The sequence below is a fragment of the Hemiscyllium ocellatum genome, chromosome 18, assembly GCF_020745735.1.
Source record: "Hemiscyllium ocellatum isolate sHemOce1 chromosome 18, sHemOce1.pat.X.cur, whole genome shotgun sequence".
NCBI classification, from domain to species: domain Eukaryota; kingdom Metazoa; phylum Chordata; class Chondrichthyes; order Orectolobiformes; family Hemiscylliidae; genus Hemiscyllium; species Hemiscyllium ocellatum.
The window spans coordinates 35,399,234-35,640,630 of record NC_083418.1 but is presented as its reverse complement, the minus strand read 5'-3'; the positions used below and the strand labels follow the sequence as shown (position 1 = coordinate 35,640,630).

Below are 241,397 nucleotides of genomic sequence, written 5' to 3'. Positions count from 1 at the left end.
CATGATATATTATTAATAAAGGATCAGTAAAAAGCATTAAGGCTGTTCATTTCACGGAAACAAGTTTGAGAGAGTTGTACAAGGGACAGTACAATACATGTTGATGTGGTTTTGATTTTTCTACGTGTGTGTGTGTATTTTCAGTGTTGGAATTAGGATGGACCTATCCTGGTGCTAAACATTTACTGGATTGGTTAGAATCATAGAATTCCCCATGGAAGCAGGCCATTCAGCCCATCAAGTCACACAGACCCTCTGAAGACCATCCCACCCCAGTCCTGCAACCCTGTATTTCCCATGGCTAATCCACCTAGCCTGCACTATAGGCAATTTAGCATGGCTAATCCACCTAACCTGCACATCTTTGGACTGTGGGAGGACACCTAGGAGGAGAATATGCAAACTCCACACAGTCAGTCACCTGAGAGTGACTGTACACAGGTCCCTGGTGCTGTGAGGCAGCAGTGCTAACCACTGAGTCACTGTGTCATCCTAGGGCTATATTCACTGTTTAGAAGAATGGGGAGGTGGAGGAGATCTCAGTGAATTCTATAAAATTCCAACAGGACTAAACAAGGTAAATGCAGCAAAAATGTTCTGATGATTGAACAGTCGATTTTAAGGATGTAGAGTAGGTCAGTTAGGATTGGGATGGGGATAAATGTCACCCACAGAGTGGTAAGCCTGTGAAGTTGTCTGGTACAGAAACTGGTTGGGGCCAAAACACTGAACATTTTCAAGAAGGAGTTAAATATAATTCTTAGCGTTAAAGAGATCAAAGGGATGGGGAGAAAGTAGGAATAAAGTAGTGATTTGGATGCTCGACCATAATCATATTGAATGGGAGCCGGATTTATGGGCTAAGTGGTCTATTTCTGCTCTATTTCCTATATTTATTTCTATGTTCAATGTCTGAATTATGTCTCTGCAAAATGGTCTAACTTTCCATACTGTCTAACATCTCTCCTTCTGAAACCACAGGCAATTGGCTAATATAACATTTAAAGAACACACATTCATATTTATCACAGAATAATGCACAAATATATACAATTCAACGATCAAAATAAGCAAGAACCTATTAAACAAAAGTGGAATTTGCCTGTAAAACAATGTCCTGAAAAGAGACACATCCCCATTATTAGAGAATAGCAAAGATCTGTATCACTAGGAAAAGCACTGCAGGAGATGTAGCTGTATAAGTATATGCTGGAATTGGAATAGCAGTCTGGAATGAAGGCTGTCTAGCTCTGTAATATGTGATTGAGCTGGTTTGTGGCTGATTTCACTTGAATTAAGGATCATTCTGAACTGGATAACCAAAATTGGGTTTGCCAAACTCTGGAAAACTAATGCTGTGTAGTTGTTATTTCCAATTTGAATATGTATTTTCACATGACTTTGTCCTTTTGCTCACTAGTTGCTTCTATAAATGAATTACCTTTAGGTTTTCAATTCAGCAAAAGCCGTCAACTTTTCTTTTTCTTTCATGTGATGTGGCCATGGCTGGTAAGGCCATCATTTGTTGACCATCCTCAATTGCCTTCGAGAAGATAGTAGAAGGTAGTCACCTTCTTCATCCATTGTAACCCATCTAGTGAATTCACGTTGCTGTTGTGAAGTGAGTTCCATGTGTTGAACCAACAACAGTGCAGGAATGACAAAAAATGTTCCCAGTCAGGATAGTATGTGGTTGGGGGGAGTTTGCAGGAGGTAATGCTTCTATGTTCTACTGTTCTCTGCAAGCAGTGGTCAGGGTTGCAGATTTGGAAGGTGCAAGTGAAAGAGACTTGGGGAGTTGCTGCTGTGCATCTTGTGTAAGAGCTTCAGGATCCTAAAGCAACTTTACAATTATGTCACCAACCTGTATACCAGTAAATGTAAATGGCACAGTATTGACAATGTAAAAGACCACACCATATTACACTACACTAAACAATATCAGATTAGAATCTTAGAGTCTTAAGAGTACTGGGATATGAGCACACAAAGAAGATAAATCAGTTCTTATACAATGTCACAATAAATACAGAGCCTGGTACATAAAGATTACCATGTAAAGCACAATTTAGTATTAATGTATCATAACTAGTGTTACCTTGAAGTCTAAGATTGAAGACAAGTAAAACATGATGGTAGCAAAGGAATTCACTGTTTATAAAATATCATGGCAACAGTGAAGATCAAGAAATAATGCTGAGATCATCTGGAGAAAAGAGCAAATCAGGAGCATTATTTGTTCAAGAAATTATTGTTACAGCTTGAAGGTTACTTGTATCAGTTTATACGTTGCTACTGTTCGTCAGCAATAATGGAGGAGTTAATGTTTGGTGGATGGGATACTGATCAAGTGGTCTGCTTTGTTTTCGATCACATTGAGCTTCTTGAGTTGGAGCCACACTTGTACGGAAAAACAGCGAGCTTTTCACCACACTGCTGGGTCGTGGCTCAGACAGACTTTGGGGAGATAGGAGTTATTTGCTTCAAAATTTCGAGTCTCTGATCTGTTCCTGTATCCAAGGTATTTATATGTCTAGATCAGATTAGTTTCTGGCTAATAGTAAACCCCTGTAAATTGATTGTGGGAAATTCAGCAAAAGTAATATAGTTAACTGTCAAAGAGAGATAATTCAACACTCTCTTGTTGGGGATAGCCATTGGTTTCCATTTTTATGGCACCAAAACTGCCTGCCATTTATCAGCCCGAGATCAGATGCTTGACAGCTTTTGCTGTATACGAACATGGACTATTTCAGTACCTGAGGAGACGCAATTGGGGCTGAACATTGTGCAATCATTAGTAAACATTCCATTTCAATGGTCATTGAAAAACCAGGCTGGGCCTAAGACACTACCCTGAGAACTCCTGATTGTTTCAGAGATGTGTAATAACGTATCTGAGGCATTGAGGAGAGTCTTGTGGTGCAGTGGTAGTGTCCTTACCTCCAGATTCAAATCCCACTGTGCCAGAGGTGTATAAAAACATCTCTGAACAGGTTGACTAAAAAATGTACCTGAAAATGTGTTGCTGGAAAAGCGCAGCAGGTCAGGCAGCATCCAAGGAACAGGAGATTCGATGTTTCGGGCATAAGCCCTTCTTCAGGAACGGCTTATGCCCCAAACGTTGAATCTCCTGTTCCTTGGATGTTGCCTGACCTGCTGCGCTTTTCCAGCAACACATTTTCAGCTCTGATCTCCAGCATCTGCAGACCTCACTTTCTCCCCTAAAAAATGTACCTACCTTGAGGAATTTCTGGACTTAAGAACATTGGCCTCTCATTACTAAAACCAGAGAGTTTTCTGCCTGAATATAATTAGCTTTAATTTTGCTTGGCTCCTTGATGATTTAGTCAAATGCTGCACTGATATCAAAGACAATTTCTCTCACTTCACCTCTTTTGTTTGCCTGCTTTTCTACATAATCCAAATGCTGTGACTATTATAATACACACATAAATATATTAGCGAGTTTTGAGAAGATTTGTCGCTCAGGTTGAGGTTTTAGGTGTAGGTTTGCTCATTGAGATGAAAGATTCATTTCCAAACATTTTGTTCCCTTACTAGGTAACATCTTCAGTGGCTATCATGCAAAACAATGCTGAAACTTCCTGTTTTCTATTTATATGTTTGGGTTTCTTTGGGTATATGATGTCATTTCCTGTGGTGAAGTCACTTCCAGTTCCTTTTCTCAGGGGGTGTTAGATGGGGTCTAACTCGATGTGTTTGTTGATAGAGTTCCAGTTGGAATGCCATGCTTCTAGGAATTCTTGTGCGTGTCTTTATTTCGCTTGTCCTAGTATGGATGTATTGTTCCAGTCGAAGTGGTGTCCTTCCTCATCCGTATGTGAGGGTACTAGTGAGAGTGGATCATGTCTTTTTGTGGCTAGTTAATGTTCATGTATTCTGGTGGCTAGTTTTCTGCCTGTTTGCCAATGTAGTGTGTGTTACAGTCCTTGCACGGTATTTTCAGCAACAAATCCAAACAAGCAGACAAAACACATCCAGAAACCTTAGCCACTCTCCCCTACATCAAAGACATCTCAGAAATGACTGCCAGACCCCTTGGCATCATGGTAGCCCACAAACCCACTAACACACTAAAACAGCAGCTAATGAACATGAAAGACCCTATACAGACAATGAGCAAAACTAACATCATTTACAAAATACTGTGCAAGGACTGTAACAAATACTACATTGGACAAACAGGCAGAAAACTAGCCACCAGGATACATGAACACCAACTAGCCACAAAAAGACATGACCCTGTCTCACTAGTATCTTCATGTATGGATGAGGAAGGACACCACTTCGACTAGGACAATACATCCATCCTAGGACAAGCCAAACAAAGAAACACACGAGAATTCCTAGAAAATGGTATTCCAACTGGAACTCTATCAACAAACACATCGAGTTAGACCCCATTTACCACCCCCTGAGAAAAGAAACAGGAAATAACATCACCATAGAAAATGACATCACCAACCCAAAGAAACCCAAACATATAAATAGAAAGCAGGAATTATCAGCATTGCTATGCATGATGTCCACTGAAGATGTTACCCAGTAAGGTAACAAAATGTCTGGAAATGAACCTTTCAGCTCAGCGAGCAAACCTACATCCAAAACATACAAATATATATATATATATATAATATATATATAAAAGGCTGAAATGAATTCCTTAATTCTCCCACTCCCTGTTTGACTGCAAAGAGTTTTGCTTTTAAATTAAGAGACAATGTTCCTTGGCAGGAACTGTACCACTATTTATGTTTTAAGGCTATTAAAATGTTACTCAGGTGGATTTTCTTATGTTAAACAAAGAAGATGATACATTTTTCGAAGGCATTTGTTCCCAAGCTAAGGAATGCAATACCATTCATTTGGTTATACACAGTGGTTGCATGCGCATATACATACACATGCACAAACACTCACCACACCGACACATTCAGTTGGCAGAGAAACTAGTCTTACAATGAGTTTACAGTTCATGAAAGTTGAAACAAAGAAGCATGCAATTAATTTATCCTTGACTGGCCTTGTTGTACTCAGTTCAATATTGCGGCCACTTACTTAAGCTGTTCTCCTGGAAGCAAATATAAAGAGACGACTTCTACATTTTAGAAGACCTCAGTTCACAGTTGTTTGCTACATCACATGATCAGTACATCAGTACACCTTTCAAAGACACAGTATAGCTTGAAGCAACACACTACATCAGTTTACCTATAAGAGACATGTTCATGATATCATTAGTTTGTCACAACATGTGACCCATAGGTACAAAAATCTCAAACACCATCTTTCCTTGGACTACTTGCAGCATGACATGTTGCTGGAAGCTGTGCTGCTTTTGTAACCCATTAGGTCGAATATTTAGATATCTGAGAAATATAATGTTTGTGTATAATGTAATACCGTATATACTTGAGTAAAAGTCATTTTTTAAGCTACTTTTTAAGGTTATATTTATGGGGTTGACTATTACATGAATACTATTTTTGAGGGGCTGAAATTCATGCCTGTCAAAATTCATATCATATCATTAGCAGAAGCCCAATTTATCTCTAAATGAATAAAGAAAAAAAATAGTAATTCCTTAAAGCCAGAGCAGAGCAGAACAACCAGTGGACTGGAAGACCTGGTGCAGAGCGGAAAAACCGGCAGACTGAAAAGCCGGAGTGGAGCTTGACGGCCGGCATACTGACTCATTATCATTGGTCTGTTATCTGTGAGGAACTAGGGTTGACGTTTACACAAGATGGATGGAAAATTGCAGGTTATTTGGCCAAAAATAGGGGGCCAACTTTTACATGAGATTGACTATTGCTTGAGTATATCTGGTGAACATCTGTTGGATTCTCCTACATTCTAACATCTATGCCCACTTTCCTATGTGATGGGTGGTAACATAGGGTTCAAGTGAAATCACCTTGTTGGAGGCAAACTCACATCAGTAGTTGGTTTTCTCTCAAGGCTGGTCATTTTTCAAAGGTTCACACAAAACTTCTAAAGAAAGAGAGGCTCACAATTTATCTTCGCTACAGTATAGTCCTAATCTCTTTCTTGCTTGGTGAGGAGACCTTGAAGATTATTTTATTTGTTCATGTTTGTGGCAGTCATTGGTTCAAAACAGTTTATAGCTCAGTGACTAAAATAAAACAAAGAACCGCTGATGGAGATCTGAAACACACAAATGCAGAAATTACTGGAGTAACTCAGCCAGACCTGGATGTTTCAGTTCCTCAGGGATTAGATTCCCTGTTTATAATTTGCTTGGTAGAATGTGACTTGTTGCAAATTGCAAAAACAAGTTCATATTTTATTTTTAAAAAAGAAAAACCTCTTTTAAACAAATGGTCTAAACAGCCCTTCAGTATTTTAACAAATCATCCTGAAAAGGCAAATTCAAAATTGTGTCTTCAAAATAAACAAAAACAAAATCTTTGTGACAGTATGTATAGTTTAAATTAAATAAATATACAATGGATTCCTTTAACATCTGAAATCAAAATATTAGTTGACATATTGGTGGAAAATAAAATAAAATTCTGATCAAAGTAAAATCTGTCTTTTCTGCTATATACCAACACAAAAACTATTGCTGCACCCCCCTTTTTGAGTTATTTAAAAATATAATTTGACACCATATATGGTCAACTTTAACTGCTTGCGGATAGTTATATGTGTTAGAAACAAAATTCAATAAAATTTAGACGAGACCACCAAAACTGGAAACAAGACAATTTATTACGAACTTGCAAGTAAGGGCTTCAATTGCATAAGCAAATGAGCAAATTAGAACTTAGGTTAGTGTACAGTTATACCCTTTGAGCTGAGTGAGGTCATCTCTCTCCAGACTCCGAATTACCCAACCTCTCTTACTGTGCCAGACCACTGCCCAGCTGTGCTCCACCCTTATTACTACCCCCTTCCCCAGGTTGGCAACCTTCCTTTTTGTAAGTGCTGACACATACATTTATTTTGTCGACAGTACATCTAGATCTGGTTTAACATTTTGTATCAATTCTGCTGGTACATTCCATCCTTGGATATTTCATTAACTTGTATCATTTTGTATAGCTCAAGCATTTCGGTTATCTCAGCTTTTTGCTGAAAGCATAATTTTACAAAAAGAACTTTTTGTTATAGTAATTACACACCAACGTTACTACTTAATTAACCACAATTATACACTGAAAAGTCCCTCAATACCTGCAGGGTTAATAGTTCTCTTGCTGTACCCCTTTTCAGTATGCTTTTTCCATATCTGCAAAAACAACACTTTACCCCATTTCTAACATATGTTCCCGATAATTTCCAAAATATTCCTGACATATCCAGCAGTAGCATTTTCCTACAATTTATTTATCTTGCAAACAGTCTCCAGTTATGTGTGGTCTGTTCACGCAATTGTTTCAAACATAAGAATTATTTAAAATGACACCTGACACTCCAGCAGCACAGCCTATCACGTAATCACGTAATCTGGAAGAATGTGCCTTCAAAAGATGTAAAGAATGTATGAAAGAGAGAGGTGGATTCTTAAGGTTTGCGTGTTTAAAATGAAAACAAAAATCGAGGTAGGTTTAGATCCAAGTTGTAACCGAGTGTAACCCTTCACATCTTGTACACTCGTAAGTAAATGCTACAATTGGTAGAAGAAAAGTTTTCCCCCTTGGTCGGATCATGTTTGAAGTTTGTTTCCTAATGTTGTGTGCTACTTTTTAACACGTTACTTCTATCTCTATTGCCGAGGTAACGGTTGCTAGGTTACAAGTACAAACTCGCTCTTCGGCAGACAGAGAGAGAGAGAGGCTGTAAGAAAAGGGACCGAGCTGACAGCAGGTAAGAAAGTTGGTGGGTTGGCTGAGGAAAGCGGGGGCAGGTAGAGGGGATTTCGAATACTCGTAGTAATTCTCCGCTAGTTCCGAGTTCCCGGGACCTGATTCCTTATTTTGTATCATGGCCAAAATAGGCATTGATTGTATATATTAAACTTCCAAAAGTTTATAAATCTTCTGAGAGGCATCAATGGGATGGTTTGTGTCGAGTTCTCACTTCGAGCTTTCAATCGTCGAGACACCCCCTCGGTTTCTTTTCACACATATTTACAGACGTGAGGGCGGGGAGGGGGAGACCTAATACCAGAGTCATTTTGGCAATCGAATATTCGAACTTTATTTTTAATTTTAAATTTTCTGATTATCATACTGTCAACTTTATTCTAACAAAGATTACACATCGACCCTGAATATTTGTTTAATTGCCGGACATACAAACAGCCTTTTTGCACAACATTGCTTCTATAACAAGAGGCATGCCCGTCAAATGAGTGAATTCAGTGTGCAAGATGGCACATTTCAGATATGTCAGTTTCCCATACCATTTGATATTCCACACCAGACTGCTTCAATTATGTCAGCACCCCACCTCATCACCTTTGCTTCCCACGCTAAACACTAATCTCAAAGTGCCCAAGATTCCATCATTGACCCTCTTTGTTTCTTATTTGCAATCGACAACATTATCTATACCACCCAATCTCTTACCGCAGCCTACTTGATGCAGAATTCTTGATCGTCAGTCGCAAAGTTTTTTTGACTTGTTTATAGGATGTCTGCATCACTGTCAAGATCAATTTTCTTAACTGCCCATCACAAATTGACCTTCAGAAGTTTTACTACATTACATCCTTGAACCATTGTAGTCCAAGGGATATAGGCATTCCAACTGCACTTCCAGAATCATAGAATCCCTACATTGTTGAAGCAGGCCACTTGTCCTATCAAGTCTACCTTGACCGTCCAAAGATCACACCATTCAGAACCACACTGTCCGTGTCTCATTTCCCATGCCTAACCTACCGGGCCTGCACACCCCTGGATAATTTTCCATGGCCAATCCACCTAACCTGCACATCTTTGGACTGTGGGATGCAACCAGAGCACGTGGAGAAAACGTGCTCCACATCACTCAAGTCCCTGGTGATGTGAGGCAGCAGTGCTAACCACTGAGCCACCAGGCTGCTCACTTCTAGGAAGAAAGTTTCATGTTTTTAACTCAGTGTCAATGAAGGAATGACTTTATAGGTCTGAGTCAGGGTGACTCGGAGGGAAACTTGCAGAAGGTAATGATTCCAAGTGCCTTCTATTGTTGTCCTCCTTACTGCTGAAGGCATGAATTTGGAAGATGTGATCAAAGGAGCCTTGATAAGTTCTATACTGCTCCTTGTGGAGTGCTGTGACTGTGCATCAGTGATGGAGAAAGTGACTATTTAATATTATTAGAATCCTCACTTAGTTTTCATTGTTATTGATTTTTATTATTTAATTAATTTTGGTTTGGAATTGTGAACTTGGAATAGAGAGCTGGAAGTGACTTGTGATATTTGGAATACTTGTGGTTAAAGGAAAATAACAGATTAAACAAGCTTTATTTGTTTGTGAGGTTAGAAGCTAATTGCAGGCTGACTTTTGATTAGAACTGTCTTAATTGATACAGTGATCCTGGTAAGACTATTGTGAATAAACAGGTAGAAGCTCTCGACTTTTAAGGATGTCAGTACCTTCGAATTGGTTCTGGTAAGTCTGGAAGCAGCCATGTGCTCAAGAAGATGGCTGTTGTTAACTCAGGAAGAGACAAGCGGCAAGAACAAACCACTATAAATACCGGAAGAAACAGCAAAGCAGCGCTTCACAGGAGGCTCCAATAGCACTGATGATGTTCCCTAGCCAGGGAACGAAACGTTTGCAGCAAAAACTTCCAACTCGGCGAACAGAACCACAACAACGGACACCCGAGCTACAAATCTTCAACCAGACTTTAGACAAGCAGCCTATCAGGGCAGAACCAGATTTGAAGTTGTTGTTTTGAAACATATTTTCTGAGGAGATGAGCTTGGCTGCTGACAACACAGTGTGAAGGTGTGGATGCTTTCTGCCCAATCTGCTACACCAGCTGAGTAGAAGGCTGAATTAGAAGAATTTCTATCTTTGCTTGGTTGATCTGAGAAGGTAACTCTGATCAACATTTCAGAAAACCAATCAAGGAGTTCATATTTATGCCTGTGAAAAAAAATTGCAGACACCATGTAAGTAATCAGGCTAGTTTTATGATTTTCTTTTATTTACTCCTTAACTGTGTATTTGTCTGTTTGTCCTTTTGTGTGAATGGGGGCTGAAAACAAATGTTTCATGTTTAAAGCATAGACATTAATCTTGTTGTTTATTTTTTCCTCTGCGAAGGTTATTGTGTATTTAATAAATTGTGAAGTCTTTTGCTTGAGTGTGTGAAATTAATTATTCACAAAGTCTGGGATTCTTTGTTCAGAAGTCCAGTTGGGTACCATCAAAGGAATTATTCTGGGTCTTTGACTCTTTAATTTTACTGTTTTGCAAATGTAGTGGTGGGAGGGCTAATTTGGTTTGACTGTCTGTCTCCATGTCGTATCAATATACATACAAACATATGAGTTTGGAGCAGGAGTAGGTCACTCAGATTCTTGAGTCTGTTGTGCCATTCAAAAAGATCATGGATGACTACTCCACATTCCAGCCTAGCCCTAACAAATTTCAAAGATGGTGTAGGGTGCTGGTCAGGTAGGCTTCTTTTGGTGCTATGGTTATTCTCAATTGCTGTCACAATTGTGGCATTATTGGACCACACTCCAGATTTCTGCCTTTCTGATGGTAGGTGGGCTTTGTGGAGTCAGAAGGTGACTTACTCACCACAGAATCCCAATCTCTGATTTGGTCTTGTGCCTACAATACTTACCTGTTTGAATGAATTCAGTTTCTAGTCAACAGCAACCCCCAGAATGTTGGGGGGATTCAGTGCTGGTAATGCCATTGAATGTCAAGAGGAGTTGGTTAGATTCTGCTTCATGAAGATGGTCATTGTTTGCCACTTGTGTGGAACAAATGCTTCTTGCCACTTATCAATCCAAGCCTGAATACCTGAAGAAGAGTTACATCCGAAATGTCGACTTCTGCACGTCCTGATGTTACCTGGCTTGCTGAGTTATAGAGTCATAGAAATGTACAGTGTGGAAACAGACACTTTGGTTCAACCCATCCATATCGACCAGATATTCCAACCCAATCTAGTCCCACCTGTCAGCACCTGTCCCATATCCCTCCAAACCCTTCCTATTCACATACCAAATGCCTTTTAAATGTTGCTTCTGCCTTCCTGAATTATCTGCTGCTCCAGTAATCTTGACTCTAATCTCCAGCATCTGCAATACCCACTTCTGCCTAGCTGAATTATCTGCTGCTCCACTCAGCTGGTACCTGTCATCATTTAGTGCTTCAAGCTCCAGCCAACTCTCCTATTTCCTGTTTGCTGATCTCCTCACCTTACCCTCTCTGATTCACCTAACTTTCCCTCTGAAACTCCTCATCCAGATCTTAGCTTGACCCATTTTGTCTCTCTAGCTCAATGTCCCGCAATAGGGTATAACCAACCCACTGCTCAGTTCAAACCCTCTCAATACTTAATATCCCTTCCCTTTCCTTCCCATTCCTGATCCCTTCCTGCTTCTTTTAAAACTACATTCCAGGGGTGACTGTGAACAAATAAACTGAAACTTGGGGTGGGTTGGCTGACGCCGTGGCCAGACTCTAGGATCTGGGGCCTGGAGCTCATCTGGTGCCGCGGCCGGACCCTGGGGCTGGGACACATGGGCTGTGCCCTGTGCGGTTACCACGATAAGCACCACACAGCACCCCCCCCACCACCCCCCCCAACCACTCTAGTTCTTCCAGCTCCCTTTCTGTCTACTTTATATTCTAGCATCTGCAGTTTATTTGTCTCTAAGCCTAAATATTAGCTGACTCTAAGAGAGCGCGAGGAATACAGATGCTGGAGAGTCAGAGTCGAAAAGTGTGGTGCTGTTAAAAGCGCAACAGGTCAGGCCACATCTGAGGAGCAAGAGAATTTCAACTATTAGCTGAGTCTGACATGCTGAGATGGTTATGTTGCTGTATTAAAACTCCTGTGGACATGTGTTCAAACCTCATGGCAATTTGAAATTTAATTTGCATAAAACTAAGGAAATAAAGTGTTAGTATCAGTAAAGGTGACCAAAAAGCTGAATCCAAGCTTTTACTTTGTCAGCTGAAGGAAGCCCGTCAACTAGCCAGTAGATTACAGAAATGTAACATTGTCACAACGGACACAGGTAATACGAGTGTCACTGTGGGCAAGCACTAAAGATGGGTTTTTCTCTGAATCCAGTGTTGCCTCAGTATCTTGGAGGGATGTGTAAGTCGTCAGAATTTGAGGATTGTTAGCAATTAGTTGGATAGTGACAGAGAATGCCTCAACTTTTTATAACCATCCTCCCTCCCTGATGGCTTTGTAGATCCATCTATACCAAATGGACTACAGCAGTTCAATATGGTGGCTCACATCACCTTTGCAAGGGGAAATAGGATTGGGCAGCTAATGCTGGTCAAGCAAGTGATGGCCATATCCCATGAATGAATGAAAAAAAATTCAACTTTATCTTCCACTCTCTACCATCTAGTGATTGAAAAGGAAAAAAAACACCAAATGGGGTAATTATGATTTTTTTCAGCTTTCTTTGAAAGCACATAAACAAATTCTCATTTGACATGAAATCTTTCTATGTTCAACATGTTTATTTATCCAGCATTGAGTATACAGATTTATTTAACTATAATTTTATGGGCTGGTGCGGGGGATGCAAGTTTATCCAATATATTCAGCAAGAACAAATAAGGCTAAAATCTGCTCTGAACAGAAGCCTCCAACTCCACTACTGTCATTGGTGTGCCTTGGGACCCTGATAAAATCCTAATGTGCACACATCAGCAGGAGGTTTCAAGTTCTGATTGCTAGTTTTACCCAGCTGATTGCTCCCAGATTCCAGTGCCACAAGGGATCAGATGCTCAGAACTGCGCAGACTTGGGCTATTTTATACTGGGCCCGATTTTCCAGGGAGTGTCAATCTCATGCAGCTTATCCCTTTGACTTCTCATTTTGATGAGTGAAGGGGGCTCCGTATTTTTGAGAGGAGGTTCTGGGTGCAGTGACCCTGTGAGCTCTAGTGATTGGCTGGGTAAGGGTGGGGTGGTGTTGGATTGGATCCTTAATGGTGTCATGTCATGTCTGGGTGTGTAAAAGTTCTGGGATTGATGGAGTTGGAGTGTGTGAGTTGAGCATGGCATCTGTTAAATAGTTACATGGGAGTTAGACTATGCTTTTAATTGCCTAACTTTTCTTGACTAAATATTTTACTTAACTTCATTGGAACCACTCAAAATCTTTGATTTTTATGGAGATCTGCAGAGAATTCTAGGCTTAAAGAAACTCCCAGAAGAATATTTAATTTCTGACAATTCTTACAGAGTCTCTACAATAGGGATTAAGTCGGGTCTGACCTACTGACTGACTGGCCATTGTAAAATCCATATTCTGGTAATTGTAGAGCTTCTGACCTTTAGTTAGTTGGCAGCTCTCAGTGCATATTCTCTCTGCCCTTGGGTACTTCCACTGGGAGAATGCCTGCTATTGTGAAGTTATGTGACTAATTGGCACTGAATAAGGTAGCGCTTCCTAAAAGGAGGTGGTATTGTGACAGTAGCCCATTTTCAATCTGACAGTGAAACTTTCATGTCCTCCACTCAATACTGCCCAGAGTCTGCAAAGGAATGCCTGCAAAGTTGAGTGAGTGAGCAAACTTTTGCCAGACAACGGATTATCTGTAAAAATATGTGGGGGTCCTCGTTGGTGGCAAGAATAGAAAACATGTATTATTAAAGTAGAGAGACACTACAGAATGTCGCAAAGCAGACAGATCTGGGTGTCATCATAAATGAACTGCAAGGTACAGCGAGGAATTGGGAAGATTGAATAGAATGTTGTCCTTTATTGGGATAGAGAGGAAACTTTAATACTAGGGTAGTCGTGTTATCAGTATATATGTTGTTAGTGAGACCACCTAGAGCTTTTTTCAACCCAAAATGAAAATACTGTCTTTGCTCCAAATCTGAAGTTAAAAACAAAGAGAAACAGATTTAACATTTCAGATTAGCAGAGTGATCTCTACTTATCTTACCTCTTATGGCATGTGACCTGTTGAGTAATCCCACCCTTTGTTGTTTTTATTTCAGAATACTGTGTACGATGTTTGATCTCTTTATTTGAGGAGGGATATGCTTCCATTGGAGGTGTTCATGCAAGGTTGATCGCTAGGACAAAGTTGTTGCCTTATGGGGAACAGGCTAGGCCTATAATTATGGGTATTTAGTAGAATGACAGATGACATTATTAAAACTGTGGACAGGGAAGTGGAGTTGGGGTCACAGTTAGATCTACCACAGTTTTATCGAATGGCAGAGCAGGCTGGAGATGCTGAATATCCAACTTCGACTTCTGTTTTTTTGTGATTTCATGATTTTATGTTTAAGATCATTCTCAGTTGCAATAAGGAATGCCCTATTTTGTAGAACCTACAATGTTGCTTCAGTTAAGTGTTTCTGACCTTTTCTTTAGTTTGAGTAGTTTCGGTTACTCTTTTATAGCAAGGCAGTGTGGCAAACAGTATTTTATTCAGATATGGTTTAAGCCAAGTTTGTTATCTATGAACCTTGAGAAAATTATAAAGATGCAATATCAATACATAAATACTTTGTCTCCAAGCTTGGTAATTGCAGCTGATGTTTGAATCTCCAACATGTGAATGCTCAAATCAAGTTGTAAAGTTAAAAATAGGGGATGAGGGTTGTTTTTTCTTTTTACTTTCGAGTTGACTGACTCCTTTTCATTTGGATAAAGTGTCAATTTCAGCTCAGCTGTCTGTTATTTAATGCATGTTGAAACTTGACAACTTGTTAAATTCAGCTTGCATTGAAATGCCAATTCAACTGATTGGAGTACAGTTGAAGGTAGCAGTAGACATTCTACATCATACTATTACTACACCAGGATAATATGATAATTGCTGATGCACCTTTTTATTTATTTATAAATAAATAAAACTAAATATGCATATTACTCCACTAACAACCTCCTTCAGAAATAAAAGGAGGTAAGTACATTAATTTCTTTGAAAATAATTCTTTGATAGTCAGAATGGTAGACTTAATTATCATTCCTACAGAACTAGCATCATTGCCAATTACTGTGTGATGTTTTGTGTTTATAAATTCAAATGCACACATTTGCAATGTCCACTAGAGGACAGAAGAGCAGCAGCAAAGATTGTTAATTCCTCAGATGATGTGTTACAATGAGTTCTGGTGGCCTGGATCTTGTGTTGAGTGGCCCTCATTGTTAGTTTGAACTTTTCCTAGCCTTGACACTGCTCTATATTTCTTACCAGCTCTTCCGAGCCTAATTCCCAGAAACGTAGAGTGCAGCTTCCCTCTGAGAACTCCATAAAAACAAGATGGTGTCCAAAGGTAGAGGGGAGGGCACACATATCCCCTTTAAAGGCATCAGCTGTGTTATGGTAATTTTAAAATTGTGATGGTTCATAATTTATTGCTGTTCTTATTTGGAAACTTGGGCTGTAAGCAGAGGTAAATGGGTTATTGATTTTAATTCTGTGCAAATGATTTTCTTGAGGGTGAGAAACTGATTTTTTTAGCATCATGTCAAAACAGGATTCCCAAGTAACCACGTGTCTTAAGCTAACTGCCCAAGCAAGTTACCCAGTGAGATAATTGCCGAAGCGAATAAGGAACTGAAGTAGGCCTCTCGGCCTTTCATCCCAGCTCTTCCATTCAATAAGACCATGCCAGATCTTGTACTCTGATTACCACATTTCCATGCACACCCCCAAAAAATTTGTCTACTTCTGCTTTCACAACCTCCATAGTCGTCTGAGGCAAAGAGTTCCAAATGTTACACAGCCTGCTGAGGGAAGACATATTTCTCATTGTTACTCTAAAAGCGTGACTCCGAGATTATAACCAGTATCCCCCTTGTTCTGGACTCACCCAGAAAAGGGAAACATCCTTTCCAACTTTACCATTCGGGGTCTTGTGTATTTCAAACAAATAATCCCTCATTCTTCTAAACTCCAATGGAAACAAGTTCAGTCTGTCCAATCTATCCTATTCCAGGTTTCAGTCTCATAGACCTCCTCTGAAATGTCTTCAATACATTTACATCTTTTCTTGAATAAGGAGACCAACCTACACACTGTATTCAAGATTTACTTTTACCAATGACCTATATAATAAAAACATTTACTAATTTAAGAGTAACCCTATGGGGAGATAAATGGAGAGGGGGCACATACATGACCAGTTCAGAGAGAACAATTCCTTATCCGCAGAATTAGATTTTGTCTCTGCATCTTGGGGGAGAGACAGTAATAAAATGAAACACATCTAGTGAATGTGCAGAAATTCACCAGGAGGTAACGCTTGCAACATGATCAGTCGAGTAAGAAATGAAATTGTATTTCTCTGTGATATTGCTGGAATATAGGGTTGAAATTTTACGTTGGTTTGTAAAACCAAATAAGTTACCTCAGTGTAAGTTTGTGAAAAACATGCAGACAAGTACAGTTTGGTTAGAAATCTGCATTAGTTATTCAAAATCGAGAAAACCTGAAGATCTCAGTGGTGTATGGATTTGAGGAAAATATTTCACAGCACATACGACAGGAAATGAGGGGAAAAACAGTTAAGTCAAACCTACTAATTGGGCAGGGAAAAATATTTTGCTTTTAAGTAACTATAAGGGATATGGGCCTTTATTTTTTGTAAATATTTCAACCTGTTATATTTAGATAACTTATTTTTTTGTGTAATAAACTTATTTATTCTTACAACAAAATCTACAGCCTTGTATTTTCATGCTTCTGTGAAAGACTACCACTTTAATTTCAGAAGAGTACAATCTATTAAGTCATATTTCTTTCTGGGTTCTGACTTGGACAGTACTAACTTCGGTTGGCATCACAGCACAATACATGATGTAGATGTGTATGATGTATTATCTAGAAAATTACATCCTTACGGACTCAAGCAAAATAATTTAGCTCAATTGAGGGAAAGAATCAAGTTGATGATAGGCTATGACATTATTGAACAGAGTCATCATAACTAAAACTCATCAACTGTGATGATACCAAAACCAGATGAATAATGATTATGTATTGATTGTCACAATATCAGGGTGATAACAAAGACAGATCCATATCTAAGTCCATCATCAGAGGATGATTGTATTTGAGAAGATTGGACATGCGTAGTTTGTTTCAAAAATTGACATTGATAGAAAATTAGTAAGTTCCAATGATACAGCCAAAAATATCAGCTTTTGCAAAACTAGATGGACTTTACTCATATAAAGTTATGATACTTGTAATGAAAAATGCACCAGCAACTTTTCAACCATTAACTGACAAGGTCATTGAAGGATTATGCAACTGTGCAATATACATAAATGATTTAGTTGTATTCAGCTAAATCTGGGAAGAACATTAACAACACTTAACTGGACTGTTTGATTGGTTATGAAGAGCCAATTTGGTCATGTTTGCCATAAGTCAATTTATTAAACTAAAAGTGACTTATTTAGGCTGCATGGTGGGATAATGTCCAGAGAACCAAAAAGAAGGGCTATTTTGAAATTTCCTGTGCCTGAGACACAACACTATTTTGCAGTAGGAGAAAGTGAGGACTGCAGATGCTGGAGATCAGAGCTTAAAAATGTGTTGCTAGAAAAGCGCAGCAGGTCAGGCAGCATCAAAGGAACAGGAGAATTGACGTTTCGGGCATAAGCCCTTCTGCATCAAAGGAACAGGAGAAGGGCTTATGCCTGAAACGTCGATTCCACTATTTTGCAGTAGCATTGCCTGAATGGATTTGTACAAATTTCATTCCAAATTTCAGCATTGTAGTAACTCCTTGATGAGTTTATTAAAGAAAGGCAAGAAATGTGGATGGACAAAAGAACATCAGAGTTGTACTCATTATAAAAACAGAAATTTCCACCAAAATTGACAGAATCTGCAAGAAGAATGAAGAGTTAATAGTTTGATGCTGATGACTTTTTATCAGAACTGATAGCAACTAATGATGTGTTGAAGTGGCAGGTGACTGCAAGCTCTGGGTGGTCAGAACATAGGTGTTCTGCAAAGCAGTCACCCTGTCTGCATTTCGTGTCTGAAATATAGAGGAGACCATACTGCGACCAAAGTGAATACCGTAGACTGGATTGCTTCGCCTGCATGGTATGGCTGGGGCCTTGGATGATGAGGAGGGAGGAAGTCAACAGATAGGTGTTACACCTTCTGCAATTGTATGGGAAATTGTTATGCAGGTGTAGGGAGGTGGAAGAGTGTGGTGTGACTTAGATTTGACAAGAACTAGGACTGAAATTGGTTGTCAGAGAAGGATCTTGATGTTTCTGCTTATAATTCCCTAAAGCAATGATAAGAAACTATGCTCAAAGTAAAGCTATTTCAACCTGTTCAAGATGCCCTTGCATAACCTTTGGCAAGGTAGGACTTGAACCGGGCCTCCTGGCTCAGAGGTAGGGGCACTACCACTGCACCTCAAAAGCCCTGAATTAATCTTGCAAGGATGCCAGCAACTGACAACCTTTACAGTATTAGTACTAGACTCGAATCATCGTCACACGAAGATTGCATTTGAGAAGATTGGTTCGTTTCAAAACTTGTTGATAGATCATTTGTCACTACACTGCCCAGAGTAAATAGGGTAATTGGTAAGTGTGACCGTTTGAGAGGCTCAAGTGTTAAAAGAGTTAGGTAATTGTCCAATTAAAAGGGGGATTCTTGGTGCTGTGATAGATACATTTTTGCTTCTGAAATAATTGTAATTGATTTTGTTGAAACAACAGGGTTGCAAAGTAATGATAGTAAACACAGATACTGTGGGATTTGCTATTCTGTTTTTGGTGATGAATCTTTTGTATATCTTATGAAGAGAGACAGTAGGTAAGGTGGAGTTTACAATAGAGTGGATGACACATGCTCTGTAAAAGAAGTTGGTTTGATAGACTTCACCATTCTTTGTATTTTTATATTGATTTAATTGTATCAATTTTGTTCAACACAGTTCCTCTTAAAATTAAAGAGGGTTTGCAAAAATAGTTAAATGCATTTGTGTATAGTTTGGGGAGGGGCTTCCATAGACATTTGCACAGAATTAACCGTCCTTGGAAAAGTGCCAGGATGTGAAGTGTACTTAGCAAGTTATGTGTGGATTGTACATAGTGGAGGCACATCTTAAGAGGAAAGTAGCTGTTTAAAGAAGTTGGGAACTACAGCTATAAATGGAAAAGAACTCAGTTTGGGAGAGCTGAATCTTTTATAAGAAACAAGCATATCAATTTGGTATAGTGATTTTCTTTTACAACTTGACCTTCATGCTTATCCTCATTACTCTTAAAGTGTTGACTCTTGCTGGAGTGTGGCTCTGTGGGTGGACACTGGCAGCTTTCTACCATCTAATTTGAGTTTTTCAGATGTGAACTGAGGTCATAGCTGCCTGTAGGTGAATGCATTGTGGGAACATGACAATCTCGTCCTCATTCACACACAAGTGTGCACATATCTTGCAGTGTGTACCAGAAGGAGGAGCTCTTGGCTGAATTTCTCTCCTTCAGTGGTATTGGGACCAAATATATTTACCCAAATGTTTCCCAACCAATTCTTCAAAGTGGCAATTGAATATGCAACCCTTTTCATGCTGTACTGAGTAAGTTACTCTCAGGAGAACGTAGTTAAACTGCAGCTCTGTTTACTGGCTGCTGGTAGCAGAGAAGCCCAACAATGCACAGTGGTCTTCTAGGAGACTGCAAAGGTCTGCAATCATCTGACATGAATCCTTGAATCTCATTGTTGCTCTGTTGTGCCCAAGAAGTTTATGCTTGTAACCTCTGTGAATATTGCCTTCTGCGGTTTGTATCTGTGTGCTATGGTGCTGACCTAGCTATTGCTGCTGCTAATCTTTTTCCATTTCTGAAATCCAAAATAAATTTGCTGAATTAAAGGTTGGCAGCTGAGAAGCCTAGATTGAAGGCAATAAGCTTCAAAGTAATGGAAGCACATTATCGCAACAAGCCCTGCATTTCATCCTAACAAGGAAGTAGGTGTGTGTCATCAGCATTTAAACAATATCTTGTCAATCATTTGTTCAAATTCAACTCTCCTCTTGTTTTGATTTCCCTGAGTTCTGCAAAGCAGGGATACTCACAAACTAACAATTAATACAGTTCTTGACTGTGACAACCTTCTCTCTCATAGGAAGAAAATTCATGCCATGATGGCCAACTCTGGATTAAGCTCCTATTGAAGTTCAGGAACTCTAGGTCATAACAGTATCTGCTGCATTTGCTGCAGTGGGAGACGTGTTGAGACAATACATGATTTGCTGGCCTCTATTTTCTCAAAACTTGCCTCTCAACATTTCTGCTCACCTCTTTCAGCTCCCTTCCAAAGTGTCAGCCTCCAGAGGTCATGACCCCAAGTTATCAGTGTCTATGTCTGCCATGTTCTTATTCCACATACAGGTGTCTTTGTAGCAAAGGGATAGACACCCAGAGATTGTGACTCGGTGGCTGGTTCAATGTACAGATGGTCTTTGACCATACAACCATCAGGGAGAAAGTGAGCACTGCAGATGCTGGAGATCAGAGTCGAAGCTGGAAAAGCACAGCCGGTCAGGCAGCATCCGAGGAGCAGGAAAATCGACATTTCGAACATAAGCTGTTCATCAAGAATGAGGGGGTGGCCCAAGGGGGCAGAGATTAATGGGGAGGGGGTGGGGTTGAGGGGAAAGGTAGCTGGGAATGCGATAGATAAATGAAGTAGGGGGTGAAGTTGATGTCAGAGAGGAGAATGGAATGGATAGGTGGGAAGGAAGATGGACAGGACAGGTCAAGAGGGCGGTATCAAGTTGGAAGGTTGGATCTGGGATAAGGTAGAGGAAGGGGAAATGAGGAAACTGGTGAAAACCACATTGATCCCGTGTGGTTGAAGGATCCCAAGGAGAAAGATGAGGCATTCTTCCTCCAGTTGTCAGGTGGTTAGGGTTTGGCAGTGGAGGAGGCTCATCATCTAACCGCTATACATGGCTGAGTCAGCACAGACATAATTGGCCTAGCAATGAAAAAATACTGATGGAATTTGCATATTCCGGGATCTTTGAGTTGATCCTCTTGCCTTGCTAAGGACTGCTGAGGAAACATCTGAGCAGTGAAGGCAGGAATTGTTCAGCTTTTCCTCCTGCATGACATTTTTGTCCAGTCCTCTAGAGGAGTGCACTAGGAATGCAGGTTTGGTAGACAGATTGCTGTTGTCCTACACTCTCTTACCCATCTTGGACATCAGCCTTTTTGATGTGTGTATTGATTTTGCACCAAGTGAGAGATTGCTGGCAGTTGTGGAAACCCTAGATATGGAAAGCTATCCACAACCTCTAGGGTTACTATGTTAACGCTGGTAGATGATGGTAAGGCAACATCGTGGACCATAATATTTGGCTTCCTGATGCTGATGTTGTTAGAAAGTATGTCCATTTGTTGTCTGCTGGATTTTATTTTAAGCAGCTCTCAGTGCTTCTCATATATTGTGATTGCAGTATTACAGATGATGTCTCAAAGTGTGTTCCATATCGTTTCTGCACTCTGTGTGAGGGTGCCAGATAGCATGTCATTAAGAAGCTGCTGGTTTTACCTGGGTAGGCAATACTGTGGATTTGATATGACAACACCATTTCTACTTTGAATGAGAAAAATTGAAGGGTTGCGTTCTCAGCCTAGTGCACACCAGGGAGTGATCTGTTTTGCAGTCAATGCTGTGATAACTGGATCTGTTGTGAATGTTATGCATTCACAGGAAGCGATGGTCAGATCCAGTTGGTGCAAATATTCTGATCATGGATGGAGAGAACATATTCTGAACCACTTATGTTGGCTCCATCACTGAGAGTAGTGAGTTCATTACAGAGAAGCCTACTTCTTCATCACAGGTTTCTTCTGAATTCCTTCCCAGTCAGATGAATATGTAACATTTGTCCTTCAGTGATCTACTCTCACAAAGCCACAAGGTCACAGGACCATAAAACATAGGGGCAACATTAGGCCATTTGGCCCATCTAATCTACTCCACCATTCAATTATGACTGACATGTTTCTCAACTCCATTTTCCAGCCTTCTCCCCATAACCTTTGATCCCCTTACTAACCAAGAACCTATCTATCTCTGTCTTAAATACACTCAAAGACTTGGCCTCAGCATCCTTCTGTGACAATGAGTTCCACAGAATAAGGACGCTTTGGCTGAGGAGGCCTAGGGTAGCTATGCCGATGTTCAGCCCATTGAATTCTATATGGATCACAGCAGTTTTGTGCTTACTTTACCAACTGCACATCATCTGTCAGTCTTTTATACATGGTAGTGACATTGCAGTTTGCCCATCAAAGACTTTGCATCTCCTTTTGTTTTGTTTGTTTCATTTGTTTGCCTGTGTGGTGGATTACACTCACTTGTTGAACAAAGACTGAACGACAATGTCATGATCTCTCACACAGTTTGTGGCAACCAGTCTCTATGTCACTCCACTTGGGATTATTACTTGCAACTGCTGTCCTAGGTTTAGGCTTAATGCTCTGCAGCCAAACTGTAGCATCCTCTCTTAGGCCCAAGCCTATGCAAAATTTGTAGAGGGACTTGGCTTTTGAAAATTCAAGGTCACCCTCTTGATCTCCTCTGTTGAATCAGTAACATTACATTTTTCAATGACTTCTTTGTAGGAGATTCTGGAAAGACGTATTTAGATGACTGTTTGCTTTGGGGCTGGGTGTAGAATTGGTTCTTGAATACTGGAGAAGGCCTGTACACTGCATGCCCGGGGCCAAGTCTCCTCCTGGGGCTGTGAGGGTTTACAAGGTGGCCTTTTCACTGTGGCCCTACTGCCCAATGTGTTATGGCAATGGGGATGGATCAATGCTCAGAACTGCCACTTAAATGGGTTATCAAGAGCCTCACTAGGCCCAAGGCAGGGTATTCCTGTATTGTGGGGAATGGATCAGAGTGGGGTGGCAAGTTGATGATTGGCCCCCTAACCCATTTTAGTACCCTGTCCCTTTTGAAAAGCACAGCCAACAGTAGGGTGTAAAATCCAGCCCAAAATATCAAACTGTGTTAGTCAATGCTATGGATCCTTACAATTTAAGCAATATTAACAGTTGTCCGCCATTTATGATTGTATGACATTCATTAGATGAGGAGAAATTTATGTGACTTTTTTCCATCCCATCCACAATGATTTACTGATTATGGCTTTGTCTGATTTCCTGGTGTGTATGATAACTTGGTCTATTCTGACCTCTTATCACTGGGAGCAATGTTCAAAGCTGGTTCAGAGTAAGGTGATAAAAATTTCTGTCGACTGCTGTCCTTGTGAAATTAATTTCAACCACCTTAATTTAGCTCATAGCTGGCAGTAGGACACGCAGTACTTCAGTTGGAACCCCAAAATACCATCTTACCAATGAAGTTCTTCATTTGAAGGGGACAATAGTTACTCCACTGCAACAAAAACAAAACATCCAAAGGAAGCTGATTAATTTTAAATCAAATTTCATTGCCAGAGTTAATGACACACTTCTAACCCTCCTCTCTGTCCACCCCTTCTGCAGCACCCAATGGTGGGGTTGTAGGACAGAGGTGCCCCTGACTTGGTGTTCATTCGAAATTTCACCCAGAAAGAGGCTGGATATGGGAACTGGAAAGACCCAGTATATTAAAAAGATGGTCAAAAGGCCTAATTTGTTCAGTATTTTTAAATTGCGGAGGAAGAGAGTAAGACCAGAGAATTTGGGAATAGAATATTGAAATCTCTTTAACTCTCCTCCATATTGGGCCATAATGCATATTGTAACACACTGACCATCTTCCTCAACTGAGCTTGACTAATGAAAATGAAAATGGTTGTTGAACATGGGGCCCTCCTTTACTGTATGGATGCAACAAGAAAATCAATATTGTTAGAACATTTTACAGAAACTTTCCTGAGGTAATTAGAAACCCACGAAGAAAATGAAAATGTGCGTCTAGAAATTCTGCTGGTGGACATTTTAAGTGCATTCCCCTTACACTGAGTTTTAGTGAAATATTTCATACAGACAGAGGAATGGGAAAATGTTATGTCAGTGTGAATAAAAATGTTGGGTGTGTTCCTAAATCCCAATATTGTGACTTAATTTGAATATAGTTGATTGGAAATTGGCCAGCATTTCTGCAAACCCAAACAAAACATCTGGATTGGGCTCTAAATGGATGGAAATCTAATTAATGATCTCCACTTAATTTTTAAAAATCTAGTCTCGATCCATATACTAATATGTTAAAATCTTTTGTTTTCAAATATATTTGCTGCAGAATGGCTTTGATTTCAGTGGATCGCACGCCGCACTATACAAAGACAAGCTTTGGAGCAGATGCCAACCCTTTGAAATTCTACTCCACCACATATTCCACATCGTATGGTAAGAGAATGCAAGGAAGTCTGTCGTAGTGCTGAGGGTCCTTTTGGAAATTTGAGAGCTTGATGTAAGAATCTGCAGTTGAACCACCAGCCCATAAATCTGACACCTTCTGAGAAAGTTAATGATCTAAAGTAGTTTCGCAACCATATCATGCCAAGTGCAAAGATGTTTAGACTTTAGGTCGTACAAATTCCCAAATTGCTGAAGGTAGTCTTGGACTGAAAGGGATCTCAGGTTAAGAGACTGAATAGTGTGACTGGGCCTGCAAGGAGTTCAAGTCCAGCCCAGGTTAATGGGCACAAATGTCTTCGGTTACCATGATTTTAAGGTTCCGATGTGAAATAGTGAAAAGGTTATTTTACTGCACACCTACACCTTTGTCCTATGGTGCCATGTAAATGGAAGTGAAACTTGGTTGTTTTCCTCAGTGAGTCCCACATCACAAAGCCCATTCTCCAGCCACCCATTCCATCCCTCTCACTGGCCACAGTCTCAGGCTGAACTGAACTAATTGTCTTCTTTGACCCTGAGGTGAACTTCTGATTTTAAGCTTTTCCATCACAAAGATTGCCTACTTCAATCTCTGTCCCTGCCTCAGCTTCTCAGCTGCTGAGACGTGGAATCATGCATTTGGGAGTTGAAGCCCAGAGCAATTCTCCCGCTATATTATGATTCCTCCCTGGGTTAGATATTAATTTTGATTAGATTAGATTACCTACAATATGGAAGCATACTTCAGCCCAACAAGTCCACACCGACCCTCCAAAGAGTAACCCACCCAGACCCATTCCCCAACTCTATTTTTATCCCTGACTAATGCACCTAACACTACAGGCAGTTTAGCATGGCTAATTCACCTGATCTGCACATCTCTGGATTGTGGGAAGAAACCAGAGCACCCAGAAGAAACCCGTGCAGACACGGGGAGAACATGCACAGTCCGCACAGACAGTCACCTGAGGCTGAAATCGAACCTTGGATCCTTGGTGCTATGAGGCAGCAGTGCTAATCACTGAGCTACTATGCCACCCCATCCTGTGAAATATTGTGGATGTTTTGAGATTTGCATTTAAGTGTTGTTTGCTGTGGTTACTACATTTTTTGACACATATTTGCTGGGAAAGTTTTGTAAGCTTCTCCTGATCTCATTTCGTACCTTTATGTAGCTGTTTACAGCATTTCTCTATAGTTTCACTGATCTCCCTCCAGAGGATCTCTGAGGAAATGCCAGTCAGGTTTTGTTGAACCAAGAATAGGAGAGCCCACGAATATGTCAATAGTTGCAGATACCTCCCAGAAATGTGCCCATATTTACAAAGAGTACTTCCTGTAGAAACTTTGAAAATTATTTGCATAAATCTGTGCTGCATGGATGAAAAAAGTGTTCATGATTAGACTGAAGAAGTACATATTACTCATGGGAGTTTGCTCGGCTTCATAACTCTACAAGGAACAGCTGGCTCCCTCTTTAAAAATAAACTCCTTAAGCTATTTTTTAAATATTGAAGACCTTAGACTCCAGATGGTAGGCGCTTGCCCTCTGTGTTGGCAATTGACAAATGTTTAATGTAATACTTGGAATACTGAGTCAGCTCTTTTTCAGGAGGTCAGCTTTTTAATGACTTGTGTATTGTGAAATTATGAGTATTTTATTAATTATCTGTCTATCTAGGTAAATCTTTAAGATTGTTACCTCAATGGTAATTTGCTAAGTGTATGCAGTATCATATCTTGCACTGGAGTATATAATCCCAGGAATGGAGGGGGAGGGGGAACGAAGGCTCCATGTTCAACTCTAATCATGTACTGACCTTGCCTCTGTGAAAATACTGAACCAGTTTCAATCAAAGTCAACAACAACATTGTCTGCAATAACCACAGTGCATTTTTCATTCATAACTTCCTTGACATTTCAGCAACTATTGGCATCGTCTAACATAATTCTTTTCTGATGTTTATGCTTTATTGTCCTACGTGGTCTTTTCTTGATTCTTTAACTAATCACATCATAGTCAAAATATTTGGAGAAATGACTACGCCCCCTGCCCCCCCATGTTATTACGTTTTGAACCTAGCATGGAACTATTTGTGATCCTTCTGAAAACCACTTATTCATTTTATACTGCCCCTTGGGGGACATCATCCAAAATGACATATGTCATTGACATCTGTTTCTCTGCCAATTCTCTCAAACTCTCTGCTATTTGTGCTCTCTGACTACTCGTTTAATATCCAACCATACTTTGGCTGCAGTTCCCTCCAGTTAAACACTGAAAAGATCAAGCTCATCCTTTTTTATCCTCAATCTGCACCTTTGTCTCTCCCTTGTCACTATCTCAGATTGAACTAAATTGTTTGCAACATTGATGTCAAGTTTGACTCTGAATTAAGACTGTGCCAGCTCTTTTGCCATGTCAGCTATCTGACACAAAGACAGTCTTCTTTGACTTCCAAAGCATATTCACCTTCTTGACCTATGCTTTGCCACACTAGCTGCTCAAGGTCTCATCCATGCCTTTGACAACTCTAAATGCAACCAATTCAGTTCTATTTAATGCCTTCTTATGACCTCTCTTTACTTCTGCAGCGCCCCCCCTCCCCCCCCCCGGTCCCATCCGAAAGCTATGAAACTACCCTTTTGCTATTCCATCATTTCCTCACCAGAACCAGAATTTTCTGGACTTTGGTAAAACTCATGTATTTGCCTAAGTTTTAGTCACCTCTCTTACTATCCCTTTCTTTGCCTCAGTATCCAGTTTTGGAGGATGATGTCTCCATGAGACATAGGATATTATTGCTAAATGAGGTAGAAGTGACCTGTACAAGAAGAACGGATTGCACCTAAATTGGAAGGGGACTAATTTACTGGCAGAGAGATTTGCAAGGACTGCTCGGGATGATTTAAACTAGTAAGGTGGGGGGAATAGTGAGGTAAGTGAGATAGTGAGGAAAGAAATCAATCTGAGATTGGTACAGTTGAGAATAAAGGTGAGTCAAACAGTCAGGGCAGAAAGGGACAAAGCAGAGAACAAGGTAGGACTGATAAATTAAACTGCATTTATTTCAATACAAGAGGCCTAACAGGGAAGGCAGATGAACTTAAGGCACAGTTAGGAACATGGGACTGGGATATCATAGCAATTATAGAAACATGGTTCAGGGATGGAAAGGACTGTCAGCTTAATTTGTGTCCTGTGGCATTTTTGATAAGGGATAGCATTACAGCTGTACTGAGGGAGAATATTCCAGGAAATACATCCAGGGAAGTTATTTGTATGGGACTGAAATAAAAGAGGGATGATCATCTTATTGGGATGGTATTATAGACCCCCTAATAGTCAGAGGGAAATTGAGAAACAGATTTGTAAGGAGATCTCAGTTATCTGTAAGATTGTAGGGTGGTTATGTTAAGGGATTTTAACTTTCCAGACATAGACTGGGACTCCATAGTGTTAAGGGTTTAGATGGAGAGGAATTTAAGTGTGTACAAGAAAATTTTCTGATTCAGTATGTGGATGTACCTACTAGAGAAGGTGCAAAACTTGACCTACTCTTGGGAAATAAGTCAGGGCAGGTGATTGAGGTGTCAGTGGGGGGGACACTTTGGGGCCAGTGACCGTAATTCTATTAGATTTAAAATAATGATGGAAAAGGATAGACCAGATCTAAAAGGTGATGTTCTAAATTGGAGAAAGGCCAATTTTGATGGTATTAGGCAAGAACTTTCAAAAGCTGATTGGGTGCAGATGTTCACAGGTAAAGGGATGGCTGGAAAATGGGAAGCCTTCGGAAATGAGATAACGAGAATCCAGAGAAAGTGTATTCCTGTCAGGGTGAAAAGGAAGGTTGGCTGGTATAGGGAATGCTGGATGACAAAAGAAATTGAGGTTTTGGTTAAGAAAAAGAAGGAAGCATATTTCAGGTATAGACAGGCTGGATTGAATGAATCCTTAGAAGAGTATAAAGGCAGTAGGAGTATACTTAAGAGGGAAATCAGGAAAAAGGGGACATAAGATAGCTTTGGTAAGTAGAGTTAAGGAGAATCCAAAGCGTTTTTACAAAGACATTAAGGACAAAAGGGTAACTAGGGAGAGAATAGGGCCCCTCAAAGGTCAGCCAGGTGGCCTTTGTGTGCAGCTGCAGGAGGTGGTAGAGATACTAAACGAGTATTTTGGATCAGTATTTACTGTGGAAAAGGACATGGAAGATATAGAATGTGGGGAAATAGATTGTGACATCTTGAAAAATGTCCATATTACAGAGGAGGAAGTGCTGGATGTCTTGAAATGCATAAAAGTGAATAAATCTCCAGGACCTGATCAGGTGTACCCTAGAACTCTGTTTGTAGCTAGGGAAGTGATTGCTGGCCCTCTTACTAAGATATTTATCATCGATAGTCACAGGTGAGGTGCCGGAAGACTGGAGGTTGGCTAACATGGCACTACTATTTACGAAAGGTGGTAAAGACAAGCCAGGAAACTGTAGACCAGTGAGCCTGACGTCAGTGCTTGGAGGGATTCCTGAGGGACAGGATGTACATGTATTTGGAAAGGCAAGGACTGATAGGGATAGTCAACATGGGAAATCATGTCTCACAAACTTGATTGAGTTTTTTGAAGAAGTAACATAGAGGATTGATGTGGGCAGAGCGGTAGATGTGATCTATATGGACTTCAGTAAGGCATTTAACAAAGTTCCCCATGGGAGACTGGTTAGCAAGGTTAGAGCTCATGGAAAACAGAGAGAACTAGTAATTTAGATACAGAATAGGCTCAAAGGTAGAAGACAGAGGGTGGTGGTGGAGGGTTGTTTTTCAGACTGGAGGCTTGTGACCAGTGGAGTGCCACAAGGATGGGTGCTGCATCTACTACCTTTCATCATTTATATAAATGATTTGGATATGAACATAAGAGGTATAGTTAGTAAGTTTGCAGATGACACCAAATTTGGAGTTGTAGTGGACAGCGAAGAAGGTTACCTCAGATTACAAGGGGATCTTGATCAGATGGGTCAATGGACTGAGGGGTGGCAGTTAGATTTTAATTTAGATAAATGTGAGGTGCTGCATTTTGGGAAAGCAAATCTTAGCAGGACTTATACACTTAATGGTCAGGTCCTAGAGAGTGTTGCTGAACAAAGAAATCATGGAATGCAGGTTCATAGCTCCTTGAAAGTGGAGTTGCAGGTGGATAGGATAATGAAGAAGGCGTTTGGTATGCTTTCCTTTATTGTTCAGAGTATTGAGTACAGGAGTTGGGAAGTCATGTTGCGGCTATACAGGACATTGGTTAGGCCACTGTTGGAATATTGCATATAATTCTGGTCTCCTTCCTATCGGAAAGATATTGTGAGACTTGAAAAGGTTCAGAAAAGCTTTGCAAGGTGTTGCCAGGGTTGGCAGATTTGAGCTATAAGGAAAGGTTGAATAGGCTAGGGCTGTTTTCCCTGGACAGTCAGAGGCTAATGGGTGACCTTATAGAGGTTTACAAAATTATGAGGGACATGGATAGGATAAATCAACAAAGTCTTTTCCCTGGGGTCGGGGAGTCCAGAACAAGAGGGCATAGTTTTAGGGTGAGAAGGGAAAGGTATGAAAGGGACCTAAGGGGCAACTGTTTCACTCAGAGGGTGGTATGTGTATGGAATGAGCTGCCAGAGGATGTGGTGGAGGCTGGTACAAATGCAACTTTTAAAAGCATCTGGATGGGTATATGAATAGGAGGGGTTTGGAGGGATATGGGGTAGGTGCTGGTAGGTGGGACTAGAATGGTTTGGGATATCTGGTCAACATGGATGAGTTGGACTGAAGGGTCTGTTTCCATGCTGTACATCTCTCTGACTCCATGACTTTAAATTCCTGCAGGCTTCTGCATCCTGATCTTTTAATTGGATGGAGATCAAGATTTGCGTGAATTCCCATTGTTGATTTGTTATCCAGAGACTATAATAAAGTTTGCACTTCAATGTCCAGTAGGACTCAGTTTGACCATGGAACCACTGCTTGCTGATACTCACTAATACTTGAAGAAAGACTGTGTGGGTGAAATATTGGAGGGATTGGCAGTTACTATGGAATTAAGAATCAGAACTACCAGAGGTGTGGAGACTAAAATTTACATAATCTTCACCTCCCACATTGCCATTGTTGTAAAATCTGTTGCAGCATTAGGAGAACAATAAGATAGAATTTTCCTTTTTGGCTCAATAACTTTTAGCCTACAGAAGTTTTAAGAACTTTCTGTTCTGTTTCTGTTGTACTTAACCTCTATTATTTGAAGATGTGTTGCTATCGCTTGTCAAGTCAGCTCCAATGCCTTCTCACCAGGGGAAAAAAAGCGGTGATTTTAGCACTTAGCATCATTAGTGCACACCTAGATACTGTCAACCTATAAATCACACATTGTTGTCTATTAGAGTTGTGGGCCATGAGTGCACAATTTAAGCATTCCCAGCAGGCATGGATTTAATGGGTTTATTATTAATATCACACATTATTTCAGTTTATTAGTGAGATGATGGAAAGATGATCAAATCATTTATAATGCTTAAACTGTACTTGAAAAGAATACTTCAGCTTGCATCTCTCACACTGGCTCAGTGGTTAACACCGCTGCCCCACAGCACCAGGGGCCCAGGTTCAATTCCAGCCTCAGGTGACTGTCTGTGTGGAGTTTGCACATTCCCCCCGCGTCTGTGTGGGTTTCCTCCGGGTGCTCCGATTTCCTCCCACAGTCCGAAGGGGAGAGGGAAATAGTCCAGTGTGGACTGGTTGGCCTGAAGGGCCTGTTTCCATGCTGTAGAGAATCTAATCTAATCCAGTGGAAGGGATACAGAAATGAGATTATTCTGGCCCAAATTAGAACCTTTATCTGAAAGTCTACTGATTGGCACCAATTCCGGTCATGGAAAAGTTTACAATATGCCAAACAGAGGAGACTTAATTAAGCTGGAAACAGAGCAAAGAATCAAGGATCAGATTTCTAACACAAACCATGATGTATTTGTGTTCCAGGTCGTGAAAGATTTGAACCAAGAAAATGTGAGGAGTTTGGGTCTGGATATGTAACCAATCAAAGACCAGTTTTATGCTACTCATCATCTTTAGACAGATTAGACAATCCAATTCTCGGGTAAGAGAGATTTTCTCAGAATGGCTAATTGGAAAACCTGTCAGGACACTACAGTGCGCTTCAATCAAAGGGGACAGATATAGAGGGGACAATACAATCTCTGTTTTCTCTTTAGCTTGTTTTCTCTGCTCAGATCATGTTGCAAAAGTGAGAGTGTGTTCGTAAGGGAAATGGGCTAGATGGGATGGGGGTGGATGTTTTTGTGCGATAACTTCACATAAGTTGAATGAGGTAAGACTCTTGGTTGCCCCTGTGCCTCTGACTCTTGATTAGTTCTCCAAGCCAGATTTTAGGCAACTCGGAGCCAAATTCCAAACTAAGTTTGGGAGCGTGTCTTGGAGGCCATTGAAGGATGCGCGCAGATTCATTTTTGTAAAGTTTGGTTTATAGTAACTAAATAAATTAGTGGCTATCTTGTCTTCTTTTAAGTGACGTGACCATTCCTATTTATCACAAAATTTGCGTACTTACATGAATAATGTGACATAAGACACACCTTTCTCTATGTAGTAATCTTTAATTTCTTCTGAATTGTTTTTAACAGTAGATTCCTCCGTCTGCATTTAGAATAGAAATTATCAATGCAAACTTGTTTTTCACATATAATCCCTTGGTTGGTTCATAGAATTACCATGTGACCAGTTAATTTGGGCTATTTTCATGATAAATTTGAAGTTAGAAAATTATAACATAATTATATAAGAATAAAAGGTTCCATATGTTAGCTATAGGCAAGAGATAGGATTGACACGTATTTAGAGAGGCAAGGACTGATTATGGATAGCCAGAATGGTTTTGTAGTAGGAAATCATCTCTTACAAACTTGATTGAAGATTTGGAGAACATAACCAAAAAGAGCTTAGGGCAGCATGGTAGATGTTGTCTACATGGGCTTCAGTAAAACCTTTGACAAGGTTCTGCATGGTAGACTGATTAGTAAAGTTAGAGCACATGAGATTCAGGGAGAGCTTGCCAACAAACCATAAAATTGGCTTGACTCTAGGAGACAAAAAGTGATGATGGAGGGTTAGTTTTTGGACTAGAGTCCTGTGACCAGCAGTGTTTCATAGGCATCTGTGTTGAGTCCACAGTTATTTGTCATTTACATAAACAATTTGGATGAGCATTTAGGAGGCATGGTTAGTAATTTTATGGATGACACCAACATTTGTGGTATAATGGACGGTGAAGAATGTTACCTAAGATTACAAAGGGATCTTGATCAATTGGGCCAATGGCTGAGGAGTGGCAGATGGTATTTAATTTGAAGAAATGAGAGGTATTACATTTTGGTAAGATTAACAAGAGCAGGACTTATACAGTTAATGGTGGAGCCCTGGGTAGTGTAGTCGAATAGAGAGATCTTTGGGCTCAGATACATAGTTCTTTGAAAGTTATGTCACAGATTGGTAGGGTGGTTAAGATGGTGTTTGGCATCCTTGCCTTCATTGGTCTGTGCATTGTGTATAGGAGTTGGGACGTTATGTTGAGCTTGAACAGGACATTGGTGAGTACTGTATACAGTTCTGGTCGTTCTGATATAGGAAGGATATAATTAAATGTAGAGGGTTCAGAAAAGATTTACAAGGATGTTGCAAGGACTGGAGGGTTTGAGTTATAAGGAGAGGCTGGACAGCTGGGACATTTTTCACTGGACCGTATGAGGTTGAGGGTGACCTTACAGATATTTATAAAATCATGAGATGGATGGTTAAGCTGAAGAGCAAAGATCTTTTCCACAGGTTGGGGGAGTCCAAAACTAGAGGGAATAATTTTGAGATAAGAGGAGAAAAAGTTAAAAGGGACCTGAGGGGCAACCTTTTCATTCAAAGTGTGGTTCGCAGGTGGAATGAACTGCCAGAGGAAGTGATGGTTGCATTGACAGTTACAACATTTAAAATACATTTGGACAAGTACATGAATAGGAAGGATTTAGAGGGATATGGGCCAAATGCAGCCAAGTGGGCCTAGTCTAGTTTGGGAAATTTGATCTGAAGGGTCTGTTACTGTGCTGTGTGACTCTTTGACTCAGAGGGTTTTATTAGAACAATTTGCTCAACTAGCTCTAGCATCTGTATTCAAAATTAGAAATCTGAAACTAGACGTAATGCAATTAATTGCCCTGTGATTGATTAATACTCCAGAGATTTTTTTATTTAGAGCTCAGCATGGCATAGTAATTCTGTATGCCCGAAATACACAGAAAATTTCTGCTGTCCAGTATATGAATTGGGCAAATTGCAGCAAATCCTTCAGATGATATTTTGCACTCCTTTACAATATAACTACAGTCCTCACTATCTCCTATCCACTCAGACCTGGGCAGGTGAATTGAATGTGTGCATCATTTCCAGAGAGAAAAAAGGGCCATGTAAGTAATGTCTAATTGTACGTCCACTTCAGTGTGTTGGTTTGGTAGTGTCTCAGGACTTTGAGTTCATTGAAATTTTAATTATTACCAATGAGAGTGATGTTGGACAATATCTTTTATAATGTACAGTCTTGAGTTCAGCCATGTCTTACAGAATGGGGAGCTTAATGCTGGACATTAACATCAGCATTCAATAAAGAGCAAGAAACAATGTAATTTCTGTCAAGTTTCATGGAGGTGAGTTTAATGATACCATCATCCCAAACTCTAGCTGGATTCACTCATTCACTGTAGACAGACATTCTCACTGCTACTAGGATATCCTGGGGCCTCTGATGTTTGTGCCTTATGTAAAGGCTATTTCCCACTTGCTCAAGAGCTGGCAGTCCAGAGCTACCCTGCATGGTTGAGGATAATTATCCTGAGCATGGCAGACAACGTGGAATTGGTGCACCAATTTGTGGACAGAGATTTGGGGGTCCTGATGGATGGAGTGGTGCAGGGGACGGACGCCCACTTCCTCAAGGAGTGGTAGAGGAGGGCATGGCACCAGTCCCTGCCAGCCTGGTCCAAGGTTGCCATCTGAGCTTTCTGTACAGTCAAGACAAATGCCCATCATTGCTGAAAGAGAGTTATAGAGTCTTAGAGTCATATAGCATGGAAACAGACTTTTGGTCCAAACAGTCCTTGCTGAACACAATCCCAAACTAAACTAGTCCCATCTGCCTGATCCTGGCCCATATCCCTCCAAAACTTTCCTATTCATATAGGTAAAAACAATGACTGCAGATGCTGGAAACCAGATTCTGGATTAGAGTGGTGCTAGAAAAGCACAGCAGTTCAGGCAGCATCCGAGGAGCAGGAAAATCAGTGCCTTTTAAATGTTGTAATTGTATCCGCATCCACCACATCCTCAGCAAGTTCATTCCACTCACGAACCACCCTCTGTGTAAAAAAAATGACCTCATGTCTTTTTTAAGTCTCTCTCCTCTCAGCTTAAAAATGTACCCCCTGGTCTTAAAATTCCCCATTTTGGGAAAAAGACAACTATCATCAACTCTATCGCTACCTCTCATTATTTTATCAGGTCAATGATTTTCTCTGCACTCTTGGAATAATTGCCATCATCTTTTCTCTGCTACCACATCCATTGCCCACCAAGAATCATGCTCTACCACTGCTACTGTTGCTTGCAACATCTTCCCTCATACACTTTCAGGTCTGCAATAGACCTTAGTGCCAAGAGTTCAGGCCCTATGGGCATAAAAATAAGCAACATAACTGCTGTTCCCACACTTGCCTGATTTCCAGCTACAGACATATATACTGGCCTGTCAATTAATGCTAGCAGAGTGAGCTTGGAGGTCAACTAGGTGAGTTTAAGGATGGATGTGTTGTATGGGCAGGGCCAGCTCCCTGCATTGCATCATCATCATCATCCTTTAGAATTGAGGGAAATAACAGTGCTTACCCTTTGGTCTGGTAAAGCAGAGGAAGACCACTTCTGGTCCAATTAAAAGAGTTTTTTGTAGTTAATAAGGTATAGTTTATTACCTTTTAGAAAATAGTGACAGGTAATATTAACATTAACGTAGGGGAGAGGGTGGGTGGAGATGTTAAATGAGTAATTTGTCAGTATGTCTGGAACCGTTTTTAAAAACAAATACTGGTATGAGTGGTATCCTTGGGGTGATAATGGAAATTTGTTTACAGTAAAGAAGTTTTATGAGCAGACAGAGTAAACATTTAAGAACATCTTGTGTTAAGATTAGATTAGATTACTTACAGTGTGGAAACAGGCTCTTCGGCCCAACAAGTCCAAACTGACCTGCTGAAGCGCAACCTACCCATACCCTACATTTTCCCCTTGACCTAACATACAGGCAATTTAGCATGGCCAATTCACCTAACCTGCACATTTTTGGACTGTGGGAGGAAACCCACACAGACACGGAGAATGTGCAAACTCCACACAGACAGTCACCTGAGGCAGGAATTGAACCCAGGTCTCTGGTGGTATGAGGTAGCAGTGCTAGCCACTGTGCCACTGTGACGCTTAGAAAGATTTTCTGTTTTTGTTTTGCTTGGGGGGGAAAGCTTTTGGATTTAGTTTATAGACATCCTGGTTTAAGTTAGATGTATGAAACAGCTTCTCCCAGAGAAAGAAATTAGTTTAGACTAGTTAAGAAATAGATTAGCTTAGTTTAATGGCTTTAGTTGAAAGTATAGAAGAAAAGTCTTTGGGTAGACGTCTTTGGGAGAATTATTCAAAGCTCAATTGTGTGGCTCATCAAGAAAGAGGCTACCATACTGTCAATAGTGGGCATTGGAGGAAACAGCTAAGTTTAATCTATAACTGTGATAAATAAGCAATCCAGTGCTTGCTGTGGCATTTTGATAACGTTGGAATAGATGAGATTGTATTTTTACTGTTTCAAACACATTGTGTTATATTTAAATCACTTGGTCATTCTGAATTATCTTTATTTTGTTTGCGTAATAAACTCCTATTTTATTGTTTAAACCAAATCTGCAGTATTTATTTCAGTGAAAGCCCAATTCATAAATTTATAAAATGATATGATCTACCAAGCCAGACTTCAATCTGGGATCTAACTTGTTCCATAATAATATCAGCTAGGATTACAACAAATTAGCTGTTTTGCTTAATTAATAGTATAGAACATAGAATATTACGGTGCAGTACAGGCCCTTCAGCCCTCGATGTTGCGCTGACCTGTGGAACCAATCTGAAGTCTGTCTATCCTACACTATTCCATTTTCACCCATATGTTTATCCAATGACCATTTAAATACCCTTATAGTTGGCAAGTCTACTACTGTTGCAGGTATGCCGTTCCATGCCCCTACTACTTTCTGAATAAAGAAACTACCTCTGACATCTATCACCCCTCAATTTAAAGCTATCTCTGATCATGCTAGCTATCACCATCCCAGGAAAAAGGCTCTCACTGTCCACCCTATCTAACCCTCTGATTACCTTATATATCTCAATTAAATCACCTTTCAAACTTTTTCTCTCTAAGAAAAACAGCCTCAGGTCCTTCAGCCTTTCCTCATAAGACCTTCCCTCCAGATCAGGCAATATCTTAGTAAATTTCCTCTAAACCCTTTCCAAAGCTTCCACATCCTCCCTATAATGCTGTGACAAGAACTGTACCCAATACTCCAAGTGCAGCCTTACCAGAGTTTTGTACAGCTGCAGCATGACATTATGGCTCTCGAACTCGATCCCTCTACAAATAAAAGCTAACGCACCAAATGCCTTCTTAACATCCCTGTCAACCTGGGTGGCAACTTTCAGGGATCTATGTACATGGACACTGAGATCTCTCTGAGGTCTCCCTGTTCATCTATCCTACCAAGAATCTTACCATTAGCTCAGCACTCTTTATTTCTGTTGCTCCTTCCAAATTGTGTATTTATTTGTCTGTGACAGACATAGTGCTACTAAATAAATGGCCGCCTCATAATTCACAACGGGTGTTTATTAAACTGAGGCAGTGTAGTGTATGTCATTTCTGCAAATAATGTCCCAATTTCTCAGGCATTTTCACAGTGATAGTCTCTTGGCCAGTGCTCACATCTTGCTCTGAACTTGTTTCACATTTCCTCTTTTACAAAATATCAGAAGATTGGCCAAATAAAGAAGCAGTTTGTAAATTTGTTTTATGTGGAGAGATGATTAATTTCCTATCTGCAAAGCTGGGAAAAGAGATAGATTCCTGTGATCAATATTCCTTCCAAACTACATAGTTGTGCAGCCATGCAGCAGTGCTGAGCTGAGAGCGCAAGGGACAAACAGGCTGCTGACATGAAGTGACCCCTTTAAGATGTGGGGTTATGGGGACATCTTAAAGAGACTGGAAATACAAAACCACATGCTGTGAAGAAAAATGAAAGTGACCATTATTTTTGATGTTTTCCTTTGTTTTCTTTGAAGATGATTTCTAATCACCCTGTTCAGGGGTGTCAATACACACCTCTGAATCAGGCAGGAGTTGCATTCGGACATTGTGGGACTGACACTACTACTGTGCCATAAGAGCCCGATGCATTCTTCATTACTTAGGGTTTGTGCAAGGGATGTGAGTGTCCCTGGTAAAGCCAGAATTTGTTGACCATCCCTGACTAAAACTGGAAATTGAAGGAAATAAACAGTAGTACAAAGGATAAGTAAGTTATCCTCTGGCATACTTTGTTTTTTGGGGGGTTTCCACATGGCCTGTACACATGAATCAACAGATAGTGGAGTAAACTGATATTACTCCATCCCCAATAGACAGACGTACCGAAGAATGGGCTGCAACACCATTCTGGAAGTCAGAAGAAGGCGAATATCAATTGCTGTATGCATTTGTCTTTCTGTTGTTGTGGTTCTGTTCGCCGAGCTGGGAGTTTTTGTTGCAAACGTTTCGTCCCCTTTCTAGTGACATCCTCAGTGCTTGGGAGCCTCCTGTGAAGCGCTTCTGTGCTGATTCCTCCGGCATTTATAGTGGTGTGTCTCTGCCGCTTCCGGTTGTCAGTTGCTGTCTGCTGCAGTGGCCGGTATATTGGGTCTAGGTTGATGCGTCCATTGAGAGAATTTGTGGATGTGTGCCATGCCTCTAGGAATTCCCTGGATGTTCTCTGTTTGGCTTGCCCTATAATAGTGGTGTTGTCCCAATCGAATTCATGTTGTTTGTCATCTGAGTGTGTGAATACTAAGGATAGCTGGTTGTGTCGTTTCGTGGCTAATTGGTGTTCATGGATGCGGGTTGTTAGCTGTCTTCCTGTTTGTCCTATGTAGTGTTTTGTGCAGTCCTTGCATGGGATTTTGTACCATGAGCAAAACCAACATAGTGTACAAAATCCCATGCAAGGACTGCATAAAGCGCTACATAGGACAAACAGGAAGACAGCTAACAACCCGCATCCATGAACACCAACTAGCCACGAAATGACATGACCAGCTATCCTTAGTAGCCACACACTCAGATGACAAACAACATGAGTTCGATTGGGACAACACCACTATTATAGGGCAAGCCAAACAGAGAACAGCCAGGGAATTCCTAGAGGCATGGCACTCATCCACAGATTCAATCAATAAGCACATCGACCTAGACCCAATATACCGGCCACTGCAACTGACAACCGAAAGCGGCAGAGACAAGTCACTATAAATGCCGGAGGAATCAGCACAGAAGCACTTCACAGGAGGCTCCCAAGCACTGAGGATGTCACTAGAAAGGAGACGAAACGTTTGCAACAAAAGCTTCCAGCTCGGTGAACAGAACCACAACAACAAGCACCCGAGCTACAACTCTTCTCACAAACTTTGAATTTGTCTTTCTTCCAAGCATCAGAGAAGAAAGTCTTCAGATTGTTGTTTGGGGTAGGGGTCAAGTGGTGGGAGGGAGTGAGTGAAAGGTGGGGATGAAGGGCAGGTTGCTGAGAGGGGGAGTTACTGGTGGGGCTGTGTTGGGAACCATGTAGAAAGGATGAAAATCAGTGACTCTGTTCCAAAACCCACATGAAAACAAGTCTTGTGCAATGCTGAACCATAAAAATCTGGAAGGCCTTAGGTTGCATTACAAAATCCACATAAGAGCAAAGAGTAGGAGTGAGCCATCAGTCCAATCAGCCCGCTCCCCCTTTTAATAAGTTTGTGGAGATCTTAATGTAATCTACATTGCTGCCTATCCCTGATGAACTTTCACCCCCTTGCTTACCAAGAATGTATCCACCTCTGCCTTAAATATAATCACAGACTCTGCTTCCACTATCTTTTTGTGGAGAGAGTTCCAAAGACTCTCAATCCTCTCTCTCACTGACCTGTGCAGCAAACCAGTTTTTGGCAGAATGTCTTGCCCTCAGTGCCTCTCTAGCTGAGTGGAGTTGGGTGTTCTGTAGGAAATACAGGAGGGCCTGGGGAGATAAAGAATTCCCACTCCAGCCCCTGCTCCTAAATATAATTCCCATGCTGTTCAAAGTGCATTTATGTTGGGAGTAGATGACAATACGATTGGGTTTCAGTAGTGAATAGTTACAAATAACTATGGAATGACCAACTCCCTTCAGGGGATGGAGGAATGATATGAAAGGATGGAGATGAAAACTTGTTATATTTAATATAAATGTTTGCATTTTTACCTTTAGGCAGCTTTTACGAGATAACTATAATTCAATAACCAAGAAGGACTTTGTGAAGTATGATCGCCCGAATGGCAAAGAAGACTTTCCTCACAAGTTGCATTCTGTTGGCAGTGGATTTATGCGGAAAAAACCACTGAACTTTCCATACCTCAAAGATGTAAGAAAATAGTTAAGAGGATTAAAGTTTTGAGCTATGGAGCCTGGTTTTATAATGGATTACGCTGTGCCCTTTTATTCTTGAAGCCTGAGTTCAAATGCGGTGAAATTCACAGACAGAAGTCGTAATGTAAAATTCATTAACAGAAGTAAATAATCCCAACCTAGCATGAAGTTTTTGACATTTCAGGATTGTTTACAAACTGAAAATGGTCACTGTGGGGAATAAAAGCAAGTGACACTGGGACATAAGAAGCTCCTTGCTGAAGTTTGGAGCTGATGTACATTGCTGTTGTGAGGAAGAATTCTACTCTGCATTTAGTACATTAAACCTGACCTGGAGTTGGTTGGTATCAAAACTGAACCCATTTATATGGATTCAGTTAAATTATTCAGAGTAAGTTTGAAAGGAAGCAAGGACATCAGTGTAAGGACATAAATGTAGAACTAGGATGGATGCTCGCAACTGCTTCCTTTTGCAGAGACACTTTGCACAGTTTGTGAGATTGTCATTCTCGCATTGTGAGAATCAAAGGAAATTTTCAGTAAGATAATGGCTGATCCATTTGTTGCTTGAGCTTCACTTTCCTGTCTGATCTACAACCCTTGACTCCCTTGGGGACAAAACTTGTTTTACTAAATATATTCAATGCTTGCGGCACCACTTTATATTTGTAGCAAAGAATTCTAAAGTGCAATTCCTCCTCATTTCTGTCCCAAATGGGAAACCACTTATTTTTAAATTATGTCCCTAGTATAGATTCCTGATTCCACCCAAGGAAACATGCCTTCTCAGAACCTAACCAGTCAGGGCTATTCACAATCTTATATGTTTCCATAAGTCATCTCTCATTCTTCTAAGTGCCACTAAGTACTAAGGCTCACCCTATTCAACCTTTTCTCATTCACCTGCTTTGTGAACCTTCTCTGAACTGCTTCCAATATAGCAAGATCAAACTGTACACTGCACTCAAGGTCTCATCAGTTCCTTATTCAGATGTATCAAAGCTTCCCCACTTTTATACTACATCATCCTTGCAAGAAATGTCAATAATCCATTTGCCTCCCTAATTGTGAATATGCTCTTCTTGTGATTCACGTGCATGAACATTTGGATCCCTTGGTACTGCAGCATTCTGCAGTCTTTCACCATTTAAAGAATACCTTGCTTTAATTATTCTTTCCACAAAATTAGTCAACCTCCCATTTTCTCACATAATATTTCACCTGTCATTTTTTTGCTGACTCACCGAACCAATCTACATCCCTTTCAAAGTCTTTGTACCTCCCTCACATTTTGCTTTCCTGTACTGTTTGGTGTTGTCAGCAAATTGGTTGAAATATGGACAGTCTATTCATTCACACAAATATGAATTGTAAATAATTGAGACCCTAGCATTAATTCCTGTGATATTTCACTAGTTAAAGCTTATTAACTTGAAAATTACCCATCTATGCTGGCTTTCTGTCTCCTGTTATTTAGCCAAATCTCTCTTAATATATTACCATGACCCTCATGATTTTGTAAACCTCTATAAGATCATCTCTTAGCATCTGACGCACCAGGGAAGACAGCCCCAGCCTATTCAGCCTCTCCCCATAGCTCAAATCCTCCAACCCTGGCAACCTCCTTGCAAATCTTTTCTGAACCCTTTCAGGTTTCACAACATCCCTCCAACAGAAAGGAGACCAGAATTGCAAGCAATATTCCAAAAGTGGCCTAACCAACATCCTGTACAGTCGCAACATAACCCCCCAACTCTTATACGCAATGCTCTGACCAATAAAGGAAAGCTTACCAATCACCTTCTTCACTATCCTATCTACCTGTGACTCTAATTTCAAGGAAATATGAACCTGCATTCCAAGATCTCTTTGTTCAGCAATACTCCCTAGGACCTTACAATTAAGTGTATAAGTCCTGTTAAGATTTGCTTTCCCAAAATGCAGCACCTTGCATTTATCTAAATTACACTCCATCTGCCACTTCTCAGCCCATTGGCCCATCTGATCAAGATCCCATTGTAATCTGAGGTAACCTTCTTCACTGTCCATTGCACCTCTAATTTCGGTGTCATTTGCAAACTTACTAACTATACCTTCCATGTTCACATCCAAATATTTTATATACATGATGAAAAGTAATGGACCCAGCACCGATCCGTGTGGTACTCCATTGGTCACAGGCCTCCAGTCGAAAAACAACCCTCCACCACCACCCTCTGTCTTCTACCCTTGAGCCAGTTCTGTATCCAAATGGCTAGTTCTCCTGTATTCCATGAGATCTAACCATGCTAAGCAGTTTCCCATGGGGAACCTCGTCAAAAGCCTCACTAAAGTCCATATAGATTACATCCACTGCTGCTCTGCCCTCATCAATCTTCTTTGTTACTTCAAGAAACTCAATCAAGTTTGTGAGACACGATTTCCCATACACAAAGCCATGTTGACTGTACCTAATCAGTTTTTGCCTTTCCAAATACGTGTAAAGTCTGTCCCTCAGGATTCTCTCCAACGACTTGCCTACCACTGACACTAGGCTGACTGGTTTATAGTTCCCTGGCTTGTCCTTACCACCTTTCTTAAATAGTGGTACATTGTTAGCCAACCTCCAGTCTTCCAGCACCTTACCTGTTACTATCGATGATAACAAACATCTCAGCAAGTGGCCCAACAATCACTTCCCTAGCTTCCCACAGAGTACTGGAGTACACCTGATCAGCTCCTGGGGGTTTATCTACCTTTTAAGCATTTCAAGACATCTAGCATCTCCTCCTCTGTAATATGGACAGTTTTCAAGGTGTCACCATCTATGTCCCGACATTCTGTATCTTCCATGACTTTATCCACAGTTAGCACTGATGCAAAATACTTGAATACAGAATTTCTGATTCAATCTAACCATTAAGATCTTGAAAGAACACTAAATGGGGTTATTAACAGAGAGGAAACAAATGTTTGTTTGCTTATTCTAAATGATGCTTTCCAACAGAGTTTATTACTTATTTAACGTTTTTGTGGTTGCCTAGGGTAGAAAGCTTATAATTTCAGACACCTCCTCCAACACATTCCTTACTATTTTATGCTAATTCATCCTGCAATCAATGATTTAGGTTTCAGATGTCATAAGTTGGAAGCTGGACATAACAACAGGTTTATGCTAAGCTGGAATCATTTTATAGGTCAGCAATAACCAATTGTCATACAGCTTAGATTCACTCACAAAGGTAAGTGGATCAAACATTTCAGTTGCAAACTGTAACTTATACTGATGCACTTGGAGGGTGTCTATGTATGCTTAGTGTAGTGAGTGTAACAAAGTCAGCCAAGTGGGCCTCATACAATGGGTTCCCTTAGTTGGACTGTTAATCTGGGTCAATCAGGGTGTTTTGGCTGACAGATGAAAAGCAGCCTCGTCAGAGGTCCTGTTCAGTGTGAGAGTTGGCTCTGTGGGAGCTGGATCAGTGTCAAGGACTATGCACGTGTTAGTAAAGAGTGACTCGATGATGGGATACCTGCCTTTGTGGAGTTATTTCAGTCAGCGTTACAGCACCAGTAAAATTGTATGAGTGCTTAGCACAAATCAGCTGTATAAGAGCAACAGGTTGACAGGCATTGCCCTTGCGGAACGCACTTGTTTTAAATGCTACAGGAGATGATCCTAACCTGGCAGCTTCTGCCATTTTTTGCATCTTCCCAGACCTTTTGAGTGTTGCAATCAGTGTGACGCTGGCTGCCTTGCAGGAGAGTTGCTCTTGATATCCTCCAGGGAGGGTTCCTTCACGTGGTGAACAGAGCAACATTCTTGCAGCCATCTCATGCAGAGCATATTCACTGCATAGCCTATCAAATAGAATATTTGCTCACAACACACTTCATCACTTGTCTGTAGCTTTTCTGTTTTCTACCTTCATACTTGTTTTGGTTGTCATTGGTTTTGACAGTCATTTTCTTACCTCAGATTGTTTTTGGAAAGGCAGAAAGATAATTTTTGCATATGCACTCCCTTTTTAATAGGTGAACCATCTTTGCATCCATAATGTATGTACTAATAATCTGTCATACATCTCCTTTACATTTTAATAGCAATCCTAGTAGAGCTGTTGACATGTAATTTCTCACCATACCAACTTCCAAGTTCAAGGTTTCATACATACTGGAGGAATGTGGAGTTAGACTGACCTTGAAAACATAGTAATTGTTGAACATACCTTGTGTATGTGAAATCAAATTTGCTACCTTCTCCTACAATCTGCAGTTGCATTGCAAAACTGGTTTCAACACCACCATGTAAGGAACACTAAAGCGAAACAGAATATCATTTTGATGGCTGCACATGTTAATACATTGCTGGCTGAACACATTGAAGTGCAATACACATACCCACAGTGATTAAAAGATTTGCTCAGATTTTTCTGCTGGAAGCAAGTCTCAGGAAAGCTCATAGATGGTTTTCTTGTATTGTTGAGCCTATCATTTCTTGCCTTCTAAAGAGTTCACGCTTTAAGACTGGTAAGAGCTTAGGGGCATACAGCAGAAATCATCAGCATAAAGGCACCCACAGGCTGCAAATCCTTTGATATGACATTCTGTGAGAAGTTTGCCGCACTTTGCTCAATTAATCTCTGCAAGTAGAATTTATTAACTTCATAAGGAAAAATAACAGTCAAGAAAATTCAAATTATTCCATTTAATCTAGTTATCATCTGTGTTAGAGGGAAAAACTGACTAAAGTTCTTTGATTTAAATTCAGCCTTTCTCATATTCACTCCAAAAATATGCATCAAATAACTGTCATCAATAGAGAGAAGGAAAGAATAGTATAACCATGGGAATATGCATCATCGAAGGATTTTTGTCAAGGTTCTTACTAGAAAGTGAGAGCACTTGTTTAAATTGTTTAAATTTCATCTGCACTTCCATTCCCTAGTTAATGAAACAATCTCGGAATGATAGAAAAAAGATGCCTAATGATGTATTTGTCTTGGATACTATTTGATCCAATTGATTCCTAGCATTAGGCTTCAGTTGAGACATCCTAGGATTTGTGATAGCAATATCACATTGGTGATGAGATGTCTTCAATATAAGGATAGGCTATAGAAGTGGAAATACTTGCACTGGAGAAAAAAAAATCATCCATGGTTTCATCTTACTAAAGTATTTTGTATTTCATCATACAAAGTCACAAGTTGTAAAATAGAAGCTAGAATGCAAGAGTAGAGACATACTGCTGAGGCTGTATATCTGACCAGATGTTCCAACTCTGGTCAAGACCACATTTGGGATATTGTGAGCAGTATTGAGCACTGTATCCAAGGAACGATATGCTGGCCTTGGAGGAGGTTTACAAGAATGATTCTGGGGATCTGTACTCGATGGAATTTAGAAGGATGAGGGATGATCTTTTTGAAACTTATAAAACACTGAGAGGTCTTGATGTGGAGAAGATGTTGCCACTAGTAGGGGAGACTAGGACCTGAGAACACAGCCTTAGGTTGAAGGGATGACTCTTTGGAACTGAGATGAAGAGGAATTTCTTTAGTCAGAGGGTGGTGAATCTGTGGAACCGGTGCCGCAAAAAGCTGTGGAAGCCAAGTCATTGAGTATATTTAAGAGAGAGATAGATAGGTTCTTGATTTGTAAGGGGATTGAGGGTTATGGGAGAAGGCAGGAGAAGAGGGCGAATTTGACAAACATACCAGCCATGATTGAATGTTAGAGCTGACTCATTGGACTGAATGGCCTAATTCTGCTCCTATATCTGATGGTCTTATGTTCTTATAATAATGGAGAAATATGGGTTGAAACTGAGTAGAAGCAAGGTAACAAAGTCAAGGTAAGGATTTAACTACATTTGAGTGACGGTACTGAACAGACTCTGCAGATGCAGGTCAGGATGTTTAACTGAAAAGAAAGGATGTTGGAGATGAAAAGCTGGAATAATGCACCGAGTTTTGATTCTTTGGAGCTGGCAGAAAATAAAAACGGAAATTAATGGAAATGATCAGGAGTTACGATTACATCAGTGGAGACAGATTAGGGTAACTCGTCAGGTCCATGACCTTTGCTGGAAGTTAATTTTCTCCACAAAAAAACTGCCTGACCTGCTAAACATTTCCAACTTTTTTTTTTGTTTTTATTTCAGATTTTCAGTATGCCTTTGGGAGTGGCTGGTTCGATCAGAAGACCTCTTCTGGTCCTACACATTCCTGTGACGTTATGTTCCCGATCAAATCACACAGAACAAATGCATACAAGACTTGATGCATGTGCAATTAATTGAAGCATTGTATTATGGGGTTTATCAGTGTGATGTTTTTTCAAATTTAAACCTGCTAGGGAGAAAGTCTATAACTAAAAATTATTCTTAATGGTCTTCATCTCTTGGGCTAATCTAGACAGTTGACTAAATTGTAAGCTATTGTGAATAAGTGAGCTCAAATTAAGTCAAATATTTAACACATTTTCATCATGCAGATGAAAGAAGCCCATATTGACACAAAGGACCATGGACCATCTTCTATCACAGGGATTGAACCTAAACACATACCCTTACTTCAACAAATTCAACCACGGGACCCAGTGATGCAAGAGAATGGAGGTTATGTAAGTACAATAAGTCATTGGTGGATGACTGATACTATTTATTGAATTCAAATGATTCCTTTCCTGGCTATTTTCCAAATATCTCTCAGACTAGGTGCATCATCACTTGTTGTTCAATCACACAACTTTTTTAAAATTATGAATGGCAAAATCTGAAATGTAAGAGTAAAAAATGAGGTCTGCAGATGCTAGAGATCACAGCTGAAAATGTGTTGCTGGTCAAAGCACAGCAGGCCAGGCAGCATCTCAGGAATAGGGAATTCGACGTTTCGAGCATAAGCCCTTCATCAGGAATGAGAGAGAGTAGCCAAGCAGGCTAAGATAAAAGGTAGGGAGGAGGGACTTGGGGGAGGGGCGATGGAGGTGGGATAGGTGGAAGGAGGTCAAGGTGAGGGTGATAGGCCGGAGTGGGGTGGGGGCGGAGAGGTCAGTAAGGAGATTGCAGGTTAGGAGGGCGGTGCTGAGTTGAGGGAACCGACTGAGACAAGGTGGGGGGAGGGGAAACGAGGAAACTGGAGAAATCTGAATTCATACCTTGTGGTTGGAGGGTTCCCAGGCGGAAGATGAGGCGCTCCTCCTCCAGCCGTCGTGTTGTTATGTTCTGCCGGTGGAGGAGTCCAAGGACCTGCATGTCCTCGATGGAGTGGGAGGGAGAGTTAAAGTGTTGAGCCACGGGGTGGTTGGGTTGGTTGGTCCGGGCGGCCCAGAGGTGTTCTTTGAAGCGTTCCGCAAGTAAGCGGCCTCAGGTCATGTGGGTGTGCTTCATTTTCTTGCCCATATCTCCGGAGTAGCTCTTGAGCCTACCCTCTTCAACCTATCAGTTAAAATCTGGGGCAATGGTTCATTTAGTAGCATCATTTCTGGCACTTGTACATTGATTTGCCTCAATTCCCTCGGACCAGGCTGGATTGTGGGCCAATACCTGTGCAGTATATGGGCCATTATTTATTCACTGATATTAATAAAGGATGCCGTACAGACCCTGTAGATAGCAGCTCAGACTACTGCCTGCCTTGGGGAAAACAATTCCCTCGATATTCATTTTTAACATTTCTGCATCAGTGTAGAATGGATCAACCATGGGTTGCAGGATATTATTTTCTAATATTTTCATGAACTTAATTGACACACAATGCAACAGCTTTTACTAGAAAGGAAGTAGCAACTGTTCATAGCATGTTTTCTAGTGATTACAACTGATGACAAAGAATTAACCGAGTTCACTGGGAGAAAAAGAATCATGGAGCCACACAGCATAACAACAGGCCATTCAGCCCACATGTCTAAGCCAAACAGCAAACATCAAACTGTGCTAATCCCATTTACCTGCACTTGGTCCATAGCCCACTCTGCCCTGGCATTTAAAGTGCTCAACCAGATGTTTGTTAAATGTTTTGAGAGGACCTGCCTCCACCACCCTCTCAGGCAGCATAATCCATTTTGTTCACCAACTTCTGCAAGAATTGTTTTTTATTTTCTTGTAAGTCACTTACTCCTCACCTGAAACTCATGCCCTCTGGCCTCAGATATGTCTGTCATGGGGAAGAGATTCTCATGCCTTACTCTGTCTTTGCCTCTCATAATTTTGAATACATCAAGCAGATCCCCCCTCAGCCTCCTCTGCTCAAAGGAAAACAAACCCTGCCTATCCAGTTTCTCCTCACAACTGAGACTTTTCATCCAGGGTAATATCCTGGCAAATCTCCTGTACACACTCTCCAGTGCAATCACGTCCTTCTGATAGTGAGGTTACCAAAACTGCAAACAGTATTCCATCTGTGGCCTAACCAATGTTTTATATATCCTGTCCAGACATCACATATGTTTCTCCTGAAAACCCTTCAGGCTTTAAATGGTATTCTTTTAGATCTGCTGTTGAATCACCATCCATTATACGGGTTGATTTAAACACCAAAGAATGTCTCATCAATTTCAGGCATTGCTTCACTATCTCTGCAACTGTCAGTATTGTTTCTTGTCATTTGCTTCGATTTCATAGATTATAAATGCTGTCTTCAGTTTTGCTCAGACATATGGTTCTCTTTCCAAATGTTCTGGAGAATAAGCAAAACTATTTTGTAACTTGATTTTGGTCAAGCTAACAGCTCTGTGATCTTTTATCAAGGAATCAAAGGTTTCAAATTTATCTCCTTTTAAAGAAGTTACTGAAAATTCACAAGAAAATTTCAGGCGTCTTCAGCTCACCAAGATTTCGTAATCTGTGCAAGAGCTTCGGGTTAGAAATTCAACTTTAGTTGACTTTGACATCCATGAAATTCTCTATCAATTCCTAATTATTTATTTCTTCTCTGAAGGCAGTGATTCATACAATAACATGTCACATAATAACAGTTCAGTTCCATAGGTACCATCAGTACTTCAGTACTGTATCTCAATGATTCTTTCCACTTTGCAGACCTGGGCAGTGAACACTGGGAATCTGTTCAATGATGGATGTATCATAGCTAAGATTTATTTTGGCTTCATCCTTCATCTCATGTTTGTGCTGTTTCTCAAAAAGGTCACTGGTTACTAATGAAAAGAGTAAACCTTTTATTTCCACTTCCTATTTCAGAAACACTAATTATTACCCTCTCACTGATGCTCTGGCTGAGACCCGTATACACAACTTAAACTGAAGTTGGAATAATTTTTGAACATGTTTTGATGTCACCTTACTACATGGTACATACACCCATTAAAATGATCAGTAAACTAGAACTCCAATCAATTTGTGTACCTTATAATTTTTTGTCAAATAGTTAAGTATTGAGAGTATTTTGTGGTGCGTGGCATAATACCCTCCTTTTTTATTTTGTGGTATGTGATAATGTATCTCACACTTTTAAAAGAAATATTTTATTGAGAAAAAATTTTAAATTTTTCCAAAATTTCAAAATCACTACAAAACAGTGTAACAATTTTACAATATAGCAATAATAACAGTAAACAAGCTATTACTCCACAAAGTTACATGCATCTTATAACAAGAAAATTAAAAGTGGGCACTCAGCCTGTCCCATCCATACTTTAACCCTAAGCACACCGGTAAAAAAAAATATATAATCTCCCCGCCTCCCCCAACTGCCCCCACCCCATCCCATTCTAAGAGAAAGAAACAAAAAAGAAATGATGTGAAAAAAAAGTATAATGGGAGGGGAGAGAGAAGGGAGAAGAGAGAGAAAAAGAAAAAACAATTAAGACCTCCATATATTAAAAAGAAAATCCGACATGCAGATAAACCAGGCAAGCAAACTACAGAGAAAAACAAAGTAAACATTATTGTCCAGTCAGCCAGTCTATTTCAAAGTATCCAGGAAGTCCTTTGCCTTTTCCAGTGAGTCAAAATTAAGCACAGACCCTCTGTGGCTGAAACGTAATAACCTGGATATCTTACGGAATACTGGGTATTCAAGTTCCTCAGCCACCTCTTTACCTCGTTGAAAGCCTTCCTCTTGCAGATCACGGCTGAAGAAAAGTCTTGGAAAAGCATAATTCGTGATCCTTTGTGGATCCTTCCCCAGTGTTCTTGAGGCTTCCAGCAGCATTTGCTTATCTCTTTAGTGCTGGGGTTGCACTAGGACCAGGCAGGGACGCTGGTTCAATCCAGGCTTGCACACTACAGGTGGGCCCACTCGATTCACCACCCGGCCTGTCTCGACTTTCAGCTTCAAAGCCTCCAGGAGCCATTGCTCTGAAAAACTGACAAGCTGGCCTTCCTCCTCCTGTTCTGGCAGCCTGTCTTGGTGGATGTTTTTCCGATGGCCTCGATTTTTGAGGTTGTCAACCTGCTGTACCCCAAGGCCTGTACCCAACCCGCTGAAGATTCTGCCATGGTTTCAGGGGCCATGGTCCGCTGCTCTACCTCCACGACAAGCTGCCCGAGACGCTGTATCTCCTGGTCATGCTTCTGCAGCATGGCCGAGATCGGTTCCAGCCTGGTCTGGGTCTCTTATATCACTGAATTAATCTTCTCTCGGAGTTTCACAAACTCTGAGACCAGGCTCTGCTCCACAGGAACGTCCCTGGGAGCGCTCCTGGAGACCAACGCCACGGCTGTGGGTGTGTCCGTTACTGCGGGGGGGGGGGGGGTGCCCTGCTTGTTGTGATCCTCATGGTCCTTTTCTTTTAGTCATTTTTCTAATTCCCTTAAACTGACACATGGCAATTCTGGAGGTCAAAAACTATTGATTTCTACCACATTAAGTAATAAAGTGAGGGTGAGTGCACCACCTTGGGTTCTGGTGCAGAGCTCAGCAGGGCAGACCTACCGTATCGCCGCCATCTTGAATTCCCCAATGTATCTCACACTTAAATATAGAACAGCCAAAGATTGGCATAATTTCTGTTGGTGCTGTTCTTCATTTGTGGTTTTCCATATGTAAACAAATTAGACACATTAGACTAAGACTTTCTGTTTGATATGGCTGGAAAAAATTCAAAGTTAGTAATCTGTAACAAGTGACAAAATAACATTGAGTTGTATGAGGTCTGATGTAAAAGGAGAGTTGTTGCTCTTGCCTGATCTGGCTTAATTGTGACACTAGCCACACAGTAGTATGATTGATTCAAGACCTCTGACGTTGCTCTGCAAGCTGCTCAGTTCAAGAAGACATCCCACTAACAACAGCTTAAAGAGATGTACAATGAATATTGCAGAGACATCCCAATCCAAAGAATGTGGTACGATAATAATCGCAGAAAAGCTAAAAGTACCTCCTGTACATCAGCTGTATCACCTGAGCATGTTTGCTTTGCGAGACTCCACTGATAGATCATGCTGGCTGGTTAATCATCAACACAACCTGGAGGGCTAAGGACCTTCTTTGCTTTGATCACTTTCTTGAAACTGTCACATACTATCACCTTGGTTTCAATCTTCCAAGATAATGGATAATTCTCTCAGTTTACTATTTGGTAATGTATGGAATGAAGGAATATCAGGTCTTTCAAATAATTGTCCATCCTTCAACTTTCTTCACTGATTTTCTCCTTCAGTGTTGTGGTTCTGTAGTTGCTGCAGACAAGATCCTTAAGGTTATTGGCAGGTGGCCATACCATATCTGATCCAATAGTAATATTCATATTACCATCATTCCTGATGACTAACCCAGTAGCCCCAGCTGAAATATGCCAACAGCATAGATTGGAGATTCAACTGTCATATCTGGTAGCATGCCAGAAATAAAGGCCCATTATTTCCAGAGTCAGCACAAAATTTAAAGATTTTATCAAAGTACACAAATTCCCATATTTTCCTGACTTTCAGACCAAAGTTGACACAAAGCATGACCAGGTGCTTCACAATAATGACTATTTATTGCAAAAATGGGTTCTGACTACAGTTAAACAAGTACGAACGATTGACATATATCTCCCCCAGGTAAAAACGATGACTGCAGATGCTGGAAACCAGATTCTGGATTAGTGGTGCTGGAAGAGCACAGCAGTTCAGGCAGCATCCGAGGAGCACTAAAATCGACATTTTGGGCAAAAGCCCTTCATTAGGAATACAGGCAGAGAGCCTGAACTGTGGAGAGATAAGCTACAGGAGGGTGGGGGTGGGGAGAAAGTAGCATAGAGTACAATAGGTGAGTGGGGGAGGGGATGAAGGTGATAGGTCAGGGAGGAGGGTGGAGTGGATAGGTGGAAAAGAAGATAGGCAGGTAGGATAAGTCATGGGGACAGTGCTGAGCTGGAAGTTTGGAACTAGGGTGAGGTGGGGGAAGGGGAAATGAGGAAACTGTTGAAGTCCATGTTGATGCCCTGGGGTTGAAGTGTTCCGAGGCGGAAGATGAGGCATTCTTTCTCCAGGTGTCTGGTGGTGAGGGAGCAGCGGTGAAGGAGGCCCAGGACCTCCATGTCCTTGGCAGAGTGGGAGGGGGAGTTGAAATGTTGGGCCACAAGGCGGTGTGGTTGATTGGTGCAGGTGTCCCGGAGATGTTCCCTAAAGCGCTCTGCTAGGAGGCGTCCAGTCTCCCCAGTGTAGAGGAGACTGCATCGGGAGCAACGGATACAATAAATGATATTGGTGGATGTGCAGGTAAAACTTTTGATGGATGTGGAAGGCTCCTTCAGGGCCTTTAATGGAGGTGAGGGAGGAGGTGTGGGCGCAGGTTTTGCAATTTCTGCCGTGGCAGGGGAAGGTGCCAGGATGGAAGGCTGGGTTGTAGGGTGGCGTGGACCTGACCAGGTAGTCACGGAGGGAACGGTCTTTGCGGAAGGTGGAAAGGGGTGGGGAGGGAAATGTATCCCTGGTGGTGGGGCCTTTTTGGAGGTGGCGGAAATGTCGGTGGATGATTTAGTTTATGTGAAGGTTGGTAGGGTGAAAAGTGAGAGCACCAGGGGCGTTCTGTCCTTGTTTTGTTAGAGGGATGGGGTCTTAGGGCGGAGGTGCGGGATATGGACGAGGTGCGTTGGAAGGCATCTTTAACCACGTGGGAAGGGAAATTGCAGTCTCTAAAGAAGGAGGCCATCTGGTGTGTTCTGTAGTCCTCCTGGGAGCAGATACAGCGGAGGTGGAGGAATTGGGAATACGGGATGGCATTTTTGCAAGAGGTAGGGTGGGAAGAGGTGTAATCCAGGTAGCTGTGTGAGTCGGTGGATTTGTAAAAAATGTCAGTGTCAAGTCGGTCATCATTAATGGAGATGAAGAGGTCCAGGAAGGAGAGGGAGATGTCAGAGATGGTCCAGGTAAATTTAAGGTCAGGATGGAATGTGTTGGGGAAGTTGATGAATTGCTCAACCTCCTCGCGAGAGCATGAGGTGGCATCAATGCAGTCATCAATGTAGCGGAGGAAGAGGTGGATAATGGTGCCGGTGTAATTACGGAAGATCAACTGTTCGACGTAGCCAATGGCTACCCCTTTGGTCTGGAGGAAGTGGGAGGATTCAAAGGAGAAGTTGTTGAGGGTGAAGACCAGTTCAGCTAAACGAATGAGAGTGTCAGTGGAAGGGTACTGCTGGGGACGTCTGGAGGGGAAAAAACGGAGGGCTTGGAGGACCTGGTCATGGCGGATGGAGGTGTAGAGGGATTGGATATCCATGGTGAAGCTGAGGCATTGTGGGCCGGGGAAACAGAAGTCTTGGAGGAGGTAGAGGGCATGGGTGGTGTCACGAACGTATGTGAGCAGTTCCTGGACTAGGAGGAATAGGACAGTGTCGAGGTAGGAAGAAATGAATTCAGTGGGGCAGGAGCATGCTGAGACAATGGGTCGGCCAGGGTGGTCAGGCTTGTGGATCTTGGGAAGGAGGTAGAAACGGGCAGTGCGGGGTTCCCGGACTATGAGGTTGGAAGCTTTGGGTGGGAGATCTCCTGAGGTAATGAGGTTCTGTATGGTCTGGGAGATGATAGTTTGGTGATGGGGCGGTAGGAAGAGGTGTCCTTGAGTTGGCATTTGGCTTCAGTGGTGTAGAGGTCAGTGTGCCAGACTACCACTGTGTCCCCTTTATCTGCTGGCTTGATGGTGAGGTCGGGATTGGAGCAGAGGGATTGGAGGGCTGCGCGTTGTGAGTGTAAGAGGTTGGAGTGGGGGAGGGAGGTAGACAGGTTGAGGCGGTTAATGTCCGGGCGGCAGTTGGAAATGAAGAGGTCGAGGGCAGGTAATAGGCCAGCGCAGGGTGTCCAGGTAGATGCAGTATACCTCCACCAGTTAAAACATCTAATCCACTTATATACTCACTCTCTGCATACTCATATAGACGCGTAGATAACAGACAAATTACAGGTATTATTTAAAGTGGGAAGACTGGGAAGGCAGTTCAATGGTTCTAATCTGTAGGGTTCATTGAGATGATTCTTTTGCTGATCAGAATGCAGTTTCTCAATCTTCTTTCTCTCAGTACTGTCATTTGTTTGCAGGAGGCACAGGGAGACTGCTTCACAATTATGTGCTTTTGTGGAGCTCCAACTACTTTTGCCAAATGCTCACACCCATAAGCTATCCAGCTGCCTGGGAGCCAATAACCTTGTTGCTGCAGGCAGAGGACGTTTGTCATCCATAACTGGTCACTACTCCACAGACCATTCAGCTATTTGTTGTTAGCCAAAACTTCGTTAGTATACATCCCTCAGCTCCACTTTATCTGACAGCTAGGCTTCCATTACTGCTTGAACAAGCAGCTGTGTAAACAGTACTGACAATGAGAGTCAGGTTACTTGTTTTTAAAAACTGCAGCAAAGCTTGAACAATCCTTGGCTTTTGAAACAGGAGATTTCGCATTTTAGTCCACAATCCAAATATAGAAAATTGAAAAAAATATGGTTGTTACTTACCCTCCTTTTGTTCTTAAGGATACTTAGTTTTTAAAGATATTTGAAGGATACTTGGTTCTTGAAATCTAATGACAATTCCTCTTTCACCTTTAGGGACCAAGCTACATGTCCACAGAATACAGTACTAAATACAAACTCAAACCATTGGATTTGCCAGGTATATAATCATAAGGTATTGAAATGTTCATATTGTTTTTTAAAGCCCAGAGATGCACTACTAGTCTCTGCAACAGCTACAAAAGCTAATGGTGCAAAGAGAAAATCTGGGTGACAGTGGACCTTTGTCAGCCTACATAGAAAATATAATGTTGTGTTTTTAAGTGTTGTTGCTGAGTGGAAGCAAGCAAATGAGGATTTGCAGTGGGTGGGTGTAAAGAATGGGATTTTGGGGGGGGGCACCAGAAGTAATAATGCAGGAGGAGATACTTTTTTGGCTTTCTTGAGATACATAAGATTGGAAACCGACCAGTGTAGCCTCACCCAGCTGAATTACAGTGGAGTGTAATGTAATTCCCCATTTCAAAGACTAAAGACAGTTCAAGAAGAGAGAATAAGGAAAACTTACCTTTCCCATAGTCACATAAAATGCCCTTTGTAGTTTTTTTGCTACTCTTTCAGTACAGTGTTGGGCAGGAACCTGACTGAGATTCTGGGAAAGATGGGCATGGAGTTTGGAGGCAACTAATATATTCAATAACTTTGTACAGGAAATTAAAATCACATAACACCAGGCTATAGTCCAACAGGTTTATTTGGAGCCACTAGCTTTCATAGCACTGCAACTTCATCAGTTAGTTGTGGAATGGGATCATAAGACACAGAATTTATAGCAATTTCTTCTGCTATAGATTCTGTGTTTTATCATCCCGTTCCACAGCTACCTGATGAAGGAGCAGTGCTATGAAAGCTCGTGGTTCCAAATAAACCTGTTGAACTATAACCTGGTGTTGTGTGATTTTTAACTTTGCCCATGTCAGTCCAACGCTGACTCCTCCACATCATTTGTAGAAGAATTTGGAAAAAGTGATAGTTTGCAATGATGATGGAATCAAGTTTTGGCTATGGAAAAGTAACAAAATAAAGTCACCACACAATGCTTGCTGCCCACTGAGATTACTTGAAAAAAAGATTTAGAAACCAGAATGATTGTGTGATCATTATTAGCATGTGAGATTTTGTTCCTTAATAAATGTAATCAAATAACTGACTGACTGAAAACAATATTTTTAAATGTATTTATGGTATTACTACATTTTGTGATCATGGTAATCATTCCCACAAAGAATGCCAGAAGTAAACAAACAAAGCGAAAATCTGCTATGGACTTCAGTAATTTGAAAAAAAATGATGAGGTCTCTGGGCCACATAAAAAAACTTGAAAACACTGTACTTACACCGTAAGATCAATTACCAACTCCACTGCAACACAACTTTATTGTAGAGGCAATATGTAAATTCAATATTAAAGTTTTCAGAGATAAATATTCAGCTTTACCATGTGTCATGGAAAATCAATGTAAAATACATTTATATTCTGACGGCTTTTATCCGAGTATGGAATTATGTTTGACCCCTCTATTTATAAGAAAGTGGAGCTGAATAAATGCAAAACTCAATTCTCTTTTGCAAATTCAGGTTGAATAACCTTTCTTCTGATTCCTCTGCGGAAAAGGTGGTTAAGGCAATGAAAGGCTTAGTGGCTTAATGAAGGTTGTCCCAGGTCCATCTATGATCCTGACTAAATTTGTTGACTTTTGTAGGTGGATAGATAGACAAATGGCTAGATAGATAGATAGACAGACAGACAGATAGATAGAAGGGCAGACGGATAGACAGATAGAAACGTAGATAGATAGATAGATAGACAGACAGATAGATTTTAAGTGTGAGCAGCAGTGGAGGTAGGACGAACTTGGAAGACTGCAGATAAGGTAAGGCAGTTTTTATTAAGGTTACTTACTGGTAGCGGGGAGCGGTATTTTTCTCTTTCACAGAAGTTGCAGGGGGTTCAGGACTGGCAGTTAAACATCCAAGGATTTACAACTTATCGAAAAGTCCGGGAGGTGGGCAGAGGGGGCGGGGTGGCCTTGTTAGTTAAGAACAAAATTAAATCTATGGTACTGAATGACATAGTGTCGGATGATGTGGAGTCTGTGTGGGTGGAATTGAGGAACCACAAAGGCAAAAAAACCATAATTGGAGTTGTGTACAGACCTCCTAACAGTGGTCAGGACCAGAGGAGCAACATGTACCGGGAAATAGAGAAGGCATGTCAGAAAGGCAAAGTCACGGTGATCATGGCAGACTTCAATATGCAGGTGGACTGGGTAAATAAAGTTGCCAGTGATCCAAAGAAAGGGAATCCTGGAATGCTTACAGGATTTTTGGAACAGTTTGTCATGGAGCCCACAAGGGAGCAGGCTATTTTGGACCTAGTGCTATGTAATGAACCAGACTTTATAAAAGATCTTAAAGTAAGGGAACACTTATGAAGCAGTGATCATAATATGGTAGAGTTCAGTCTGCAGTTTGAAAGAGAGAAGGCAAAATTGGATGTAAAGGTGTTACAGTTAAACAAAGGTAATTACGAGGGCTTGAGAGAGGAACTGACGAAAATCGACTGGAAGCAGACCCTAGCGGGGAAGACAGTAGAACAAAAATGGGAGGAGTTTGTGGGTATAATTGAGGACACAGTACAGCAGTTCATCTCCAAGAAAAGAAAGATCATCTGGGGAGTGATTAGACAGCCATGGCTGACAAAGGAAGTCAGGAAATGTATTAAAGAAAAAGAGAGATCCTACAAAGTGGCCAAGAGCAGTGGGAAATCAAAAGATTGAGAAGGCTACAAAAACAAACAGAAGATAACAAAGAGAGAAATAAGGAAGGAGAGGATCAAATATGAAGTTAGGCTAGCCAGTAATATTAGAAATGATAGTAAAAGTTTCTTTCAATACATAAGAAACAAACGACAGGCAAAAGTAGACATTGGGCCATTTCAAACTGATGCTGGAAGGCTCATGATGGGAGATAAGGAAATAGCTAGAGAACTTAATAAGTACTTTGCATCAGTCTTCACAGTGGAAGACATGAGTAATATCCCAACAATTAAAGGGAGTCAGGGGGCTGAGTTGAGTATGGTTGCCATTACAAAAGAGATGGTGCTAGAAAAGCTAAAAGGTCTTAAAATTGACAAATCTCCTGGCCCCGATGGGCTACATCCTAGAGTTCTGAGGGAGGTGGCTGAGGAAATAGCGGAGGCATTGGTTAAGGTCTTTCAAAAGTCACTGGAGTCAGGGAAAGTCCCGGATGATTGGAAGACCGCTGTTGTAACCCCATTGTTCAAGAAAGGATCAAGGCAAAAGATGGAAAATTATAGGCCAATTAGCCTAACCTCGGTTGTTCTTTAAAATTCTTGAATCCATCGTTAAGGATGAGGTTTCTAAATTCTTGGAAGAGCAGGATCGGATTAGAACAAGTCAACATGGATTTAGTAAGGGGAGGTCGTGCCTGACAAACCTCTTTGAAGAGGTGACAAGTAGGTTAGACCAGGGAAACCCAGTGGATGTGGTCTATCTAGAATTCCAAAAGGCCTTTGGTAAGGTGCCACACGGGAGGTTGCTGAGTAAGGTGAGGGCCCATGGTGTTCGAGGTGAGCTACTGGCATGGATTGAGGATTGGCCGTCTGACAGAAGGCAGAGAGTTGGGATAAGAGGTTCTTTTTCTGATTGGCAGCTGGTGACAAGCGGTGTCCCGCAGGGTTCGGTGTTGGTGCTGCAGCTGTTCACGTTATATATTAATGATCTGGACGATGGGACTGGGGGCATTCTAGCGAAGTTTGCCGATGATACGAAGATAGGTGGACAGGCAGGTAGTACTGAGGAAGTGGGGAGGCTGCAGAAGAATCCAGACAGTTTGGCAGAGTGATGCAGGAAATGACTGATGAAGTTCAATGTGAGCAAATGCGAGGTCTTGCGCTTTGGAAAAAAGAATACAAGCACGGACTACTTTCTAAATGGTAAGAAAATTCATAAAGCCAAAGTACAAAGGGATCTGGCAGTGCTAGTCGACGATTCTCTAAAGGTAAACATGCAGGTTGAATCCGTGATTAAGAAAGCGAATGCAGTGTTGTCATTTATCTCCAAAAGGGTTGGAATATAAAAGCAGCGATGTGCTACTGAGACTTTATAAAGCTCTGGTTAGGCCCCATTTGGAGTATTGTGTCCAGGTTTGGGCCCTACACCTCAGGAAGGACATACTGGCACTGAAGCATGTCCAGCGGAGATTCACAGGGATGATCCCTGGAATGGTAGGTCTAACATATGAGGAACAGCTGAGGATCCTGGGATTGTACTCATTGGAGTTTAGAAGGTTAAGGAGAGATCTAATAGAAACTTACAAGATAATACATGGCTTGGAAAGGGTGGATGCTAAGAAATTGTTTCCGTTAGGCGGGGAGACTAGGACCCGTGGGCACAGTCTTAAAATTAGTGGGGGTCAATTCAGAACAGAAATGCAGAGACATTTCTTCAGCCAGAGAGTGGTGGGCCTGTGGAATTCATTGCTGCAGAGTGCAGTGGAGGCTGGGACGCTATATGTCTGCAAGGCAGAGATTGATAAATTCTTGATGTTACAAGGAATTAAGGGCTACGGGGAGAATGCGGGTAAGTGGAGTTGAAATGCCCATCAGCCATGATTAAATGGCGGAGTGGACTCGATGGGCCGAATGGCCTTACTTCCACTCTTATGTCTTATGGTCTTATAGACAACCAGACAGACAGACAATGACAGAGCTAGAAACCCCTTTGTTCAGATATTGGTCAGTTGGCTAGGGCTTTTACTCAATGACCTACAGCCCTTGCCCCTTTTCAATGTGCTAGCGAAGCCAGTGACATTATTTGTTCGGGGGGGTGTGGTGGAATTGGTGAGCAGAGAGGTGAATCTAGGGTCAGAGACATAAATTGAGAGGTTCAGGGGAATTGGAAGCCAAGGCATAGTGGCTGCCAGCAGATACCATCGCATAGCTGATAAGTTGCCTGCACAATCTGACCTATTATGTCCACTGTACAGCAAGAGGCCCATGTGTGTGTCTGGGTTGTTATTCCCAGCAGCAGCAGGTAGATTCTGAATTGGCCATTTTAGGTGCCTCAATCGTCAGTGTAATGGGAAAGTCTATATGGGCCTTCACACTCAGAACTGCATTCTGAGGGCAAGAATGTGTCTGGGTTTGGCCATACCACCATCCTGTCTAATTAAATTACCTCCCCATCTCCAAGATCATCACCTCTAGAAGCATAAACTTCAACTCATCTCAGCAACAAACTGCATCACCTCAAAATCAGTTAATTTGCACACATTGGGGATCAAGTCTGTCACATTCAGAGTGTGTGTCACTCAGACTGGAAATTTTATTTTTTACTGAGTTCTCAAGTGAAACACACATTTCTGAAGTTATCTTCTTTGCATTTTTGAGCACTGCAGTTCAAGTCAAGATGTGCAAGGAAAGTAGTGATGAATCATTAATTGTTTCATAAAGGAATTGTAGGTGTTCCTGATGGATATATCAAGGTTGATGGAATGAATTTCATCATCTATTCTTAGTGATCTGAACATGTACATGGAATGAAGCAGCATTATATTTTACACATTTACATTATTTTGGTGCTGACATCTTTTCACTCTTTATTTAATGTATTAACAGTTTTCTCCCAACACAAAACGGTGGGGAAAAAGGAGAACAGTGGGTTCACAGAAGGCTCACCTCTGAAACCCATCACTTACAATCATCCATTAGCATACCAAGGTGACCTGCCGGTGAGTTATGCATTGAAATGATTCACAATGCTTTCAGAAAATGCAACACATGCACAGCTTCCCAGTGTTTGTTTACATCTCTTCTGAAGGTAACCCATACAGAGTGCCCCAGGGGCATCAATGTTTAAGCGTACTGTAGTTGGCACAACAATTTCAGTGAAATATTTAGCAGATTGTGAAATGTGTAATGTTCATCTGAATGTTTAATAACATTCAATAGTGCAATGACAAATTCTGTCCTTCAGTTGCAACTGGCGAGGGCACATTGAATTTCCTGCTTGCTATCACTCACTCTGAGAGTATTTCAATGTTATCTGTGTTTCCCTTGACTGGAGAATGGGAGAAAGCAATGGAGTCAAGTTACTGTAACATTTATGGTGATTCAGAATCCCTTCAATTTAAGGTTGTCCTTAAAATTCACTGCTCCCATGAGGAGATTGAATAGTTCATCAACTTCACAAGCACCTTCTACCCTGACTTCTTGGACACCTCCTTCCCCTTCCTGGACCCCTCCGTCTCCATTTCTAGCAACCAATCCAACCAACTCCTACCGTTACTTGGACTACACTTCTTCCCACCCACCTTCCCCCCTGTAAATATGCTATCCTTTACTCCCAATTCCTCCACTTTTGCCGTACCTGTTCCCAGGAGGATCAATTCCACTCCAGAACATCCAAGATGGCCTCCTACTTCAAAAACCGCAATTTACCCTCCCACATGATCAACAATGCCCTCCAGTGCATCTCCTCTACTTCCTGCACCTCTGCCTTTGAACTCCATCCCTCCAACCGCAACAAGGATAGAACTCCCGATTCTCACCTTCCACACCACCAACCTCTGGATACAGCACATCAACCTCTGCCATTTCTGCCACCAACAGTCAGACCCCACTACTAAAAATATATTTCCCTCCCCACCCCAAGTACATTCTGCAGAGAACATTCTCTCCACGTTAGATCTAAAGCCCCCCTCCATCCCACCCTCCTCTCCCGACACCTTCCCTTGTGACCGCAAGAGGTGTAAAACCTGCGCCCATACCTCCATCCTCACCTTCATCCAAAACCCCAAAGGATCCTTCCACATCTGCCAGCGATTTTCCTGAACATTCAAACACCTCATCTACTGTGTCCATTGCTTCCGATGTGGTCTCCTCCACATTGGTGGAGCTGAAAACGTGTTGCTGATGAAGGGCTCTGGCCCGAAATGTCGAATTTCCTGTTCCTTGGATGCTGCCTGACCTGCTGTGCTTTAACCAGCAACACATTTTCAGCTCTGATCTCCAGCATCTGCAGACCTCATTTTTTACTCTACATTGGTGGAGACAAGATACCAACTCATGGAACGTTTCAGAGAACATCTCTGGGACACACGCATCAAACAATCCCATCGCCCTGTGGCCTCCTGTTTCAACTCCCTCTCCCACTCCGAATGGGCCTCCTGCACTGCCAAATCCTAGCCACCCAATGCCTGGAGGAAGAACACCTCAGTTTCCACCTTGGGACCCTCCAACCACGCGACATCAATGTCGATTTAATCAGTTTCCTCATCTCTCCTCCCCCACATCTTCGCAGATCCAACCCTCCAACTCGGCACCACTGTCTTGAACTGTGCTATGTGTCCATCTTCCTTCCCATCTATGCATTCCACACTCTGCTCTAACCTATCACCATCGAACACTACCTGCATCTTCCTATCCTCTTCCCAGCTACCTTCCCCCAGACCCCCATCCTATTTATCTCTTAGCCCCCTTCCCACTGCCACTTCCCCACCCCCCCAACATTCCTGATGAAGGGCTTATGCCTGAACCATTGATTCTCCTGCTCCTCGGATGCTGCCTATCCTACTGTGCTTTCTCTAGTGACACACTTTTCGACATCGCTCCTAATATCTCCCAATCAAATTTTTTCTTGTTTGGCTTGACGCTCATTCACCTGAACATGTTGCTGTGAAGGGTTTGGATATATTTTTACCTTGCTGGTATTATACAAACTCAAATTATTGTATTCAAATTTTGTGCTTCATTGTGTATATTTAATGGTAGACACATCTGTTCTTCCCAATGGCATTTATATTCCAGGCATGAATCATTCCTGAAATTTTCTGGCTAGAATTTTCTAATAATGATTCCTCTCGACACTGTTGGTGCTAAAGATGAGAGAAGTTTGAACTGACAAGAGCACTACAAAAGAAACATACTGCATAATGTTAAAGTACAGTGCTGCACTGATAATACTAGTAGTGACATCGAGTAATAGTTCCCTGATATAGTATGTTGGCACCTATAGCTTTCAGATAAGAGTTCATCCCCATTATACGATAAATTGAATTCTTAATCTATGTAATTCTCTCACGGGAATTGTAAAGAGATAAGGTGGAGTCAGTCAAGGCTGTCTTTTCACTGCTAGCACATGAAGAATGGCTATGAGTTAAGAACCAACAAGAAGGTAATGCCTTTACTACCTATAAAGGGCATTTAGATACCCTGAGGATGAGAACAATGCTACAGAGAAATAACCCCTTTCTTTCTTTCAGAGAGGTGATAATTCGTGGACAAGTTGTGGAAAATAATGTACTGCCCTGCCAAAGATTTAGCAACCCTTTGGGGGTCAGGTCATCAACATTTGACACAAATTAGCAATCTCATTCAGAGCAAATGATAGAGAAATGAAGGGGAAATAAATCATATTGAACCAGTTTGATAAGAGATTAATGTAGCCAGCACATTTTGGTGCAGATGAGAAAGAACGTTAGTTTTATTCTAATCTATGCTGTAAAGTGGATAGTGCTTGAAGTAAAACGTTTCAGGCAGTCCTTTCCCTTTGTTTAGAGTACAGAACACAGATAAATACAAACAGTAAGACTTGGTTGAGACTGACCAGAATTTGAGGAGGTAATAAGGAATATTAAAGAGAGTAGTGTAATTGATGTAGTCCATCTGGATTATAGCAAGGCTTTTGATACGGTTCCACAAAGCAGATGGATCTCAAAAGTGAAAGCCCCATAGGGTCCAAGGAAAACTGGCAGGTTTGATCCACAAATGGCTCAGTCATGAGAAACAAAGAGTTTTGATCAGTTTGGATCTTTGTATCTGTTGTTGCCTGTAGAGTTCCACACGGTGTATTAGTAGGTCACTTACATTTTGTGGCAAGTGTCAATTTTATTTTTATTCAGTCATATATGAGATGTGGGCATCATTAACTAAGCCAGAATGTATTGCCTATTTTGTAATTGCCTTTGAGGAAAGGGCAGTGAGCCACCTTGTTGAACCCCTGAAATTCTTGGTGTTATGTGTTGTATCTTAAGACTGCTTAGTTGGATGTGAATCTAATGGGTATGATTAAGCAATTTGCAAACAGCAACACAAAACTGGTCATGTGGTTGAAAACGGAAATAATAGATTGTGGGAAAGGTATCATTGTGCTCTTTCAGCTGGACAGAGCAATAGCAAATGGAGTCCAGCCTGGAGATGCGACACTGGGGAAGGCTAACAAGATCTGATATACAATTAAGTGGCAAGACACTGAGAAATGCAGAGACACAGAAGGATCTTGTGGTGCATGTCCAAAGTGAACAGGTAGGTCAAGTGGTCAAGAAGGTATAAAGAAACACAGTAAATATTGGAGAATTTCAGTAGATCTGGCAGCATCTGTAGACAGAGAAATAGGATTAAGTTTCGAGTCCAATATGACTCTCCTTTCAAAGAAGTCACATTAGACCTGAAATGTTAACTTTGTTTCTCTCTCCACAGATACTGCTGAGTTTCCCTAGCATATTCTGTTTTTATTACAGATCTCATATACCCACAGTACTTTGCTTTTATTTGAGGTATATGAAACATTTGGCTTTATTCGCTGAGACAGAATATGAACAGGAATGTTATGTTTGAATAAAACTAAAATGCTGCAAATACTGGAAATTTGAAACATACACAGAGGATGCTGGAGAAACTCAGCAGGTCCTGCAGTATCCGGATACAGAGAAACAGAGTTAAGATTTCAAGCCTAGTATGGTTGTTCTTCAGAACTGAAAGGAGTTGGAAAATGGTTACCTTTATACTTTTGTCAGAAATGGGGAGAACCAGGGAGTCAAATGATGTGGACTCCCAGTGCAAAAGACAAAGGGGCTATTCAATGGGCTGGAAGTGAAATTGATTTGTAAAATGGCTGTAAATTGAAATATGGAAGAGTCAAAATGGCTGAGAGCAAAGTAAACAAGATATACACAAGCCAAAATCATTGGGGGATGGATGTAATAAGAAGTGGAGGACTGATGTCATGAGGTATGACTCTGAATGGTGGGATTCAGTATAGAGTCCTACATGCTGTAAACTGCCGAAGAAGAAAATGAGATATTGTTCTTTGAACTTGTGTTGTGCTTCATTGGAAATTCATAGCATGCCCAGGACAGAAGTGTTAACATGAGAATAAGGGTTTTATTGCAAGGTTATGCTTGAACTACATGTTGGAGTAGTTCTTAGCACAGTTCTGGTCACTCAGTGATAGGAAGGATACGATTTTATTTGAAAGCGTACAAATGAAATTGATGAGGATGTTGCGTAATGTAGATAATTGTAGTTTTGGGGAAAGATTGGATAGGCTAAATTTAGGCTTTCTTTGGAACAAAAGAGGTTGAATGGAGACCTAATTGAAGTGCGTAAAACTGTAGTGTAATCGAGACAGAATGGAAAGAAAGGCCCTATTCATTTTGGTTGAGGGTTTGTAAGTCGGGGATGTAGACATAGTGGTAGTAGGATTGGAAGAGATTAGAGAAGAATACTTTTCATCAGACTGTGGTGGAGATCTGGAATTCACTGCCTGAAGGAATGGTGGAGGCAGAAACACCTAAAACGTTTATGGAAGCACTTGGATTGGCACTTAAAGTACCTACAAGGTCATAGATGCTGAGCAGGAAAGTAGGTTTAGTTCCTACTGACTGTGCACAGCCATAATGGACAGAATGACCTTATTTCATGCTATAAATTTCCATGATTCCATAAGTAGCGTGTTACTCACTTTTTATACATATTACACAGATGATCTGAAAACACAGCCATGCTCTGGAGACCTGCAACACTACCAATCAGCTCAGTTATCACTGTATCCTACAGAATCACATTGACCACATAAAAGGTGAAATTTTCCTCCTGTCGCCCAGCTTTGCACTTCACGAGGGATTTCAGGATGCAAATGGGCAGGATTAACTATGGAAAGAGTTTGTATTTCTTTATGCTGCCATCAAGAGCTTTAGGTATCATGGATTTGAAAAGAAAGAATAGTACCACATTTTACAGATACTATTGGATTTCATCTTCCAGTGACCACCCAGAAAATGAAATTAAAGACCTGAAATATCCTGTCCCAGTTCATTCACACAGTTTTAATAGATCTACATTAACTTCCCAACAAAGGAAGGGTCTATGAATTTTAGGGCTACATTGAAATAGCTGAAACCTTTTAAAACAAACATACACCATCACCAAATGGAGAAACATGTAGCTGTAATCTCAAGGGTCTTGCAGTGTCTCTATCTCTGGGCCAGAAGGTCTGGGTTCAAGTCCCACTTTCCCAGAAGCAGAACATGGCCAAATGGTTTGATTAAAATAACAATAGCTGTAAAATTGAAATGTTATACACTTCAACCAATTTGTTACAGTCTCCTCATCACTGGTCCAGCTTACCTCGAATTGAAGTGCAGGTATAAACTTGATTTGGAGGTGCTGGTGTTGGACTGGCATGTACAAAGTTAAAAATTACACAAACTGGTACTGTGTGAAGTGTAACCTGTCAGCATTACATCTGTTACTTTCTATTCTCCAAGTGAGAATAATGTAAATACCATTGCTCATATGACAATACAGAGGAACCTCAATTATCTGGCATTCGATTATCCGAATATCAGATTATCCAGCAAGATCGCAAGGTCTGATGCTTGGCTAAACCAAGTTATCTAGCATTTGGTTATCCAGAATTCAACTAACTGAACGAAATACATCTCGCCCATGTCCTTCAGATCATTGAGATTCTTCTGTATTCCATATCATTCTGCCTGTAAAAAAAATATAATATCTGAGCATAAACATAAAATGTGCTTGGGAACATTTCCATCATTGCCCTTTGTAATATAATTATACAAACTTTCCATTCAGTCTTTTCTTGTGTGCTATTATCAGAAACAGTCACAGCCTGTTCCTTTCCAGTTTGACGTGTTGTGTTTCTTATAAAGAAAGAAAAATCCCTACTTATTGAATCAAGTTGACCTTGATTTGAAAGTACTTCAGATTGATATTAGTTCTCAGTAATGAATGATAAATACGGTCTCCCAGTGCTGTCCTCAAATGACAATAAACTCGGACAAAACTGTTTTTTCAGGAACAATTCTCAAGACTGGGGTTGTTTGTTTTCTGCCAATGGGTTTGTCTCGTATATATTATAATTGAAAGAAATGAGCATTCCTGATGCAACATTTATTTTGTCTATATGATGGCATGGATTTTTAAAATAATCAGTTATGGTTCCATTTGAATAGAATTTGTTTTCTTTTAGGGATATTGCACAGATCGACCAACTGGAATCTCCATAACAAAATCGGACTATCTACCTTCTGGAACTTTACATGTATGTAACTCCATACTCAAGGCGGGACACTTTAGATGTGAAGGAAATGCAATTAAAAACAGTTTTCTCAATATGCAACCTGTATCCCAACTTGGCATTCAAAATATTATAGATGAAAATGCCTGTGTTTCAGTTTGCTTACATCATTCAGCGTATTCATGGCTGTCTGTAGTGTGTAAATTTTATTTTTTCCTTGAGCTGAGTTGCCAACTCATAGGAAAGAAAAAGGCCCTGGCAATTCTTACCTATTTAAGTTTTAAAATATTGGACCAAATTTTCAGAGGAGTGGCAATCTCTTGCATTTCTGAGATATGATTTCACTCAGAGCTACCTCAGAAATGTGAAGCCATACTTCCATTATGACAATTCTACCACAGCACAAAACTCTAAAGGGAAGGCAAACCCCATCCTCTTGTCAGAAGTCACGTGACACCATGTTATAGCCCAATAGATTTATTTGAAATCGCAAGCTTTTGAGTGCTGCTCCTATGTAAGGTAAGTGACTTCATCTGATGAAGGAGCAGTGCTCCAAGAACTTGTTATTTCAAATAAACCTGTTGGACTATAATCTGGTGTTGTGTGACTTGTGACTTTGTCCACCCAATCCAACACTGGCACCTCTACATCATCACAACCCCTTCTGACAGCACTTATCTGCCGAATTCTGATGTATAAATGTTTTGATAGCCACTTTGATAGCTACTATCAAACGTTATATGTATAAGGTTAGTGAGATATCGGTAAGGGGTCAGGCTTGGTTCGCATTTCAGGAGTCAGGCCAGGTCTGTTGGTTGGGAGTTGACAGGACCATCGGTGGTGGTATCAGGTTGGGTCTGAAGAGGGAAAACTGGTATGTAGGGTGCCTGGTATAGAGGGTGCCAGGAGGTTAGAATGCCAGTGTTCTCATTAGGACCAGAGAGTATGGTGCTAATGTTAGGAACCCATGTGGGTAGGGGCTAGGATGCCTGGGACTGGTTGTCAAATGTGTAGGGAGTAGGTTTCCTGGTATTCAGGATGCCAACTGGGTAGAGTGCTAGCTAAGTAGCAGATAGGATACCAAGTACATAGGATACCAAGTGGGACTGGGATAGGATGCCAAGTGGTTAGAATTCCAGGTTGTAAGGGGGCAAGGTAAGTGATTCATTGATTCAGGTAGTACTGGATGATGGGAGAAATTAGGTCTAATGTGGGGATATGCAGGGTGGGTGTCAGGTCATGTGGGTTGTGTCCAATGGTGGCACAAGGGGAGATGTTGGGTGACGTTTGAGGCAGATATGGAGTCAGGTTGGGTTTGCCTGCAAGGAGTAATGTCAGGCTCAATGGTTGGGATGTGACGGGTCCATTGGTGGAGTCAGGTCGAATCTGTGGCATGAAAGTGGCATTGGCTCAAGGTCTGAGGGGTATAGGTGCCATGGGGGAAGGTGGGTGGTATCTAAAGTTAATATGGAGTCAGGTTAATAGTTATTTGAGTTAGGTTATGCATTTAATAGTTTAGTATTTCTACAATAAATATTATACTTAATTATTGCAGAATCCTCTGAAATCTCTTTAAATTGTGACCTTTGGAAGGTTTCAGGCGTGGGGGAATTGCTCAGTGGGATTTCCTGAACAATTCCTATGGAATCTGATGTATCGGCCTTTCTTTCGGGTCCCCATGAGTCATTCTGACCTAGGCTGAAATAAGAACGATTTTGGATTAGTGGTGCTGGAAGAGCACAGCAGTTCAGGCAGCATCCAAGGAGCAGCAAAATCGACGTTTCGGGCAAAAGCCCTTCATCAGGAATAAAGGCAGAGAGCCTGAAGCGTGGAGAGATAAGCTAGAGGAGGGTGGGGCTGGGGAGAAAGTAGCATGGAGTACAATAGGTGAGTGGGGGAGGGGATGAAGATGATAGGTCAGGGAAGAGGGTTGAGTGGATAGGTGGAAAAAAAGATAGGCAGGTCGGACAAGTCATGGGGACAGTGCAACTGTTTCCTCATTTCCCCTTCCCTCACCTCACCCTAGTTCCAAACTTCCAGCTCAGCACTGTCCCCATGACTTGTCCTACCTGCCTATCTTCTTTTCCACCTATCCACTCCACCCTCCCCTCCCTGACCTATCGCCTTCATCCCCTCCCCCACTCACCCATTGTACTCTATGCTACTTTCTCCCCACCCCCACCCTCCTGTAGCTTATCTCTCCACCCTTCAGGCTCTCTGCCTTTATTCCTGATGAAGGGCTTTTGCCTGAAACATCGATTTTGCTGCTCCTCGGATACTGCCTGAACTGCTGTGCTCTTCCAGCACCACTAATCCAGAATCTGGTTTCCAGCATCTGCAGTCATTGTTTTTACTTGAAATAACAATGACCTGACAATTGGAAAATACAGACAATGAGTGCTGTAGCCTTTCTTGGTTTTGGAGGAGAAATAGATAATACTGTTAGGACCAGGTGAGAATGGGTCGATTGTTTCTTAGTCCTTATTTAACCCCAATAGGTGTTAATTTGTGTTGCCAGTTCAGTACGTTTTTGGCTGTGTGCAGTTTGAAAGAATTAAGCCAGATATGGTATTCTTGAATGAAACATGATTTAGGTTAGCTTTATTATGCTAAAACCCACCCAGATTAAAAAACAAGTTACTAAACGGTACAAATACTTCCTTATTTCTCATGAACGAATGCAAACACAAGTCAAGATGGATTCCCAGATTAAACGTAGCCCAGAAAGATGCAGCTCACTGATTTGTCTCTGATCTGATTGTGGTTTTCACTGTGGTCTGTATATAGGCTTTTTCTCCTGGAATCAGTGCTGTAGAAAACCGAAAGGCTTATTAGTTGAAAATCTCTGTCAGTTGTAGGGATATAGAAATTGTTTTCAAAGTATCAGGGTTCAGAACTTAGATGAAATGATGAGAAAAGAGAGATGGAGAGACATGCTCAATCCAGCAGCTCGTTAGGTTCACTGCTCCAATCCTAATTAAGTAACAATCACACTGAAGGTTGTATTGCATGATCTTTGTCAATGTTGATTGATTATTCTGATAAAATAATAAAGGACTAGCTCAGGTCCCGCATTGTTGCCCTTCCACTATTGTTTCAAAGCTGTGCTATAGAGGTGTGTGTTCGTGTTCAAGTTGAAGAGACTGAGTAATTGACAATGTAAACAAAGGGGCTAGACAAAAAGAAAGTCATAGAGAATGCAGTTGACATGTGGACTACCATAAGGTTTTGGTTGTATCAGCTGTAAATAAAGTGTTTAAAGAATATTTTACAATAACCTATGTCACAGAGTAAAAAGAACCTAGTTCAGCCACAATACACAGAGAATATGAAGATGCAAAACATGACAGCAGAAGTTTGAAATAAGGATGTTGTGAGTTTGAAGCCCACAGGTGAAAACCTAAGACCGATGATTTAAAAGCTTAAGCTCAACTTTGAAACTAAGAAGGAAGAAAAAGAAAGATGTACTTTGATTGGATGGTAAGGATGTCTGCATCAGTTCAACATTCACTACCGTTTCTCCCGTCATTCCCTAATATGGATGACCCACACAATAGGAGCTATGGAAATGGAAGTGCCTCAAGTTCCCAGGGCAATTAAAGCAAAAGAAAAAGTACTATGTCTTCTGTGTGCCATTAAGCTATTAACAGTTGATGTCATGGCAAAGCCAGGAGTTAAGCATACCCAGCAATCCATGACATTGCCAGAGTCCTATTACATTGTTCCTATTTCGGTCACAAGAAGGATTTGATAATCCCCAATTCTATTCTAAGTATTTCTACTGAATAATAAATAATTCTGGTTATATGAGCTTAAAAGACTGGCTATATGATTTAATTAGTACTCAATAAAGTGCTACCAGATGTTTTGCAAACTAAAGACGATTTAACTTTTGAATGGGTTGTGGCAGATAAATCTACAGAAGCAGAATCAGGATGAACTTTGGGGAGATTCTGGCCCAACAAAGAAAATCTTGATAAAACTAGGTTATTGAAAGATCAGGAAAAATTGTTTCGGCCATCTTGATGTGCTCGTGATGAGGCATCAAAAAAGTTCACCATAGAGTGGTATGACCAGCCAAGGAGCCAAATGCTTTCTCTGTGACAAGAAAGTAAGTTTTATACAGTTCTGTAGATCCAAAACTCAATTTCAAGGTGGAACAGGCTTCCAACAATTATAGAAAATGATATAAACTGAAAATGAAGGAATTAGAGTTGTATATTTATTTGAGAAAAGAAAGATCCTAATTAAAATGTTTTAATCAACTATTACTTCAGCATATCCTCAGCACCAAAAATCTTTCAGAGCTCAACTCCAACATCCTTGACGGCAGAGAAGAAACCATTTTGCAACATGTACTATGTGCTCATTCATGATATTGCCAAATGAGAGCACAACCATTGAGTCTAGGAAGTATTAAAAGTTAAACAGATAGATCTCACTCTAAAGAAGATGTGTGTATTTGAAAAAACTACTGTCAGATAAAAAAAATCCACTTTATTTTAGATACTTGGCAAACACAAAGAAATGGCACGCGGTTATTAAAAAGGAAGCATTAGTAGCCATATAGGCCTGATAAAGCTGTTTTTAAAAACAGATTGGTTGGTGTTACAGGATTAATAGATTTTAATTTTGGTTGACTCCACTGAAGTGAGGGACATGGAAATCCTAAGCGAGTGCTAAACCTAGTTTAACAAAACGGATGGGGCTACAAAGTATTTCTGAAATATAAAACAGAATAACAAAAAGTTACAGAGATCTGTTGTAAATTTTATAAATAATGGCCTTCGATATATTTAGGAGCATAAGGCAATTAAGTTGAAAGTGCTCCTTATTTGATGGTTTAGGTACTTATGTGTGCAGATGCATATTTATTTGATAACATAACAGAAATGACTTCAAATGCTTCACCCACAAGGAATTACTTTGCATTGAAATACAGTAACAATTTTATGTGCAGCCATGTCCATAGAAAATCCGAGATTAATGCCTGGAGAATCTGTCCATCGATTGTTCAGTGGTAATGAATAACTCCTTATTCTGATTGGACTACTTTCAGGGAATTTTTACTCTCCATTGGTTTAACACTCCACTGAAAGTAAAATACTGTTTTCCCGCAATTAATTAGTTTTAATTGAAAATATGAAAATATTCATGTCTTCAAATGCTTTTGCAAACTTCATGCATCTTTGGTATCTCATTTAAACATGTCCTTCTCTGTTAACTGTTTTAATTGGAGTTGTTATGCCACAAAAGCTCTTTGTTGTTATTTGTTCTTGGAGAGTGGTTGATGCTGACAATTGGGCACATTTATTGCCAATCCTAGTTTTCCCTTGACATTATAGTGGTGGTTTCTCTTTTATATCATTTTCTTGTTTATTTAAATAGCTTGCATGAGGTTATTTGAAGTCAAACACTAGGTTTACTTTTGACTAGAATGAGTGGATGGCAGTTTCTGTCCCTGAAAAACGTTATAGCTTTTTACAATGTTCTAGCAACTTTCAGGTTATTTTAATGATATTAGACCACAACTTACCAAACCTGTTGAATAGACTTTCTTGGCGTGGCACTGTGCAATTTGTTGGTAGAGTATGGTCATACATAAAACACTATTATCTTTGCAAATTATATGTTGTCATAGAAATTGCATCTCCCATTGTCACATACACAGTCCTAGTCAGTTGCCCTGTTGATTTTTTTCTCTCTTAGGATTAGAAACCTTTGATATGAAAATTTAAATTAAAAAAGATTGTGATTGATATGCAGGGAGATGAATTTTTGCCTGCCATGGCAAATAAGGCTGACAGAAGCACTGGTTTCACTCATCGAGTTGGATTATCACTGGACACCGCAGTAAGTACTTCTTTTTCCATCAAGTGTTATAGAGTTATATTTCACAAATTGGTAGGTTAGCCTGGAGCAATCATATTTTCCTGATAGTATATCTTGTTGCAAACATTGTTTGGGCTGTACATGACGAATGAACAATTTTGACAAGATGCCAGATGACGTTCCAGAAGACATCCAATAACTGCTATTGCCTTCAGGAAATTAAAGATTTAAAAAAAGGAAAAGTGAGAGAAAGTGCAATGATATCCTGGGCTACAGAACTGTTAGACACAATAATGCATAGTTCAATAGAATAAAACTTACATGTTAGCTCATACCCTTTTGCGCCGTTTGAGTTATTCTGCTTCACAGCTGTTTTTATCTTTGCTATTTAATTATCTTACATGGAATAAATAAATAATAGTTAGGTGTTGGATGTACTGGCCACAGCTGAAAATAAAGCTGTAATACTATCACTCGAGCTACCTGATACAAAGTACTTTCCTGTTGTCCATATGCTTTCAGCACCATCCCCTTTTCACCTATTTTTAACCTGCCATTGTGCTTAAGTTTGCAATTCAGTTGAGGCTCTGCTGATTTTTTTTTTGGGAGATCATCAACAGCACTGACTATGTGAATTGCAGCACCATACTTATATATCTGCAGCCTTACTACTTAATACAGCACGAATGAATACTGTACAATTTCATTAATAATTGAATAGGCTGCCAATAAGGAACAGTTCATATTTTCCAGGTCTTCAGATTGTTTTCAAACATGCATGCTGTGTATTTAAATGAGTGATCAGATTCAAGGGTGTATGTTGTGTTGATGCATACTCTTTGTGCTGGCTGCTGTTAGGTGTTGGATGGGTGGAAAGTCTGTGAAATCGACTTGGAGAAGCAGTTGACCATTCAACTTCACCAGTCAACTGCTGCCCTGTATTTCTGTACTGGGCAATGGCAGGGGTAGCAGTTAGCTAATGGCACTCTATCACCCATGCTTCATTAGACCTTTGGAAATTACATTAATAAGATTGGCTTGCCCTTTGATAATTTCTGTAGATTGATGTTAACTAACAATGTGCAAATACAGCAGGTATCTAGACACAGGAAGGAATTTTCTGGGTTGCTTAAAGCTATATTTCATAGGACATTGATTCAGAATATACTCTTAGGTTTTCTTTCCATACAATTATTCAGATGCATCAATTTTGTTTCTAATGCTGTGGTTCAATTCAACATTTTGTAATTATTGCCAAACACTACATTGAACTTTAAGTGAACCTATCTAATATAGCAATATTTTGTGATTACCCTCAAACAACTGAAGGAATCTTCTATTGCCATGAGCAAGTGCACATTCAGTGAGGTGGGTCCAAATGACCTAGGAACTAAAGGAGAGAGGTTTGTTCATGTAGTGCTGCTTCTCCTGTTGCCACTCTGTCTATACTGATTCCCAGGGGCCTGACCATGTTACAGGCCACTACCTACCTGGCCTTGGAAGCATTCTTCATTGATCCTGTTGAAGAATGTCACGCAGGCTGTACGTGAAACATTCCATGGCATTGACTTCACCAGAGAATTGATGCTTGAATTTCTTCCTTTCATGATTGTAACCAACATCATGTTACTAGTACAAAACCAGCATGGAGATGACAGCACCTTGTAGCCAGGGTCTAGAGACGAAGGATGAAATGGTAGTGCTGCTGAAGACTATCCCTATCCCAAGAATACAAACTATGATACAGGAGGTGAGCTCCAATTGTAATGGCCATCACATGAGCGTAAATTTCTGGACCTCAAGTTCAGGTATAGAGCATGAAAGACATGTGACGTCTCTTAATCAACAATGTACCATTTCATCAAGGAAAACTGATTCAAGAGTCAATTCAGTCAGGACAAGTGAGCTAGTGGATTCTGCACTATGCTGGATTCTCCCAGTTTCAGAATTTCATAAACTGCATGTTTGACCATCGAGATTCCTCCTTAGGCCAGCCAACAGCTTTATTAATCAGGAAGGATTTTATGTTCTCACTGTCCAACACATCTGTTACCGCTGCCAGTGCATGTTGTAGATGTGTGCTCCTTATCTTGAGGCAGCCTTGATGTCTACGTTCTCCAGAACTCTCAGATCCCATGGTTTTCACACCACCTTCCTATCCTACAGCCTCTCCCAATTGCAAGGGTAGATACTTGCCATCAAGGGATAGCCATTGAAGAATGACTGCTGACAGCTGTGAAGAGCCCATGATGCCATACCATGGGCCATACAGCAACCAGAGTGACCATTGAGCAGACCATGGATCTCTTCAAAATGAGATTCAGGCACGGGAGGCTGATATGCTACTGTCTACAGAACCTGGTGTAGCAGAGGGCAGAGGTGCTGGCTGCTGAATATATTCTGGAGTGTAAGTTATCATCAAGCAAGGAGGAAGGTGAGTGTGCTGCGTAATCCTGATACTCATAAGGGATCACTTGGAGGATACCAAGCCTCAGGTGCTAGGGAGGCTTGCTGTTATACTAATTTATTTCTCCTGACTTTAGCACTTAGCTATCCACCAAATAAAGATTCCCTCTGCAAGCACATATAGTGTTTGCTATAAACCCAGAGTGCCTCCTTATACCAACTGTAGCTTCTGTAATGTGCAAAGGAGAGTACTCTTGCCTTTTCGCCAGCTATTTGGATGGTACATGCCATCGTGCACTATTAGAGGATCATCAACATTGGATAAAAAACTTCATGAACCAAATCAGACACTTATTACATTAATCAAAACAGACAAGTAGAGAATCACTGACTGTCGCACTGCTCAACTTTTGTATATACATGTGATTGCTTCTTCCTGTTTGCTGCCATCTATAGTGGAGGCCGGCTGCCCTGTGACTTGTGGAGACCTTTCTGGCTGTTCTGTGGGTATCTGAGCCTTGTCAGGTCCCTGAACAGATGCAGGAATCTCATATATTATTAAAGCAATTTAAGGTGCTGGTGTAACAGTTGACTGGTGCTGAGGTGTCACTGTCCAAGCTCAGAGTGCACTGAGGAGATTCCCCAGAGCCAGAGGCAGCTGCTCTTCCTCATCCTGAAAACTACACCTTTGCTTCCCTGCTGACCTAAAAAGAAAAAGGACTTGGTAGAGACTCCTTGCTCCCTGTCCTCTTGCTTTGTTATTGCTTCCATGAGATCAAGGCCATAGCATGCTGCTCTGCACACACCTCCAGCTATATCTGGCTGCCTAGGAGAATCACCATCCTCACCATGGAGGAGACCAAGTGCACAGACAAGAGGGAAATTGCAGCACCTCATACTGGATTTATTGCATCTACCACTTTGTGTATGGCTCCACAGGTACATCCTAAGCCTGGGACCCAGTCTGGCTGCTGAACATTCCATAGTGATGGAGAAGGTGTCTGCACAGGCCACCAAATGGAACTCCAAGCTCCGAATGAATGCAAGTGGACTCAGTCAAAAAGATGACACTTTTTGTTTGATTGTGTGCTTGGGTGTTAAATTCTCTCGCACCAGTAAAGTTGCTCTGTTGATCAGAGTTGATACATCTACTGCACTTATTTTCTGTGAAGAATTGTGGTGGAAAGAAGTGCAATAATGACTCACTGTGTAGTGGAGCTGTGCACTGAAACTCAGCTAGACCCAGATCTATTGAAAACATTCATCCTTTTTTAATTCATTCATAGGATATGAGTGTCACTAACCAGGCTAGTTATTGGCCAGAGGGCAGTTAAAAGTAACCACATTGTTGTGGGTCTGGAGTTACAAATAGATCAGACTAAGTAAAGACAGAGGCTTACTTCCCTGAAGGGCACTAGTGAACCACGTGGGTTTTTTTATCTGATAATTGACAATGATTTCATGGTCACCATTAGAGTCTTAATTCCAGATTCTTCTATTGATTTCTAATTCTATCTGCTTTGGCAGATTTCAAATCCAGGGTCTCTGGATTAATGGGAAAGTGAGGACTGCAGATGTTGGAGATTAGAGCTGAAAATGTGTTGCTGGAAAAGCGCAGCAGATCAGGCAGCATCCAAGGAACAGGAGAATCGACGTTTCGGGCATGAGCCATTCTTCAGGAGCCCTTATTCCTGAAGAAGGGCTCATGTCCGAAACATCGATTCTCCTGCTCTCTGGATTAATGGTTTAGCTACCATATCACTTAACCATTGCCTCCATTCACTGATACATCAATGGACATCTGGGTAACAATCTAGGTAATTTCTTAAGAAATTTTATCCTAATCTCGTCCGTTTCTAGAGATAACCATGCAGACCACTTCTCTCAACTTCTGAATAGACCATAATTCTTCATGTCCCTCTCTAGTACAGAAACTATAGAAAGCAGTTTTTGTACAGCTTCTATATAAGTCGCAACAAAGGCCATTAAAGGCAGACTGACCAAAGCAAAGAATTTTATGTGTCATTATGCTACTCTTGTCTTTTCTTTAAATTGTACATGTACAGAAATTTGAGGAATGGATAATAGGGTCAATATTTTGATCCCAGGTGAGCTGCATGCACTGAAAGCTTTTTGGCCGTATGAAATATGTTGGCATTACATTGTCGCACTGTTGGTGTACTCCCTGTAAAAGTTATATTCTCTCTTATTATAACTGGAGGTCACCAGCATTGTTTTTGCAAGTATTGTATTGATAACCATCTTGCTTGGCTTGAGACAAAAATAACTGCAGGTGCTGGAATCCAAAGTAGACAGGCAGGAGGCTGGAACAACACAGCAAGCCAGGCAATATCAGGAGGTGGAGAAGTCAACATTTTGGGTGTAACCCTTCCTCATGACTGGAGGGAGGTTTATACCCAAAATGTTGACTTCTTCACCCCCTGATGCTGCCTGGCTTGCTGTGTCCTTCCAGCCTCCTGCTTGTCTATCTTGCTTGCTTTTGCATCATTATATTTATCTGGACTTTATGAAGCTCCATTGGACCTCACTCTCTATTTTTAAAGTTATCTGTGACTCCAGGATCATCCTGCAGAGCAAAGAAATCTTGGGCTTCTTTTCTTCATTGTCATGAAATACCATAGTCAAGAGTGTGCTGCTGGAAAAGCACAGCAGGTCAGGCAGCATCCGAGGAGCAGGAGAATCGACATTTCGGGCAAAAACCCTTCATCAGGTGCTTTTCTAACACCACACTCTCGACTCTAATCTCCAGCATCTGCAGTCCTCACTTTCGCCTATGAAACACCACAGGGCTGTATAGGCACCTGGATGGCCACATGGGCATCAACTGTAAATCTTTGGACTTCCCCATTATGAAAAATTATAATGTCTCTTGTCTAGCTGCTGGTTTGCCACAGAGAGAATGATAAATGCCAGAAGCTGCATATACATCTCTGTACTCTGAATTGATTAATGCTGCTGATGAAAAGAAGGTAGTTTACAAATGAATTTGACATTTAAAAGGCTGAATTGTGGTGAGCTTGGTAATGTCACCGTTGTGCAAATTAGTCTATATGTTTGCAGCAGATAGAGGATGCCTTCACAATTTGTTCCTCTGTTCGCTATTCAAAATTAATAGAGCAGGAATGAATAAATTCACGATTATCTTTCTCTATCAGTGTTTCAGCACCAAGTGACATAGCTTGCCTGTTCTTAGCCACATCTGATATTCCACCCCTCTCTAAGTCTCCGTTACTCTTTCCCAATGCCCAATATAGCTGCATTGTGATGTGGCCCTCTCAACATGATGTGTGGACTGTCTGTCATGCACTGGACTTGGGGGAAGCCAGCTATGTGGCTGAAACCTACTGCTAGGGCTGCAGCACTGACCTCAGCAAAAAGGGCATCATTATTGGTCAAAGTATATTTGTGGGTGGACAATTGTGAGATCCCACATTGGTGGCTCCTGGGAAAGAACTGGTAGCATGGAAATTCAGCACTGCCACCACTTTGCCAGTCACCAGGATAGGATGGCCACTCATGCCTTCATGTTGCATAGTTTGGTGAGTATGTCCTGGTACACCCTGAGTCTGCAGAAAGATTACCCCTTGCTCATCTAGGGGAAATGCAATAGGGATGATCCACTCTGAACTCCGGTGATTCCTGCAAACCCTGAGGAGAACTTTAGCTGCAACCAGTTCATGTGGAAGTTGCTTGGCAGCTGTTGGAGGTTGCTATTAGTGCTGAGCTTGGTAGCACATTGTTCGTCCTCTGTTTCTCTGCATCTTCATTGTATCACAGCAGCAGCAATGGTAAACCCTGCTGGGACTGGATCCATCAGTCAGGCATTCAATGGACCTGCATGGAGAGCAAAAGAAACAGAACAGATCTTTAGTAATGTGAGCAGTTAGTATTCATGTCACTCATAAATACATTTAGCATACACTTCAGTGGGACAGTGGGACATTGTGCACTCTGACAGGAGGGTCATGGAATGCCTCTATGTGGTTCTTTGACATTGAAAATTATTCTAATGAATGGTTCATCTGTTATGTTGCAGTACAAGATTGTAAATGCTGACTGAGTACTGAAATCCTGTCCTCCCAGCCCCACATCACCCAAGGAAGCTACCATTGTATCCAAGAATGTGTTGCATTGTATTGACAGTTCAAGGTGATAAGAAATCAGTTTGTGCCCCTCTGCAGCCTATGAGGTCTTGCATTAGCTTAGTGGTTTGTGGTTGGGGGGGGAGTCCTGTGATTATGTATTTCACAGGAATAACTATTTTCAATCTACTGTGACCAGTTATGTGGTCAAGGATTCTTTTAATAATCATTTTTACTCCTCACAGTTGTACACTGCAGACAATTCAAATGCACAATGATATGATTACAAAACATTTCAGCCTGCACTCTACAAGTGCAATCATTGATACTATTGCCCCATGAGAAGCCTCTTTGTCCATCATACATGAAAGCTACATGTTGGGATAGAAAACAATCTGTCTCGGATGTCATTTTCCATTTGTTGCTTCCATTTCGGAGTTGAGGCAATGCAAGTCCATGCTTGGACTCTGAATGACAGGTTCAGCCTTGGTAGTCAAGGGATCTTCCCCTCAGACCTCATGTCCCTTTCCACCTGACACTCCCTGTCTGGATTTATGACCGCAACTCTCATCCTTACCTCCTGAGTCCTGTCCCTAAAATTTAGTCCTGTTCACCATCATGATGCACACTCCTCCACTGAAGCAACCCAAGTCCTCCAATACATTGTTGTTTCTCTTGCTTAAATATCCAATTGTCCCCCTTCCCCTTGTCCCCTGTGGTGTCCATGTTGTTGTTGCTAATGTCTAGCACTGTGTTACCCCATTTGCCTAGCCCAGCAGTGTCACGTGGTAAGAAAACCTTGACTTTTCATTCCGCTGAATCCCTGGACAGACCATGGCCCACACCTCTGACCAATTTGGACAGGCAGACCCACTGATGACTGACCACATCCCAGACTGGTCTGTCTTCAGCTCTCCAACTGCAAATCCCTGACTGCTTGTGCTGGTGCCTGCAGGACTGACTGTGACCCACTCCCCAGAATACAGCGAGACCAGCCTCCTGATCCTGACCACCCTGCATGGATGGCTGATCGACCCCAACCCCTTGCACTGACCACAGACAGTACCTTCACAGAGAGTAGTGGGACTGCCCAACTATCAATAGCTCTTACTGACTTAAATAATGACAAGTCCCTGTCATCTTTAGGACGTGGTCATTGGTTGAAACAGATGTGGTGTGTTTGCTGCCAGTGTGTGCTGCAGGTGTGACATTGATGCAGCACAGTGCATTACAACAACATGTTCACCCTCTTGACTGATGACTGCTGACAGCCATGGCAGGTTGTGTGGCTTTGTGACTGAGCTAAACAACAGAAGGACAGTGAACCTTACAGATGCAGCTGAGGGGGTAACATGCCAATAGAAAAGGCACGTTTGCTGTTAGCATTGAAGTAATTACAAAGTGAATGAGTGAGTGTTAAGAGAGTGGACAAGCAGCCCTGAGATGCACCTTGATCCACAATGTGAGCAGGTTTCCTATTGCTGCACACATAGGTGTTCTGGCAGCTGCATTGCAATGAAAGGTGACTGTGTACTCAAAACTGTAGCATTGAAGTACAACAGCATGCTGTAGACGGATCAGAGATGTGCCACAATGATGAAGCTAATACATGTCGGATGCCAATGTCTGTGTCTGTGTCTGCTGGCCATTGAGTGTGCCCAAAGATGTTGGTGCCCGGTGTCCAAGATGGAGCTCTGGAGGAGCAAACAGTGAGATGGTGTCCCCTGGTACCCGCTCTGACTTTCATTTTGGGAATTCTCAGTATTTGGTTTCTATCTGGTGAATGGGAAGTTGGCAGCCTGAATATGAATGAGATGAGTTTAGATAGTAGTGGGGGGTGATAATGAGGTATATTCCATGCTAGTACTCCTCTTGCCTCTCACAATAGATAGGATAGTGAAGAAGGTGTTTGGTATGCTTTCCTTTATTGGTCAGAGTTTTGAGTACAGGAGTTGGGAGGTCATGTTGCGGATGTAAAAGACATTGGTTAGACCACTGTTGGAATATTGCGTGACTTTATAGAGGTTTACAAAATTATGAGGGGCATGGATAGGGTAAATCAGCAAAGTCTTTTCCCTGGGGTCGAGGAGTCCAGAACTAGAGAGCATAGGTTTAGGGTGAGAGGGGAAAGATACAAAAGAGACCTAAGGGGCAACGTTTTTACACAGAGGGTGGTACGTGTATGGAATGGGCTGCCAGAGGAAGTGGCGGAGGCTGGTACAATTGCAACATTTAAGAGCATTTGGATGGGTATATGAATACAAAGGGTATGGAGGGATATGGGCCAGATGCTGGCAGGTGGGACTAGATCGGGTTGGGATATCTGTTCGGCATGGTCGGGTTGGACTGAAGTGAGTGTGTACCTGGGGACACCATCTCACTGTTTGCTCCTGTACATCTCTATGACTCTAAATGAAAATCTCATCCCTTCATCTAACTTTGGCTGGACAATGGGACTTTGGGATCTGAGGATTATCCTTATTGGCCATCCCATCCTATTTGCCCAAATTTCTCACATTTTTCAGACACTGCAAAGCTTCTGTGAATGCTTTCGATGATCACCAAACATCTCAAAATGATTTTCCAGCCCCTGAAGAACTTTTGAAGTGTGCTCACTGCTTATGTCAGAAATGGAGAAGCCATCTCCCACAATGCAATGTGACAGGTAATCTGTTTCTGTGATATTGACTGAGGGATAAATATTGGCCAAGACACTACTCAATGCATTTATTTGAAATAGTGCCAAGGAATGTTTTCGGCTCCAGCAGAGTAACTACTAGGAAAAATACTTTGCTCTGGGTTAAATCTGATTCCTTCTCATCGGAGGATGAAAAAGCATCAGGAACATCAATGCCAGACACAAGACTCACTAAGCGAGAGAGCAGTTCACATCAGGGGACAAAGTTTGGTGTTGAAACCACAAGACTGGTCCTGCATGGGTAAGAGGCATGATTAACATGAGGTCAGGTCCAGTGATGTACAAAGTTCAAGTAGGTGCAATGGACCATAGGAAAGCTGCAAATTCGCAAACAGGGTGGAAGAAACATGTGCCCAGATTTTCAGAACATTGGGAAAGGCTGCCAGAACCTGTGTGTTTTCCCTCTCCATCAAGTGTTGAAGAGACCTCGAAATCTGAGATGGACACGGCGGATGTCACTGTCTTGACACCTCTGCTGCCTGATGAAGAGAATGAAGCTCTGGGCACAAGAGGTGAGTGACTGTGCATTACATGCTGCCCTTATCAGAGGTAGAGTTGAAGGAACCAGACCTAGTGTTGGAATGTCTCAGGAAGAGCTTTAAGAGAAAGAACTGGACCATGTCCTCAGACTCAAAGGGGAGGGATGTAGTGATAGTGACAAGGTCAGCCAGGCTGACCTTATAGAATGTGACTCCCCTGATTTGGGCTGAAATCTGGTCCAATCAGGGGGCCCTGGATTAGAGATAAAAGCAGGAGCATCAGACATCGTGTTCACTGTGAGTGCTGGCTCTGAGGGAGCTGGGTTGGTGTCAAGGACTTACCACATGTAAGTGAAGGGTGACTTGATGACAGGATACCAACTTTGTGGAATTATTTCAGACACCATTAAACAAGGATCACCAGCTTAAATTTAGGGTCTGCTCTAACTAGGATCAGCCAATATGTAGTAATTGTTGTCTGAGATGTTGGTTCTGAGGAGGATAATGTTCCATTATGTTGGCTCCACCCATTCTACTAATGTCACAGTCTGTGGGTGGAGAAAAAGAGTTTTATTCAAGCTTTTGGAGGGAGCAGATGCATCTGTACCAGCTCCCTAAAATCCTAGTATTTATGCCTAACCAAATATAGGTGTACTTACTGCTATCGTAGAACAACTCTTCTTGTAGACACTTTACAGTGGTGTATTCTCACTAAGCATTGTATAAGGCCAAGTCTAAACAAAGACAATGGAGCATTGGTGTTACCTCAAATAATCCTTTCTAGTACACCACAAGCAACAAGGTGACATCTGCAAAATACCAATGACAAAGTTATCATTGCCCCACTGTTTCAGGTTTTGAGAGGGAGGAAAAACAGCTACATTGCTGAAGCAACTCTTCAAAGTAAGTGCTTGTATGTAAATGTCAGCCAAGTACAGGATCAGTGTAGGAGCCAAATGCCCTGCTAACACACCTTTCTGGAACTTGTGCAGGAACAGTATTGTTTCAGGAGGGAAGGAAATAAAATAGTTTCATTGTTAAGAAGTAAGGCAACATTGCAGTGTGTGGACATAAAAAATACTCATTTAAATATTTGGAAAAGTGCAATTTCCAGTGTAAACTTTTCTGGCATTCATAAGTTGTTTGGTAACCACAAAGATTTGCATGTTTCTGGTTTGTAACTGATACATTAACAGCATTACAGCAAGCCCAGTAAATATATCATTATTGTCACTAGTATTTGAGTGTACTGTAACTTCATGTTAATATTGTCCACCTCTTTATCATAGCTACCAACTGGGCTACAGAACCTTCCCACGGCTAAGGTAGAAAAGCTAAAGAAGGAAGATCCAGTTGAGTACCTTAACAGAAGCCATCTTGATGAACCTAGCAGCATCAACTCCCTGACCTACACCTATCCAGAACATAGACCATTAAAAACAGAACTGCTGAGCAATGTTAGTGTTGGTGCAAAGGTAAGGAAAGTTGTTTCTTCTTTTGTGTCAATCATGGATTTATGTGCTGTGGCATCTTTTTCTGTATCTTAAGCTTAGACTAATTGACAGTTACTAATTTCATAAAACACACAGATTCCAGATGTAAACATGAAAGGATTACATGATTGATTTTATTTTTGGTAGTAGTTGAAAGAGGAAGATCGACTAGGTTTATAGAATAATTGCATAGTCTGTTTAATATACATTTGAACTGAGAAACCAGGCATGAATTTCAGATCTCCTGGAAAGGTATATTCTGTCAGTAGTGTATTCACATGCTGCATTAAGTTCAACTTTAAAGTCCTAAAATGGAGTTGAATTTACAGCCTTGAGTGCAATCAAACTAAGTTGACATTCTTAACTGATTGAGGGGCTTTACTTATATTTGAGGTGGCTATTTCGTACATCTGGTTACATCTAGCAATTGTATCTGCCTGAAAATAATGCATTAAATGTATATGTATATCATGTGTATGTTATTGCTTTGTTGAGAAATATCAACAGAAGAGCATGAATCTTCTCATGGAATAACAGGTCTTTCTAGTACACTTAATGGTAAGGTTCTCAGGAGGGTTGTTGTGCAAAGAGACATCAGAGACAAGAGACATATTTAGTCTGTCCCAGGATGGATGTGTTGTTCCAGTCAAAGTGGTGTCCTTCTTCATCTGGTATGTAAGGATACTGGTGGGTCATGTCTTTTGGTGGCTATTTGCTGCCACTTTGACTGGGACAACACATCCATCCTAGGACAGGCTAAACAAAGACATGCACAGGAATTCCCAGAGGCCTTGCATTCAAACCGGAACTCCATCAATGAACGCATCGATTTGGACCCCATTTCCTAACCACTGAGAAAAAGAACTGGAAATGATATCACCCACCTTAACAGACCAAGACACATAAATAGAAAGTGGGCTATACCACCAGTGCTTGACCAGAGGCTCACTGATGAAGTTACCTAGCATGGTCATGAAATGTCTGAGAACAAACCTACAAGCTCAGTGAGCTTGTGAGTAGCTCAGTGAACCTCAATCTGAGCTACAAATCTTCTAAAAAATGACAAACCAAAGGGTGTTTTTCTGTGCTGTACATCTGATTCTATGACTCCAGTCATCATTCTCTAGTCTTCAATTTAGACATTTCAACTATTCAACTGAAAGATCAATATCCATGGTTCAGAACTCCACAACCTTGCCAACTAAATACAGAGGAACCTCGATTTTCTGGATGAGATGGACGGGCACTATTTTGTTTGGATAATTGATTATTCAGATAATTGATTTTACCTTAATCAAGGGAAGCCGTAATCTAATGCTGAAAATTGATTTAAATCTATCATTTTAATGTATTGAGTGCAAAAGGACACAGGTTTCACATGATGAACAGAACAAAGCAATGAAAACACAAAAAAACATTTTAAAAATGTAGCAGTAGTTAGCATTTGGCAAGGACTGGTGAAGATAGCATCACCTGTAAACAAGGTCCCGAACAGCTTCTATGATCGCAAGAGCAGTTGTCAGAGCGGTGCTTTTACAATCTTGGCCTTTTTTTTCATGAACGGCCCAGTAAAGTGACGGGAATACTGTAAAAAGCTTACTTTTGCAAAGAGCTATATAACATCCCTTACCTAAAAATATCCAGTCGCTGATGTTTGAGCTGCTGTATTTCTTTGTTTTTGCCAGTGTTTCACATGTTCTTCAGTACAGGTAAGCCAAATGTACTTACCTCTTTCATGTACAGTTTTTGCAGGACCTTGAAATCTTTTTTGGATAATCTGAAATTTGAATAATCGATACTCGGATAATCAAGGTTCCTCTGTACATGGAAACACACTTGGCAGCATAACAATTAGCCATTGAGGGAAGCCATAAATGTGCTGCACAGAAGACATTATCCTATGTGCTTTTGTTTCTGACTCTGTCCACACCATGTTGAGAGAAAGCCTGTTTCCACTGTCTCTGGGTTAGTATTTTTTTTCATGTCTGAGGATGCCAACATGCTTGGTATTCTAGGACTCTCTGACCTATCTGAGCAGCCACCAAAGCCAAATCGCCATGGGTGCCAGCATTAGTAGGCAGTTAAGTGCAGACATGGCCAATTGGAAGATGGAGTCATAGAGATATACCACTTGGAAACAGACCTTTCATCTCAACTTGTCCATGCTAACCAGATATCCTAAATTAATCTGCTCCCATTTGATAGCACTTGGCCCATATCCCTCCAAACCCTTCCTTTTCGTCTACCCATCCAGATGCCTTTTAATTGTTGTAATAGTGCCAGCCTCCACCAATTCCTCTGACAGTGCACTCTATACACGCACCACCCTTTATGTGAAAAAGTTGGCCCTTAAGTCATATATATTTTCCCTCTCACTCTAAACTATGCCCTCTAGTTTTGGACTCCCCCAACCCAGGGAAAAGACCTTGTCTATTTATCCTATCCATACCCCTCATGAGTTTATAAACCTCTATAAGGTCACCCCTCAGGCTCCGACGCTCCAGTGAAAACAGCTCCAGCCTATTTAGGCTCTCCCTATAGCTCAAATCCTCTGGCAACAAGCTTGTAAATCTTTTCTGAACTCTTTCAAGTTTCACAACAATATTCCGAAAGGAAGGAGACCAAAATGCACACAATATTCCAAAAGTGACCTAACCAATGTCCTGTACAGCTGCAATGTGAACTCCCAAGTCCTATACTCTATACTCTGATCAATAAAGGAAAGCATACCAAACACCACCTCCATAATTCTATCTACCTGCAACTCTACTTTCAAATAACTATGAACCTGCACTCAAAGATTTCTTTGTTCAGCAACACTCCCCAGGACCTTACCATTAAATGTGTAAGTCCTGCTAAGATTTGCTTTCCCAAAATGCAGCACCTCACATTTATCTAAATTAAATTCCATCTGCCACTTCTCAGTCCATTGGCCCATCTGGTCTAGATTCTGTTGTAATCTGAGGTAACCTTCTTAGCAGTCCACTACACTTGCAATTTTAGTGTCACCTACAAGCTTACTAACTATACCTCCTATGTTCACATCCTAATCATAGAGTCATAGAGATGTACAACATGGAAACAGACCTTTCAGTCCAACCCATCCATGTCGACCAGATATCCCAAATGATGAAAAGAAGTTGACCCAGCATCAATCTTTAGATAGCTTCGCCTAAGGTTGCATCATTGGTCTTATTACCTGCGAGAGGTGGTTTGGTCTCCTAAAGCCTGGAGGAAACTCCATCCCAAATTATCAGTTTGAATCCTATTAAGAATTACATCATGCTTTAAAGCTGTCATATTATTACAATATTATCTTAATCACTTTCATATTCCATGACACCTATTGCATTAAAGATAATCATTTTGAACCGCTAGAATGATCAATTTATGTGGACCATACTTCGTGTTTTAAGTCAATACTCTACCTGTGCACTGTAATACTGTTCTAGGTTACCACAGGCTGTGGGTGTCTGCACATCCATTGCCTTTGATTTTACTTACTGCTTATTTCAAAGAAAGACCCTTCAACATCTTACGTAGTGTAATACTTGCTTATTTAAATCTGTACAAAGTAGGTCCTCAAATACAGTTAGTGTAGCGTTTAGGACTGTTCTCCCCACTTGCTCCTTCTAGACTCTGGTGATTTTCCATTAGTGATGTCAGAGATGTGTCAGGCAAGCAATGTCAAAAGTTAATAGAATATCATTACTTATCATGGGGGAATTGGATGCAAAAGAAAGGAGGTTTTGCTTTGGTTATGCAGGTCACTGGTGAAACTGCACAATATTGGTCACTTGGTTTTAAAAAAAGATATAACTGTGTTAAAGCAGTTTAGAGAAATTCTACCAAACTGATACCTGGAATAAAAGGGTTGCCTTCTGAGGAAAGGTTGTAACTCTGGAGTTCAGAAGAGTAAGCAGGCAACTTGATTGAAACATAGAAGATCCTCAGAGGTTTTGACAGATTTGATGTTGAGGAGATGCTTCATGTCATTGGAGAACTATATTTGAAGGTCACTGTCTAAAAATCATTCATTTAAAACACAGATAAGATGAAGTTGTTTCTCTGAGGGTCATAAGTATTTTGAACACTTCCTTGAAAAGATGGTGGAAGCAGAATCCTTGAGTATTTTTAACATTGAGGTAGATAGATTATAATTATGTAAGGTGGGTAAAAGGTTCAGGGATAGACAGGAATTTGGATTGGAGGTGACAGTTGATCAATCATGAATTTGTTGAGAGGTGGAGCAAGCTGGCGGGGCTGAATGGCCTACTCCTGTTCTAATTCACGTTTGTATGTAAGCTGATCTGAAACTCTGGATGCTGATCTGATTTACTTTAGTACAACATGGTGTTGTCCCATCAATTGGAGCACTTTGCCCTTTGTCCCATGTATGACAGGCCTACATCCTGCAATCTTACTTGAGTAAAGAAGTAATGCAATGCCTTCCTGTGCCTCTTGAATATCCTCATAGGTACTCCAACACTATAAGATCTTGGTTGATCTGTTTACTTTGGTTTTTAACTTCCTGAAAGTAGATGAATAGAGGGAGAAAGGCCAGCTGCAGGCATCCTGACTGCATGTAGCAGTAGACTCTGTTGGTGGCGGCTGCGACCATAGTATTCCATTCAGTCTGTTTAGTGCACTTTAGGAAAGACATGAGGGTCCTTGTGAGAGTGGAGAGTAGGTTAATCAGAATTCTTCTAGCATTATTTTAGCTGACATTAGGTTTATGGAACTGCAGTCGTTATCCTTGAGGCAAAACAAGTGAAGGTGAGATACTTGATAGAGTATAGGACTAAGACATGTTTGCATTAGGTAGGCAAAGGAAAGTTGTCCCTATTTACTGTTGCTTCCAGGGCTCAGTTGGTGTTGTAGAAGAATCGCTCAATATTCTGTAAAAATTACCAGTAGACGCAGAAAATCCCTCACAAAGTTAAACTTTAATTTGCAAAGAAAAGCTGTGGCAATCAGCTAATGGCTTCCCAATTACCCACCAACCCTTTGTCTCACTAGTTTATCCAGTTGTTCCTGCACTTATCGGATAACATTAGCATAACCAATCATACTAGCTTGCTTTGTCTTTCTAAACTAATCATCGTCTTGTCACACTGGTTCCCTACATTCCACTTAACCTATCACATTACTCCACCATCATCTTCAGCATTAGCTCATCTACCAGTGACTAAACTAGCTTATCACAGTGCACTGCCATTATCTGTTACTGGAGTCCTGTAATATGATCCCGGGTCTGAGAGTGATTTCCAAATTGCCTGGATTATTGGTTTACAGAGCAGTGTGATGCCAGTAGCATGAATTCAATTCCCATCACCGGTGTGAGGTTATCATGAAGGACTCTCCTTCTCAACTTCTTCTCTCATCTGAGGTCTGGTGGCCCTCAGATTAAATCACCACCAGTCACTTTGCTGTAATGAGAGCTCAGCTCCTATGATCTGCTAAGACTAAGGTGACATAACAACAGGTTCTGGAGGAGACAGATTTAGGGTTCTAGGCAAAAAAACATAAGGGATTGTGAGGAAGAACCCTTTTGCACACAGAGTAGTGATGATGTGGAACTTGCTTCCATCAGGAGAGATGTAGAAGTAGAGATAATCGATGATTTTGATAGGAAATTGAGAGTTGCAGAAGGCTACAATGGAATGAAATTGTTTATGTTGTTCTACAGAAAATTGGTATGAACACAATGGATGAAATGGCCTCCTTCAGTGCCCTAATGATTGTATGACATTATGACTTCATTCTTCCATTGGTCATATTATCATACTGTAAGAACATCAGAGGTCAGAGGTTAATCAGACTACAACAATTTTCAAAATGGGCACTATAATTGTAGTTTACTGGTGTTTGAATTTGGCTTCCAGTCTCCACCTTTAGGCAAACTTTTTTTGCTTCCGTGTTCTATCCTCTGGCTCTGGCTAGTTGACAGAGGATAGAACTGCATCTATTCTTTACACACATGGTTTTATTTTCAGAATTAAATATTAGACCTCCAAACCCATATTAAGTCAAAACGTATGCTATAGTCTTAAACAATAGTCTTAAATATAAACAGGTCCGACTGCAGAGTACTGATGGGAAAGCTATTTAGACTTGATGGGGTTAAAAAAATGTCAAAGGTCATAGAGCCATGCAGTACAGACACGGTTCTTTGGCCCATTGAGAATAGAGATAAATAAATAGTGGATAACATTGAAAGAAACTATTCAAAGTTTTCAAAAAATGTTACATTAAAAATGTAAGTCTATTGAAAAGCAAAACAGCAAGAATGATCCATCTTTGGCTCATTCAGAAAGTTAAGGATAGTATTAAAAGTCATTTATGTTGCAGAAGTAGCAATAAGCCCAAAGTTTGGACGTGTTTTAGAATTTAGCAACAAGCCAATACAGCTGATAAAAAGGAGGAAAAATAGAATGAGGATACTCAGATAGTAGATTGTAAAACCTTTTCCCAAGTATATTAGAAGGAAGAATTGTTTGCATTAAATGTTGGTCCATTAGAGGCCGAGCCAGGAGAAGTTATCACAGAAGACCAAAAAAATTACAGAGAAATTGAACAAAACTGTTGTCTGTCTTCACTGTAGAAGACATAAATTGCATTGCAGAAATAAATGGCAATAAAGAGGCTAATAAGAATGAGGAGCTTAAGGAAATTACTATCAGCAGAGGAAACATCTGAGAAAGCTTCAAGGAATTAAACACTGGCCAATCTCTAGGACCTGATGGCCTACATTCTAAGGTTCTAAAAGACTTATGGCAGATACAATGGTTATGTAGGCTATGACTTTCTAAATTACCCAGATTCTAAAATGGTCTTAGTGTTTTGGAAGCTAGCAAATGTGACAGCATTAACCAAAGGAGGAGGGAGAGAGAAAACAGGGAGCTTCAGTTCAATTAGTCTGACAGACTTCTAGAAACTATTGGACGGATATAATGAAGGACGTTGTAACAATGTGCTTAGAAACTCATAGCATGAGCAAAATCAACGTAGGCTTTTAACAAAGAGAAATAGTGTTTGACAATGCTGTTTGAGTTATTGAGGATGTAGCTAGTAGGAAAAAAGAAGAGCCAGTGGATGGAGCATTCTTGGATTTTCAAATGGCATTTGTAAGAGTTGCAGATAGTCCACCAGCATGGATGTTCATATCTGTTTGTGTGTAGGTAGAGGATTGCTTAGTGGGCATGAAGCAAAGAATAAGGATAAATGGGGCATTTTCACATGGCAGGCTGTGATTAGTGGAATGCTGGACAGATCAGTACTACAGCCTCAGTGATTTAAAATCTACATTTATGGCTTAGATTAAATGACCAACAGCAATGTATGTAAGTTTGCTGGTGATACAAAACTGAGTCAGAATGTAAGCTGTGAGGAAGATAGAAAGATGCTACAAAGAGGTACAGACAGATGAAGTGTGTGGGCAACAAGGTGGCAGATGAAGTATGATGCTGGGACATGAGGTTTTCACAATCATAATAAAAACAGACAAGTAAATGATTTTTTAAAAAGGCATGAAACTTCCAGATACCAATGTTAATAGAACTTGGTTAGAATTGTACAGGAACATAAAATTTGACATGAAGGTACGGCTCGCAATTAGGACAAATGGCATGTGATTTTTATTTTTGCAAGGGAATTGGAATATGAGAATAAGGAACTTGTGCTAAATTATGCAGGAAGCTAGTGAGACTACTGTATCTTCTACACTGTACAAAGTTAAAAATCACACAGCACCAGGTTATAGTCCAACAAGTTGATTTGGAAGCACTAGCTTTCGGAGCACTGCTCCTTCATCAGGTGATTGTGGAGAATAAAGCTAGTAGTCCCAAATAAACCTGTTGGACTATAACCTGGTGTTGTGCAATTTTTAACTTTGTACACTCGAATTCAATACTGGCACCTCCAAATCATTCTATACTGTATGCAGTTTTGGTCTCCAGAGATAAGAAAGATATCATTGCATCAGTGGTGGTATATCAAATATTCATAAAATTGCTTTGAGGGCTGTGAGTATTGTCCTATGATGATAAGCTGAAGAATTTCAGCCTCTATCCCCTGGAGTTTAAAAAAGGATGAAAGATAATGTTTATAATTCTGAAGGGTAGGGTAGATACTGAGGTTCTGGAACGCAGGGCACAGCCTTAAGATAAGGTGTTGATCATTTATGATTGAGCTGAGGAGAAATTTATTTACTGAAGTTTTTTGTGAATATTTGGAATTCTCTGTGCCAAAAGGTTGCAGGGGAATTCATTGCTGAATATATTCAAGGCTGAGATAAGTAAGTAGGTTTTCAGTCTTAGAGGATCCCAATGCAAACTGTGGTTAAAAGGAGGATCAGCTGTAATCTTTTTGAATGGTAGAACAAATTCAACTGGTTTTATGCTCTATTCCTGCTCCTATTTCTTATATTTTTAATCCAACAAGTGTAGGTTTTGCCTGTGTCAATTTTATATTAAGATAAATCCCACTACCTGCATCAAGCAAAGCAACATTAATGCAACTAATATTTCAATAATGGTGCATTGACTTACCATTTCGAATTTTACTACTTATGTTCCCAACATTTCTACAATTACATCTGATAATTGATCAACTACTTTTCACTTTCACTGGTTAAAATTCAGCTGTTACATGTAGCAGCAAATTTACTTTAATATATCTGATATCACTTTATCCACCAAAAATTGGCTCCTGCTTCCTTTATCCCTGGAAGCTGTATCTGATTCTATTTCCTTACTCATTCTGACTGAGAAATTTGACTTCTGCCTGAAACACGTTGGACCTGATTGAAATGGCATTGGCAAGGTTGATACTCCAGTTGCGCTATATTAAGAATTGAAATGACTCTCAAGCAGGTTTGTTCAAGGGGAAGCTAAAGTTAACATAGATTCATAGAGATTTACAGCACAGGTGGAGACCACTTGGTCCATGTATCCACAGACAAGTAGCCCTTCAGTCCAATCCCTCTTTCCAACTATTGCTCGAAGTTGCGGTTAAATTATGGCAGTTCAAGCAAATATCCAAGAATGTTTATCAACATTTTGAGGGTTTCTACCTCTACCATCCTTTTGGGCAGTGGGTTCCAGAATCCCACTATCGTCTGGCTGAAGACAATTCACCTCTAAACCTCCTATATCTCACCCTAAATCTATGTTTTGGACACTCAAGATAGGAATACAACCTTCCTATCTATTCTAACTAGATGTCTCATATTTTACACACATAATTAGCTCTCCCACCAGCCTTCTCTGTTCCAAAGTAAACAACCCTAAGCTATCTAATCTTCCTTGTAATTGTAGTTCTCCAGCTTAGTCAAAGTCTTGTAAATTTTCTTCTCTCGTGCACTCTCATCCGTTCTATAATGTGGACTCAAGCACTGCATGCAGTACACCAGCTATGACTTAATTTGCATTTTATTCAGATCCAGTATAATTCCCCAGCTCCTACGTTATATGCCTCAACAATAAGTACAAGACCACTTCATTCACCTGTCTAGCCGTCTTCAAATATCTGTAGCACTCCGTGCCATTCTGTTCTTCTACATCATTAAGTACATACAACTTCATTATTCCTTAATCTTGTTAACCTTCACTAAATACGGTTCATAGCTCCTTGAAAGTGCAGTCGCAGGTAGGTAGGATAGTGAAGAAGGCGTTTGGTATGCTTTCTTTTATTGGTCAGAGTATTGAGTACAGGAGTTGGGAGGTCATGTTGCAGCTGTACAGGACATTGGTTAGGCCACTGTTGGAATATTACATGCAATTTTGGTCTCCTTCCTATCGGAAAGATGTTGTGAAACTTGAAAGGGTTCAGAAAAGATTTACAAGGATGTTGCCGGGATTGGAGGATTTGAGCTGTAGGGAGAGGCTGAACAGGCTGGGGCTATTTTCCCTCGAGCATCGGAGGCTGAGGGGTGACCTTATAGAGGTTTACAAAATTATGAGGGGCATGTATAGGATAAATAGACAAAGTCTTTTCCCAAGAGGGCATAGGTTCTGGGTGAGAGGGGAAAGACATAAAAGAGACCTAAGGGGCAACTTTTTCACACAGAGGGTGGTACGTGTATGGAATGAGCTGCCAGAGGAAGTGGTGGAGGCTGGTCAATTGCAACATTTAAGGGCATTTGGATGGGTATATGAATAGAAAGGGTTTGGAGGGATATGGGCCGGGTGCTGGCAGTTGGAATAGATTGGGTTGGGATGTCTGGTCAGCATGGACGGTTTGGACCGAAGGGTCTGTTTCCATGCTGTACATCTCTATGACTCTATGACTCTATAAATGCGTTAAATCATATTTTCCCAGAATGAATTCCATTTGCCATTCTTATGCTGACATGACTAGTCCATTATTGGTTTCCTGGAGGCTATAGCTATGTTATTCACTGATAATCATCAAGGCTTGAAATTTACTTTTATTGGGCTGCACTTCGAATTTATCAGGGCATACTTTTTGATTTTAGTGGGTGATGTTTTGTTTGCACACTCGTTTTACAGTTCCATTAACTCCTACATTAGGTGATTGCATACTATAACAATACTATCTGAGTTTGTGTTGGGATTTGTACTCAGAAAGAAGCAGAATTAGAGGAATTTGTTAATATCTTCTGTAATCATTACCATTTCCTGAAAATTAAAGCCACAGCACACAAGGTAATATGGACACAACCATACTTAGGTACAAGACCAGCTAAATTTCATAAGTACTTTTTTTAAAAAAGAAAATGGGCACACTTCTATACATAAAAAGCCATCCCTGTAAGCATGCTTTTTGCAGACTGGTGAGATCAGAGCTAAACTATTGCATCTTTGTTTCTAACACAACCACTACACCGTTATTCATTCATAATGTGTAAGTTGTGATAACATATAAATGTGAATCTTGATGAATCAAAAGCATTCAGTATTAAATTACTCAATTCACTCAGTCTTCATTTCAACAACATCCATTAAAGGCATCCCCCTTAAGTAGTTCCTAAATTTCTGCCACTTTAAACTGGACTCCATACTCATTTGCAAGGAATTCATTATCTCAACTTGCCTCATTCTAAGAAAGCTAATTATTTCCTAAGTTGAAAAGTTTAAACTGTTTTCTCCACATTGCAGGCTCTCTCCACACTTTGTCAGATCATTCCTGCCCATCATTTGCAGATCCCCTCCCCTGCTTGCATGTCCTTACTCCTTTTTGAAATCCATCTCCCTCATGACCTTTAGCAGTCCTATCCCCTGTTACAGCCACTCATCCTTCCCTTGGCAGTTTCTCTTTCTCTCTTGGCAGCCTGCTCCAATTTGACCTACGACCCTGATATACATATTTATTTTGCCTATCTCTGTCTTCGACTGCTTATTTACAGGCCTAGCTAATTAAGTTAAAGGAGCTCACCAAATTTTGACTGCTTTCAGGTCAAAGTGATGGATAATGAGCTACATTTCTCAACTGCAAATTTAAAAACCACTTTTACTGTTCTCATTTATACTATCTGCTAACCTATTTCATATTCCCTTTTCACCTTCCTAATCTCTGTCTCCATTTTACAACTAGATTTTCCATATTCTCATAATTATATTTACTATTTTTAGCTTAACATTATCCTGCCCATCCTTTTTTTAGTTTTAGTTTTTTTGAGTTTTCAGTTCTTTATTTATCCAAGGAGCTCTATTCTGTGAAGGGTTCTCAATTTTATTCAAGAAATATATTTATTTTTTCACTCTATTCATTTCATAGAGTCATAGAGATGTACAGCGTGGAAACGGACCCTTTGGTCCAACTCATCCATGCCAACCAGATGTCCTAACCCAATCTAGTCCCATCGCCAACTCTTGTCCCATATTCCTCTAAACCTTCCTATTCATATAGCCATCACATGTCTTTTAAGTGTTGTAATTGTATCAGCCTCCACAACATCCTCTGGCAGCTCATTCCTGACATGCACCACCCTCTGTGAGAAAGTTGCCCCTTAGGTCCCTTTTAAATTTTTCCCCTCTAACCTTAAATCTATGTCCTCTTGTTCTGGACATTCCCACGCCAGGGAAAATACTGTGTCTATTTACCCTATCCATGCCCCTCATAATTTTATAAACCTCTATAAGGTCACCCTTCAGCCTCCAATGCTCCAGGGAAAACAGCCCCATCGTCTTCAGCCTCTCCCTATAGCTCAAATCCTTCAACCTTTGCAACATCCTTGTAAATCTTTTCTTAACCCTTCCAAGTTTCACAACATCCTTCCAAGAGGAGGGAGACCAAAATTACACACAATATTTCAAAAGTGCCTAACCAACGTCCTGTACAACTGCAACATGACCTCCCAACTCCTATATTCAATGCTCTATCTAATAAAGAAAAGCATACCAAATGCTTTCTTCACTATCCTATCTAACAAGGAACTATGAACCTACACTCCAAGGTCTTTTGAGGATTTATCACTACTGATTTATTAATGTTTGCTACCTTGTCACCCTGCTTAATTTTGGCTGGATCACCTTTTAATTAGCTTTTCTTTTCTGTATATGGTCTAGTTCTGTTATATTTGACCATTCAGTATCCACTGTTTAAGGACTACTTTATGACTTATGTGGAAATTCGAGGATGAAACTCTATTGCTATATAACAAAGAGTGAGATTGCTGAAACAATGGTCCTCTGGAACTGCGTGCTGTTTGAGATTTCAATTGTTGGATTCTTTGTTTTTAATCAGGAATGGGTGAACTGAACCTTGGACTGAAGTATAGGAGGGTCAAATTTGTTAATAGCAAAATAGTTAGCCTGGCCTTTTGTTCTGGACCAGACCAAACTTTCTCAAAATATATTAATAAGATAGTCTAGACCCTAACTTTTTCTTATTTTAAAGATAAGTGTAAGATGTTACATTTCAGATGCAATTCAATTGGTTGAACTACTCAACATTAATCAAAACACATTTTAGTTTTACATTATAGTTAAAATAAAAATTTAAATAAAATTTAAAAACTGGCTTAACTGTAATTCTATCAAAATCCTTAACAATAATATATATATTAACACTACTAATTAACTATTCTAATATCGCAACAGCCCATAAATATACCCTTGGCAAAGGCAAATGCTGGAAAGTGGATGGTCTCACTTGCAATTCTGACAGCAGGAAGACAACACCAGCTTTTAGTTTTAATGGAGAGCGGAATAAGAGCTTCACATCCAGCCTCAAGACTCTAGCAACTACAGAAAGTTAAAATTACAAATCCTGGTTCTGTGGGAGCTTGACCCCACCCATTCAGGCTGCTTTTATTGTTTCCAAATTTTAAAATAAAAACCCAAAGCCTGACAAGCTGTTTACTGTATTGGCTCTAAGCAGGCTGCTCAGTCCCTCTGTCTGAGACTTCCTTCATTTAAGAAAAAGGATAAAATAGACCTCGTAAAGCCATAGTATTGTGACACTTTTCACTGCCCTGCTTGGGCTATTAATCTCCAGAGCTTCTTGTTCTGTCTGTATGTATCTTATGGTAATGGTCTTTCTTCTCATACACATTATATGCTATTTTGTTCTTTAGCAAGAGATGGGGAAAGGAAGGATTGAAGTCTGTGGAATGGTAATTGATGTGAGATTTGTGGTCCTGAAATGACAGCAAACCATGAAGACCAATGAAGGACCAACCAAGTTGTGTATCTCACTCCAACAGGATGTGAATTGTTTGTAGAGATCGACATTATTAAAATCTATCCTGGCATGTTTTTAGTGCCATGTTTGCCACCCAAACTCCAGGAGTTAGTGTTAAAGGCAGTAACACTTAGGATTTAAAGCTACTAAATACTCAACTGATCATTCAAATACAAATTGATTTATTTCCAGAAAAAGAAGTTTTATTATTATGAGTAATGTGACACATGATGTGGTAAGAGGAGCTTCAACAAAATTGAAGTGCAACCTTTAAAAAAGACAGTTCTGGCTGAACAATACAACAATAGATAAGAGGACAAGCAGTCAGTATGGATCAATATTTGTCTCTCTCACTTGATACTTGTCCAACTTTACTGGAGTCATTCACTTGACTCCCATTCCGTTTGGCTGTAGATGTCATTAATCTTTTTCCAATACTTCTCAGGAATGTCTACCACAATTGCATCTGGCACACAATTGGCAAATACAGCCAAACAAGTCAAGTCAGTGGCATACCGGCGCAGAATAAAATATTAAAATTTCACTCAGATCTCGGTCTTCTTGAGGAAACTGACATCAAGAGACATAGTCTGCTGGGTAGGCGTGGCAGAAAACCTGCCAATAATGGAACATCAGCATCTGACGAAGAATAATAGAGAGAAAACTATCTCTCTGTGAAACATGATAATGAGAAGGAAGAGGAGGAGATGGTGAAGATGAGAATGGAAAGAAGTAATTAGACACTCAAGTTCGTTTACGTTTGCCTTTAATGCCTTAATGCTACCCTTACCTTATATCACCTTGAAGCCGTCTTTTGCTGTTACTTGAGCCATTTGCAGCATAATCATTACCCGCGGGAGTACAAAATAAACTTTGGTCACTCAAACATTCTGTTGTTCTTAATTTCATCCTTGGAAAAATAAGCAAGTGTCACATTCTGTGGATCATGAGAAGATGTGACAAATCTGGTGTTGAAATGTAGAATCTGTTGTCCCATGTAACCTACTTATTGAATGAATGGAAGGCCTTGGTATCGATAGTTGAGGGATACTGTGCGGAAGCTCACAAAGTAATGTAAACCTTGGGAATGGAAACAACTTTGTAAAACTGGATGACCCTTTTCCTTTGTAGTCCTGCTGTGAAATGGAAGGTACAAATTTGTGCAGATATATTTTAGTCTTTTAGTCATTTCGTTAGTGCAGCAGCCTGGCTAATGATATAGAGGTTGCCCATCGATGCTGGAAGTGAGATGAGAGCTGAGTGTAATGATTACCTTTCTGTCAAAGAGAGTACAGTGCAGTTAGATTTTGGATGCATGTCCGAAGGAAAAATGCTATTCCAGTGCATTTTTTTAAGAATTACAATCAATTTGTATGCATTCCTTTAGTAAAGCCTTGATATGACCAATGCTGCCTCTATGTATGAGTACAATTTAATATCTGCTTGACTGCTTCAGGCTGAATTTTACCAGAAATTGGTGTCCATTTTGATGAATTTCATGCAGCATTTCTCTTTACAAGTCTTGGTGAGTTTTCTCATGCTACTGTCTCTTTTAGCTATATAGCATGCCAGTACAGGCCATTGCTCACGCTAACCTGCCCCTCAGCAGTGATGGGACTTATTGCTGGGACCACCCTGGACCATTGGTATGGAGCCATGTTAAAAGCTCAGCTGTGCACCAGGTCAAGAGCTGCCCTCCATTGTGATAGGAGGGGAACAATAACGGGCTGCTTTTCAGGGCATACAGGTGGGATATCTGACACTTGATTATAATACAAGTGTACATTTGTAAATGCATTGCTATTTAAAAACCAAGAGTTACAGACCTTTAGCCTTTATCCTATCTTAGAACTCTGTCTAAGGGAGTGCTAGTCTTTCTCCAGTGTCCATGGAGCCTAATAAAAGCTGCATTTGTTTTTGAGAATAGACAGAAACTGCTTGCCTTTCAAGCAGCAATGAATTAATAGTGAATGAGTGGTCACTGCACCAGACTCTCATTTATTGGAACTGTGTGTCAGTTCAGTAATGTCTGGCTTGTTGTATCTCATGCTGCAGTGCTCTTCCTGCTCAACATCCTCATCTCCCTCCTCAGAAGACTGTGCTGCTCTCCCAGCCCTTCTGGGTCCATCACACCCCCTTTTGTGTATCTGCTATAGTTGTCTAGAGCATACGATGCTAGGATTACATGGGGAAATCTGGGGTGTACTGCATAATTATGATCAAGTTTATCTACTTGGCAGGTCAGGGCTTTAAAGGGAGAATGGATGGGGTAGAAAATTGGAGTTGGCTGTAAGATGTGAACCTTAGAATTGTAAGCAGCAAGCTTGAGGATTTCCACTGAGCCTAGCAAAAGAATATTATGGCGAGTTAGCTCACAGAGCTGGAAGGTTTGTTTTCAGACGTTTTGTCACCATTCTAGGAAACATATCAGTGCGAGTCTCTGGTGAAGTGCTGGTGGTATGTCCTGCCTATCTATTTATATGTCTTGGTTTCTTCTGATGGGTGATGTCATTTCCGGTTCATTTTTTCAAGGTGTCCTTCTTTGTCTGTATGTATGGAAACTAGTGAGACCGGGTTGTGTCTTTTGGGACAACACACACATCCTTAGACAGGCAAGACAAAGACACACACAAGAATTCTTAGAGGCATGGTGTTCTGACCAGAACTCCATCAACAAACACATCAACTTAGATCCAATCTACCTTCCCTTGAAAGGAGACACTCACTGGTGATGTTATCTAATAATAGTGATGAAATGTCTGAAAATAAATCTTACAGTTCAGTGACTTAACTTACATACCTATCATCAACCTGAGCTACAAATCTTGTCAAAGATCGCTAGAATATTGTGGTTTCAACTGGACATAGCAAAGGATTCTGGAAGCTGTTTGTGCCACTTTGTCAACAGTGTTCAGTGTCTGGTTTAGGATTCCTATTTAGTCTTCCACTGAATGTAGTAAGGTCTGTTACATATTGCCCATTTGAACTTGATAATTGCATTCCAAATCTTACAAGCAGCATAGGACCCAGTTTACAAAGTTAAGCAGCCTCCTTCCTACTTCACGCAACTCGACGGGCTGCTTACCCATTTTGGGTTTCATCTAAAAATTTCACCAAATCGGTCTTTCAACATGAATGGGGCAACTGCAATATTTGTCACTTGCCTGTCTCAGTTGATTGGAATTAATTGTGCCTGAGGTCTAATATCCTCCAGGTGCTTTAAGTAAAAGTGAGGATCTGGGAGCTGCAGCATCCTTATAGAAAATGTAAATGGTAGTATAAAGAGCTACATCTGACTGTGTGATTATACTAATTAGATACTGTACGCATCATCACAGGAAGTGATGGAATGTCACATGCTCTCACTGCTATGCAGCCTGGTGGCAAGGAAACTCATTTGGCTGAGAATTTTGTGAATCAACTCTTACTAATAACTAATACTCATGCCCTCATAGTCAGCTTGGAAAAGTGAAAATCTCAGAACTAAATATGTAATAAAAAAACTTCAAAAGTGTTTTTGGAAAGGGTGAAAAGGACATCAGTGGAAAGGTCACTCATAGAGCCAGTGCAAGGTTTGATTTGTCTTCATGTACAATTCAATGCTACGATTTGATGGAGCACTGCTGTTACAAGTCGTTGTTGCTGAAATGAAGAAGTTGAAAGTAAAATTGTGATGGTTTTGAGCAGGCAAAATGAAAGCATTATTTAAAATATGCACTTGGAAAATCATAAAGTAGCCACTGAATGTTGTTCTGCATAACTTTGTATTTATCTGTCACTCATCTTCTGCATTATGAAATATACTCCATTATCAGTAATATAAACCTCTATACATTTGTGTCTCATTATTGAGCACAGTTGAAAATTTCCTGGAATTACATTCGTTAACATATTCTCAAGAGTCACAGTCCTGTACAGCATGATGGTCATTCTCAGAAGTAAGACGTGCTTCCCTTTTTATATTTTCCCACTTCTAATTTATGCTCCTTTTCCTTCTGACCGAGAGATATTTTTGTTTCCTTAGACAATTGCTCATGGAGTAATAACAACCTATCCCTACCTCACCCATTCCTCATGATTGAGCCTGCAGATAATACCTTCAGCAGGCTATTGAGCCGAGGAGTCATATTCTCTCTTAAGATTCCTGTGGGCAGTTGACCATTCAAATCAATGCAATTAAGAGAAGGAATTACAGTACATTAGCTTAGGAGGAATTAAAGTTAATCATAGTTGTCCAGTTGTTAAGCTAAAAACAGAGAATCCCTGCAGTGTTGAAACAGGCCATTTGGCCCATTGAATCCATGGTGACCCTCTGAAGACCATCCCACTTGAACCCATTCCCTACCCTATAACACTGCATTTCCTTGGACATTACGGACAATTTAGCATCGCCAATCCACCTAACGTATGCATATTTGGACTGAGGGAGGAAACCTGAACACCAGGAGGAAACCCAGGCAGATATGGAGAGAATGTGCAAACTCCACAAAGACAGTCACCCGAGGGTGGAATCGAACCTGAGTCCCAGGTGCTGTGAGGCAGCAATGCTAACCACAACACCTCAGAATGCCCATTCAGTGTGGTTGCATATCAAACAATTAGAGAACTATTATCTTTGAATTTTCCTCTCTCTGCTCCCTGCTACTTCAACCCCCCCCCCCCCCCCCTTACATTTCTAGCTCACCACTATCTCATTTCGAATTGGGGCAAGTTTACACATAGCAGGCCCTGCTAAGACCATGAGATTTAGTACCATTTTCTGCTGCAAATTATAAGTACCATCGAATAATGTTATGCGTCTGAACACCCAATATTCAGATTTTCTGACTTTTTCCTTGGTTTCAGGAGCTTACTGGATTTAGTAGCAATGAAAAGGTCTACATACATCCAGCCAAGACTGAAACAGATGCTGACAGATTTTTAACAAATTATAAACTTTGGTGAGTCACAGTGGGAATAAAGAAAAGTGATATTGGGTAATTACTTGCAATGTGGCACTGTAACAAATGTTAATTTTCCAGATTCATGCTGCCAGAAACATTGTTCATTCTGAGACGGAGAAACTATTAGTATTTGGAAATCAATACACTATTCCTCCATTTTGAAGTATACAAGATGATTCAGATCAATATGCATCCTTCAGATGTTTTACAAGTTTTTTTCTTTCCCTTCTGGATTAAAGGTCTATATGATCAACTGGTGGATGTACGGCACTTAGTCTTGCGCACTTGTTTAAAGAGCAGAAACTAGTAAGGTTCAAGTGTACTGTAAGCAAGCAAACTCTTTGAGGCATATACAACCTCAGAAAATTAGCTCCCAGAAGGAAGTGAATGATAATGTGCTCGAGGTAGTTGGAACTGGAACTATTTATCTCATTTCTGATTCAGGAGCCAGAATAACATGTGGGCTCATATACCTACATTGCTATCAACTTATTTTGGATCTATTTCTGAATCAAATGCCACAGTTTTAGACATGAAAATATTGATCCAGCATTAAGAGATTAGATTATAAAGAAAGGCTGAGATGACTTGATATATTTTTATAAAAGAATATAGGAATAAGAGATGCAATATAACAAATTTTAAAAATGTAAAAGGATGAGTAAGATAATTATTTAGCAGAGACAGTTAACACAAGACTCCAGGTTATAGTTGCATAATGTCACAATTTCACAATGTAATTTCTTAAGCAATAAGCAAAATTACATATTAGAACCATACTTTCCCTTTATATGAAGCAGATTGACAGAAAGCCTTATTCAACCACATCAGCTGATTCTTTTAAAGGAATGCACTTCAATATCAAGTCTAAATAGGGATGGCATGCTTACATTTCTCTGATTATCTTTGTTGAAATAAAAATTTCAAAAATGAACAAAACTGCAAAAGAGAAAGGTGGATTGATATTGAACAGGCAAAAAATATATAATTTTATGTACAGAGAATTTTTAAGAGGTTTTGAAAGGTAAGGATGAGGCTGGCCACATGATAATATTGAGAGAACATCTATGAGGACAGTGAGTTAATGGATCAAGGCATGACCATCATAGGAGAGAGGCTGGGAATGAACAGTACAATAATTTTGTAAATGCAGAGAGGAGTAAGGAGAGAGGCTGGGAATAATTTACTGGAATTGAATAGTTTACCAGAGAAGGGCATTGTGACAACCAATATAATGTGACCACATGATAATTAGCAGTGCTTTGGGAAAAAAGTAATTAAAAGATATTATGAGAAAGTGAATTGACGAGATTGATTTAAGAAAAAAAGTGAAGGTGAGTTCATATTGTAAACAGAGATATGACAGGACATACTGGAGTAGGTGGCCAAACATAGAGTCAACACTAACATTCCTTGACGTTGTGTTTGGCCACTTACTCTGATATCTCCTACATATCTATATTTACAATGTTAACTCATTCTAACTCTCTGTCACTTCAATAATTCATGTTCCGATTTTTGAAAACTGTTTCTACAAATTTAGGCACAATGATAAAACTCCAAAAGGACAGGATAGAGAAGGTTGGACAAGGGGAGGAATTCAGAAACAGTTTCCTCACACTTATGCTACTGGCTCCAAGATTCATCAGCATGGCCCAGACTACAATGTAACTGAAACTTTACGCCGGATTCAGCCCTATGTGGTCAGGTAGGAACCACGTTGTAAATTCAGTAAGAGACTGCCTGTATGCCAGCTTGCATCATTTTCTGTTTTGCTGACCTTTATTGGATCTTACTTAGGTAATGCCTCAATATTCATTCTTATTTTCAAATCCCTCTGTGGCATCCTTCCTCTCACTCTCTCAATTTTCTCACTCACTCTCCTTCTCCCTCTCTCTCACCTTCTTCAACTGTACAAGGTTCTGAGATTTCTGCAATAAACCAATTCCGCCTTCCTATTCTAAATTATTTGCTCCATCATAGGCATTCCTTCAACTGCAAAGGTCTCAAGTTCTGGAATTCTCTCCATAAACAATTCAACTCTAATCTGTACAGTTAGCCTTTAAGATGGTGTTAAAACCTACCTTATTTACTTAGTGCTTGGCCACCCACTCTGATGACTCCTTACATGTCTATGCTTACAATGTTAAAGGTGCTATTCTAATGTAAGTTGCTGTAAAGGAGGACAATGAATTCTAATAAGAGACCAGATGAAGATCAATATAAAATATAAATGGAAATAATGAGGGCCTCAATTAGTGTTGGAGTAGTAAGGTCAACAATGGGTTTTCCTGCCCAAAATCAGCCATCTTTAGCCAAATCAAATTCATTTCCCACCTCCAGGCCCACTCCCCCTGGGCCTACGATCTCACTCCACATCTTAGCATCGACCCTGTCAGGTATGTTACATGTTTTATTAAAATCCTGTCTCGTTCTTCTAAATTCCAATGAGTATGGGCACAAGCTGCACAAACTTTCATAGTAAGAAAATCTGTTCCTTACATTAGGAGACGAAAACTGTACAGAGTGCTCTAGGTGTGTTCTTGCCAATGTCCTCCCCAGTTGCAGCAAGACTTCCCCAGTTTTATACTTCATCCCCCTGGAAATGAAGGCCAACATTCCATTTGCTTCCTAATTACTGGGTATGTCTCCAGCACTGTTGCAATCCATGAGGACTGCCTATATGTCAGTCAAGATAATACGCTCAAAACACTGGAGTTGGGCATGATCCACAACCTTCTAACACTTAGAAAAGAGCGCTACCATTGAGCCAGGGGTGACAACATGAAATGCTGATATACCATTGTTCTGAGGCCCTGCGAAGAAGGATTTTTATGTTGATGCACAACATGCATCATATCTTTTTATTAGAGCAGTCATAAATTATTGCTCTTTAAACTCGGAAAAAGACAAACTGCTTCATAACAGTTGAATGAAAACAAAATGCTGTGCATGCTGGAGATCTGAAATGAAAATAAAGAAGGCAGGAGAACCTCAGTGGATCTGGAGCATCTGTGGAAAGAGAAGCAGCACTAATATTTCCAGTTCAATGACTCTGCTTTGGAAAGTTGAAATTCTGAGCGTGTTGCAAAGTGTGAATTCATTATGTGTGTAAAATGAAACTGTACTGAATGAGCGCATAGGGGGAGGTGTAATATATAGAAGAGATGGATTTCAGAATCTTTGAATCATGAAAAATTTATATCTGACAACAATATGCGAGGAAATAAATGTTAATGCATTTTCCAGCATCTTGAACTGCACAATGATTGATTGTGTTAAGGAGTGAGGCGAGGTTAGAGATCATGTACTGTCAAGAGTTGGAAATCCATATTGGCATGTTTTAACTTTTGTGCAGACAGTCAACAGATTACACTAGTTCTCCATTCATTCCTGCAATCAAAAAGCCATCATGATTGCAATACCCACGGTCTCTCTGAAATCTGACTCGAGTGTTGCCATTGCCATTGCCAGACTGGGTCTCAGTTTGCTGATTTTCCAGTGGATCTAGAGTGAGGAGCGGACAAGGGTGAAAGAAATAATAGTGGTTGGTAGCAAGGGTCTTTTGGTTACAAATTTAGCAAAAGGTTGACAGACCATTAAGGCGGACTTTTCAGCTCACTAGTGTTTAGATTAGAATCCTGATGAGGGGCTTTTGCACGAAATGTCGATTTTCCTGCTCCTCGGATGCTGCCTGACCTGCTGTGCTTTTCCAGCACCATTCTGATCTAAACTCTGGTTTCCAGCATCTGCAGTCCTCACTTTTGCCTAGTTGATTTTCAGCTCACTAGTTAGGCCAGTGCTCCCCTATATTTGTATTAATGATTTGTCTGAGACCTTGTGAATTACTCCAAAGCGTGTTTCAGTGAATAAAAAGAAATTATTTACTGAAAGAATGGAAGGAATGCATAAGTATGTCCTGAGATTGATCATGAGTCCCCTGTATTACTCTTACAGTACCTTTTCATGTCACATTGTTCAAAATCCTGCAAAGGAGAACAGTCAATATTTGTATGAAGTTCAAAAAAATCCCTTGTACAGTCAACCCAGTTTCTGATCTTATTGCATCTATCGTGCCCAGAGCAATCAGATGACTCTGAATTGCAATTAGATTTAACCATGTGAAGGACAGTATTGAATAGTTATTGAAGCAGCCTTGTTGGATTCAGTTTCTTGATGATGCATTTAAATTCTTTAATTTATTTATACTTCCGCACCTGAAATATTGGAAAGATGCATTGATATGTAACTTTAAGAGCATTTTGATTCAATATTACCCCTCCTTTAATATTCTATACACCAATTCTTTGGCACCTGCTGAATTTCTTTGTCTATTTTTGTTCCTACATGATTGTTATATTTGCATACTGTTAATCTGATTACTTAGTCAAAAATGAATTTTTCAAGATATGTCATGCTTTTGAGGTGTGAGTTTATTTCTGAAAATACCATCATTGCTATCTGTAAGAGCCTTTCAAACCATAAGCAACTTTTTAGTATATGGTGTCTATGGATAATCTGCTTCTATGTCAATTAGCTGTAGTTTTTTATTGAAATGTTAATTTTAACAATTGAATTACAGTATTTATTATAAGGCAATTAATGTTGAAGCAGAAATTAAACTGTAGCAAATAAATAAGAAATCTTTAAGCAAGAACATAAACAGATTTTTTCATTTTTCTTTTTCTGATAGGACATTAAAGTCTGTTGATGAATTTTATGATGATCACACTTATGATCACAAATTGCGTCCACCAGGGCTGACCCTCTGAGGGTAAGTGCTATTGTCTGTTGAATTCAAAATATTCCATTAGTTTTCAGGAAACTTGAAAAGCACACCACCGAATGTCTCTATGTTGCAAGATATGAACTAGCTTCCTCAAAATAACAAAATTGGAAACAATGGGTATGATAGAAAAAGAAAATCTGGTCACTATCAAAGAAAAGCTGGTCAATGTAGGGTTGATTCTTTTTGATCCACATAAACGATCAGAATTTTGTTTGGACAATAAGTGGAGAGGAATTGGTCCAGGGATGTGTAGGTTAAGTGGATTAGCCATGGGAAATGCAGGGTTATAGGGGTAGAGTAGGGGAATGCGAGTGGGATGCTGTTTGGAGGGTCAGTGTGGACTTGTTGAGCCGAATGGCCTGTTGCCACACTATAGGGATTCTATGATTCTATTAATTAAGAAAGCTACCAGCACATAATTGAATGATTCAGGTAGTTGTTCCAAAACATATTGTATACCTAGTTGCAGCTGCAGATTTGAACTTAATTAAGAGGTTTAGGCTTTTTTTTTAGATACAGATGAATGCTAACTAGGGATTTACCAACAGACTGGAATGTAATCATGATCTTCATATCTTAAATTCAAAAATCTTGTATTATTTCAGACCAAACACTATCAGTAATTTGATTTAGCTTTAGACAAATGGCCAAGGTACTCGGTGGTGTGGTCAACGGAATAGAGTTTAAGCTATGGACTGGACAATTGCTTCAGTCTTCACAACGTCAGCTGGAAATGACCATTCATTTAAGATTGAACAACGGACAAACTGCCTAACAGAACACAGTGTGTAAGAAGTAATGGAAGGTAGAGCTGTGTTATCAACAAATTGTGAACATTGATTCTGTTTCTGTAGGTAACTTTTGAAAAGGGACAGATGAGTGTATGGCAGAGGGAGGATGAATCTTTGAGAATTCCTGAGGTTCCTGTACAGGCATAGGAAGAGAAACTATTGGTACAGAAACTTTAGTTATAATTGAAAAGGTATGGGTGGACCCAGGTGAGGGCAATCACATGGGCCCAGATAAGAAAGCTGAGAGTGGAGATGTGTTCGAGGAGGATGTTGTGATTAATTGTTTTGAAGACTGTTGAAAAGTTGAATGGACAAACAGCAATCATACACCAGAGTCAGTGATAACACCACTTGTGACTTTGGCTATTTCATTACTGTGAAGAGAGCTGGAAAAATTATTGGAAGGATTAAAAAAATGTTGAGAGATGGGCATACCAAAATGTAGGAGATAAGGGCACTTTCAAGGAGTAGGGGTGACTGGACATGTGAAGGTGGCGAGCAAATACAGGAGGGTGAAGGATAAGGTTTGGAGAGTGAGGGTGGCAGTTTTGAAGGAGAAGGGTGATCAGCATAAGAGTGCAGGCAGTTATCACAGGAATAAAGAAGGGAAGTTAGATGTGAAGTATGTTTGTGGGAATGGGATTGGGTGTCAGGAGTTTGGTTAATGGATGAACATGCAATGGCATTTTGGTCATTAAAGGGGCAGCCGAAGAGAAAATTCACATTGGCATGGGGGTACTAGTTCAAGTTAACAAAGACCATTTTGGAATTGATATCAAATTACTTGCTGCATAAAAAGTGATTTAGTAGCAGTATGGAGAACTGGGTCGAGTTTTGGAACAATGTTCTGAAATCATTTAAGAACTAACTAGATTCTATAATGGCACAAGCTGAGGTGTATTGTGCTCGGTTGTGCTGTTCCCAACAAACAAATAAATGGTTGACACTCTCAGTCTATGTTGATATAGTTAAAAATCACACAACACCAGGTTATAGTCCAACAGGTTTAATTGGAAGCACACTAGCTTTCGGAGCGACTCTCCTTCATCAGGTGATAGTGGAGAGCTCGATCGTAACACAGAATTTATAGCAAAAATTTGCAGTGTGATGTAACTGAAATTATACATTGAAAAATTGATTGTCTGTTAAGCCTTTCATCTGTTAGAATACAGTGATAGTTTCACTTCTTTCATGTGTAAATCACAAAACCCTTTTTTTAAAAGTTGCATTCTTGGGTTAGCTGTTAACAATGGTGATAGCTAGACAATATGTTGAAGGTGTTGGCCTCCTGTGTTCTCTGAGTAAAAAATGAGGTCTCCTGTGTTCTCTGTCTATGACCTGATGTTTAGATTGATTCTAATCTAAAAAGTGAGATAACAGAGTTTTACATAAATTCATGCAGTTTTTGAGCTCAGAGTTCGACATGAATGTATGCAGTTTTTGAGCAAAGTGCAATGTAATTCTGCAAAATTCACCACACAAAATATATGTCTGCATGTGGGGTCTTTGTGTGTGTATGTGTGTCTGTCTGGGGTAGGGGTTGTGAGTGTGAGAAAGTGTGTGTGTGTGTGTGTGTGTGTGTAGTTAGTGCAGAGTGTCTTAAGTCTGTGAGGAGGTGCATGTGTGTGTCTATAAGGGTGTGTGTGGGTGTCTGTGTGCGCATCTGTGTGTGCCTGTGTCCCTGTGTATGTGAGAGTGTGTGTAGGAATATCTGTGTGTGTAGTGCAATGGTGATTACCTGTAATGTGACATGAACCCAAGGTCCCGGTTGAGGCCCTCCCTCTGGGTACCGAACTTAGTTATCAGCCTCTGCTCGGCCACTTTCCTCTGCTGCCTGTCCCGAGGTCCACTTTGGAGGATGGTCACCCGAAGGTCTGAGACTGAATGTCCTGGACCACTGAAGTGTTTCCCAACTGGGAGGGAACCCTCCTGAATGTTGATTGTTGTGCGGTGCCCATTAATTCGTTGTCGTAGCCTTTGCTCAGTTTCCCCAATGTACCATGCCTCCGGGCATCCTTGCCTGCAATGCATAAGATAGACAACGTTGGCTGAGTCACATGAGTACCGTTGAAAATGTGTTGCTGGTTAAAGCACAGCAGGTTAGGCAGCATCCAAGGAATAGGAAATTCGACGTTTCGGGCATAAGCCCTTCATCAGGAATGAGGAGAGGGTGCCAGGCAGGCTAAGATAAAAGGTAGGGAGGAGGGACTTGGGGGAGGGGCGATGGAGATGTGATAGGTGGAAGGAGGTCAAGGTGAGGGTGATAGGCCGGAGTGGGGTGGGGGCGGAGAGGTTAGGAAGAAGATTGCAGGTTAGGAGGGCGGTGCTGAGTTGAGGGAACCGACTGAGACAAGGTGGGGGGAGGGGAAATGAGGAAACTGGAGAAATCTGAGTTCATCCCTTGTGGTTGGAGGGTTCCCAGGCGGAAGATGAGGCGCTCTTCCTCCAACCGTCGTGTTGTTATGTTTTGCCGGTGGAGGAGTCCAAGGACCTGCATGTCTTCGGTGGAGTGGGAGGGAGAGTTAAAGTGTTGAGCCACAGGGTGGTTGCCATGTACAAGGTGGGAGGTGTTCCCATGCGTAAAACTATCACTGGAGCAGTGAAACTATCACTATCACTGTATCCTAATAGATAAAAGGCTTAACAAACAATCAATTTTCAATGTATAATTTCAGTTACATCACACTGCAAATTTTTGCTATACATTCTGTGTTACGATCGAGCCCTCCACTATCACTTGATGAAGGAGCGTCGCTCCGAAAGCTAGTGTGCTTCCAATTAAACCTGTTGGACTATAACCTGGTGTTGTGTGATTTTTAACTTTGTACACCCCAGTCCAACACCGGCATCTCCAAATTATGTTGATATAGGAAGAGTGAACCATTGTGGAACACACACCAGTAGCTGAATAAAACTGATTATCATCGTTCAATCTGTTCAGAAGGATGCTTCGACTTTTATAATTAAATGATCATCGGCAATATTATAGAAGATCTTTGCAATCATATTGCTCTTTGATTTGAAGGACTAAACATGGACTTAGCAATTTGGTTGCATCAGTTGTGATAAAAAACACTAACTGCATTTCTGAATAAAATGTTTTGTAGCAATGTAGAGAACTCTTAGGTGTATACTTGTCTTTCAATACTTGGACAAATGCTGTAGTCCTATTGCCTATATTAATAATGATTTCACACACTGATTGAGAATGCCTATAGGTATATTAAATGTTAAATGAATCAATATATTATGGACAACACTGGGGTTATGCTATGACACAGCAGAAGAAGAATGATTGCTTACAGCCGGTGACCTCAAGTTTGCTTGTGTTTTCTCTTCCAATCTCAAATTAGAATGGTCAGTTAGGTGGCCATTCCATTACCTCTCACAGGTTTTTCATCAATTATGTAAATTAGTCAAGTTCCACATTCCTTTGAGACATGATCCTTCTTGTTTGTTATTCATAACCAAGTATTAGATGTAAGTACAGAAATACCCATTTAGGTTTTCTTCAGTATAAATAATAAATAATAGACACAGTGGAAAACACAATCCTGTCAAATGAAACTAATTGTTTTGCTGTATCACGAATCAATCAGAAAACAGAAAATGCTAGAAATACTTTGGTAGCAGCTGTGGAGAGAGTTAATATTTACGGTCAATGATCTTTCATCACACTTGTGAAAGTTGGAGTTCTGTGAGTTCTTGTGGTGCTGTGATAGTGTCCTATCCTCTTAGCAAGAAGCTTTGGGTTTTAGCTGCATGGCAGGACGTTTTGGTCATTGGCATTTCTAATGCAGTAAAAAATGAGGTCTGCAGATGCTGGAGATCACAGCTGCAAATGTGTTGCTGGTCAAAGCACAGCAGGCCAGGCAGCATCTCAGGAATAGAGAATTCGACGTTTCGAGCATAAGCCCTTCATCAGGAATAAGAGAGAGAGAGCCAAGCCGGCTGAGATAAAAGGTAGGGAGGAGGGACTAGGGGGAGGGGCGATGGAGGTGGGATAGGTGGAAGGAGGTCAAGGTGAGGGTGATAGGCCGGAGTGGGGTGGGGGCGGAGAGGTCAGGAAGAGGATTGCAGGTTAGGAAGGCGATGCTGAGTTGAGGGAACCGACTGAGACAAGGTGGGGGGAGGGGAAATGAGGAAGCTGGAGAAATCTGAATTCATACCTTGTGGTTGGAGGGTTCCCAGGCGGAAGATGAGGCGCTCCTCCTCCAGCCGTCGTGTAGTTGTGTTCTGCCGGTGGAGGAGTCCAAGGACCTGCATGTCCTCGGGGGAGTGGGAGGGGGAGTTAAAGTGTTGAGCCACGGGGTGATTGGGTTGGTTGGTTCGGGCGGCCCAGAGGTGTTCTCTGAAGCGTTCCGCAAGTAAGCGGCCTGTCTCACCAATATAGAGGAGGCCACATCGGGTGCAGCGGATGCAATAGATGATGTGTGTGGAGGTACAGGTGAACTTGTGGCGGATATGGAAGGATCCCTTGGGGCCTTGGAGGGAAGTGAGTGTGGAGGTGTGGGCGCAAGTTTTACATTTCCTGCGGTTGCAGGGGAAGGTGCCGGGGGTGGAGGTTGGGTTGGTGGGGGGTGTGGATCTGACAAGGGAGTCACGAAGGGAGTGGTCCTTGCGGAACGCTGATAGGGGAGGGGAGGGAAATATATCCTTGGTGGTGGGGTCCGTTTGGAGGTGGCGGAAATGGCGGCGGATAATACGTTGTATGCGCAGGTTGGTGGGGTGGTAGGTGAGAACCAGTGGGGTTCTGTCTTGGTGGCGGTTGGAGGAGCGGGGCTCAAGGGCGGAGGAGCGGGAAGTGGAGGAGATGCGGTGGAGGGCATCGTCGATCACGTCTGGGGGGAATCTGCGGTCCTTGAAGAAGGAGGCCATCTGGGTTGTGCGGTGTTGGAATTGGTCCTCCTGGGAGCAGATGCGGCGGAGACGAAGGAATTGGGAATATGGGATGGCGTTTTTACAGGGGGCAGGGTGGGAGGAGGTGTAGTCCAGGTAGCTGTGGGAGTCAGTCGGTTTATAATAGATGTCTGTGTTGAGTCGGTCGCCCGAGATAGAAATGGAAAGGTCTAGGAAGGGGAGGGAGGAGTCTGAGACAGTCCAGGTGAATTTCAGGTCGGGATGGAAGGTGTTAGTAAAGTTGATGAACTGTTCAACCTCCTCGTGGGAGCACGAGGCAGCGCCGATACAGTCATCGATGTAGCGGAGGAAAAGGTGGGGGGTGGTGCCAGTGTAGTTGCGGAAGATGGACTGTTCCACATATCCTACGAAGAGGCAGGCATAGCTGGGGCCCATGCGGGTGCCCATGGCAACTCCTTTAGTTTGGAGGAAGTGGGAGGATTGAAAAGAGAAGTTATTCAGGGTGAGGACCAGTTCAGTCAGTCGAAGGAGGGTGTCAGTGGAAGGGTACTGGTTAGTGCGGCGGGAAAGGAAGAAGCGGAGGGCTTTGAGTCCTTCGTGATGGGGGATGGAGGTGTACAGGGACTGGATGTCCATAGTGAAAATAAGGCATTGGGGACCGGGGAAGCGAAAATCCTGGAGGAGGTGGAGGGCGTGGGTGGTGTCCCGAACGTAGGTGGGGAGTTCTTGGACTAAAGGGGACAGGACCGTGTCGAGGTATTGGGAGATGAGTTCGGTGGGGCAGGAGCAGGCTGAGACAATGGGTCGGCCGGGGCAGGCAGGTTTGTGGATTTTGGGCAGGAGGTAGAAACGGGCGGTGCGGGGTTGTGGGACTATGAGGTTGGAGGCGGTGGATGGGAGATCCCCTGAGGTGATGAGGTCCTGGATGGTCTGGGAGATGATGGTTTGGTGGTGGGAGGTGGGGTCGTGGTCAAGGGGGCGATAAGAGGAGGCGTCCGCGAGCTGGCGTTTGGCTTCAGCGGTGTACAGGTCAGTGCGCCAAACTACCACCGCGCCTCCCTTGTCTGCGGGTTTGATGGTGAGGTTGGGATTGGAGCGGAGGGAGTGGAGGGCTGCACGTTCTGAGGGTGAGAGGTTGGAGTGGGTGAGAGGGGTGGACAGGTTGAGTCGGTTGATGTCACGGCGGCAGTTGGCTATAAAGAGGTCGAGGGCGGGTAGGAGGCCTGCACGGGGTGTCCAGGTGGATGGGGTGTGTTGGAGGCGGGAGAAGGGGTCGTCAGAGGGTGGGCGGGAGTCCCTCCATCGCCCCTCCCCCTAGTCCCTCCTCCCTACCTTTTATCTCAGCCGGCTTGGCTCTCTCTCTCTTATTCCTGATGAAGGGCTTATGCTCGAAACGTCGAATTCTCTATTCCTGAGATGCTGCCTGGCCTGCTGTGCTTTGACCAGCAACACATTTGCAGCATTTCTAATGCAGCCAATTAGGTTGTTCATCAGTCTACAAATCCATCCAAATGGTTGTTGGCAGGTGGTAAGAAAGTCTTTTGGTCATCCATCCTGCAGAAGGCGATGGCAAATGACTACAATAGTTTGGTCAGTAGTGTGGACAAATCTATCGCCTAATCATCAGAAATAAAGACAGAAGAAAAGGCAACAGGTGTCACAGATTATAAGCAAATCCTGAGGCAGAAAAAGAGAAACGTGGTAAGGCTGTAATGGGTGAAAATAATAGTGATTGAATGGCAAAGCGCTTTTACTGCAAGGAAAAATATATTAATAGGACAAAACAAAGAGGCAGAATTTCTTTCAGCTTCCTGTCTCCAAACTCAGCTATATAGGGGAGCAGGGGTGGGCATTGGATCTGGTGGGAGAGTGACATGATGCAGTCCCTGCGATCTTTCTTTTTCTGCCTAACTCTATTTGGTTTCATGCCTTACACATCTGGTACAACACACTGGAGAGTTACCATGTGAGGAGCCTTGAAAGCATACTTGGCTGGATTGCTTGCAGGATTTTGTCTAGTGGGTTGGCAGAAAGTCCCTTGTTTGAAGTCACCATAAGGAGTTTGATATATGGGGATGGGTGTAAGGCTGTTGAGAACCACTTTCTAGTCTTTCCTTCCAACCAATGACCCTTTCCCCCTCCTGCTTTCACTCGTATTTCTGGGTCACTGGTAAGTGTAGTACTGTCAGTAAGTTAGGCAGCATCCAAGGAACAGGAAATTCGACGTTTCGGGCCAGAGCCCTTCATCAGGAATGAGGAGAGGGTGCCAGGCAGGCTAAGATAAAAGGTAGGGAGGAGGGACTTGGGGGAGGGGCGATGGAGATGTGATAGGTGGAAGGAGGTCAAGGTGAGGGTGATAGGCCGGAGTGGGGTGGGGGCGGAGAGGTCAGGAAGAGGATTGCAGGTTAGCAGGGCGGTGCTGAGTTCAAGGGACTGAGACGAGGTGGGGGGAGGGGAAATGAGGAAACTGGGGAAATCTGAGTTCATCCCTTGTGGCTGGAGGGTTCCCAGGGGGAAGATGAGGCGCTCTTCCTCCAACCGTCGTGTTGTTATGTTCTGACGATGGAGGAGTCCAAGGACCTGCATGTCTTCGGTGGAGTGGGAGGGAGAGTTAAAGTGTTGAGCCACGGGGTGGTTGGGTTGGTTGGTTCGGGCGTCCCAGAGGTGTTCCCTGAAGCGTTCTGCAAGTAGGCGGCCTGTCTCCCCAATATAGAGGAGGCCACATCGGGTGCAGCGGATGCAATAGATGATGTGTGTGGAGGTGCAGGTGAATTTGTGGCGGATATGGAAGGATCCCTTGGGGCCTTGGAGAGAAGTAAGGGAGGAGGTGTGGGCGCAAGTTTTGCGGTTGCAGGGGAAGGTGTCGGGAGTGGAGGTTGGGTTGGTGGGGGGTGTGGACCTGACGAGGGAGTCACGAAGGGAGTGGTCTTTGCGGAACGCTGATAGGGGAGGGGAGGGAAATATATCCCTGGTGGTGGGGTCCGTTTGGAGTTGGCGGAAATGACGGCGGATGACACGCTGTATACGGAGGTTGGTGGGGTGGTAGGTGAGAACCAATGGGGTTCTGTCTTGGTGGCGGTTGGAGGAGCGGGGCTCAAGGGCGGAGGAGCGGGAAGTGGAGGAGATGCGGTGGAGGGCATCGTCGATCACGTCTGGGAGGAATCTGCGGTCCTTGAAGAAGGACGCCATCTGGGCTGTGCGGTATTGGAACTGGTCCTCCTGGGAGCAGATGCGGCGGAGACGAAGGAATTGGGAATATGGGATGGAGTTTTTACAGGGGGCAGGGTGGGAGGAGGTTTAGTCCAGGTAGCTGTGGGAGTCAGTCGGTTTATAGTAGATGTCTCTGTTGAGTTGGTTGCCCGAGATAGAAATGGAAAGGTCTAGGAAAGGGAGGGAGGAGTCTGAGACAGTCCAGGTGAATTTGAGGTCGGGATGGAAGGTGTTGGTAAAGTTGATGAACTGTTCAACCTCCTCGTGGGAGCACGAGGCAGCGCCGATACAGTCATCGATGTAGCGGAGGAAAAGGTGGGGGGGTGGTGCCAGTGTAGTTACGGAAGATGGACTGTTCCACATATTCTACAAAGAGACAGGCATAGCTGGGGCCCATGCGGGTGCCCATGGCAACTCCTTTAGTTTGGAGGAAGTGGGAGGCTGAAAATGTGTTGCTGGTTAAAGCACAGCAGGTTAGGCAGCATTCAAGGTGCCAACTCCAAACGGACCCCACCACCAGGGATATATTTCCCTCCCCTCCCCTATCAGTGTTCCGCAAAGACCACTCCCTTTGTGACTCCCTCGTCAGGTCCACACCCCCCACTAACCCAACCTCCACTCCCGGCACCTTCCCCTGCAACTGCAGGAAATGCAAAACTTGTGCCCACATCGCCTCCCTTACTTCTCTCCAAGGCCCCAAGGAATCCTTCCATATCCGCCACAAATTCACCTGCACCTCCACACACATCATCTATTGCATCCGCTGCACCCGATGTGGCCTCCTCTATATTGGGGAGACAGGCCGCCTACGTGCAGAACGCTTCAGGGAACACCTCTGGGACGCCCGAACCAACCAACCCAACCACCCCGTGGCTCAACACTTTAACTCTCCCTCCCACTCCACCGAAGACATGCAGGTCCTTGGACTCCTCCATCGCCAGAACATAACAACACGACGGTTGGAGGAAGAGCGCCTCATCTTCCGCCTGGGAACCCTCCAGCCACAAGGGATGAACTCAGATTTCCCCAGTTTCCTCATTTCCCCTCCCCCCACCTTGTCTCAGTCAATTCCCTTGAACTCAGCACCGCCCTGCTAACCTGCAATCCTCTTCCTGACCTCTCCGCCCCCACCTCACTCCGGCCTATCACCCTCACCTTGACCTCCTTCCACCTATCACATCTCCATCGCCCCTCCCCCAAGTCCCTCCTCCCTACCTTTTATCTTAGCCTGCCTGGCACCCTCTCCTCATTCCTGATGAAGGGCTCTGGCCCGGAACGTCGAATTTCCTGTTCCTTGGATGCTGCCTAACCTGCTGTACTTTAACCAGCAACACATTTTCAGCTCTGATCTCCAGCATCTGCAGACCTCACTTTTTACTAGTACTGTCAGTAGCCACCATTTCCAGTGGTGCTGCTAGGTGAGCAACATCTGATGAAGTTACCTGATGAAGGACTTCTCCTGCTCCTCGGATGCTGCCTGACCTGCTCTGCTTTTCCAGCACCACGCTCTCCAGCTACTCTCAGGGTTTGGGATGTGTGTGCCCAGTGTCTTAAAGCCTACTGAAGGCCTGACTCTGATCACTTAAATGTCTGTTAGGCATTCTTCTTGTCTTTCCCCAACAGAGGTGAGGCAGGTTCGCTTGGGTTCTCCAGACTCTGAATGAAACTCCTGTCACTAACATTAAATTCTACCCAAGGTATATCTGGTGAAGTTCTAAGTGGCATCAGCAGAATCAGTAATTGTCTAAAAAAATAGAGATGATGGTTATGGGCTCAAATTAGTGAACTGATTGTTGACTCGAGGAGGCTGTTGGCTTGAAAGTTTGGACACTGTGCTTCACCGTGTAGAAAGCTGAGGAATAAAGGTCAGTGTTGGAGTGGGCTCTAGAATTGAAGTAGCCAGCAAATTGAGATGCTGAGCAAAGTGATCACCCAGTTAGTATTAAGTCTTCCCAGTATGACAGAATATTGTCTAATGTAATTGCTTTGAAAGGATTAATGTTGAACATTGCATTAAGCTCCACCTAATCAGATGACCTCATCAGGATTTGGGTGGAGAAAAGCAAAACAGCTCTGAATCCTGAAGGAGGAAGCCCTGCCATCTCATCATTTTTGTTATGATAGCTATCATACCAATGAAAACTGTACCTGATTGTTATCATGCAATAAGCTGCACCTTGTTTAAGGCAAGACTCTCTCATCAGGCTAGGTTTTCTCCACCACACTAGACAAATTAGGCCCTATAGATCATAATCTAAAATAATGATGATGGCAGCAAATTTAAATTATGGTGATGAAGAGTCCAGTGAATAAGAGTTTTGGCCCGAAATGTTGATGTTCTTGCAACTTGGATGCTGTCCAGCTTTTCCAGCTTCACATCTATTGACCCCAGTGAACAATGAGATGGACACAGACGAGGGCACTGTAAACTACAGTGGGATGTTCTTTGTTGAGATAAAAGGAAGATATTATTCCTAAACATTGCAAGCTCCAGTCCTTATCTTCTGCTGTTCAAAATAAACTCACTATCTGCTCTTTCATGTTTCTACTATTCAAATCAATCTTCTAGAAAGCTTTATTTTACTTGTCAATTGTTTTATCTTTTACATTTAAAAATAATTTACAGCCTGTAAGTACTTTGTAATTTCTGCCAGAGTTTGTACTGTTATTCTTCTTCTGTTCTTCTGTTCATAAATCCTGACCCATGATATTTTGTTGGATTGTAACTTAGGACTTTTTATTTCTGTCAAATTCCACCATGACAGTACTTCTACGTTTACCAGAAATTTAAACTTGCCACATTTAAAACACGTGGTTTTGCAATGAGTTGCACAGATTTGCTGTCAAAATGTTATTTCTACAATTGCTTCCTGATTGACAGATAATTCATGACCCAGTAACCTTGCAATATGTTTGTGGCATGTTAAACAGAGCTGTGCTAAAGTCTTTTGGAAGGTACTTTCACTTGGGATAGTATAAGACAACACAAAGTGATAAAGAATGTGACAAAATCTGCCTGGAAGAATGCACTGGAAGATAGCATTCACTTCTGATTGGCATTATCCTGTATAACATCATAGACAAAATTAAAGAGGCTCGCATAGAGTATTTATGATGAATAGATGCACCTACATGTAGGTCACATTTTTAAGACTTCCTTTTTATTTTTCAATATATTTCATTGTGGACTGAAATGGGAAAATAACTCATCTGAAAAACTAAGGATTGTTGAGCCGTTGCTGCACTTTTTAAAAGCAATTAATCTGACACTCATTGTAAGTGCTATTTGCACAGCTGCTAGTTCAAGCAACAGTGGGATGAGTTTTATAGACAAGTTGGAGCCATGACCTTTGTACAAATGGAGATGTAGCTGATAATAAGTAACTCTTTGGTCTGTGGGCTACAGACTAGTTATCAATGACAAATTCCATTTGACTGCTAACTAGTTATCAATGACAAATTCCATTTGCTAACTAAGTTAGATAGCTGAACAGTTTGGAGTTAAGTACATGTTAGGAAGAAGCCATCAGATATCAACACACTCAGGAGCTGTCTCTGTTCTCTGCATTATAAAACCAGTTCATTTTTTTTCTTCAGCAACTGCTGTAAGCTGTGTCTTTTAAATTAACACGTCAGAAACATTTATGAAAGTGTGAATCAGTTACTCTGTGCCTTCTAAAAATGAAGGGAAGCATCCAGAGAAGGAAGATTGAGAAGCAGCATTCTGATCGCAGCAATCAGCTCAGTAAATTCTGTGAATTGGGATCACTGAACCGCTTTCCCAGTCTCTTCATCCGTAATATTTTTTTTTGTGTGTGTCTGTTTGAATATGTGTGGAAAGAGGATTTTGAAGGGGTTAGAATTTTAACCAGTAGTGTTATATACCAATGGTTCATAATAGTTAGCCTGCAGCTAGAGTCTATTTACTTGTTCAATATAGTAATTCTTATTAAGTACAGAAACCGAATCCATATTTGCTGTCATCAGGGTCTGAAAGTGATGTAAAATATGGAATTCTACATATGTTGTAACATCTTTAAACTTTGATAACAATGCTAAGAGTAGTGGAACCTAATTTTCTGCTTACCCATCCCAGTGTAGCGTAGCACACACTTAAGGGGTTAGGACCAGTTTTAAGGGGACTGTCACTATAAGTGAGAACAAACACGTGGGACAACCTCAAACAGCATATTAATCCATTGGCAGCCTCTCCTCAGTCAGTAGGGACATAGGATTATGAATGGTAAGGAATGATGAAAGGAAAAAAAACGTTTTAGGTAAGGGCATGAGTGTGAAGACAAATCTAAGAAATGTCTGATTATAATTGTGAGACCGGATGCCCTCTGACCACACCCAGGATACTATTTCCATCAGTGATCATTACGGCTTCTGGATATGACTTTCATTCCAAGTTGACCTTAACTCCTCTTCATCCTCCTCTCTCCACCGACTATTCATATCATTAGTACAATGGCACAGCACTGCACTTGCTTCTCTACTGACGCTGGGAAGACACTTTCACAGGAGATTGCCATTGTACTACAGCTATCAAAGTGAGGCCGTTTCATCTCACCAAGTATGTTGAAACATGGGTGCTATAAAAAAGCACAAAGCAGCTTGTCCTGGTTGGCATACTTCCACAGATGCTTCTCTTTTTTGCAGTATGCCAACTTAGAGGAATCCTTTTGGGAATCAGTGGTACCAGGAAAGGAAGAAGGCAATAAAATAATAAAAATAATGACACAAATAAACATGTGGACTGGAGCAGCAACAGAGAAAGTAAAATTAAATTTAACTCTATAAAGATTTTTTTCTTTCGATTAATAAAGGATCTGAATTCCAAAGCAAATCCAAATGTCATGGTCATGGAGTCATGTGTTTTGTTATTTTCTGACAATTTCATGAAAACACCACAGTCAGGAATTCATAAAGAAGTCATTAAAATGTGCAGTTGGATTGATATGATATTGTTAAAGCAAGTGTTGAATGTTTTAACTTGCTTTGGTTTAGAAATGAATATTTTCATTGCTTTGGAAACATGCAAAGTTTCAGTCCTCACAACATTTAGTTTTTTATCTTGATGATTGGCTGCTTCATAGATAGTTCAGGTTTTAACATAATGTTTCAAATAAAGTCATACTCCATGGAAACAGACCCATCGGTCCAACTAGTCCACGCTGACCATGTTCTCAAACTAAACTAGTCCCAATAGCCTGCATTTCGCCATATCCCTCCAAACCTTTCCTATTCATGTATTTATCCAAATGTCTTTTAAATGTTGTAACTATACCTGTGTCCACACTTCCTCTGGCAGTTCATTCCACACATGAACCAAAGGTGTTGGATTTACTGCTGAATATAGAAGGATGGTATCAATGCTTTTTATCTTGCACTCCCAGGGAAAATGCAAGAATGCCAGATTTTAAAGGGGACAACAATTTATACTGCAGGGGAAATAGTTGGCAAGTCAGATGTGGTGTTGCTACAGAAGCCACACTTTTGTGGGCATGTTTTTGTTTTGCTTCAAAAAAGACATAATGCCTGGACATGTTCTTTACAGAGGGCAGATCCCATCTCATATTGCTTTTAGTAAGTATAGGTGAACAACATTGTGTGCCTGACTCGTAATCTTGAACTGATTGGTCACGTAACCCTTAGCACATTCAGAATTATTAATGCACTGTCCTCTGCAGACAAATTAGATCAGATTACTTACGGTATGGAAACAGGCCCTTTGGCCCAACAAGTCCACACCGACCCGCCGAAGCTTAACCCACCCATACCCCTACATTTACCCCTTACCTAACACTACGGGCAATTTAGCATGGCCAATTCACATGACCCACACATCTTTGGACTGTGGGAGGAAACCGGAGCACCCGGAGACGGGGAGAACATGCAAACTCCGCACAGTCAGTCGCCTGAGTCGGGAATTGAACCCGGGTCTCAGGCACTGTGAGGCAGCAGTGCTAACCACTGTGCCATCGTGCCGCCCACTGTAAAAGCTCCTGTCATAGTTGTGCTAAGAGATGAAGCAAGAATTTCATTTCAAGAGATATAATTGGACACGTTCTCTAGTTGGTAGTGTACAACTTGTAGTGATCTGCAAAGGTCTGGTCTGGAGCAACAAGTATTCACATTATCAACTCAAGTCACATAACCAAAGTTGACAATGGAACAAAGATAGATGGTACTGTACAGTGTTTAAATGGAGATGCAAAATTGCAAGGACGTATCGGTAGATGAAGTGAATCGGTAAAGGCATGATAAACAATTTTCAATGAATTTTTAAAAATCCATTTTAGACCTTAAATATAATGAACAGGATATTTTTTAAATCATATAAGAAATTGAAACATTGAAGCTCTAAGTAGATTTGAAGATCTACATGTGGATCACTAAAAGAACTTCAAAAACTAATCAAAAAAGCTAATGGAATGGTCGCATTTATATCGAGAAGACTAGAATACAGGTGAGTAGAATTCATACTATAGTTACACAACATTCATAGAGTCATAGAGATGTACAGCATGGAAACAGACCCTTCGGTCCAACCTGTCCATGCCGACCAAATATCCCAACCCAATCTAGTCCCACATGCCAGCACCCGGCCCATATCACTCCAAACCCTTCCTGTTCATATACCCATCAGAATGCCTCTAAATGTTGCAATTCTACCAGCCTCCACCACATCCTCTGGCAGATCATTCCATATATGTACCACCCTTTGCGTGAAAACATTGCCCCTTAGGTCTCTTTTATATCTTTCCCCTCTCACCCTAAACCTATGCCCTCTCATTCTGGACTCCCCGACCCCAGGGAAAAGACTTTGTCTATTTATCCTATCCATGCCCCTCATAATTTTATAAACCTCTATAAGGTTACCCCTCAGCCTCCAACGCTCCAAGGAAAACAGCCCCAGCCTGTTCAGTCTCTCCCTGTAGCTCAGATCCTCCAACCCTGGCAACATCCTTGGAAATCTTTTCTGAACCCTTTCAAGTTTCACAACATCTTTCCGATAGGAAGGAGACTAGAATTGTATGCAGTATTCCAACAGTGGTCTAACCAATGCCCTGTACAACTGCAACATGACCTCCCAACTCCTGTACTCAATACACTGACCAGTAAAGGAAAGCATACCAAACGCCTTCCTCACTATCCTATCTACCTGTGACTCCACTTTCAAGGAGCTATGAACCTGCACTCCAAGGTCTCTTTGTTCAGCAACACTCCCTAGGACCTTACCATTAACAGTATAAGTCCTGCTAAAATTTGCTTTCCCAAAATGCAGCACCTTGCATTTATCTGAATTAAACTTCATCTGCCACTTCAAGCCCATTGGCCCATCTGGTCCATATCCTGTTGTAATCTGAGGTAACCCCTTTCGCTGTCCACTACACCTCCAATTTTGGTGTCATCTGCAAAATTGCTAACTATACCTCTTATGCTCTCATCCTAATCATTTATATACATATCAAAAAGTAGAGGGCCCAGCATTGATCCTTGTGGCACTCCACTGGTCACAGGCCTCCAGTCTGAAAAACAACCCTCCACCACCACCCTCTGTCTTCTACCTTTGAGCCAGTTCTGTATCCAAATGGCTAGTTCTCACTGTATTCCATGAGATCTAACCTTGCTAATCAGTCTCCCATGGGGAACCTTGTCGAATGCCTTACTGAAGTCCATACAGATCAAATCTACTGCTCTGCCCTCATCAATCTTCTTTGTTGCTTCTTCAAAAAACTCAATCAAGTTTGTGAGACATGATTTCTCACGCACAAAGCCATGTTGACTATCCCTAATCAGTCCTTGCCTTTCCAAATACGTATACATTCTGTCCCTCAGGATTCCCTCCAACAACCTGCCCACCACCGAGATCAGGCTCACTGGTCTATAGTTCCCTTGCTTGTCTTTACCACCATTCTTAAACAGTGGCACCACGTTTGCCAACCTCCAGTCTTCTGGCACCTCACCTGTGACTATCGATGATTCAAATATCTCAGCAAGAGGCCCAGCAATCACTTTTCTAGCTTCCCACCGAGTTCTCGGGTATACCTGATCAGGTCCTGGGGATTTATCCACCTTTAACTGTTTCAAGATATCCAGCACTTCCTCCTCTGTATTCTGGACATTTTGCAAGATGTCACCATCTATTTCCCTACAGTCTATATCTTCCATATCCTTTTTCACAGTAAATACTGATGCAAAATATTCATTTAGTATCTCCCCCATTTTCTGTGCCTCTACACAAAGGCCGCCTTGCTGATCTTTGAGGGGCCCTATTCTCTCCCTAGTTACCTTTTTGTCCTTAATATATTTTTAAAACCCCTTTGGATTCTCCTTAATTCTATTTGCCAAAGCTATCTCATGTCCCCTTTTTAACCTCCTGATTTCCCTCTTAAGTATACATTCCTTATGCCTGAAATGGTGATTCTCCTGCTCCTCAGATCCTGCCTGACCTGCGCTGCTTTTCCAGCACCACACTCTTGACTATAGTTACACAACACCCTGGTTAGACCATATCTGCAGTACAATGAGGATTTCTGGGCAAACGTCTCAGAAGGATGTACGGAATGCAGCATGGATTAACTCAAATGATACTTGGACTCCATGGTTAAGCTATAAGAAGACATTACACACAGTATGAATATACTCAATGGATTTTAGAAATTCAGGGATGATTTGGTCAAACATGTCATGATTTTAAGGGGAAACATTGGAAATAAACTATTAGTGATCGGTGTGGAATCTGAATCTGACAGCATGTGCAGTCAGAGAAACATATACCACAGAAACACACTCTTAGGTCCAACTCATCTGCACCAACTAGAAATCTCAATCTGACTTAGCCCCATTTGCCAGAATTTGGCCCATTCCCATCTAAATGGCATGGTAGCTCAGTGGTTAGCACTGCTACCTCACAGCGCCAGGGACCCGGGTTCAATTCCAGCCTTGGGTGACTGTCTGTGTGGAGTTTGCACATTCTCCCCGTGTCTGCGTGTGTTCCCTCCGGGTGCTCCAGTTTCCTCCCACAGTCCAATAATGTGCAGGTTAGGTGAATTGCTCATGCTGAATTGCCCATGGAGTTAGTTGCATTAGTTAGGGGGAATGGGTTTGGGTGGGTTACTCTTCAGAGGGTGGATGTGGACTAGTTGGGCTGAAGGGCCTATTTCCACACTGTAGGAAACCTAATCTAATCTAAACCCTTCCTATTCATATACACATCTAAATGCCTTTTAAATGTTATAATTGTACCCACCTCCAGCAGTTCCTCTGGCAGCTCGTTCCATACATGCATCAACCTCCGTATGAAAAAGTACCCCTCATCCTTTTTAAATCTTACCCCTCTCACCTTAAGACTATGCCCTCTAGTTTTGCATTCCCCCACCCCAAGAAAAAGACGTTGGCTATACACCGTATCCAAGTCCCTCGTGATTTTATAAACCTCTATAAGGCCACTCCTCAGCCTCCGGCGGTCCAGGCAAAAAGGCCTCAGGCTATCCAGCCTCTTCCTATAAGTCAAACCCTCCAACCCTGACAACATCCTTCTAAATCTTTTCTGCACCCTCTCAAGTTTAGCAATATATTTTTAATGAAAGGGTGACCAGAATTGTACGCAATAAACCAAATGTGGCCTCATCAATGTTCCGTAGAACTGCAAGGTGAATTCCCAAAACTTATACTCAGTGTTCTGACTAATAAAGGCAAGCGAGCCAAATGCTTTATTCACCACCCTGTCTATCCGTGACTCCACTTTCAAAGAACTATTCACCTGCACTCCTGGGTCTCTTTGGCAACACACCTGAGTGCTATCATTAAATGTATAAGTCCTGTCCTCCTTTACCGAAATACAACCCTACATATTTATGTAAATTAAACTCCCATCTGCCACCCCTCAGCTCAATGGCCCATTTGATCAAGGTCCCATTGTCCTCTGAGATAGCCTTCTCCACTGTCCACTAATTTCAGGAATGAATTTAGGAAAAGTTCTACATTAAATGTGGAGAGATATTGACCTTTCTCTACAAACAACAGTTGGTGGCAGAGCAATAGTTCATTTTATTCTGAACTTTTTGTTAATGAAAGCCCTTTAGCAATATGGACCAAAGGTGATGTATGGAATTAAGGTGAAAATCAGCTCTGCCACTTCAAAGGACAGAACAGGCTTGATGAATTAAATGGCTTATTCCTGTTTTATAATCTGAGAGACTTTGCCAACAGGAGGAAAAGAAAAACAAATGAAAATTCAGTTTGCTGGACTTGTTACTCAGAGAAGTTAGGCTGTGTGTACAATCTTCTACAGCTCTAGGTGAAATGATGGTACACAAAAAAAAAGGCAATTGCACTTGTGAAATGAAGAGAAAATTTCCAAAAAAAAGACACATTTGGCACTGCTTATTCTGAGTAATACTTGTTCCATATGTAACCTGCTGTAGAAAGTCTACATCAATTAGTATGTATCATAGAAAACAGGATTATTCAGTGAGTGGGATTATTAAATGTTTGTCATCTCATTGGTGAAGTAGATGTATTTTTGAACAAGTGACGTCTCATTTTTACAGTCTCAATTTTGATAGCCGTCAGCATTAGGTTTACTCATCATAAAAATGCCTTGAGTTTTGTTGTAGCACAATATTGGTGTCCCTACCTTTGGGCTCGGAGGACTGGGTTCAAGTCTCACCTGCTCCAGTTTGACAGAAAGAGGGTGAGGGTGGCAGGGATGGGATTGTTGGGAGTGACTGGCAAGCTTCTTATCACAAAGGACATCATTGACCCCACGGGGTCCAAACACTGCCTGACCAAGAGAGATACCCTAACTCCAAGCACAGTGGGAGTATCTCCAAGATTTACCTGATGACTTCCCTATGTGGGTGAGGCCCCTTCTCTACTGTCAAAATTACAGCAGTGGTAGAAAGAGACCATTAATTGTTTCCTCAAATGGCTCAACTAGCTTCCGGGCGAGATGGCTATCAGCTAGTTTCTCTTGGACAAGCAATCCATCTTGTCCTTTTTTTTATTTTCCCTACCTGCTCCAAACACTCTATAAATGTTCAAGTAAAATTCCAGCCTGTGTGTCTTCAACATCAAAAATATCCCAAATTACATTCAGTCGATGAAGTGCATTTGAAGTACAGACGCACCTGTAATGCAGGAGATACAACAGCCAGTTCACACAAGCCGCACCTTCAGCATAACTAGGTAAACTGCTCTAATAGTGAGGAATAAATCAGGCTAGGGAACTGGTGAGAAATCTTTTTTCTTCTAATTGCATTCAGCTGATACTGCCCAGAATGGATTTGTTTTCACTGCTCCCGGAATACGCATGGCAATTTCCAGGTGCATAATTAAGCTTTGAATTTTGACCATTCTCTTCTTAAAGTGCTGACCTCTGCGCTAAAATTGTAGAATTTATTTTCAACCCCTCCACAGAGATTTGTGAACCCAACCCAGTCCATCACACAATCTAGCCATCCACCCATTGATTCCATCAAAACTTCCCACTGACTCAGGAAAGCAACCAACACAGTCAAAGACTCCTTCCTCCCTGGTTATACACGTTTCCATGGGATAGAAGATATAAAAGTTTTGAATACAAGTATGAATAGATCCAAAATCAGCTTCTTCTTTGCTGTTATCAGACTTTTGAACGGACCTCTCAAATGTTACTTCTGATTTCTCTCTCTGTAGCTGTAACACTTTATTCTGCACTCTGTTCTGTGACCTTGATGCACTTGTATGGTGCAATCTGTCTGTATAGCATGCAAAACAACACTTTTAGGTATTTCAGTACAAGTGACAACAATAAATCAATCATGCATCCTATAGCATGGAGACAGGCTCTTTGGCCCAAACTGGTACATGCTGATCAAAATGTCCCATCTGCACTAACCCTATTTCCCTGCACTTGTCCCATATCCTTCTAAACTGTTCCTATTCATGTGTTTGTCCAAATGCTCTTTTAAATGTTATTAATGTACCCACCTCAATCACTTCTGCTGGCAGCTCATTCCATATGCCTACTACCCTCTGTGTAAAAAGGTTGTCCCTCAGGTTCCCTTTTATTCTTTCCCCTCTACCCTTAACTGTAGTCCTTGATTCCCCAACCCTGGGAGAAAGACTGAGTGCATTCACCCGATCCATGCCTCTCATGATCTTATACACCTCTATAAGTTGTCCCCCTTCAGTCTCCTACACTCTAAAGAAAATAGTCCTAGCTTGTCCAACCTCTCACTATGACTCAGACCACTGAGTTCATGCAACATCCTTGTAAGTTTCTTCTGCACTCTTTCCAGTTTAATAACATCCTTACTATAACAAGGTGACCGAAACTGAACACAATATTCCAAGCGTGCTCTCACCAACATAGAACATAGAAAAATGCAACACAGTACAGGCCCGTTGGCCCTCGATGTTGAGCCGATTCAAGCCCACCTAACCTACACTAGCCCACTATCCTCCATCCTCTTTGTAGGATATGTGGAACAGTCCATCTTCCGTAACTACACTGGCACCACCCCCCACCTTTTCCTCCGCTACATCGATGACTGTATCGGTGCTGCCTCGTGCTCCCACGAGGAGGTTGAACAGTTCATCAACTTTACCAATACCTTCCATCCCGACCTCAAATTCACCTGGACTGTCTCAGACTCCTCCCTCCCCTTCCTAGACCTTTCCATTTCTATCTCGGGCGACCAACTCAACACAGACATCTACTATAAACCGACTGACTCCCACAGCTACCTGGACTACACCTCCTCCCACCCTGCCCCCTGTAAAAACTCCATCCCATATTCCCAATTCCTTCGCCTCCACCGCATCTGCTCCCAGGAGGACCAGTTCCAATACCGTACAGCCCAGATGGCCTCCTTCTTCAAGGACCGCAGATTCCCCCCAGACGTGATTGACGATGCCCTCCACCGCATCTCCTCCACTTCCCGTTCCTCCGCCCTTGAGCCCCGTCCCTCCAACCGCCACCAAGACAGAACCCCACTGGTTCTCACCTACCACCCCACCAACCTCTGTATACAGCGCATCATCCGCCGTCATTTCCGCCAACTCCAAACGGACCCCACCACCAGGGATATATTTCCCTCCTCTCCCCTATCAGCGTTCCGCAAAGACCACTCCCTTCGTGACTCCCTCGTCAGGTCCACACCCCGCACCAACCCAACCTCCACTCCCGGCACCTTCCCCTGCAACCGCAGGAAATGCAAAACTTGCGCCCACACCTCCTCCCTTACTTCTCTCCAAGGCCCCAAGGAATCCTTCCATATCCGCCACAAATTCACCTGCACCTCCACTCACATCATCTATTGCATCCGCTGCACCTGATGTGGCCTCCTCTATATTGGGGAGACAGGCCGCCTACTTGCAGAACACTTCAGGGAACACCTCTGGGACGCCCGAACCAACCAACCCAACCACCCCGTGGCTCAACACTGTAACTCTCCCTCCCACTCCACCGAAGACATGCAGGTCCTTGGACTCCTCCATCGCCAGAACATAACAACACGACGGTTGGAGGAAGAGCGCCTCATCTTCCGCCTGGGAACCCTCCAGCCACAAGGGATGAACTCAGATTTCTCCAGTTTCCTCATTTCCCCTCCCGCCACCTTGTCTCAGTCGATTCCCTTGAACTCAGCACCGCCCTGCTAACCTGCAATCATCTTCCTGACCTCTCCGCCCCCACCCCACTCCGGCCTATCACCCTCACCTTGACCTCCTTTCACCTATCACATCTCCATCGCCCCTCCCCCAAGTCCCTCCTCCCTACCTTTTATCTTAGCCTGCCTGGCACCCTCTCCTCATTCCTGATGAAGGGCTCTGGCCCGAAACGTCGAATTTCCTGTTCCTTGGATGCTGCCTAACCTGCTGTGCTTTAACCAGCAACACATTTTCAGCTCCGATCTCCAGCATCTGCAGACCTCACTTTTTACACTATCCTCCATATGCCTATCCAATGCCCGTTTAAATGCCCATAAAGAGGGAGAGTCCACCACTGCTACTGGCAGGGCATTCCATGAACTCATGGCTCGCTGAGTAAAGAATCTACTCCTAACATCTGTCCTATACCTACCACCCCTTAATTTAAAGCTATACCCCCTCGTAATAGCTGACTCCATACGTGGAAAAAGGTTCTCATTTTCAACCCTATCTAAACCCTAATCATCTTGTACACCTCTATCAAGTCACCCCTAAACCTTCTTTTCACCAATGAAAACAGCCCCAAGTGCTTTCCTCATACGATCTTCCTACCATACCAGGCAACATCCTGGTAAACCTCCTCTGCACCCGTTCCAGTGCATCCACATCCTTCCTATAGTATGGCAACATCCTGTAAAACTACAACATACCTTCCCAAATTTTATGCTCAGTGCCCTAATTCATGAAGGCCAGTGTGCCAAAAACTTTCTTCACTGCCCTGTCTACCTGTGACTCCACTTTCAGAGAATTGTGAATCTGAACTCCAAGATCCCTCTGTCCCATTACACTCCTTATGGCCCTAGCATTCACCACCTGAAACTCCTACCTTGATTTGACTTTCCAAAATGCAACACTTCACAGTTACTTATATTAAACTACATTTCCAATTTCTTCGCCCACGTCCCTAGCTGATCAAGGTCCTGCTGCAATTTCTGACAACTTTCCTCACTGTCTATAATACAGCCTATTTTAATGTCATCAGCAAACTAACTAATCATGCCTTGTACATTCTCATCCAGATCATTGATATAGATAAAAAACAGTAATGGGCTCAGCACTGGCCCAGAGGCACTCCAAACCTCCAGTCCAACAAGCATCCTTCCACTAATACCCTGTTCTTCCTATCATCGAGCCAATTTTGTATCTAATTTGCCATCTTGCCCTGGATTCCATGTGATCTAACTATCCAGAGCAGCCTATCATGTGGAACCTTTATCGAAGGCCTTTCTGAAATCCTTATAGACCACAGAGTCATAGAGATGTACAGCACAGAAACAGACCCTTCGGTCCAACTTGTCCCATGCCAATCAGATATCCTAAACTAATCTAGTCCCATTTGCCAGCACTTGGCCCATATACCTCTCAACCCTTCCTATTCATATACCCACCTCCCCCCACCTTTTCTCAGCCCCAACCCTCCCCCCACCTTTTCTCAGTCCCAACCCCTCCCCCACCTTTTCTCAGTCCCAACCCTCCTCAAACCTTTTCTCAGTCCCAACCCCTCCCCCCACCTTTTCTCATCCCAACCCTCGGACTCAGCACCGCCTTCTTGACCTGCAATCTTCTTCCTGACCTCTCCGCCCCCACCCCCTCTCCACCCTAACACCGTCACCTTAACCTTCTTCCAGCTATCACATTCCCAACACCCCTCCCCCAAGTCCCTCCTCCCTACCTTTTATCTTAGCCTGCTTGGCACACCCTCCTCATTCCTGAAGAAGGGCTTATGCCCGAAATGTCGATTCTCCTGCTCCTTTGATGCTGCCTGACCTGCTGCGCTTTTCCAGCAACAAATCTTTCAGCTCTGAACACCAGCATCTGCAATCCTCACTTTCTCCTATTCATATACCAATCCAGACACCCTTTAAATGTTGCAGTTGTACCAGCCTCCACCACTTTCTCTGGCAACTCATTCCATACACACACTACCCTCTTCATGAAAAAATTGACACTTAGGTCCCTTTTAAATCTTTTCCCTCTGTCCTTAAACCTATGCCCTCTGGTTCTGGATGCCCCCAGCTCAGGGAAAAGACCTTTTCTATTTATCCTATCCATGTCCCTCATGATTTTATAAACCTTTATAAGGTCACCGCTCAGCCTCCGTCGTTCCAGGGAAAATAGCCCCAGTCTGTTCAACAAACAGCACAAACCCTTGTAGCACAAACCCTCCAACCATGGCAAAGTCCTTGTAAATCTTTTCTGAACTCTTTCAAGTTTCACAACATCCTTTTGATAGGAAGGAGACCAGAATTGCATGCACTATTCCAATGTCCTGTATAACCACAACTTGACCTCCCAACTCCTGTACTCAATATTCTGACCAATAAAGGAAAGCATACCAAACGCCTTCTTCACTATCCTATCTACCTGCAACTCCACTGTCAAGGAGCTATGAACCTGCACTCTTTGTTCAGCAACACTCCTCAAGACCTTACCATTAAGTATATTAGGCCCTGCTTTAATTTTTTTCCAAAATGCAGCGCCACACATTTACACACATTTATCTAAATTAAACTCCCATCTACCACTCCTCAGCCTATTGGCCCATCTGATCAAGATCCTGTTGTAATCTGAGGTAACCTTCTTTGCTGTCCACTAACCTCCTATTTTGATGTTATCTGCAAACTTACTAACTATACCTCCTATGTTCACATCCAAATCATTTATATAAATGCAAAAAGCAATGGACCCAGCACTAATCCTGGCACACCACTAGTCACAGGCCTCCAGTCTGAAAAGCAATCCTCCACCACCACCCTCCGTCTTCTACCTTTAAGCTAGTTCTGTATCCAAATGTCTAGCTCTCCCTGTACTCCATGAGATCTAACCTTGCTTACCCTACTACAATGAGGAACCTTGTCGAACACCTTACTCAAGTCCATATAGATCTCATCCACCGCTCTGCCCTAATCAATCCACTTTGTTACTTCCTCAAAAAATTCAAGCAAGTTTGTGAGATGAGATTTTCCATGCACAAAGCCATGCTGTCTACCCTAATCAGTCCTTGCCTTTCCAAATACATGTAAATCATGTCCCTCAGGATTCCCTCCAACAACTTGCCCAACACTGATGTCAGGATCATCGGTGTATAGATCCCTAGCTTTTCCTTACCACCTTTCTTAAATAGTATGTCTATGTCTATCAATCAATCAATCTAGTGCTGGTACAAATGCTTATTCTTTATGCTTGAACCAAGGCAATTGTGTTGGTGACTTTAGGTTACTTAGCCATATTGGTAAGATGAAGGTGGGGTACATTACAATCAAGGGCAAACCCATCTTCAATTAATCACTCCTTAATGACATTGTGGGTGTACCCACAGCACTTGAATTGCAGTGGTTCAAGAAGTTAGCTCATCACCATATCTCATCAGCAAATTAAAAACACGTATCTATTCATGAGGCAATGTTCCAGACAGCTATTAAGATTGGGAATGCTAGCTGATCTTTTTTTTCCCCTCCTTGCACTTTAGCATCACAATGATTGCCCATCATAATAAGTTCATCCTTACTTTAGCATTTGCAGGTAAGAAAATAAATCTTACAGGCTCTTTAATACTTTTATCCTATATCAGTATGTACAAGTATTTGTCATCCTATGAGTGTGTGGGTGTGATATGCGTAATTACAACTAGATCAATCTTCTATTTCCTTACATGGGTGTTGAAGATTAAACAAAAAGGCACAGTTTTAGAAATTGAGAATCAAAATTAAATTCAGAATAAAATGAGAATTAATTATTGAAGAAAATTCTTATTGCATTGTTAATGTTTGTAATAACAATGGTGTTGTGTTCTCACCATTTAATGCAGATTCTTTTGTAATGTTGAGTCTTGCTGTTATGTTTGGTATACATGATTTTTAATTTAGTGGTATTAATTTAAAAACAAATCTTCCATGCAATGCATGCATTGCTGGCCAAGCTAGCATTTATTACCTCTCCCTAATAGCTGTTGAGAAGGTGGTTGTGAGCTGCCTTCCTGAATGTCAGCAGTCCATGTAGCGTAAGTCCATCCACTGTGCTATTAAGAAGAGAATTCCAGATTTTTTGCCCAGTAATAGTGAAGGAACAATAATATAGTTCAGGCCAGGATGGTATGTGGTTCAGAGTTAAAGTTGAAAGTGGTGGTGTTCCCATCTCTTACCAGTGTCCTTCCAGTTTATTGGTCATGTGTTTGGAAAGTGCTGTTGAAGAAGCCTTGGTGAGTCGCCGCATTACATACTGAAGGTGGTAGACACTGTGTACTATTGTGTACTATTGTGCATCGATGGTGGAGGGAGTGAATATGGAAGGTGCTGGGTGGGTTGGCAAAAGGGCTTCTTTGCCCTGGATGACATCAAACGGAATTAAAAGGTAAGTCAAAACCAATTGGACTGTGATCTCTTGTGATTACAAATATAATGAGGAGTTGACAAACCTCGCTCAACAGCAAGCCACTCCTACAGATTATATCCCAAACTGCATGCACACTTTGTTTTTCCTTTGAAGAGCACAAAAGGACTGGGGTTAAAAAGCCACTTTAACTCCATTGAAATATGTTAGTCGGATTGAAATCCATGTGTGTGCCAGGTTGCTTGGAAATTTTAGTGTGTTGTAAAGATTACATTTGAAGACTACCTCCCTGTAACTCCTATGATTGAAGTAAAGACTATCTCTCACTCTGAGTATTAGAAATCAGCTAGATACCATTTAGATACTAGTATCTAGTATCAGCTAGATACTAGATAACAAAAAAAGCTGTCACCCAGATTGCTGAAAAGCAGTTTTAAAAAGAAATGAATCAGGACTAACTAACTTTAATTAGCCTTAAGACCAAAAAATTGTGAAATTGACATTTCAGCTACCAACATCAATACCAGTGGTATTGTAACAATTGCAATGTTCAACTATCTTCATGATTAATTCAGAGACAGATCCATTTTAGCTTTTATATTTCTAGGCTCACCTCTTATTTCTAATCTCACTGTACATGCATTGCTTTACTAATTCTTCTCCTGTTTATTCATCAATAGACTCACTCTTTGTTAACTCTAGAAAGTCTGGATAAATTGGCTCCTTAAAGCATAGTGCATTTGGTCTGGAAGAAAGGGATTCTTTTAAAATTAACCTTGAGACAAATGACTGAGGGAGTGGATGAATAAAGACCAGGAATCAGTTCATCCCTTCTCACCCAGAAATGTAATAATTTGAGATATCCCATCTGGAGCTGTAGCAAGTAAATGAATCTCATCTGGAGTCTGGTCAGAACAGCTGAGAGACAAATCTTTGCTTTTCTGTGGTATTCCATTAAAAATTTGAACGGGAATTTATTTCCTGGCAAGGGAAATGTGCACGCATAATCTGCCATATTTGACATTGATTTTCACAATGTTCAAAAGGTTTTTAAGGCATATGATCCCTGTGAATTCTGGACTTCACAGTACTTATTTGGCTGGTTCTGTGCAATTGCTTGATGGTACGCCTCAAGAATATTGACTGGGGGAGTTGGTGTCAGGATTCTGCAATGAATGTTAAAGGAGATGGTTAGATTCTGTCTTGGTGATGATAGTCATTGCCTGCATCCATGTTATTACTGTATTTCAGCCCATGCCTGAATGTTGCCCAAGTCTCGCTGCATTTAGACATGAACTTCTTCAGTATCTGAGGAATCACAAATGGTGTCAAACATTGTGCAATTATTAATGAACATCTCTACTTCTGACTTTATGATGGAGGGAAGATGGTTAACTAAGAGTTCAAAGTTGGGCTTAGGGCAATATCCTGAGGAACACCTGCAGAGTTGTCCAGAAGCTGAGCAGATTCATTTCTAACAGCCACAACTACCTTCTTCTTTTTGAGGTGTGATTCCAATGAGCAGGATATTTTCTCTTGATTCCCACTGCTGAGGATTCCATACTCTGTCAAATGCTGCTTTCGTGTCAATGGCAGTCACACTCATTAAACTCTAGAGTTTAGCTTTTGATTGGACATTAGTGAGGGAAATGCTGAGCAAATCCTGCTTAATAGAACTGGAGAGTATCCTAATAGGGTAGGAATGGTTTGGATTGGTTCAGATCCATTTATGAGTGGATGCAGTTGCCCTGTGAAGCTGAAGTCTGATCACTATTTGTGGGATCACCTAGTTCAGTCTATTGCATACTGATACCCTGATGAAATGTGGAGAGTCAAGTCTACTCAGTAATTTGGTACCTCATCTTGGTCCATCACCATTGGCCCCAAAGTCAGTCTTGCAGTTGTGTCCTTTAGGGCTCAGCATGTGTAGATGCTACCGAGCCACTGTTAGTGATCGATTAATGGTGCTCCCCCAGAATACATTCTGCACCCTTGCGACCCTTTGGTGCTTCTTTCAGTTCAACGTGGAGGAGTGCTGATTCATCAGTTGGGGTGTTATTTAAGCAGGGTTGAGGATGTGAGCGGAATGTTAGTTGAAGGATGTTTAGGTAGGTGTCTTGAAGCTACATAGGGTTCAGGGTGGGTATTGAGAACTGTCACTGAATCTCTTTCCCAACTCTGGTTGGTCTGTCTTATAGGTGAGATCAGACACACCCAGCGATGGTGATGGTGTCTGCAAATTGTAAAGGATCAATCTGGAAACATGACTTTGTTAGGTTTGACCAGCCTATAGGACAGCTCTCTCAATTTTGGCATAAGTTTCTTGATTTTCATAAGGAGAACTGGGTTGTACATTTGCCATTTCCTGGTACCTGAGTCAATGTTGGCTGATGTGTCCAGTTTTCATTTCTATTCAACTTTTCAGTTGAAGTTTAGTGCATGGCCCAGCCTTGTCTGGCAAAGTGAGGGCAGTTAAGAACTAATTACATTTCTGTAGACCAGACATGACCATCTGTGAGACCAGTTTGTTAATTCCAGATGTGACATTATGACTTCATTATTGCCATACTTGATGTCACCCTAGTCTTGCAATTGCCATATTTTAATGTTGCCAGAAACAAAAAAAAACAACTCTCTGCCCCCACTCACAAGGAGCCAAAGTGTTCTTAATAGCAAGTGCTATTTTTCAACTACTTAGTTTTTTTTGTACTATCTCGATTTCTTTTAGAAGTATTAACAGTGAGTCAGAGGTTACATTGTTGGAATAAAGAATTTGGAATAAAGAAGGTGTGATTCTACTAATAGAAGATTGAATGATATTTTCTGAGAAATTGTGTTCAGACAGTGAAAGTTATTTTTGTTGACATGTTTCACACTGAAAATCGGATTGCTGGATAGAAAAAACATGGTTTTGTATTCCATAATGCATTGGACATTTGAGGCTCTTTTGACCCAATTTTAAAATGAACCTCAAAAACAATGTCTACTCATCCTGTATCCACAGCTTACCTTACATTGCTCACTGAACAAATTCAAATTACAATTACAGCTATTACTTTGTCACACTGCCCGTCAGAAGTCTCAGGTTGACTATTGTCTCTCATCTTCTTTGATTGTTTGAAAATAAATAATAGCCTCAAAGTGGTTCCACTATGATTGTAGCCAGTAGTTTCTACAGCACTGACCCTACAGGTATAAACACCTCTTCATGTGAATCATTGCCTATGCCTCATTTCTCTCCTTTGACTCTGGTACAAAATTCAATTAGCCACTCGGCAAGTCTATTTTGCAAAAGAATTCCTTATAATGCCTTCATAATTCCAGGCTACTTGTTGGTTTTGAATCCCATGAGAAGGATTCACATGACTTCTGAGGATATCAGCCTTTCAAAGCCTAACCAAGCCACAGCCACATAAATGCCTGATCCCAACAGCTGATAGGGAGCAGTGTTCCCAGTTTAAAGTCAGTGCTTCTGGCTTTCCTCACTGCCAGTCATTTGACTTGTATGAGTTTGACAGACACATAGCTACTTAAATTCCCAGAAACAGCAGCTTACAGACAAAACTAATCAGTCAGCAATCTGGTCTCCCACCAGTTATAACTGGAAATCAGAAGAATTCTAATAAAATTTCACCCTCAATGGGTTGTTTTCTTTCCATTACAGTTGATGTAACTAGAGATAAAGTCATTCTCTTTAGTTATTGTGGTTACATAAATAGATAACTGTGCAACCTGTGTGAAATGGTGACAGATAACAATAAAGCAGTAAAAATGTTTAGTGCATTAGAACTATGCACATGATTTGGTAATTTAGCAGTGTACTTAATAAGGGGAAGATCTGGGGAAAAGCAAAGGTGAGCCATGAGCTTTGACAAATTCAAAACTCATTGTGAAATGAAAGTAAAAGGCAAACTAAACTCAGTTTTATTCAGGGTGGTAAAAACAATGACTGCAGATGCTGGAAACCAGATTCTGGATTAGTGGTGCTGGAAGAGAGCTAGTGAGATGAGTAACTAATATAATAGGAATAATCCGTCCCTGGAACAATATTTAAACATATGGCTGTTTTAATAAACATGAATTGCATAAATAATCACTTCTCAGAAGTTCAGGCTTTATGCCGTTTTATGTTTTTCATCCAAAAAGAAGCAAAGTTATATTTAGTTTAAGTTTTGGTTGTTTGCTGCCAGCACTTTTCCATCAGATAGGTGGTTTGAAATTATTTGCTTTGATCTTAATCAACAACATTCTAAAGTTAGAGCCATAATTGGTGAGTTGTCCATCACACATGATTTTTAGACTTGCAGCTCATGTACAAAATCCTAATCACCATGTAAACAAATCCTTTGCTTGAGACTGAATTCTGATGATGTCCTCACACCTACTTTTTGCTGGGATTTCAGCCATTTGAAAGAAAAAGCAGATACCATTATCTCCATGTTTGCATCTGCTAGGTCTGGGAATTAGACTTGAGGATTGTAGAAGCAAGAAGTTTTCCTGTATGACAAGCACCCATTCATCAAAATGGCTTTTTCCAGTTAAGAGAGTGGCAAAATATCTCCATTAATGCACAAATTTCTGAATAACTTGAGTGGTGCAAGCTAGAGAATAGAATTTACAGGAGGTTCACATGAAAAAATTTAAGGACTTCATCCAAGATTCTGTATAGTCTTGGCAATATAGACAAAGGAAGCAGTTCCACTTGGCTAGAAAATGTAGAAACTAGGACAGTGTAGAACTGAGATAAGGTTAAATTTCTTCATTCAAAGCATTGTGAATCTTTGAATTTCTACTCCAAGAGTTGTGGTTGCTCCATCATTGAATTTACTTAGGGCTGAGATGGATGGCTTTTTGGCCTCTCGGAGAATGAAGGGATATGGAGAATGAAAATGCTAGAGGAGTTGAAGCAGAAGATTGGAACAATCATATTGAATGATAGGTTTGATGAACTGTATTGTCTAATCTTACTTCTGTTTGTCTCTTCTGTTTTTATGACTGGACTAAGGAAAAACGAATGATCTATGTTTCTTATTCCTTCTATTTTGGTGGGAGGGATGACAACTATTATCGCAATCCTATCTAGTCTGTCATTTCCTGCTATGTTTCCCACTGATGCTTCATCAAAGACCTTCCCTTCATCACAAGGGATAAAGGACATTTACTGATTACACAATGTTCAGCAATGTTTGCAAATCCTCAGATACTCAAGTAGTTTGTGCCTAAACATAGTAAGATCCTGGCAATGGTCAGGCTTGAGCTGATTAGTGGCAAGTAACATTGACACCAGACAAATGCCATTTCCAATAAGAGAGAATGTAACTATTGTCTTTGACATGCCATGATGCAATCACAGAATTCACCCACTAACAATAACCATAGATAAGATACTGGACCAGCCAAATACATACCATACATACAGGCCAGAGGTTAGGAATTCTGCAATGAATGATTCACCTTCTAACTATTCAAAACAGGTCTACCATCTAAAAGAGAAGAGCCGGGAGTGAGATGGAATAATCTGTGCAGCTAAACTACTCAAAAAGCCCATTACCATCCAGAATAAAGCAGCCCACTTGATTAGCACTTTATCTAACACATGAATATCCATTTCCTCCACCACCAATGCATTGGTGATAATAGGCAAGCAACAGTTGCTCAACGCTTCTTGGCAGCATTGTCACAATGACGATCTTTAAACTAGAAGGACAGAGGGTGGTGGTGGAGAGTTGCTTTTCAGATTGGAGACTTCTGACCCACTGGTGTGTGATGAGGAACAGTGCTGGCTCCACTGCTTTTTGTCATTTATTTAAATGATTTGATGTGAACATAGGAGATATGGTTAGTAAGTTTGCAGATGACACTAAAATTGGAGGTGTAGTAGATAACCAAGAAGGTTACCACAGAGTACAATGGGATCTGATCAGATGGACTGGTGAGCTGAGGAGTGGCAGATGGAGTTTAATGTAGTTAAAGGTGTGGTGCTGCATTTTGGAAAGTCAAATCAGGGCAAAACTTATACACTTAATGGTAAGGTCCTGCAGAATGATGCTGAACAAAGAGTCCTTGGAGCGCAGGTTCATACTTCCTTGAAAGTAGAGTCATAGGTAGACAGGATAGGGAAGAAGGTGTTTGGTAAGCTTGCCTTTATTGGTCAATACATTGAGTATAGGAGTTGGAAGGTCATGTTGTGGTTGTGCAGGACATTGCTTAGGCCACTTTTATAGCATTGTGTGTTATTCTGGTCTCCCTTCTATGGGAAAGATATTGTGAAACTTGAAAGAATTCAGAAAAGATTTACTAGGATGTTGCCAGTGTTGGAGGGTTTGAGCTATAAGGAGAGGCTGAACAGGCTGGGGCTGTTTTCCCTGGAGTGTTGGATGCTGAGGGGTGACCTTATAGAGGTTTATAAAATCATGAGGGACATAGATTGAGGGAATAGGTGAGGTCTTTTCCCCAGGGTAGGGGAGTCCAAAACTAGACAGCGTAAGTTTAAAGTGAGAGGAGAAAGATTTAAGAGGGGCCTAAGGGGTAACTTTTCATGCAGAGGGTGGTGCATGTATAGAATGAGCTGGCAGAGGAAGTGGTGGAGGTTGGTATAATTACAACATTTAAAAGGCATTTGGATGGGTATATGAATATGAAGGGTTTAGAGGGATATGGGCCAAATACTGCTAAAGAGAACTAGATTAATTTAGGATTTCTGGTTTGCATGGACAAATTGGACCAAAGTGACTATTTCCAAGCTGTACAGCTCTATGACTCTATGACAAGGGCAGCATGTACATGGGAAAAACCACCACTGGCAGGTTGCCCTTCAAACTACACACCACTTGTCTTAGAACTAAATCTCTCTTGGATCAATTTCAGCACAATGGGCATACTACACCAGATGGACTGCTGAAGTTCAAGAAGCTGTCTTATTAAAAGCAGGTAGGGATGGGGTATAACTGTTGGTCTAGCTACCAAAGCGCAAATCATATGAATGAGTAAGTTTGAAAAAATGACCTCTATGTAATTTATTTTGATTACTTGTCTCAAGCAATCTGAGTAGCTTTCACCGGTTCTCGGTCACTTTCTTTCTGAATGTCCTATGACATTCATATGACATCCTAGGAGGTTAAAGCAGGTGTGCTGAGATTTCTCCCCTCCCAACTCATTGCCATTGGCTTCTCTGGCCTGAAATTGGTGGAGATCAGAGAGGTCCACATGAAAACGGTTTGAAAATTTCATGATAGCATAGTGAGACAAAATACATAAATGAGACAGTTTCCATTCCATCTTCTTCTCTGCAATGTCATTTTAATAAAAATGATCTAACAATTAGTCACCATCAAAGATTCATTAACTCGGTGAGATAATTAATTTAAAAAGGTCAAACACTTTCCACATAATGAAGCAGACATTGCAGTAAACAACTGATTAATGTGTGTGCAACTTGCAGACCTACCGTCGACTAACAGGCAGAATCACAACATTGCATACACCCAAAACATTGAGACTTTAAAAGTGAACTCTCTTTACAGTCAAGAGCTATATATAATGTGCTGTTGTGGCATACTCCAGTTGTCCCTACCCCTAGGTCATGAGGTCCAGGTTCAAATCCCACCTGCTCCAAAGGTGAGTAATAACATCTTTGTACAGAAAAAAATAGATATAATGTACAAAACCTGGGCATGAAGCATAAAGAAAGCTGCAGTGATGAAGATGGATAATTTTTATCATGGCTCCCTGCTGTTTCTGTTAACATATTGTATTTTGCGTTAGATGAATTCTGGTAAGTGCAAGCAAAGCAAAACACAATGTTTAGACTACAGTGTTGTTTGGATATGAAATCGTTGACTTATTTTTTTCAAAATATATGCCATTTGTTGTACTTGTACGCCAGCCAATATAACTATTCAAGCTGCAGTGTAATCTCTGTGGCAAGTTGTGTTGCAGACTTTTTTTTTTAATCAGGAGATAGTGTGCAGTTAATATTCAGCAATGTTTAAAACATGTTAAGCAGCAAGTGAACATTTTATTGCAATTAAATTAGTGTACAGGAATAAATTAATCTTGTTTCAAATGTACAAAGCTTTGGTGAGACCACACCTGGAATACTGTGTGCAATTTTGATGTCCATATTTATGGATGGATAAATGTGTTTTAGAGGTAGTACAGTGAAGGTTCACTAGATTAATAGCATTGAAAGCTTATAGCATTTAAGGGAATCAGAAATGGTATACAATGGGATTGAATTAAGAATTTCTTTGACAGATTGACAAGCCATTGTTACTCATTCCCAACTCTGAACTCAATATGAAGATTCATGGAGTTAAAGATATGTTAGCATGACGAGAAGATTGGTTAATTGACAGGATGCAAGGTGTTTGAATAAAAAGGGCATTTTCAAATTGGCAGTCTGTAATTTACAGTGTATGATTCAGATGAAGAGACAGAGTAATGTGTGAACGTTTGCAGATGATACATAGCTAAGTGTAAATGCAAACTATGGGAGGACACAAAGATGTTACAAGACATATAGATATGTTAAATGAGTGAGCTGCAAGATGGCTGATGTTGCATAATGAGGAAATGTGAAGTTATTTACTTTGATCATAAGAATAGAAAACAGATTGTTTCTGAAGTGTGAAAATTTTAAATATTTAGAAATGTTTGGGTGAACTGATACAAGGAATATTATGCAGATAAAGCAAGCAGTTGGAAAGGCAAATAGCATATTGTCCTTTATTTCAAAGTGATTGGGAGTCCAAGGATAAGGAAGTCTTGCTACAGTTGTATACAGTTTTGGTGAGACCATGATATACCTGGAATGCTGTGTGAAATTTTTGATTGTCATATTTAAGAATGGATATGCTTATTGCAGGCCGGACAATGCAAGTTCACAAATTGGGAAAACAGGACAATCCTGTGATAACAGGCTGTGTAAATTAGGCCTGTTTTCTGTGGATTTTAAATGAATGAGATGTGATCTCATTGAAACATTGAAGATTCTGAAGAGGTTTGACTGGTAGATACTTCCCTGGTTTAGAGAAGCTGGATCTTGAAGGCATACCTTCAGCATCAGAGGCTGATATTTAGGCATGAGATAGAAATTTCTTCAGTCAAAGCATTGTGAAATTATCCATTCCAGAGGGTTGTTGATATGTCATCATTTGACTATATTTAAAGTCGAGACAGATTTTTACTTTCTCAGGCAATCGAGGTTTGAGGGTGAATAGGTAGGAAAGTAAACTGAAGCTGAAGATCAGCCATCACCATATTGAATGGCAGCATACACTTGACAAACCATATGATCTTTTCTTGCTCCCACTTTTTATATTCTCATTTGTTGGTATTTACTGAGACAAATGATGCAGTCTTGATGGAAGGCCAGTCTATGACAAAATAATATGACTTACACGGAGCAACAGAGACATTATGCCTCAGAGTACACAATGCTACTGCAAGCAGTGCTTTTTCTCCCCTGAGCTGCCAATCACCCAGCAATTGTTTTGGGACTATGTTGACAGTAAATAAGCTGTTAAGGTACCATGCTAAATAAAAATGATATCACACATTCCATTAAGCTTGCCACCGTATAATAACGAAAACTTTAAGGGACCACTGTTTGGCAACATGCAGGGCACAGCACTGTTGTGCACTGACAGAAATGCAATGCAGAGACAGACTATCTGTTTCTCACTAAAATGAAAGCCATAAATAAAATATGAAATTGCATAAGCTAGCAGAAAAGCAGCAATAAATTACATCATTTATATCTTAGTGTCTTCCCTGAAACCAAATAACATTGTGAGGTCTTTAGGTGTTCTTAGATCTCTTTTCAGAGGCCTTTTTACAGAATCCTTTGATAATTCTACATGAAATTTGCATTTATTGAATAGATGTCAATTACAATCATAACTTGCCCTCGAATGAAACTTAGGGTCACATTTAAGGTTTGTTCTGAGGAATGTTTAACCAATTCTCCCCATGAGGAATGATATTTTCCTGATGGAACTCTGTCTTCAGACACGGGTAAGTACACGAGATGTGAAGTCAGCTTGAAGCTGTCTGGTAATGGTGTAATAATTAGGCAGTTTATCTAAGCCCACCAACCTTTGTAGGGTCAGTATGATACTCATTTATACTTTCTGACAAATACACGGAAGTAACCTCTGAAGGTAGTCAGAAACCCATTGAGAAAGCCCTTTCCACATTGACTGGTGGGTAACTTGTTCAAAGTTAATCACTGTTCCACCCCTATATAGTGCTTCTCTACTGAACTTCCTCATTAACCAACTGGCACCACTGAGCATAATTCTTGTAAAAGGCTGTATTTTAAAATATTGTGTGTTAGTTACTGACTGGCTACTTATCAATTGGTAATGCAATAACCAGGTAAAAGTTAATATATAGAATTTGTGCCTGCAATGTCACTTAGCCGACCAGAAGTCTCCCTATGAGATGGAAAGAAAATGGGAACTTTTAACATCACTGTACATAAATGCAGGCGACAACATGCAAGTAAAAACTCCATAGCAACTCGGGTTTCTAGTGGGACTGATTGGCTAGACAGCCAGTGTACATCAAATTGATGTACTCAATCCCTGTTCTGCTGTTAGATTTGGGACCTGCCTGCCTGCCTCCTGTGGTGTTGGTCTTGGAGCTATGTATCATAGAAATCTTCCAGTAGTGCATAGGAGAATGCCACTCATCCCCTCAGAAAGGAAAAGATTGAAACTGTGCTATCTCATATCTACAAGCACTAAATTATTGTTGGAAATTTGACAACTTTTGATTTTAAAATGTGTAATGCTTTTCTGACTTATTTTTTCTAAAACCAATCAACCTCTCTTGACTTCATTTTGTATCTGATTTGAGGCCCACTGCTTCACTCTATTTCATTTTTTTAGTATTCCTTCGTTCTTTTCTCGATCATTAAGTCTCACTACTTGATAAGACTGGTTGTTGGCAGTTTGCTTATCAAATTAATCATTGACCTGATCACCCATAATCAGTCACACTGCCAGCAATTTGTGAGCCAACTGTTTTTTTAAACTGATGTTGAGGGCGAAGATTTTACATAATGGGGTACCTCATCAGATTACGTTTGATGTAAAGCACAAAAACACACCTTTTTGCCCAACCAATCATTTTCATATGAGTCTCTCCTAATCCTATATTTTTGAATTTTATTGACAAATTGTGCCATTCGTTCTCCTAAGCTGTTGCAATATGTGGCTAGATACATACAGAAGCTCATGTACCAGAGATACCAATTTATGATATTGACTTTCACAGAACTTTGTCATAAGATCTGGAGTTTGGGTGCCTGCTTCCGTCCCGAGTATTGACAGAGTAAAATAAGTGGTTAGTAAAACGGATGGCTATAAAGAAAACATGGAAAGTGCTGCAATGTTTTGTTGTAGCTAACAAATCTTTCTTCCATTGTACTGAAAATAGGGATTTAGTTATCTTTGCTCTATCTTTAATAATGTTTGCCTGGTTAGTCTGTATTGTACCAAGAAAACAGCACAGAATGCTTTACCCATCTCCTCTGCACATTTATAAGAAATGGACAGTATTATGATGTATCATTGAGATGTATTAGTAATGCTGTAAACAGAAGCGTTCTCACTACCACTCTAAATTGCCATATTTGGTTAGAAATCAGATTACTCCGTCCCACAGAACATTTCTAAGTGTTGTGGAATCCTTGCAACTACATCAGCATTTCCTTGTTAACCTCTGATTAATGTCACTTCTCTGATAACATTCTTTGAACGCTGATAAATTAATGCACATTAATGTGCTTTCAGACTTCCGACTGGCTTGTACTATTTATTCTGTCCCCAAGGATATTAGTTGGTAATTGGTATTATTGAGCAGTTGATGAGAAAACAGATGCTACATTAACAATGTTTGTGTATAGAATAGAAAATAGTCTCAGTAAGCATCATGACCTTCCCAAGTGTTGGAGGTTTATACATCTGATTAGCCATGAAATTAAGTTCCACAAAGGGAAATGCATTTTAATTAATGGCTTCTTATTATTCTTGTGAAGGCAGGATAGGGATTTAAAAGAAAATTGCACTATGCTTTTAAGTTTCAGTTGTTCTCATGTCTCAGGCTAAACTCTTTTAGTCCTCCTTTCTGGGTCCACCGTGATCCTGATGATCAATGCAGATCTCCTTTTGGAACCTCCTAATTACTTCCCTCTTCCCCATTGCCCCTTCCTACAATGGTCACTTCTCAAAGCCTTTTCCCTGCCTGATGGCTCCTTCAACCGTCCAGCAACACCTCCTGATTGCCTCCATCCCCTTCTGCATCTGCTTGCTTCCAATCACCTCTCCCTTTCATGACTTGCCTGAAGTTGTTACTGGAGAGATAGTCAGCCTAACTTCCTGCCAGTGGAGCTGCTGAGTTGCCTGTTGATGTCTGATTTGTATACACATCTCCCTGGTGGCTTGCAACAGTTGGCCCAAGAGAAAATTTCAGATAAGCCTCAGGACTCCATCTGGTGAACACATCCAGAAGCAGTCTGAATCTAATTTTCACCCTGGGTAAATCCATATTCTTAAATAGGAATGTAACAAAAATAGGTTTTCACTGTTAAAACATGAGGTTTCAAGTAAATTGAAATGAATTGGCGGAGGGCTTGGCATCTGATAATGTTGACCTTACTCTGAAAGGTAATTATAGAGAATATGGAATATGTAGTGTGGAATTTGATAGAGATTAGTTAAGCTTCAAAACAATATGGAAATGGTTGGCAGTATAGTCAGAATTAGGGAATTTTACAAATTCAAAACAAAATAAATAGGAGTGCTCAAGAATGAAGGAGGAAGAAAGTTATGGGGATAACGGTATCATAGAGTAATAAGTAAACACAATACATTTACGCCTTACCTAACACTACGGACAATTTAGCATGGCCAATTCACCTGACCCGCACATCTTTGGACTGTGGGAGGAAACCGGAGCACCCGGAGGAAACCCACGCAGACACGGGGAGAACGTGCAAACTCCACACAGACAGTTGCCTGAGTCAGGAATTGAATCCAGGTCTCAGGCGCTGTGAGGCAGCAGTGCTAACCACTGTGCCACCGTGCCCCCCACAATTTCTGAACATAACAACTACTCCACTGCCTTTTGGATAACAGATACTGAAAATAGTCCAGTCATTGCCATTTACAACCTGTATTTCTTCATTTATTCCATTTTGCCTCATATTATCATCCCTTCTGTTGTTTAAATCATTCCTTATTCTAACCTATCATAGACACTCCCTCCTGTTACATTCTCCAGTTCACCCACTTGATGACTTTGTACTTGCTTAAAGGCCATTTCGCCTATAACATTTTCCAGCTCTGCTGAAAGGTCACAATCTGGAACGTTGGGTGGAATCTTCTGCTCTCAGTGATGATGAGCTTAAGAGAAGATCACTTAATTAGTTGGGTAGCAGGTATACCCATGGCTGGCTGTCCTGCCTTATTTCCTGTTGAGGTCCTTCAGTCCCTAATTAATGGCTGCTCAAGTGTCAGCCTGCCATTGCAGGGGTTAACCCTGTTAACCGTGTAACCCATGTCAACCAGCATGTGACTCTGTTACCAGGCAGTGTGCACAGTGAGTATCCTCGTACCTCAACTGTTAGTGGGGATGGGGTGGGTGGGGGGAGGGGAGTGGTGCTCTCGATCAAAGCTGCTCAATGCTTACTCAAGCAGCTACAAATTTTACAAAATGGTTGCTTGCTGGGTTCTAGCACTGACCCTTGCTTCCAATCTGTTTTAGTCCCAGTTCCTGTTTGTGTTTCTGAGACTCCTGGATCCTCTTCCAGCAGAAGCCATGCTGAACACAGGAGTAGTTAGTAGCTACTCATGTTGTCCATCGGTGCATTTATCTCCTTGGCTAGTGGATTGTTGCTGGGCCATCACTGGAAAAGAAAGTGTGGATCTCCCTCAGCCACAGCCCCCATGCCTCAAGAAGATTCCACTTATTCACTCTGTTTCACACTTCAAATATTGTTACTAGATCAGATGGATATCTCCATCATTTTTTTGTTTTGATTTCAGGTTTCCTGAATCTGTATTTTGCCTTTTGCATGTAAACAGAGAAGCAGTCTGACAATGGGGAAGGAATGGTCAGTAAAATGATTCCCAATACATTGTGGATGATGGGGGAAATTCGCAGGCTGGACTGTGGTACACGATGGAGACCATATTGCCTGAACAGGAGTAAGAGCAATGTGGCTTATTTCTGCAGGGTTCTACACAGTCCTGTAAGATCGGCAGATCCTGGTGTCCTTTCCTTTCTGGTCAGATCCCAGCAACATCCAATTGTGTCAGGTTTTGACCATCCAGCTTCTGTATTTATCTGAGGATTATTTATCCCAGTTGATCCCTAATTGGAGATGGTTCAGGGGAGGTTTGTTTGATCAAATCTGGAATAAGCAGGTTTTCTTATGAGGATGGGTTGGGTAAACTGGGCCTGTTTCCATTGGAGTTTTGAAGAGTGAGGGATGACCTCAAAGAGGAATAGATCCTGATGGGTTTAACAGGATGTTCCTTCTTCAGGTTCCGTCCAGAACTAGGGGACAAAGATTTAAAATTGGGGGCTTTCAGGACAAAGATGAGAATTTTTTTCTCGGAGGCTTGTGCGACTTTGAAATTGTCTGCTTCAGAAGAGAGTGGCAGATAAGATAGATGTGGATAGATTTTTGGTTGAATCGAGGGCAGATGGAAATGTGAAATTCAAAACACAAGCAGATCATCCATGGTCTTATTGAATGGCGAAGTGGACTTGAGGAATCAAATGGTCTACATCTACTCCAACTTTACATGCTCATGTATAACTAACTGCCCTCAGACTTTAACACCATCCTCCCAGTATTCTTATCGAAGGGATTTCAGGTAACAGAATCTGCCCATTCTACAAATCTCACTGCTGTTTCTAGATCTTAGTAACTCCTTTAAAAGTCTGATAAATGAGATTTTGTCATACTAATGTCAAACCTAGATTTCCGTCCCATTTCTCGTAGATTTCAGGGAATTTTATGAAGTTAACTCATGGCCAAGGACTCCAGTTATTATATGTGTATTGATTTATCAGTAGCTTTGACACAGAATTCTACGAGCTGAATTTTACAATGGAGAAAGGCTTCCAACCTTTAGCCTTTGTCAAAGCCAAGTGTGAATTGATCTCAACTTGTCCGGCTTGGCCTGCGGACATTTAATTATAAGGTCCTTAATTGGCCTGAAGTGGAAATCCTCTTCTCAATTCAGGAAATCAGTCAAATTCTGCACACACCTCATGTTGTAGAAATGTTGCTGGGAGCAGTGGGAAGGAGAGGTCTCATGATAATGTCACTGAGCTAGTAAGCAAGGGGCCCAGGACTAATGTCTTTGGGATCTGGGTTCAAATACTACTATGGCAGATGATGAAATTTGGATTTAATTTTTAAAATTCCTGGAATTAAAAGCGAGCCTAATGGCAACCAGGTAACCATTGTTGATTGGTTTTGTACAAAACCAACCTAATGTCCTTTAAGGAAGGAAATCAGCTAGCCTTACCTGTGTAAGACCATTGTCAGGCCTACATGTATCCCCAGACTACCAGCAATGTGGTTGGCTCTTAACTGCTTTCTGAAATGGCTTAGCAAGCTACTGATCTCAAGGGGAAGTAGGGACGGGCAATAAATGCTGATCCAGGCAACGACACATATGTATCATAAGTGAATAAAAGCAAATGTGCTGGGCTGCAGAGTGAGTCCTGAATAGGAAGTGAAGAATTTAACAATATCTTCATTACTTACTGTAGTGATTGTAATGAGGTCAGCCAGGTTGACATCATAGAATGAGTTCCCAGATTTGGGCTGTTAACCTGGTCCAATTAGGGAGCCCTGGCTGACAGATATAAACTGGAGCGTCAAACATCCTGTTAACTCTGAGAGCTGGCTCTGACGGAGTATCTATGTAAGTTCAATAAAGGGTGACTTGGTGACAGGATATTGGCCTCTGAGTTAATTTAGTGGTGATGAGAGAATACTATGCTCCTGAAGAAATTCACTCACAACACTCATCTTTGAGTTGGGGTAAATATTTCTGGCATCATGCCATTATTTGGGAAGTTTGACTTGTTTATTTGTGCTGTCAAAGACTGGGCCAATATGTGGAAAAAATGTTTCTTCTTTCCCTGGGCAAATGACATTGGGGGAGGTGAAAAGCAATGAGTAATTCTCCTGGCAGCTTGTGGACCCACAGCTTTTTTAGTTGTTAGGCGTTTAACATGTCCTGAGGCACCAAATATTAAAACCTTTCAAAAGTTGACAGATTTAGTTAAGGACTATTACGACCCCCAAGCCTCCTCTAATTCTGAGATGCTATCAGTTTTACTCAGCAGTTTGAGAACAAGGGGAATCTTTGTCTCAGGATTGTTGACCAGGTTAATATGCCTGGCAGAGGCATATGACTTTAGTTTAACCCTTTGTGAGATGCTGTGAGACCGTTTGGTGTGTAGAATTGATGATGTGATCATGCAAAAGTGCCTGGACTTCAAACAGGCCTGACTACTGGCTTTATCATTAGAAAATGAGGCACGTGGAACATGAATTACAGAGAATGCCATCAGAAATAGGCACCCTTGCTAGGCTGACTTTGAGTGAAGCAATTGAGTCAGCAGTTGCATAGCCTTACACTGGACATATCCTGAACAGAGTAACTCTCGGTCAGCCCGCAGCAAAACCCCAAAATAAAACCAAGCCTCGGCAAAATGTTAAAAATTTTCTTCAGGATTCAGACTGACAAACCGTTGTAGTTGCTCCCGGTGTGCAGACTAGAGTGAGCAAAAGAGTTCTACTCAGCCTAAATTGAGCAAGAGGATTCATAGGCTGATATCCAGGAGAATGCACCCTGAAAAGCCCACCTACATCTGGCTTGGAACAGTTAAATTGTTTAGCAGCATCCAAATCAGAACCAATCAAAGTAAACATCCGGTTAAATGGTCACCTGGTTCTAATGAAGTTTGATACTAGTACGGCTGTATCAGTGATTGCAGAGCGAGTCATTAACAAATTTCGCTCTGGACTCCAACCCTGAAGCTTGTGTAAAACCTTGGCTAGACTCAGAACATATACCTTTACAGTTTAACTGTACAACTTCGGTTCCGGTCTCACATGAGAAGCAGCTGGTTTAGTTACCACTGATTGTAGTAAAAAGTTCGGACCCAGGCCTACTGAGGTAAAGTTGGTTGAGTAAAATTCACCTAGAATGGCTCAACATTTTTAAATTAGAAAATGGCTGCCTGAGTAAAGTCCTAATTAAATATCTGGAAGTTTTTCAGGAAGGTCTAGGAACGATCAAAAGAGCCAAGGCCACCTTGCATGTTGACCAGGAAGCAATTCCACGATTCTGCAAGGACTGCCTAGTGTCAGTTGCCTTAGCGGCAGAAATAGAGACAGAAATCAGGCGGCTGCAAAGTGAAGGAATCATGAAACCAACACAGTTTGTGGAATAGGCAGCACCAGTTTTATCGATTGTGAAGCCCAATGGGTCAGTTCACCTTTGTGGGGCTTTCAAACAAATGAAAAACTGCTTTTTGCAGCTGGATAAATACCCAGTCTTTCACACAGAAGACTTATACGTAAAACCAGTAGGGGGACTGTCCCTCATGAAGCTGGATATGAGCCATGCATACTTGCAATTGCAGTTAGATGAGGATTCCCAGAAGTATGCTGCAATTAATACCCACATGGGTTTCTACCAACACACGCAACTGCTATTTGGGATATCATCAGCCTGTGCCATTTTTCAGCAGATGATAGAGAACACTTTACAAGGTCTACCCCAGGACACCATTATTTGGATGATGTGCTAATAAATGGGAAGACCAATAAAGAACATTTAGGGGACTGACTCCGAGCTGGCTGGCCATAGTCAGTGTACTGTGGGGAAGAAAGTTCTCTAGAATTGGAACACATTGCCTTATGTTTTTCTTCTTTGTTTCTGTGCTTTTTGGGTTTCTTTTCCTTTACAAAGAAAAAGGAATGAAGAGCATTTCAGGATCTCGGTCATAGTGCTTAAATGTTTCTTCATGCCTTAGGAGGGATAAATGTGTGGTCCAAGCACCCCAAGTGACCTCCTCGGGTTACAGAGTCGACAAGACAGGATCACATCCATTGGAAGACAAAATGAAGGCATTCAAAGGTGGCCTGGCTCCCAAATCTGTACCAGAGCTTAGAGCTTTCCTTTGGTGAATTATTACGGAAAATTCATACATAACCTGGCCTCTATTCTGACACCCTTATATCTGCTATTGAAAAAGGGTCAGCTTTTGAAATTGTAGTCTAGTAGCCAACATTTAGCCTTTAGGGAAGTGAAGAAGCAGCTATTGTTGTCTAAATTATTGGTACACTATGGTCCCAAACAAGATGGGTTATGACATGCAATGCCTCCCTGTATGTAATTGTGCTAGTGTTGGCTCACTGGGGGCCCAATGGAGAGGAACCGGTTGATAGTGTATACTAGAACCTCAATTAATCAAAGGAGATGGGTAGGGAGTATTTTGTTCAGATAATTGATCATTTGGATTATTGACCTGATCATAACAAGCGGTAATTTATGAGTGCCGGTTATCTGGCAATGCACACCATATTGCTATATAATTGATAAATGAATGCTGAATTGTCTAATGTCATTTTTTACAGGACCTTAAGATCTTTGTTTGGATAATCTGAAATTCGGATAATTGATGTTCAGATTATCGAGGTTGTATTGTGCATTTCCCATTCTTTGACCGATGCAGAGCACAAGTATGCCCAGATAGAGAAGGAAGGTTTGGAGGTGATCTTTGGTGTGAGAAAGTTCCACAAATACCTTTATTCACATAAATTTGTATTAGTAACAGACCATAAGCCCCTGCAAGGGCTCCTTCAAGAGGATAGGGCTGTACCACCCGTAGCTTCAGGTTGAATTCAGCAGTGTGCTCTTATCCTGCACTTATTCAATTATAAATTGGAACACCATCTGGGAAACCAAGTAGCAAATGCAGATGATTTGAGCCACCTCCCATTGACAGATACACCACTGGCGGTGCCAACATGAGAAGAGTCCATTCTGATTTAAAACTTCATGGACACCCTTCCAGTCACCGCTGACATTACCAGACTGTGGACACAAAAATCTCTGGTCCTTGCAAAACTAAAACAGCTGATTGTGATGGGGAAACAAAAGGACAATCACAACCAGAATTGAGACATGTCTGTGCCCAGCAAGGCCCGATCATCATGGAGAATGACATATTATTTATGGTGAGCAAGAATGATTGTCCTGAGCAAAGTTCACTGCTAGGTACTGTCTGTACTCCACCAGGGTCAGGCTGGGCTTTCCAAAATTAAGATGTCAGCGAGAAGTGATGTCTGGTTGCCAGGATTGGATGCCAACATAGCTGCATTGATGTGGTAGTGCCTAGAGAGCCAACAAGGACAATTATCACAGCCAGCAGCTCCTCCACTTTCATGGGAAAGCTGGGTAAACCCTAGACTTAGTTAAACATTGACTGTGCCGATCCTTTCATGGACTCTATGTTTTATGTTAGTGTGATTGGGCATATATAGAGTTCATCCATGAAATACGAGGACAATGGTCAAGAAGTTGCGAGCGTCTTTTGCAATATACTAACTCCTGGAGGTGTTGGTCACAAACGATGGGCCACTATTTTCCAGCAGGGAATTTGAATATTTTCCTAAAGTTGAATGCCATTTGACATGTAAGGAATTGAATTGAATTTATTGTCATGTGTACCGTGTAAAGAAACAGCCTACAATATCACTAGATACCAAACTGTCCCGGTTCCTGTTTGATTATAGACTACTCCTCTCACACCTACAGGAATAGCTCCAGCAAAGTTATTAATGGGGAGAAGACTCCATATCAAGTTAAAACCGGTCTTCCCAGACCTGCGGTGGAGGATGAAATGACATCAGGAATGCCAATAGTTGACACAAGACTCCTCTACGCAAGAGGCAGTTTACTTCAGGGGATGAAGTTTGGTGTTGAAACCATGGAAATGGTCCTACATGGATCAGAGACAAAAAAAAAACTGCAGATGCTAGAATCCAAAGTAGACAGACTGGAAAAACACCACAAGCCAGGCAGTATCAGGATCAGAGGCATGATTGACACAAGGTTAGGTGCTGTGATGTACAAAGTTCGGGTAGGAGAGGTGAACCTGAACAAGCATGTTGCCCACATGAAAGGTGCAACCTTGCAATCTGGGCAGGAGCAAAACCTATGCAGCCCCTCAGAACATCTGGCAAGGCTGTCAGAACCCTAGGGTCCTCCCCCTTTCCCTAGCATTGAAGAAACATCTGGAGGATGCAATGGACATGGCAAATGTTGTAGCCTGAATGCCTTTACTGCCTAAAGATGATGGATTGTTGTGGTTCTGTTCGCTGAGCTGGGAGTTTTTCTTGCAAACGTTTCGTCCCCTTTCTAGGTGATATCTTCAGTGCTTGGGAGCCTCCTGTGAAGCGCTTCTGTGCTGATTCCTCCGGCATTTATACTGGTTTGAATCTGCCGCTTCCGGTTGTCAGTTGCTATCCGTTGCAGTGGCCAGTATATAGGGTCTAGGTCGATGTGTCTGTTGATAGAATTCGTGGATGAGTGCCATGCTTCTAGGAATTCCCTGGCTGTTTTCTGTTTGGCCTGCCCTATAATAGTGGTGTTGTCCCAATCGAATTCATGTTGTTTGTCATCTGAGTGTATGGCTACTAGGGATAGCTGGTCGTGTCGTTTCGTGGCTAGTTGATGTTCGTGGATGCGGATTGTTAGCTGTCTTCCTGTTTGTCCTGTGTAGTGTTTTGTGCAGTCCTTGCATGGGATTTTGTACACTACGTTGGTTTTGCTCATGCTGGGTATCGGGTCCTTTGTCCTGGTGAGTTGTTGTCTGAGGGTGGCTGTTGGTTTGTGTGCTGTTATGAGTCCTAGTGGTCGCAGCAGTCTGGCTGTCAGTTCAGAAATGCTCCCGATGTATGGGAGTGTGGCCAGTCCTTTGGGTTGTGGCATGTCCTCATTTTGTTGTCTTTCCCTGCGGCATCTGTTGATGAAATTGCGCGGATATCCGTTTTTGTTGAATACCTTGTATAGGTGTTCTTCTTCCTCTTTTTGTAGTTCAGGTGTGCTGCAGTGTGTTGTGGCCCTTTTGAATAATGTCCTGATGCAACTTCATTTGTGTGTGTTGGGGTGGTTGCTTTCATAGTTCAGGACTTGGTCTGTGTGTGTGGCTTTTCTGTATACCTTCGTGGTGAATTCTCCGTTTGGTGTTCTTCGTACCATCATGTCCAGGAATGGCACATTGACCTAGACCCTATATACCGGCCACTGCAACGGACAGCAACTGACAACCGGAAGTGGCAGATTCAAACCACTATAAATGCCGGAGGAATCAGCACAGAAGCGCTTCACAGGAGGCTCCCAAGCACTGAAGATGTCACCTAGAAAGGGGACGAAACGTTTGCAAGAAAAACTCCCAGCTCGGCGAACAGAACCACAACAACGAGCACCCGAGCTACAAATCTTCTCACAAACTTTGAAAGATGATGAATTTTGGCAAGACAGTCTATAGTCTGATACACACCACCTGTATCTGAGGCTGAATCATAGGGTCATAGGCTGTACAGCATGGAAACAGATCCAACTTATCCATGCCATCAAGATATCCTAAATAAATCTAGTCCTATTGCCAACATTTGGCCCATATCCCTCTAAACTTTTCCTATTCATTTACCCATCCAGATGTTTTTTAAATGTTGCAATTGTACCAGCCTCAGCCACTTCCTCTGGCAGATCGTTCCATACACATACCGACCTCTACATGAAGAAGCTGCTCCATGGTTCCCTTTTAAATCTTTCCCCTCACACCTTATACCTCTGCCTTCTGGTTTTAGATTCCCTTACCCTGTGGTTGTTCACCTTATCCTTGCTGCTCATGATTCTATACTTCTCTACAAAGTCACCCCTCAGCTCCCAGTGCTCCAGGGAAAATAGCCACAGCCTTTTCACTCTCTCCCTAAAACCTAAACCCTCCAACCCTGGCAACATCCTTGTAAATCATTTCGGAACCTTTCAAATTTCAAGTATTTCCTGTAGCAGGGAGACCAGGATTGAATGCAGTATTCCTATAGTGGTCTAACTCCTAATGTCCTGTGCAGCCGTAACATGACCTCTCAACTCCTATATTCAATGCACTGACCAGTAAAGGCAAGCACACTCAATGCTTTCTTCACTGTACTGTCTAACTGCAACTCCACTTCCAAGGAACTATGAACCTGCACTCTTTGTTCGGTCTCTTAGTTCGGCAGCAGTCCCCAGGACTACCATTTAAGTGTACAGGTTGTTTGGCAATCTAGCAGTTAGACACACCATTCTCTGCCATTCTCACACTCCGATCACTTAATCTGCACTATCACCAGTCTCTCTCCCCAACACTCCACCCCACTGCCCCACCCACACTAATGCATAAATGCTGCCTCCTCCACACCACGTCAGCTCTGCTGAAAAGTCATCCAGACTCGAAATGTTAGCTTGCTCTCTCTCCATGGATCCTGCATGTCCTGCTGTGATTTCCAGCATCTTTTGTTTTCAGCGTACATTTCAGCATTTGCTCCAATATTGTGTCAGGGGTTTTATTCACTCCGGGAGCTGGCTCTGAGCTAATTGGTTCATGTCATGTGCTATGCATGTGTAAATAAAGGGTGACCTAGTGACGGGTCACTGGCCTGTGTGGAGTTATTTCTCTTATCAATATCCATGATACTTAGACCCACAATACACAAGGAAAACATTCATTTCTTGTCACGGCAGTATTTAAATTGGCACAAGATAATAGACATAACAAGTAAAGTTTTCTTTCCAAATAAGTGATACCCATTTCTACAACAGAAAAAAATAGCTGATGCATTTCCATTGCACATATACAAATCTGGAAGATTTTAACCAAACAGTTCCCAAAACTTCTTTACAGCATCTCAGATCACAATCTCAGATTTAAATTTAATTTTTGATACAGTGTTCATTGCGATAACATTCATTTCATTTAGTTCCCATCTGCCTCTGCCCCCACCCCCATCCCATCCATGCCCACCTACCATCCGTGCCCCTGCCCGCACAGCCTTCCCCCATCCACCCCTCAACCCCTTCCAACCCTGCCCTGTCAGTCCGCTCCCACCCACATTCCACCTCACCCTCCACGCTGCTGCCCCTCCCCCGCTACTCCCACCTTCAGGCAGCCATGACTGGACACTAGCAATAAGACCGCTGCCGCCTTTGGGGGGGGTGAGTGTCCAAATAGCGTGTGCGCGCGCACACACACCCACAGACAGACAGACACTCACTTTCGCGTGCACACACACACACGTTTTGCTGCAACTTTTTGCCACGTTCTACTTTTGTCCTGTACCGGAGAATGATAGAGAGATTATCTGGGGAAGGAAGGTTTAGGACACGCCCTTGTGTAGAACTCCAGGAAAGGTGTGGTGAGGGAGAGGGCGGGCAGTCAGTCATTTGCAGATGATGCCTGGGCTCCCATCGATGTCCAGGACTGTTCTCAGCAGCATTTCAGTAAGCTGAGTTCGTTTTTAATCATTGTAAGCAAAAGGCACAATCAGCATTGGAAACACCTCTTTGATGTAATGTTTCCGTCAGGACCTCGAGATCTCCTTTGGATAATCTGATATTCAGATAATTGATATTCGGATAATCCAGGTTCCTCTGTATATCTTGGAACATGACACCAGCTTTGACATTTGATCTTGGCAGCTACCACCATAATCACCCTTTCCTCTCTGATGCCCTTTAGCATGTTTTGCCTCCAAATTTGTGTCCACCTTTCCTATAACACCATGTTTGCATTCTTTCAATTGGTTTCCTGGTCTGCCACAGTACTGAAGCAGAATGTTTTTTAAACATACAAATAGCATGCTGGTAACCGTGAAAATGTCATGCCAATATTCTTCATCCTTCTTGACATGTCAGCACTTTTGACACTATCATCATATTATCATCCTCCAGTGCCTCTCTACTGTAGTTCATTTGGTTGGGACTGCTCTTCTTTAGTTCCACTCTTACTTTAGCCAGAGAATTGTCTGCAATATCTCCTGCTTCTGCTCCACACCATTTCCTCTGGTGTCCTCCAAGGATCTATTCCTGATTTCCCCTCATCCCTCCTATTTCTCAACCATGTGCTGCCCATTCAAAAATGAAACATTACTTTGCACATGTATACTGACAATATCCAGTCTATCTCACTAATGCCTTTCTAACTCTAAGTTGTCTGCCTGCTTCTTTAATATCTCACACTAGATGAAGAGATTTTTCCTCCAATTAAATTTAGGAAAGCTGAAGCTATTGCTTTTGGTGACTGATACAAAATTTATTTCCAAGCCATCAACTCCGTTCTTTTTCCTGGCAATTTTATAAGGCTGAACCATATTATTTATAACCTTGGTGTCAGATTTAGCTCCAAGATAAGCTTTAGATCAGATCTCTACACTATATCTAATTTTCACCTCCATACCATCAACTGGCTCTGCCTGAGTGTGTCCATAGTCGAAAAATGCTTTGTCTTTGTTACCTCTAGACTTCACTAGTCCAAAACATTGTGTTTGGTTTCCCAGATTCCTTCCTTCATTAAATTGATGGTATCCAAAATTCTACTGCCCAACTCCTTACTTGTACTAAGTCCTGGACACTCATCATCCCTTTACACTTTGACATGTATTGGCTGTTGATTAAGTAATGAGGCCATGAACACTTTTGTCTTCAAAAGTGTTCATGGTCTCAATCCCCCCCCCAACACACACACACACACATACACACACACACACACACACAAAATCACACACACAATCATACACACACACATACGTACACCTATTTCTTTTCTCGCTCCCATTTCACATACCTGTGCTTTTAATTCTGACATCCTGAGCAGTCCAATTTTAATCCTTCACAACAGGTGGCTGTGCCTTCAGCTGTCAAAGTACTAAGTTCTGGAATTGCCTTCCCAAACCTTGTTAACTGTCATCAAAATATTTGTTAAAACTTCACTCTTTGATCATTCACGCTAGCATTTCCTTAGATAATCCAATGTTAAATTTTGCTCCATAATACTTGTGAATTGTCTTGGGATCTTTTACTTGCATGAAACTGCAACACAAATGATTGTTGTTGTTGTTCAGATATGAAAGGGCAACAGGTTAGAAGGTTTGGAAGCAAGACTAGAAATATTTCTTTATCTGGTATGTGATTATTATCTACAACAGATTGCACGAAAGAAAGGTTCAACCCAAAACACTGGACTCATTAAAGAAACAGCTAAAATACTGACATGGAAAATGATAAGGTTCGCAATCTGGATCCAATAACAGTATTCTGTTGTTTTCACAGGTAACAGTGGTTTACATCAGTCATCGTTTCTTCAGTGGAAGTAGAAAGAAAGTAATTCGTCCTGAATTCAATCTCACTTTAAGAATATGGTACTTATCAGTTTGTAGCTGTTCTTCACACAGACATCCCTTCAACATTCGGGGACAAGAGTAACCCAAGAAGACCATGTTGAGTGATGTTATTTCTCTATGTTCTGATAAATATTTGTTGATCCTGTTGAATAACGGTTGTTAGGGAATGTAGTTGATCATTTCTGATATGGCTCAACTTGCATTCCAGTTTAAATGTGCCATCAATCCAATTTCATTAAAAATAAACCAGATGGGAAACAGTTGACTTAACACTAATCCAGCATTTTCACAACACCAGCAAATATAGGAAAATAAATTTCATATAATTGCAACATAAAATGGTAAATGTTTCATAAGACAATGTTTTGAATGAAGTTCAGGGGTCTGCTGTTGCTTGTGGAGGTCTCCATGGAGTAATAAGAACATTGGAATTTCTTCAAAGGCACTTTTTTTTATCTGGTTGCCAAGACTCGAGTGATGGCTTTTAAGCAGTGACTTGTCATCTCTGATTTACTCATTTTACTCCACTTTTCAGTCCCCATTGTAAATTGAATAGCTTTAAGACACACGTCTTTTCCTCACACCCAGTAATTATTTTTACACGACACAAAAAGTAATTTCCGAGATGTTATCTGTATTGTGGAAATAGCCTTCACTTTATTAAATGAAAACAGAAAATGCTGTAGAAACTCAGCAGGCAGTGTCTATGGACAAAGAAACAGAGTTTACATTTGAGTCTGAATTCTGTGTTTTTGTTTCCAGTTTCCAGCATCTGCAGTATTTGTTCCTTTTTATTCTGCTTTACACTGTCAATATGTTAATACTACCTGCTGCAGATATATATATAAACCACCCCCAAGGTTCTCAACCTCATTTCTCATTTCTGACTAAGGGCTTTTGCCCGAAATGTCAGTTTTCCTGCTCCTCGGATGTTGCCTGACCTGCTGGGCTTTTCCAGCAACACTGAGGCACTGAGCACTGCAGCCTCACAGCCCCAGGGACCAGGTTCGATTCTAGCCTCGGGCGACTGTCTGTGTGGAGTTTGCACATTCTCCCCGTATCTCTCTGGGTTTCCTCTGGGTGCTCCGGTTTCCTCCCACAGTCCAAAGATGTGCAGGTCAGGTGGATTGGCCATGCTAACTTGCCTATTGTGTTAGGTGCAATAGTCAGAGGGAAATGGGTCTGGGTGGGTTACTCTTCGGAGGGTCGGTGTGGACTCGTTGGGTTGAAAGGCCTGTTTCCACACTGTAGGGAATTTAATCTAATCTAAATCTAATGTAATCCCATCCCTGCACCCAATATTCCACTTCTCAAATTGTACAATTCAACTTGTGTTAACTCACAACTCAGGGTAAACCATACCTGTAATCAGCTTTTCTCTCACTAGGCCTCAGCTTCAGTCGCTTCAGCTGTCAAAGCCAAAGGTGCATAAATAGAAAGGATTAACACTCACATAAGGCCCCTCATGACCTCCAGGTAGTTCAAATGCTTCACAATCAATGAAATAGTTTAAATGTGATCGCTGTTATAACATTGGACATGCTGCAGTCAATTTGTGCACAGCAGAGTACTACAAGCAGCATTGCAATAATGGCCACATTAATCTGTTGGAGATGTTGGTTGGGAGTTAGATGACATCGTGTTTGCTCAAAATGGTAACGTGCGATCTTTTTTACATTCACCTGAGAGATAAGTATAAAGTTTCACTTGTAAGTCAATACAATGCAGCACCGACTGATTATTGGTTAATTTTATTCAAGTTTCTTCTGCTTCTTGAATTTGAATTGAATTTGAAGCCGCAACCTTTGAATTCAGGAGCAAAAGTGTCTATATTGAGTCTTAGTTGACACTAAAAAAAACAGCACACATCACCAGACAGGCAATAGGACATCTTGACCTGTTGCCTGAAGAAGTGTAACCATGTTCATTTGCCAGCAGCTGTATTCACTGTCTGTAGAGCTGATCAACACTTACAACTTCCATGACACAGGGTTGCCAGTATTTCAGATATTCAACTTTGGATACTACACCCGAGGGAGAATGAATTGCCCTTGAAATGGATGCAGCACAGATTTACCAAACTGACTGGGGCTGCTGGGTGCAACATTAAGGCATGGATTGGGTTAATACAGCTTGTATTCCTTTGAATATGGATATGAAAGGACTATCTTATGAAGCTGTGTGAAACATTCAAAGGATTTATTAGCTAGATATGGGGAAACTGTTTCTTGCAATCAAGTACAAGGAGACACTATCTTAAACTCAGAACCAGGTCATTTAGGAATTAAATTACAAAGCACTTTTTCCACACACAACAGAAAAGTTTTGAATTTTCTCCCACCTAACAGCCATGGATACTTGGGAAATCAAAGCTTTCATAGACAGAGAATGGCATAATTTTTCATCTATTTTTGTGGAATGGGAGCAAGTGTGTAAGATGACAACTAACATGCCACCCATACTGGCAGGATAGCTCATTCAATAGCCCATCAGTCAGCATATTGATAGCTGATAGTGCACATTAGTCACCCTCATTCGCCTATCATAGGTCTTGAGATTGAGGACCTGGGTCACTTGAAACAAACAGCCAGTCATAAGCCAGTCAGTTTCTGGGTCCTAAAAGCTATTCCTTGGGGAATCCATCAGTAATTTGTTTCTTCCTGTAGGGGGAGGTTGTGTGGACAGAGCGATCAAGGTTGTTGGAGGCAAGGAGTTGGTTTTTTAGATCTTACCGTCTTGGTCCTCTATTCATGACTGTCCCAGATTGACGCATTTTCAAAGTCACCCCCCCCCCCCAACACACACACATACACACCCTCAATTTGGCAGGCAGGTCAAATGGCTATCCAGTTGGGACATTAACCACCTTTCTCACCTGCCAGAGAAGTAGGTTTGGGGAGGTGGTGAGTCGGTGCCCTGAAGTGCCTATCAATTGATTATTTATGGGCCATAATTGCAAGCAATTCATGCAAGTCACCCATGGACCTTTTTGCCTAATATTTAATTGGAAAGGTGGAGAATGGGATGAATTTCTGTGCAGGACAAACTTGTCTAATTACTTCCCATTCCTGTTTCACCATCACAGAGGGGAAAACTTGCTGTAAATTTATGTTAGCCAAGGATATCAAAGGTTAGGAACAAAGGAAGGAAAATCAAATTGGGAAAAGTGATCAGCCATGATGACCAATTCCTATATGTAATGCCTGTATGATTCGGACAACAATGGGAAATATGTGCAGTGTCATCCCGGAGGAGTCAGGATATACATTCATCAGGTTACTGAGGTCCACAGCAAACATTCTGTACCACAGCAATGCAACAGAGATAAAAGAACATGCAGTTTTGGGGATTTCTGACTTCTTCACCATTTGGGCAGCAATCAATGGTACCTACATTGCATTAAAGGCATTCATGGACTATCTACTCAGTTACGTAGCATATTCTCAATCTGTGTGACCAAGCACAAGATCACTCATGTCAACATCAGAAATTCAGGGAGTTGCCATGGTACCTTTATCCTTCATCAAGGCGATCCCTAACCTCACCGGGAGAAAAAGAAGTGCCCTCACCTGGAACAGAGCAATGTGATGATACACATGTGGCTTCAGCGACTAAGGTGCAGTCAGTGTACAGGTCAGAGAAACAGCAAGGGAACTCGAGTTATGGCCAATCCTCTGGCTCTGACTTGTGTCAGTGACATGGCCGTCTCATCTGAAAACCTTGAGATATAGAGGCTACAAAGCACTGAAACTTTCATTCCATGCTGTGCATCAATCTGTGTCATATTTATTTCAAAGCAATTATTTATTTATCCCTGAATGTAGAGATACTGACTGATTGCTTGCTACTGTTTGGTTGGAGATCTCCAGTAGATAGCAATGAAGTTGGCACATTATTAATGATTATGATAAAGACAAACTCTCCACAATGTTGCTGTGATTCATTCACACCTTTCAGTTGGCACACATTTTTAAAGAATGATCTCAGAGTCTGCGCTTACGAAGCAAGGGGCAAGAGTAGGACATTCATCTCCTTAGTGGGTTCTGCCATAATTTTAACTCCATAGACCCACATTTACACATGGAGCACTGCAGATGCTGGAGATCAGAGTCGAGAGTGTGGTGCTGGAAAAGCACAGCAGGTCAGGCAGCATCTGAGGAGCAGGAGAATCGATGTTTTGGGTAAGAGCCCTTCATCATTCCTGAATCTTAGTTATGAATAAGAAACTGCAGATGTTGGAATCCAAGGTAGACAAGCAGGAGGCTGGAAGATCACAGCAAATCAGGCAGAATCAGGAGGTGGAGAAGCTAATGTTTCGGATGTAACCCTTCTTCAGGACCATAAAGACAATGGCAGAAACAGCTCTGTCGATCTTGCAAAGTCCTTCTTACTAATATCTGGAGGCTAGTGCCAAAATTGGGAGAGCTTTCTCACAGACTAGTCAAGCATCAGCCTGACATTGTCTATAAGGTATGATTCAGTGAGTATGACTGTGTCTCAAATACACCATCACCATCCTTTAACATGTCCTGTACCACTGGCCGGACAGACCCAGCAGAGGTGGCAGCATAGAGGTAGATAGCTGGGAGGGAGTTGCCTTGGGAATCCTCAACATTGACCTCTGACTCCCATGATGTTCTTGTGGCTTCCGGTCAAGCATTAGCAAGGAAACCTTGTGATGATTACCATGTACCGTCATCCCTCCCATGATGACTCAGTACTCCTCCATGTTGAACAACACTTGGGAAGCACTGAATTGGCAAGGGTGAAAAATATGCTCTGGATGGAGAATTCTAATGTCCACCATCAAGAGTGGCTCAGCAGCAACATTATTGATTGAGTTGCTCAGGTCCTAAAGAACATAATTACTGGACTGGGTCTTCAGCAGGTGGTGAGGGAAGCAACAAGAGGGAAAAAACATACGTGGCCTCATCTTTGCAAATCTGAAGGCTGCAGATACATCTGGCTATGACAGGATTGTTAAGCATGACCACTGCACAATCCTTGTGGAGATGACGTTCTACCTTCACATTGAGTATACTCTCCATTGTGTTGTGTGGCACTATCACCGTGCCAAATGGGATAGATTTTGAACAGATCTAGCAACTTGAGACTGGGCATCCATGAGACTGTAGGCCACCAACAGCAGCAGAGTTGTACTTCAGTAATATCTGTAACCTCATGGCCCAGCACATCTCACACACAACCATTACCATCAAGCCAGGTTGTTAAACTTGGGTGGGACATGCAAGGCAATTTTCCTCAAAGCAGAGAGTTGAGTATTCTGCAGGCTAAGGATGAAATATTCACCCTCTTGCCTTTGGCTGCTGGGTCATATGTTCTTTTGTTGAAGTCCTTAACACTGTATCTCTCCCTTGGGGTATGCAACTTCCTTCAGTCCTGGTTGTAGGGAGAGGGATGCTGCTGTGTTTATCTTGTGGAGTTGTGTTCCTGCTTTTGTTTTCCCATGGTTCGATCCAGCCCCTTTCTGAAGCTGTCCCAGTTATAAGGGTTTTCTGACCGACCTACTCAGACAGTGAAAAGAAACAAAAATTGCCTTGCTTGGTCCCCTGAATAGAAAGCTTTGTTTGAATGTATACCCATTGACTGAATGAATGTTCCACCCTTCATTCAGTTGATATTACAGGACAGTGAGAATTCCTGATCTTGAAAATTATATGATGTGGGAACAGCCTTCCAACAAGTTCTGTTGTCTTCTTGATTATATCAAACTGGTAAATGTCATTGCTTCCCTAGCCAGTTTGGAGCTGTTGGTGAGGTGATGAATATATCTGTTGGGAAGGGCTGTTTAGTATTTGTAAAGTTTTGTCCATTCTGGTATTGGGACCAAAAATCTTTGTTTTAAACATGGTTCCTTTTCTCAAAATTGGGATATTTCCCTGATGGTAACCTTGGATCAAAATGATAACCCTTAACTGGTTGCTGTTATTACTGAAAGGAGCAACTGATGGAGGCAGTATGTGCCATGCTGACCAGCATGACTCACTTGTTCTAACTGGGCTTCAGACCCCACCCATATATCAATGCAGCCAAAGAGTTCATTTGACTGATGTGATGGTGCATCCTCTGATGCCATCTCCTCCTCTGAGGTCTCTGCTAGCTGTGATGTCCTCTGCTGTGTTACCTCCACAATTGGGTCTGTGGGAGAGACAAGAGTATAGCTAATGAGATCCTTATGCTCCCCTTCCTTGTACATGTGCATGTTCCTGTTCATCTTCTGGTGTAAAAGAAGGTTTTAAAGAAAAACAAAGTCTTTGGTGGCATGATAATCTCCTGAATCCCCAACTGGCTTGATCTTACATCTATACAAGATTGAATCTACATCCTATTAAAGATTCCTTTGAGTTGAAAGAAAATCTTCTGGGTCCTTAAAAAAACTGGCAATAAACAATCGTGATACTCTCTTGGATGGAGCATCAAAATATGATAGGCTAAAGTGGCTTCATTGGTTGGACATAAGTATTCAGTGTTTAGAATCTATCATTGTGGCATACATGCTTGCAAGGATGGCAGCAAGAGAGGAGTGCTTTAGTATCTGTTTTCATAATTGGCAGGTTATCCTAGACAAGGATGACAGGCTAACTACACTGACAGGCACGATACACTGAATTGTATGGTGAATCGATTTGGACGTTTAGCTATTGTTGTCTAGTGGAGTGTGTACAAATGGTATTTGTTTACATTATTAAAGTGGATCTTTGTGTGTAAAGAAAGATTTTAACCTATAAATTGGTAAAGTGTCACAGCTGCTCTTGGTATTGTACATGTTTCGTGTCAGACTTATACAGAGATGACACTAGTTTCTATTATTCAGTATATTTTAAAATGTCTACTCTATGCTTCAGCTCTGGTTTCTCCTTCTTTCTACAGCTTTTGTTTTATTTTTCCCTGAGTCCACACCTATACTTAATGAGTCAAGCATAGTGATCATTATAACTAAACAGAATCATAAAATCAGAGACAGTGCATTGAATTTTACATTCTATTTCCAGCATTATTAACAGAGAAAGGGAAAAGGGAGGAAGTAGGCAGCATTTTCAATAAACATTTCAATAAACTTTTAACCATGGAGGTGGTGGCGTAATGATAATGCCAATGAGCTACTTATCCAGAGCCTCAGCTTTAGTCCTGAGGACATGGGTTCAAATCTAAACATGGCAGATGATTAAACTGGAATATAATAAAAATATAAAATAAAATCTAATCTGATGGAACGGTCACAATTGTGAATTGAGATTAAAAACCCATCTAGTTCACCAGTGTCCTTTAGAGAATCTGCTATCCTTGCCAGGTTTGGCCTACTGTTTGGCTCCAGACCCACAGCAATATGGCTAACTCAAATTTCCCTCTGAGTGATTAGAACTGGGCAATAAAAGCTGGTCCAGCCGGTGATGCTCCATCCCGTGAATGAAGTTAAATAAAAACACACCCTGGCTAAGAAGGGTGGCTAGTTTGTTGAGGTGTCAGACAATTATCTTGAATAAATGATCCCTAAAGTGGAAATTAGTTAAGGGGTGAAAATTAAAAGGATAAATGAGAGAAGTAGAAAAAAATCCAGTTTGCTACTGATAAAATCAATTTATCTCAAATAAATCCATAGCCTCCTGCCTGACCAGAATCACTAGTTTGTATGTAACAGGCTTGAGCAGGTAGAGGCAATGCTTTCCTGGCTACCTGCAGCAAGTCTGAGACCTGCTTTATAGACTTTATGAAAGTACTTTGTTAGCTTTAGTTTACCTGTTAGAAGGATCTGGGCTCAGACTTTACTTAAGAGCATCACCATGAGCCAGACTTAAAGGCTCCTGTATGGAAGGGTCAGAATTCAGCAGATAGAGGATATAAAATTGGGTTTAGTGCTATGGATACCGATGCTGATGCCTATGGGTCCGTCCTACCCCAACTGGAATTTTAGAAAGAATAGGGAACACATTCAACCACCACCAGCCTTTGGGTCAACTGAGGTCTCTAAACAGCAAATTAATGTTAAATTAGGGGCCTATTCCAATAGCAGGCAGGAGAGAGATCATATCACTCCTCAGTGGGAGAGAGGGTCCTCCAGTACACACACACACAGGCCAAATTACAGCCATTCCAAGGTCTGCCTTCCTCCAGATTTTCTCCTCCCCTCTCAGCCCACACATTGCTCATTGGTCCCCTCCCACTGCCTCCACTATCTGGATCAGTGATGATCTGCACTGGGTGATGCTTCTGAACACTACCAGCTGTCTGATTCACCAGTGCCTCCCAGAGGGGTAGGCTCAACACCAACTTCTTTTTGCTAGTTGAAAATCCAGTCCAAAATCTCAATTCACTTTTCTATGTACTTATGAGAAAATAGGTCTCACTGTCTACTGTCTCAGATGGATATAAAATATTCCATAATACAATAGAAAGAAGAGCAGAAGTGATTTGGCCAATATTTATTCTTCCACCAAAAAAAACAAGTAATTCAGCTCCTTGCTGCTTGGGAACATTGTTGTGCACAAACTGGCCACTGCATTTGCCAACAAAGCAGCAATGAATATCATTCAAAATAGTTAATTAGCTGTAATGCACTTATGGACTTGAAAGCTGTTGCATAATTTTGTTTTGTTTTGTTTCTCATTGATGGCCATTTAAAAAAAAATCTTTCCTGTTCATTTCTCTTGGTTGGTTTTGGCTGGCTTCTGAGACAAACAAATAGTGTGTAATAAAAAAGATCTTTGAAGTATTATGCCATAAAAGATGTTTTTTCAACTTTTCAGAACTGCAAATGATTTGGAAAGAGAGGATTAAATATGGAAGAGAAGCATGGAAAGGATTTGCCATAACTTCAAAATGATTATTTTCTGCCCAAACATGCTGTATTGATTCTTGTTCATCACAGAGAATAAACATTCATTTCAAATTGTGAGCGCAAAGCCAGAAAGGACAGTGCCCAGTGTCAGATTTATGCAAAGTAATAATAGAGATCTTTCTTGTGTTAATGTGTCACTGCTTCCTACAATGTTTTGTACATCTAATACTTTATGCACTGAATGTATAACTGCCAGGCATTTATTTTAAATGATGGGCATTGGATCAGGTTTCAACAATGATAATGTCACTGGACCGGTAATCCGGAAGTCCGGGATAATGTTCTGGGGACATGGATTCAAATACAATCATGGTAGTTGGTGGAATTTGAATTCAGTGAATAAGCCTGGAATGTAATTCTAGCGACCAGACACCTATTATTACTCATTCTGTTAAGGCAGGAAACCTGTGGATCGTACCTGATCTGTCCTACTCGTGACTCCATACCTGTAGTAATACAGTTAACTATTGAATGCCTTCTGAACTGTCTGGTAAATAACTCACTACAAGAATAATGAAGTTTTGGCAACAAACGCTAGCCTTTCCAGCAAAGCTCACTTCCCATGAAAGAATGGAAATAAGAACAGAGGCATGGTGAAGATAAACAATGTATTGAATATAGATAAACATATTCTATTAAGTCATTTCTACCATTGTAGTTTTGAAAAATATCAGAGAAATGATACAACCTGAAAAGCAAAGGGGTTCTCTACAGCATTGTTTCTTTGATGTAAAATGAGGATTATATGACAGTATCACTTGGTACTTCTGAATAATGTGTATGCTACAGCACGCAGTGAAAACACATGCTAAACTTTAACTCCAGTGGGATTTCATTCAGAAACCATGCCGATGAGATAACTTCCTGCCAGCTTGTTGCAAATAAGGCCCAGAGCTCATTTAAATCTCACCAGTTGACTTCCCTTCCTCAGCAATCAAGGTTCAATGGTTAAGTGTTGAAAGCACGGAGCTGCTCATGATACATGAGATGTCAGTGTTGAGCTGTTGGAGTGTCTGGGTTACAAAATATCCTTTCTCTCAGGGAGTCTAGATTATGGACAACATGAGCTTTATTTCTGGTACCCAGAGGACCAACCTGTTCCTTTAGGTTTGACAAAGGAAAGAAAAAGAACACATGCTTTTTAATCGCCTATGGACCGGAACACCCCCATAGAGTCCCAGATTAGCTCAGTGGGAAGGCTACAAAAATATCCCTACACATGCCTGAATAATAATTGTAATTATGTCCTGGCAATCTTATCAGGAGCTGAAAGTACAGTTGAAAGTAAGCACCCTGCTGATTTTTGGTAGGTGTATTTGCCATCAGCTAATTGAGCAAATTAATATCATGGATGGTGAGACCCTAGCAGGTAAGTAGCCCAGACATTTTTATGGCCCACCTACCCAATTTCTGTCAGTTGGGTAAGTTCAAACTTTCAGACAAATGCAAGCTCACCGCTGACACTGATGACTGGGACGGTGGAGACAAGACATTGCATTTTAAGAGAAATGCTTTCTTATAGGAAGGATTGGTATAGGTTGGGAAAGGTTATGTGTCTCATTTGGGTTGTTGAAGGGGTGGAGTCTGAAAAGTGATGACAAAACTATTAAAATTGGTCAGTCACAAGAATTTCCTGATCTATATGTCTTAGCAACAGAATTTCACAGTCAATAATGCATCTAATGTTCTGCTCAAAAAGCTAAAGAATGAGATAACTATTAATTTGTCCGTGTATTCATCCTTTGTCTTTGCAAGTGCTGTGACTCAAGCTCAGGAGTTGCATTTCACTCAAATCTAGTTTAAGATGGTTTTGTTACATTTACTTGTTAAACTAAGCAGGTTTCTGCTAATTAAAATGAGAATGATGTCAACACTTGACATAGAATTAAGCTGTGGATGAAAAATGACTCTTGAGTTTCCATTCACATTGAATAATACATAACCTAGGATCACTTCTCATTTTCGGACTGGGTTTTATTATGTGTCAACATTTGTTGTTGATTGCAAATAATGACAAATTTGAACATTTACTACCTTGTCAACTAACCTATTTTACTTGAGCCAACACAAAATGGCACAAATCCGTTCCAAACAACTCTGTTCATGGACAAGATTCTTAAATATTCAATGTAACCTGACTTATTAATTCAGAAAAATCACACTAATACCCCAGCTGCTGACAACAACTATGTTCCTTTTTCAAAATGCCCTATTGCATTTTATAGGAGCATTATAAAACAAGGTATGACACCAAGTCACATAGGGAGATATTGGTCAGACTCTCAAAGGTTTGGTTCAAAACTTTAAAATGTGTCCTAAAGGAGGAAAACAAGGTAGCAAGACAGAATGGTTACAAGATGGACTTCCTAAGTTTGGAACCTAGACATCTGATGGAGGGCTTATGCCCAAAATGTCGAATTTCCTGTTCCTTGGATGCTGCCTGACCTGCTGCGCTTTTCCAGCAACACATTTTCAGCTCTGATCTCCAGCATCTGCAGACCTCACTTTCTCCTCCATCTGAAGGCATAGCCAGCATTAGTGGAGCAATTATAAATGCAAATTCCAAAGAAGGCAGAATTAGAAGACAGCAAATATCTCAGAGATTTATAGAATCAGGAGAGACACAGAGATTCTGGTTTTTTTTAACTTATTCGTTCACAGGATGTTGGTATTGCTGGCCAGTCAACACTTATTGCCATCTCTATTTAACAGTTCAGAGTCAATCACATCACGGAGAGTCAGGAGTCACTTGTGAGCCAGCAGTTTCTTTCCTTAAAGGACAACCATAAGCTAGATGAAGGTTTTCCCTGAAATTTGAATAGTTTCATGGACATCATTGGAATCTTAATTTCCAGAACTTAAAAAATGACATTCCGCCATCTGCTGTGGCAGAATTCAAGCCCAAGTCCCCAGAACATTACCAAGCTCACTGGATTCATATGTCTCATGATAAAAATCATTAAGCCATCATCTAGTGAGGTTAACGTAGACCAAGCCAAAGAGAGAAACTCTGTATGAGAATTGGGTGTCAGAAGGGGAAGTTAGGGGATAAACAATTTATTGGCAGCAGAATGGAAGGAACAGGAGGTCGATTTCATGGACAAGATGAGGTCAGTAAGTGAATGGGGGATACAGGAGGGAAACAGTAGAAAGATGGAGTTCAGGGCTGGAGCAAGAAGGTCGATTAAAAGAAGCTTAGTGAGGTGGGCTGGTGAAAGGGAGGGTTGTGATAGATAAAGCTGATTGGATAATCTTGATCTTAATGACAAAACAGTCCAGAAATCCCTTCAGAATTTTTTGAAAGTGCAAGGGTAATTGAGACAAACTGTTGTCGGGAAAAGAAGCCAACTTTATCTTTTTATTTCAGGGGCATCTTGGAATACTGAGCAGTTTTGGCAGCCAAGAGTAAGATTTGGTAGTATCTTATGTGGTCCAGACAGGTCTGGTGAATGGTTAAAGCAGTTGGTGTACTATACACTTTGAAGTCTGTATCATTTGAGTTTAGATGAATGAGATGAGAGCCAAAACAGAGATGCATTCAGGGTAAGAGAAAGTAGTGTTTCATCATGGACCAGCACATCAAATGTGGAGGTTAGGATACATTTGAGTACAACAACAGTTACAGAATTGTTATTGCAACTAAAGAACCAATGGTGATGGTGGGAAAGATACTTCCTTGTTTCAGCAAAATATAGAAAATGTATAGCACAGAGTAGGTTTCCTGTCCTACTGTTTATAGTGTAGGTCTGGTCTGATATGATCTACAGAATCCCTTGCCACAAATATTTGTGACATAATTAATAATTGTCATATAAATTCTTGCATAATACACTATGCTAAACTATTGTTAAATTGCTTCTGGGCCCAGCCTTCAAAGGAATAAGCCTTGTCTATCTGGTGACTATAAGAGACCAACATGAAATGAATTGGTTTCTTTTGGACACAGAACCACAGGGTAGAACTGTTCACAGCATGTAACTAATCATATCCTGGTAGTTCAGGCTCTTGCCCTGAGCCTGCTTGTATGGCTCTGTAGTACAGTAGGATTAATCAAATCTGCAATTCCTCTGGCACCCCTCAGAAAAAACGGTTCTTATTTCTGTTTCTTTTATATGAAAGTCAATTGCAGGACTTTTAAACATCTGGTTGGAATACCATTAAAACAGAAGAATGAAAATGTGATTTCTATTTCTATGTCTTCCTCCAACCCTGCAACTCTCCAAGATATCTGTGCCTCCCTAATTCAGGCCTTGTGGGCATTCCCAGTTTTAGTTGCTCCACCGTTGAGGGTAATGCATTCAACTTCCTTTGCCCTGAAATCTGGAATTCTGTCTTTATATCTTTCATGCCAATCTCTCTTTATCTTCCTTTAAGATGTTACTTAAAACTTATCTTTTTTACGCTTGTTTTTAAAACCCCTCATGTAGCTTTTGTCAGTTTGTTTGATAATGCTCCTAAGAAACACTTATGACATTGTTAACAACAGTCATAGTTACAAGAGGCCGAAAGCATAGGAAAAGACCCTTCAGCCCATCGAGTCAACGCCAGTTATAAACAACCATTCAACTATTCTAATTTCCCATATTTCAACTCTTGTCCCATAGCCTCACATGCCTTTTTAAAATTCATTCATGGAATGTGGGCCTCACCCACTCTACAAGTATTTATTGCCCTACACTTACTGCCCAGAGAGCAGTTTACAGTCAACCACATACTGTGGGCATCACAAGTGTACAGTTGAATACTTCTTAAATATTATGAGAATTTCTGTCCTTACAGATAGTGAGTTCCAGATTCCCACCACCTTTTGGGTGAAAAATGTTTTCTCATATCTCATCCAAACCTCCTGGAAAAACTAATGCTGGAAATCACAGTAAGGTCAGGTAGCATCCGTGGAGAGAGAGCAAGCTAACATCGAGTCTAGATGACTCTTCATCAGAGCTGCTTTGTTGTTTTCAGTACAGGTTCCAGCATCTGCAGTAATTTGTTCCTCCCATCTAAACTTCCTGCCCCTTACCTTAAATCTATGTCCCCAGTCATTGATCCCCCCCACAAAGGGGAAACTTTTCTTCCCATCTACCCTGTCTATATTCTTTATAATTTCATATATCTTAATCGTGTTCCTTTCAGATTTCTCTGCTCCAAGGAAAATAACCCCAGTCTATTGAATCTCTCTTCACAAGAAAAACTCTCCAATCCAGGGAACATGCTGGTAAATCTCTTCTGTGCCCTCTCCAATGCTATTGCATCCGTCTTTTAATATGGATTCCAGAACTGCATGGAATACTTCAGCTGTGACCGAATCAACATTTTATACAATTCCAGGATCATCTCCCTGCTCTCAAACTCCATGCCGTGGTTAATGAAGGCAGGTTTTCCATATGCCTTCTTAACTACTTTATCCACCTATTCCACTATCTTATCTTGGTGGACGAGCACACCAAGGTCCTTCCGATCCTTGGTGCTTCCTGGGGTCCTATCGTTCATCATGTGTTCCATTGCCTTGTTTGTCTTGCCTAGCTGTATCAACTTGCACTTATCTAGACTGAATTCCATTTACCACTCATCAGCCCATCTGACCAATCCAGCTTTATCCATCTGTAATCTAAAACTGTCCTCCTCGCCTTTACCAACCCATCAATTTTTAAATCATCCACAAACTTTCTGATCAATCCTTGTACATTCAAGTCTTTGTCGTGCCACTTTTAAATTACAGGATTATTTTATGATAGAGTCATAGAGAGATACAGCATGGAAACAGATCCTTTGGTCCAACTCGTCCATGCTGACCAGATGTCCTAACCTAATTCAGTCCCATTTGGCAGCACTTGGCCCATATCCCTCCAAACCCTTCCTATTCATATACCCATCCAAGTGCCTTTTAAATGCCATAATTACACCAGCCTCTAGCAGCTCATTCCATATATGTACCATCCTCTGCATGAAGAAGTTGTCCTTTTTAATTTTTCCCTTCTCACCTTTAACCTATGCCCTCCAGTTTTGGATTCCCCCACCCTGAGGAAAATACCTTGTCTATTCATTCTATCCATGCCCTTCATGATTTTATAAACTTTATAAAGTTCACCCCTTAACTTCCGACAGTCCGGGGAAAATAGTCCCAGCCCATTCAGCCTCTCCCTATAGCTCAAACCTTCCAACCCTGCAACACGTCTATATATTTCCAGGACCCTTTCAAGTTTCACAGCATCCTTCCTATAGCAGGGAAACCAGAATTGCATGCATTATTCCAAAAGTGGCTGAACCAATGTCCTGTACAGCTGCAACATGATCTCCCAACTCCTACAATCAAAGCACTGACCAATTAAGGCAAGAATACTAAACACCTTATTCACTGTTCTATCTATCTGCGACTCCACTTTCAAGGGACTAAGAACCTGCACTCCAAGGTCGCTTTGTTCAGCCACACTCCCCAGGACCTTACCATTAAGAATATAGGAATATATCATACGATTGAAGTGAGATTATTCTCTTCTACCTTGCATCTGCATGCAATGTGACTGTAAACAAAATGATAACATCTATGAGGCATGCTGAAAACAAACCTTAATAAGGAGTTACATCCATTAGTTGTACTGAAGCTTGATCAGATAGCCTGAGACTATATGTTAAGTTTATGTGTAGCAGCACAGTGTGTGTGTGAATAGTTGGCAGCACAGTGTGTGGCAGCTGGGGTAAATAAGTAACTGAATTTTAAATATGTTGTTCTTGTTTACAATCATAACCTGCTTTCCACTTAAATCTGATTAGATGGAAGGGTAGAGTTTCCAACTTCTGCAAAGTCCACAAATTGAGAAGGAATGGTGTAGGGGTAAAGAAGTTAGTAAATTCTGGCCTTTAGTTCTTAGGTTTGTTTCAGTGTTGATGAAAGCCTTATTGATAACCTTAATAATATCTTCTTTCACAGAATCAAGAGAAATAAAAATCAGCTTTTTAATAATAAGATTTTCATATAAATGGTCTTTTTGGAGTACAGAACTTGAATACTGCTGTAAGTAGAGCCATGTTGCAGAAGTATTTTTATCTTTCACTTATCAGATTCACCAGGACAAATACAAGAATGCCAAATGCCAAATGATTGCAATAATTTATACTATAGGAACAAACAGCAATGATATTGGGATGTCAACTCTGATTGATCAAAACATTACCATGGAGAATGTCACAGTGCCTCCTGAGCTGCTGGGTAATTAAATCAAGGTGCAAATCTGGAACACCTCCCTTTATTTGCAGAAAGTGAGTGCCTGTGGATGAATGTCTGTCAGTTTTGGCAACATAAAAGAAACATGTTAGAAGCTTGAGTGATTATATTGAGTTAGCTGTAGCAAAGTTAGGATTATTCTTCAAGTGTGTTCAATCATAGAATCACATTTAACAGTAGATTTTTTTTTGTTTTGTAAGGGTTAGCTGGCTGAGCATGGTCTATAATCTCCCTCTTATGAACAATTGAAGGAATATTCTATAAGATTCAATCAGCCAATCATTGGGATGTACAATCTATGTATCTGTCACCACAGCCATACTGAAATTCTTACACAATGTTACTCAATTGTCTGGAAGGCAGAACATCCATTTGGCATCACAGGCTAGGTCAGCATTTATTGCCTATCCTAGATGGCCTGGAGAAAGTTTGGTGACCACTGCAGTCCATTTACTGTAAAGGTTTCAGGGATGAGGGTGGGAAGGGTCGAAAATTGGAATGGAAGAAGTCAGACTGGAAATCACATCCATTTCATCCTGACTGCATTTTTACCGATATAGAAGGCAACATTTCACCCTTTTGCATAACAATAGGGCAATTAAGATACTGAACTAATTCAGTTGCCTGGATTTTAAGTTTATTTTGAACTTTACTGATAGTGCCTGGGAATCACAGGAATTCATAGAGGAATGATTGGTTAAAGGAGATGGTTAGCAGGAAAAATCTCCAGGCTGAATCTCTGCAGCAGCCATGGACTATAACAACAGGATTTGCCATGAAGGGTGCATCCAGGTGCATGTTACACATCAGAAAACACTGAAACACTCAGCCCGCAGTCTCCAAAAGAATCTGCTCTGTCATCACTCCAGCAGCTTGTCTGAATGAGCCCCAGACATAGAAGTCAGCTACTGGATTAGTGGTGCTGGAAGAGCACAGCAGTTCAGGCAGCATCCAAAGTGCGGCGAAATTGTCGTTTCAGGCAAAAGCCCTTCATCAGGAATAAAGGCAGTGAGCCTGAAGCGTGGAGAGATAAGCTAGAGGAGGATGCAGGTGGGGAGAAAGTAGCATAGAGTACAATAGGTGAGTGGGGGAGGGGATGAAGGTGATATTCAGGGAGGAGAGGGTGGAGTGGATAGGTGGAAAAGAAGATAGGCAGGTCGGACAAGTCTGGACAAGTCATGGGGACAGTGCTGAGCTGGAAGATTGGAACTAGGGTGAGGTGGGGGAAGGGGAAATGAGGAAACTGTTGAAGTCCACATTGATGTCCTGGGGTTGAAATGTTCCAAGGCGGAAGATGATGCGTTCTTCCTCCAGCCGTCTGGTGGTGAGGGAACAGCGGTGAAGACCTCCATATCCTCGGCAGAGTGGAGGGGGAGTTGAAATGTTGGGCCACGGGGCGGTGTGGTTAATTGGTGCGGGTGTCCCGGATATGTTCTCTAAAGCGCTCTGCTAGGAGGCACCCAATCTCCCCAATGTAGAGGAGACCGCATCGGGAGCAACGGATACAATAAATGATATTAGTGGATGTGCAGGTAAAACTTTGATGGATGTGGAAGGCTTCTTTAGGGCCTTGGATAGAGGTGAGGGAGGAAGTGTGGGTACAGGTTTTACTGTTCCTGCAGTGGCAGGGGAAAGTGCCAGGATGGGAGGGGGTCATGGTGACCAGGTAGTCATGGAGGGAACGGTCTTTGCGGAAGGCGGAAAGGGGTGGGGAGGGAAATATATTCCTGATGGTGGGGTCTTTTTGGAGGTGACGGTTTGTGGGGTGGAAGGTGAGCACCAGAGGCTTTCTGTCCTTGTTAGGTTGGAGGGGTGGGGTCTGAGGGTGGAGGTGTGGAATGTGGATAAGATGCATTGGAGGGCATCTTTAACCACGTGGGAAGGGAAATTGCGGTCTCTAAAGAAGGAGGTCTTCTGGTGTGTTCTTTGGTGGAACTGGTCCTCCTGGGAGGAGGAATTGGGAATACGGGATGGCATTTTTGCAATAGGTAGGGTGGGAAGAGGTGTAATTCAGGTAGCTGTGGGAGTCGGTGGGTTTGTAAAAATGCCAGTGTCAAGTTGGTCGTCATTAATGGAGATGGAGAGGTCCAGAGAGGGGAGGGAGGTGTCAGAGATGGTCCAGGTAAATTTAAGGTCAGGGTGGAATGTGTTGGTGAAGTTGATGAATTGCTCAACCTCCTCGCTGGAGCACGAGGTGACGCCGATGCAGTCATCAATGTAGCGGAGGAAGAGGTGGGGAGTGGTGCCGGTTAATTATGGAAGATCAACTGTTCTACGTAGCCACCAAAGAGACAGGTATAGCTGGGGCCCTATTGCATCTCCATCACAACATATACTCCACGGTTGACATAGGAAGCAAGAAAGCCCAGCACAGACTCCAGGCACCTCATCCCACACTGATCTTGCCATGACTGTTTTAACAGGTCTGCATGCATTTCCAGATCCACTGAGTGATATGCTGGATCAGGCTATCCATGAGGGTCACAGTCTCTCTATAGAGGAAGCCATTTATGCACAGTATGCATCAGAGGAACATCCTCACTTATCCTCTTATACCATCCACACTTGGCTGCATGCAGGGTGTAATGTATGACTGTCTCCTCCACAGAGGTGCCAACTGGTTTCCCAGTGTCTTCAGTTCTCCTTGCTTTGCTTCTCACCTCAACAATGTAAGGCAATTAACTGGCTGCTTTAAAGTCACATACGGCCGGCACTCTATGCTCCAATGGAAGTAGCAACTGCTTTAGGTCCCAATGTCAGGACATTCAGCCTAGACACAAGAATTATCAATAGGTTTGGTTCAACCAAAGTTACTTGGGGACCTTGTGGGGTTGAAGGGAACTTGCAATCAGTCTGTTTTCCAATATCTGCTGCAGCCAAAGTTAGCCTTTGTATCATTTTTAAAAATCTTCATTGGTGTCACTTTCTTTTGGTAAGCTTTCCCAATAAATTCCACATGTTTACTTTGCACTGATGTATGTTCTCAGGCCTAAATGAAGATATCTCTGATAACATTCCTAAATAAGATCAATGAATCCTTGTCAGTCACCAATCCTCTGATTACCTCTAGTGGTATCAATGCAATACATGTCCTCCCTTCCACTTCTCCAGCAGAAATAATTGTAGCTCAATCAACAATATACCAGGTCACAAAGTGCTAGAATTATATTGTTACTTGTCTCATGGAAATAGAAACCAATGTGCTGCTTTGTGTGTATCAAATAATCTGTAGAATTTTAATTCCAATTCAGTGTTATTGCTCCTTGTAATCATTGGGTAGTATGTTCAGAGGAAATTCCTCTGATGATTGTTTTTATTTTCTTTAAAATAAACCACCAAATTAACCAATTAACTAACTAACAACACCAATTAACAAGCACTGCTTGATTACTGACTTAATATTTTTGATTAAACCACCACCAAATCACTGGTGTTACTAAATAAGCAATTAACAAACTAATGGATTATTTAATTTTGTTTTCTAATCAACCAGTTCAGAGATGTCATTGGTTAGGCCACTGTAGGAATGTTGCATACAATTCTGGTCTCCTTCCTATCAGAAAGATGTTGTGAAACTTGAGAGGATTCAGAAAAGATTTACAAGGATGTTACCAGGGTTGGAGGATTGAACAATGGGGACTGGTTGAACAGGCTGGAGCTGTTTTCCCTGGAGCGTTGGAGGCTGAGGGGTGACCTTATAGAGGTTTATAAAATTATGAGGTGCATGGATAGGGTAAATAGACAAAGTCTTTTCCCTGGGGTCGGGGAGTCCAGAACTAGAGGGCATAGGTTTAGGGTGAGATAAGAAAGATATAAAAGTACCTAAGGAGCAACTTTTTCACACAGAGGATGGTACGTGTATGGAATGAGCTGCCAGAGGAAGTGATGGAGGGTGGTACAATTGCAACATTTAAAAGGCATTTGGATGGGTATATGAATAGGCAGAGTTTGGAGGTGTATTTGCCGGGTGCTGGCAGGTGGGATTAGATTGGGTTGGGATATCTGGTCGGCATGGACAGGTTGGACCGAAGGGTCTGTTTCCATGCTGTACATCTTTAGGACTCTAGATGTTATTATGCTGCCAGGTCTCCTGGCTAAGAGGTACAACACTAACACTACACAACAAGAGCCCTAACAGCTGGCTTATGTTTTTCTATATCCAGAAATGCTTTGGTGCACAACTGGATGCTTGTTTTCCCACCATCAAATCACTTGTGGCATTTTTTACCTATTAACCACCATTGTTCAGTCACCTGCATTTCCAGTCGCTTGATTTAGGTGCAGAGCCCAATAAAGGCATACCAATGATTTAATTTTTTCATCGTCAACATGCTCAGAGATATTATTACATGCCTTTGGAGCAGGTGGGATTTGAACTCAAGACTCCTGCTTCAGATGCAGGGACAGTATCAATGCCCCAAGATCCCCATGACTGAGATTTCTTTTTGGAGCCTGTCATAGTGGAGTCTATTTTTAAATAGTTTTGTTTCTTTTCATATCCCCGAAGCTCTCTTACTCACAACTGAATGTTTTTCACCCTGTATCCCCAAATTACCCACAGTATGTTTTCACCAAATAGTCACCACCAGTGAATCACTCATGTTTTCCAATTGCAGAGCCCATTATGGGAGATGCATCAACATCAAAATGAATGGAGAAATGAACCTGGTCACAGGGGAGGTGCCGGAAGACTGGAGGTTGGCAAACGTGGTGCCACTGTTTAAGAAGGGCGGTAAAGACAAGCCAGGGAACTATAGACCAGTGAGCTGACCTTGGCGGTGGACAAGTTGTTGGAGGGAATCCTGAGTTTCAGGATGTACATGTATTTGGAAAGGCAAGGACTGATTTGGGATAGTCAACATGGCTTTTTTTTAGATTAGACTTACAGTGTGGAAACAGGCCCTTCGGCCCAACAAGTCCACACCGACCCGCCGAAGCGCAACCCACCCATACCCCTACATTTACCTCTTACCTAACACTACGGGCATTTTAGCTTGGCCAATTCACCTAACCCGCACATCTTTGTGACTGTGGGAGGAAACCAGAGCACCCGGAGGAAACCCATGCAGACACGGGGAGAACGTGCAAACTCCACACAGTCAGTCGCCTGAGTCGGGAATTGAACCCGGGTCTACAGGCGCTGTGAGGCAGCAGTGCTAACCACTGTGCCACCGTGCCGCCCTTTGTGCGTGAGAAATCATGTCTCACAAATTTGATTGAGTTTTTTGAGGAAGCAACAAAGAAGATTGATGAGGGCAGAGCAGTAGATGTGATCTATATGGACTTCAATAAGGCGTTCGACAAGATTCCCCATGGGAGACTGATTAGCAAGGTTAGATCTCATGGAATACAGGAAGAACTAGCCATTTGGATACGGAGGTGGCTCAAAGGTAGAAGATAGAAGGTGGTGGTGGAGGGTTGTTTTTCAGACTGGAGGCCTGTGACCAGTGGAGTGCCACAAGGATTGGTGCTGGGCCCTCTACTTTTTGTCACTTACATAAATGATTTGGATGCGAGCATAATAGTAAGTTTGCAGATGACACCATAATTGGAGGTGTAATAGACAGCAAAGAGGGTTACCTCAGATTACAACAGGAACTGGACCAGATGGGCCAGTGGACTGAGAAGTGGCAGATGGAGTTTAATTCAGATAAATGCGAGGTGCTACATTTCGGGAAAGCAAATCTTAGCAGGACTTCTACACTTAATGGTAAGGTCCTAGAGAGTGTTGCTGAACAAAGAGACCTTGGAGTGCAGGTTCATTGCTCCTTGAAAGTGGATTTGCAGGGTGATAGGATAGTGAAGAAGGTGTTCGGTATTCTTTTCTTTATTGGTAAGAGTATTGAGTACAGGAGTTGGGAGGTCATGTTGCGGTTGTACAGGACATCTGTTAGGCCACTGTTGGAATATTTCATGCAATTCTGGTCTCCCTCCTTTGGAAAGATGTTGTGAAACTTGAAAGAGTTCAGAAAAGATTTACAAGGATGTTGCCAGGGTTGGAGGATTTGAGCTACAGGGAAAGGCTGAACAGGCTGGGGCTGTTTTCCCTGGAGCGTCGGAGGCTGAGGGGTGACCTTATAGAGGTTTACAAAATTATGAGGGGCATTGGTAGGATAAATAGATAAAGTCTTTTCCCTGGGGTCAGGGAGTCTAGAACTAGAGGGCATAGGTTTAGGGTGAGAGGGGAAAGGTATAAAAGAGACCTAAGGGGCAACGTTTTCATGCAGAGGGTGGTACGTGTATGGAATGAGCTGCTAGAAGATGTGGTGGGGGCTGGTACAATTGCAACATTTAAGAAGCATTGGATAGGTATATGAATAGGAAGGGTTTGGAGGGATATGGGCCGGGTGCTGGCAGGTGGGACTAGATTGGGTTGGGATATCTGGTCGGCATGGACTGGTTGGACCGAAAGGTCTGTTTCCATGCTGTACATCTCTATGACTCTAAGAAAGGAGCGGGTGATATCAAAATTGAAACAATCAGCTGATTAAATTTATTTTATTACTTAGATTTCATTACCTGTTATTTGGGGTTCAAATATATCCTCAGAGCATTATGCTTTTGGAGTATCTGTCTAATGATATTACCACTGTGCCAATGCCTCCCCCCTTGGCTGATTTAATAAGATTGGCAACCAATTCATTGCGCCTGCCCTAGTTAATCCATTCACAAAAGAGAAGGTCACAAATGAACTGGTACCCCAGAGGGAAAAAGGATTCTCTGGCCACGCTGCTGTTGCCAAAAGACTTGCTTATTAATTCCTTAGAAGCACTGAACAGAAGAAATCTTCAAAAGCCATAGCGTGACCAAATAAATTAAGAAACTTGATTGATGCTGCAATCCTCAAAATGCCAGATAAACCCAATATGACCAATTATATCCCTTCACCTTTTAAAGTCGAAGAAATGAGTTTTCATTTTCATTGTTGTTGAAGAGCATGAAGCTGGTAATTGATACTTGACAACAAAACTAAACAAGGATAATACACAAGACAAGTGGCTCTAGACTCCAGAACACGGTATTGGGATTGATACACATTGCTGTTCTCTACCATTCATAAACAGCTGCTCAGGCAAAACTTCTGTATCAAATCCAACTCACTAAGTATTCATGGACCTACATTAGCTCTTGATTTTCCACAGTGCCTCTGATTTAAAGTTGCAAACACTCCAGGTCTTTGTTCTTTCCATCATTAGAAGCTCTTTCAGCTTTCTAACTTTACCCTAAAGTCTATTTCTCCTTCTTTTTCTGTATTATGTGTACTTGCCTTCAACAGCTTTGTCCCACATCATCTAACCTGTTCCATCACTTGAATTCCTTTTCATAAATCAAGGCATCTTAAAACCTTCCTCTTTGAACAGCTTTTGGCTCTGTCATCATTTTATTGCTTGGCATATTTTTCCCCAAACTTGTAAAAAGTACCTTTACACTTTCTTTTAACATTTAATCTGTACAAAAGCAACTTCTAACTGTTGTTCTTCTGAACGTATTAATGACTAATTTATTGTAACTAGGAATGCAGTGCCTTCTGTTGAACAGGTCCTGGCAGCAACTTGCTATGCATCTTGTGGGCAACGCACAGTAGGCAAGTTGTAAAGGAAGGATACATTTAAAGTGACAGAGGGGCTGCTAATTAACACACTGGCTAATGTAACTGATCCATTCTTTTTCCCCAATTGATTTTACCTGAATTAATGGGCTCAGTTCAGGTGAAATCAACTTTACATCAGGTTCAAAATCATTAACCTTGATCTTTGCCTATTTAATTCAGCATATAATTTCATAATACAGAAATTGAAAGGGACTGAATATTTGAAACAGTTTGGGCCAATCCATTCAAATAAGATCAACATGGCATTTACAGCATTATAAATTTTTATTGCGGGCATTCGCATCAGCACAGCAATGATTTAATAATAACGTTTGTATAAAATGGCTCCTCATGCTGTTCATTTAAAAGCAAAGCAACTATCTCAGAAGTGTAACTTTTTTGTGTCTATTTATGTTTTCTTGCTATTTTGTGATTATGTCCACTTATATTGTCTAAGGTGCTTTAGAACAGTTGTTCACGTATTTGCATTTATGATAACATATGAAAAATGGCAACAGTGGTTTTCTGCTTGGGAATCCCTATTTAGCTCACGCCAAACAAAAGGTGAACGCCTACAACTTATCGTTTATCAAAAGAACTGAAGCGTCAACATGGAAAGGTGAAGTCATTTGTCAAAGTAAAGGATCATCAAAAGAAACAATAGGTCTCTGAAGAGGTTGGTGTCCAAGGTCCATTGCTGGGCCAATTACTAAATGGTCACACAGAAAACTGTTTCAGTTGGAAATATTCCTATTGTCTTGCCGATCCTGTTCACACCTTATCCATGACCTTCACAACAATGACCCTTCTTACCTTGACTTTAATACCTTAGGCACCTCAAAAAAATCTCCCATCGATGTCACCTGGCAAAACAGGCTTCATACTTTCCAAGAACACTCAGATTCTTTAAATACAACCAGATTATTAATAACCAAAAATTTTGTGTGTGTGAGAGAGAGTGTTCGGTGCTTCCACCATGTTTCCCTGGTAACAAGTGTGACGCATGTACTTAATTTATTTGTGGGAAGTGGGTGACACTATGTTGCCAGTCTTAGGTTTCCTAATTACATTATGAGCCAAAAAGAAAAAAAAAGACATTCGCTGATATAGTGCCTTCCACAATCATAAGACGTTACAGCCAGTGAGGTATTTTTCACGTGTAGTCACTACTGCAATGTACGAAATGCACCAGCCAATCCATACGTAGCAAGCCCCCATAACTAGAAATGTGAAAACAATCAAAAGGTCTGTTTGTTAGTGATGATAAATGTGAGGTAATTATTAGCCAGAAAACAGGGCTAACTCTCCTCTTCTTCTTTGAAAAAAATGATAGGGGTCATTTACATTCACCGAAGAGGACAGACTGGATCTTGGTATAAAATTACATCCCCAAAGATAGTTCTTCAGCAGCTTTGCTGGCAAACTTTTAGTAGGAATTACTCAGATCAGATTATATATGTTTTGGTGATCCAGCTTAGAAAAAAACCAATATTAAAAGATGACAAAAAGACAGTACAGGAAAGATGAACGTGCTGAAGGTCCAGTTCCAATCAACCTGAAAAGCAAACACTGTCTCTCATATGACGGATGCTGCCTGACCTGCAGAATACTTCCAGCAATTTGTTTTTAATCACAGGAAAGCTCAGTTGCATATGGGATTGCTGATAGTAATTACCCTGATGACCAATATCTGAAAGGTTCCAGAGAAATTTCATCTTGTAATCCTGAGCTTGGTAAAAGTAGGATCACACAGAGGATTTGACAAGAGCAAGAATGCAAGCACCAACCATGGCTCAATTTTTAGTGAATCCCCATAAATCCACTGATGTTTTGTTAAGCTTTAACTTATTACTTTGGTACATGCCAATCATGTTTTGATATATTGTGATTAACCAGTTGCATAATTTTTAATAACTTTAGAGACCAATTAAGTGCAAATATTATCCTCAAAAATTCTCATCCTGTATTCCTGTTTGTGGTACTCAAAGGAATATGGCAAGTGAAGCATACTGTGAGTCAATACTTGCCAGCTAAATTGTTAAATTATGCTCAGCACTTAGGTTTGGCAATAAACTAGATAAAAGTATGCACAAACATAAGATTTGTGCCTTTTGTCCTTCCTTATTGACTGCTCAGTTTTCAAGTGATCCCACAATTTGTCCCATGTGTTCTTCTGACCAGTTGGTCATTCCATGTGCAATATTCCCCTTACCATGGCACAAATCACCCTCAGTGCCCCCCTTTACTCATGGCTCTCACAGCAAATGCCACTGTCACTTGCTCACGGTCAGCCTGTGACTCCCACATCGCAGAACTTTTGTTGTTTCCCAATAGCCGAGGACTTGACATTAAGATCATTCAGGTTTCCATCAGGTACAAGAGGATAGTAAATTAACTCAGCAGCAGTGTTTCCTGCCTGAGACCTGCTGGCCGATAAAGTGGAGGGAAGCTTGATGGGGCAAATAGCTTTTTTTGCTCATTTTAGTCTTCTTAATATTCTAAATACTTTACATTAAATTAAGATGATTAGAACCATAAAACCCAATAACTCAAAAACAGCTACTGTGGACAACAGGCAAGATTAATAGTTTGAATGTAATTCACTGTGGCAGCTTAGTGATGCAATGCTAGCAGAGACTTATTTGGATCATATATTTACAACCAAGTTCACTTCCTCCTCTAAAGACTAAACATTGTGTTATTTTCTTTTTAATGAATGTAACAAATCAAAAGCTTGAGGGACTTGCAGGGCAGCTGGCATATGTTTCAAGCAACGTGAATGCATCATTACTCAAGTGTTTCACCTACATTGTAATAAAAAATAGAAATGCTCTTGGGCACAAAATAAGAGATATATTTTAAGAAAAATATTATTATAAATGTTTATTACATATAGACTGAAGGAGAGAAGAGTGAAATTAGACCATGATATGGAGATGCTGGTGTTGGATGGGGGGTGTACAAAGTTAAAAATCATACAACACCAGGTTATAGTCCAACAGGTTTAATTGGAAGCACTAGCTTTGAGAGCACTGCTCCTTCATCCGGTGGTTGTGAAGGAGCAGCGCTCCGAAAGCTAGTGCTTCCAGTTAAACCTGTTGGACTATAACCTGGTGTTGTATGATTTTGAAATTAGACCATGCATCTTGGCACGTGTTTTCAATATCACTAAGTAAGCTCACTCCTGTGTCCCTCAATCTGCAGTGCTATTCCAAGGTTTGGCAATTGAGACATGGAAAATGCTCAAGAATTGGGAGACAGTGCATAGAAAAGGCACAATCAACAATGATGAAAGGAATCAATTGGGAGAGGATATTATTGAAGGCATACCAATGATAAATAGTATAGCAAATGGAAATCTCGACAATTACTCCAAATAAACTGTGGCACTGGCACAAGGTGGCTCAGCTTCAAATTGTTGAAAGGCAAATCTAAGGGTAATGAGGACTTTTTTCTTCATATTATGATCAATTGATGAATAGAATGGATGAATTAATGGGCATAAAACAGTAGAATCAAGCAAGATAGAGTCACATATGATAGGAAGCTGTAGGTCCTCGTTAATAGGATGAGTTAAGAAAATCTTTTGTCCATGTTCATTTTATGGTCTTGCATCTTGAAAACTTTGCTGCCCATGTCTTAACTTGTAGCAAGTCCCATTCCCGTCTCACCACTGTGCTCCTGCTCAAGCAACGTTATGATCCTAAAATTCCCAAATGAACATCGATATTTTCAAATTCCTCCATGGTCTTGACCTTCCTCATCTCGATAATCTTCTTCAAGCCACAAAACTTCCAATAATTCACCCTTCTCTAATGCTGGCCACTGTGAATTCCCAGTTGGAACCAATGCACTATCGGTGACCAGACCTTGAGTTGGCAAACCAAAGTCACCAGCATTTCCTCTCTAAGACAATTTTTAAAACTTAAGTCTTTCATCAACTTCTTTGTCATCTAATTCAATATCTCCTTATGTTTTTCAGTGTTCTAAATATTTAATCATTCCCATATAAAGTGCCATGGGGCATTTTATTACTTTAAAACAGTTTTATTAATTTTAAGCTTTTGTTTCTGTTTTTGTTGTGAGAATAGCTTCAATAGATACTGATGAACTTCTACCGATGCTTCACACAGCTAGCAATCAGGAGCCTTTGAAAAATACATCGACTAAACTCTGACTTGTTTTTTTCCACCTTCTTCCTGTGGGAAGGACCTAGTTGGACCCAACGCCTCCTCATGACAAAATAAGATTGAGAGCTTGGAAGTCAGCAAATCTGAACATGTGCTTCAACATTTAATGATTAAATTTTGGCATATTTACATTCTGATATAATGCTGCACAAGTTAGTCACCCTTCCTCATTAAAATTAACTCCTGCACTCAGTCGATAGTGTATGTTAGCTCTTTTAAATAACTTCACAACATCAAAAATAACTTCCACTCACTGGCACTCTTCCCTTAGCCCTATATTTTAGTCCTTTCAAGAACTAATCCAAAACCCTTTTGAAAGCTACTGTCGAATCTACTTTCACCACCTTTTTAGGAAATTGGTTGCAGTTTGTTTTAACATTTTTTTTAACTTATTGCCTCCAGTACCTATCACCAAAACATATGGTTACTGATCCTTCTGCCATTGGAATGGGTTTCTTCTCATGTGCTTCATCAAAATTTATGGTCATAAATCAAGTTCCTCCTAAACCGCCTTGCACTAATGACACCATATTGACATTTTCATCCCTTCAACTACTTATCCAATTTCCTCATGAACGTTGCTAATAACTCTGCCTTTACTGAAAACTCAATTTTGAAGGTCCAGTTACAATTTAAAGCATCCAGACAGTCCTTTCAGAAAAGTACCCTATCAGATTCAACATTAGACAAGCGGAAGACTTCATCCTGATCATCAGGCTTTTTTGTTCTCCTACTGCTGTGCCTAAGTCTAACTCTATACAGGAAGAGGTGGGTGTCAGTTTTGTTAATAAAAGACTGTGTGTGTGTCTGTTTGCACAATGAGAACAGCAGAATACACTGGATAAAAATATTAACTTTAAAATAAACAGAATCTGTTTCTTTATTATTCATGAAAACATTATAATTCAGAGTCCTGTCTATTGTTGTGAAATAATTTTTCTTTCAGGGTTGCAAATACAAGGTAGCAAAATAAGTAGAAAAGATTTGCTAGGCATGTACGCACAGGTAATACAAACATTGTCAGGCAGTATTGCGTCTGGAACAATCTGTGTACTTCCATTGAACCCCTGCCAGGCTTTGCTGGCGTCAGGACTGACAAGTAGCATGTTCTGCATCTCATTATCAGACATGCTTTGTTAATATAGACTGTCAAAGATTACATTAACACAAGAACACTGAGCAAATTTGGGATGTGATAGTGTATGTTACAAAATATAAAGTATTATGCAACAAGATAACGTCCATTGTGAATTAGGATCTAAGAGACAAACCTACTTACTGCTTGATTGGCTAATTTTTCTAGAAGTTGCAGTTATTGTATATCCCTTTAAATAATTTTGGCTTCTAAAAGTGAGTAAACATTGTTAATAATCTAAACTTGGAAAAGAATAATTATGTCCCTATGCATGGACACTAAATTTTTTTATGATCTGGTTAGGATGTTTGTTTTAACAACTGGCAGTGATGTGTCTTGCAAATATGGTGAATGTTCATATCACAGATTTCCAGACTCTAGTTTCTGATTAAAAACAAACAGATTTCTGAGCATTTGACAAATGTAATGATCTTCTGTTTTGTATCTATCGCTTCAAAGTAACACTTGTTGACAACTCCCATGCCTGAAACCAGTTCTATTCCATCTCGTGATTATTGTCCATCTCATATCACAATCTCCTAGCAGCTCATTCAGCAATGTTCAAATCATCCACTTGCTTTTTAAATGTTAAAATTTTTTTAAAGAAAATAGATGATGCTGCAAGGACGTAGCACCAGTTGTTTAGAAGGTGAACTTTCTTCATGGGGCTATGTTTGTGCAATTGCTTTCCAGGCCACTTCAGGGAGCATTAAAAATCAACCTCACAGTATCATCTATTGAATAGCCTTTATTGTCAACTTGCACTTGAATGAGTGCAGTGAAAACTTTGTAATGTCTCCTCTTGGTATGTTCTTTGGTACAGGGTACCTAGGTACACATACTTTAAGTGTGGTTACAGAATTGAAATAGTAAAAAAACAGACTTGCATGGGAATTCAGAGTTTAAAAAGTCCAGATTGATAATAAAAGGTGTTTTTAAATTACTCAAGTTATAGTCCTTTTCCACTGAATCTGTGCCCGGTAGACTTCAGAACACAAGGCCTCTCTGCCTCCCTGCACTGGCCTCTGTCCCAGACTCATCTCCAGGACCTGTCCCCCCCTGGCCAGCATGCATTTGCTCTGCTTCTGTTCTGGGGTCTGGTTGCCACTCACTTCCAGGGCTCAGCCTGTACTTGCTCTGTTCCCCACGCCGGCTGTGACTCACTTCCAGGTCTCACCTCCCAGCTCCGCCCAGGCTTGGTCTGCTCCTGATCCAGGCTCTGGCTACAACTCATCTCCTGCCCAGGCTCGCCTGGGTCTCTGTTCTTCATTGCCTCCAGGTAGGGTAGTTTAAGAAGTTAAAAGTGGGGGGAGGGGTGGAGAGGAGAGAAAAACTGCGAAGAGGGGAAAAAAAAGGAAAAACAAGAGGGACTGGTGTGCAGAGGAGCTCCACCAGGACCATCGCATTCTGCATCATCTTGCTGTACTATAGTCACTTGTGCACCAGCTGGGTATACTGGCAAATTTCATTCCTTTAAGGGAATTTTGTTTACAACCATCTAATACATTACATGATTTTCTTTCTGGTGTTGTCCACAAATTAACAGATTTATTGATTTCAATTTCATAGTGACATTTTGGATCTGAATTCATCCCTTAACATTACTTGCTCAATAGTATGATATAGCATGTATATGTGCAAATGGATAGGTAGACAAATATGATAAAATGTGCTGTAATAATAAGGAAAAGAGCTACTGCTAGTATTTGACTAAAACTATCACTGTATTTTTGTAGTGTTTCAGAGACATAGAAACATAAGAACTGCCCTTCATGCCTATTCTGCCATTCTAAGTCATGACTAATCATCTAGTTCCAATCCATACTCCTATAGTATCCCCTTATCTCTTCATACCATTAGGATCTAGATATCTATCAATCTCATCTTGATTGTACTCAATGACTGAGTTTTCATAGTCTTCTCGGGCAGACAATTCCAATGCGTCACTATCTGGCTAAAGAAGGTCCTCCTCAGCTCAGTCTTAGATGCCTTGTCCCTTATACTGAAATTTAGTCTTGACATCACAGCCAGTGCAAAATGTCAGGAAATAGATTTGTTTTTTAATATATCCACTTGGAATCTAAGAGTTAAATGTAATTAACTTTATTATGAAGAAAATCCATTACAATGTTCTAAACCATCTGCTGTTACTTTGTGAAGCGACACAGCTTGAGACAATGGTTGGTGGCGAGGGAATAGTGCATCATTGCATCTTGACTAATAACTTCACAGTACTTGAAAGCAAACCTATTTGAGTCTCTTGCCATCAAACTTTTTAACAGAGGTTATACTCATCAAATTAAACATTGATCCAGGAGAACCTGTTACACGCAGCAGTAATCCATCAAGGAGAAAGTAAATAGTAAGAGAGTTGGCTAGTGAGTAGCAAGAGGCCTGTTTGCAAGCATTAGCATCCTCATTATTGTCTCATTCTACCACAATGATGCATAGTTTCCGATTCTCCCACTTGTTGGATAACAACTCAAATGATGACAACTCCTGACATAGGACTCCAGCTCGCTGCTTGCTCTTCCAAACCTCCATCAGTCATGAACATCTCAGGATGGGTTCCATGGGCAATGGCCACATGCAGCACCCTTCCATCCAGAAAGACCTGCATGTTTCCATCAGCAAAGCAATGTGTCAATTATACTATATCTGGCATTTTGGGAGCAAGAAAAAACAGAAGTTGTGGACCCCTAGTACTTGACTGAGTTAATAGCTCAAGGGTTAAAGATAGGGCCAAGGCCAGGGATCCCAGATGTCCCAGCAGTGGACAATACCTTAGTCTCTGGTGAGTTAGAGAATATCATCATGGAATACCTACAGTGTGGCCCAACAAGTCCACATACACCCTCCAAAGAGGATCCCACCCAGACCCATTCCCCTACCCGATTACTCTACATTTCCCCTGACGAATGCACCTAACTTACACATCCCTAAACACTATGGGCAATTTAGCATGGCTAATTCACTTCACCTGCACATTTTTGGATTGTGGGAGGAAACCAGAGCACCTGGAGGAAAACCTCACAGACGCAGGGAGAATGTGCAAACTCTACAAAGACAGTCACCCAAGGCTGGAATCAAACCCAAATCCCTGGAGCTGTGAGGCAGCAGTGCTAATCACTGAGCCACAGGGAGTGATGCATAGGTAATGAGACAAAGCAAAAGCAATGGAGGATTGGTGATAGCGAATAACGTCAAGCAATTCTTACCCAATACCACATAGCAAATACTTCAAGACAGCAGCAGAGGTCACCTGGAAAGACATCACGCAGTAGCAGTAAAGCAGACTTTCATGAGGAGAAGAAATATAAAAGACAAAAAACAATGAAAAAAACTTCAAGCAACTGAGTGTATCACTTTAAAAAACACAGACTGTTAGTCAGCAGCTGTAATACAATTGTCAGCAGAGCAGTACAGCAGCAAATGTCAAAGCAGTGAAAATGATAAGTTGTGTACTCCAAAGATAACATTACATTCAGAAGCTTGAAAATGCACTGGGCTACCAGTGTCGGCCAGAAACAAGAGTAGGGCCAGCTATAGTTGGAAAATACAGAGGCCTTAGCAATTGAGTCTCAGTCAGGAGCATCTGAGAGCTTCAAGAGATAAAGTTAATGGAAAATGAAACAACTTTATGAAAAGCAGAGCAAAGAATAGGAAGTTAAGGCAAAAGATTGTAAAAGAGAGATTCCATCTCTCGCAATGAGCATTCCACCGTTGTAACATCAGTTGTAACAAGGTGAAGTTAGAAGGAACAGCAAAGGGATGAGAATATAATTTTAGCCTACAGCTGAAATTTTGCCAGGAAGGTTTTTATTCAAATAATGGCTGCAACCAAAGAGCTTTATTTTAACGTGTAGAAGAAAGTGTTTGGTCATGTAGACTGCAAAATGGGAAAACAACCATTTTACTTGGGAAGAAGTGGGAAAATTTCACCTTGGCAGCAGATAATGGGGAAAACAATTTTGATCATTCCAAAATAAGAGGGTAAACCTCAAAAAATGGAAGAAAAAACCCTGCATGGAGATACAATTTTAGAGTTTCCCCTCTCCCCTTTCACATCATTTCTATCCAAATAATCAGCCAATATCGAAAGAGAGCCTAACCCCATCATACTTCCAGGCAGTGCATTCCACCATAAGTACTTACTGAGTTGAAATGTGTTTTGCTCACAGAACATTCATTACTTTTACAAATCACATTGAAAGTGGCCTCTGGTTCTTGATCCTTATATGAGCAGGAACAGTTTGTCCCTATTTTAGTGCATCAAGCTTGCCAATCATTTTGAAGACCTTTATCAGATCTCCTCTTAGCCTTCTTCTCTCTAATGAGAATAGTCCAACATCTTTAATCTATCCTCACAGCTCAAAATTCTTATCTCTCAAGTCATTCTTGTAAATCTCTTCTGCACACTCTAATATGTTTACTTCCTTCCTATAATGTGGCACCCAGAACTGTACACTTAACTCCAGTTGATGTCTAACAACTGTCTGTTACAACTTCAGTCACCTCTTTGCTCACGTACTCTATATCCCTAATAATAAAGCCGAGGAAACTGTATGCTTTATCAATTGTTCTTTCAACCTAACTTGTCACCTTTACTGATCAGTGCACAAATACACTCTGGTCCCTCCTCTGCTCCAGCACCCCTTTTTGAATTGTACCTCCTACTTATACTGTCTTTCACTATCTGCATTGACCCCATCTACCCCCCCTACCTGGCCACTCAGTTGACTTGTATATGCCTTTCACATATGATAATTGGCTGAAGATCCTGGGATTGTAGTCATTAGAGTTTAGAAGGTTGAGCGGAGATCTAATAGAAACTTACAAGATAACGCATGGCTTAGAAAGGGTGGACACTGGAAGTTGTTTCCATTAGGCAGGGAGACTAGGACCTGTGGGCATAGCCTTAAAATTGGAGGAGGTCAATTTAGAATGGAAGTGAGGAGACATTTATTTAGCCAGAGAGTGGAGGGCCTGTGGAATTCATTGCCAAGGAGCGCAGTGGAGGCCGGGACATTGGGTATATTCAAGGCAGAGATTGATAAATTCTTGATCTTGCAAGGGCTACGGGGAGAGAGTGCGGGTAAGTGGAATTGAAATACTCATCAGCCATGATTAAATGCAGAGTGGACTCAATGGGCTGAATGGCCTTGCTTCCACTCCTATGTCTTATAGTCTTACGGTCTTAAGGAATACTGCACTATCCTCCTCACAATTCTTACAAGTTTTGTGTCATCTGCAAGCCTTGATATTTCCCACACGCACCAAGATATATGTCATTATTACATGTCGGGAAAAGGAAGGGTCCCAATATTGACAACTCGGGGGGCTCCACTACAAAACGTCCTGCAGCCTGAAAAATATCCATTGATGATTACCCTCCATTTCCTATCACTCAGTCAATTTTTTTATTCAAGTTATCACTGTCCTTGTTCTTCCATGATATATAACCTTTCTCATAAGTTTGTTGCTTTAGCCTCATCAAGCCTTTCTTGTTATCTCTTCAAAAATGTCCAGCAAGTTAATTAAACATGGTTTCCCCTTTAGAAATTCATGTTGGTTCTTCCCAATTAACCCACCTTTATCCACGTACCTACTAATTTTATTTATTTCAAGTAATTGATTCTAAAAGCTTTCCCACCACTGAGATAAATTTTCAGCTTTCTCACCACTGGAGGTAAACTGTTGGAAACAGCATTGGCAGATACAGGGTTAAAGAACAGCAAACCTAAAGTAATGTTGAACAGTTACAGATTTAAAAACACCTTTATATTAGCAAGATTTAATTAGTAAATTGAGAAGAAATGTAAAAGTATTACAACATTATATGGCAGGTTCAAAGTCACAGAAGGACCATTAGAAACACGAGGTTGAATTTCATAGAGGTGACAGTTCTTAAGACACAATGCTGCTTCAAAATGATGTCCTAAAACTGAAACTGACCAAGTGAATACACTACAGTATTCCAGCTGGTTACAGTTGTAGATGATGTTATTAATAGACAAAACATGAAAGAGAACAGAGACAATGGAGATTGGTGTCCAGGAAATTCCCCAAGAAACCTTTACCCAGTACCAAAAGTACCAGGGATGATCATCCAGGAAAGTATCACCAGCAGTAGAAAGATCAAAACTCAGTAAAGCCCAGACCTGATGAAAAGTAAACATTTGTATCTCTCTCAAAAGCTGCTGCTTGACCTGCTGAATATTTCCATTACTTTCTTCCTTGGCTCTAGAAGGCACTGCTGTGTATGTGGACATTGAGAAAAAAACACCTAGACAACCCAATGACTGAACATTTACAATGTAAGCCAAAACAGTGCAGCAATAGGCCATTCGGCACACCAAGCCTGTGGCAATTCTTCATTCTTGTTTAGACCTTCCACTTATTGCCCATGCATGGTTTCTGTCCCTCTATTTGCCTCCCATTCATATGTCTATCAAGGTATGCCTGAACATTGCTAATGTGCCTGCTTCCATCACTTCCACTGGCAGTGCGTTCCTGGCACCCACCATCCTCTGTGTGAAAAATCTTCCCCACACTTCTTTCTAAACTATTCCTCTCTCATCTTGAACTTGTGCTCTCTTGTAGTTGACCTTTTCACCCTCTGACGGTCCATCCTACCCATGCCTTTCATAATTTTGTAGAGCTCTATCAGTTCGCCCCTCAGCCTCCATCTTTCCAGTGAAAATAATCCGAGTTTATCCAACCTCTATTCATAACTAAAGCCGTCCAGACCAGGCAACATCCTGATAAACCTATTCTGTACCATCTCCAAGGCATCCACTTCTCTGGAACCATCCAGAGGATAACTCAGACTTGGTTCTGATCTCAGCAGACAGCGTAGAATCAGACCAAGCAGAGGATTTGATAAGAACACATATGACAAGACAAATTGTCACTCGAGAGTTCGAGAGTTTAGCTGAATCCTTTTATTTGAGGACTTGTCAATCAGTTTTGACAAATGCCAAGATATTTAAACAACCTAATAATTTCTAGTATTTCATATTTCATTTTTGGTATGTTTTAAGCTGACAGAAATAAATGAGGAAAGCCAAACGTTTTGCACAGCGTGGCATTAAATTCAGACATTATTGACAAACTGTATGTCTCATGTGTTTAGTAAGTGTTAATTTTTTCTTAAACTAGTATGCATTGCAATTCGCCAAGATAATTTTTGACCCACATATTTTGCTGTCCTTTGGCTATATTTTTGACTCTTAGTTGAGCAGATGATGCCACCTGTCCATGATTCTCTGCAGTGAGTGTTGTATAAATTGGCTATTAGTGGCAAATGCTTTAGATATGCATTCCTCTCTTTTTGACGGAAGTGACAAATCTCTGGTTGACATTTGGTTGATATTAGAGACTTGGTAAAAAGGGAGAACAAAACCCTATGATCTTCTCCAACAAAGCAGAAATATACTGGAATCAAGGGGTGAAATTTTCCCAGAATGTCTGAGAGGTATGGCATTCAGCCTTGCCTTGCTGGTGAAGTCATGAAATTCCTTGTAACCACACTTTTCAGAAACTGCTACTCTCCTCACCTGCTGTGGAAGCGTTCTTCACCTGTACTTCATTTCACTGTGGTGCCTACCACCATCCAGGGAAAAGAAGACTGCCTTGCTGTCAAAGATGTGCTCTACCAACACTTCCATGACTGAGAATAACAGCTCAATGTCTTCTTGGAGCTCTCCAGGTTCTCAGATGATTTTCTGCAAAGTCACAACTTAATTTTCCTGTTTTACCACAATAAAAATCAATGTCCAATTTGAACTGCAGGAATGTTGACTTCCATTCCAAAATCAACTCCTGGGTCCGCAGATACCGATAAAGAAATCTAAGACCACCATTTGCATCAGATTATTCATTGTCTGGCTTTTGCAACCTATTATGAAAAGTGATATTAGTAATCGAAAGAAAATATTTGTCCCTGCAGGGTTATGCCCATAAGGTTGGACCAATCCTATGGAAGTCCATGGTATAGATCTAGCAAACAGGGAAGAAGTGAAAGACAGATATTTATTTTCATCCTAATGACAAATGTAGCTGTAACCATTCATAAGTAAACAAACATCTTGGAACATTTCTTTCGAACAAATGTTTTTTAAAAATCATTTTGGCAGCTTAGTTATTCAGTATAATGTTTTCAGGATAACAGATTTAATACACCTAAACATAATAATGATTCTCAGAAACTATCAACTTATCTTAAAGATGGTATTTCAAAGCAATGGGTGAATGTTTGTCTGACTGGTTGGTTCCAATCCTGACTTTTATACCTTTGGATCAACAACTCAAAAGTTTAGTTTTTTTTATATAAAAAAGCTAATCTTTCACGTAAGAAGCTAGCAAGCTGACTCAGGTTTAAATATTAAGTTTTGTCTTAATATGTCACCAGTATATATACATCCATATATATGTGCCTGAACACAGTAACATTGAAGCCAATCATATTACTGCAGATAAATCAACTTCAAAATACAATCAGATTTGTTGGTCTATTTGGCTTTATGCTGCATCCCAAGGCTACTTATTTCTGAACAACTAAAGTTGTTCTGATGATTCCATGGCGTTAGAAGTGAGGCTTCAATTAAACACAAAGTAATTCTTTTCTAGTTTCATCTGCAACATCATCCAATGTTGTCTTTCTGCTGATCTGTATTCGATCTAATTCATTTTCCAAATATAATTGATAATGCCATTTCTGAAATCCTGTTCCTACACTCAAGGACTTATTAAATCCTCTCCTTACCATCTGACCTTACATCATTGATTGGGATGGTCTTTGAGTAGACCTCTCTGCAAACAGGAGCAGTGGTTCTGCTGTTGGTGTCAGCTGAAGCTACTGTTCAAAAAGCATGCCTGGAGCCACCAAAAAATACTCGTCTTTCCCTTGTGGAATTTGGCAGTGTGCTCACGAGTTGTGATTTGCAACAATTTTTTTCTGTTTCAGGACGTAGAACTTGAGAAGTAGTCTTCTGTAAATCCAGAACATTATTTGAATTTTGAATGGTTAGATTTTTACAGGTCGAACTTAAATACAGATTTTCTTTAGCTAATGATCATCCACTTGTCTGGTTTTTGTGAACTGGGATGCTTCCCTATTTGAAAATTGCTATATAAATTTCCATTTTATCATTTGCAAAGCAGAAAGAGTTGATGAGATTTTGTAGGAAGACTTCATTAAGTGTAATGTGGTGGGACAAAGTCATGACAACATCACCTTACATTTATAGAGCTAACTTTGACTTAACACAATATCCCAAACCATCAGGAGTGTTATCAATTGAAAAAAATGTTGATGCAGGATCACTTAAGGAGATATTATAATAAATCTCAAAAGCTTGCTTACTTTATGGAGCATTTTTAAGGAGGAGAGATGGGTAGAATGATGGACAAGTTAACAACACTGCTGCCAGTTATGCAACAATTAAAATTGGACTGACTAAAATGACTAATTGGAGAAGTGTAGAGATCTTCAAGTTTGAATGAGTTTATAGACATTGTAAGGGGTCAGACCATGGAGGGATAAGAATGTGTTATGTTTTAAAATAGAGACAGGCATAGGTCAGCAAGCACAGGTGTGATGGGTTGACAGAATTTGCCAGGAGTTGAGATAGGGACAATGATTTGGAGAAATCCAAGTTTATGTTGGGTGGAGGATAGGAGGCTGCACAGGAGACATTGGAATATACAAGTCTAGAGGGTAAGAAAGGCAGGGATGAAGGTGTCAGCACATGAGCTGAAGCACGCCTGAGTCAGTAAATTATGCAACACCTTTCAAATAGGCAAGTATTACCTTTTTGAGGTATCTCAATCACATATATCTCAGAATCCATTATTGTTTTTAAACTACTGTAATACTTTGATTAAACTGAAGGACCGCTCATTCAGGGCCCTTAACTCCTCATATGCTCTATGCTGTGTTCTTCTTACCAGGAATGCTAAAGTAGACATTCACAGTTCTGGTGATTGACATCTCTGAGTGCAGGAACGAGTGTGGTGTACCCATGTTAATGTATTTTAATTCTTCTCTCAGACTGTAGGTAAAAGAAGATTCTCATCAAGTGTGAATGTGCTTTGCCTGGATATGGGGGATGGGGTGGGAGCATGGTGATTTGCATGCTTAACATAAGCCTCCTGACACCCTTCGAGGACAGGCAGAAGAGCTGGCAGAAGAGCAAGGGGGCTGTGCCTGTGCTGAAGGGACATACACTCATCTAGCAGTAAACAAACCCCTCCATTCTGCTACTCCTAGCTACACATGTAGCTGCAAAGGCTGAAATATCTTGTTTAAGAGTCACTGTTTGTGACACAAACAAATTGATTTGTTTTTCTGAGCAGCTTCCAGATCTCATTCCCATTCCAGGAAATAGGAATGAGAAAAGTCCAATTCCTCCAAGCTCATCTCTAATACCACCATAAGCAGCACCTTTGAGACAAATGTGCAGGGAACCTCAGAATTTGTGCTACCACAAGGGTTTCTCTCCATCTTCTGCAAGAACAACACAATCACTTTGGTGGGTTTTCTGTCTAGATTAGACCCAGGGTATGGTTAGAAGTCTCTGCTGCCCTCAGTGATAAACCTAACATCAGGGAAGTACAACCTTTAGCTACGTGTGTGCATTTGGAAGGTCCCTCTGGATTGTATAAACCCTCTGTTATAGAAGAATGCTTTTTTCACACTTACATTTATGAAATGAATGTTCAGCCTCAATATGTTCCAATGTAACTCCATGCTGATGCTGGGCCCCAGAAGCTGAGCTAGGAGAGCATTGGAGCAAAGATAACAAACTAACCCTTATTGATTGCCAAACAAAGGATCATGAAGTCTAAAAGTTAAAAATTGAACCTTTCTTTCAGGTCAGGATTACCTTTCAACCACAGTTGGCTCTGAACTCTGCCTCTGCATAGATGTCAGTGCAAGGTCATTTGGCCTGAAATCTAGCAGCTATTTGGTTCTTTCAGGCCTGTCAGTCATATTTCATTACTGCCCTTTTTTCTTCAGTACCAACACCAGCAATAGCTCCCTCAACATCTCTGTTGAAGCTTCCTTCTTAATCATCTCAGGAGACATGTGGTCCTTCCCCACCCTGCAAGGACATGACCCATGATCCCACAATGTTGCAATAAATGTTGGTTCATGGTCCAGTGAGTACTGGAGGCTTCAGATAACAGAAGCACATCTGTCCAATTATCTGTCCAGTCATGGTCTTACGGCATGCCTGGGTAGCATTATACTGCTGTTCAACAGTCTGGGGGTTTACACACTGGGGCTACGCATAACACCTTGTCATTCATGAACCAGCCTTGATTCCTTGATGCAGGGAACAAACATTGAGACATCTGGGAGCTGTTTCATATGTAAGCATCATGAAGCACCTGGATTGCAGCGCATGTCTGCAGGAGTTGCTGCCCCACTTTTGCCCCCTTTGTGAGCATCACTTTTGTTGGTGATGTCACCTCTGACCCTATAATCATACCCACTCAAGCGAATGTCTCCACTCTTACCTCCAGCTCCAACCCCACTTCAGGTCCTACCCCGTCATCCCTGCCGTGTGTTCACCATTCCCCCAGAACTTCCCCTCACTGAGGACAATCATTTAATTCCCAGCAAATCCATCCCTCTATGGTCCCAGATTACTGAGTTCGACTCACGCTGCGACCTTTAACGTTTCTTCCATCACCTTCACCTCTAGGATTCACCTTTTTAACCAAGATACCAGCCCGCCCACTGACTACCGCTTCTCACCTCCAACACACCCCATCCACCTGGGCATCTCTTCATTTCCAACTGCCGCTGTGACACTGACCACCTCAAATTATCCAACCCCCTCACCCATTCCAACCTCTCACCCTCACATCGCACAGCCCTCCACTCCCTCCACTCCAACCCCAAATTCACCATCAAACCCACAGACAAGGAGAGCACAGATGTAGTGTGGCGCACTGACCTCTACACTGCTAAAGCCAGGTGTCAACTTGCAGACACCTCCTCCTACTGTCCCCGTGATCATGACTTCATCTCCCACCACCAAACCATTATGTCCCAGGCCATCCACAACCACATCACCTCTGGGGATCTGCCATTCACAGCCTCCAACCTCATTGTCTGTGAACCCTGCACCGCCCGATTCTACCTCCTTCCTAAGATTCATAAACCTGACTGCCCCAGTCCACCATTGTCTCAGCCTGCGCCTGTCCCACTAAACTCATCTCCTCCTACCTTGACATCGTCCTGTCCCCCTTAGTCCAGGAACTCCCCTCCTGTGTTTGGGACACCACCCACTCCCTTCAGCTCCTCCAAGATTTTCGTTTCCCCGGCCCCCCAATGCCTCATTTTCACCACGAACATCCAGTCCCTGTACACGTCATCTGCCACAACGAAGGTCTCCAAGCCCTCTGTTTCTTCTTCTCACACCATCCCAACCAGTATCCTTCCACCGACACCCTCAACCGCCTGGCTGAACTGATTCTCATCCTTAACAACTTCTCGTTCCAATCCTCCAGACCCAAGGAGTAGCCATGGGTGCCCGATGGGATCCAGCTATGCCTGGCTCTTTGTTGGGTACATGGAACAGTCCACCTTTTGCAGTTACACCGGTACTACTCCCCACCTGTTTCTCCACTACATCGATGATTGTATTGGCGCCACCTCATGCTCCCATGAGGAAGTTGAACAGTTTATGAATTTTACCAACACCTCCAACCCGAACTCAAATTCACCTGGACCATCTTGGAAACTTCCCTTCCTTTCCTGGAATTCTCATCTCCATCTCCAGCAACCGACTAACCACAGACACCTATTACAAGCTCACCAACTCCCACAGCTACCTAGACTACACCTCCTCCCCATCTTCTATAAAAATGCCATCCCTTATTCCCAATTCCTTCACCTCTACCGCATCTGTTCCCAGGATGATCAATTCTACCTCAAAAAGTCCAGATGGCCTCCTTCTTCCAAGATTGCAACTTCCCTGCCCACGTGGTTGACAATGCCCTCCAGTGCATTGCCTTCATTTTACACACCACAACCCTTGAACCCCACCCCTCCCAATGCAAGAAGGACAGAACCCCCTGGTCCTCACCTTCCACCCCACCAACCTCCGCACAAAATGCATCATCCTCCGCCACTTTCGCCACCTCCAAACAGACCCCATCACCAGAGATATATTTCCTTCCCAAACCTTATCAGCTTTCTGAAAAGACCATTCCTTCTGTGACTCCCACATCAGGTCCACACCCCACTCCTGGCATCTTCCCCTGTCACTGCAGGAAGTGCAAAGCCTGCGCCCACACCACTTCCCTCACCTCTGTCCATGGCCCCAAGAGATCCTTCCACATCTATCAGAAATTCACCTGTATCTCTACCAATGTCATCCACTGCATCCTTTGCACCCGACATAGTCTCTTCTTCACTGGGGAGACAGGCCGCCTTCTTGTGGATCATTTCAGATAACATCTCTGGAATACTTGCACCCACCAACCCCACCACTCTGTGGCTGAACACTTCAACTTCCTCTCCCATTCCATCAAGGACATGCAGATCCTGGGCTTCCTTCACCACCAAACCATGGATGCCTGGAGGAAGAACACCTCATATTTCACCTTCTCCAAAGTAACATCCCTCCCTGTTTCCGAATGGGAGTAGGTGATGCCAGGGAATTCTGAGCACAGTCTATGGTTCCTTGAATCGGAGGAAATCCGGTGATGGAGACAAACCTACTGGCTCAGTCCATTACTCCCAGAGAGCTGCGCAAACAGATATGTTTTCCTGAGAAGGGTATCTGTAAACTCATGAATAGATATGGGGATGGCTAACTGGGAGATGCCACACAAATCACTGATTGTAGTTTGAATGTACCAGTGAGAAGAAAGTTTAATCCTGTTGTGATCTTTCCTCTGAAGTCGCTAGGCTGCTGCTCTTTCAGTAGAAAGTGTTAGATGTGGGTAACAGTGTCCCTGATCTCAGGAACATGCTTGTGACATTAGGATTTACTCATCTGCAATTGTTTCCAATACCTTTGGTACATCCTGTGACAATACACTGCTCAATAGCACTGAAGACGTTGGTTATCATCCCTAGACACTGCTAGATGCTTAAGAGATGGAGGCCCTAAGCTTCAGGTATCTGGGACCATTGGCGATGACCATTCCTTCACTTTCTCCTATTTCTTTGTAAGTGCAAAAAAGCCAGTCTGAAGGGAAAGCTAATCTTGCAGACAACTCAATGTGGTAACATCCATCCTGCACGACCCACAACTGCTTGCCCTCTTCCCCAGTCAGCCAAGTTGGAAGGGGTTGGTATCCTTGGCCATTATAGTGCAGTTCATACATGTGGAACATAGCTTACTCTGGCTCTTTTTTGTGGGTGATGGGAGGCTTCATTGCCTGTGACCTCAAACTCGAGAGCCATGTGCAATATATCTTCCTCCTCATGTCCATAAGATTCAGATACCCGGGCCAGTGAAAGTTTCCACTTGGCTTTACATGGACTGACCCCTCACCACCACAACTAATGGTTTAGACTGAGTTCAATGAATTAAAGGACCTAGTTGGGTATTGGTATTGTCTAAAGCCTGTTAACTCTTATGCTGCAGTAAGGGCTTAATTTTAGAACTAAGTGCTCAGTTGAGTGCTTGATCTGTTTAATTTTGGTTTCTGTTTTGTTTCACATACACTTGGGTGTTTGATCTGTGTAGGAATATGTAGACATACTTCAAGCTTCTCCCACTTCTATGAGGATCTCTATATCGACTTGACTAAAGAAAATGTGGTGCACATAAATTATTCTTTTGATTCCTTCACTGTCAACCATCCCCTCTTCATCTTCATTCTTCCTCCCCATCACAGTAGATGATCTTTTCCTTTCTCTAGTCCCCCTTTGTTATGCTTCAATCTCCTTTTGTGACTCCGGTCCCATATCACAATTTTCCTGAACTTTCCCCCGCCCACCCTCAGCCTTACATTACTCCCCCCCGCCATTCAATTCGCCTGTTCCATCGCCCTCAACAATAACTACATAAAATAATTAAATTATGTTATGACCCATGAATTAATGGGACTAGAGAGAGATCGCACACTCTCACATCTCAGCCGTAACATAAACCTCGAGGAGGGATGTATCAGAAACTGCATTGTTGCGTTTGCCCAGGAAAGATTATTCTTGTACCACCAAAGGCAGCTTAGAAAGATAATACTCATGTTTAACAGCATTTCTATTTCTTATTGAATCTTCCTACTTCTCCCCAAGAACTTCACAGCCTTGCCTTTTCTGACCTTTGTAATCTCCACAACCCTCTGGGATATCTGTGTTCCTCCACTTTTTGTCTGCCAAGTATCCTCAATTTTAGTTACCCCGTTATTGGTAACCATGTCTTTAATTGCCAACAGAGATTCTCCCAATCTTTCCTTATTTATGACAGTCCTTTAAAACTTCCCCTTCCATCCTTCAGTCAATACTTTTATTATCCCATACCAATTGATATTCAATATGGATTGACTAAACTTCTGAGGCATTTAATATGTTAGGGATATTATATAAATGCAAACTGTTATTGTTAATTATATCAATTCCTTATCTGCCTTATTGTGAACACCTCCCTATCGACAGTGACCAATTGTTCAACATCCATTTTCCCCAATACCCACATGGATGTTACCCCCTTGAAACTGATTATAATGATGATGAAAAATACAAACAATCTATGTGAACAGCAGAAATCACAAAACAGAAAAAGATTTTGTGCATCTTACTTTTTAAAAAAAGTTCAAATATAAATAGATGCATTATTTTCATTTGTTATTTTAAAACAAAATCACAAGATTGGTCAAAGTTTTGTTGACTCAAAGGAATGTCAGATTTATTGCCTTTTTTCTAATTTACTTGTTGATTGTTCTCATGGAGACAGACCTAAACGCAGCATGTAGATGTTCTGTATAAGTCGAAGTCACCATCTGTTCGATTTGTTAGGAAATGGTACGTATTTGCCTGAAAATATGGTGAAGTAATGTGTTTGAATTCTCATTACCAAGAGTAATTCCTTTAATTGAAGTATGCTAAAATGATGGTAGCCCGATTATTATTTCCTGGCACTGGCTAGCGGAATTCCTCATCTTTTATAACAAGGACATCAGCTATGCTTCTGGAATGTCAGGTGGAAGCCTTTTATAGATTGTCAACATGTAAAGTGCGTCACACACTAAGCATGAGCCAAATGATTGTGGCATTGCTATAAAACTAAAACACAATTCAATGATAAATGACCTAGATCTCTGTATTTGGTTGTTTAATGCTTTTTAGCTTGTCAGACTGTTATATATATTTCATGAGCCTTAGAAGTTTAAAGTTCAGACCGCTTAAAGCCAACCATGACTTGGAGATGCCAGTGTTGGATTAGGGTGTACAAAGTTAAAAATCACACAACGCCTGGTTATAGTCCAACAGGTTTAATTGGAAGCACACTAGCTTTTGGAGTGACGCTCCTTCACCAGGCAATTGAATCTGATGAAGGAGCGTCGCTCCGAAAGCTAGTGTGCTTCCAATTAAACCTGTTGGACTATAACCTGGTGTTGTGTGATTTTTAACTTTGTAAAACCAAACAAGTATGCAAGACTTTTGGCAGGCCAGGTTGGAGACATTCTCTTGATGAGTTTTGAGAAGTTTTGTAGCTCAGGTTGAGGTTCTGGATGTAAGTATTCTCACTGAACTGGAAGGTTCATTTTCAGATATTGCATCACCATACCAGGTAACATCATCCCACATATGCTCTCTCACTGAAATTCAAGGTGCCTGACTTGGAGTCTAATTCCAAGAAAACCTGGCCCACCAATATCTTTCTTTCAATGATCAAGGGAATGTGGATGTAAGTTTTCTCGCTAAGCTGGAAGGTGTATTTTCAGATATTTCATCATCATACTAGGTAACATCATCAGTGAGCCTTCAGTGAAGCACTGGTGTTAGTGAACCATTTTCTATTTATGTGTTTAGGTTTCCTTGGGTTGATGGTGTCATTTCCTGTGGTGATGTCAGTTCTGGTCGTGATGATTCCTCTCAGAGACAAAGAACCAGAAATGACATCACCATCGGAACTGACATCACCACAGGAAATGACACCACCAACCCAAGGAAACCTAAACAAATAAATAGAAAGTGGGTCGGTAACACCAGTGCTTCACCAGAGGCTCACTGATGATGTTACTTAGTATGATGACAAAATATTTGAAAATACACCTTCTAGTTCAGCGAGCAAACTTATATCCACATTCTCTTGATCACAGAAAGAAGGATATTGGTGGACCTGGTTTTCTTGGAATTAGACTCCAAGTCAGGCACCTTGAATTTCAGTAAGGGAGCATATGTGGGTCTTTCACATCCTTTCCCTATATCATATATCAAAATTATTTGGAATTTCAATGAGTTCATGGATATTCAATTTATTCTACCTATATGTGGCTTTATGTACAAAATTTGTGCCAAAACCTTGTGAGGGCAAGTCTCCTAATATCCTTTCCACTTAATTATTAGCTAATTCAATACCTTTCACAAATATAAGCATTATCCATGTTCCTTCCTAAGTTTTATAAGTATAATTTTTCCAACTCATCAGTAGTTGGTGAGCTGCCTTTCATTGTCATATTAGTTTGATGTCCTCAACGAATGTTAACAATTTGTATTAATTATCTGAATGTAAGTCATCAATCTAAATCAATTACCTGGTGTTTTCAATATTGATCAAGAGGTGACCCTACTTAGAATAGAATCTTACATGTTCTATAATAAGATGTGCTAAACTGAATGATCTGTTTTAAAGAAAGGTCTATGACAGAAGATATGCTATGCCGAAAGGAATAATATTGTGGGGGTGTGGTATTGCATACCACAACATTTTCTAAACTTTATTTGCAAAAGATTCTGTTAGGCTTGAAATTGTAATTAACTGTATTTCTGAAGGTTTCACAATATGGCTTGCCCCATATTCCACTATTAGTTAGTCAATACATCCATCCTTGTGACACATCACCCACATGTTTAACATCTTTATACCTGATTAAGTGAAATGTTCAAAGTAAATTACAAAACAATGATGTTCTTTAATGTCCCTAGCATTTTTCACTAAGATTTCACACATCTGTCTTTTGGAAATTGATCTCCAGGCGAACTCTTGAGGGTTGGTAACTCTTGTTTCCAATCAGATATCTATAATTTATGACACAATTGCACAATTTGATAACACAAAGCTTGGGGATGGAATGCATTGATGCATTTCATTACTTCAGAATGTTTATTCATCTCCTGCCAGTAGAGCAACTTTATGTATTGAAGCAAATTGTGTTTTGTCCTAGACAGTGCGCTAAGTTGATCAGGACCCTCTTGAATCATTGTTATCTTGGCTGGGCTTTCTCTTTACTTCTCCAACAGTTGATGTGGGTGATTACCAGTCTGTTTGATATTTCTACAGCTCTGATCTGAAATCAAATATTTTTCATTAAAAGTAGGATTTGTCCCATTTATTCTTTTTCTCTAGCAAACATAGAGCTAGTTCTCCATTTCTGATAATGTCACAATGTGTCTTTTTACAGAGAAGAGGGACATGTACGCATATATAAAGCTATGATAAGATCCATTGTTATGACATGATCACTCATTTTCATGCAATATTTCATTATAAACCTGGTTATTGATGAAAAATTGTGTCATTAATTCCTACAGATATATTTCAAAGCATCAAACTATTTTAAACCAAATTCCAAGTAATTTACATGATTTGACTTTGGTGTACAGTATGGTTGATGTTACATTTTGCTATTTTAAGAAGTCCAGACAGTAACAATTAGGCTAGATGTATCATTAAAGCATCAGCTGTACCACCATCACAGATTAATATGTCAGCAGTCCCTACCAAAGTAAACAAAAAAACTTTCTATTTGTATAATAGTTTTCATGACTTTTGATGTGATTTACAACCAACACCATTAATAATTTGTAATTTGTTCTGCTATACTGCTAGAACCCTCCATCTCTCCTGCTCCTTTTATTTTCCTCCTTACAATGCTGCTACCTCTTCTACTTTTCTTCATCTGTCATTATTATTTTTTTTCCAAGATCTTTCCTTTCCCCCCACAAATGTCTGGACTTTGCTATGGTATAGGTTTTAAACGCCCATTGGCACAGGGCGAGATGATGAAATTTTAGTTGCAAAGTTAGGCAGCAAAATGAAAATCTTAGGATTGACCTTCACTCCCCTGAGCAGTTCCAGTTCAGAATTGGAATGCTCCCGTCTATCCTAGTGAGACAAATAGATAAAGGTTGAACATTTAGGACTGAGGTGAAGAGAAACCTGTTCACTCAAATGTTTGTGAATCTGTGGAATTCTCTATCTCAGAGAATTTAGGATACTTCAAAAAGACTGAGATGTATATGGTTTCTTGGATAATCAACGAATACAAAGAACAAATGAGAAAGTGGAGTTCAGACAGAAGATCAGTCAACTTGATGATGGAGTGGGCCTGAGAGGTTCTGAGGTGTTCTCCTGTTCCTAGTTCTCGTACTTCTAATCTCCAACATCCACTGTAGTCTCCATCAGCTTTATTTTGATTGATAAGCAAATTGCAAGTGACAAGAAGATATACACCACACAGAGGAAGATGCATAAAGATAGTTCTGCTCCCAGCATACGACCAAACCTGTTTTGAAACTATACATTGATTCATTCAGGTTACATGAAAAAATATGTTTTAAAAATATTTTCTTTATCCTCTACATGATGTTTCACCTTGTGACATTGATGGAAGATCTATAAAAGGTAGCTCCAGACTCAAAGAGATTAATTATGCGAATTCATCCTGTTTGTACTTGTGGAAATTTGTTGACAGAGAAGCAACTTATTATGTGATGTATTTCGGAAAATAATTGATGTGAGAAGATGTAATGTGAGTTCTAGTCTATGATTGGTGCAAAGCAAAAATTTTAAATTCTAGAAAGACTTATTGGACTGCTGTGAACTGATTATATTTGCTTTTGCACTTCCTTATTTGAAAGAGTCAACTACTCCCTCAAGTATTTTTAATATTAAAAGTGAACTGATATTGATATTCACATACATGGAGCTCTATGTTATGTTATAGTTAGGGAGAAACTTGTATTTCTATAGCACTTTGTCAAATCTTCACCATGAAAACTAATACAAAGTATTTATTCAACTGCTCTGCCATTTACTGGTTCCCCATTATTATTTCTCCAGCCTGATTTTCTAAGGGGCCTTTAGCCCCTTCACTTTGGTGGCTTTCTTCCCTTTTTACATACTTAAAGAAGCATTGGTTGTTAATTTTGATATTATTTACTAGTTTAACTTCAAATTATATTTTCTCTCTCAATTTATTTTGGCTATTCTTTTGATGGCTTTTAAAATTTTCCTATTCCTCTGGCTCACCACTAATCTTTGCCACATTATATGATCTTTTTATTTCAAATTGATGCTAACCTTAACTTCCTTAGTTAACTATGGTTGGTTTATCTACTTCCTAGAAACCTTCTTCACTGGGATACACCCTCACCCTTCTCTTCCCTCCTGCAAAAGTGATAGGGTCCTCTTTGTTCTCACCTACCATCCCACCAGTGTCCACATCCTGTCTATGAATTTCCCCTGTCCTCAGTATTCAAGGGCCCAAACACCCCTTCCAGGTGAAGCAGTGCTTTACCTGCACTTCACTCAATCTAGTCTACTACATTCACACTCACAATGTGGTCTCCTCTACATTTGGGAAATGAAGCTTAGAATAAGTGACCGCTTCTCAGAAAACCTACGTTCTGTCCACAACAAAGATGCTGAGCTTCCAGTTGCCTGCCATTTCAGCACACCATCTTGTTCCCTGGCCAACATCTCTGTCGCAGGCTTGTTGCAGTGCTCCAGGAAAGCTCAGCACAAGTTAGTAGAACAGCACCCTCATTTTCCACTTGGGATCTCCATAGCCTCAAGACTCAATACTCAACAACTTTAGGGCTTGAGCTTCTCCCATGTCCTTATCCAACCCCCACACATCAGACCTTGTTATCACATTGTCTGCTGTTATACACAACCCATTGTTAACCACTAACAATCCCCATTAATAGTTATTTACCTTCCTAGCCTGATCATTATCCACTCCTTTGTCTGTCCATTTTTTCTTCCCTCTCTGGGCTTTTTCTCCATCTATCATTTACTCCCAAAACTTCTCCCTACCCTATCTTCTGTATTAAAAAACAACTTTTCGTGAGCTATCATCAGTTCTGAGGAAGGGTCCCTGGACACGAAAAGTTAACTGATTTTTCTCCACAGATGCTGCCAGATCTCCTGAGCTTTGCCAGAAATTTCTGTTTTTATTTCTGATTCGCAGTTAATTTTGTTTTTGTTCAATGGTGTGTTTCACTTTCCTTCACTAAGGAAATCCTCACTAAAATCTGCCATCTGCTGCAGGCACAACTGGATCCTTAAAGCAGAACGAGGACAGCTTTGCTAGTGACTGTGTGAATGCCCTTGACCATGAGCTTTCATGAGCCTGGCTTCTTCCAGGTTGAAACACATGATATCGGCAATATTTCCCAACTTTCTGTCCAATGTTGGAAGAAGGAGGCCACTCAGGATTTGCATGCAAGGAGAACTGAATCCATTTCATCCCTTCTCTTCAAAATGAAGCAAGTGGAGTGAGCATGTACCATTTTCTCTGTTTATTGAATTTTGCAGCTTCAATACACCAGTAAAATTAATTTGTACCAGTGCTGACTTGAATATTTGTCTCATATTCCAACTGCTGCCAAACCAATTTTTGTAGGCATAGCATAGCCATCTTGCTCTTAGAATCTGTGCATTTTCCTAGATCTAGAATCCTATATGCTTTCTGCAGAAACTTTCCATTTTAACCTTATACTTTTACCCATTAATATTAATCCTCAGTGCTTCTTTCAAGTGGTGCCATTTACAGTTCTATTCAAACTAACCAGGCTGTTTATCTTTGTAAATTTATTATTGTGCCTCTTGTGTCCAAAACTAGATTATTTATATATTCAGTGCACAATAGTACCTAACATTAACTTGAAGGAACACCATTATTTCTAACCCTCCAGTCTAAAGCAAGTACAGGTATCTGTTTTCTGTCCCTAAGTTATTTTGCAGTCCTTGTTTTCACATTTCTTTAACTGACTAAATTGCCTCTTACGTGACATGTTATGTGCCTTTGAAAATCATTCTGTGATACTTCCTAAATGCAATTCAATATTTCTGCAATAAAGATTTAATCAATTTGCTTAACCCAACCCTACTGTTTGGCAAAAATATGCTGACTTCCCCTCAGGACTTTGTACACAGACGTTGAAAATGTACATGAATATACACAAGTAGCCTCATACATTCAAAGACGCACAGATTGCATGAGAACCTATTGGTCCATAAAAAAAATGGCCGAACAATTTGGCAGGCAATTGGTAAAATGATTAAAGTCCCTTTTCAAAATTAATGAGTACTGTACCTAGTAATTGCAGAAAAATATTTTGGGAGATGCTATAACATAAAAACAGTTTAGTATGTCTGGAAGAGTGCCACCACATTAAAATAAGCAAGGTTAAGATCAAGGACAGGAAATGCTTAACAAATGAGAAATGCAAATTAACCATAGATGATTAAATCCAATATCTAATCATGTAATCACTCATCAAACTAAACAACTTGCAACCAGAAACAGGAAAACACAATAGTTCTATATAATGAGAAGTGATTGAAACTTTTGAGTAAACAGAGTATAGTTGATTAAACAAGTGCATAAATTGCTGGAAAGCAAGTACCTGAATGAAAACTTAAATAAGCCCTGTCAGTTAGTTTGCACTCACATGTTAAAAACATTTCCTGATCTTAATAAGAACATACAAATGGGAGTAGGCCATTCCTTGAACTTAATCCATCATTCAATAAGATGCTCTGTGGTCCAACTGCATATGCCTGCCTTGGGACCATATCTCTTGATACTCTTGTTTAATAAAAAAATGTCTATTTCAGATTTAAATTTAACAGTTGAATTAGTGTCGACTCCTGTTGGAGGAAGAGGGTTCCAAATCTCCATTGCTCTGTGTGTGGAAGTGCTTTCTAACATATCCCCTGCATGGTCTGACTCTAATTCTTTAGACTTTCTTTCTCTGGTTCTAGAATCTTCAACCAGTGAATATAATTTATCCTTAGCAGTTTTTAAGAAGATTTGTAACTCAGATTGATGATAAATATGTAAGTTAGCTTGCTGAACTGGGAAGGTTTGTTTTTAGATATGTTGTCATCATGACTGGGTAACATCATCAGTGAGAGTTTCTGGTGAAGCACTGGTGTTATGTCATTCCTCTCTATTTATAGATTTTGGTTTTTTTTAAGGTGGGTGATTTCATTTCCATTTCTTTTTTTCAAGGGAAGTAGATGTGATCTAAGTTGGTCTGTTTATTAATGGAGTTCTGGTCGGAATGCCATGCCTCGAAGGATTCTCGTGCATGTCTTTGTTTTGTCTGCCCTAGGATTTGTGTGTTGTCCCAGTCAAAGTGGTGTCCTACTTTGTCTGCATGTATCATTACTAGGAAAAACAGGACCACAAACATCAAAAAGCACCAACCTCATCAGCAAAGACAACATCCTGAAGCTAGTGGACCTGTGCGTCACCACCCACTTCACATTCAATAACAAAATCGACAAACAATTCAATGCAACACCCATGGGATCACTAATATCAGGTCTCATAGCAGAAGCAGTAATGCAGAGACTTGAACAAGCTGCTCTTCCAACTATCCAACCCCAAACTTTGGGTCCCCTACATGGATGATACCTTTATCATCACAAAACGGAACAAATTAGAGGAAACATACAACACTATTAACAATATCCTGACAGGCATAAAATTCACAAAAGAGGAGGAGAACAACAACAGACTCCCATTCCTACTCGTGACAGTTGAATGTACAGTTAACAGAGAGCTTCAAACCAGTATCTACTGAAAAACAACAAACACAGATCAAATACTTAACTTCAGAAGCACTCATCCCAACACCCACAAACAGATCTGCACAAAGACATTATTTCATTGAGTTACTTCACACGGCAGCACCCAAGAACTACAAACAGCAGAAGAAAAATATCTATACAACGTTTTCAAGAAAAACTGGTAGCCAATAAACACAATCCACCGATTCCTCAAAAACAAAACCAAAGAAGCAGAAACAACGCAACCAAAAACAATAGCCACATTACCTTACATCAAAGACATATCAGAAATGATTTCCAAACTACTCAGACCCCTTGTCATTGTGGTAGCCCACAAACCTACCAACACAATGAAACAGTGATTAATGAGCCTAAAGGATCCATTACATACTACCAGCAAAACTAATGTCATTTACAAGCTGCCATGCAAGAACTGTAAAAAGCACTACATCGAACAAACAAGCAGGAAACTTTCCACCAGGATACATGAATGCCAACTAGCCACCAAAAGATACGACCCACTGTCACTAGTTTCCATACATACAATGAAGGACACCACTTTGCCTGGGACAACACATACATCCTAGGACAGGCACGAGAATTCTTGGAGGCATTCTAACCAAAACTCCATCAATAATCACCCACCTTAAGAAATAGAGAGGCAGGACATACCACCAGTGCTTCACCGGAGACTCTTACTGATGATGTTACCTCGTCATGGTGACAATGTGTCTGAAAATAAACCTTACAGCTCAGCAGGCTAACTTATATACTTGTAGTTCACCTGTATCGCCCCTGTCTTTCCCTGTTAATGTTCTGTAAACCTCAATTCGAACACCTCTTAACCTTTCAAATTCTAAAGAATAAAGGCCTTAATTGTCCAGTCTTTTCATCATAGAACTTCTGAGGCCCAGATATCATCTATGTTAACCAGTGTTGGAATCCCTGCAGGGCTAAAATATCCTTCCTAAAGTGTTCTCTCTTGATACAATCAGTGGCGTCTAAACAGGGTTTTGTACAACTGAAGTCCTATTGGGAGAATGTGAGGACTGCAGGTATTGGAGATCAGGATCGAGAGTGTGGTTCTGGAAAAGCATAGCTGGTCAGGCAGCATCTGAGGAGCAGGAAAATTGACGTTTCAGGCAAAAGTCTTTAATCAGGAATGGATGAAGGGCTGATGAAAGGCTTTTGCTCAAAACGCCAATTCTCCTGCTCCTCAGATGCTGCCTGACCTGCTGTGTTTTCAACACTGGAACCCTGCAGAGGTGCATACTCAGCCCCGTACTGTACTTATTGTATACTCATAACTGCGTTGCCAAATATCAGACTAATGCCATTTATAAGTTCGCTGATAACACTGTCATAGTTAGTCAAATCTCAGATAGCGATGAAACAAACTACAGATGGGAGGTGGAAGACTTGTAAAAATAGTGCACTGAGAACAACCTAGCTCTCAATGCCAACAAAACCAAAGAACTCATTATTGACTTTCGGCAGGATGTTACTTAACCCCCCTACACATTAACAGCACAGAGGTGGAACGAGTGGGGAGTGTCAAGTTGCTGGGACTGGTCATCCACAACAAGCTTTTTTGGACTCTTCATGTGGATGCATTCATTTCAAAGGCCCAACAACATCTCTTCTTCCTCAGGCAGCTGAGGAAATTTGGCATGACAGCGAATACCCTTGCCAACTTTTATAGATGTGTCATCGAGAGCCTTCTGTCTGGATGTACCATCACCTTGTATGGCAACTGTACCATTCAAAATTGGAGACGGTTACAGAGAGTGGTGAACTTGACCTGGACAATCACAAAGGTCAACCTACCATTTATAGAACCCATCTACCAGGCCGTCTCTGAAGGGAAGGCTGCCAGCACTCTCAAAGTTCCATCCCACACTGGCACAGTTTTTCTACAACTTCTACCATCGGGTAGAAGGTACAGAAACCTGAACACACGCACCAGCCAGTTTTGTAACAGTTTCTACCCTACTGTTGTTAGAATAATGAATGGACTCACAAACTCTTGTCATACTTGTGTTTTCGTTTTGGCCGCTGTTTACCTATTATTTACTATCTAAGCTACTTAACTATGTGATCTGCCTGTATTGTTCGCAAGACCAAAGCTTTTCACTGTGCCTCGGTACACGTGACAATAAATTCAATTCAATTCAAATTTAACTTTTTGTCTTCTAAAAAGGTATCCTGAAATAACCTTTTGTGGTCCAAAATAGATAACTTTACATTTATATTAGAATCCATCTGCCACAGGTTTGCACATTCATCTAATCTATTAAGATCCTGTTGTAATTTTATGCTGCCATCAACACTATCTACAATGCTGTCTAATTATGTGTCTTCAGCAAATTTGATTACACTTTGTTCTGCTGCAACGTGTTTCTACAACACGAATTGGCTTTAGCGTGATTGAAAAAAATCTCGAACATTATTTGTAGAACGCAAACTTTCCTTACCTGTATTGGCTATAATGCAAATCCTGCCCCATTGCTTTAAATGGTGCAGCTATTGCGCGATTTTCTTATGCCGTGAGATCCCACAAGAAAGGAACTATCACGTTATATTAGAACCAACTACTTGACTTTTATGCTATTATCCAAGTATTTAATAACTGAGTCCCTAACATAGATCTCTGCAGAATACTACTCTTCAAATCCTACCAACTTGAGTACTTACCCATTATTCCAACTCTTTGTTTCTGCCACTCATTTTCCTATGCATGCTAGTAATTTATTCTTCAATCAGTGAGCTTCAACTTTAATGAACTGTCTTTTGTGTGGGACTTCATCAAAAAGTTCTGGAAGTCCAGATAAACAATATCTGTCAACTTACCTCTGTCCATCTCTTTGTCACCTCTTCAAAAATCTCGGAGGTTTGTCAGGCATGATTTACCTGTTTGAATCCATATTGATTGTACCTGATTAACTGAAAATTTTCAAGGTGATGAGCTGCTCTGTTCTTGATTATAGATTCCAACAACTTCCCCACTGCAGATTTCAGACTAACTGGCCTGTAATTCTCTGGTTTCCGTCTATCACCTTACTTAAAGAGGAGAGAGACATGAGCATCTTTCCAGTCCAGAGGTATAACTCCTGAATCCAGGGAAATCTGAAATATTATGGTTAGGACCTGTGCAATGTGCTCTCCTACCTTGTTTAACACCCATGAATGGAAACTATCAGGTCCTGGGATTTTTCACTTTTCAATTCTATCGCGTTCCCTATTATTGGTGATTTAGTTAAGCTAACAGGACACATTTTATTGGGATTGGCCAAATGTTCTGTTCTCAAGATAAGGGCTAATAATGTTAGATGTCTACTCCAGCAGCTCTGTCTTTGCATTTGTGGATCTGTTGCTTTATAATTAGGAGAAGTATTGTCCATATTGATTGTACCTGATTAAGTGAAAACTTTCCCGCCTCCAACACACCCCATCCACCTGGACACCCCGTGCTGGCCTCTTACCTGCCCTCGATCTCTTCATAGCCAACTGCCGCCGCGACATTAACCGCCTCAACTTCTCCACCCCACTCACCCACTCCAATCTCTCAGCCTCCACTCCCTCCGTTCCAACCTCAACCTCACTATCAAGCAAGGGAGGCGCAGTAGTAGTTCGGCGCACCGACCTTTACACCACTGAGGCTAAACGCCAGCTCACGGACACCTCCTCCTACTGCCCCTTTGACCATGACCCCACCTCCCACCACCAAACCATAATCTCCCAGATCATCCATAACCTCATCACCTCAGGGGATCTCCCATCCATCGCCTCAAACCTCATAGTCCCACAACCCCGCGCCGCCCGTTTCTACCTCCTGCCCAAAATCCACAAACCTGACTGCCCCGGCCGACCCATTGTCTCAGCATGCTCCTGCCCCACCAAACTCATCTCTGCATACCTCGACACGGTCCTGTCCCCCTTAATCCAAGAACTCCCCACCAACGTTTGGGGCACCACCCACACCCTCCACCTCCATGATTTTCGCTTCCCCGGTCCCCAACGCCTTATCTTCACATGGACATCCAGTCCCTGTACACCTCCATCCCCCATCACGAAGGACTCAAAGCCCTCTGCTTTTTCCTTTCCCGCCGTACCAACCAGTAGCCTTCCACTGACACCCTCCTTCGACTGACTGAACTGGTCCTCACCCTGAACAACTTCTCTTTCCAATTGTCCCACTTCCTCCAAACCAAAGGAGTAGCCATGGGCACCCGCATGGGCCCCAATTATGCCTGCCTCTTTGTAGGATATGTGGAACAGTCCATCTTCTGCAGCTACACTGGCACCACCTCCCACCTTTTCCTCTGCTACATCGATGACTGTATCGGCGCTGCCTCGTGCTCCCACGCGGAGGTTGAACAGTTCATTCACTTTACCAACACTTTCCACCCTGACCTCAAATTTATCTGGACCATCTCAGACTCTTCCCTTCCCTTCCTAGACCTCTCCATTTCTATCTTGGGCGACCGAATCAACACGGACATTTGCTATAAACCGACCCACTCCCACAGCTACCTAGATTGCACCTCCTCCCACCCTGCCCCCTGTAAAAATGCCATCCCATATTCCCAATTCCTTTGTCTCCGCCGCATCTGCTCCCAGGAGGGCCAGTTCCAATACTGTTCAACCAGGTGACCTCCTTCTTCAAAGACATCAATTTCCCCCCAGATGTGATCAACGATGCTCTCCACTGCATCTCATCCACCTCCCGCTCCTCTGCCCTTGAGCCTCGCTCCTCCAATCGCCACCCAGACAGAACCCCACTGGTCCTCACCTACCACCCCACCAACCTCCATATACATCGTATCATCTGTCGTCATTTCCGCCACCTCCAAATGGACCCCACCACCAGGGATATATTTCCCTCCCCTCCCCTATCAGCATTCCGAAAAGACACTCCCTCCATGACTCCCTCGTCAGGTCCACACCCCCGACCAACCCAACCTCCACTCCCGGCACCTTCCCCTGCAATCGCAAGAAATGCAAAATTTCCGCCCACACCTCCCCCCTTTCTTCCCTCCAAGGCCCTAAGGGATCCTTCCATATCTGCCACAGATTCACCTGCACCTCCACACACATAATTTACTGCATCCCCTGCACCTGATGTGGCCTGCTCTATATTGGGGAGACAGGTCGCCTACTTGCGGAACATTTCAGAGAACACCTCTGGGACACCCGGACCAACCAACCCAACCACCCCGTGGCTCAACACTTCAACTCCCCCTCCCACTCCACCAAGGACATGCAGGTCCTTGGACTCCTCCATCGACAGACCATAGCAACACGACGGCTGGAGGAAGAGTGCCTCATCTTCTGCCTAGGAACCCTCCAACCACAAGGAATGAACTCAGATTTCTCCAGTTTCCTCATTTCCCCTCCCCCCACCTTGTCTCAATCCCAACCCTTGAACTCAGCACCACCTTCCTAACCTGCAATCTTCTTCCTGACCTCTCCGCCCCCACCCCCACTCCGGCCTATCACCCTCCCCTTAACCTCCTTAAACACCTATCGCATCTCCATCGTCCCTCCTCCCTATCTTTTATCTTAGCCTGCTGGGCACACTTTCCTCATTCCTGAAGAAGGGCTCATGCCCGAAACGTCGATTCTCCTGCTCCTGCCTGCCCTGATGCGCTTTTCCAGCAACGCATTTTCAGCTGTGAACTCCAGCATCTGCAGTCCTCACTTTCTCCTAGAAGTATTGTCCATCCAATTATACCAACATTTTCCATCTAGTCAGCATTTTTAATGTAGTTATGCACCTCAGTAATCATGAATGGAGGTGTTATCAGATAAAATTTGACACATAAAGAGGAATATGAGGATCAAGACTTGTGAGAAGGGTACCTTTTAAGATGCAGCTTAAAGGAGGAAATGTAGGCAGAATGTCTAAGGGAATTACAGAGCATTGGAACTGGATAACTGAAAGCAAAGTCTTCAATAATGGAGAAAAGGAAATCCTGAATGCACAAGAAGCCAAAAATCAATAAGAATTATGAACATTGAAAAAGTTGCAACATGCGTTGCAAGTTCATTGCCAGTTGTGAAGTCGTCTCAGAAAAGAGGGCACTCTGAATTTTGAAGAAGTTTAAAGATGGTGTGAAGCCTGTGTTGGCATATATTATCAACTACAATGACTTAATTGAAAGAAGGTGTCATGACCAGCTGAGTAGTGATGAATTGGCTCTCCTCTTTTTAATTCCCTTGGTCAGCCAGAACAAAGAATTTTAATTCTGGTTTTGCATGCAGCTCCATCACACTTCAATTGTAATGCCATTCACTAGTTCAAAAGTGAAGGAGCTAATTACAAGGGCTTCCTGAGTGAAAGAAAGACGAATTCTATGATAGCAATATAACATTCCTTTCTGTATGTATGTATTGTGTTATTGCAACTTCTTGGGTTTAGTCATTTCTTTTGTTAACTCTTAAACTGGCTCCTTTTTAAAACATGAGTTCATTTGTTCTGGGAGAAAGGTATTCACAAGGGAGGACATCCTTTGTAAATTAACCTTGTTATGAACAATCGAGACAGAGGGCGAATAAGATTTTACATGAATTGAGACCAGGATGCAGTTCATCCCCCATTAACCTGTCAGATTGACTATTCTGGATATCCTGTCTGGAAGTCTAATAACTTGAGGAACCTCAGCCAGGATCTGGCTGTAACAATGTGTTTGATCTAATTTAACAAAATGGAACAGACCTGTAACTCTGCAGCATTTGACTGGACTTTGATTTTTAGTGTTTTGTCCAAAACTTCGGATATTCTTGTTGTAATGACTCAGCATTTTTATAGCCACTAAGTAGTTAATATGGTCTCCACATTTATTGTCTGATTTAATGTTGAATTAACTGATCTCCTACCGGATTTGGAATAGAGTTTCACAGACATTAGTAGAACACTTCGGCTAAGAATATTATTGAACAGACCTTCCTCTTCTGACTGGTATCCAGTGACACTTACTGAAAAATGTCTGTGTTTGACATTTATATGGATATAAACAAATGTAATACTCCAGGGAAGTGAATAGCTCACTGACATAAGAGTAGCAAAAGGCTATCCATTCTCCTCAAATCTGTTATGCCATTACTAGATTTTTACTTTCCCTTCATTGAATTACCTTTTTTTTGCCAAGTTCCTTAATAATGAAAACTCGATCAGTCTTAGTCTTGAAAATTTCAGTTGCCACCTACTTATGCTTCCAACCCAGGTGTCCAACTGCACAGCAGCCAATTAGGCATTCAGTGCATTCAGACCATGGTTGCTGGCACTGAGATTTCAGCGTTAGTGTTCAGAGTTAAAAACTCTCTGGAGAGAAAAGGGAAGCAAAAAAACTTGTGCAGAAAACTGTACCATGAAAATAATTAAATGTGAAGGGCTGGAGAAATATTGGGTTGGAAAATCAAGTGGCTGTGCTATTGGACCAGCAATCAAATGCCAAGATTAATAGTTCAGGAATGTGAGTTTAAACCATACCATAACAATGTGTGATTTAAATATATTTCAAATAATCTTGGAGCAATAAATCAGTAATCCAAGAAAAGTGATCTGTCAGATCATCACAATCAACATTCCTCATTTCTGATGAACGGCTTATGCCCGAAACACGATTCTCCTGCTCTTTGGATGCTTCCTGGCCTACTGTGCTTTTCCAGCACCACATTCTCGACTCTGATCTCCAGCATCTGCAGCCCTCACTGCCTGCACAATCAACATAACTGCAACATGAATACCTTTTAGGGAAATAACATCGTCAAGGGGAGGAAAACCAATGGGTGAGACACCCTGACGAAAAACAAAAAAATGCTGGAGATCACAATGGGTCAGGCATCATCCATGAAGAGAAAGCAAGCTAACATTTCAAATCTTGATAACTCTTCATCATGAGTCATCCTAATGTCCTCTCATAAAGGCAAGGCCAAGGGTGACCACGCATCTTTTCATTCCCCTAACTGAGTTGTGCTTTTTCTCTTCTCCACAATTAGCAGCTGACTTTTCAAACTTTACGCTCTGCATTCTGAAATTCTCTGCAAAACCACCCCACTTTGCTTCAAAAACAACATCACTTCCCAACCCCTCGATCTGTTTTTAAGAGCATTCAACTTTGCCTGAAGTCCGCACATGTTAAATGCATGGGGTGGAATCCTATTAGGGTGTCAGTGTTCTGGCTTATGGGGAGAATTTTAGCAGAATCAGATGAGAAATCTGGCAAGGTGGATCTCAACATTTGGAGCATGTCATTCCTTCTAGTGTGCTTTTGCTGAGTTGTGTGGTAGATTTCTTGCTAGGCAGCAGCGAGTTGCCAATTAACGAGATTATAGTTTGTTAAACACCTTATTAATGATACGCCCTGATTCACTGTTCAGTTTCCCACCTCCTGCAAAGACTTTGTGCAGGGCACACAACTTGTTTATAGACTGGACCAGCCTATACCTCTCGCCTTTTCACTTGCAATCACTGTGAGCTGACTTATATGCTCACAGCATCCCTGCCTTGCATTGACTTACCTTGCCTTTGTGTGCTTTGCAGCTTCAGCCAGAGATACCAGGCTCATATTACTTCTGTCTTGCCTTACTGTTTAGCATAGACAAAAAGGAAGGAAGCTTGTCATGCTCATCAGCCGTACATTGTCAAATCAAAGGCTCATGAAGTCACGGAGCAGTATCAAGGGCAGCCACCAATACCAGGATCGTGGTTTGGACACAGTCAGTTAGTGCCCAGGGTGATCAGAGTTAGGATCCTCTGTACAAAAATGGAAAGGAACCAAATATTGGCTAGCCCACCACTCGTCCTTCTGCCCATTTTCCTTTTCCTGTTCCAGGAATGATGCAGTGCAAAATGGGGATAGAATCAATGGGAGGGGCATCATAAGTGTGGGGTGGGCAGTAAAAAAGGTATTTTTGTTAAAATATCGTGGTTGGACTTTACGGTGAGGATTCCTCAAAAGAAATCTGATACAACTTGTACTTTGCCTATGAAATGTAAGATTCAGATCATTGATGTCGAGTTATACATCCAGTTGGTCTCTCAAAAAACATCAGGTCAAGCTACAAAAATTGCCATTATTTTTCTTCATTGGCAGAAACTAGAGGCAGGTAAACTGTCAACCAGCTTTTTGTCAAGGAATAGTACACAATCAAGAGAGGAATTTGTATGAAACGAAAACAAACAATACTCCTTTGCTCAATCCACATGTCTGCTCAGGGAATGATTTAGAGATGCCGGCGTTGGACTGGGGTGAACAAAGTTAAAACATCCACCTGATGATGGAGCAGTGCTCTGAAAACTAGTGCTTCCAAATAAACCTGTTGGACTATAACCTGGTGTGGTGTGGTTTTTAACTCTGAGGAAAGCATTGTGCTGGCCTTGATGCCTAGTAGTCACTGTGCAGTAGCAGTCAGGCCAGCAGTAAAGAGGAAATTGTGAAAAGGAGGAGGAAACCACTCATTTAAATAACTCTGACAATCAGTAACTCTGGATATATCTATTTCTGCCAGTTTACAGCTGACCTTCAAATTATTATTATTTGCGCCAGTGTGAGGTCTGAGAAATGTTGGGAGGAACACTGTGTAGGTGTGACTGTACTGGCTTTTCAAGCTAGAGTGATGTGGGTTAACAACGAAGACAGACTGTCTGTTGAGGCAGTGCTGAAATAGAAGGTCATTTTTCGTCATAGTGACGAATGCAGAAGCAGATGGTTGCCCTGGCGATTGAGCATGACAGTGGAATTAGCCACAGTTGTCAGAGGAAGTAGGGATCTGGAGCAAAGTATGTGGGAAAGGGAGACAGATAGGGACAGGAAACAATCATAAACAGGACAAGGATATTCAGAATGTTTTTTTTTAAATCAGACTTCAAGAAGCAAAATACAACGGATACGGTATTAAAATATGTGCGTATTTATTTCTTCAAATTATTATTTTTATTTTAAGACTAATGTTCAAAGTTAAAGGCTTATAGGATGACAGCTAAATTTTTTAAAAATCAGGGAAGTGGAAGTAAGCTAGTAGCGATTTAGAATATGTGTCTGCATAAGTAAGAGAATGCCACAGATAAAAGAAAAGTAAAGTTAGGGATGGAGAAAGAACATTCATAATTCTTATTCTTTCAAGAATATGGGTTGTTCATCAGTAGCTGCGGTTTAACTTCCAATCCAAAGTTTAGAGAGGAACTTCTGCCAAGAGAAAGTGGCATAAAAGCCTCATGGGTCACACTTCATCTATCAAAGCTGTACTTTTACTGAATGTATAGTGCTAGTTTGAATTAACAAAGCCAACGTTAACTTTTTTTTATTCATTCACAGGATGAGAATGTCACTGGCTAGCATTTATTTCCCATTCCTAATTTCCCAGAGAGTAGCTGAGAGTCAGCCACATTGCTGTGGGTCAGGAGTCACATGTAAGCCAGACCAAGTAAGGATGGAAGTTCTCTTCTCTATTTTTCAACGTATGCAAACTTTAGGTGGGCGATGTAGCCATGAATGTATCTCTTAAAACAATGAGCCATTTTGTCGCAATGTAGATGGAAGCAACAACTTAGATTTACATTGCACTTTTAACAAAATGATAGGTTGAAAGGTATTTCGCAGGTATGTTATAAAACAAATAGGACGATATGAGGCCAGGATTAGGGGAGCACTGATATCTTGGAGGGTTGTGGGGTCAAAGCAGATTACAGTCATAGGGGAAAAAAAGGCCAAATAGGGATTTAAAAACAAGAATGAGAATTTTAGAATGAAAACTCTATTTGACAGAAAGCCACTCTCGGTCAATGAGCACAGCACCATAGAGGAATGAAGTTTTGTGTAAATGAAAGGACAGACAGCAGCATTTTGGATGACCTCACAGAATATTAGATGCTGTTATATAGGGTGTAATGGCAGAGTATTTAGAAATACAAAATATAATCATGTAGAGTCAGCGTGGTTTCATGAAGGGGAAATCAGGGCTGACAAATGCATTAGAATGGAACGTTGGCCTTTATTTCAGAGCAAATGGAGTGTAAAAATAGAGAAGTCTTGCTAAAACTGTAAAAGGCAATAGTTAGACTTATCCAGCACACTGTGAGCAGTGTGTTCTGCTTATTTAAGGAAAGACATACTAACATTGGAGACAGTCTAGAGAAGATTCACTACATTTATCTTGAGTACAAAGTGGTTTTCTTATGTGGAGAGACTAAGTTTTCCCTGTACTTCTTGTAGTTTAGAAAAATTAGAGGAACCTTTATTAAAACATATAAGATTCTTAGGGGACTTGACAGAACAGATGCTGACATATAGTTTCCATTTGTGAGAGAATATGTCCACTATGGAGTCAGTGATGTGGCCTGGACAGTAGACTTCAGCAACATAGCTGGATTTCCCCAGGTGCAGTACATGATGGTCTGTACATACGTCTCATTCAGAGCAGGTGATATCACAAGACAGCTGATTTCTTTAATAGAAAAGGATTCCATTCATCAGTGCATAATTCATTGCTATCACATATTACAGGTCATTGCCAGATTTGATACCATGTTGTCTTTATCCTTGAGAAATCTCATTTCAAGGTTAAGTTGCCTTATAAGCATTATTTCTTAGAGACAAAGGTTACCTTCTGCAACCAAAGCTGATGATTCCATTACACAACCAATTTACTGAGGCCGAGTGTAAATGCAATGTAGCCCATCTTTCAACAAAGACCATCATGGAGCAGTCAATAGGTCTTCTGGGGCACTTTGTAGTATAATTCCACATAATCATTACATGCTATGTTCCACATAATTGGATGGAGCAGTAAGTCAAGGGATGTGATGAATTCTGAAGAGCTGGAAGAAGACAAAGGCATTGACAATGACAAGCATCACCTTTCATCTTCTGCATGATAGAATGCACCAGTGTTAAGTTCTAGTCAGAGAAGCTTAATTGCTACCTGGTTCTAGTATACATGAGCTGTGTGCATTGTTGACTCTAACTATAAATTTGTTGCTGCTCAAAAGGCAAGCAATCCTTGTCTGCTGATAGAGGCATGGCAAATGGGAGAACACAGTGAGCGGTGGGCCATGGAGGCATAGTGTATTGGTAATTAGGCAAGTTTCTGAAAAATCAGATCTACTAGACCTTGTGGAGATAAACCCTTCATGAAACATACCATAATTCATATGAATTCTGGTCAAATTTAGCCCACAATGTTGCAAAGGACAATAGGTTATGCCAAAACTGGCGGTCCCAATGATTGCTTATATTAATACCAATATTAAACAAAAGGTGTATTTGTTTTGTTTTTACTTTTGCTGAGGTGGATTAAAAAAAAGAATGTTTTGAAGGCTTTCCTGTATGTGATGATCCTATGTTGAACAATGAAAAGATGTTAGTCTACCTTGGACATTAGAGAAAGGGTAGTAGTCCTTTAGACAGGGCTCTAAATTGAGATGAGGCTAAGGACAGATGGGTTGTATGGCTTGGTTTTTAAATAGCAATAGATGTATAAATGTGCACTTATATATGCAATGACGTGTTGACGCTGCTACTCATTCACCTTGAGAAGCATTTGCTTTTGATTGTTCTTACACTATATGCGCAGTCAAGGGACAACTCTAGACTGGTAGTGCTTTACTGGGTACACGGTTGGGTTTTAAATATGCCCCTGCAAATGGAATAATGGGATGTCCAGCAGTGACGAGTATTCCTGCCTGTGGCAAATGAGAGAACACAGCGAGTGGTGGGCCATGGAGGAATAGTGTATTGGTAATTAGGCATGTTTCTGAAAAATCAGATTTACTAGACCTTGTGGAGATAAACCCGTCATGAAACATGCCATAATTCATATGAATTCTGGTAAAATTTAGCCCATAATGTTGCAAAGGACAATAGGTTATGCCAAAACTGGCAGTCCCAATGATTGCTTATATTAATACCAAGATTAAACAAAAGTGGCACGACCAGTTTCCTCTCACATGTATATCATATCATACCTTGGCACCTTTCCATGATTATCCATTTGTGCACTAACAATAACTTTATGGCACATCCCTTTCACACTAAACATTGCGTTCCTCACATTGTTAACTTCAGTTCTCTTGACAAATCCAGTCTGCATTCTATCTAGTGATATTATGTCTTGTAATCATCGCTGTTCTGGAAAGCAAAATGGTATACAAATGTCAACGTAGATTTCTCATCCAATATCAACAATTCAATTCTTTGTACTTATTTTTGTCAGTGAGGAATGTGTATAAAAGATGACAGGAGGGAAAGCACAATACTGCATCCACAAGCCACAGAGACAAGAGAGGAAGCAGCAGTTAGAATAAATAGAGGTTATAAAATAGCTCAGAATTTGCATTCAACTTCTTATGCTGATAATTTTCCATTTCATTTGTTTTCTTGTTGGAATCAGAACACACAATTCTTCATCCATCGTTCTCAAAAAAGCAACATGTCAGCAAATTGTCAGTAAGGCAGTATCATATTCCTTGATTTCACTATTCTATAAGGCCCAGTGAACTAACAGAAGCAAGTCACCTCTGAATAGGTGCCATTGTTCACACTAACATCCACTGCACAGCATTTTGTCAGTGATTTTGTGAAGAATGCATCAGGTGATAGTGTGCAAGTGAGAAAGAACAGGAGGTGATGGCACTAAAGGCACAGGATCCAGCAGTCTGGAGATTATGCACATTCTCAGCTGATGAGAATATTGATGTAGATTTCAGTGGCCCTGTATTTTTAATAAAGGACACTTTCTGAACATAAAAGATTGTTGCAGCATTTGAGGATTGTGTCAAGGAACTTTCAAAACATGACAGCTAAGATGAAAGAGTCAATCAACTGCAAAACTGATGTCCTGTCTAGAAATGAAACTCCAATATGGAGACTTTGGAAGTTGTACTGGATGAAGAATATGCATGAGTGCAAGAAAAACTGAATGACCAAACTACTGCCATACTGATGTCAGGAGGACATGATGGAGAAGCTTGGAGATGTATTGAGTCATCTGTTGATAAAGGCTTCAATAATCTCACTAGTGTCAGTGGATTAGTGTAGAGAGCACAGGCAAAGCCTAATGAATATGAATGTTGTCCCAATCTATCCAGCTGATCAACTGTTATGTCAGCCGTATCCAGGGACTGCACAAATGCACAGAAACGTACAACTAACAATGGTGGTGCGACACATTCTCCAAATCAAAGTATTACCTCCTTGTCGAGATCTTCCAAAGGTACACAGGAGCGAGTCAATGGTATATCATTAAGAAGCAGTGGATTAAGTAATAAAAGACATTAGATACACCTTGAAGTCTCAGAGTGACATAAAGTAGTAAACATACCCATTTTGAGGAAATTCGGCTTGACAGCCTTTAGCTTCATTACATCTCGAGCAATGCCGTTCGTCTAAGTATATCAAGGTGGATTTCGATGGGATATTGTTAACTTCCGCAGTTTTTCTTAGTGGTCCAACTATGAAATTCTAAAGCTATTAAAAGTTTCACCTTTCGCTCATCTTTTAGGTTGTAATTCCATACGCTGTAGCTCACCTCCATCTCATTACCAAATGTCTATTTTCTATCCTTCAATTATGCAAATGGAGAAGGCATGATTAGTGACTGTTGTTGTGTCCACAGACCAAATAGCAGTTTGGACAGAGGACCTGTCCAATTTATCCCACGTTACCCCAGGTGTAGTGAGATTAACTATTTGATGGTTCCAGCTGAGATGAACATCACAGGACAGACCAGGTTTTTCTTCATCTTAAATTGTGAACTGTCAAAATTACCCATATGGTTTCAGATAATCCAGTAACAGGTTATCCTTAGATTTACAAAAGATAAACTTTATTTGATTTAAATCTAAAATATCATCCCAAATGATTCTCAATTGGATATGGAAAATAAATAGACTGGGTAATCTTCTGAGTTATAGTGATTGATGAGTTTTGAAATTTGAATGGACTAATAGAAAAAGTATTGAAAAATGTTTCTCCTTGCATAGGAATTTGTGTAAATATTTTTTAAAGATTTAAATTTTAGTTATTCCATATAATTCTATTCTTTTGCTAACTACTCTAACAATAAATGGAATTTAATGGAACTTGCTAGCATGGAAATTATGGCAATAAGGCTAAATGGATCAGTTGAGAGTATCCATATCTTATTCACAGTAAACTGTAAACTATCCTTCATGTACTGGAATTGGAAAAGACTCCAATTGACAGCAGGAAGCCAATTAGAAAAGCTGGTGAGACTGTATCTGTAGTATTGTGTACAGTTTTGGTCACCCAGTTATAAGAAAGACATTGTTAAACTGGAAAGAGTGCAAAGAAGATTTACAAGGGTGTTGCCAGGCCTGGTAGGCCTGGGTTCCTGGGTTATAAGGAGAGGTTGGCCATGATAGAACGTTATTCCTTGGAATGCAGGAGAATGAAGGGTAAGTTTGTTGACTGAATAGGTAGAGGCTGAATAGGCTGGGGCTTTTTCTCTGAAGTGCCTGAGGCTTAGAAGTTTATAAAATCATGAAGGGCATGGATACGGTGAATAACCAAGGTCTTTTTCATAGGGCAGGGAAGTCCAAAACCAGATGGCATAGATTGAAGATGAGAGGGGAAAATTTTAAAGGGACTTGAGGGGCAACCTTTTCATGCAGAGGGCAACTTTTTCATGCAGAACAAGCTGCCAAAGGAGGTGGTGAAGGCAGGTATAATTACAACATTTAAAAGGCATCTGGATGGGTACATGAATAGGAAGGGTTTAGAGGGATAGGGGTCAAATGCTGGCAAATGGGTCTAGGTTAGTTTAGAATGTCTGGTCGGCATGGACGAGTTGGAGTGAAGGGTCTGTATCCATGCTGGATAGCATGCTGTAGGGCGGCACATTTGGCTCAGTGGGTTAGCACTGCTGCCTCACAGCGCCAGGGACCCGGGTTTGATTACAGCCTCGGGCTGTGTGTGGAATTTGTGCCTCATAGAAGGATGGCTGCTCAAAGCAATCCTCTGCCATTATATCTGAACCTCTTCCCAACATCTCTCACCATTGACCCCCTCCCACGGACTTCCATTCCACTCCTGAACTGTCTCAGGAGTTGAGCATAGATCTCTGGTGCAGACCTCAGGCCTCAGTACTGTGGCAGTTCCTGCTGCAGGGCCCTGATCATGTGAGAACACAGATATTATCCAGAAACTGCTGGATTGTGATTAAGTAGCATTGAGCCTCCCAAAGAGAAGCAACAAGGGGCTTCCAACAGTCAAAGATTCTTCCTCAAAAATCTACAAAACCCTAACTACTTCAGATGTTATCTGCTAAATATCGAATCCCCATTGAAAACTGACTTTAAGATGAATTCCCAAATATAGCTTCTAGTTCCTTGTTAGAGAATTCATTAATAGATTTCAAAGCTATCTTTTGGTGGAGCCTTTTTGTTCATAAAAGATAGTTTTGGCATTGAATGATGTCTCCCATTGGCCTTGCCATTTTTGTAAATTCAAAAGATGATCTAGCAGTGAACTGATGTAATCTTGAGGATTCCCTGATGTGTAAACCTAGCAGTCATCTGTAAGTAGTGGCACTATGTTGTTAATTTGTTGAAAAGTTTGCTTATGTTTATTTTCAAGAGTAATGGTCCCAAAACAGATCCCGGGGCACTTAGGAGAGGACATCTTCAGGAGAGGTTAATTCACCATCCCACACACACTTTGTTTTCTGCTGATAAGAGTGTGCTGAATCTTATTTAATAACATCCTTCAGATTTCATAGTGATATGGAGCTTTGACAAGAGATTTTCATGAGGAATTTTGTCAAAGGCTATTGAGACAGCAGTATTGAAATGTAAATAGTTGAATCTCTTTCAAGATTTAAAGTTAGGTAATTGACAGTCTATAAATACATGCATTTCATTAAATTGTTTCAAATGAAAACTGTGCTGGCCATTGACCAGGATATTATGAGATACAAAGTGTTTCATGACATAAGAATATCAAGAAGACACACTAACCCTGATATATATAATTCAATACTCACAGACATACTGACCAGCTTGACAAAATGTATCTTCTAGTATGAAAGAAATGATCTTTGATGAATATTCTTCGTGGTAGAATAATAATATTGCTACTGGTCATGTCATTTTCATTTCTTTGTACTCTCAGATAATCTCAATTAATGTTCTTAATATCCCTTCCTTTTGCTCTCATATTTTGAATCAGCACTTATTGTAAGTGTGTAAACTCATTATATGGTAATTAATTGTAATCAGCTCAGTGTATAAAAATGAAGATTCCATTTTCTGACTGTCTTTGCTATCAATACGTCATGACTTGTGTACCTCTCTCTTTCTGGCTTCCTATGTTTTCCTTGAGATTAGTTATCATTCAAACAAATGCTAACAATGCTCCCCCACCCACCGCAAACAAACATATAACAAGAATCCTTACGTGCTGCAGTCATTTGAATCTTGAAGTTATTGTAATTGTTATCATGATCATTTGTATTGTGTGTGAATTGCATACAAATAAAATGAAATGGATTTATCTTGCAAAGTCCTATTTTGGAGCTTAATTGCTTTAAGGTGATCAGCTGAACTATTGGGGAAGACCTTAATTCCTTCTTTTTTCAAATATATATCTAATTTCCCTCAGTAACAAAAATGCCATCTACTTTACTTGGATTCTGCAATAATACACATCATTGAATTTCGTAATCTAACTTTCTAATTTCTGTCTCCAGTGTTTGAATAGTTTTCTGGGATCAAGTTTGCACATATCCTTGTCACAGTTAAGAGGGAGATGTGAATTGAATTATTTTGTGGTCTGCATCTTTTACCGTTTAAGAATGAGTTGTTATATTCCACCCCTCCTTCCCCCACCCCCAACTCTCCTTTTGTGAAGTCCTATTTTTCAATGACTCAGAACAAATGGAAGGATAGATAATTCAAGCATTCAAACCCAGGGGAATATGTTTTGGCAACAAATATACACACACAAGCTTACAAGGAAGGAAAAGCATGGTCATTAATTCACATGAATTGGAACCTAGAAAGTCAATATCCAGTGAATATTATTACAGTCAACTGGCTGGTCCAGCAGAATCCACTTTTTAATAAGAGTTTGGATGCAGATGGATACATTGAAAGATTAAAAGTATGATTCTTGTCGTTTGTCTCTTAGTCAGGAGGTCTTGGTTCACATCAGACACGCTCCAGAGGTGTCGAGTAACATATCTAAACCAGTTGATTAGAAAATACGTATGATTCTTCTTGCATGGGAACATGTAGTTCACATTTCAGATGAATTACAGGATTCTTCCTGGAAATCCAGTTTTGTGAGGAGTTGAGACAAGAGAAAGGCTTTAGCTAAGCCTGGAGCTATTTGTTGTCTATTCCAATGTAGACAAGTAGTCTACAAGAGTAAAAGAAGTCAAAGTTGGATAATTGAAGCCATTTAAATGCCAAAGGTTTCAGTCGTGTGACAGGTTTCCTGCATTGGGCAATTCAATTAAATGTGGTGCTGTCAATGTATTTCATTGGGGAAGATAACTTTGGGACTTTTAGCACAACTTCACCCATAATCTGTTTCAATGGTATCCCTTGTTCAGAATTGGTTAGAGTAGAAATAATGGAGTGATTCTTACTTTATTTAGGTTAGTGCTGGCTTTGAGATTTCATGGAAGGTTTCTCTCCACAAAGCAAATTCTGTTGCTGTGTATTACTAAACTTGCATCTGCAGACCTCATTTTTTACTTGCATCAGTAATGACCTATCCCATTCATATGGTGGTCCTGTCATCTGGTTCTAGCCCCACACCATCCATCAATGGGCCCAGCATAACTTACCACTTCTAGGATATCCCAGAATGGACCAGCATCTATGGTGCTGGCAATTTTTTTTCAAAGGACATTGTGCACCCAGACAAGTACTGTTAGTCTCGTGCTCCCTGCACAATTCTTGACATTTGGCCAGGATATGGCAGAAAACAAAATAAGTTCTATAAGTTCACCTTTGGGAACATCTTGCTGCACCATTTAACTAAGTCCCGGGCATAATGGTGGGATTCTCACTAGGCAGCAGCAAGTTTCTTATTAAGAGGGATTATTGCGTCATACCAACCTGACAAATTCCATATGTTGCCTCATTAATACACAGCTTTCTATCTCACCATCATCTATGAGCAAAGGTGGCTTTCTGTCATCTCAAATTGTGTATGCACACACTTCCCCTCAACCAGAAAACAGACTTCCACATGCTCAGTAATTGATATCCCAGCACATCTCACCCAGATAGAATGTAGCTGGGTGTTGCTTCTCATTTTTGGAGTGTACGATAATAGGAGTGCCATGAGCCACTTGATTGAGCTGGGTTTTTGATACACCACCCTCTTCTTTGGGCACATTGAGTTGCAGGACAATAACAGTAAGATAGACACTGAAAAAAAGTTTTCACGATCTGGTGAATTCTGGAAAGCTCAGCAGCAACGAAGAAGTGAATATGACGATAATGAAAGACAGAGAATGAAACTAGCCTTGAGTTTGGAGAGCTTGACTCACTGTCATCACTTTCTCTATTTTGTGTTCCTCATAAATAATTAGGCAGGCTTCTGTGCTAAATCTCCTTGTCAACAGGGATGCTTTTCCTCATCACACCTAATGAATATACCCATGTATTGCAGAGACACAAGGGTGATAGGGACCCATTTGATCTCTATCAGCATATAGACTGTTGAGTATGGGCACACTTGGCCCTGTCTCTGTGATACAAACAGATTTTGCATTCATGTAGAAATGAGAATTTTGCGTCCTCTCTGTCTCTATCCGTTGAGTATCTGGGCACAATGTTGTTCAATAATGTTCAAAACAAGTTGTATGCCATTAAAGGTATAATGTCGATCATGCAGAATTAATGCATTGAATGACTAACAAACTCAGTGTAAATAAATTTAGCACTAAATGGATTAATAAATAAATTATAGGAAGAGAAAGAAGGTTTGACCAACTCCTGTAGGGAAAAAGGAAAAAACCCTTACAGGGATAAAATGAAGAAAATGCAGAAACATGTCCATAAATGATCAAAAGAGCAAAGATATCAGCAAAACAGAAGTGGCAGCTAAGCCTAATCATCACAGTAAGATATTATTTTAGTATCATCATAGTAAGACAGCAGTCAAATAAGAGAAAACCATAAAAGTTGCAAATAGACTTGAAACTGAGAATGGATATAGAACATAGAACATAGAAAAATACAGCGCAGTACAGGTCCTTCGGCCCTCGATGTTGCGCTGACTAAAGCCTACCTAACCTACACTAGTCCAATAACCTCCATATGCTTATCCAATGCCCGCTTAAATGACAATAAAGAGGGAGAGTCCACCACTGCTACTGGCAGGGCATTCCATGAACTCACAACCCGCTGAGTAAAGAATCTATCCCTAACATCTGTCCTATACATACCACCCCTTAATTTAAAGCTGTGTCCCCTAGTAACAGCTGACTCCATTAGCGGAAAAAGGTTCTCACTGTCGACCCTATCTAAACCCCTAATCATCTTATACACCTCTATCAAATCTCCCCTAAACCTTCTTTTCTCCAATGAGAACAGCCCCAAGTGCTTCAGCCTTTCGTCATATGATCTTCCTACCATGCCAGGCAACATCCTGGTAAACCTCCTCTGCACTCGTTCCAATGCCTCCACGTCCTTCCTATAGTATGGCGTCCAAAATTGCACACAATACTCCAGATGAGGCTGCACCAGAGTCTTATACAACTGCAACATGACCTCAGGATTGCGGAACTCAATTCCTCTACCAATAAAGCCCAGTACACCATATGTCTTCTTCATAGCACTATTTATCTGGGTGGCAACTTTCAGAGATCTGTGTACATGGACACCAAGATCCCTCTGCTCATCCACACTACCAAGTAGCCTACCATTAGCCCAGTAATCCATCTTCTTGTTACTCCTACCAAAGTGAATGACTTCACACTTAGCCACATTGAATTCCATTTGCCACCTTTCTGCCCAGCTCTGCAACTTATCTATATCCCGCTGTAACCTGCCACATCCTTCTTCACTGTCCACAACTCCACCGACTTTTGTGTCATCCGCAAACTTGCTCACCCAGCTTTCAAGCCCCTCCTCTAGGTCATTTATAAAAATGACAAACAGCAATGGTCCCAAAACAGATCCCTGTGGAACACCGCTAGTAACTGCACTCCAAGATGAACCTATACCATCAACTACTACCCCCTGTCTCCTTCCAGCCAGCCAATTCCTAATCCAAACCTCTAATGCACCCTCAATGCCATACCTCCGTAGTTTTTGCATTAGCCTACCATGGGGTACCTTATCGAACGCCTTGCTAAAATCCATATACACCAAATCTACTGCTTTACCCTCGTCCACTTCCTTGGTCACCTTCTCAAAGAACTCAATAAGGTTTGTGAGGCATGACCTGCCCTTCACAAAACCTTGCTGACTATCCTTGATCACATTATTCCTATCCAGATGTTCATAAATCCTATCCCTTACAATTCTCTCTAAGAAACAATAAGTTTCTCTCTATAAAACAATAAGTAACCTAAATAGTTACCTATTTTAGTTGTTCAAAGGAGAAGACATGAACAATAAATAATTCTGAAAAGCAATATATTCCCAGCATAGTCAATGACTTCACTATACATGAGATGTAAGCTTCTAGCCAGTCTGCATGAGATCTATACAAATCAATCCCAAAGATTGGGGATTGATAGCAGAGTGCTAAGTCAGATGAGAAAGGAGATATTTGATGTTGCAGTTTCCTATTCATTTTCTCATTTAATCACTTGCAAGTTTCTTAACCATTTTCTGGATTTATTAGGAATTTCTCAAACTTTATATTATTTGTATCATAGGGCTATGAATAAAATTTGGTGCATTTTAACTTTTCAATCAACAATCATGGTAAATGAAATGTAACTTAATCGATTAACATATGTTTACTAAGCGTTTAGTAAAAAAAAATCTCAGAAAGTTATTTAAAATTAATTTCAGGAGTATAATTTGGGATATTAGTTGAAATTATTGATAGGCAATTTTAGGATTGATAGCAGGGATCAACATGTTGAATAAACTTCCAGGGATAACATTGGGACTGAATGGTCCTTATGAAACCCAAACTAAACATCAGTGGTAATAGGATGGTAACATTGTCAATTACACATTTCTCACTTTGCTGATGATTGAAAGGAGGATAATGGGGCAGTAAATGGGCAAATATTTTCAGCACACCACCATGTAAAGCATAACCTGGTTTGAAACTCAGCCTTCTTTTTGTAATGACTGATGAAATAAACTATTAAGTATGCACAGAGGTGTTTTCCAGTGTCTGGTAAGCTCGAATGTGCATTGTCTTTTGGCAGTGATTAGAAAGTGTGGATCTGTGCAAAGACCAGAAAAAGACATAAGAAACATAACCTATATCTGTCCCTGAGGTTATTGGAAAACCTGTGTGAAACACATAGGACAGAGATCGGGTACCCTGATGCTATTGCAATAGGGTGAGCTTAGTTAAATAAACAGTAGGTAGCTTCTCTCTGCTTTGTCCAGGTAAACTGCATTGTTTCACCTAGTTAACCATCAGCATTAACTCAGTGCGTTTGCAGCTCCATAAATCTGTACCTTCCATCTCTAGACCTAGGTGAGTGCAATTTGCTATTACTGTTCTCATCCCAGCTGAAATTATTACTGGACAAGTCAGATGCTAGGCTGAAAATTGGATCGATTATATTTTATTTTACTTTGATTTGGAGGCTGAAGCACAAATATGCAATGCTACAGATTACATTTAACAATAAAACTAGAAGTTTACTGTGCAAAATGAATTAAGGTAAAATAGAATAAACCAAACTATTTACTTAAAGATTTTGAAACAAATGGTAAAAATCCAATCTTATTAATTTCAACAGCAGCCCATTACTGTACTCAAATACCTGAGAGAATTTCCTTCTCTATTTCACGTAGAATTTATATTTAACTGTGGCTTCAATTCCCTGTTGTGAGAATCTGGTAGCCTCTTCCTTAATCCATCACATAACAGAGCTTAGACTTTCTCAGCTCCAAGTAATCCCTTCAGGTTTTAAGCAAATACTTCTGGCTGGAAATTTTAAACTAAATTCTTTACACTGAGGTAATGTCACTCCACTTTTTGAGAGGGTGAAAGAGAAAAACTTGGGATTTATGAACTAGTTAGCAGAACATCTATGATTGGAAAATTGTTGAAGTCTATAATCAAAGGTGAGGTAACTGAGCATCTTGAATTTTTTAATTTATCAGGGAGGGCCAGCATGGATTCATAATAGGTAGATCATGCCTGACAAGCCTTATTGATTTTTTTGAAGATGTGACTAAGGTAGTGGACAGGGAAATATCTATAGATGTTGTTTATGTGGACTTCCAGAAGACATCTGATAAATTCCCATAAAAGAGACTGTTAAATTAGGTAGCTATCCATGGAATTCAGTGCAAATTACTGACATGAGTGGGAAATTGGTTGAATGGCAAAGTAGGGATAAGTCATATATCCAAAACTGCTGATGACACAAAGTTAGGCAGCATTGTGGACAGTGTAGGTGGTAGTATAAAATTACAAAGAGATGTTGATAATCTAAGTGAATGGACAAGACAGTGGCAGTTAGAGTTCAATGTAAGCAAATGTGACGTTATCCATTTTGATTCAAAAAAGGACAGATCAGGGTACTTTCCTTTTGGTATGAAGTTATACATAATAAATGTCCAAATAGACTTGGTTAGTAAGTGGATTAAGAGTTATGGGGAGAAGGCAGGAGAATGGGGGTGAGGAACATATTGGGCAAAATGAAATGGAGGAGCAGACTCAATGGGCCAAATGGCCTAATTCTGCTCCCATTTCTTAAGATCTTATGCAATCTTGGAGATTCAGGTGCATAGATCTTTAAAATGCCACAAGCAGAAAATTGTCAAGAAAACTAATGGAATGCTGGCCTTTGTATTGAGAGTACAAGGATGCCGAGGATATGCTTCATTTATGTGAAACCCTGATTAAGTCCCAAGTGGAATACTGTGAGCAGACCTAACACCTCACCTTAGGAAGGATATATTGGCCTTGGAGAGAATACAATTTAGGTTTACAAGAATGATATCTGGACTTCAGTGTTAGGTTATGAGACAGATAGGACAAAATAGATATGTTTTCTGTAGAATTTATAAGCTAAGGGTGATCTGGTTGAAGTCTTCAAGGTATTAACAAGAAAAGACAGGGTAGATAGAGATAAACTGGTTGAGGAGTCTAAAACATGGGGGTATAGCCTAAAAATTAGGGCCAGATCACTCAGGCGAGATGTTAGGAAGCACTTCTACACACAACGGGTGATAGATGTTTGGACTCTTCCACCAATGGTAGTAGGTGCTAAATCAATTGTTAATTTTAAATCTGAAATAGATAAATCTTCTCTTAAGCAAAGCTATTAAGGGATATAGGCCAAAGGCAGATATGTGGAGTTAGGCTACAAATCAGCCATTATCTCATTGAATGGTGAATTGGACTCAAAGGGCTAAATGGCCTACTCCTGTTCCTATGTTCCTACATAACCTTTCTTAACAACCACACATACAGCTTCAGAGAACACTTCTGCAATTCCACTCATACTGAAAGTAAGATGCTCTGTTCCAAACTATGAGTATTTCCACTAATCCCCCCAAAACCTATTCCAGAATGTTCTAACTGTAATCCTATGCACTATACTGTTTACATTGTTTACTCATGAACTCTCCCAATATAAATAAAACCCCATTACTCTTCAGGAAGTTTCTCTCTCACACTGCGTTTTAAGGAAATTACTATGGCTACAGAAATACTTACAAGCTAATCATTAAACCCTTTCAGACGCATAGAACACAAATTCAAAAGTCCAAAATACATGCTATTACCATATCAGACATTATGAATGTGAACATTCAGTGCTGTACAAACAAATCTCAAACAGATGACACACTTAAACATTGCAATGTGTTTACTTCTGAATCAGAAACCCAGTTAATCAGAATTAAAGAATTGGAAGACGGTGGCACAGTGGCTAGCACGGTTGTCTCATAGTGCCAGGGACCTGGGTTTGATTCCAGCCTCGGGCGACTGTCTGTGTGGAGTTTGCACAGTCTCCATATGTCTGTGTGGGTTTCCTCTGAGTTCTCCGCTTTCCTCCCACAATCTAAAGATGTGCAGGTCAGGTGAATTGGCCATGCTAAATTGCCTGTAGTGCTAGCTGCATTAGTCAGAAAGAAATGGGTATGGGTGGGTTACTTTGGAGGGTTGGTGTGGACTTGTTGGGCTGAAGGGCCTGTTTCCAATCTAATCTAATCTAAAAGAGTTGGTGGTGGTATTTTCAGAATGGCAAACTGTGACTAGTGGTGACCCACAGGCATTACAATATATTAAAGACTTGCATGAGGAAAGTAAATGTACTATAGTCACATTTCCAGATGAGACAAAAATAGATTGGAAGGTAAATGTTGAGGGTGACACAAAAATGGATAGAGACATGTTAACCACATAGGCAAAAGCTTGGCAGATGGAATATCATGTGTGGAAATATGCGATTATGGGCTTTGGCAGGAAGAATAGAAGATCAGACTTTTTGCCAAAAGGTCACTGGAATCAAAGCATTGGCTCTGTTTTACACTCTATGGATGCTGCCAGATCCCCCGAGTTGCTCCAGAACTTTCTCTTTTTGTTTTGAATCTCAGCATCTGTAGTTCTTTATTTTGCTTTGAGTGACTTGGGCCTATACTGATTGGCATAAAGAAGAATAAGAGGTGATCTTATTGAAACACACCAGATTCTAATGGTTCTTCATGGGGTGAGTGTGAAAGGCTATTTTCCTTGTGTGAGAGTGTAAGACCAGGAGGCATAATCTCAGAATAAAGGATCACACATTTAAGACAGAGATGATGACATTTTCTTTCTCTCAGAGGGCAGAGAATCTCTGGAATTCTTCACCATAGAATGCTGTTAAGGCTGGGTCATTAAGTATATTCAGGGCTGAGATAGACAGATGGTTAATCAGTAAGGGAATCAATGTTTACGGCTAAAAGACAGGCAAGTGAAGTTGTGGATTTTCAGATCTCCCATAATCTTATTGAATGGCAAAGCAGATTTGAGGAATTGAATGACCTATTTCCAGTCCCACATCTTATAGCCTTAAACCTAAATATCTTTAAAATTTAAGTGAGTTTGCTGAGTTTTGCCAGCTGTTTTTACTGGGTTAACTGCTGAAGAAACAAATTGAGAAGGGGTGGTGATGGATATTTACATTTGCATATTGGCTGATAAGGAGATAGCTTCAATGTTAGCCCTCTACCGACAATGGCAGATAAAATAAACCAAGTGTGTTAGAGAAAAGAGTTTCTTAGTTGCCTTGTTCCAATGCTATATTGTATCTAGGAGAGTAGTAAAATAACCTCAAAGAACAAGGCCAGGTCACACGAAGACAAATTACTTATGGGGCATGGAAACAAACATTTCCCAGTTTAGGCTCACAGTTTTGCATTCACAAGTGTCTCACATGAGTACAATGGCAAGACAGGCTGACAGAAGAAAAAAACAAATCTGGCCAGCCAAAAACGTTATAAAAACTCAGCACAATGCCTGAGTTCAGGGAGTACTGATGTAAATTACACACACACTTTTTCTTTATTGAGGCTTGTATGGTATGAACTCAAGGTTATGACTGTCAAACAAACAATAATTCTTCGCAAACCAAGCAAAGTTGTTAACCCCCTATTTAAAGAAAACTAAAGTCTCATAGATTCACTTAATTCCCAACTCAAATATTAAGTAATAATACATTTTCTTCTTCGTTTCAAATTATCTTAGCACCCATTTAAGTTGCAGCTTTTTAAAAATTGCCTTGCAAAAAAAATTAAGTGAGGACCCAGGTGTATCAAGGTGCTGTGTTACCTCATTTGAGTTGAAGCAATAGCTTGGACATGATGAATAATTTCAATGTCCCTGAGATAAGGTTGTGTTTCCCATTCTAGCTACTAATCAATGACTGACACTAGTAAGTGTCTTTATGTCAATTTTGGATGAAGTTAGCATTGTGTTTTGTTACAATGTCTTCCACTATTGGATAAACTGCCAATACTCATTTTAATGCTCACACATGAGGCATGGCCACTTAGAGCACTTAGGAGATACAAATGTTTTTGGAATTCTATTCCAACAGGAGATTGAACACTTGGGATCTAAAAGAATGGAAAGGGAAAGACAAATTTGGTAAATTTCAAACTAATACATTGGGCAGAGATCAACTCAAGGTATTTTGTGTACATTTTTCTTCAAGCACGTGATATGAATGACTTGCTACAGTGCTCTGTAGCTGCCACTGTATATTGGTGGTGGAGCAAATGAAGGTGGAGATGGGGTGTTGATCAAGTGGACTGCCTTGTCCTGGGTGGTAGCAAGTTTCTTGAGTTTTGTTGGAGCTGCAGTCTTCCAGGCAAGTGGGAGTATTCATCACACTCATGACTTGTGCTTTATGAATCGTGGAACATAGTTTGGGTGGTCAGGTATTGATTTACTTGCTGTAGCACTCCTAGAGTCTGACCTACTGTTGTAGCTAAAGTATTTATATGACTGGTCCAAGTAAATTTCTGGTCAATAGTAACACTCCAGATGTAAGTATATTGAATATTAACAAGAGCAGGTTGGATTCTGCCCTGTTAGAGATGATCATTGCTTTACACTGTGTAACATTGAACGTCACTTGTCACTTACCAGCCAAAGCTTGAGCATTATTCTCATCAGACTGCATATGGACACAAAATGCTACAGTGTCTAAGAAGCTGGCAATGGTGGTGGCTGAGCAGATTAATTTCAATGCAGAGAAATGTGAGGTAATGCATTTTGGTAGAAACAACAGGGGAAAGACAATACAGGGTTCTTGGTACAACTATGAAGGGAGTATAGGAGTACAGAGGCTCTGGGTTTAAGTGCATAATTCTCTGCAGATGGCTAGGCAAATT

General features: G+C 41.1%; 1 protein-coding gene across 4 annotated transcripts; it reads left to right on the top strand.

The window, feature by feature from the left end:
- Positions 1-7,524: 7,524 nt before the first annotated feature.
- saxo4 (stabilizer of axonemal microtubules 4) lies at positions 7,525-160,635 on the top strand. 4 transcript variants are annotated; one of them, XM_060838848.1, is made up of 15 exons: positions 7,525-7,592; positions 7,768-7,857; positions 24,411-24,517; positions 31,530-31,647; positions 40,181-40,334; positions 46,814-46,942; positions 55,311-55,374; positions 60,916-61,028; positions 67,571-67,642; positions 73,385-73,471; positions 84,426-84,611; positions 103,122-103,216; positions 104,763-104,927; positions 107,913-107,993; positions 160,324-160,635. In XM_060838848.1, the coding sequence occupies exons 3-14, from the start codon at positions 24,412-24,414 to the stop codon at positions 107,989-107,991; spliced, it is 1,368 nt and encodes a 455-aa protein (XP_060694831.1). In that variant the 5' UTR covers positions 7,525-7,592; positions 7,768-7,857; position 24,411; the 3' UTR covers positions 107,992-107,993; positions 160,324-160,635. The 4 variants fall into 4 exon arrangements, with proteins under 4 accessions (XP_060694831.1, XP_060694832.1, XP_060694834.1 ...); XM_060838849.1 differs by lacking the exon at positions 160,324-160,635 and adding an exon at positions 121,532-121,580; XM_060838851.1 differs by lacking the exons at positions 7,525-7,592; positions 7,768-7,857 and adding an exon at positions 10,035-10,102.
- Positions 160,636-241,397: the final 80,762 nt, after the last annotated feature.

Bases quoted from the DNA above. Each gene is read 5' to 3' on its own strand.
- saxo4 (XM_060838848.1), top strand. From the start codon at position 24,412: ATGGCTTTGATTTCAGTGGATCGCACGCCGCACTATACAAAGACAAGC. The intron at 24,518-31,529 runs GTAAGAGAATGC...TTTGTGTTCCAG, and splicing joins CACATATTCCACATCGTATG to GTCGTGAAAGATTTGAACCA. The intron at 46,943-55,310 runs GTAAGTACAATA...TTTCACCTTTAG, and splicing joins TGCAAGAGAATGGAGGTTAT to GGACCAAGCTACATGTCCAC.